General features: G+C 56.3%; 2 protein-coding genes across 5 annotated transcripts; one reads left to right on the forward strand and one right to left on the reverse strand.

Annotated features, from left to right (window-relative positions):
* Positions 1-58,244: 58,244 nt before the first annotated feature.
* On the reverse strand, positions 58,245-208,008 carry IQCA1 (IQ motif containing with AAA domain 1). 4 transcript variants are annotated; one of them, XM_066345178.1, is made up of 20 exons: positions 207,743-208,008; positions 194,893-195,027; positions 188,064-188,180; positions 184,618-184,809; positions 182,407-182,478; positions 166,921-167,126; positions 141,989-142,073; positions 132,179-132,301; positions 122,328-122,403; positions 114,279-114,385; positions 113,872-113,973; positions 108,453-108,508; positions 106,598-106,680; positions 94,637-94,744; positions 88,865-89,064; positions 74,757-74,843; positions 66,258-66,435; positions 60,746-60,984; positions 59,016-59,173; positions 58,684-58,768 (listed from the first exon to the last, which is right to left on the reverse strand). In XM_066345178.1, exons 1-19 carry the CDS (start codon positions 207,749-207,751, stop codon positions 59,033-59,035), a joined length of 2,316 nt encoding a protein of 771 aa, XP_066201275.1. In that variant the 5' UTR covers positions 207,752-208,008; the 3' UTR covers positions 58,684-58,768; positions 59,016-59,032. The 4 variants fall into 4 exon arrangements, with proteins under 4 accessions (XP_066201273.1, XP_066201275.1, XP_066201272.1 ...); XM_066345175.1 differs by having other exon boundaries at positions 194,893-195,217; positions 207,741-208,008; XM_066345179.1 differs by lacking the exon at positions 207,743-208,008 and adding an exon at positions 195,107-195,191.
* Positions 208,009-242,580: 34,572 nt separating this feature from the next.
* ACKR3 (atypical chemokine receptor 3) lies at positions 242,581-254,307 on the forward strand. Its single transcript, XM_066346047.1, has 2 exons — positions 242,581-242,688; positions 252,316-254,307. The coding sequence occupies exon 2, from the start codon at positions 252,342-252,344 to the stop codon at positions 253,428-253,430; it is 1,089 nt and encodes a 362-aa protein (XP_066202144.1). The 5' UTR covers positions 242,581-242,688; positions 252,316-252,341; the 3' UTR covers positions 253,431-254,307.
* Positions 254,308-283,166: the final 28,859 nt, after the last annotated feature.

Here is a 283,166-nt window from a genome sequence, read left to right on the forward strand (position 1 = left end):
AGCGGGGCAAGGAGAGGTGCCCTATCCTCTCGGGCATGCTGAGTCCTGGCCCATTCAGCCACCCTAGTGGCTCCGTTCACCGGCCCTGATTCCCGAGTCTTCCCACAGACGGACCGGAAGGGGGCTTGGTGGGCATTTAGCTCAGCCCTAGGTTACGGCCAGCTCCCTCGTTCAGGTCCAAGGAGGTGGCACTGAGCGTCCGGCCTTTACGAGAACCCGGGTTCTGAGATGACTCGGGATCAGAAAGCCCCAGTCGGTGTCCCAGTGTTCCCACCCCGGCCTGGGTCCTGCCACCAGGAGCCACAGGGATGCAGGCTGGCTTCTCCTCATGTGGCACGGCCTTCGAAACATCTGCTTCTCCAAGCCGGTGCTGCCCCTGCACCTGAGCTGGATGGGCCGGCCGCTGCAACCCCGCTCGGTGTACCCCCACCTGCTGCAGTTGGCCGCCCACCGGGAGGCCCTCGGGTGAGAGAGAGGGCGGAGGTGTGGGGCCCCTGTCCTCAAACAGCTTTTGGTCATTTCTGCTGCTGGGCCAGCTGTGAGGGCGGACAGGTGGGCTGGGCTGAAAGGGCGGGAATCCAGGAGCCCTGAGTGCACCCACCCTGTCTTCCCAGCCCGCCCGGAGGCTGCGGGTCAGTACAGGCCCCCTTGGGCCGCGCTTTCCCTGCTTCTGGCTCGTGTCCCCTCCCTGTCGGTGCTCCTTAGCTTCCTGTCTGTCACACGGGTGCACCAAAGAAAAACCACAGATCTCAGGGGTGGGAAGATCGAGGAGGGAAAAGGAAGGAGAGGTGGGTTCACGCCGTGAGGAATGTTAATATCTATATATTTGAAATCACAATGTTTAAGCATGCAAGTGTGCTGGGAGGCACCGTGACTTACCCCCCCCTCCCCCACTAATCAAGCATCAAACAGTTGGCGTTCTAGATTGAATCGCTACCCAGCCCTTGGGGGAATCCGTGTGCCGGGTCTGGAGCAGGTGAAGGAGAGGAGGCCCCATTGGGATGGTCCAAGATGGCTCCAGCCACGCCCTCCGCCCTCGGCTGGGAAGCGGTGCGGCCACAGGAGCGCACCTGCCAGCCCACGCCCCCTGCAGCTCACCGCCGCTCTGAGCAGCCGGGACAGGACTGACTGCGGTTTCTCTTCCCTGTGACGTGTAAACCGAACTGCGCCAGTGCTTTGGACACTGGCCTTCTCGTTCTTTGCCAGAGCTCACAAGTCGGGGACACGGGACACTGGCCCTTGGCCCACTGGCCACAGAGTCTCAAAGCCTTTTGGTCTGGCAGAGCTGCTGTGGATTCCAGCACGTGACCCTCTTGGTAAACGTGTTGCATCTGGGCACCGGCGGAGAGGTGGGGGGGGAGGGGTGAAGGGTGCCCGGGGCAACGAGTGCTAGCCAAGAAAGCCCACTGCAGCCCGGGGGGTGGGGGTGGTCAGCAAATCTCTTCATCGCAGGCGGGGTGAGGGGGCGTCTCCCCACTGTGGGGTCTCTTGCCTGCCCGGCACCTGGGGCATGACTCTCGGCTCTCTGGTTTCCTTGCCGCCCCCCCCCCCCCCCCCCCCGCCTCTGGTCCCCTCTATTCCAGGAGCACGTGCTGGGAGCTCTGTGGACCCTGGCTACGACCCAGCCGCCCCACCGTGGCCGTGGTGTTCACGGAGCCCCAGAAGGACCTTGCACAGGGCTGCAGGCCAGGTGCACTGGAAGGAGAGGCCTTCCTCCTCCGTCTCCCGCCTCCGGCCCCACCCGAGGGCACCAGCAGGGAAGTGCCCAAACCCATGCTCTTTTTTTTTTTTTTTTTTTGAGACAAGAGGCATCAGGTGACACTTCTCACCCACACCTTGGCCTTTCCAGTTCCGTCTCTCGCATCCCATCACCTCACTCCTGCATCTTAAAAAACTCACACCAACCAGGTTTTATTTACAGACAGCCTTCGCTTGCGGACGTTAAAGGCAGCCCCTACGAAAGCGGTCTAGCTACCCACGGGGGCTCATGCGCATTGGGAGGCGCATTACTAGCTCCCGGCGACTGGATCACTCCGCGATAAAGGAGCCCGGGCTACCTGACAGGCCAAACGTGGCCGGCGACTTCACCTGCCATTCCATCTCCTCCTTCTTGATCTCAAACACCACGTTGGCGTCCTGGAAGAACTGGTCCATGAGAGGCTCCAGGCGGCGCAGGTCGCCTGTCACCAAGGCCGCGTGGAATTCGAGCTCCAGGGACCTGGTTCTCTCCTGAGGCTCCTTCTCCATCCTCTCCGAGATGTGCAGTTTCCCTCTCACGGGCTCTGGCCACCGCTCCATGGCAGTGCCCTGGGCTTCAGGAAAGTTCTTCAGGATGGGGGGGGGGGAGACAGTCTCACAGACGGTGAGCTATTTCTATTGTCATTACTCAATTGTCATCCAGCTGGGGCGTGGTGGTGGTGCTGGTGTATTTATAACTCCTGTGGACTCCGATGTGACAATGGTTACTTGATAGGACCCGTGGCATGTGACCACCCAAGATGCCAAACTGCTCAACCACCCCTTTGTGATTAGGCAAGGGATGGGCCCACGTCCGTTTACAGTTATAAGAAGAAAGATAATACAAATAAGCAATACAATAATTAATAATCCTACAGGAATACACCTTTGTTTTCTCACCATGGTACACCTGCTTTGGCCCAGCCCTGTATAGATGTGAACACCAAACCAGCTCTCTGCCTAAGGGCAGGCACCTTCTCTCTCTTGCTTTGTGGGATGGCTTCTTGCTTTTGTCCCTTCATTCTCTGGGCTGCTGTGACCATGGTGAGTGGATGTGTGTCACGAGGGCTGTATGCTGCAAGTGACCCGGCCCTGCCCAGCTGTCCCCCGTGCAGGGTTCGGGAGGACAGACCAGGGATTCACAGAGGAGTCACCTGGCGCCCCGGGTGGTCTGTGAGTGTCTTCCAGTTGTTGAAAGCTGAGCCCAAATGCACATCCCTTGCTGAAGATGAGAAATGCCACAATAAAAAAAAAAAAAATGGAAAGAGGCCCTGGCCGGTTGGCTCAGTGGTAGAGCGTCGGCCCGGCGTGCAGAAGTCCCAGGTTCAATTCCCAGCCAGGGCACACAGGAGAAGCACCCATCTGCTTCTCTACCCTTCCCCCTCTCCTTCCTCTCTGTCTCTCTCTTCCCCACCTGCAGCCAAGGCTCCATTGGAGCAAAGATGGCCCGGGCACTGGGGATGACTCCATGGCCTCTACCTCAGGCACTAGAATGGCTCCAGCCGCAATGGAGCAATGGCTCAGATGGGCAGAGCATCGCCCCCTGGTGGGCATGTCGAGTTGGATCCCGGTCAGGCACATGCGGGAGTCTGTCTCTCTGCCTCCCCGCTTCTCACTTCAGAAACAAAAAAAATGGTAAGAGCCTTTTTATTTGTAATTTACTGGCTACAATTTATTGTAAGCCTTTATTTTATAGTCTAAAAATTAGTAAGTTCATTTTTTTCCTAATAGTACGCGATTCTCATATTCTTTTTCTAATCTCATTTTTCTTCTACAGGGAAGTTGGAATGGGCCGATGGAGTTGGGTGCACGGACACACGGACACGATCCGTGTGAGTGACAATTGAAAAGCATGTGACTTGTGGTCAGCGGGGGTGGGGGTGGGGGGGAAGGGAGCAGTGGGGCGGGGGGCACTGTGCCCAGAAGAGTGACACAGAGACTTCGAGGTACAGAGAACAGTAGCCACCAGCCATCAGTGCCAGCTTCAGACCTGGCAACCCTTGGGATCCCGTGGTTACATACTGTTAAATTCAAACAAACAGTATTGAGACGCAGGAGAAAGTCCTGAAGTCAAGGAATAGGGTTCATGGCAGCTGCTCCTCTGTCACAGGTGACCTTAAGTACCCTCTTGCCCCGTGTCCCCCTCTGTCAGCCTCCTCCGCTCCTCAGTGCCGCCGGGGACTTGCCCCTCCTGAGCTGGCGCCCTGGGCCAGGCCCTTTATTCTGAGAGGTGACCTGGCCTCTTTCACTGAGACTTTCCACAGCAGATCGGGGGCCATGCAGAGCGCGCTCGACCTTCTGCAGAAGGGGCGAGGGGTGGAGGGGAGTCCAATGCACGTATCATTTCACAGGAATGTTGTTTTACTCTTGTGATCGACCTGGTTTGCAGGCATAACTGTGTGTGCACAGTCTGACCCACAGCCTCGGGGGTCCCTAGTGATAAAGCCCACGTCTGGTCTGCAGAAGGGGGCCGCAGGGGTGCGGGGATGGGAGGGGCGTGGCCGTCTGTCTGCCCACCTCTGATGCCGGCGGGCGGGTGGGCAGAGGAGCAGCACCGTCTGTGCCTCCGGAGCTGAAGGGCTCACGTTGGTGACAGAGTGGCTTGGTCACTACCTGGGCCGGCTGCCACGGGGCTGTGGGTCTGTTCTCACCACGGCTGTCTGACGCCTGAGCTCAGGCTCAATGCAGAGGGTGTGGCCGGGCCCATGGGCTTCAGCTCCCAGGCATCAGCCCGAGCAGCAGCAGGAGGCTGTCGCTGCCCAAGCGTCCCCGGCAGTGGCTGTCTGTCCAGGGGCCCCCGCGGGTGGGTACCCCTTGGTACCACGTGTGGAAGGCTAAACCGGGACTCGAAGATTCGGGTAACTTGCTCAAGGTTTCTCCATCCTGTGACAGCCAGTGTCCAAATGTGTTCTCCTGAGTACAAGGAATTCCTACCTCTCCTCCCACCACTGTCTCTGAGCCTGTCACACGTCAGCGCAGGAATCTGCAGTCCCGGTCCCCCGATGGCACCCTCGTCCACATCTGCGTCCGCTCCACCTGGCACGCTCACTTCCCCTCGTTCCCTGGCTGGGCCCACCACTCTTCTTCAGCACCCCTGCGGCCGGTCCTGGTGTCTGTCCTGGCGCTCTGGCCGGGGTAGCTGGCACGCTCTGGCCGGGGTAGCTGGCACGCTCTGGCCGGGGTAGCTGGCCCTCTGCTGGCTCCTGCTGGGTACTCATCCAGGCCTCCGCCTGACCACGGGCTTTGGCCTCCTCATCTCCGCGGGGTCCTTAGTGTCCAGCGTGGTGTTTCATACACAATAGGCCCTCAGGCAAATGGTTGAAAGAATGGGTAGATCTCTTTGGAATGTGCCCAGTGACATTTAACAATTCCTTAGGGGTTTGTCCTCTTATTCTCGGCAAACTGCTACGTTCTTCCCTGAAGGCAGAACTCTTGGCTGGCCTAAGGCAGACACTCCGATGTCAAGGGTGGGGTTCTTATCTGAGCTGGGTGGGGGGGGGGGGGCTTCCCTGCACAGCTCACTTCCTCACGCGTGAAGGCGCCTCATCGAGTTTCATCAGAGGGCCTTGTCTCTCGGATGCCCTGTGAGGGCTCCCTGCCACCTCATTTCACACGTTTTAAAGTTCATCTCCCCTCCTTGTCCCCACCAGCAGCAGCAAAGACAGGAGCAGTGTCATCAAAGGGGACATCAGGGAAAATTTCAAGGGTCCGCTAGGTGCCACAAACACTGCTGGGGGCCGAGGACAAGGCGGTGGCACAGAGGACACGGACCGTGTTTGCCAGGGACCGGCAGCCCTCAGGCACAGCAGAGGCAGGTGCACAGAGAAAAGGGCGAGCAGGAGGAACGCGGGGCGGGCCACGCCCCCAGTCCGTGTCCGCTGCGGCGACGTCCTCCACTGGTCCCTGCGCGAGCACCTTCCGCACCTGTTCGCGTCAGGGGCAGTGCGGGTTCTGCGGGTGTGTCAGGTATCTGAGCATCACTGACCTGCCGAGGCGTTTTCTCAGACCGCTGTTCGCTGCGTTCCCGAAGGACGTAGCCGCGCACAGCCAGCCGTACGTGCTCCGACTTGAGCCCGCTCCTCACTTCAGACCGGAGCGGCCCCTCGTACCTGATGCATTTTGCTGTGGGTTATTTTTAAAGGGGGTGGGATGCTGGGGGTGAGTCCAGGGACAAGAGCCATTCCACCTGTGTCCTGGGCTAAACTTAGCTCTCCAAGCCTTCTGACTGTCAACAGCGCCCTGCAGATCCCAAGTCCGGCTTCAGTGGGGAGGGAGGAGAAGTCTAGAACGAGGCGGTGTTTCTGCGGAAGCTGTTAGAATAGCTCACGGTCGACGGCACGGGTCTCACAGGTGGGGCGTGTGGGTTACTTCAGGAGCGTGGCGGGGTGTCCTTCTTGTTTCTTTATTTACGAACAAGCACAGCTCTGGGCATGACTGTTGCATTAAAAAACAAAACAAAAACTGAAAACCAGATGACACCAACCCTCCCCCCCAATACCTGAAACGCCACCCATTCATTCATTTATAGTATTTGTTCAGAAAGCATTTATGGACTATTACGTTCTAAGGTGTGTTGTTAGGATTAGGGAACAGAAAAATGTAATCATCTTGCCCTCGGGGATCACACAGGAATAAACAGAGACCAGAGGACCCCCAAGCCCAGGAGTCCTTTAGTCTCTCTCCTTCTCCCCGGTCCTTTAGTTAGGGGTGAGTACCATGTTCCCCGACCCGAGCCGCTTGGGCGGGCTGCTTGCACACTGCCCACCGATCCTGCCCGTCCATCCCTTGCTTGGGCCAAGCCATTTTTATCTCTCTCTTTTTTTTCTTTTATCATCCTCATCTTTCTAGGTTTAGTCAAAGCCAATGCATAGCCTTCAAGATGTAACTCAAGCCTGACCTGTGGCGGCGCAGTGGACAGAGCATTGACCTGGAACACTGAGGTCGCCAGTTCAAAACCCAGGGCTCGCCCGGTCAAGGCTCATACATATGACAAGCAACCAATGAACAACTAAAGTGAAGCAATGATATGAGTTGATACTTCTCACTACCCCCCCCATAAAATCAATCAATAAAAGCCTAAAAAAAAAAAAAAGATGCAACTCAAATCTTATCTTCTCTGCCTACTCCTGTCCCCGTACGAACTCAAATCTTCTTCCAAAAGTGAATTTCTGTGTGAAGTCCCTGAGCAATTGTTCACATCTCTGAGAGACCGTGGATCAAACGAAAGGACCAGAATACTTGAGTCTGAATTTTCAGATGGGAGAAGAACGTGGTGTCTCCACGTGTAAGTAAGTCTGCATCGGTCAGCGTGGCTCGGGCCCCCTCAGGCCCCACCCGTTCCCGCTTCTCCTCCCGGGAGCCGGTCAAGGAGATTCCCGGGAACAAATACAGGGCCCCTCTCGAAAGAGACAGGTTCTGATGAATATCGTTTCCTCTAAGTCGGTAGGTTTCATATTTTTAGTTCTTTGGACGAAGTCTCAGATGGTCATCACGGGCTGAAACGCCCTCGTCTGGTTAGGCAGGCCGTGGCAGAGGCCAGATAGAGCCCTGGACTTGCGGTGACCTTTGGCTGCGGAGTGCGGAGCGAGCTTAGGAGACAAAAAATCCCAACAGGAGAGGACAGCCAACTTTTATCCAGCTGAGCAGGTGAACAAAGTAAACCTCTCTCATAACCAGCCAGGTCGTCCAGGGGATTTGAATACACTGTTTGTAAAGAACATTTTTGCGACTTAAATGATAAGCATACTGTATTGTTGGTAAGGGACACGAAAGCTGGTTACCCATACCCAGTCTTGTGGGGGCAGCTAAGGACAGGGACCTTTTGCTTCTGGGTCCAGTGGAGTGAAGAAGGGAAAATCCACCCTGGAATCACGTGAGACAGACAAACGCTCATGTTCCAATGACAGTGATTATTTTCACGCAATATCAAGATCTTTGCATCCTGCTGCCGAGTGGTCCCATGAGTGTCTTTTCCTAGGAAGTGTTCGGGGATGAGCTCTCTGGTCTCCGAGGGGCGGGTCAGGCTGTCCCCCCGCACCCCCACCCCCGGCGGTTACAACCCCCACGTGCTTGCGCTGCAGGCTGCAGGTCGCTGCCACTTCCCTTGTGTTCCTGGGGGGCGGACATGCAGATTCTTTCCTCAGCTCTTGGGCAAACGTGTGCGGCTTCCTCCTGGGGCCAGGTGTCCAGGCAGATGAACAAGCCATGGCAGGAAGCCGTCTCCCCTGTGGACATCGTGGGATTCTGTGCATTTTCTCCAATATGCTGATGTTCACTGTCAGGCTGGTCGGCTGTGTGCTTCCTACACGAACTGCTTCTGTGCATGGCCGTGTCCTAACTCCCACTGGACCCTGGAATTCTCACATGGCCAGCACTCGGCACAATAGACCCCGGTCTGACAGGGCATTTACCTCCATACCTTGTTTGATTTTTACTTTCCCCATTTAATTTCCTTTTTCTCTTTCTTTCTTTCTTTTTTCTTTTTTCTTTTTTTTCAGGTGAGAGGAAGGTAGATAGTGAAGCAGACTTTCACATGCACCCTGACCAGAATACACCTAGCAACCCCATCTGGGGCCGATGCTTGAGTATTGAACTGTTTTTTAGCACCTGAGGTGAACGCGCTCTAGCTGAGATATCCTCAGTGCCTGGGGCCTCGTTTGAACCATTCAAGCCAGTGGTAGCAGGAGCGGAAGAGAGAAAGAAAGGGGAGAGGGAGGTGGGGAGAAGCAGATGGTCACTTCTCTTGCGTAACCTGACCAGGAATCAAACCCGGGAGGTCCATAAGCCAGGCTGACACTCGATCCACTGAGCCATCGGCCAGGGACTCCCATTTAATTTCTAATGGCCATTCTTCCTTCGTCCCTGCTCCCTCCGGCTTGTTTAATTAAAAAGACTAAAGAAAAAGTGTAAACAGGGCTCTGCTTTTAAGAGCGTCCGGACACCCCCACCCCATGCACCTGAGCGTGTCACATACACAGAATTTAATATAAAAAAAAGTTCAAGTATCTCCGCCTCCTTCCTGAATAACCATGGTAACACCCACGCCTGGTTCGCCCAGCATGGAAACACTGGACTTGCTCCGACCAAGCGCCCCGATTAATAATGGCTTCAGTTACCTGCCCTGACTTCCCATTAGTAAGAAACCTCCTTCCCATCATGCCTGGGGAAGAAGACAAGGCAGGCAACAAAACCAAACAAAACAAAGAACACCCCAGGAACTGATTTTCCTGCAAAACAGCCAAGTCCCGTCTCATTATAAATGCCATCCGAGCCAAAGGTCAAGTGCCACTTTTTCACGGATGGCCCAGGAGGACTTTTTGTTTGTTTGTTTGTTTGTTTTTTAATTTTTTTTATTTGGAAGCTCAGGAACAAAGGTGCCACTGAGCCTGCAGAGCTGGTGGCCAAGTGCCACTTTTTCACGGAAGGCCCAGGAGGACTTTTTGTTTGTTTGTTTTTTTTTAATTTCTTTATTTGGAAGCTCAGGAACAAAGGTGCCACTGAGCCTGCAGAGCTGGTGGCCCCGTAGGAAGCAGAGCAGCAGACCCTTTGTCCGGCCCCCGGCGGCCACCGGCAGGTAGCCCTCGGACGGAGGACGGCGACTGGCTCTGAGGACTGACGGCGCCGGAGAGCAAGTCACTGACGCGCTCTCCCCGAGCAAAGTGATGGGAGTTTCTTTACAATTGCCGTGGGGATTTAATTACATGATGAAATTGCAGCTCCTGCCTCTTGAGACAAATTGCACGTTCAGACTGATTGTTTTTTTATGAATCTCACACAGGGAGCAACACGCGCTCTTGAGGTTGGATTGGTCTGATCGCTGTGTCTTATCAGCCTTTATGTCCCATCCGGAAATGAGACGTTTACTGGTCCTGCAGTTCAGGAGGGGGGGGTGGGCTCCCCAGGGCGGGGAAGGGGAGGGGGAGGAGGGGAGGAGGGGGAGGAGGGGGAGGAGGGGGAGGAGGAGGAGGAGGGGGAGGGGCCTCCTGGTTGCTTTTCATCTCTGCAGGGCGCCAACGGAGGCCAGGGGCGTCTGATGGGTTCTGACATCATTCTACTTATTTTTCTGTTGGCAAAATATGAACCCTTTGAACTTCCAACAGAAAGATAGGAGATACCCATTGTAAGAAGCATAAACGATCATTAGACATATGCACCATGTCCAATTTTACTAATTCAAAGCGCACGTTGAAATACCAAGAGATCTTTGCCTAAGTAATTGTGAAAGATTTTTTCTTCTTTTTTTTTTTTTTTTTTTTTTTATTATTATTTTTTTTTATAAATCAAGTTTTGGGAGAGTTTGGTGAGACTGAGTTTCTCGCAGTTTGCAGGAGGAAGGGTAAATTTCTGCACGAGGTAGAGACATTCTTTACTGAGCTTACACGTACTGGGTGTTTCTCACGCCTGGGAACGCAGGGAGAGAGAGTAGAAATCCGGGCCTTTCAGAAGTGTCACCGGTGGAGGGGAGGCGGATGGGGCGGGCGATTGTTAACCAGCGGGAGGAGTGAGATCACTGCTCCGTACAGGTACCCGGTGGCGACGGGAAGGCAGGTGAGGTTTGAGAGTGACAGGAAGTAGGACAAGCTTCTTCAGAGATGGCGTCCGAGCAAAGCGCAGGGGGAGCAGAAGGACAGGATGGCTTGTGTCCTCCAGGACTGTGTCCTCCCCTTGACCAGTGGTGGGGGGACCTGTCTGCTATGACTCTGGGCTGAGCAGGAGGCCTGGCGGGGTTGCACGGGCCCAGTCCGGAAGGCAGGTGTTCAGGACAGCGGGCAACCAGCGGACGAGGTAGGTGGAGGGACAGGCAGGCGGTGGATCTGGGCAGGAACCAAGCTGCAGACCGCAGGCCCGAGGTGAGTGGCAGCACCTAGACCTTCCGGTGGACGCGGAGATGTGTTGTTCAGACCCCACTGTTGGAGAGGACTGGTCTGTCCTCGGCCTGCCAGCGACTTCAGGCTGCTCAGAGCCACGGAGAGCGGCCTCCCCCCTAGAACACCCGGTCTGAGGCAGCCAGATTTACAGCCGGTCAGGTGTGGATACAGAGGTCCTGCCCTTCCGCCCCAACGTGGGAAATCTGTGACCCATGTATCAGCTCCAAAGCCCCCCAGGGGCTGGCCAAGGCCTGGGGGGGGAGGCTGTGTCACCCATCAGCTTCCTGTTGGCCAGTCACAGGTGTCCTTCACAGGTGATCCTCCCTGGCAAGTATCCTGCAAGGCAAACTCCACCCACAAACCATGAGCCCTAGCGGCCCAGGGGCTACGTGGAAGAATGGGTGGGTTGTCACAGTGGTGACAACAGGAGAGCAGAGAGACAGCCTGCCCAAAAGCCAGGAACGGGGAGAGCTTGGTGGTGTCACTGCGGTGGGGCTCTGGACCAGAGTTTCTCAAGAGCCTGAGGGGAAAGAACCAGGAATTTGGATTTTTTCTCTTTGGTCCCAAATTGTCCCAGACCCGAATATTTTTCAAAACAGAATTAAAATGAATGACAAGAAGAAATAAAATAAAAAAAAAGACGTTGGATTACAAGTCCAGTAATCACACCCATGGATGTTGTGTTAATTGTGATATTGCTATGAATGTTTCTAAATCCTTACTGTCAATTTCGGCAGCAAACGCTTCTCAGAGCAAGGTCTCCCTCCCTCCGGCCAGGCGCTGTCATCCGCCAGAGTCACTGGCGGGCAGGGCGGGGGAGGGGGCATGACGGGACCCCGGGAGAGAGAGGTGGAGGGGTACGTGAGCAAGGAAAACCTGAAGGATACAATGCTGTTGGACAGGGGTCACCAAACGTTTTCTGTGAAGTGCCCGATAGTAAATGTTTCAGGTTTAGTGGGTCCTGCAGTCTTGGCAGCAACGACTCCTCTTTGGTGTGGTAGCAGGAATGATATGCAAATGCACAGGCATGACCATGCTCCAATAAAACTTTATAGAAACACAGCCCTGGCCGGTTGGCTCAGTGGTAGAGCGTCGGCCTGGCGTGCAGGGGTCCTGGGTTTGATTCCCGACCAGGGCACACAGGAGAAGTGCCCATCTGCTTCTCCACCCCTCCCCCTCTCCTTCCTCTCTGTCTCTCTCTTCCCCTCCCGCAGCCAAGGCTCCATTGGAGCAAAGATGGCCCGGGCGCTGGGGATGGCTCCTTGGCCTCTGCCTCAGGCGCTAGAGTGGCTCTGGTCGCGGCAGAGCGACGTCCGGGAGGGGCAGAGCGTCGCCCCCTGGTGGGCGTGCCGGGTGGATCCCGGTCAGGCGCATGCGGGAGTTTGTCTGACTGTCTATCCCCGTTTCCAGCTTCAGAAAAATACAAAAAAAAGAAAAGAAAAAAAAACTTTATAGAAACAGGCCGTGGGCCCTCAGACAACAGTTCGCATGTCGGTCTTCTCTGCAGGCGCCGGGAAGCTTGGCAGGGTTGCGGGGAGGAGAGCTCCGTGTGTGTGTGTGTGTGTGTGTGTGTGTGTGTGTGTGTGTGTTCGGATACGGAGCTGCCGCTGCGGGGAGGAGAGCTCCGTGTGTGTGTGTGTGTGTGTGTGTGTGTGTGTGTGTGTGTGTGTGTGTGTGTGTGTGTTCGGATACGGAGCTGCCGCTGCGCCCTGCTCTCTGCACCCCTCCCCTCGCCCCTCGCCGCCCCCGCCCCCCGGGGAAGCCTGCTCTTCCTTCTCAGAGCAGACTCGTCCCAACAGCCGTCAGCAGAGCAGCCAGGTGCCCGGGGCGCAGCCAGGGTGGACGCCTTTCTCTCATGTCTCGTCTGCTTCCAGGGTGCTCAGCCTCCGGAATCTGTACATTTATATCTTTCATCCAGTCGGGGGTGGGGGTGGGGGGGATGTTTGGTAATTATATCTCCAGATATTTCTTCTGCTCCATTTTCTTCCTCGAACGTCAGTCGAGTCGGCCGGACCATCTCTACGCCCCACCCCCAGTCCGTTTTGTTTTATTTCCAATCATTTTATTTTATTTTATTTTTTCAGATTCGCTAACTCTTCCTTCCGTTGTCTCCGATCTGCTGTTTAAGCCCACTGTCGACCAGAACAAAGCCCGCCCTGGCTTCAAAAGGACGTGGACACCACGCACGCTGTTGCCATAGTGACTGTTAGTAAGGACAGCTAGCGTGTCTCCCCACCTCTCTCCTTCCTACGGATGCGTGAGTTTTTCCAAACCAGACGACCTCCTGTTACTGCTGAGCGGCTCCTCGCTGTCTCTCCAATACGGGCGAACACCTACGGTCTAAGATTTGTGGCCTCACACGACACAGTCCCTGCTTCCTGGCCTGGCTCTGCCCCTCTCTCCCCCAACGTGCCCACCCCCTTGCCCGGCACGCCCACTCCCTTGGGCAGGGTGGCGTGCCCCTGGGAGCCCCTGTGTGCCCCCACCGCACCCCGTTGGTTCACTCGGCTGCCTTTTCTTGGAGCCCCTCCCCTCCTTTCCAGTGCAGCCTTTGAAGAACGTGTTCATCTTCGAAGGGCCAGCCCAGGAGATTCTTAGCGTCCCCCGGATGCTGTCTGGTCTGTCGACATGTATTCTGTACCTGTCCTGTGCTGGGATATGTGACCGGCACACACCAGTCCCTGTCCAATATCCGGGTGCTGACTCTGTATTAGAAGACAGTGGGGGGTGGGGTCGGGGGGGGGGGGTGGGGGTGGAAGGAGACTCCGGGCAGCCACTTTGCCAAGTCCGAGTCGTTCCCTCACGGCGTCGGTCCTCAGCAGGGCACGGTGTGTGGGAGCCATCCCCAACCCGGGCGGGGGGCGGCCAGCCTTCCCCACGACCCCCTCACTTCTTAATCGGTTCCCTCCAAACTCTCCGGCGAGCTCGGCGGTGATGCTAATAGAAGTGTGTCATCAGCATACATTATTCCTTTATTAGCTTGTTTCGCAATTTCGATTCCGAAAATATCCTGATTCGGTCTAATTGCAATCGCGCCGTCTTCCCCAGGCGGCGAGGCTTCCGACTTGGGGAGCCAAGACTCCACCCGGCAGGGTTTTTGTTTTTTTTTTTTTTCCTTCTTCCTGCTCATGTGCTTTGAAGCTGTAACCCATTAGCTCTGAGGCAGGCGTGTCATCTCATCACAGTGATTCAACCTGCTTCTAGGGGGAGGGAAAAAAAAAAAAAGAGCCCAGGGTGTTTGGTAGAAAGAAAAGCAGTCTCTTCGTTCCAGGTGGCGGGAGATATTTCTCTCTATCTCTAAGGCAGAGGCTGCCCCTGGAACCCCTTTCTATCCCTAAATAATTTAACCATATTCGAAGATAATCTGATGTTATTGTAGGGAAGTGTATTTCTAATAAATTCCACTTGATCTGGGTGAATCAATCCAGGAGGTGCATAATTGAGTCTGTTAGCAAGGACTTTAGCAAGAATTTTGCAATCAGCGTTAATTAAGAAGATGGGACAATAATTTGTGCATAATTCCAGATCCTTTCCCGGCTTGTGAATCAAAGTAATAAGAGCCATGCTCTGGCTGGTGGCGGGGTACTGTCATTAGGGGCTGATTTATAAGTACTTAGAAAGGTTTAATTTCATTTTGCTCCGAGCGGGCTCCCCCTGCCCCCACCGCCTTGGCTCAGGGTGTGCAGTCAAGATGGCAGAGAGCGTCCCTTTCCGTCCTTCCCTGGCCTCGGGGACTCCTGCTTCCCATTCCTGTTTCGATTCTGCAGCCGAGCACCCCGCTCGTCCGTCCGTGTTTTTCTGGATACTCCTGTGGGGATTGTTTGAAATCAGGGACTCACATGATTGATGTTGCGTGTGTGTGCGTGTGCATGCGTGTGCCATGGAAATCTACAGGGTTGCACACAGCCTCAATGGGCACATTTCCCCCATGGATCCTCCTGTAACACGTCTGCGGGCAGGTTGGCATCCAGCGCCCTGGACTGCACGTCAGGGGCGTCCCTGGTGCAGACGCTAACTCCTAACTGGCCACTGACCAGGAAGGCCACACATGTGAGCCTCCGTGTCCCGTCCGTAAAGTGGAGCCATCGGGCGGAGCACAGGAGGCATCATGGGACACCAGGATTGGATTTTGTCCCTCCTGCCGGCTGTAGGACCTCAGGCACGAAACTCGGCCTCTGGGAGCCCGATGTAACCCCTCGGGAAACACACACGGACCACGGGTCCTCCTGTGGTTCCTCTGTCTGCGCCTCCACTGAGGGCTGGTTCCAGTTCTCACATGCTCTGGTCCGGGGACGTCGTCTCCCTACCAACAGGACAGGGCGGGCCCCGGCCACCCTGCGTCTCCCTACCAATCAGGACAGGGCGGGCCCCGGCCACCCTGCGTCTCCCTACCAATCAGGACAGGGCGGGCCCCGGCCACCCTGCGTCTCCCTACCAATCAGGACAGGGCGGGCCCCGGCCACCCTGCGTCTCCCTACCAATCAGGACAGGGCGGGCCCCGGCCACCCTGCGTCTTCCTACCAATCAGGACAGGGTGGGCCCCAGCCACCCTGCGTCTCCCTACCAATCAGGACAGGGCGGGCCCCGGCCACCCTGCGTCTCCCTACCAATCAGGACAGGGCGGGCCCCGGCCACCCTGCGTCTCCCTACCAATCAGGACAGGGCGGGCCCCCGCCACCCTGCTGCTGACTCGGCGCCTTGGGGTTCATAAACCAGTCTGCAGCCAGCCCCCTGGGCAGTGCCCGCCCTGCCCGCATGGCCTCCCCTGGAGGCGGGGCCCGGTCTGCCCCGGCCTCTGCGAGGACGCACCACGCCCGCCACGCCGCGGGGGTCAGTCCACTTCCTCCACAGACACAAGTCGTCGGCCCTAGAACCCTCGTACGTCCAATCTGTACAGACCCTGAGAGTCGCCCATGTTTCTTTTTTTTTCCAACGAGGAAATTAAGGTTCAGAGAGACGCACCGACAGGTTCAGGCCCACACGGGTTACGACAGCACCGAGACAAGAGCCAGGTCACCTCCCTGCTGTTCTGTGGCTGTCCCCCTGGTGTCACACACTCCAGGGCCGCCGGCCACGCGCACACTCTTGTCCCCTAAGGCGGGCGCTGAGCCCGTGCGCCTGGCCTCTGACTGCCCGCTTCGCCCCGGGTGCAGGTCCTCTCTCTCTGGGAACTGGCGAGGAGCCGTGGCCGTGACCCTGATGCCAGGCGCGCTCAGGGTCAAGCCTCAGGAACGCCGGCTGAGTGAGAAGTCGAGTCCAAATGGACCCTGTCCTGGCGTGCGTACACGTGCCCGCCACGTGCTCACCCACGCTCGTGCCCCGCCTGCCCACCCTGCTGGCTGAGACCTCTTCATACAAACCGATTAGTACTTCTTTCACTTGCCTCCAGGTGCTTACATACCATCACCCCAAACACACGCAACACAAGGCCCCTAGTTCTTCGTTTCAATCAAGAATTCAAGCAGCATCTTGACTTGTACAGAACATATCGGCAGCAAAACTGTGGAATGCCGACATCCTTAATAATGGCAATTACCAATCAGTTGTTCCTTCAGGAGTTTGATGACCCCCGTTACCAAATTGTACAGTCAGTGTATTTGGGGGCAACAAGGGTCTCACTGCCCCTCCCCAGCCGTCCCCTCTCCCTCCCCGTGTTCTTGGTGGTCGCTGGGCCCACAGGCATTGAGCAGAGGCAGGGGAAGGTCATGCAGCTGTCACTAATATTAAAGGGCAGAGACTCGGTGTTAGCAGAAAGGAGAGGTTGCCGTTTCCTTGCAGAAAGGGCAGCCCCAGGAGTGTCTGTGGCGAGGCCATCTGCACCGACCGCCCACTGCTGAGTGACAGCAAAGGAGCCCGGCCCGCCCGTGCCAGGCAGGGCACCCACGGTGTCAGCTCCCGCCCAGGATGAGGACCCCCCGCCCCGTCCAGGAGCTGCATGCCAGCAAGGGCTAGGCAAGGATCTTGCCCATGAGGCGCCTGCATCCGAGTCTGAAATAGTCCGTGGGTATAAGAACTCGCCCAGCAAGGCCGTGTGTGTCCGTAAGGGATGGGGCGGGAGAGCACGGCCGTCTCAGGCAGGGGGGAGGTGAGCCTTCAGGCTGGCCCACAGGGGCGGCCTTCCAGGGGGGGTGGCCCTGTGTGCGCTGTCTGGAAGGACAGGGCGGCCTTGGTGAGCGGAGGAGGTGCTCACGTGCTCGGGGCCTTGGGCGCAGCCCTGGTCGGGAGGTTTCAGGTGGAATGGGGTGGGCAGCCCAGGTGGGGGAGCTAGGGGTCAGTTCTGCCAGAGAGAGAGAGAGAGAGAGAGAGAGAGAGAAGGCACAGACAGCCCCACCCCAGAACAGTCCCTGGAACCTCAGAGAGGAGGTTTGTCACACAGTTCAGAGCTGGGGATAGATCGTGGCATCTAACGGGCAGGGCCGAGTGCCCGGTAGAGGCTTCCGGGCCCTTCCCCGCACCCCGTGGGGCACCCCAAACCCACCCTGCAGGAGAGCAGGTGGCTTCGCAAGGGCTCAGGGGAGTCGCGTCTTTAGGGGGACCCTGACTGAGGAGGCCTGTCTGCCTCCCGCCTGCCGCCGGCCACGTGGGCCGGGAACACCCTGCGCTCTGTCTGAGTATCGGCTGGGGGACCTCTTTAAGTTCCACAGGGACACCTGAGGGCGTCCTCTAAGCTGTTCCCACCAGGCTCTCTCCTGTGCCTCTTCCTCCCCGGCTTCTGTTGTGATGCTCACACGGGTGTGTTGCAATAAATTATCCTTATCTTTCTGTCCTCTGGTGGGAGCGAGCTGACAGACAGACGCACGGTCCCTGTGTGTGCACGTTGACGAGCAGAGGGAACGGTTACTTTTCGTTTTCTTATTTCTGCAAGTTTATTGTCATCTCCTGAACAAGACTCAGAATTCTGTCGAGCAGGTTGTCCCTGGGGAGGGAAACTTTTCCTTCCCCGTTTCCCAGAAAGCTTCTGCCAGCGTGACACCTAGCCCTGGCCCTCCCGGACGGGGTGGCACCCCGGCTCCGGCCCCTCACCTGGACACCCCATTCCTGCGTTCCACGTTCCACCTGCCGAGCATTTAACTTCCCTGCAGTGTCCGCTTCCAGCACGGGCTGCCCTTCAAGGTGTGGTGCTAGGTTCTGGACACTCGTCAGAGCTTCTAGAGACCCATCTGGATCTGATGCCACCTGTCTCTTGTTCTGGAATCAGGAATACTCCTCAAGGCCTCAGAAGGGCCTCGGGTGTTTGGGCTCACGGCTCCTCGGCCTCACCCAGATTAGGAGCACCAAGGACAAGAACCAGCGAGAGTCAGCCTCTCCCTAAAGCCTGACGCAGCTTGCCGAAACCCCCCACGGGAGGCAGCCCGGGGAGTGCACCCAACCACGGGGGGGGGGGGGACAGTCACCCCCGCCAGCTCTAATCTCTGCTCTCTCTCTTCACCGATTAACACGCCAGTCACTAGCTCCAATGTCCCGTACACATGCTCTTTGGCTGCACCTCCTGCCTGTGTGTGTGTTCATGCATGTGTGTGCACATATGCGTGTGAGTGTGTACATGCATGCACCTGTGAGTGTGTGCATGTGTGTCTTTTATGTGTGCATATGTGAGCGTTTATTTGTGTGTGCGCATATGTAGATGTTTGCATGGGTGAGTGTGTGCACGTGTGCTCATTTGTGTTCACACACACGTGTGTGTGTTGGGAGGGCGTCTGTGTAGTGGGTGGAGAGGAGCCCAGAGCATCACTGAGGGGTGAGGACTAACATCGTGAGGCGCCTCCAACCAGCTGGAGAACGGCACGGCGCAACTAAAAGGAAATCTCCGGGCAGGGAAATGTTTTCCGTCAATACAACAAAGCCATTTTCTATATATGTTACGTGAAGAAATCTCAAAAAAAGGACAGAACCCGACCTGTGGTGGCGCCGTGGGTCAAGCGTCAACCTGGAATGCTGAGGTCACCGGTTCAAAACCCTGGGCTTGCCCGGTCAAGGTGCATATGGGAGTTGATGCTTCCTTCCTGCTTCTCCCCACCCTCTCTCTTTCTCTCTTCTCTAAAATGAATAAATAAATAAAAATAAAGTGCTTGGCTTTAAAAAAAAAAACCAAACCATTCAGGTTTCAAATAAAAAAGAAAAAGGACAGAAAAGATACAAAGAAATGGGAAATATTGCCCAAGGACCTGAACAGATCAGCCATGTGTGAGGAGTCCTACAGAGAAAACCACAGAAGCCCGTGGACAAGACTCTGTCCTGAGCAGTAAGGAAGTGCCAGAGGGCCGGCACGGGAGTGCTGACTAGGGCACACTATTTACACTGGAGACGGAAACCCCAGTGTCCATCCCCAGCAGCGTCCAGGGCGTGGTGGCGCACGCGCTCACGGCCAGAGGGAGTCGGGCTCATTTCAGAAACCAATTTGGAAAATTTTCTATCCTCACCCCAGTAATGCGGACTCAGGAATTCATCCTCAGGATACAACCCAAATAAGAACAAAGTCCTACGAATGCTAACAAAGAGGCTAATTGCAGCATTACTGATCCTAGCCACAGTGTAAACAAAGATTCCCCTCCTGTTGGCATTTGATCTAAGTATTTTGCGACGAGTCCCCTTAATAGGTGATTGGAACTAAGACGCCCATGAAGCACCACAGAAAATACTTTCGTACAGCAACTCGGCGGAGCGGAACACGCGACTGGACTTAAGACGTGGTTCTGCGTAGGAGACATCGACATGCAGAGGGACCGGCTTGGGAAAGAGTGGCGGCCTGGGAACGAGACGCGGTGTCAGGATGGTGGCACCATGCATTCGTTTTTAAATTATTTGCATGGTGCTCCAAGTGTTGCCGAGGTAACACATGTGAATGCACACAGTGCACAGAGCACGTGTGTCTGTAGAGATGCGAGACCCAGACAGCCGCGGACAGACGTACCATTTGCCTTTTCAACCGCCTGCCCCTCCCCCACCTCCAGAAACGGCCCACGCGTCACCCGCCCACGTGACGGGGGCTCGGGTTCCAAACACCCCGGGGGATTCTCTCTGGTTACCTACGAGCACCGCGGGGGGCAGCTGAGCCGAGGGGTCTTTCATCCAGTCGTCGTTGGCCAGCTCTATGACGGCGTCCACGTGCCCCACCTGAGTGCAGATCAGGTCGACCACCGTCCCCTCGTCCCCGGCGTCCAGCGCGGACTTTAATCTCCTCACTAAGTCGGAGCTGAGCGGGTGGTCGGGCAGGCAATCAGAGCTGGACATTGTAACGTCCTTCCGTGATGACCGAACTTCTTTTCTTCTCAACTGAGTCCAAAGTTAGCAGCTGTGGCCCCGAGTGGTGTGGGGGGTGGGGGTGGGGGATGCTATAAATAGAAGAAGCAGGCTTGAGTTACAGCCGTGGGGAGGGCCACTCGCTCACAGCCCTCCCCTCCCCCTCCTGCACAGGGAGAGGGGACTAAACTCCCCAAAGGCCCCAGGTAAGGCGAGGATTACTCTAGAGAGGGGCAGTAGACATGTTTGCGAGGGGAGTGGGGAAGAGGGAGGAGACACTATTTGAAAGAAAAAAGTTCTCGTGGGCGCTGTTGAACACCGTCTTATTTTATCAAAAGCGAGTCTGTGCCCTGAGACTCTAGGGCCATTTCCTAAGCCTGGGCTTGGAGCCCCCGTCCTGTTGAGGGGACACTTAGGTCCCCAAGGACGGGCTCTTTCTCTGCTTCTAAAAATAGAGTCTGCTTGGCTATAAACTGGACACATCTTGAACTGGGGAGGATGGAGTGAAACCTTTGGTTTCCAAACTGAGATGGACAGGCAGGTGTCAAAGAGACCAAGACACCGCATAAGGAACAAGAGAGTGTGACCTTTTCAGGAGCGGCTGCCTCCGCACCCCTTGGGGCTTAAAGCACCGATTCCGGGGCCCACGGGAGGGCCCAGCCCCTCACGGTGAATCCCGTGCATTCTGGGGGGGGGGGGGGTGAAGGGACTTTTATCTCATGGCCTCTGTGTCCGGCGGTCCTGGACCGCCCACGTCACCCCAGCAGCTCCCCTGTGTGCTGTGGTGACCTGAGGGGCCCAGGCTGCGCCATATAGCTTTTGAGAAATTAGTAAATTTTTTTGATTCTTTTTGAACTGAAACATATATGCCATATAACATTGTGTCAGTTGAAGGTGCCGCAGCCTGGCTGATTTGATACATTTATATGATTGCCATGTCCTGTTAGCTGGCTCCTCTGTCTCCTTATCCCCTGATCTTTTCTTTTTTCTCTCTTTTCTCTTCTCTTCTTTTCTTCTTTTCTTCTTGTGGTGGGAATAATTAAGACCCAGTCTCTCAGCAAGTGTGGTGTCTAGCACACACCGCTGTGGTCTGTGGCCGCTGTGCTTGTGCCAGCTGTCCAGGGCTCCCTTATCTGCTAGTTGTAAACGTGCACCCTGAAACATGTCTCTCCTCATCCCCATGGGGCTCTTATAGAGCCCCCTCCTTCTTGCATACCAATCTAACCACCTCTTCCCTTCCTCATGGTCTCTTATCTCCTCTTGTGACACTTAATTTTATGTGTCAACCTGGATGAGCTACAGGACTCAGATAGTTGGGCAAATGTTATTCCAGCTGTTCCTGCAAAGGTTTTTTTCTTTTTTCTTGTCTTTTCTTTTTTTTGTGATAAAAATCAGTGTTTAAGTTGGTGGACTTTGAGCAAAGCAGATTATCCTCCATAATATGGGTGGGCCACATTTAATCAGTTGAAGGCCTGAATAGGACAAAGACTGATGTGTCCCAAGCAAGAGAGTTCAAGCCTTTAGACTTGAACTGCAACTGTTCCTGGCTCTCCTGCCGACTTGCCAGTCTCCACAGCCGCGTGAGCCGATTCCCTAGAACAAACCTCTCTCTGTACCTACCAGTCCCCCGGATTCTCTCAGCTCCTTTGTGCCACCTTGAGGTTCTGTTCCAAATGTTGACACCTTCCACGATGAGTCTGGCATCTGCATTGGAGGAGCTAGCCCTGGGTTCCTGCCTGATATCTGTTTTCCTTCCTCCTACATCACACAGCCTGGGTTTTCTCTGCAGTGACAACGTGCCTGGCCCCTGGTGATGAATCATGCTGATCTGAGTCAGTGATGCCAGCCCTAATCTCCTCTGCCAGCCACTCCGTGCCCCAGACCCCCTGGCAACCCAGTCACGGGGAGTGTGAGTGGGCGTGGTCTGCTCTGGGGCACATGGGAAGTGCACTGCTTTCCGGATGGAGAGGGGGAAGTTGCGGCTGGCACCTCCCTTCCTGTTTCTTCTTTCCTTGAACATGAACGTGATGTGCGGAGCTGTGGCGGCCACACTGCAGCCAGGAGGGGACAGACTTGAGATGAGGAATCAATACACGAAGGGGAGGGGGACAGAAAGAGAAAGAGAAACGGTTTCTCTATGACATTTCTGAACCTGTGTCCCAGCTCTGGGCCGCCACCACCGGACTTCTTGTCTTTGTCCCTTGAGCCCTGCTCACGTGTTTTCTGAGACTTACAGTGGCAATTATTCCCGGTCAATCTTGGTATTGTGTCCCTGCTGCCTTTGGAGTCATGGACGTGTCCTGGTTTCAGTGTCCAGAGGCAGGAGAAATGGCCCAGCTGATGAGAAAGACTCTGAGTTAACCCCCCAGAGCTTTCTATTCTTTGGCTGTTGGACTTCTGCCTTCCGAGATGAAAATCTCACTGATGTGGCAAGGACAGCAGCCAGCCTCAGTGTCCCCGAATGGAGGAGCAATGGCACCACGGTCTAAGGCAGGGGTCGGGAACCGTTTTGGCTGAGAGAGCCATGAACGCCACATATTTTAAAATGTAATTCCATGAAAGCCATACAACAACCCATGGAAGTTACGCATTATCCAATAAAAATGTGGTGTTGTCCCAGAGGACAGCTGTGATGGGCTCCAGTCACCTGTAACCATGAACATGAGCTGTAGGAAATAAATGGATTATAATACATGAGAACGTTTTATATTTTTAACATTATTATTTTTTTTATTAAAGATTTGTCTGCAAGCCAGAGACAGCCATCAAAAGAGCCACATCTGGCTCACGAGCCACAGGTTCCCGACCCCTGGTCTAAGGTCACCAATGAGCAAGCAGCCGGGGTCACTGGAGGAATCACTCCCCGGTGTTACCGGGACCAAAAATAACCCCTGACGGAGACATTCTTGGAATCCCTGGCCACGGGCTCTCCCAGAAAGGCAATATAAACCCACTGGCTCCGTCTTGGTTTTGGGCACCTGGCCAGCATGCTGAGCGTGTGGTTGGCCCCGGGTTCTTCATTTGGCCAAAGAGCAACGGGTTTTAGAAGACGTTTTTGAACCCAAATTTCCAAGCTTCGCAAATGCTTCGCAGCATCAAATGCCTTACGTCAGGAAGAAATCTGACACCAGCACGTTGGAGTGAATACAAAAGAGAGGGAGGTGAGCCAACATCCATGAAGCCGTTGAAATTTGGGTAAGGTAATTTAGAGACGTAAACCAGGGATGGTGAGAGATTGCTACCCAACTTCAAATCAGAAGGGAGGCGGAGAGGAAGCACTTGGGAGGCAGATAATAAGATGACAAAGCCCCAGACTACAGCACTTGCTGATCTTAATTACCACGCGATCTGCTGGGCGTTCAATCAGCGGCATAGACGCTATGCTAATTATTCTGGCTAATTTTGTTATAATGCAATTCTTTATCAACTCTGCTATGTATAAATTAGGAATCGAAATGTAACTAACACAAATTATATTTAAGGCAACACGAATGTCTTTATTTCGGTGTGAAGTCTTCTAGTCTCTATTTCTTCAGCCTTTTCTTTCCTGACAAACTTGTGGGACACCCTCCCACCCTCGCCCACTGCCCACCCAGCCTCCATCTTTGAGGGGGAGGAACCCAGCCTCAATATTTCCCCCTTCCCTTCTTGGAAGTCCTGTATTTATGTGACTTTCTCCTTCTGCAAATGTCCTTGGAAAGGTGCAGAGTATACTTAAGCCATCAATGGCAGACAGGTCCTGGCTTTCTTTGAATCAGAAAGTGGTAATGTCATTGTTAATTTTTAAAAAATTTTAAAGGCCCTGGCCAGTTGGCTCAGCGGTAGAGCATCGGCCTGGCGTGCGGGGAACCCGGGTTCGATTCCCGGCCAGGGCACATAGGAGAAGCGCCCATTTGCTTCTCCATCCTCCACCCTCCTTCCTCTCTGTCTCTCTCTTCCCCTCCCATAGCCAAGGCTCCATTGGAGCAAAGATGGCCCGGGCGCTGGGGATGGCTCCTTGGCCTCTGCCCCAAGCGCTAGAGTGGCTCTGGTCGCGACAGAGCGATGCCCCGGAGGGGCAGAGCATTGCCCCCAGGTGGGCAGAGCGTCGCCCCCTTGTGGGCGTGTCGGGTGGATCCCGGTCGGGCGCATGCGGGAGTCTGTCTGACTGTCTCTCCCCGTTTCCAGCTTCAGAAAAATACAAAAAAAAAAATTTTTTTTTTAAAAATATTTTTCTGAAGTGAGAAGCAGGGAGGCAGAGAGACAGACTCCCGCATGCGCCCGACCGGGATCCACCCGGCATGCCCACCAGGGGGTGATGCTCTGCCTATCTGGGCTGTTGCTCCATTGCAACCAGAGCCATTATAGAGCCTGAGGTGGAGGCCACGGAGCCATCCTCAGTGCCTGGGCCAACTTTGCTCCAATGGAGCCTTGGTTGTGGGAGATGAAGAGAGAGACAGAGAGGAAGGAAAGGGGGAGGGGTGGAGAAGCAGATGGGTGCTTCTCCTATGTGCCCTGGCCGGGAATCGAACCTGGGACTTCCACATGCCAGGCTGATGCTCTACCACTGAGCCAACCAGCCAGGGCCTACGCCATTGCTAATTTTTAAATCTAATCACTGCAGGTCCCCCTAGTGCACGTATTTTCAGTGATACAGTGTATGTGATGTCAGGATGTCAGGACAGTGACCACCTTCCTCAGGAGAGGGAGGGGCAGTGATTAGGAAGGGACAGGGGAGTCACGACCTTGCACTCTTTGAGCTGGGTGGTGGTCACGGGTGTTTGTGACAATTCATGGCGTAGTTGTATGTGGGATTCTGCTTTATGCATCACAGTTGGTAATATATAAAAAAAGAGAAAGGTACACTGTCTCAAAAAGAAAAAAAGCAGCTGAAACAAACAGAAATCTTCAGAGGAGCTTTTGTTAAGAGTCTCTTCCTACTTTGAAACCAAACACAGAGGGAGTGGGAGAGGGGAGATGGGTAGAGGGTCCCCAAGAGGACACAAAGAATGGGACTTTTTCAGTATGAACCCCAGGAAGCTCCGTGGGGACTGACCCAGGGAGAAAGGGTCCCCAGGTTCATGTGTCACAGGTCTATCGGTAGGCCAGTGAGCATCTGGTTTGGACAATATTTGGTGTTCCCAAGATTGTCCAATCCTCGTCCTTTCCCGCTCTTTGACTTGTCACTTGTGGAAACTGACTCTCTGTGGTCTGGGTACTCCAAAGCCCCCTGAACAGAGAACCTCTCCAAATCAATTAGGAAAAAAGTAGGCACCCCAGAAGAAAAAATGGGCAAGACACTCTAGTGACATTATGATGTGAAGATAAACACTTCTTGACCAAAAGGCTGGGCAGAAATGAGCAGAAAGTTGTCCAACATCCTGTGCAGTGTGGGTGCATTGCCCACTCACTGTTGTACAACCAATAAACAGCCACAGTAGAAACATACTGTGCTTTGTAGTGGGCAAAACCAACAGGACAGTATTTTACACTGTCCACATGACATTTGTTCACATCCTAGGCCAGACGGAAAATAGGAACACATTTCCAAAGAAATGTATTTATAGTCTCTGCTTGCAAGTGAATAAAGTAAAACTATAACAAATATCCTTAGTAAGCAAAAATCATTGAAGTACTTGAATATGAAAAACAAACCCAAGTGCTTTGTCTGAGTAGCTCACAGGCTATAGGAGAACTCTGTGATCTGAGACTTGTTTCAAGTGAATGACAATGAGGGCAGTGTAGCAAAATATTGAGCAGCAGCCAAAGCTGTCCTCAGAGGAATGTTCATGGCCTTCAGTGTCATTATTACAAAATAAGAAAGAAGGGAAATAAAGGAACTGAACATTCACTTCAACCATGGAGGAAGTTATAGAAAAGTAAAATCAAGAAAGCATGGATGCAGAACTAATGTATTTAGAAAATAAATAGAAAAATAGCCAAAATGACTTAAAATTCAACATTATTTTGAAAAGATGAAAAATATCTCTAGCAATATAACAACAACAACAAAAAAGCAAAAAGCCACAAATAATCTCTGGGAAGAGACTATCATTAGATGGAGACAGAATTGTAAAATCTTTAAGGAAATATATTTTGTCATCTGAAAGTCTTAATAAAATGTGTTTTTTTTTTCAGGAAAAAAACCCCCAAAACTAATAAGGAAAGGATTGAAAACACATTAATTTTGTCGGTGAAACAAACAAAATATCTGTTAAACAAATATTCACAAAAAAGCCAAAGAAACATGACAAACACAATAGTAGTCACAACAAACAAAGCTAAACCAACCTCAGTTACAATTATAATAGCAAGAATCCCATGCACCACATCGACAAATCTAATCTAGCAACGTGTTAAAAGGATAATACCTATGACCAAATAGGGTTCATTGTGGGATTGCAAAATTTGTTTAGCTTTAAAAAAAAAAAAAGCGGCTTATATATTTTTATCTCATTGTATGCCAAGGAAGAAAACAGTATGATCCTCCCCATAGATGCTAACATAACACTCTGTAGCACTCACCCTTTATGCCTTGTGAAAACCCCTAGTGAGTGTGAATAAAAGGATACTTTCTTACAGGATTGAGGTTATCGCTTTAAAAGTGACAGCCAGCCTCCTATTTGATGCTGGAACAAATATGTTTACTGTGCTCAAGACCAAAAACAGACAAGCTAACTGTGACCACTTCTCCGTTTCAGTTTGGAATCAGTTGAGAGCAGGCGTCGGGTAGATGGGGGCTCAGGATGCCGGCTCCATTACAGATAAAGCTACTGAGGACGGTACCTTCAGATCTGAAGCCAGAGGAGCGGAGCTTGCTAGCGAGCCCTGAGTTAGGCAACACGCGCGGTCACTGCCGGCCCATCCCCACCCACACCCAGCACGACTGACCCTTCCCAGGAAGCAGAGAGACCCAAGACCGCCTCCTCAGACAGGCAGAGCCCAAAAGAACCCAGGAGGGGCTACACTGTGCAGGCGAATTCTCTGTCCCACAGACGCCGGCCAAGTGTTTCCAAGGAGAAGGCGGTGAGATTAGAGAGGGGCAGGCTCACTACACAAGCCCAGTGTTTGCACACGGAGCGGGAGGCCAAGGGCAACTCCCGCAGTAGTCTACACTTTTTGAGACGTTGTAGCCAGTACGAAGTCAGGAAAAAAAATAAGAACAATAAATAGCTTTAAAAAAAAAATCAAAGTAGCCAACCGTTATCTGCAGGCAGTACAGCTATAAGACCCAAGCAAATAGGTGGAAAGGTATCAGTCAGAACTTACAAAAATGCTCTGTAAGCTAAGCCTACAGTCTTTCCACATTTAGTAAAATTAATCATTTTTCTACCAACCAGCAAAGTTAGAAAACTGGGCACGGGATAGAGAGAATCCCAGAAAAACAAAGTCACACCAACGTTCAGGAAGTTTAGTAAGAGAGAGGGAATGTGCCTCGTGACAGCAGGTGACATACGGGAGCTACAATAATTCTCAGCACGTGACAGCGGCCAGAGGAACTGTGGGCGCTCAAGAAGAGAACAGAAAGCCCGGAAACAGAACGATCAATGGGGCTAGATGATAAAATAGCAGCATTTACTTCGCCAGGAAGGAAAGGATGTTCAGTAAACGCAGTCGGGGTAACTGGGAACGTACAATGTTGCACCTGTCATATTATGCACCAAGAGTAGCCCCAGACGATTAAAAAGAATTAAATGCTGAAAATGAAATCATATAACCACTAAAGGAAAAATATAGATACATGTTTATTACCTTGGGGTGAAGGAGGGCTCCCTAAGTGTTAAAGACAGACCCTAGAAGAAGATAGGTTTGCCCAGACAAGTACTTTTAAACTTCTAAATACCCCAAAGTCCCCAAAACAAACAGTATGAGCACTTGTGAGAACTACAACAGAGCATCAAACCTTCCTATGTAAAGGTTTTTTAATATTCAACAAGGACAACTCCAAGTCTCCAATGACAAGAGGAGCCAAGGACAATTACAGCCATTACACACACACACACACACACACACACACACACACACACACACAAGTTGAAATTTGAATAGATCTCTCTAAGTAATGTTAAACTTCATTGATATTCAGAGAAATGCAAATCAAAGCAAGACCTCGAATTGACAAAGCTTTAAAAATGTGCGTGTTTGCGTGTTGAGGTGATTAAAGGGAAGGAGCATTTACATACATTCCTGATGGGTACACAATTTCTGGAAGGCAGCACGTACCGCCTGATTTGACTTCTGATAAAGTAGGTGTGTAATTATAATTAGAGAAAGCTTGGAAGGACGGATTCCTCATATTCACAGCGGTTACCTCTCAACGAGCATTTAAAAAGAACCCGCATTTTTCTCAGCTGTCTACAATAGAATGACTACCTTGGTCATCATGCTGAAAAAGCTATTTGTGTTTGTTTCTGCCTGACATAATTTATTATGGGGGAAATCTGAACCTATAGATCCGACATTTGTAGAATGGCTACCCAGTCACACATGCCCCGAAGTAAGAGGAGGGAAGAGGTGTGAGGCAGGGCATGGTGGGACACACAGCAGCAGACGGGCATAGGGTCACAAGAGGTCCTGACAGTGGTGGCGGGGTTGGGGTGGGGGGGCAGCGGGGGGGTTGTTTCTGGGCTCGCAAAACTGTTCAGTGGATCTGCATGGACCAGCTTCTGCCGACTGGGCTGTGCCTCTTCCTACTCTTCAGGTCTCTGCTCTGGGAAGGGTTAGAGTGTGACAACTATCCCCATTTTCCCCCTAACAGTTCACTTAAACACTGTGGAATAGCTTTTTATTTTTTTCTTAAAAGAAAGAATACAAATGAGAATAGTTCAGAGAACTGGGAGGAATGTGGAAAAGATGGGACCTTCAAAGCGACAGTGACCAGAAGTGGGGTGTGGGTGGGGATGTGGGTGTGGGAATTCCCCGAGGACGCGGAGGAGGAGTGGATCTCAGTGGGTGTGGATCACAAAACTGTGAAGCGGAGAAACCGTCAACGGGAGGCTTGCGAGCTGTGTCTGGGGAGGGGCCGGTCTTTGGTGGCGGGCTGTCGGATGGACTGCTGCAAATTGGAAACAACCCAAATATTCCACAGCAGAGAACTGGCCGAATAAATGGTGGTGCACGGGTTTGGGTGGGGGTTCTGCACAGCCGTACGAACCTGTAACGACAGGACGACAGATGGCAGGAGTATGTGTCTGCTGTTGATTGTCGAGTGAGAATCTGGTTTCAAAACTGCATGTTGTGGCCTGACCAGGCAGTGGTGCAGTGGATAGGGCGTCAGACTGGGACGCGGAGGACCCAGGTTCAAAACCCTGAGGTCACCAGCTTGAGCTCGGGGTCACTGGGTCTGCTGTACCCCACCCCCCCGTCAAGGCACATATGAGAAAGCAATCAATGAACAGCTATGGTGCCACAACGAAGAATTGATGCTTCTCATCTCTCTCCCTTCCTGTCTGTCTGTTCCTATCTGTCCCTCTCTCTGTCTCTATGACCAACCCCCCCAAAACCAGAACTATAAAAGTGCATGTTGTAATCCAATATTTGTAAAAACAAACAAACGTGTTAGAAGGAAGTATTTTATCCTCTCCTGTTCATTTATCCACATGATATTTCCCCACCATGAACATGTTCTCTTTTATACGAGAACACACACTCGATGTGGTTTATATACTGTGCACATAGGAACGTTAAAAGGAAGAGAATAGTTTAGTTTCCAGGTCAGCGAGATTCCAGCGCTGAAGTCACTGGATGGATCAATACATCCAAGAAAGGGTCAGTTCAGAGGGGACTCATCAGCAAAAGCCAAGAGAGGCAAAATGCTAGCGGGGCCTTGGAGTCCTGTCCAGAGGGGGGAGTACCTCTGGCCGCCAAAGAGCAAAGACCCCACAGGCTCAACCACCCGTTGGTGAGCTGGAAGTCTGAGGCCAGCCCAGCCCAGCCGGGCGCCACTCGACGTTTGAACCGTGTCTCTAGCTCTCCGGATGTATCGTACGGAATGGGCTCACATGATTATGGGGACAGAGATGTCCCATGACCTGCCGTCGACAAGCCAGAGGCAGGCCCAGGAAAGCTGGTGGGCTCGCTTCAGTGTGAGTCCCCAAAGGCCTGGGTGGGGACCAGGTGTAAGTTTAGGTCTGAAAGGGGAGACAAGGACGGATGTCCCAGCATCACCCGTCAGGCAGAGAACTCTCCCTTTCTTGGCCTTTTCATTCCTTCTGGGTCCTCAACAGACTGGGAGGCCCACCCACATCCGGGAGGGCTGTCTGCTTTGTGTGGGTGTGTGTGTGGGGGGCTTCAGATTCAGATGCTAATCTCACCTGGGGACACCCTGCAGATACTTGCCGAAATCATGTTTAACCAGCTCTCTGGGCCCCTGGTGGCCCTGTTAGGTGACGTCAGATGAGCCACCGCAGGGACGGACCTGGGACGGTGGGGGCAGCAGAGGCTGGAGTGTGACGCTGGTCTGAGGAGCACAGGCGTAGAGAGAGGAGCAGGGAAAAGGGAAGTCACCGGTGGGGTGACATCAGATGAGCCACCGCAGGGACAGACCTGGAATGGTGGGGGCAGCAGAGCTGGAGTGTGACGCTGGTCTGAGGAGCACAGGCGTAGAGAGAGGGGCAGGGAAGAGGAAGTCACCGGCGGAGCGGAGGGGCTGGGGCTGGGGACCTGCCTGACGTGGCAGGGAAGGAGGAAGGACGGGCGCCCCAGGACAGAGGGAAGCGTGTCCCCGGGTCTGGATTAGCGGCGGAGGGATTCTAACGGAGTCTCTTCATGGCTGAAACAACACCCGAAGTCCTCCGCGGAGAGAGGGGGGCGGTGATGGGGCGGGGAGCTGGACCACGGAAGGAACAGTGGACACATCAGAGGCGGTTCCCCGGCCAGGCCGCTGATGAGGGGCAGAGAGGAAACTGGTGGGTGGCCCGGGAGCCCGTGCGTCCTGGGCGCCTGTGGGGCGGCAGCTCCCTGCGCTGCGCCCCTCTCACACCTGGGCTGTTCCGACCTATCGCGAGGGGTTAGGGAACAACGTGGCCTGTCTCTCAGTTACCCTTAATCCCTGGGCCCTCTTAGTGAGCTCCCGGCCAGGGCTAGGAAGGGAGGCCGGCAGGTCCAGGTTTCTGGTTCCGGGGCCACCCGGACGAGGATGCACAATAAGCACTCGTTCAGCCCGGACGATGAGTGGCGGAGGTGGCGGCGAGACGACCTCTTGCAGGAACTAGAGAATTCTTGGGCGGGTGGCTTTTGAGTTGAGTCTTAAGGAACGGGCAGGATTTGGGAGGGCAGACAGGTTCCCTCTCCGATGGAGGGAAGGCAGGGAGCAGAAGGATGTGGAGGGGCCGCCAGGTGCGCGGAGCAGGCCGTCGGCGTGGGAGGCATGGGCGTGGGCGTGGTGGCGCGGGAAGGGGGCGTCGGTGGGGATGCAGGGTCCTGAAATGCCAAGGATTAGATGTTGATGAGCAACTGTCCATTTCTTTAGAGGAAGCTCGTAGAAACGACCAGGGTGGCGTTTGAGGAAGGCTCATTTGGCACGATTTATAGAAAGGAGAGCAAGGGGAGGGGGGGGGAACAGAAGAGAAGACCGCAGTGTCCCAGACGCCTAAAAAGAGAGGTGAAGGGATGGGATTAGACCTCTATGTGATTATGCATTTAAACGTCTCATTTTAAACCCAGCGCTGTAATTAAGCATAAATTATTTTGCCATTCAAATGTACTCTGGCTCGAGGCTCCCTCTCCGCTGGTGGTGAGCCTGTGTGTTGGGAGGGAGGGCGGAGGGGAAGTCACCACAAATCAACAATCCGAATCCTCTGTGGTGTCTGCCCGAGAGTCCCCAAGGCGGGAAGCCGTCCCCCCCCCCCCCCCCCACACCACCCAGGTAGCTCATCTTCCAAATGGTGCTCGTCATCTGCCCTCCTGACCGGTGTCTGCCTCCTTGGAGAGGTTGATATTTTGGAGGTGGTTTGTCATCGGCCAGCAGGGGACAGCTGACCTCAGGCAGGCAGGGTTCTGCTGGAGCACAGACTGGAAGAAGGCGGCTCCTCGGCCTCTGTGTTTACCAGAAATCGGAAGCTCGGTGTCACTGAGAACTTCCAGTCACCACACACACACACGAAGTCATCTTAGAAGCAGAGCGGAGAGAGCCTCTCCTTGGGGGGCGCAGACGGTCCCAGGGAGAGTCTGGAGGAAGAGGAGGGAGCACAGACAGGAGGGACACAGCACGTGTTTGAGAACTTGTGGCTCTGCCGTCCTCGCTTCTCCCAGACCGATGGGCCCCGAGGGTCACGGCCACTGCCCCACCTCTCCTACCAGCCACCCGAGGCCCTCGTTGGGGACAGGGTCGTGTGCCTGGGACGAAGAGGGGACACACCGTCCTGATACCTGGCCAGATGACCTGGCGCGGCAGGGACCTGGCCCACCCATCACTGAACGCAGCTCTCCCTGAGTGGGAGTCCATTCCACAGTTGGGGGACCCCCCCCGAGCGCGGAGGCCAGGGTAAAATAGAGAGTTATCACGTTTAGCTATCTCCTCAATGCCTTCTGTGTTCCCGACACCATAGGAAGCGGGAGTGAAGGCGGTAACACCACATGGTCCCTCCTCCTCGGGCTCTCTAATGTGGCTGACGAGCCCACTGGACTAGACACGCCTCTAGAGAGAGCTTTTCACACAGCTTGTCGAAAGCAAGGGCGAGCAGGCACCCAGAGAAGGGGCAGAGAGCCATGCAGGTAGCAGAGGGAGGGGCATTCCAGGCTGATGGGCCAGCAGGTGCAAAGGCCCCAGAGCCAAGAACACGCTCGGTGTGTCTGGGGACAGTCACAGTGCTGCTGGACTGGGGGTGCCGAGAGCCAAGAGCCAAGAACACGCTCGGTGTGTCTGGGGACACAGTGCTGCTGGACTGGGGTGCCGAGAGCCAGGAACACGCTCGGTGTGTCTGGGGACAGTCACAGTGCCGCTGGACTGGGGGTGCCGAGAGCCAGAGAGCCAAGAACACGCTCGGTGTGTCTGGGGAACAGCCACAGTGCCGCTGGACTGGGGGTGCCGAGAGCCAGAGAGCCAAGAACACGCTCGGTGTGTCTGGGGACAGTCACAGTGCCGCTGGACTGGGGGTGCCGAGAGCCAGGAACACGCTCGGTGTGTCTGGGGAACAGCTACAGTGCCGCTGGACTGGGGGTGCCGAGAACAGGAGAGCTAAGAACATGCTCGGTGTGTCTGGGGACAGTCACAGTGCTGCTGGACCGGGGGTGCCGAGAGCCAGAGAGCCAAGAACACGCTCGGTGTGTCTGGGGACAGTCACGGTGCCGCTGGACTGGGGGTGCCGAGAGCCAAGAACACGCTCGGTGTGTCTGGGGACAGTCACAGTGCTGCTGGACTGGGGGTGCCGAGAGCCAAGAGCCAAGAACACGCTCGGTGTGTCTGGGGACAGTCACAGTGCTGCTGGACCGGGGGTGCCGAGAGCCAAGAGCCAAGAACACGCTCGGTGTGTCTGGGGACAGTCACAGTGCTGCTGGACTGGGGGTGCCGAGAGCCAGGAACACGCTCGGTGTGTCTGGGGACAGTCACAGTGCCGCTGGACTGGGGGTGCCGAGAGCCAGGAACACGCTCGGTGTGTCTGGGAACAGTCACGATGCCGCTGGACCGGGGGTGCCGAGAGCCAGAGAGCCAAGAACACGCTCGGTGTGTCTGGGGACAGTCACAGTGCCGCTGGACCGGGGGTGCCGAGAGCCAGAGAGCCAAGAACACGCTCGGTGTGTCTGGGGACAGTCACAGTGCCGCTGGACTGGGGGTGCCGAGAGCCAGAGAGCCAAGAACATGCTCGGTGTGTCTGGGGAACAGCCACAGTGCCGCTGGACCGGGGGTGCCGAGAGCCAGAGAGCCAAGAACATGCTCGGTGTGTCTGGGGACAGTCACAGTGCCGCTGGACCGGGGGTGCCGAGAGCCAGAGAGCCAAGAACATGCTTGGTGTGTCTGGGGAACAGCCACAGTGCCGCTGGTGCTGAGAGCCAGAGAGCCAAGAACACGCTCGGTGTGTCTGGGGACAGTCACAGTGCTGCTGGACCGGGGGTGCCGAGAGCCAGAGAGCCAAGAACACGCTCGGTGTGTCTGGGGACAGTCACAGTGCCGCTGGACTGGGGGTGCCGAGAGCCAAGAACACGCTCGGTGTGTCTGGGGACAGTCACGGTGCCGCTGGACTGGGGGTGCCGAGAGCCAAGAACACGCTCGGTGTGTCTGGGGACAGTCACAGTGCCGCTAGACTGGGGGTGCCGAGAACAGGAGAGCCAAGAACACGCTCGGTGTGTCTGGGGACAGCCACAGTGCCGCTAGACTGGGGGTGCCGAGAACAGGAGAGCCAAGAACACGCTCGGTGTGTCTGGGGACAGCCACAGTGCCGCTAGACTGGGGGTGCCGAGAACAGGAGAGCCAAGAACACGCTCGGTGTGTCTGGGGACAGCCACAGTGCCGCTAGACTGGGGGTGCCGAGAACAGGAGAGCCAAGAACACGCTCGGTGTGTCTGGGGACAGCCACAGTGCCGCTAGACTGGGGGTGCCGAGAGCCAGCGAAGAGCCAGGAACACGCTTTGTGTGTCTGGGGAACAGTCACGATGCCTCTGGACTGGGGGTGCCGAGAGCCAAGAGCCAAGAACACACTCGGTGTGTCTGGGGACAGTCACGGTGCCACTGGACTGGGGTGCTGAGAGCCGGAGAGCCAACGGGAGCCAAGTCACAGAGGCTGCAGGTGACCGGCTGCCCAGGCACTCAGCTCCGTACTGGGCTGACCCGGGCTCCCTGCCCACTAGTTCCCAGGAGGATGGAACCTGCTTGGGACGAAGCTCACGTCCATCGGGGCTCCCTCATGGGCAGGTTGCACTGGGAAGCAGGTGAGGCTTTCTGGGGGCGCTGAGACACCCGAGCCCACAGCTCCCCCACCCATTCCCTGCTGGGACCGGGCCAGCAGCGGGGAACAGGAGTGGTGGAGACCACCTCGGCCCTCTAACCCCTCACAGAATCCTGGCAGGCCCCCCAGAAATACCTGCTGAGTCCACACCGCCCAGCAGGGGGCAGCAGCGGCCAGATGTCGGCCCTGCGGACCCACAGCTGGCTGATGGCCGCCGGGAGCTCCGGTTGACACCCACCCTGGGGACCCTGGGAACTCAGGCCTGGCAGGAGATGGCCACAGGGCACGCCCACCCATCCGGAGGCTGTGTCGCCGCTTGGGAAGGCGCGGGCTTCGCGGTGAGAGTTGGAACCACAGGGATGTGGGGTGGTTTAGATTTAGTTAAGTGGAGGCTGGGCAAAACCCCTTGCAAGCCGGCTTCTCTTTCTTTGGAGCTGGTCTGGGTTACCGTCTTCCCAGCCACGCGCCTCGGGGCGTTCGCTAATGTTTCCGTGACTCGGTGGTCCCATCCATAAAATGGGTGTGACGGCACTGTCTTGCGCATTGATACCGGAACAGGGCTGGCCCGCGGCCAGGACTCGGTGCGTCTTCCTCTGGATGATTATGTAACCGTTGTCCGGGGAGGCGTCACCGCGGTGCCCTGCGAGCACAGTCGGTCATCAGGGCCCCGTGACCTGGGTTTGTCCCCCTTCCCTGCAGAGGACAATGGGCCTGTTTAGCTGACAACGCTCAGAGCGTATGCCTGGGTGGCCGCAGGGAAGAAGTGGAGGCGTGTGCACTCGGGGTGGGGCTCTTTGATTGTGGGATCAACCTCCCCCCTCCCCCCTCCGGGGGTGGGGGCTCTTTGGTGAGAGCAACACAGCCCAGAAGCTCAAGGCTGGGTGTGGCAGAGGGGCGGAGACCCGGGTGTGGCCCGTCTCCCCAGGTGGGCTGGGACGACGACATTATCTCCAGGGTCCCCGCTGGCTCAGTAGTCCGTGGTGTCTGAATAGCGTTGCTGCTTGGAATCCCCCGGTGGGGTCCTCCAAGTTCGGTGAAGATAAAGAAGCAGCCAGTGCCTCCTCTGCTAACATGACCCGAATTTTGCTCAATGCTGCTCCAGCGCCGGGTGTCCTGCCGCCCCGGAGGGCAGCGGAGCGTTGCCGGGGGGACCTGATGGGGCTGGACCACCTGCCCGCAAACAGGAGAACAGCCTTTGCCCACAGGTAACCAGAACCGGTCGCCAGGTTTGCTCCCTCCTGGAGGATTTGGGGAACGGAGGCAAGGAAGGCTGCTTCGGGGAGACCCGGTCAGAGAGCGTCTAAATATGAAGAGCCCATTAAAAACGAGGGAAAAAATATGAACAATGTGAAATTCGCTATTTTAACGGTCTCTCAGTGCGCGGTCCAATGGCCTGAAGTACATTCACACTGTTGTGGGACCGTCACCGGCACACGGCATCTCCGGAATCTTTCCGTCTGCCCGGACCGTGACTCTGTCCCCCGGGCACTGCCCCCCTCCCCTCTTCTACCTTCTATCTCTGGCTCTGACTCCTTCAGGGACCTCACGGAAGTGGGACCACCCAGGACGTGTGTTTTTGTGTCTGGGCGCGTCCACGTGGCAGTTGTGCCAGGATTTCCTCCCTTTTTACGACGGGATGTGTTCCCTCGTGAGCATGGACCATGTTTCACTTATCCGTCTGCCCCACTCGGCTGCTCCCACTGTGGGCCCCGTGAAGAACGCTCCTGTGTGTGCCGGGACACCCACGCAAGGGGCCCACACTGTGCCCTGCTTGGGGCTGGGGTCGGGGGCGGGGGGCGCACAGGTGCCTGTCCCCAGAGCTGGGCTTTCTGCAGAACAAAGCAGCTCGACCTGCACACTGTCTCAGGTGCTCAGGCGCCTTCCAGGGCAGGGCGGACACGGTCGCGGGTCAGAACTGTCAGCCAGCCGTTCCTTAATGTCCATTTCTACTGAAACTGGCTTTTTTTTTTTTTTGACAATGACAGTGAGACAGAGAGGGGGACAGATAGGGACAGACAGACAGGAAGGGAGAGAAATGAGAAGCATTCAATTTTTCATTGTGGCACCTTAGTTCATTGATTGTTTTCTCATATGTGCCCTGACTGGGGGGCTCCAGCAGAGCGAGTGACCCCTTGCTCAAGCCACTGACCTTGGGCTTCCAGACTGTGACCTTTGGGCTCAAACTAGCTACCATGGGGTTATGTCTATGATCCCACGCTCAGGCCAGTGACCCCACACTCAAGCTGGTGAGCCCGCACTCAAGCCAGATAAGCCCGTGTTCAAGCCAGCAACTTCGGGGTTTTGAACCTGGGTCCTCCACGTCCCAGTCTGATGCTTTATCCACTGTGCCACCACCTGGTCAGGTCCGAAATCGGATCTTAATGTGTGGCTCCCAGCGCCATGCATATGAGTCAGCGCTGGGTATTGGGATTCGGACCGCATCCTAAAGGACCCTCTAGGACTCATCGGCCACAGAATGAACACCCCCCGCCCTGGCCCTTTCAGATGTGCAGACATTAACCTGCTGAAGAATGTGACATACAAGCATTCCTGCAGAGGCCCCAGAAACCTGGCGGGCGGCTGAGGCTCCGGCTTCCTGGTCTGGATGCTGTTTTTTGACAATGATTGTTCAGCAAGTCTAGCTAGTGTTTCTGGCTGTTTCCGGAGGTCGTTCCACGAGGTTGGACGGTTCATGTCTGACCCCTGGCAGGGATGCGTGCCGCCTAATTTCTCTGAACGTGGCCCCGAGTTCTTGAGTTGATGAAAGGTAGTTTAAAAAGAAAAAAGGGAAAGTGGGTGAAAGATCTGAGCAGCTTCTCTCACTGAAGGGACCCAGACGGCGAACAGCCGCAGGAAATGATGTCCAGCCCCCTGGGCCGTCTGAAGAGGGCCGATTCAAACGCCGTGGGGAAAGCACCGCACGCCTATCGGAGCGGCTAGCCTAAGAAATGCCGACACCACCAAATGCCGGCGAGGATGCAGGGAGAAGGTCACTCATCCGCCGCTGCCCAGGACGTCCCAAGTAGCGCAGCCGTTTGGGGAAACAGTGGGACAACTGCTCGTAGCCGTCAACGTGCACGTGCTGCCCACAGACCCAGAGGTTTCACTCGGGGCATTCGTCCCAGGGAAGTGAAAATGCAGGTTCCCACAGACACCTGCGTGTGAGAGTCCCCGCCCCCTCTGCTTGTGACACCCCCAAACGGAAAATAACCCAAAGGTCCCTGAACAGGAAAGGGGTGCACAGGCTGTGGGGCGCCCCTACTGGGGGCCCCTGCGTGGCAGGGAGGAGGGGTGCCGGAGGAGCTGCAGACAGATGCAGGGAGAAGGGGTGCCGGAGGAGCTGAGGACAGATGCGGGGAGGAGGGGTGCCGGAGGAGCTGAGGACAGATGCGGGGAGGAGGGGTGCCGGAGGAGCTGCAGACAGATGCGGGGAGGAGGGGTGCCGGAGGAGCTGAGGACAGATGCGGGGAGGAGGGGTGCCGGAGGAGCTGCAGACAGATGCGGGGAGGAGGGGTGCCGGAGGAGCTGCAGACAGATGCGGGGAGAAGGGGTGACCGGAGGAGCTGCGGACAGATGCGGGGAGAAGGGGTGCCGGAGGAGGACAGATGCGGGGAGGAGGGGTGACTGGAGGAGCCGCGGACAGATGCGGGGAGGAGGGGTGCCGGAGGAGGACAGATGTGGGGAGGAGGGGTGACCGGAGGAGGACAGATGCGGGGAGGAGGGGTGCCGGAGGAGGACAGATGTGGGGAGGAGGGGTGCCGGAGGAGGACAGATGCGGGGAGGAGGGGTGCCGGAGGAGGACAGATGCGGGGAGGAGGGGTGACCGGAGGAGCCGCGGACAGATGCGGGGAGAAGGGGTGACTGGAGGAGCCGCAAACAGATGCGGGGAGGAGGGGTGACTGGAGGAGCCGCAGACAGATGCGGGGAGGAGGGGTGACCGGAGGAGCCGAGGACAGATGCGGGGAGGAGGGGTGACCGGAGGAGCCGCGGACAGATGCGGGGAGGAGGGGTGCCGGAGGAGGACAGATGCGGGGAGGAGGGGTACCGGAGGAGGACAGATGCGGGGAGGAGGGGTGACCGGAGGAGCCGCGGACAGATGCGGGGAGGAGGGGTGCCGGAGGAGGACAGATGCGGGGAGGAGGGGTGACTGGAGGAGCTGAGGACAGATGCGGGGAGGAGGGGTGACCGGAGGAGCTGCAGACAGATGCGGGGAGGAGGGGTGACTGGAGGAGCCGCAGACAGATGCGGGGAGGAGGGGTGACCGGAGGAGCCGAGGACAGATGCGGGGAGGAGGGGTGACCGGAGGAGCCGCGGACAGATGCGGGGAGGAGGGGTGCCGGAGGAGGACAGATGCGGGGAGGAGGGGTACCGGAGGAGGACAGATGCGGGGAGGAGGGGTGACCGGAGGAGCCGCGGACAGATGCGGGGAGGAGGGGTGCCGGAGGAGGACAGATGCGGGGAGGAGGGGTGACTGGAGGAGCTGAGGACAGATGCGGGGAGGAGGGGTGCCGGAGGAGCCGCAGACAGATGCGGGGAGGAGGGGTGACCGGAGGAGCCGAGGACAGATGCGGGGAGGAGGGGTGACCGGAGGAGCCGCAGACAGATGCGGGGAGGAGGGGTGACCGGAGGAGCTGCGGACAGATGCGGGGAGGAGGGGTGCCGGAGGAGGACAGATGCGGGGAGGAGGGGTGACTGGCGGAGCTGAGGACAGATGCGGGGAGGAGGGGTGACTGGAGGAGGACAGATGCGGGGAGGAGGAGTGCCGGAGGAGCTGAGGACAGATGCGGGGAGGAGGGGTGACCGGAGGAGCTGAGGACAGATGCGGGGAGGAGGGGTGACTGGAGGAGCCGCAGACAGATGCGGGGAGGAGGAGTGCCGGAGGAGCTGAGGACAGATGCGGGGAGGAGGAGTGCCGGAGGAGCTGAGGACAGATGCGGGGAGGAGGGGTGACCGGAGGAGCTGAGGACAGATGCGGGGAGGAGGGGTGACTGGAGGAGCCGCAGACAGATGCGGGGAGGAGGAGTGCCGGAGGAGCCGAGGACAGATGTGGGGAGGAGGGGTGACTGGAGGAGCCGCAGACAGATGCGGGGAGGAGGGGTGACTGGAGGAGCTGCAGACAGATGCGGGGAGGAGGAGTGCCGGAGGAGCCGAGGACAGATGCGGGGAGGAGGGGTGCCGGAGGAGGACAGATGCGGGGAGGAGGGGTGCCGGAGGAGGACAGATGTGGGGAGGAGGGGTGACCGGAGGAGGACAGACGCGGGGAGGAGGGGTGCCGGAGGAGGACAGATGCGGGGAGGAGGGGTGACCGGAGGAGCCGCGGACAGATGCGGGGAGGAGGGGTGACCGGAGGAGCTGCAGACAGATGCGGGGAGGAGGGGTGACCGGAGGAGCCGCGGACAGATGCGGGGAGGAGGGGTGACTGAGGAGCTGAGGACAGATGCGGGGAGGAGGGGTGACTGGAGGAGCCGCGGACAGATGCGGGGAGGAGGGGTGCCGGAGGAGCCGCAGACAGATGCGGGGAGGAGGGGTGACCGGAGGAGCTGAGGACAGATGCGGGGAGGAGGGGTGACCGGAGGAGCCGCGGACAGATGCGGGGAGGAGGGGTGCCGGAGGAGGACAGATGCGGGGAGGAGGGGTGACTGGAGGAGCTGCAGACAGATGCGGGGAGGAGGAGTGCCGGAGGAGCCGAGGACAGATGTGGGGAGGAGGGGTGCCGGAGGAGGACAGATGCGGGGAGGAGGGGTGACCGGAGGAGGACAGATGCGGGGAGGAGGGGTGACTGGAGGAGCTGCAGACAGATGCGGGGAGGAGGAGTGCCGGAGGAGCCGAGGACAGATGTGGGGAGGAGGGGTGCCGGAGGAGGACAGATGCGGGGAGGAGGGGTGCCGGAGGAGGACAGATGCGGGGAGGAGGGGTGCCGGAGGAGGACAGATGTGGGGAGGAGGGGTGACCGGAGGAGGACAGACGCGGGGAGGAGGGGTGCCGGAGGAGGACAGATGCGGGGAGGAGGGGTGACCGGAGGAGCCGTGGACAGATGCGGGGAGGAGGGGTGCCGGAGGAGGACAGATGCGGGGAGGAGGGGTGACTGAGGAGCTGAGGACAGATGCGGGGAGGAGGGGTGACTGGAGGAGCCGCGGACAGATGCGGGGAGGAGGGGTGCCGGAGGAGCCGCAGACAGATGCGGGGAGGAGGGGTGCCGGAGGAGCTGAGGACAGATGCGGGGAGGAGGGGTGACCGGAGGAGCCGCGGACAGATGCGGGGAGGAGGGGTGACCGGAGGAGCTGCAGACAGATGTGGGGAGGAGAGGTGTCGGAGGAGCTGCAGACAGATGCGGGGAGGAGGGGTGACCGGAGGAGCTGCAGACAGATGCGGGGAGGAGGGGTGACTGGAGGAGCCGCGGACAGATGCGGGGAGGAGGGGTGACCGGAGGAGCTGCAGACAGATGTGGGGAGGAGAGGTGTCGGAGGAGCTGCGGACAGATGCGGGGAGGAGGGGTGACTGGAGGAGGAGCCGCGGACAGATGCGGGGAGAAGGGGTGCCGGAGGAGCTGAGGACAGATGCGGGGAGAAGGGGTGACTGGAGGAGGAGCCGCGGACAGATGCGGGGGCTTCCCCTCTCTGATCACTAGAGCCAGGACGTCGGGAATCTAGACAGAGTTTAAAAAAAGTTTTTATTGATTGATTTTAGAGACGGAGGGAGAGAGTGAGCAAGAGAGAGAGAGAGAGAGAGGCAGAAGCATCGAGCTGCTCCCGTATGTACCCTGACTGGGGGTCGAACCGGCAACCTCTGTGCTCCAGGATGACGCTCCAAACCAGGGGTCGGGAACCTATGGCTCGTGAGCCATATGTGGCTCTTTTGATGGCTGTATCTGGCTCGCAGACAAATCTTTAATAAAAAAAAATGATAACGTTAAAAATATAAAACATTCTCATGTATTACAATCCATTCGTTTCCTACAGCTCATGTTCATGGTTGTGGGTGGCTGGAGCCAATCACAGCTGTCCTCCGGGACAACACCAACTTTTTACTGGATAATGTGTAAGGTACACGGTCGTTGAATGGCTCTCATGGAATTACATTTTTTTTTTCTGTATTTTTCTGAAGTCGGAAATGGGGAGAGACAGTCAGACAGACTCCCGCATGTGCCTGACCTGGATCCATCCGGCACGCCCACCAGGGGTGACGCTCTGCCCACCAGGGGGCGATGCTCTGCCCCTCCGGGGCGTCGCCCTGTTGCAACCAGAGCCACTCGAGCGCCTGGGGCAGAGGCCAAGGAGCCATCCCCGGCGCCCGGGCCATCTTTGTTCCAGTGGAGCCTCGGCTGCGGGAGGGGAAGAGAGAGACAGAGAGGAAGGAGGGGGGGAGGGGTGGAGAAGCAAATGGGCGCTTCTCCTATGTGCCCTGGCTGGGAATCGAACCCGGGACTTCTGCACGCCAGGCCGACGCTCTACCACTGAGCCAACCGGCCAGGGCCATTGGAATTACATTTTAAAATATGTTCACGGTTCTCTCAGCCAAAAAGTTTCCGACCCCTGCTCCAAACCAACCGCGCCAGCCAGCTACGCCAGGACTGCTGAAGTTTTATGTGTGTGGAGTCGCCTGGGGTGAGATCAGCTGCAGGGCTGACCCAGTAAGTCCGGGCTGGAGCCCACAGTGCTGGATCCCTAACAACATTTTGGGGACCAGGTGCATCAGTATCTCTGAGAGGCTGTCAGAAACGCAGAATCCTGGGCCCACCCTTGACGCACGGAGGAAGGATGTGCATGCATGCTAACACGTTCATGGAGGTTCAAGTGCACGTGCAACAGGGGGGCGGGGCTCAGGCATGCGGCAGTGCGTGTGACCCCTGCGCCCAGGGGCCCCGGTGACATCTCACAGTGCCTGTGACCCCTGCGCCCAGAGACCCTGGTGACATCTCACAGTGCCTGTGACCCCTGCGCCCAGAGACCTCGGTGACATCTCACAGTGGGTGTGACCCCTGCGCCCAGAGGCCCCGGTGACATGTCACAGTGCGTGTGACCCCTGCGCCCAGAGGCCCCGGTGACATCTCACAGTGCCTGTGACCCCTGCGCCCAGGGACCCCGGTGACATCTCACAGTGCGTGTGACCCCTGCGCCCAGAGACCCCGGTGACATCTCACAGTGTGTGTGACCCCTGCGCCCAGGGGCCCCGGTGACATCTCACAGTGGGTGTGACCCCTGCTCCCAGAGGCCCCGGTGACATCTCACAGTGCCTGTGACCCCTGCGCCCAGGGGCCCCAGTGACATCTCACAGTGCCTGTGACCCCTGCGCCCAGGGGCCTCGGTGACATCTCACAGTGGGTGTGACCCCTGCGCCCAGGGGCCCCGGTGACATCTCACAGTGGGTGCGGCCCCGGTGACATCTCACAGTGCGTGTGACCCCTGCGCCCAGGGGCCCCGGTGACATCTCACAGTGCCTGTGACCCCTGCGCCCAGAGGACCCAGTGACATGTCACAGTGCCTGTGACCCCTGCGCCCAGGGGCCCCGGTGACATCTCACAGTGCCTGTGACCCCTGCTCCCAGAGGCCCCGGTGACATCTCACAGTGCCTGTGACCCCTGCGCCCAGGGGCCCCGGTGACATCTCACAGTGCCTGTGACCCCTGCGCCCAGGGGCCTCGGTGACATCTCACAGTGGGTGTGACCCCTGCGCCCAGGGGCCCCGGTGACATCTCACAGTGGGTGCGGCCCCGGTGACATCTCACAGTGCGTGTGACCCCTGCGCCCAGGGGCCCCGGTGACATCTCACAGTGCCTGTGACCCCTGCGCCCAGAGGACCCGGTGACATGTCACAGTGCCTGTGACCCCTGCACCCAGGGGCCCCGGTGACATCTCACAGTGCCTGTGACCCCTGCGCTCAGGGGCCTCGGTGACATCTCACAGACAGCGCTGGGCCAGGTTCTGCCAGGAGCCCTCAAGGGCGCTGGTGCCCGGGCAGGTGGTTCAAGACCAGTCTGGATCATTCTTCTTTTTTCCTTCAGGCGACCTGGATGACCCACCCCTCTGTCCTGGGTCCCTCCCCTCCCTGGTGGCCTGTTTCCTGGCTGCGTAACCGCGTCCCCACGCTGCTGTGGTCCACGGCGAGTCCTTCCCCATTAAAAGGCACCTGTTTTGTGTGGTGGCCTGCTCCCCGCCCCCCACCCCCATCCAAGCTCTGTCCTCTCTGGAACTCCAGGGCCCCCCAGGCAGGGATGGAGGTATGCGGGGCAGGGCCTGAGGATGTTACATTGACCTCCAGCTGCCCCGAGGGCCATGTGATACCAGCATCTGTCACAGCTGCCAGCACCCCTCCCCTTCACGGGAGGCGGGCCCTGGACTCCGGGGAAGACGTTTGGGGAGAGAGACCATTTGGCTCATAGCCTCCCAGCCGCATTTATTGACCTAATCATGCCAGCAGGACACCTGGGTGTAATCACTGTGGTGTCCCCACCTTGTCTCGGGGACGTCGACTTCTGAGAAGATTGATTGGATCCAATATATGAGCGTCTGCTCCGTGCCCCGTGTCTGGTCCCCCTTATCACCAAGACAATCTCCATTCTGCCGGGTTCACCACGGCAACGGGGTGGGGAGGGGGGAGGCTTTGAAAACGGGATTCCTAGTCAAGGGGCCGCAGCCCACGCACGAGGTCATCAGGGTGTCTGTCACATCTCCAGATGACATCTGTCAGCTGACCTGCCTGCGCGCTTGCACACACACACACACACACGTGTCTGCGTGCGGCAGCGAGGAGGTCTGATAAGGGGAAGGTAACAGCCATCCGGTAAGATAACTGGCCCGGGTGGGAAGCAAACCTTGGGCCCTCGCAGATTTATTTAGCTCTAGGGGAGGCACCTCCGGTCCCGACGTCTGATGAGAAGGGGAGGACAAGGGGCGGATGTCAAGTTTCCTCCCCGCTCTCATTTTCTCCAAACCCTGTGTCGGGGAAGCCGGTCTGGTTAGCACGACACCTCTTCTAAACAGCTGGTCTGTGCAGCCTTCACTCACTCCTGTTACCAAGTGTAAGTGGCCGCAGAGGTTAAAACAGGTGACAGCCTTCTCCTCACCCCCTTTCCCACCCCACCCCACCCCACCCCCGGTCATAAAGTGTGGGGGGAGTCTTCAGGAGGCTCCGGGGGGCGAGCTTGCGTCAGCCTTCCCTTGACCGTCAGCAATGTCTGTCCTCAGAGTGGGGTCTTGTCTTCTTCCCACGATCTGCATGCCCTTCGGACGTTCAGGCCTCAGGAGGAGACATTCAGATACGGATTAGTCCAGAGGTAGGATTCAGCCGGTTCCCACCGGGTCGGCAGAACCCATACCTAATGTTTTCTTGAGTTCAGCGAACCGGTGGTTAAAATGGCGCCTGTCATCAGGGTTCTCTCTGAGGTGGGCGCCTGGGCAGCCGCCCAGTGTGGACATCACACATTGACATCCCTGACTCTTTTTTAATGTTCATCTGAGCAACTGCCTATTCTAAGTGCCCGTAGTCACGTTCATTCCATCCATGGGTGAAAAACATTGCAAGTGAGGACGCCCATCGAGCAGCAATATGGAAATACCTTCAATAACAGTTTTATTGTTTTTTTTTCCATCAGATATGAGTTAATATTTTCTCATTAATATTTTAAAATTCTTTCTTATAACATAGTTTTGTGTACCTCTTTTATTGTTCTTATTTAAGTATTAAGTGCATGAAATAATAAACTGCCTTTTGGTATATTGGGTTTTTTTATACTTAGAACGGTCCCGAGGGCGGAGAACCGGGTGGTTACCTTGTCTGAGTCCCAGCCCTGGGTCTGTCTCTTCCAGGACTCTCGGTGCTAAGGGTTCATTCACCTCCACAGCTTCCCTAGCGCGAGACCAGCCCCCCTGGAGCCCCCATCAGACGCCCTCTCTGTCCGGGGTGCCCAGTCACGAGAGCGTGAGAAGGTGGAGTGTGCAGACAGCTCCGTCAGGGGGCGGCGGGGGGTGCCGGTGGGGCCGGTCACCTCAGGTCTCTGCCCCCTGAGCTAGCTGCCCTGGGTGAGCACTCCCCACAGGTCTCTGCCCCCCGAGCCAGCTGCCCTGTGTGAGCACTCCCCACAGGTCTCTGCCCCCCGAGCCAGCTGCCCTGTGTGAGCACTCCCCACAGGTCTCTGCCCCCCGAGCCAGCTGCCCTGTGTGAACACTCCCCGCAGGTCTCTGCCCCCCGAGCCAGCTGCCCTGGGTGAGCACTCCCCACAGGTCTCTGCCCCCGAGTTAGCTGCCCTGTGTGAGCACTCCCCACAGGTCTCTGCCCCCCGAGCCAGCTGCCCTGGGTGAGCACTCCCCACAGGTCTCTGCCCCCCGAGCCAGCTGCCCTGTGTGAACACTCCCCAGTTCTCGGGGAGGGACCCCCTCCTTTTCAGTGCTATTTTTGGAGCACCTCCTTCAGCCTCCCACTGAACTGTCAGGATGGTGACTTCCTGCAGCTGAAATGTCCTGTCCCCTTCACCTCCTTTAAAGAGATACATGACTTGATTGTTGCAAGCACACTGACACGCGGTCTGCCCTCCGTCCCCTGCCTTGCCGTCTTGTGGACTTCGGGTACAACGCGGTACAGGAGGTGACTCGTCACGCGTCACTGAAACCTCGTGCCCTCGATGACAACCCCCATTCTCTCCTCTTTCCGTCCATTGCCTCATTTTGATATAAATTCAGATCAGCAATCCAGCTCAGCATCCCCGCGGTGCAGGATGGACCTGACAGGTGGCAGTGGTGGCCTCTGGGGCCGTCAGGGATGGGGTGGAGGTGGACCCCTGTGCCCGGCTCCCGTCGGCGGTCGTCCAGGGCACTGCCTGTCGGGGATGTTCATTCCCGGAGGGATGGACATTTCCTGAGCCCTCAGGGTGATGGCGTTTGTGTGGACTTTGTCCAGAGGTCGGCTTCCCTGCCCCTCCCCCCTCCCCTCTCCTGTCTGGAGGTCCTGGGGCCTTTTAAACACACGGCCAAACCAGCATCCTGGCGTGCCTGCTCCGTCCGGTTGGAAAGTGGACCCACTGGCAGCCCTGGGGAGCCTCTGGGGGCATCAACGACCCTGGTGACTCAGGTGGTGTCTCCACCGGGGCCTCACAGTCCTGATGTGGCACCCACCTGCCCGCAGCCAACTTCCACCATGGCGGAAATGATGGACAGGCACCCTCTGACGGGGGGTGCTCAGACCCAGGTGACCCCGTCGCCACCGGAGCCCGTGCCCTGCGGGGTGTGACTCCCACCGTCCGCTCTGCTTTCTGTGTGCCCGTCACTTTGACCCAGCCGGGCCCCTGTCAGGAACCCAGTGAGCAGAGATGGAGGAAGCCGTGAACAGAGCTCTGTGAACGCGTGCTTGTGGCGGCGTGCCTGGCCGCGCCCCCACGGGTCAGCGGGCCCTGTGAGACCGAGAGCTCCGCGGCCGCGTGGAGGCTGACCCGGGCCCTCCTTCAGGCAAGGACGTGTCCTGCGGTTGCCAGGGGAACGGCCGGCAGAGGCCTCCGGTGGTGGGTGCCATCACGGTCCATCTTTTCAGCCAAGGTCGTGCCCTTCCCGGGCGGCCCCCGGCCGGGGACAGTCACCCAGCAGAAGATGCCAGCGGTTGGGGACCACATGACACACGCCGGGCAGCTATGAGACGGAAGGGCCGGCCTAGGACGGCAGTGGCCTGGCCGGGACCTTCCGTCCCACAGGCTCTCACGGCCGGTGGCCGTGCCCTCGGCTGGCGGATGTCCACCTGGGTCTCAGTCAGTTCACACAGCATCACAAGGGTGACAGGTGACCGTGCCCCACACGGAATAGTTCTCAAGGGATTGCTTGTTTAACGAGCGTCCCCATCGCGCTCGGTCACCCTTCCCTCCCTCGTCTGCCTGTCCCTGCCCCCCTCCCGGATGGGCCCCTGCTCCCATCCCTCCCTCTCTGCCTGTCCCTGCCCACCTCCCGGCTGGGCCCCTGCTCCCGTCCCTCCCTCGTCTGCCTGTCCCTGCCCACCTCCCGGCTGGACCCCTGCTCCCATCCCTCCCTCTCTGCCTGTCCCTGCCCACCTCCCGGATGGGCCCCTGCTCCCATCCCTCCCTCTCTGCCTGTCCCTGGCCACCTCCCGGATGGGCCCCTGCTCCCGGCAAGGAGAGGTCCAGTGAGCCCACGCAGCATGGGCGAGAAGACAGGGACCCACCGAGACGGGGGTGCCCCCCACGCAGGCTAAACCCAGACGCTCTGTATCCGTTTGTTTGTCCATCACTTCACTTCTTAGAGAAGGCGAACAGCTTGTTTCTAATCATAAATACACTTACTCATGAAACGGCACGCCGCCATCTTTACGCCGAGAAGAGGATATTCCCGACGTCCTGTCCCCGGGACCTAGCAGGCACCCTCCACGCCCCGCATCTGGGAACGGACGGGGAGCAGTGCTGGCCAGTGTCCACTGGAGGGCACTGTGACCCCAGTGTTGTTCCAGTGTCCCTTTTCAGTGGGACCCCCTGGGCGGGAGCCCGGCTGGTCCTCGGGTTCATCACGCTCCTTAGGAACGAGAGATGTTTCCAAGCTCCTTGGAAACGGAGACCCAGAGCCCAGGGACGGGCACGTCTTTGCTGCTCTGCGCAGGGAGCACCTTGGATGTCCTTGGCCAGCAGGGAGAACTGTTGGCGCTGATCTCCGCAGGCGTGGGGTGCTCTCTGGGGCCCTCCATACGGGTGCCGAGCCCCGGTGCGGTCAGTTATTGGTGGGAGAGAAGCTCGTCTACCTTCCACACGGAGCTGAGGCTCTGGGGGTGGGGTACGCCTGGGTGCTGGCCTGTGGACACGCTGGCTGGCAGCAAGCTCACCCCCCGCCACCCCAGCCTAGGAAGCCCTACCCAAGGGCAGCAGCAGAGACCCTGCATGGTTACCGTCTTAGCATTCGTTGACCTCAGATACTCATCATGTCTCTCTTCCGGGGCCCAGGAGAAAAAGGCTGGAGTGGACATCACCAAGGCCAGAGGCGGCCTAATTCAGCCCGGCCATTGGGACGAGAGCGTAGACCCGTCTCTGTAGGGGACACACGGCGCCCCGGCGGTCCCGATGGTCAGCTCTGTCCCCCAGTTGGACATGGCACCGCCAGGCTCCACGGAACCAACACAAAACCCCAGTCATTCCATTTTCCGATCGGCTTATTATCATAAGATCGTCTCATCCCCCTGGGCACAATCCTCCGCTCCCTGCGTACGTGGGATCACGTATTATGCAAGATTCAAAGTCGCCCGACGCCGTGAAGAAAATAAAAGGGCTCTCTGCATAGGGCAGAAATAATTTGCAAGACCGACTTGGGGTAGAGTGTTCTGGAATGAAGTCCAGTGGGCCCGTGGCTTTCAGAAGCCCCGGCAGGCTCCCTCTCTGAACGACCGCGGAACAAAAGGCCCCGGCTGGGCGCATTATAATTTCCTCCAACCAGTTCCAAAGTACTCATCTTTTCGGTGACAGGAAGAGGAACAGTGATGTCCCAGGACGTGGGCATTGTGCGGACTATAGACACACACACAAAAGCTACGTGTGGGTGTTTGGGACGGCTCGTTGGGGGAGGCTGTAATTACATTTGCCTCTGAGGAGGCTTTGAAGTCCGCGGCTGACCGTTGGAGGAGAGAGGACCGCTCCCCGTCAGCGAGGTCTGTCGGTGGCAGGATTCTTGCAAACTGGGAAAGTTGCTGGAGCAGGATCAATTAATTTGCACATGGAGTAAAAAAAATCCGTCTTTGCAGAGGGAGGGCGCCCCCTCCTGCATTGGCTGTTGGAGTGAAGCGCCCAGCTCTCTCGGGGGGTGCTGTGTGTGTGTGCGCTCGGTGGTCCAGGGGGCCCCGGACCCCGCTCTGAGCCCGGGGAGACCCAGGCCGGCACCAGGTTGGTGACAGTTTCCGCTCAGGCCCAGTGCTGCTGGCGTGCCTCCCAGGGAGATGTCCCCTCCCTCAAAGCCTCGTAAACACAGGGTGCAAAGTGCCACGTGTCCCCGGGCGGATGGCGGTGGACGCAGCCATGCTGCTCCACTCCCGGTGGACACGTGTTACCAGGAGCCGCTCTGCAAAGTCACTGTGGGCGTAGGGACTGCCCAGAGTCTGGGTCCGGCAGGCTGTCCCTGTCCCAGGTGGCTGGCCTCAGAGTGTGTGTGTGTGTGTGGGGGGGGGTTCCCGGTGATCCTTCCATCATCATGTTCTTCCTGTCACCTTCCCCCAACAGGCCCTGATGTCACCAGCGTCCCCCTCTCCTCGGGGTCCTGGAGGTGTGAGGATGGCCACCCTCTCCTCGGGGTCCTGGAGGTGTGAGGATGGCCACCCTCTCCTCGGGGTCCTGGAGGTGTGAGGATGGCCACCCTCTCCTCGGGGTCCTGGAGGTGTGAGGATGGCCACCCTCTCTTCAGGGTCCTGGAGGTGTGAGGATGGCCACCCTCTCCTCGGGGTCCTGGAGGTGTGAGGATGGCCACCCTCTCCTCAGGGTCCTGGAGGTGTGAGGATGGCCACAGCAGCCGGCGGTCACGGGTAAATGGATGGGCGGGTCTGTGCTCAGAGTCAGGACAGCACAGAGGACACGAGAGGGGGGTTGGCTGTGGCATAGGGACGTGGGGGGTGTAACTTGGGGTACCCTGTGGCTCACTGGGTTTCTTCCATGAGGTGACTCACACGGACACCCACTCGTAGGCCGTGGAGTGTGACACGACGCCCAGCTGGGCTAGGAGGGGACGGTGGCTGTGACAGGGACTGAGGTGGGGGGTCTCTGGGCTACTTGAAGGCCACAGGGTCCTCCCCCGGGGCCTCTGTGTCACTGGGTAGAACGTGACTGTTTCCTATGATATTTTCCATCGTCAGTCAATTCCTTAAAAGTTACATTTTTTTCATTGTTTACCGCGTTATCCGCTTTTTAAAAGCTCACCGCAGGTTCCAGAGGCGTTCTCCAAGGGCGTGTGGAGATGAAGGTTTCAGTGCGAGAATTAAAGTGAAAACCGACCGCAGGACGGAGATGCTACAGAATCTGCTCGTCCGCACCTCTTCCATCTGTGGAGCGTTTAAAGCTGTGTCCTCGCTGGCGGGCCCTGCACGGAGCGCGATCGGGGCCCAGGCCCCCCGGCTTTTCTGTCCCTCTGCCCTGGCTGGGGGCCATCGTTTTAAAAACTGTTTTCTTGTAACTGCGGAAGCAGGGACGGCACGGAGGCTGGTGCAGAGCCCGCCCCGCCCGCCCCCGGGGGACGCAGGGGCGGCCACCTTTCCAGGGTCCCCCAGGGGCTCTGACCGTCAGTGGCGTCATAGACACATACGGCCCCTGCCCTGCAGGATGAGTTGACCGCTGGCCCGACCAGACTCCAGCGTTAGGGCTGTGACTCTGGGACATAAACTGAGGTGGGGGGGGCATGCCAGCTCTGAGCCCGGCCGGGCGCCTCTCCCAGCCCCGGGGTCGCCCGTCTCTCAGGGCGAGACTCCCAGCAGGCGCTCCGGAGCCGCTCGCTGTGGGCAGACTGCACGTGGGCTGTCTCAAGCACTTCGCCTCGGGGGCCCGTGGGAGCCTGCTCAAGGCTAGATCGGAGCCCAGGTGTTTGGGAGGCACAGGGAACCTGGCCGTGGCTCTCTTGTCGCAAAGGAAGGCCCCTGATGATGGTCCCGGCCGGGGGTGGAGGGTGTTCAGGGCCCTCGTCTCTCCAAAGCTGCTGTGCTCGAGGCAGTAGGAACTGGGAGCCTGGGGGTGTTCAGGGCGTCCACCCCAGGTCATTACGGGCAAGGAAACACACAGGGCTCCCCGGGGGGCCTGGGGGGCCAGCCTGGGTCAGCGGGTGCTCAGACTCCTTCTTGCTCCTGCAGACAGATCACTTGCGTGGTCCTGCAGGGCTGGGAGCAGTTCGGGACTTTGGGGGAGACCACTGCCCTCTCTGAGCCCTGCTGGTCGGGACGGTCACCTCGCGGGGCCCTTCCTGCCCCGCCCGCCCCACGTGCAGCTGGGGCCGGGGGTCCGCGTCAGCCCTTCCTGCCGCAGCTGGGTCCCCTCCGACTCCCCGAGGGGCAGGAAGCGGATGTTTTCATGGTGCAGCCGCTCGGTGTGGACAGTAAACACCACCTTGTCCCTCGGGGGGCCCAGTGCACCTGCCTGGGCATCGCCCACAATTGCTGCTCTGGTCCCAGGACCCCGGGTGAGGCCTGAGGCTCAAGTGTGCGGGGCCACGGGCACATGTCACCAGCTCTATGCGGAACCGGGGGCTGGGGGAGGGGCGTGTGCGGCACGTGTAGTGTGTGTGTCTGTGTGTGCATGGAAACGTGCGTGCGTTTATTACACATGTGTGTATGTGTGTGTTTATATGTGTGTCTACCTGTGTCTGTGTGTTTTAGTGTCGTGTGTGTGTGTGTGTGTGTGTTTATATGTGTGGGATGTGTGTCTACCTGCGTCTGTGTGTTTTAGTGTCGTGTGTGTGTGTGTGTGTGTGTTTATATGTGTGGGATGTGTGTCTACCTGCGTCTGTGTGTTTTAGTGCTGTGTGTGTGTGTGTGTGTGTGTGTGTGTGTTTATATGTGTGGGATGTGTGTCTACCTGCGTCTGTGTGTTTTAGTGTCGTGTGTGTGTGTGTGTGTGTGTGTTTTAGTGTCGTGTGTGTGTGTGTGTGTGTGTGTGCACGCGTGTGGCTGCACTGGCCCACGGTCACTCAGTCAGTTTGTGAATTAGAACCCAGCCCACCCGGCTTTCAGGGCTCCACGACCCTGTTCCCGGCTCACTGGCTGGCCCTCCTTCCCAGACAGGCTGGGGTGCGGCCTGCGGACGGGGGGGGGGGGAGCGGCAGGGAAACAGAACTGAGCGAACGGGGTGCAGACGGTGGCAGTGGGGACCCCGCAGAGAGGCCTCAGCCCGTGCAGGGCCTCACCCGTTTCTCACGGGACCCCTCGCCCGGGACCCCGGGGAGGCAGGAGCTCCCCCACGCCCCTTCCCGCCTGCCCCTCATCACCCCGCTGCATGGTCCACTCATGACGACAGAGATCTCCCGTCGCCCCTGCTCCCCCGGGCAGGGTCCCCGAGAGCCAGGGAGGCAGAGACCAGACACAAGAGCATCAAACACGGGGCGTGGGCAGAGCCGGCCTGAGACCGTGCGTGGGTCAGCCCGGGCCTTCGCTTCAACACTCAGCTTCATTTCTACGAGGCTTAAGCCCGAGGCCGGAGAAAGAGAGCGTTCTGCTGTTGGCTGGGGGGGCGTGGGGGGGCGTGGGCTGACCGGGAGAGCACCTGTTGCCCTGAGCACCTGGGACTCCTAGTGCCCGGAGCGCAGGGGCCGGATGGAGCGCGGGGGGGGGGGGGGCACTCCCAGAGGACTGAGGCCCGCGGTGGAGACCCCGGGCACTCCGGTCTTGGCCAAGGGTCCCTGTGGTTCTCCAGATCTGGCCGTGTAGGAGCCGCGGGCTTGGTTTCAAACCCACTGCCCTCAGCCCTCCCTCTGCTGCCCCAGGCCTGTCTCAGATGGAAATCTTGGCTGTCATCAGAGTGGACGCCCCGTCCCGTGGGTGATGACGTTGGGGCGTCCGTCCCTCGTGACGGCTGGGATGGGCGCCTCCTTCAGGACATCGGCGGTTCAGGTCCCCTGGTGACAGTGCAGGAAAGAGCCCCGGGACACTTAGCACAGTTACTGGCTTTGCGTCCACGCGGATGGAGCTCACAGAGTCTCAGCTTAGGGTGTTCTGAGTTCCTAGTTCTGGACGGAGCTGTGGGGGCCCGAGCGTCCCCGGAACACTCTCCCGGGGCTCCTGGTATCCAAGGCCCCGGACCTGGCACCTGCGGGTCCCCGAGGCTGGACCAGGGCAGAGCCCCGCCCCCGGCTGTCATTCCACTCTCATCAGCATTCATTCTGTCCCACGCGCCCTTAATGAGGGTTAATGACATTAATTACTGTCCTCTTCACTTCAGAACGTGCTCAGGAGAAACTAATTGTCGCATAACGGCCCAAGAACAGCCCAGGCCCTGGTGGAACTCCAGGAAGCCTGAGTCCCCTCTTCTCTGTGCCAGTTGCCCCTCTCTCTGTGCTGGTCCCCTTCTCTCCCTGTCCCCCTTCTCTCTCCCTGTCCCCCTTCTCTCTCTCCCTGTCCTCCTTCTCTCTCTCCCTGTCCCCCTTCTCTCTCTCCCTGTCCCCCTTCTCTCTCTCTCTACCCTTCTCTCTCCCTGTCCCCTTCTCTCTCCCTGTCCCCCTTCTCTCTCTCCCTGTCCCCCTTCTCTCTCCCAGCCCCCCTTCTCTCTCCCTGTCCCCCTTCTCTCTTCCTGTCCCCCTTCTCTCCCTGTCCCCCTTCTCTCTCTCCCTGTCCCCCTTCTCTCTCCCTGTCCCCCTTCTCTCTCCTTGTCCCCCTTCTCTCTCCCTGTCCCCCCTTCTCTCCCTGTCCCCCTTCTCTCTCCCTGTCCCCCTTCTCTCCCTGTCCCCCTTCTCTCTCTCCCTGTCCCCCTTCTCTCTCCCTGTCTCCCCTTCTCTCTCTCCCTCTCCCCCTCTCTCTCCCTCTCCCCCTTCTCTCTCTCCCTGTCCCCCTTCTCTCTCCCTGTCCCCTTCTCTCTCCCTGTCCCCCTTCTCTCTCCCTGTCTCCCCTTCTCTCTCTCCCTGTCCCCTTCTCTCTCCCTGTCCCCCTTCTCTCTCTCCCTGTCCCCCCTTCTCTCTCTCCCTGTCCCCCTTCTCTCTCCCTGTCCCCCTTCTCTCCCTGTCCCCCTTTTCTCTCCCAGCCCCCCTTCTCTCTCCCTGTCCCCCTTCTCTCTCCCTGTCCCCCTTCTCTCTCTCCCTGTCCCCCTTCTCTCTCTCCCTGTCCCCCTTCTCTCTCCCTGTCCCCCTTCTCTCTCTCCCTGTCCCCCTTCTCTCTCTCCCTGTCCCCCTTCTCTCTCTCTCTACCCTTCTCTCTCCCTGTCCCCTTCTCTCTCCCTGTCCCCCTTCTCTCTCTCCCTGTCCCCCTTCTCTCTCCCAGCCCCCCTTCTCTCTCCCTGTCCCCCTTCTCTCTCCCTGTTCCCCCTTCTCTCTCCCTGTCCCCCTTCTCTCTCCCTGTCCCCCTTCTCTCTCCCTGTCCCCCCTTCTCTCCCTGTCCCCCCTTCTCTCTCTCCCTGTCCCCCTTCTCTCCCTGTCCCCCTTCTCTCCCTGTCCCCCTTCTCTCTCCCTGTCCCCCTTCTCTCTCTCCCTGTCCCCCCTTCTCTCTCCCTGTCCCCCTTCTCTCTCCCTGTCCCCCTTCTCTCTCTCCCTGTCCCCCTTCTCTCTCTCCCTGTCCCCCTTCTCTCTCTCTATACCCTTCTCTCTCCCTGTCCCCCTTCTCTCTCCCTGTCCCCCCTTCTCTCTCCCTGTCCCCCTTCTCTCTCCCTATCCCCCTTCTCTCTCCCTGTCCCCCTTCTCTCTCTCCCTGTCCCCCTTCTCTCTCCCTGTCCCCTTCTCTCTCCCTGTCCCCCTTCTCTCTCCCTGTCCCCCTTCTCTCTCTCCCTGTCCCCCCTTCTCTCTCCCTGTCCCCCTTCTCTCTCCCTGTCCCCCTTCTCTCTCTCCCTGTCCCCCTTCTCTCTCTCCCTGTCCCCCTTCTCTCTCTCTATACCCTTCTCTCTCCCTGTCCCCTTCTCTCTCCCAGCCCCCCTTCTCTCTCCCTGTCCCCCTTCTCTCTCCCTGTCCCCCCTTCTCTCTCCCTGTCCCCCTTCTCTCTCCCTGTCCCCTTCTCTCTCCCTGTCCCCCTTCTCTCTTCCTGTCCCCCTTCTCTCTCCCTGTCCCCCCTTCTCTCTCCCTGTCCCCCCTTCTCTCTCCCTGTCCCCCTTCTCTCTCCCTGTCCCCCTTCTCTCTCCCTGTCCCCCCTTCTCTCTCCCTGTCCCCCTTCTCTCTCCCTGTCCCCCCTTCTCTCTCCCTGTCCCCCTTCTCTCTCCCTGTCCCCCTTCTCTCTCCCTGTCCCCCTTCTCTCTCCCTGCCCCCTTCTCTCTCTCTGTACCCTTCTCTCTCCCAGCCCCCCTTCTCTCTCCCTGTCCCCCTTCTCTCCCTGTCCCCCTTCTCTCTCCCTGTCCCCCTTCTCTCTCTCCCTGTCCCCCCTTCTCTCTCTCTGTACCCTTCTCTCTCCCAGCCCCCCTTCTCTCTCCCTGTCCCCCCTTCTCTCTCCCTATCCCCCTTCTCTCTCCCTGTCCCTCCTTCTCTCTCCCGTCCCCCACCTCTGTGTCAGTCCTCCTTCTCTCTCCCAGTCCCCCCTTCTTTCTCCCGGACCCCTTCTTCTCTGCCGCCCCCCTGGCCCTCCTACTGTGACTTCCTCCTCACTTTTCTTCTCTTGCCTTAGAGCCACCATCTCTCCTGTCTCTGTGTCTGTGACACCCCAGGGGCTGTGGCTCGTTGTGGCATCACCTGTCCAGGGGTTCCCGCCCCGTGGGTGAGGACGTGAGGGGCGTCCCTCCTCCTGCACGGTGGCTGTGACCAGCACCTCTTTGGAGTGCCGTCCGGCAGGGCCACCCAGATTACAAACTCACAGGTGATTGGACCCAGTGAGCGTATCTGACAGATTTTCTCTCCTAGAAATGTATCTGACGGGTTTTCCCCTGTACGTGTCCTCAGAGGAGAACATATAAAGGTGTTCATTGCGGCCTGGACAGGACAGCCCAAGGCTGGGCCTCGTCTAAACGTCCCTCCAGACGGCGCCTGGTTAAACCAGTTACTCATGCTCTCTCTGTGACGTGGGGCGTTATACAGCCAATCTAAAGTGAGGCCAATCTACGTGTGCGGATGGGAAACAACACCCAAGATATATTATTAAGTGAAAAGAGCAAGGGGGTGGAGATATATATATATATATACACACACGCACACACACACACACACACGCACACACACGCACACACACGCACACACACACACACACGCACACACACACACGCACACACACACGCGCACACACACGCGCGCACACACACGCGACACACACACGCGCACACACACACGCACACACACACACGCACACACACGCACACACACGCACACACACACACACACGCACACACACGCACACACACACACACACACGCACACACACGCACACACACTGTATATATAATAACCATGTGTGTAAAAGACGTGGGCTGGCTGTCTCTGGGGCTGTATGTCCATAGACCCGCATGTTCCTGCCACACACAGTGCAGGAGGCGTGAGCACCGTGGGTGCGGGGCTGTGGCTTGCTGGGCTCTTCCAGGCATCCCCAAACTACGGCCCGCGGGCCGCATGTGCCCCTCTGAAACCATTTATACAGCTCCCGCCGCCCTTCCGGAAAGGGGCACCTCTTTCACTGGTGGTCAGTGAGAGGAGCACTGTATGTGGCAGCCCCCCAACGGTCTGAGGGACAGTGAACTGGCCCCCTGTGTAAAAAGTTTGGACATACAAGGGGGTCTGCTCAGGTCTGGAAGTTGGGGGTCCTGGGGTATAAGACGGTAAGTCTACAGCCGGGTGCTCAGAGAGCGGACTCGGAGGGACGCCTTCCTGGAGCGCTCAGTGTGTCCAGAGCATGCGGCCACGCTGACTCTCTCCGTCCCACTTTGCATTGGTCTTCTGCACGGACGCAGGCTGAGCGGTATGCGCCGGTGGCCGGGGGCTCCTGGGTGCCGCAGGTGGTTCTGGGCATTGAAGAGCCCACCTCCCGGGAATCCCACAAACACCCTGACGTCTGTTGTGGTCCACAGAGCAGAGGGGTGCGCCACATTCTGTCGGGGTGTTCCTACACTTTAAATTAAACCCTTCCAACCTCCATTCCTGTCTCCTTCCTCTGTGCTCCCAGCAGCATCTGGAAATGGGTGGCTTACACTCTTTCACCCTTTCATGCTCGTTTAATATTTAAATTCCTTATCGAAGCCGTACTTTCCTGTTCTTTAATTGGTTTCTGGCCAGCCTGTTTTCTTCTTCATTTGGCTCTCTGTTCCCCACACCTTACACTACGTTATGTACAAATTTACATGGGGTTAAGGACAATTACATAGTTTTCCTTCAGCCACTGGCCTGCCAATTTTTGGTGCTTTGCCAGAGTCGTAGATCGCAAATCAAGGGGCGATTACTTCTGCCCCCATGTTCCAAAAGTCTGAGAACTCATGTCTTTAATTCAGGGAAATTCCCAGCAAGTACTTCTTCAAATTAATGTTCCTTTGATAGCTCTTCTTCTAGGACTTCTGTCATTTGGATGCCAGTGTCTTTAAACGTCCCTATTTGTAGTTGATAGGTTTTATCTTGTTGCTTTTCTTTGCTGTCTTCTGGGGGAACTCCCCCAGGACCAACCTCCACTTCCCTAACTTGCTCTTTGACCGTGTCTAGTCTAGAGTTCATACCTCTGTTAGTTTTCCCATTTTATATAAATTACTGTATTTTTAATTTCTAAGCTTTCTTTTTGTGACGTTTCTCAGAATTATCTCTTCTAACCCTATTTCTGTGTGACCCCGGACCTTAGTTATTCCATCTTCAAAGTCAGAAGATTGACGTAGCTATTAAATTTTTTTTTCACTCAGGCAACCACATTATTGAGTCAGTTCATCAAAGATAACAGAACTTTATTCCATTATATGAAGTCTATTTAATAGAGTGAAGAATTAATTTATTAAAATATATGCAAGAGAATATACAGTATCTAGGGATTAATACAAGGCTAGTCTGCTGGTAACACACTCTAGTTACTTACTAGCTGTCAAATTAGAGCATTCCCTATCAAATTTTAAATTTGTCAACTAGTACCGATGCGACGAAGCATCCAACTTGAAAAGATGGGGGGGCATGCGTGAAGAGAGAATTTCGGTTATGTACAAATTTACACGGGGTTAAGGACAATTACAAGCTCTATAAACAGTTGCTGTGGACCGCTTCCTCGGTGGACAGCCCAGCGAAGGTCTCAGCGAGCGAGGTCAGAGGCCGTGGAGCTTGCGGGGTCAGCTGGGTCCTCTGCAGACCGGAGAGGGGAGGCCATCGTCACCCCTGAGACCGACACGGGACGGCTCCCCGGAGAGGCGTTACTTTTTCTTTTTCTCCTTTTTCCCTTTCTTCTTTCCTTTCTCCTTCTTTTTTCCTTTCTCCTTGGCCTTGCCCGCATTCTCTCCGGTCAATGCCAAGGTGCGCCTTCTGCCCATGGGGGTTTTGGCATACCAGTTCTGAAATAGAACAGACGTTTAGGGAAATGTCAAAAGGATGTGACATCACTGGAACGCTCTTCGAATTAAGGACGCTCTTGCTAAGACGGAAAGGGGCGAGCAGCCACTAAACTCTGGGCACTCGATGCGTGTTTAATACACATTCTTATCTGTACTTGGACACAGTTCGGAACTGCTTCTCAAGAAGTTAACAGCTTCAGAGAACCGTGGTCCAAATCTAGCCAACAACGCTTCCCAACGAAGCCACCTGTCTTCCTGGGGGTCCTACTCTGTCCTGAGGGTGTGGGTTTTCTTGGTAAGGTGACTGTCTCTCCTCCGTGGTGCACAGAGACCCAGTGGCACCGTGGTGGCCGTGTGTGCTCCGTGGGAGGCCACACCAACACTCCAAGGCAGACAGCCGAGAACCTGGCGGAAATACCGAAGCCGGGCTATCAACAAAGCGCCTAGTATTGCAGTCGGGCCCGTGACGGGGTTGTTCTCAACCTCCACACTTCCTGTGAACCCCCCGCCCCACCACAAGCATTTTGGTTGATGAACTTTATAGTAGTAATATTTCACTGAATGACTGGCTACACTGTACGTTATTTATCAATTCTCTTATTAATGACCTAAAGGTCATTTCCAGTTTTTTACTATTATGAACAATGCTGAAACTCACAATTATTATTATTATTATTATTATTATTATTATTATTATATTTTTCTGAAGTTGGAAATGGGGAGGCAGTCAGACAGACTCTCGCATGCACCCGGCTGGGATCCACCCGGCATGCCTACCGGGGGGCGATGCGATGCTCTGCCCATCTGGGATGTTGCTCTGTTGCAACCAGAGCCATTCTAGCACCTGAGGCAGAGGCCAGAGAGCCATCCTCAGTGCCCAGGCCAACTTTGCTCCAATGGAGCCCTGGCTGCAGGAGGGGAAGAGAGAGAGAGGAAGGAGAGGGGGAGGGTGGAGAAGCAGATGGGCGCTTCTCCTGTGTGCCCTGGCTGGGAATTGAACCCGGGACTCCTGCACGCCAGGCCGACACTCTACCACTGAGCCAACCGGCCAGGGCTATTATTATTTTTTTACATATCTCCTTACGTACACTTGTGAGAGAAGTTTTCTAGGGCATATGCATCAAAATGGGAGTCCTGGGCTGGTCGGTCCCAAGCACCTTTAAGTTTACTGACTATATTCAAATTGTTCGCCTAAGTGGCTGTGAGTGGGGAGCTGTCTCAATCTTCAGAGATCTTAAAATGTCTTGATTTTCTCTTGTCTCTTGGGTGCCAGCTAAACGGGATAAGATTTCAGGCAGACGGTTGTGTTTCCTCGGCACTTTGCAGCTATGGCTTGTCTTCTGGCAACTACTGTGGTCCAAGAGCCTTCTGATTTCCTGAATGTTATATCTTTGTAGGCAACCCAGCGTCTTTTAAGACCGGCCTGTGGTCTTGTTGCCGGGCGCCCTGAAACTTGAAGTGGACCACGGCAAGCACGGGACAAAAGCAGCTCTGACTGGGAGTGTCCCACTTAGGGAACAATCCTCTGTCTGCAAAACTTGTCCCATTGTGTGAGATACGAAGGAAAAGCCAGAGAGAACCAAGACGTGTGTGTGTGTGTGTGTGTGTGTGAGTGTGTGTGTACATGTGTGTGTGTGTACGTGTGTGTGTGTGTGTGTGTGTGTGTGTGTGTGTGAGAGAGAGAGAGAGAGAGAGGGAGGGAGGGAGGGAGAGAGACAGAGAGAATCCAAAGGTTTTGAAGCTGCTACTCAATTCTACAATCGGGCTGTCAATTTTGAAGATCATGGGCCATGATTTTCTTAAAATTTGGAAGACACTTGATTTTACTGCTCAGGCCGAAAAGGTTTTGTGATGCAAAAATTTCGAGTTCTCAAATCTGGTCGCATACTTCAAGTTCCCAGGACCTGGGAGCCCAGGGGTGGTGGGGGGGGGGGGTCACGGGAGTGTTCGCGGCTCTGACCTTGGGGCTCCGCTTACCTTAAAGCTGTCTTCCTCCTCCTGGTACACGGGGTCCGTGCCGCTGAGCGCCGCGACGAACTCCAGGGCCAGGAGCGGCTTGCGTGCCTGCTGCCTGACCCTCCGCTCCGTGAGCACGCCCTTCGCCGCGTGGACGATGGGCCCCTGGGTGAAGCCGTCGGTGACTTTTGCCAGGCAGCTGACGTTCAGGGCATTCGTGATGACGCCTCCATTGCGTTGGATGATCTGTTTCCACAAGACTGTTGTATCCGGGAGGGTGGAAAAGACAGAGAACAAGGGTCACGACGGAGGAGGCGGCATTATCGACGGGGTTCTGGGCAGGGAGCTGCGTCACATCCAGAGAGGAGTGGGGACAGGACGGCTCCTCCGTGACTCCGATGAGCAGAAAGCCCCGTCACGCACGCTTTCCTCCGATTTTCCACCCACACCACCCACGTGTCGAAGGTCTGCGGAGTCCGTGAGCTTCTTGCGAATTGACAAGGAGAAACTAAGCCACGGTCAATAGACTTTGAACGTGGGACCTTTAAAGGTGTTCAAAGTCCTTCAGAATTGGAAAGTCACGGAGGGGTGACACGGGATCTCTGCTCATCAGAATGTTAAACGCTGCCCACAAGGAAATGAGGGGGTCAGGGGACCGTGCAGCTGCTCCCGTGCCTCCAGCCTCTGGTCCAGTGCATTTCACCAGTGAAATAAAAGTTGGTTTTGCATCTCATCTGCATAATCAAACAACTTTCTTTGACTTGTCGTTTGCTTTTCTGATGTTTAATTAAAAAAAAATCAAATGCTTCTTTTTTTATTGCTTCATATTCATTTTGAAATATTCCCTGATTTTTGTATATTTTCCAGAGTTTGTAGTGGTAAGAATATGATTTTTTTTTAAAGTTCATTTTTTACTTATTTAGTTTTTTTTATTTATTCATTTTACAGAGGAGAGGGAGAGACAGAGAGAGAGAGAGAGAGAGAGAGAGGAGAGACAGAGAGAGAGAAGTGGGGGAGGAGCTGGAAGCATCAACTCCCATATGTGCCTTGACCAGGCAAGCCCAGGGTTTCGAACCGGCGACCTCAGCATTTCCAGGTCGACGCTTTATCCACTGCGCCACCCCAGGTCAGGCAGTTCATTTTTTACTTATGTTTATACATAGATGCTAATTTCCATCAGTCACTTCCGGGCTCAGTCCCCCGTGGGGGTGAGACATTATACCTCATATTAAATAGAGCGACTTGACCCTATTCTCTCCCTGACAACTGTTGGTCTGTTAAATGACTACATCGTCCGAATACATCGATTCAGAGCAGCTCAGGGAAACGCAAAAGACTAATTATTGTCAAGGAAGAAAATGACTTGTAACCATGACCACATCGGAGTCTGGCTTTTGGGCCACGGGTCATTCCAACAATTTCCCTCCACTGTCCTCTTTGGCGGGGAGTCCTTGGCCCTGCGGTGAGTGGGCTCGTTGGGAAAGGGCACCCCTACCACGGGCCCTGTCAGGGTCTCCAAACGGAGATGGCGAGGCTTCACGGCTGAGTTCAGTTCCTTACTGCTCATTGAAACGTCAATTATAGAAGATTACGCAAAACTCACTACAGCAGTGGTCCCCAACGCCCGGGCCGCGGACCGGTACCGGTCCGTGGGCCATTTGGTACCGGTCCGCAGAGAAAGAATAAATAACTTACATTATTTCTGTTTTATTTATATTTAAGTCTGAACGATGTTTTATTTTTAAAAAATGACCAGATTCCCTCTCTTACATCCGTCTAAGACTCACTCTTGACACTTGTCTCGGTCACGTGATACATTTATCCGTCCCACCCTAAAGGCCGGTCCGTGAAAATATTTTCTGACATTAAACCGGTCTGTGGCCCAAAAAAGGTTGGGGACCACTGCACTACAGGATCGTTCTAAGCTACTTGTGGAAGGACAGAGTGTGGCGAAGTCCCCTTATGCAGATATAAGCGCGGTAGAATTAGAAACGACGGAGCTATTATATAGCCCACGGTGAAGATAAACTGCCTTCCGGTCACAACCAGACAGCACCCTCCCTGGGGGTTTTGGTGTGTCTCCTGCCCAGATTTATGACATCTAAAAACAGAAGTAGAAACAGGTCTGCACGGTGGCTCTGGAGGCTGAGAAGGAACCACGTTTTATGGGGGAGTCTCAGGGGAGAGTGCCTAAAGCAGAGGACCCAAGAGATACCCTAGGGCTGGGACTCTGTGGACTTCATTAATGGACACCCATGGGCCAAGTCCCACCCGCAGCACGGAGCGGACGAGTCATCGGGCCAGCGTGAGGACCCAGGGCGCCCAGCCACAAAGACTCCGCTCTCTCCCCTGCCTCCCTGAGGGGCTAGGACAGTCCCCACCGCCTCTCTACAAGTACAGACTCACGGACAGTGGAGTGACAAAGCGGCAGGTCCTCTGGTCTGGCGCACACACGTTAAGCACGCCCTTGACCGTGGGAGCGTACGCGTCTCAGTATTTGTGTCGAGTTTTGGTCGAGAGTCCTCAAGACACCTAAGCCATTGATGACTGCCAGGGCTCAGCAGTGATTGACGAAGGCGCAGTAAGGGGCCCTGGGGACGCGTCACAGCCCCCCCGTGGGACTTGCCCAGAGCCACCTCCGGCTCCTGAGAATGGGAAAGACCACCAGGCAGGTGAACTGGACTCAGTAGCCTCGAGGGCTGGGACAACACCACCAGCTCATTCTTGACCTTAAATCTCTGCTTGGGGGTAAGAGGGGAGTAGGGAGGAGGAGGAGGTGGAGGAGGAGGAGGAGGAGGAGATGGAGGAAGAGGAGGTGGAGGAGGTGGAGGAGGAGGAGGAGGAGGAAGAGGAGGAGGAGGAGGAGGAAGAAAGCATAGGAAGAAAACCTGGCCAGGGGAGGGGGCGGGGAGGGAGAGGGGGAGGGGAGGGGAAAGCCCCCTGCAAGGCCAGGAGTGGGGGATTCTCGGCGGTGACAGTGGGCAGAGACGGCGGTGCGCACCCACTCCTGTGCCGACTCCCTGCCTTGCTGGATTACTCATCCCTGCCCCCCTGACCCTTGGTGGGGCCCTGTGGGCCGCCCTGGCCAACGGAACACAGGTGGAGGACCAGCTGGGCCCCTTCTGGGTCCAGCCCCTCCCATCTCCTGGGAGCCCGTCCACACTGTCCTTCTCTCCTCTCCTCTGGGAGCCCGTCCACACTGTCTTTCTCTCCTCTCCTCTGGGAGCCCGTCCACACTGTCTTTCTCTCCTCTCCTCTGGGAGCCCGTCCACACTGTCTTTCTCTCCTCTCCTCTGGGAGCCCGTCCACACTGTCCTTCTCTCCTCTCCTCTGGGAGCCCGTCCACACTGTCTTTCTCTCCTCTCCTCTGGGAGCCCGTCCACACTGTCTTTCTCTCCTCTCCTCTGGGAGCCCGTCCACACTGTCTTTCTCTCCTCTCCTCTAGGAGCCCGTCCACACTGTCTTTCTCTCCTCTCCTCTGGGAGCCCGTCCACACTGTCTTTCTCTCCTCTCCTCTGGGAGCCCGTCCACACTGTCTTTCTCTCCTCTCCTCTAGGAGCCCGTCCACACTGTCTTTCTCTCCTCTCCTCTGATGCTGGCCGGACGCAAAGGACCCGGTGGTGGGCGCGGAGGCCCTGGGAGACGCAGAGGCCACTAGATGGCTGGAGAAAGGACTGGGACCAACGTCCTCCCATACTTTTTGTATGACACGGGTTTATGAAGCCGGAGCACAACTGACTGAGGCAGAAATGAGCACACATTACAAATGGCGGCAGCGGGGGGGGGGGGGGCAAGCTAGGAGCTTCTAGTACGTGTGGAGGAGAGTCGTTCTTGTAGCCAATGAGGAGTTCAAGACCAGCCGGAAGGGAGCGTACGTCCCTACCATTTTGCCGGTGCTACTGTGGCTGGCCAAGCACGAACAGACACTGAGTCTGACCGAGTCCTTGTTATAATCATCGTTAATGGTAACTAGGGCCACCGTGTCACCACGGTACCGTGTCACCACGGCGCCGTCTCCCTCACCTCTGCCACCGCTGTGGTCCCGTCATCTCCATCAGAGCCAGTCCCTCCACCATCTCTACCCCAAAACCACCACTGCCCCATCTCCACGACCCCCTCTGTGGCAGTCACGCCCTGGGCAGTCCACCGCCCTGGAATCTGGGCTGGCCCGGTCACCGGCTGTTGACCAGTCGGATGTGGTGGCTCTGTGTGGCTTCTGATGCTGGATTTCAAAAGCCCTCCCAGCGTCTGCCTGAGCCTCTGGAAGGGTTTGCCCTTAAGATGCTCCACCCGGGGACCAGCGTGGTGCGGTGCAAAGCCACACGCAGAGGGCAGGGCTGGCTGTCCGGCCGACAGCCTGAGCCAGCAACGGCCAGCGTCCCCTCTGCCCCAGGAGTGAACCACCTTGGCCGTCCAGCCCTGTCCAGTCTTCCTGTGAGTAGGGCCCCTGCCTACATCTGACTGCAGCGTCCTGCGATAGCACAGGGAGCTCTCCCCGCCGAGCCGGGGACCTCGGAACCACGAGAGGGAGTGATCTGTTGTTTTCAACCACTGGGACTTTCGTTACAGCAGCTGAGAGTCCACATCCTCCCCCACCACTGTCCCCTTGTCCTCCTCCCTCTCGGCCACCACAGCCCGGCTCTCCTGGGGGTGTGTGCTCACCTCCTCCAGGAAGGCTCCCAGACAACAGGCCTGAGAAGGAACCACCCCCCTCCTCCACAGAGGAGAAAGAAGATGGCGTCTCAGAAGGTCAGCTGAGTCGTCACGGTCATCGGGCTGCTCCGCGGCCGAGCCCGGGTCCAGAGCCCAGGCCTCGTGGCCCGTTCCGGTGTCAGTGCGCTGCCCCTCTCTTTTCTATTGTCTCTCTTTTCTATTGTCTCTCTTTTCTATTGTCTCTCTTTTCTATTGTCTCTCTTTTCTATTGTCCACCCCCCTTTAAAAACGGCTCAACAGAGGTGCAGTTTGAATCTGTCTATTCAAGAATTTTTTTAAAAAAATGGAAAAAGTCAGCTTCTGTTGTATTTCATGTTTATTTTAAGGAAGTCAATACGTTCCTGGACTCATACTTTGAGACTGAAAACACTAAGGAAAAAAAAAATCAACCTGGTGAGAAGAAATGGTTTTGCAGGAGAAAAGACACCATCACCATGGGTACGGGGCGAGCGGACCCCAACTCCCCTGCAAAAGAACAGTTCGCGCCAACGACGAGCGCTTTTGTCACCTTCAGGGCCCAAAATAATGCTCCCTGTCTAGTTTCCTCTGGTCTCGGGTAGAAAGAAACATGTTGACCACGAACAGGGAGGCATGTCGTGGTCTCGTGACCCAGCGGTTTACACTGGTGGCCCCCGAGGAGTGCGGCTGACGTCGGGTGTGGACGCTGCTCCGGTGCCACCACCTGGTCCTGCCTGGGTGACGAGGGCCACCCTCCCAACACCTGACAGCCTTGGCCAGGCGGTGGCGCAGTGGATAGAGTACCAACACCTGACAGCCCAGCCGCGGTCCCTGGTCAGGGGCGGGGGCCGGGGGTACTTGCCGTATCTGGACGCGTAGTCTGGTCTGGGGACCAGGATAATCTTTTGGTAAACTCTGCAGAAAGGCTTCAGTTCGGCATCGAAGGGGCGGTGTGTGGTCCCCACGATCAGAACCCTGTCGCTGGGTTTCAGAAGTTTCAGGATTTTGGGCAGCTGTTTCTTCAGGCGTTTGGGGTCGATCTGGGGGAAAGAGAGAGAGAGGGGTCAGAACTGAGCCACGTGGGGAGCGAGGAGGTGAGAGGGGCCGAGAACGTGCGTGTGGGAGGCCTCGCCGGAGCGGCCGCAGCTCCATGAGCGTCCTCCCCGCGGGGCTGTCCTGGGCCGGCCCGGACGTTCTCCCCATTCTGGGCGATGGTGACGCAGGCCGGCGCTTCCTGCCCCCTCTCTGGAGCTCAGGTTTGGAAGGGGGCAGGAAGGAAGCACCTGTGGACGCTCCAGCACGGGGCCCTGAGGACAGGAAAGGGCAGGTTTCCAAGCACCGGGGAGCTGGCTGGGATGGAGGGTCAGCTCTGGCGGGGGAGGGGAGCTCTGCGCTCTGCGCTCCTCGGGGCTGTTCTGAAGGTGAACCCGAGATTGCCTTTGCTGACCGCAGTGACAAAGGGGGACCGAGGGCCTCGGTCTCATGTCTGAACAACGTCCGGTACGTGAGTGTGAATCTCTCTGAGGCAGTTTGGAAATTGTGCGAACCTGTTATTTCAGTATAATCTCTGCGCTGACGAGGGCGACGAGCAGCACCCAGGGGCCCAGGGAGGGTGACCTCCAGCCCCAGGGGTCAGATGTGGCCACGTCTCCGTGTCCGGCACAGCAGAGCCAGGAGCACACCGGGGCGATGACCAGCCCCCACAGGAACACCCAGCACAGTCTTGGCTGGTTTTGATCTCGGTTCAGGGACATTTGAGTGAATTACAGCCAAGGTCGAGCTCAAGACCCCGCCGCACGGCCTGCGAGAAGCAGCCTGCGGACGCCCTGCAGAGACGGGTCCCTGGCGTCGGTCCTGTGTGTGCCCCACGCCCAGCAGGGGCGAGCCCTGCCCACAGGGAAGGCCTGGGATACTAGAGAAGGGAGTGGGCGTTTGAGAAAGTCCACCGTCTGGAGTAAGAGTGAAGAGCAGAGGTGGAGTCACAGCTGCTGTCGGGGTGACAGAGCTGCGTAGATTTGCGGGGCTATGGGGACATGGACACCCGTGTGTTCTAGGACCCTGATCCAGGGGCACCCTAGGGTCTGCCCAGTCTCTCTCTGCTCTGGCCCCACAGAGCTGGGAGTCAGGGCCCGGGTGACCAGAGGGCTCTGCACAGCGACAGTGCACCCCGGAGTCAGGTGCCGAGCAGGTGGGGGGGGGGGGGGTGAGAGAGGAGTCCTCCCAGGGCAGGGGGGGCGTCCCTGGGGTGGGTGGCTGGACTGGGCTCTGAGGACCAGGTGTCCACTGGCGCTGTGCAGCTGTGGGCCACGTGGCGGCCGTGAGGTTGTTTGCCTTCTTCCCAGTTTCTGCTCCCTTTGACCAGCGGAAGGCCGAGCTCCCTGCCTGGGTGGCCCAGGTGCAGGAAGGGAACCGGGCGGGAAGAGCAGGATGTGCGGAGGGGACACGGGGGGGGGGGGGAGTCCAATGGGACCTCACAGGAACCCAGGGAGCAGTGGCTCCAGCAAGGCCTGAGATGGGGGGGCAGGGGCGTCCTTGATGGCCAAGGACAGGCCAGGGAGCTCCTTCTCCCTGACGTCTGCCTGCACCTGTCCCCCCTCTCACCCAGCTGGACGTCCATCTCCAAGCTCAGTAATGCTGGTGAGTGGCGTCAGCGCAGTGCTGGCCGCTCCGGGCACTGCTAGTGCCAGCGTGGGCTTCCCGCTTAGTCCTGACAACTCCTTCCTCCACTCTGGGGCCCCGTGCCTGGCGGGGCAGACGTGCGGGGCGGGGCCCCGTGCCTGGCGGGGCAGACGTGCAGGGCGGGGCCCCGTGCCTGGCGGGGCAGACGTGCGGGGCGGGGCAGACGTGGAGGGCGGGGCCCCGTGCCTAGCGGGGCAGACGTGCGGGGCGGGGCCCCGTGCCTGGCGGGGCAGACGTGCGGGGCGGGGCAGACGTGGAGGGCGGGGCCCCGTGCCTGGCGGGGCAGACGTGCGGGGCGGGGCCCCGTGCCTGGCGGGGCAGACGTGCGGGGCGGGGCCCCGTGCCTGGCGGGGCAGACGTGCGGGGCGGGGCCCCGTGCCTGGCGGGGCAGACGTGGAGGGCGGGGCCCCGTGCCTGGCGGGGCAGACGTGCGGGGCGGGGCCCCGTGCCTGGCGGGGCAGACGTGCAGGGCGGGGCCCCGTGCCTGGCGGGGCAGACGTGGAGGGCGGGGCCCCGTGCCTCGCAGGGCAGATGTGCAGGGTGGGGGGGCTTGTTCCCCCCCAATCTCCTTCCTGGGCAAGGGCCTGTCCCAGCTGAGGGCTGCAAAGGAGACTTACCATCTATACTTGTTATTATTATGTCATGTTATGTTACATTATTATGATGATATATCCACTTTATTGAGATATAATTCGCATATCTACCGTTCGCCTATTTAGTGGGTGCGAGTCAGTGTTTTTTAGTAAAATCACAGCGTTGCACAACCACCGCCACAGTTAACTTTAGAAGACTTCTGTCTCCTCCAAAAGGCTGCAGCCATCAGCGGTCACTGCGCATGTCTGCCAGCCCCTTTCCTCGGACCGAGGTGACCGTTAACCCGCTCTCTGTTCCGACAGAGGAGGACATTCTGCACACGTCCTATAAACAGACCCACGCGTTGTGTGTCGTGCGCCTGTGTCCGGCTTCTTTCATTTTAGCATGGCATTTCCGAGGTGACTTCCTGGTAAGTGCCGAGTCACAGCCATCACACGGATAGGGCACTTTGTACGTCTCTGTTCATCGGCTGACGGGCATTTGCGGTGTTTCCACCTGTCGGCTGCTGGGAGTCGTGTCACTGCGAAATCTGCGCGGACACGCTGACGTTTCCGGTTCTCTTGGGCGTACACGTAGGGACCGACTGGCTGGGTCCTGTGGTCCCTTCAGGTCTCACCTTCTCCAGAAGCGCCAGGCTGTTCTCCAAAGTGGCCGCACCACTGCCCGGTCCCGGCATCGGCGTGTCAAAGGTCACGGCTCTCCACGTCCTTGTCAACACGTGTTGTGGTCTGTTTTCTTTTTCCCCTCTTACTTTGCCATCCCAGTGGGTGTGAAGCGGCATCTCATCGTGGTTCTGACTAGTATCTCCCCGACGGCTGACGGCGTTCAACATCTCTCCCTGGACGTACTGGCCATTTGCAGAGCTTCTTTGGAGAACAGGCGTCTTCAGAGCCCTTGCCCACTTTTTCACGGGGTTGTCTCTTTCTGACTGAGCTGGAAGAGTTCTCCGTACGTTCCGGGTACAAGTCGCTTAGCGGACCTAGGACTGCGGATACTGCCTCCCGTTCTGAGAGCCATCCTGGCACTCTCATGATGTCTTCTGCCCTTTACCAGCGAACGGCGTTTCCGGCGTTGATGAGATACAGTTTAATTTTCCTTTTTCTGCTTGGGCTTTGGGCGTCATACCTGAGTGAGACACCACCTCTTCATCCTGGGCCACAGGGAGTCACGCTGCTGTTTTTTTCCCCTAAGAGTGTCATAGTTTTAGTTCTCACTTTCCGGTCTTGGGTGCAGTATCGATTGGCTTTGGTGTAGTGTGTGAGGCAGGGGTCCAACTTCATCCTTGCCCAGGTGGCTCTCCAGTTGTCCCCAGCGCCATTGGTTGAAAAGACTATTCTCTGTCCATTGAGTTGTCTTGGCAGCTTTGTAAAAAGAAGAGAAATAAAATTGATTGTACATGTGGGGGTTTACCTCTGGCGTCTCGACCCGGTTCCATTGACCCGCGCTGTCTCCCCTGTGCCGTGGTCACAGTGTCCTGCTGGCCGCAGCTGCGTGCCAAGTTTTGAAACTGGGAGGTGTGAGTCCTCCAACTCGGTTCTTTTTTCAAGATTGTTTTGGCTGTTCTGCGTCCCTTGACTTCCATGTGAGATTTTAGAATCAGCTCGTCAACGTCTGCAAATGAGCTAGTTGGAGTTTTGATGGAAGTTGCCTCAAATCTGTAGATCAGTTTTTTTTTGGGGGGGGGTCTTACCATCTTAACATTAAGTTCCTCAATTCACGAGTGTGATGTATCTTTCCACTTATCATTCTTTAACGGTTGTCAACAATGTTTCATCATTTTCAAAGTAGAAGTCTTGCACTGGTTTGTTAAATTGATTCCTAATGATTTTATTCTTTTTGTTATTTTAAGTGAAGTTGTTTTCTTAATTTCAACTTTTCATTGCAAGCGTAGAGAAAATTGTTTTTCTTTCTTTTTTTGTATACTGATCTTGCGTCCTGCAACCCTGCTGAACTTAATTATTAGGTCTAATACTTTTTTAGTGGCTTCCTTAGGATTTTCGATACACAAGCTTGTGTCATCTGCAGAAAGAGATAGTTTTACTTCTTCATTTCCGATACGGATGCCTTTTATTTCATTTCCTTCCCTAACTGTCCTACCTGGTGAGAAACTCCCACATAACATTGGCTAGAAGAGTGATCTTAAGGGGAAAGCATCCACTCTGTCACCGTTAATATGCTGTTAGCTGTGGATTTTGTACTGGCCCTTCGTCAAGTTGAAGAAGCTCCTTCTCTTCCTACTTTGTTGAGTCTTTTTTTTTTTTTTTTTTAAATCACAGGGGGGTGTTAGATTTTGTTTTCTGCCTCTACTGAGATGATGAGGTGGTTTTTGGCCCTTGTTCTAATAATCGATCCCACTAGGTCCTGTGTACGACCCCCGATCTATAGTGTTGGCTTCAGTGTAGGGGAGGCCTTGTGTCACATAAGTCACCGCAGAGACAGAGGTGGGATTTTCACAGGAAGACGAGTCCCCGGAGCCGGGCCCGAGGCCAGACCGTGAGGCATCTCCCTGTCCCTTCCTCCTGCAGCCACAGGCGGCCATCCGCCCCGGCTCCGTCAGGAGGAGATGATGGCTCTGCACAGCGCACCCCACGGCTCCAGGTGGGGGCTGGGCCGCCCTAACAGTGAGGACGGGCTGCTCACGAGGGTGCTCCCGCCCCCCGCCCCCCACCCCCCACGGCAGGTCTGTGCAGAAAACCGGCCTCATCCAGGCCCAGGTCTCCGGGCTGGTCCGGGACTGGGCAGAGTGTGTGCAGGGCCTCACGTGGAAAGTGAACTTCCCCTGCTGGGGGTGGGGACCGCCACCCTGTGGGTGCAGAGACACATGTGCACGGCCTGAGCCCCGTCCTGGCGGGCTGGCTGCCATGGTGACGGTGCAGCCCTGTCCGTGCCGAGGCAGGAGCCGACACTGCTGCCCGTCCTGGAGTGGCAGGGCCATCTGAAAGTAACTAGCCTGTTTAGATAACAAGTGTTGATCGTGGGCCGTGTCCAGAGTGGCTGGGCGGCCGGGCACCGGGAGCGCTGCAGCCGCGTGCTGCGGGCTTCCCCCCTGGGCGGCAGGACACCGAGAGCGCTGCAGCCTCCCCCCTGGGCGGCCAGGCGCCGGGAGCGCTGCAGCCACGTGCTGCCCCGCCCCCCCCCCCCCCCCCCCGCAGCCGCGTGCTGCGGGCTTCCCCCTGAGCAACGGGCACCGAGAGCGCTGCAGCCTCCCCCCTGGGCGGCCGGGCGCCGGGAGCGCTGCAGCCACGTGCTCCCCCCCCCCCCTCCGGCAGCCGCGTGCTGCGGGCTTCTCCCTGAGCAATGGGCACCGGGAGCGCTGCAGCCTCCTCCCTGGGCGGCCAGGCGCCGGGAGCGCTGCAGCCACGTGCTGCGGGCTTCCCCCCGGCCTCCCTGCTCAGGACTGGGTGGGCATCACGCCTTTCACCGCTGAGTGACCTTCACGGAGGTCACGGCGTCCGGGGTGGGCGGTCACTGTGGGTGAGATCTTTTTTTAGGGGTGATTCTGGAATCCCTCCAACCCAGCAGGCAGCAGCCCGGGGAGCCGTCTGTGCTGTGGCGGGTCGTGGGGAGTTGTGGGGGGACAGTGGGGAGCGGCTGCCTCCTTGTTTCTGTGCTGGTTAGATTCTCCTCTGTGCCTCAGGGCCTTTGGGGTCGGGGGAGCCCTGGGACAGAGGCTGGGACAGGCGGGCTCCCAGGTGGCCGGCGGCGCAGGGAGGAGCCGTTCTGGGGCCTCCTGGCTCCTCTCATCGGTGGACACAGCTCGGCGTTCCGTGGTCACCTTCAGACCGTGGATGCCCACTGCCCGTGGCTTCCCTGCGTCCTGGAGATGTGGTTGAGGGCTACATCAGAGGCTGGGGGGCTGGAGAGTGGAGCTGGCCCTGCTCTGGCCCCCGAGTGCCAGGGCAGCAGGGACCCCGAAGCCGTGCTCTCCAAAGGGCAAGCCCCGGATGTGTGGTGAGCGGGTACCATGCTCCCCTGTGCAGCCGGGGGTCACAGACACGCAGCAGCTCCCTTCTCACTGCTCTCCTCCGGCGGGGCATGGCGGCGGGGCCCACACTGCGGGTTGGGGCACGCACGCCTCTTGCAGCCCTGGGTTGGCTCAGGCTCCCAGCCGGCTGGCCTTGTGGATGAAGGGGTCTGACTGAGCGAACCCTCCTGCTGTGTCCAGCAGTGGTCCTGGGCTGTGTCCAGCAGCGGTCCTGGGCTGTGTCCAGCAGCGGTCCTGAGCTGTGTCCAGCAGCGGTCCTGGGCTGTGTCCAGCAGTGGTCCTGGGATTTGCGCCCCCCCCACCCCCCGGCACGATCCATGGTCCTCAGTGCAGGCAGTTCCCCTGTTGGAAGAGACTTCTACCGCAGAGGTGGACAGAGTAAGTGTCCGAGACCGCTGTAACCGCTGACAGCCGAGGGGCTCACGGGAGAGAATGGGAGGGAGGCTTCACGAACTTGGAGGCTGTTCCCTCTGAAGACCCTCAGTGAGGGAGTTAGGACGTGGAGGCTCAGAGGGGTTAGGTTACTTGCTCAGGGGCACACAGCCAGCCAAGGTGAACGGCGGAGCAGGCCTGGAACCCCTGCTTCCTGAGTCCCCGCTGTCCCCGCTTGTCCTGGGGTCTTCCGGCTCCCCAGGCTGCTGTCCAGGGGGGGACATCTGAGTAGCGCTTGCCCTGAATCAACGAGACAGAGCCTCCGACGACATCCGGTGTGCGACCCCTTGGAGTAAACACTGCCCCCCGCCCCGCCTGTCTCTTGGATTCAGGATCGGGTTCACACAGCAGCAGCTCCAACCCTGGAGTCTGCGTCTCCGTGGACTCCCCGCCTCGCAGCAGCGTGGCCGGCAGAGGGAGCAAACCACCAGGTCCGTGGATTAAATAACGAGTCCCCTTAAGAGTTTCTGAAATGACAGGGCCATCAGGGCTCCGGGGGGGGGGGGGATTGAGCTTTCCCTCTTCGTCCAAATCATCTGGACCTGCCGGTGGCGATGTATACACAACACACGAGGACCCCGGCGATGCAGGTCCTCACGCGCCACTCGGAAAGTCGCAGCTGACCACTGTTTGCGCCGGTGCAAACCGATGCGGACTAACCACCCCGTGTATCTGCAAAATGCCTTTTTTGTTGTTTTCTTTTAACTGTGGGAATTTGCTGGTGATTTGTGTGTGTGTTGGGGGGAAGTGTGGGGGAGGGAGCCGTGGAAAGGAGAGAAAAAGAGGAAGGAAGCAATTGAGAGAGGGCTCCCTGGAGGGTCCCTCTTCCCCTGGCCCCCCCACCCCACCCCCCACCGCCACCAGCTGCTGTTCTCACAGTTCCACTGACGGCCTTTGTTCATAAATTTCGGACCTTCTGCTATTTCTTCTGATGAACAATGGGCCGTCCTGCTAATAATAACTCCCCGGTGTGGGCCGTGGGCAAGGATGGGGCGGAGTTCTCCTACGGGCTCCTTACCCCCCACTCAGGTGTCTGGGCTTCGAGGGCCCCTCCCCCTTCTTCCACATGGCCCTTCCTCTCCCTCTGAGTCCACTGTGCCGCGCGGCATCAGCGCCCCCGCCCCCCGGGACCCTTTCCAATACGGACAAGCGCAGAGGGCAGGGGGCGAGGGCCACCCCTCGGGACCCCCCCCCCCTGGAAACAGCCAGACCTTCTCGGAAGGTAGAGGCCGTGTGGGTGAGGGGCACCCTCGGAGGGAAGAAAAGCCTAGACCAGGGGTCCCCAAACTTTTTACACAGGGGGCCAGTTCACTGTCCCTCAGACCGTTGGAGGGCCGGACTATAAAAAAAAAAACTATGAACAAATCCCTATGCACACTGCACATATCTTATTTTAAAGTAAAAAAACAAAACGGAAACAAATACAATATTTAAAATAAAGAACAAGTAAATTTAAATCAACAAACTGACCAGTATTTCAATGGGAACTATGTTCCTCTCACTGACCACCCATGAAAGAGGTGCCCCTTCCAGAAGTGCGGCGGGGGGCCGGATAAATGGCCTCAGGGGGCCGCATGTGGCCCAGCCCGTGGGCGAAGATGGGGGACCCCTGGCCTAGACTGAGAGATGACAATAGGGGGTGGGTGGGGGGCGGGTAGGGGGAGCCCTCACCGTCCGTTCGGTGCTGGGTACTTTTTTGTAGAAGGTTTTTTCTGTGTCCTCAATCCACACCACGGACGGCTGGAACTCCCGGGCCACCTGCGAGGAGAGGGAAGAGCCTCAGATGAAAACGCTTTTCTGTGTCGGGTACATGCTTGGTCCCCAAGGGGGGCAGCAGGACTCGGGGGGGACTCCATCTGTGGGTGCTCAGGGGTGGCGGGGCCATGTGGGGGCAGCAGGACTCGGGGGGGGACTCTGTCTGTGGGCGCTCAGGGGTGGCGGGGCCGTGTGGGGGCAGCAGGACTCGGGGGGGACTCCATCTGTGGGTGCTCAGGGGTGGCGGGGCCATGTGGGGGCAGCAGGACTCGGGGGGGGACTCTGTCTGTGGGCGCTCAGGGGTGGCGGGGCCATGTGGGGGCAGCAGGACTCGGGGGGGGACTCCATCTGTGGGTGCTCAGGGGTGGCGGGGCCATGTGGGGGCAGCAGGACTCGGGGGGGGACTCTGTCTGTGGGCGCTCAGGGGTGGCGGGGCCGTGTGGGGGCAGCAGGACTCGGGGGGGACTCCATCTGTGGGTGCTCAGGGGTGGCGGGGCCATGTGGGGGCAGCAGGACTCGGGGGGGACTCCGTCTGTGGGCGCTCAGGGGTGGCGGGGCTGTGTGGGGGCAGCAGGACTCGGGGGGGACTCTGTCTGTGGGCGCTCAGGGGTGGCGGGGCCATGGGGGGCAGCAGGACTCGGGGGGGACTCCGTCTGTGGGCGCTCAGGGGTGGCGGGGCCGTGTGGGGGCGCTCAGGGGTGGCGGGGCCGTGTGGGGGCGCTCAGGGGTGGCGGGGCCGTGTGGGGGCGCTCAGGGGTGGCGGGGCCGTGTGGGGGCGCTCAGGGGTGGCGGGGCCGTGTGGGGGAGCTCAGGGGTGGCGGGGCCGTGTGGGGGCGCTCAGGGGTGGCGGGGCCGTGTGGGGGCGCTCAGGGGTGGCGGGGCCGTGTGGGGGCGCTCAGGGGTGGCGGGGCCGTGTGGGGGCGCTCAGGGGTGGCGGGGCCGTGTGGGGGCGCTCAGGGGTGGCGGGGCCGTGTGGGGGCGCTCAGGGGTGGCGGGGCCGTGTGGGGGAGCTCAGGGGTGGCGGGGCCGTGTGGGGGCGCTCAGGGGTGGTGGGGCCGTGTGGGGGCGCTCAGGGGTGGCGGGGCCGTGTGGGGGAGCTCAGGGGTGGTGGGGCCGTGTGGGGGCGCTCAGGGGTGGTGGGGCCGTGTGGGGGCGCTCAGGGGTGGCGGGGCCGTGTGGGGGAGCTCAGGGGTGGCGGGGCCGTGTGGGGGCAGCTGCAGGCAGGTGAGCGTACCCCCATTCAGTGCAGGTGGGGGCGCCGCTGCGAGGGCCCGGTCCCACCTTACGGGCAGTGCACACTGGGCGTCCGCGGGTTCTGCCCTAGGTCCCCGGGCCTCGACTCTGGCCAGTGGGACTCTGTCTCATTGATTTAGAGCAAGGGCTACTTGCATGTCCCCCTGGACAGCAGCCTGGGGAGCCAGAAGACCGTGGACAGCGGGGACTCAGGAAGCAGGGGTTCTAGGCCTGCTCCGCCATTCACCTTAGCTGGCTGTGTGCCCCTGAGCAAGTCACCTAACCTCTCTGATCCTCCACGTCCTAACTCTCTCACTGTTTTCAGTTATTGAAATAAGCCAATGACTAGTTTTCCCGCTGCCAACGAAGGGAAAAGGAAGCCTCCGGGTTTGAGCCCAGCCCGCCCGGCGCGCCCAGGGTCATCCACGATTGCCCATCACGGGAAACGCTGTCTGAACACCAGGCCCTGTGATGCTGGTCGCTCCTCTCATTCAGCTGTGCCTCTGCGGCTGGGACATCTGCCCGGAAGGTGGCTCTGCGCCCCTCCAGGGCGGGCGGGGTTTTGAGGCCGCGCGGGGACTTAGCCGTGGGCCCAAGGATAATGGCCACACACCTGACAATCTCTTCAAAGCTCCCCACAATAGGGAAGGCCGGGTGTATTTTTTGCAACAATTTAAGCTTTGTGCGGCATGACGACAGATAAAAGCCATCTCCAGCTGCCGTGAGGGGTGTTATGTACTCTTATTTTTATATTTCTTAAAACATCGTTACGGCAGCAGGTGTGATTTTTAAACCAAGACGGACGTGTAAGAAACAATGGGAGAGGCACCGGGAACACCGGTGGGTCCGTCCCCCCAGCATCTTGGACAGGGCGGAGGAGATGATCCACGTTCAAAGGCAAGGCGGATTTAACGGGGTCCCAGCGCTGGTCCTACCCCGCTGGCTGCCTTCACAGGCCCCCACGCGGGCCGTTCGGACAGGAAGCGGTACCAGCCAACCACTGTTTGCTGCGCCTTACTTTTCAGAACCAGAGCCAGAGAGCCTAAGAATTCAGAATTGCAAGTTTTAATCCCAGTATGGAGGCGGCGTGGCGTGCGGGGCTACCCACAGCAGCAGCTACGAGCAGCCGTGGCATACGGGGCTACCCACAGCAGCAGCTACGAGCAGCCGTGGCATACGGGGCTACCCATAGCAGCAGCTACGAGCAGCTGTGCGCAGGCCCGGGCCACACGTGTGGCCCACGGCCTCTCACTCACGGTCAGGCCCAGCATAGAGCTGGCGTGTCCTCCTTCACCCCCTCTGCTGCCCGATGAAACAGGGAGCATCGTTGCCAACCCTGTTCACAGATGGGGACAACGAGGGTCGGACGTTAAGTGACCTGTCCAAGGTCACACAGCTAGGAAGTGACGGAAGCAGGAGGCAAGGCCGGCTGGTGGCCGTCGGGTCTGTGCTGATGCACGGTCACGTCCGCCGGGTCCTCCGTTTGCCCGAGCCACAGACTCGAGTGTCCCGTGGTTCACCTCCCCACGTCGAACAATCCCAACGTCTGTCTGCCCAGTGCACCTCCTCGTCCCCTTCACGCCCACGGGGCCGTGCGCTCTCTCGGCTCCTGACCTGACGCCCCGACTTCCTTCCAGGGCGGCCTGCCCCACTACGCCGGAGGGAGGCCGCTCGGTGCCGGGGGGTGGGGGGGGCAGTGGGGATCAGCTCCGGGGAACCCCTGTTCCTAGGAGCTATTCTGAGTTTAAGTCTAAAGCTTCCGCACTTCCAGCCCCAGAGGAAAGCAAGAGAATGAGACACTGTGGGGAAGGTTTTAAGCTTCTTAGAAAAGGAAAAGGATACTTTGTTATAACAGAAGTAACATCCTATTCTTTTCAGTGCCCGTTAAAACCCTCAGGGTGAGCACCAACACCCGTGGAAACGCTGTCCACTGGAACCATCGCCTCCTGTCTGGGCTAAGTCCAGAGCTCGCCCGGGCGGGTCCTCCCCTTGCCCGCGTCCACCTGGTGAGCTCCGGGTTTTCCACGCTGTGTACTTGTGAGCATCTCAGTCCAGTCCTCCTTAATGGGGACAGCAGAGGCGCGTCCCAACGACCCTGGGGTTGCTTGTCCCTTCCTGCAAGGTCAGCTCCGCACATGCAGAGCAAGCCTCGGCTATCAGCTGGGATGGTCTTGAAGCCCTCGGTCTTCATTCAGCTTGTTGGAAGCGGTTTTGAAATCCCGGCCACGGCGTTCTACTGAACTCGGAGGTCGTGGACCCGGTCCCTGACCTGTGTGCCCTTTCCCAGCTGGTGGGGGAATTCCGTGCTTCCTGTGTTCCGGCTGCACCTGTGAGGGGATGAGCTTCCCAGGACGGTCACCTGTCCCAGGGCCACACAGCGCTGTGTGGAGGACTGGGGTGGGGACGTGATCTGGAAAGGCTCAATTACTGTCAGGTGGACAGAGAACATTTCCCAGGCGGGTTCTTTGACAATGACGAGGCCGGGGATGACCCTCTGCCCTGACGCCCAGGACACCCCCCTCTCGCCACAGGCCACGGGCTCTGTACGTCCACGCCTTGTCCCCTTCTACAGATGAGGTCACGGAGGCGGAAGGAGGGGCCAGTAATGTGCCCCCAGCCCTGGGGAAGGTGGTGGAGCCCGGAGTCAGACCCGGGTCGGCGGCCCTGTCCCCCCCCCCCCCCAGCCCCGGCAGACGGATGCCTGTCTCACAGCCCTCGTTACCCTCAACCTGTGTCCCTCTCTGTCACCTCTCACCCCAGCAGGGAGAGGTCTAACTCCACCACCGTCCTGCCCTCCCGAGCACGGGTCTCCGGTTTCCCTGAGCCTGCTCAGTGGTGACTGTGTTCGGTTCTGTGCAGAGGAGGGTGTGGAAGACAGCCCCCCCCCCCAGAGGAAACCTCTCCCAGCAGGGTAGGGGGGGTCGCAGGGACCGAGGCTCCTTCCTTGGAGAAAAGGGGTCTCAAGGGGGCGAGTGTTTTCAAATAGCCAGCCAGCTGTGCGGGGAAGAAACACTGGGGTTTGGTTATTTGGGGCCCAGCAGGGAGACGGAGGGCTATGCTGTCATTCCCGCATCTGCTGCGTGTTTCTAGAGGAGTGGGGCGTGCCAGGCTCCCTGCTGGGCGCTGGGCCTTGTCCTCAGGAGCCTGTGAATGGCTGGGGGGGGGGGCACGGATGTGAGGCCGTGAGGGTGACCCAGGGAAAATGGGGTGTCGGCAAGGACCACCAATAACAGCAGAGGGACCACGGGACAGGCGGGTCACCAGGCATGGAGACAGTGCTCCAGTGGGGCGTGAAAGCAGACAGCTCCTCCAAGGTCTGTAGACCACGGAGCCTGGGGGCGGCGGGGTGCACCCTGGGGGGCTGCTCGGCTCGTCCTGGGAGGCGTCACAGGGTCTGGGGGCGGCGGGGTGCACCCTGGGGGGCTGCTCGGCTCGTCCTGGGAGGCGTCACAGGGCCTGGGGGCGGCGAGGTGCACCCTGGGGGGCTGCTCGGCTCGTCCTGGGAGGCGTCACAGGGCCTGGGGGCGGCGAGGTGCACCCTGGGGGGCTGCTCGGCTCGTCCTGGGAGGCGTCCCAGGGCCTGGGGGCGGCGGGGTGCACCCTGGGGGGCTGCTCGGCTCATCCTGGGAGGCGTCACAGGGTCTGGGGATGGCGGGGTGCACGCTGGGGGGCTGCTCGGCTCGTCCTGGGAGGCGTCACAGGGCCTGGGGACTGCGGGGTGCACCCTGGGGGCTGCTTGGCTGGTCCTGGGAGGCGTCACAGGGCCTGGGGGTGGCGGGGTGCACCCTGGGGGGCTGCTCGGCTGGTCCTGGGAGGCGTCACAGGGCCTGGGGGCGGCGGGGTGCACCCTCGGGGGCTGCTCGGCTCATCCTGGGAGGCGTCACAGGGTCTGGGGGTGGTGGGGTGCACCCTGGGGGGCTGCTTGGCTAGTCCTGGGAGGCGTCACGGCCTGGGGGCGGCGGGGTGCACCCTGGGGGGCTGCTCGGCTCGTCCTGGGAGGCGTCACAGGGCCTGGGGGCGGCGGGGTGCACCCTGGAGGGCTGCTCGGCTCGTCCTGGGAGGTGTCACAGGGCCTGGGGGTGGCGGGGTGCACCCTGGGGGGCTGGTCCTGGGAGGCGTCACAGGGTCTGGGGACAGTGGGGTGCACCCTGGGGGGCTGGTCCTGGGAGGCGTCACAGGGTCTGGGGACAGTGGGGTGCACCCTGGGGGGCTGGTCCTGGGAGGCGTCACAGGGTCTGGGGACAGTGGGGTGCACCCTGGGGGGCTGGTCCTGGGAGGCGTCACAGGGTCTGGGGACAGTGGGGTGCACCCTGGGGGGCTGCTCGGCTCATCCTGGGAGGTGTCACAGGGCCTGGGGGCAGCGGGGTGCACCCTCGGGGGCTGCTCAGCTCGTCCTGGGAGGCGTCACAGGGCCTGGGGGCAGCGGGGTGCACCCTCGGGGGCTGCTCAGCTCGTCCTGGGAGGCGTCACAGGGCCTCCGCCGTGCCACCAAGTTCGCCGTTAGCCCGGAAGCCATGGCCCTCTTCTGCTGGAGGGAGGGGACGTGAGACCTCGGGAGCGGAGCAGGGGGCAGCCGGCCGTGGGTGTGCGGGGTGTTTACAGTCAGGTGGACTGAGGACGGTGGGTGAGGGGTGAGGGAGACGCGGGGTCTCCCATGCTGGACTTCCTAGGACAGGGGGACAGTGGCCCCTGGCTCTGAACAGGGGACGAGACAAGTGGGGAAATCATGGGGTCATTTTAAGGCCACAGGAGCAGCTGGACTTGCACACAGGTGGGCTGACGGATCCAGGGGGCAGGAGGGAGGTGGGGGCTGCAAAAGGCCAGAGCCACTGATGGAGGCTGAGCTTCGGGGGTGGGGGAAGGGATTCCCAAGTGGGGGGGCAGACAAGGGCCATGGGACCCCAGCTGAGGACCTTGATGGAGGAGGATGGTCTGGGCTGGGCAGGAAGAGCCGCCCCGGAGAGGGCAGAGGGCACAGAGGAGACACAGGTGCAGGAAGGGCAGTGGTGGCCACCAAGGGCACCCAGGAGGCCAGTGGGGCCTTCGCAGGGCGTGGGGGGACAGAGCCAGGTGACAGGGAGCCGAGGCGTGGACGGGACAGAGACAGAGTCAGGGAGAGTTCTCTCAGAGAGTGGGGCAGCCAGCACAGAGTTTGGGGACGGCGTGGCAAAGGGAGGGAAGGCAAGAAGGGGTGACCTGGAGGGAGGGGGCTCACTTGCTCTGCCCCCAGACAGGTATGGGGGCGACTCAGGCAAGGGACAAGGGGCAGCTGCAGATGCCTCGGGCAGAGAGGCTGGGCTTTGTGACGCGTCTGCCAGAAACTCGGGGATTGCAAAAGCTGCATCCGTGAGACTTTCCGGGTACATGCACAGACTGCCGCAAACACACCCTTCGCCCTCTCCACGGAGAAGGGACCGGCCCCACGTCCTATCTGTACGGACCCTTCCCCACGTCCGGATTTGTTTGCAAAAGACGAGATGGTCCCTCCTCCCGGCTTCGTGTTCTCGTTCCCTGAATAGGAAGCGTCCGCCACTTTAACGTGATGTCCCCCAGGTATCGATCTGACCCCGTGTTTCTGAACATCTGGACGGTCCCGCCTTCTCACGAAATCAAACAGCGCTTCGACGAGGGAGGGGCGCCCTGGGCACGAGTGGTCTCCTCCTCACAGTGATGGCGGCGGGCGCGGCACTGCTGGCCGGAGGGTCCGTGTGTGCCCCCAGGTGGACACGTGTCGCCCCCCCCTGCCGGCCTGGCAGCCCCATGCGTGCTCCCCCGCCGTGAGAGCATGGGTCTGTTTGCCTCCTCTTCTCCTCACTGAGTATTAACAATAAAAATACTCTTTGCCAACTTGTTAATGAAAAATGGCATCCTTTGCTCTTTTAATTTTCACTCGGCGATGACAAGGCTTCATTGAAATTACCCACGGGTAGTTTGAGGTCATGGACAATTAAATGTAATTAATGCGTAATTGGACTTTCCAGGATACGTTGGGTTGCTTACCTCAACTGCTGCCACTAGAGGGCTCTTCAGCCCCGTCAAAGCTCACGACAGGTTTCAGTTTCCCGTCTGTTCTGGAATAAAGACCCATCTCCACCGAAATGCGCCTTTTTCAAATCCTGGGAAGTTCTATCGGAGCATCAGAGACGCCCGCACCCAGGTCGGTCTTATAGGGTCCATCTTTTGTGTTCTCCCTTCTGCACTCCCCGACCTTCACTGCAGAATCAGCTTCCCAGGGGTTAGGATGAAAGCCGGTTGTGCTTGGCTAATAAGATCTGCCCACAAGACTCTTGGAAGCTTTGGAAGTCTTTTCTGAAAGGTTCTTGTTTTGCTCGCCATAGAGAACCCGGGGGAAAAGAACTGGCTACGTTTTCCAGTGGTTGTGTATCAGTTTACTAAAAGGACCATTCATCCATTCACCTGTCCGTCCGTCCGTCCATCCATGCATCCATCCCACACACATCTGCTGAGTACCTGTGCTGGGTCAGGCTCCGTGGTGGGGGCAGGGGACGTGTGGGGACAGAGAGACAGGGTCGCTGTCTGCAGAGAGGGGAGCTTCCTGTCTCTGAATGGGAGTTGCTGGGCACAGGCCACCGCCAGGGCGGAGCTACCACGCTGGGGACAAGTCGGAGGGCTGTGGGTTACTGGGCGGTGTGGGGCTCACCTTCCTGGACTGTAGTCACTGGGATTCAGTTCAGACACTAAGCTGGGGGCATTTTGTACTTCTACTAGTTTAAGACGATATTTTCAATGTCTCTTTCATTGCACCACCGTTGACAAGACTGTGGAAGTTACCTCAAGTCCTGAACGGGTGTCAGTTGGGATAAATGTCAAATGACTAAGAACCAGCAGTTCAGCTGGGCTGACCCTGCATGGAAAGGAAGGTAAACTGAGGCAGGGGAGAGGAGAGGAAGGGGCTGGGGAGGCAGGCACCACTGATAGACTGTGACAGGTGACGTGGGGGAACCAGACCAGTCACAGGACACGCTGGTTGTCACCAGGCTGTAGTGAAGGGGAAGGCGTCTGCGGGGTGGCCGGCGTCGGGCTGACGAAGTGTCTGGGTTCTCCTCGGCGCCCTTCTCTTTCCTGGCCCACTGCCCGACACTCGACGCCCACTCTGAGAAGCACGCGCGGCTCACCGCCTGCAAGCCAGACTGACTCCTTCAGGGCACCGCGCCCCCAAGTGTTTACCAGACTGGTTCTAACTCCTCCCCGTCCCGGGCGCGTCCCTGTGACCCCGGCTCAGAACGGAGCGGACACACCTGTGTTCACGGCGGATGACAGCCCACGGAGCGGAGCGCTTGCCCGGCGCTGCCCGAGAGCCCGCGCCGTGGGCACCCGCAGCCTGGCGCCCCCCGCCCCGTGGAGCCCGCCCTGCGCTGCTGCTCAGGGCTGCTGGGAACCTAAACGGCTCTGAAAGACCACGGCTACGGAAAAAGAAAGAAACCAAGAGCTGCTACCGTCTGTGTGAGCTCCCTGCCTCAGCCTGAAGCGGACGCTTCACGCCCCCGGACACCACACAAGGGGACCTGGCTTCCCACGGCATAACCGCTGGCACAGGGACCGATGTCACCAGCCCACCCTTTACTTTCACACCTGAGGCTGAGCCACGTGGCCAATCCTGCTCCCCTCCCTCCCCGATCTCTCTGCTCCCTCTGCCCCCTCCCCCCTCCTCCATTCCCCCTTCCCCCTCCTCCATTGCCCTCCCCTCCCCTCCCCCTTCTCCCTTCCCCTCCCCTCCCTCCCCTCCCCTCTGCCCCTCCCCCTCCCTCTCTCCTCCCCCCTCCTCCACCCCCCTCCCCTCCCCGACTCCCTGCTCCCTCCTTCCCCTCCCCTCTGCTCCCTCTGCCCCCTCCCCCCTCCTCCATTCCCCCATCCCCCTCCTCCATTGCCCTCCCCTCCCCTCCCCCTTCTCCCCTCCCCTCTGCCCCCTCCCCCCTCCTCCCCTCCCCGCTGCCCCTTCCCCCTCCCCCCCCCCTCCCTCCTTCCCCTCCCCGACTCCCTGCTCCCTCTCTCCTCCCCCCTCCCACCTCTCTCACTTGAGCAGCTCTGTGTTTTGGGTCAGGTGTAGGTCTTCGCTTCATCCTGATTGAATTTCACCTTGTAAAGGTGACTAATGTATCTATTACATCTCTTCCACATCTGTGCGTGCACGCGTCTGTGTTTCTAAACCACCTGAACAGCAACATTGCCTTTGTTGGGTTCTTAGCCTGGAGTGGGAGGCTCCATGTCCGACTCCTGGCCCAGCTGTTGACCCAGCACATCTGCAGGGCCCCTTGGCGTGCAGCCATGAGTCCTTGGCCGCTGGCTGTGAGCCCAGCGAGGAGCCCCGGGGTGGCACCGAGGGCCTTCCTTAGTCTGGACTGCAGGCCCCGTGGCCCAGACCAGACGCTGACCCGGCAGCCTCCTCACCGGTCCACACAAAGGAAGGAAGGGAGGACTCACGCACCACGGGGCCCAGAGCATCTCCTCGAGGTCTGAATTAGAAGCCGTCTGCTCGGGCCTCTCCCCTGGGCTCCGCTGCTCTGCCCTGGCCTTCCTGTGGGCAGCCTGAGGGGGCGGGGAAGGGGTGCTGGAGGGGGACCCCTGCCTGAGCCTGGGGACAGCACGCAGCGGCCTCCAGCTCCGTCCCCTCCTCGTGCTGACACGCCCCCAGCCGACACTCTGACCTCGCGATGCTCACGGCTGCCCAGGACGGGGCCGAGGGAGCCTTCACTCCCTGGAGGCAGCTGGGGCCACGTGATGGCTGTGGAGACAGACCCAGGCTTAAATCCGGGTGCCGCCCTCAGTGCCTTTGCATTTTGGGGTCAGATTGAGTCCCTCTTTTTTTTAATGACAGGAGGGGAGATAGAGAGACTCCTGCATGTGCCCAACTGGTATCTACCCAGCAACCTCCATCTTAGGTCGATGCTCGAATCAACTGAGCTATTTTTAGCGCCTGAGGCTGATGCTTGAACCAGTCGAGCCACTGGCCGCAGAAGGGGAAGTGAGAGAGAAGAGGATGAGGGAGGAGGAGAGAAGCAGATGGTCACTTCTCCTGTGTGCCCTGACTGGGAATCGAACCTGGGATGTCCATACACCAGGCTGATGCTCTATCCACTGAGTTAACAGGCCAGGGCCAGATTGAGCAGTCTGGGCCTTAGTTTCCTTGTTTGTAAGCGGGGACATTAATTTCTGCCCACCAGGGATTTGGTCCAATGGGAAGGGAAAGTGTGTCTGAAACCCCTCGGTGCGTGCCGGATTCCTGCCAGAGGGCAAGGTCCGTCCTTGCTGCTCGCCCACCCCGGACGTGCTCCGCCCAAGGAGGCGGAGGCTGGCCGAGTGATGGCTGTGCCTCAGCAACTCCTTCCGCACACGAAGTACGTGTTGTGTGTCAATCACTGATCACACTTCTTAACTGTCAGAAATGACGTTTCTGACATCTCCTCACTAACGAGATATCTACCCTTTTCTATCCACCCTGAGCTCGAGCAGAAGAGAGGGTTTCAAGTAAGTTGGTTCACAGCAGAGAGGAGTCGAAGGAACAGCGGACACATCTCTTAAAGGGACCGCGGTTGTTCCTTCATTCAGGTCATTGTGTGTCACGTAAAAGGGACCCTCCGGGAATCGTGACCACAGCACGGATTTGGAGGTGTGTTTGTGAAATGCACCCGAGACGTGTCTTCCTGGCGTGTCCCCACGTGTGCAGGGAATGCTCCCAGCCAGAAGAGAACTGACGGTGTCCTAACTGTTGCAATCTTTCCCCTCTGGAGGCTAAGTCAGTGGTCAGAGCTCTGTTACTTCATCTTCTCCAGCAAATGCCACGGGTCCCTGTTTGCTGCCCCCGAGCCACGGCCCCCGTGCTACGGCTCACGTAATCCAGGAACGCACGCACGCACACACGCACGCACGCACGCACACACGCACGCACGCACACACGCACACACGCATACACGCACACACGCACGCACGCACGCACCTTCCTGCCAGCGACCGGCCAGCTTTCCTCGGCTTAGTTAACAGCAAATACCTCTTTGCAATGCAGATGGCTGGTCTGCCACTCATTCTAGGAGGCACTGTCCTCACCACACATGATTTTTAATTGAATGACTCCCACCCCGGGGCCCCTGGGTCTTTCATTAATCAGTTACACACACAGCGGAGGTGAAGCTTAATGAGGTGTGTGAGTCAGGCAATCTGACACGGAGTGGCCTCAGTGGGTAAGTATGCTGCTTCACATTCTGGTAATTTGACGTGTAACATTCTGAGGTCTCTGTAATGTCAGTTTGCCACGATTCTAAAAAATGCCAGTGTAGCTGATCTGATATCAAGGGGAAAAAAAACCCCCACTCAACAGCAGAAATAATTTCCTGAGCATGAGAACATCACGAACAAGGACTCTGTCTCAGAACCACACCGGGAGCGCCGAGCCATTTGGTAGGCGGGAGAGGCAGGCCCCATCCAGCCCAGCTTCAGCAAGAGGCTGGAGAATGCACTCACTAAAACAGGAGCCGCTAGATGCAGGCTGTGGGCTCATGTGGCAACACTGTAACCCAGGAGAAGGACTTACAAGCTCTGTGCCTGAGACAATGGAGTAACTTCTTTGAAGGGCTGAAACAGAGGCAGGCCTGGAATTCTATATCCAGCAAAACTATCCTTCAAAAAAAAAAAAAAAAAGGAAAGAAAAAGTGGAGACAATGTAAAGGCATTGTGAAATAAACAAAGTGAAAGCTAAGAAAACGTGTGGCCAGCAGATCAGCACTGAAATAAATATCAGGGAAGGTTGTTCCGTAGCGGAAAGGACAGTCACACCAAGCGGGGAGTTGGCGCAACGGGATGGAAAAAGTACTAAAAACGGGAAATATGCGACTAAGGGGAAAATACTACACTTTCCCTCTTTAAAGTCTTTAAAAGACAAAACAACAACAACAACACTGTACTGTGGTGTTTCTAACGTTTCTAGGTGTAACATGTATGAGAAAAACATACAGGAGCATTCGGGTGTAAGGTTGCACGTGTTATGTAAAATAGTGCCCTGTGAACCAACCCTATGTAGACTGTGAGAACTCAGAAATGGCAACTGTCATCTGTAGAAAAATCGCCAAAAATATAAGAGGCGTTGCTGAAGTGTAAGGCGGTCTAACTGCTGTGCCGTCCACCAGAAGCTAACCCCAAATAATGTTGCGTGCCCACTGCGATTGAAAAATAAAATGAAAAAAAAAGAAAGTGGCATCGCTAAAAAGACAACAGAGGAACCTCAAATAAAAGACTAAAAAGTACCGAGCCACCCAAAAGAAAGCAGAAGGAAAGAAAGGGAGAGGGGACAGGTGGAGGGCAACACACAGGAAAACAGGAGACCCAACCTCACCATGTGAACAACTGCATTTACTGTGAATGGAGCAAATGCGCCAACGACGCGGCGTGTTCGCAGGCGGAGGAAGAAAGCGAGGCTCGGCCGCGTGCTGTCCCCGAGGGATGCACTCTCACTACAAAGACACTGCAAAGGAAAGAAGATCCAGGAAAGCTGACGCGGCCCCGTTCAGGTCAGACTAGGTTTTCTTCAAGACAAGGAACATTCCTAGAGACAAAGGGGACATCTCACAGTGACAAAACAACAAGTCAGGAAGATGCAGCCGTCCCGAACGTGGAGCATCTCAGAACGGGGGCTGCAACATCCAAGGGGCAAAAACTGGCCGCTGCAGGGAGACACGGAGAACGCCACAGTCCTGGCTGGAGCTCCCACAGCCTCGCTCCACCATCGGCGAGACAAGCGAACGGCAACCACGCAACAGAGAGGGTGAAAAGGCGAGTCACGCAGAAAACATCTGCAGCGCGTCTGCCCGACCAGGACTCGTATTCAGACCATACCAAGAACTCGATAACTCACGAGAGACTGACAGTCCAGTGAAACTTGGCCAATAATAATAATAAAAAAAGTCATACAAGGGGCCAAAAAAAGCACACGACACGATGGCTACATAGCTGTGGGCGTTTTCAGAGCTCACACTTCAGATGTATCCTTCAGATTTGCACATTTTGTCTTGATAAAAACCATGCAAGAGGATAGAAGAGAGGACTCGGGTTTGGAGCCCCGCTCGGCCACTTGACCTTGGTGGCCCTGGGCACGCCACGTGACCTCTCAGAACCCTGGTTTCTCCATCTAGAAAACGGGGATAAGGATGAACCCCTCACCTCACACAAAGGCGTGGAACACCTACTCCGTGCGAGGCGCTCTGTGGAATAGCTCAGCAATCTCTCTCTGTTCCTCACCCACCTCCTTCCTCTCCGCCTCCCAACTCTTCACAGTTCTCCCGCCATGGACCCCGGCGGACCGGCAAGGGTGGGAAGAGAGCGGGCCGCGGGCCACCTCTCCGCACAGTTGGGTCCACGTGTGGCCAAGGGAAGAAACCCCACTGCCCTCACATTCTCGCTGTGGCCGCTGGGATGACAGGGAGAAGGAGCCGTTCCTGTGAGCTCACGCTGACCGTCGCCCGCGCGTTGGGGCCCCCTTGAAAGGTGACACACAGCTGACATCTAGCCCCGCGGACGAGGTGGCTCTCGCCGTGCCCACGCTTTGATCTAGGGAGAGCTGCCCGAGAGGGCTTTCTGGCCCCTAAAAATGAACCGAAGAGCACAGGTCAACCTGGAGGCACTCGCCCAGATGAAACTTCGGAAGGCACGGTGGGGACGATGAAGAGGGGTGTTCGTGTCACCCCGGAGCCAGGGCCGGGCAGCTCAAGGGGAGGGACTACAGGACTGGACGTGTGAACGGGAAGGAGGGAGGAGAAGGGGAACCCGGGAGACGCCGTCGGTACCTTGAGGACCATGTGCAGCATCATCTGCAGGCCGCTCTTGCCGGGGTACTTGCCAGCGATGTTCGCGGCGGACAGGTTGAAGAGGTTGGCTCCCGTCTCACTGCAGATGGCGTGGACCAGCATTTTCTTCCCGACCCCCGCCGGCCCGGCCAGCAGCAGGGACTTCACCAGGGGCGCCTTTTCGTGCACGGCCGCGGAACCTGAGAGAGGCAGAGGCCGGGGCTCTAGCTCCTACCCGCGGGGACCCTCGGTGGTTCCCAGGCCAGGATTCCCCGAGGAGGCCGTGGCTCCCGGCGAGGCCACCGGTCCCACAACTGCGATGAACGCGCCGACAGCACGTCTGGAACCAGAGGCGCGCCTTCCGTCTGGCCTGGCACTCTGATTTGTGGCCAGGGCTCGAGGTGGAGCCGTGGGGGTCCACCTGGGTATTCGACACTTTGCCTCTCCTCCATCCCTCACCCTGGACTTGCCCCCAAACTCATAATTTTAAAGAATATTCCTGCAGGCCCTGGCCGGTTGGCTCAGTGGTAGAGCATCGGCCTGGCGTGCAGAAGTCCTGGGTTCAATTCCCAGCCAGGGCACACAGGAGAAGCGCCCATCTGCTTCTCCACCCCTCCCCCTCTCCTTCCTCTCTGTCTCTCTCTTCCCCTCCCGCAGCCAAGGCTCCATTGGAGCAAAAGATAGCCCGGGCGCTGGGGATGGCTTCTTGGCCTCTGCCTCAGGCGCTAGAGTGGCTCTGGTCGCAACAGAGCGACGCCCAGGATGGGCAGAGCGTCGCCCCCTGGTGGGCGTGCCGGGGTGGATTCCAGTCGGGCGCATGCGGGAGTCTGTCTGACTGCCTCCCCGTTTCCAGCTTCAGAAAAATACCAAAAAAAAAAAAAAAAAAAAGAAGAATATTCCTGCAATAACTTACCTCTGGCATTTTTTTTGAGGGGGGGATGGAAGGGGGAAGGGGGCTTCTCTGCTTGTCAGCGGCGGCATCTCATCCTTTGAAAGTTTGGGAAGAGGAGGATGTGGAAATAGACGGGAAGGACGGACAAGGGTCCATTAGCGACTCTTAGGAGACGGGAATCCCAAGCTCCAGTGGCGGAGCCGGACTCCCTTCTTCTGCCCGGTTCCAGCCGGCAGGGGGCACGCCACCCTGACGCTCGACAACAGAGGGACAGAGGGACGGGAGCGATCCTGCCAGCACTCGGGGGTCCGTGCCTCTCGCTCCGACCACGCTGTCATGCCCTTCGAGCCCAGGTGGGGCCTCGGCCGTGAGAGCCTCCCGCCGTCCTGAGCACCAGCTGGGCCCTGAGCGGTTCCACAGTGGACGGAATGACGTCCCGGCAGGAGCGGTGACGGGGACACCTGTCACTCTCGTTTGCTTCGTCAACACGGGGCCCTCTCTGAGCCGCAGTCAATATATCAACCTTCTCGCTAGGATGGTGCTTTCTGTTTTTCCTTTCTTTTCTTGTGGAATTGAAAAGGTATTGCGAAGGTGCCAAACACTCAGGAGCCACTTTTACGGTTTCCTAACAACATGCACCACGTCAGCCCGGAAATTGTTCCTCTTTGAAACGGAATGTAGAGGCACGCTTTCTCTGTGGCGAGTGGGGGTACACAGGAGACCCCGTTTCCCACTGCAGGGGAGAGACGCCCGAGGCACGCTTTCTCTGTGGCGAGTGGGGGTACACAGGAGACCCCGTTTTCCACTGCAGGAGAGAGACGCCCGAGGCACGCTTTCTCTGTGGCGAGTGGGGGTACACAGGAGACCCCGTTTTCCACTGCAGGAGAGAGACGCCCGAGGCACGCTTTCTCTGTGGCGAGTGGGGGTACACAGGAGACCCCGTTTCCCACTGCAGGGGAGAGACGCCCATCCGGGGGTCTTCTCAGCACCCGGGCACGGCCGGCTGCTCAGTTCCCGCTCCCGGCTGGAGGCCTTCGGGGTCCCAGTGTGAACAGTCAGGAATGGCTGTGAAGAGTTTATGAAACCTCAGTGCACAGGACTAGAACGGGAGGCAGATGGTGCTCAGGTCTGTGAGAGCCACGGAGAGTTCAGAGAAGATCCTAAATTTAACGTGTGTGTGTGGGGGGGGTTGTGTGTGTGGGAGGGCAGGTGGCTAGAGGGCTGGGTGGCTAGGGCTGTGGTAGTTCAGGCAGACTTCCAGGAGGAGACGGCGTCTGAGCTGGCTCATGAAGCCCAGACGGAGTTGGAATGTGTGGGGAGATTCCACGTGGGGGCCACAGGCCCGGCGTGGACGTCAGGCGTGCATGTGTGAAGCGGCAGACGTCTCTGACCGGGGACGCGGCAGGGGCGGTGAGGAGGTGGGAGGGAGGGTGCCTGCCTGGGAGGTGGCTGGGGTTACAGATCAGCTGGGGGCTGGCTGAGGCCGGGGCTGGGAAGAGGTTCCTGGGGGGGGGTGGAGGGAGAGGAGCGTGCTGAGGACAGCATCCAGGGACGGGACGGGGGGCACCCAGGAGAAGGTGCTGAGGACAGCACCCAGGGACGGGACGGGGGGCACCCAGGAGGAGGTGCTGAGGACAGCACCCAGGGACGGGACGGGGGGCACCCAGGAGAAGGTGCTGAGGATAGCACCCAGGGACAGGACAGGGGGGGCACCCAGGAGAAGGTGCTGAGGACAGCACCCAGGGACAGGACAGGGGGGCACCCAGGAGAAGGTGCTGAGGACAGCACCCAGGGACGGGACGGGGGGCACCCAGGAGAAGGTGCTGAGGACAGCACCCAGGGACGGGACGGGGGGCACCCAGGAGAAGGTGCTGAGGACAGCACCCAGGGACGGGACGGGGGGCACCCAGGAGGAGGTGCACATTCCCTCCAGGGGGCAGGGACTCCCAGGAGGAAGGGGGTGGTCACCAGGCTCGCCGAGACAGGGGAGGAGGGTGTTCGGGGGGGGGGACCTCCGCACCCGGGGCCTTGCTGGCCCCTGCACGGTGAGCTGATCGGCCTGGGAAAGGGGCAGCTGCCGACGGGGGCGGAGTCCCTGGCCGCTCCTGCCCCTCTCAACTTCCAGTGACGGGTTTTAAAAATAAATGCGGAGAATTGCTGAGAGATGGAGTTAAGATTCCGGGCCTTTCCACTTCCAGAGGCTCAGAGTCACGAGGGGCCGGTGTTCCGTGTCCTCGGGCAGCTCAATGGCGCTCCAGCGCGGGCTCCAGAGAGCTCGTTCCTCTGGACGGGCAGGTCCAGCGTCACCCTGGGCAGGCTCTGCTGGGAACAGGACACTTCCTGCCAACCTCTGAGCAGGGGTGGGGGGCAGTAACATTTCCGGGAGGGAGGTGGACGCTGAGCAGATTCCTAGGGGTCAGAAGGGGGTTCTGAAAGCTCAGAGCTGGTCCCAGGAGCCCAGATGGAGGCCAGCAGAACTTGCGCTGGGGCCCGGCGTGGCGAGGTCCTCGACCTGTGTTCTCGGTGCCCTCTGCCGGCTGGCCGAGTGGGTTCGTCCTGGCCATGGCGACCTGAACAGTAGGGGCCAACAAGCACATTCCTCTTGGTGACCGCCAGACACTACTTGAGGGGCTGAAATGTAAACGAAGCGTTGGAAGGCGGGCGCGAACACGTCTCCCGTCTGGCTGTGCCGCACACGGCGCACACATGGCCGGCGAGGACAAACGTCTGTGGGCTCCAGCTCCGGGACCCGGGAGGGTCAGTGGCCTGAAGGGACTCCAGGTTCCTGACCGACGAAGGGACGGTCCGGGCAGGACACGACCTGCACTGAGCATCCGCTCCTGACGCTCGCGAGGCAGCTCCGAACGACATCCACCACCTGCATCCGGGAGCCCCGCGTGCAAACACGCCACACGCCCGCTGCTCTCATCTCCCCGTCTTCCATGTCCCCGCGTGCAAACACGCCACACGCCCGCTGCTCTCGTCTCCCCGTCTTCCATGTCCCCGCGTGCAAACACGCCACACGCCCACTGCTCTCGTCTCCCCGTCTTCCGTGTCCCCGCGTGCAAACACGCCACACGCCCACTGCTCTCGTCTCCCCGTCTTCCGTGTCCCCGCGTGCAAACACGCCACACGCCTGCTGCTCTGATCTCCCCGTCTTCCATGTCCCCGCGTGCAAACACGCCACACGCCCACTGCTCTCGTCTCCCCATCTTCCGTGTCCCCGCGTGCAAACACGTCGCCACACGCCTGCTGCTCTCGTCTCCCCTGCCTTCCGTGTCCCCACATGCAAACACGCCACACGCCCACTGCTCTCATCTCCCTGTCTTCCGTGTCGCCGCGTGCAAACACGCCACACGCCCGCTGCTCTCGTCTCCCCGTCTTCCATGTCCCCGCGTGCAAACACGCCACACGCCCACTGCTCTCATCTCCCCGTCTTCCGTGTCCCCACGTGCAAACACGCCACACGCCCACTGCTCTCGTCTCCCCGTCTTCCATGTCCCCGCGTGCAAACACGCCACACGCCCACTGCTCTCATCTCCCCGTCTTCCGTGTCCCCACGTGCAAACACGCCACACGCCCACTGCTCTCGTCTCCCCGTCTTCCGTGTCCCCGCGTGCAAACACGCCACACGCCCACTGCTCTCGTCTCCCCGTCTTCCGTGTCCCTGCGATGGCGTCTGAGAGCTAATCCATTTATTTCTCTACACGGACCCACAGATACTATGTGTTTACTGTGCTGAACATACTTTATCTAGGTCAGCCCCAAGTTCCACTGACTGCTACCGACACCGAGTTCGGAGAGGAAGGAGGCGATCTCTTGCCAACAGGCTTGAGTTCTTCCTCGAGTCAAAGCGAACGGTGTTCCGGTGCCTGAGCTCTTCCCATCCCATTGGAAAGCAAACTCAGCACACAGAACGCGAGTGCTATTTCAGAATGGTGGTCGGAGCACGGCCGGGCTGGGCTCCTGCCCCCACCCGGGCTGACTGGGCCACACGCCTGTGAAAGTCGTGAAAATACGAATAGAAATAACAAGTGAGCCGCTGCAGCAGTGATCTCTGTCACAGAGAGCCCCGTCCTTCCGGCACACCGTAGAACCGGGGTCCACGGGTCTGAGCAGGGGTGGCCGAGTCTCAGCCTGCAGGGCGGGGGAGGGGGGGCTTCAGTGAGGCCCAGGAGGGCCTCGGTCCCTGCGAGTCATGGAGCGCACGCTCACCGACTCTGCAGCAACAGGAGGCTGTGGGGGAAGCCGTGGTCTCAGCCCTCTGGGGGAAGCCGCGGTCTCGGCCCTCTGGGGGAAGCCGCGGTCTCGGCCCTCTGGGGGAAGCCGCGGTCTCGGCCCTCTGGGGGAAGCCGTGGTCTCGGCCCTCTGTCTGACTTGATGCATTTTCTGCAGGTGCCTGTGTGTCTCTCCAGATGACCGCCCGCGGAACCCTCCATCCAGAGGGAGGCAAGCCCTCAGGCCCCTGGGCGGCATCTTTCGGGGTGCTCTGGGCTGCTCCATCACCATGGACCTCCTTTCCCTCCACACCCGGGTGGGGCTGGGGGGGAAGAGGTAAGCCGGTGGTTTTCAATCTTTTTACTCTTGGGAACTGGTGGAAACAGGAGAGTTATTTCAGGGACCGCTAAGGCAGAAATCACCCCAAGCTTAAGCGAATTCAGCTGAAATCACTGAGCCGGCCATCTTTATACACCAGGTGGGTAGCCCTTTCGTGGACCGGCAGGAAATTTCTGGCAGACGGGTCCGCGGACCGGTGTTTGAGAAACACTGAGTTAGGCCACAGTGCGCGCTGCTGGCCACCGGGAAGCCGTGGTCAAAGCCAGCACGTGGGGCAGCCGGCTGCTGGGAAAGGCAGCACAGGGCAGGTGGGGGGGTCTTACCGAGGGGCAGGACCCCGTACAGGGCGATGAGCTGTCTGACATCCAGGACGGAAGGCATGGGTTCTATGGACACCTGGCGGAGAGTGGTCCCCAGGTAGCTGTACTCACCTGGGGGGAAAGAAACAGGACAGGTGAACGGAGACCGGTGGTCTGGGCTGCAGGACGCCGGCACCCGCCAAGTTCACACAGAGGGCAAATGTAACAACTCTGAGCAAGATGTGGTTTGTGTGACGGAGGGCCAGTCCTCACGTTAAAAAAATAATAATAATAATAACCTTTGATTACTGGGCTCGAAGAAGAGCCGAGTTCTGCAAGGCGGCCGCACAGTGAGGACCGCAGGGTGGAAGGGTCAGCTCACATCCCGAGAGACCCTGGATCGCAGTGTGGCAGGGTCAGCTCACATCCCGAGAGACCCTGGACCGCAGGGTGGCAGGGTCAGCTCACATCCCGAGAGACCCTGGACCGCAGGGTGGCAGGGTCAGCTCACATCCCGAGAGACCCTGGACCGCAGGGTGGCAGGGTCAGCTCACATCCCGAGAGACAGTGAGGACCGCAGGGTGGCAGGGTCAGCTCACATCCCGAGAGACAGTGAGGACCGCAGGGTGGCAGGGTCAGCTCACATCCCGAGAGACCCTGGACCGCAGGGTGGCAGGGTCAGCTCACATCCCGAGAGACCCTGGACCGCAGGGTGGCAGGGTCAGCTCACATCCCGAGAGACAGTGAGGACCGCAGGGTGGCAGGGTCAGCTCACATCCCGAGAGACCCTGGCGGCTGTGGGCGCAGACGTTAAAAATAAAGCATTTCCGGTCGCCTCGAGAAGTCTGTGTGGGGGCAGCGGGAACCCCAATCGAAGCGACAGCCGTCGGCACGGCAGGAGGCGATTCTCGCGGAGGACAGACAGAACCGTCTCCTCTTGGAGGGTAATCTTCATTTACATTTTTAAAGGATCACCGAAGGAATAATTTGGAAATAAATCTTTACAGATTTAATTAGGAGGCATCAAAGGGCTTAATTGTCACTCGCCATAAATCTGAAATGTTATTTTCCAACGAATCTAGATAAGGTCACCAGGAAAATGAGCTTGGCTGTCCCCATTCGTCACCAGAATGGACCTGCACACGCTCCTGAGATTCTCTCTTGATTTGTACCTTAGTCTGAAGAAAAAAATGTTCGATGATCACTTTTTTTTTCTTCTGGCTCTTTCTATAACATGCACAGATCTTGCTGAGCTTTTGATGTTATGTACATACGACAATGACCTAAACATACCGAAAAAGTACACTGGGGTGAGTGGATGAAATATGGAAAATATCAAAAGCTTCCAAGCATTTCCAAACGCTAAGAAAACTGGAGTTAGAAACTGGATGACACCGGCTGTTTGGCCGCAGAAGGCAGCCCTTCCAAGCCTCCGTGGGAAAAAAACCCCATCCTGGCAGGGACAATGGTATCGGCGGGAGGGTGAGCCACAGCCAAGGCTTCTGTCGTGGCTTCCGATCGGCGCTGTTTAGTGAGCACGTGCTAAGTAGGACAGTGGTTCACCCCGCCTTCACTGGCGTGGGGAGCGGTCCTCTAGCCGGCCTTAAACCCGGCGCTCACTGCTGGCAACAGGCCATCAGGGGGGACGGAAAAGTGACCACCGTTCCCCGAGTCAGTAAATCCGTGTTAATATCCGAGGAGGCAGCGCGTCTTCTGGTGCCCGGCAGATTGTATGTAGACCGAGGGCCCCGGGTTGAATCAGAGGCTGGGGGTTCTGCTGGGGCTGAGGACGCAACCAGCCGGGGCCCTCGGCCCAGTGACGAGACTCATCGCAGCAGCACCCCAGTACGTCTGCACGGAGGCCACTCACTCCGTCGGGATCGGCCCAGTGACGAGACTCATCGCGGCAGCGCCCCAGTACGTCTGCACGGAGGCCACTCACTCCGTCGGGACGCGGGGACTCTGGGCCGGGCCTCCACAGGACGAGGTCCCGGGGGCAGAGGGCACGAGGACAGGAAGGGGCCTAGCAGAACTCGGGGAAGGAGAAGACGCAGGGGTGGGTGGCGTCCCCTTAACCTTCCACGTTGAAGTCTGAATCCCCCCCGCCCAAGTACCCAGAATGTCACCTTGTTTAGAAATGGGCTGGCTGCATTTGTAATTAGTTAAGATGAGGTCAGGACGGTGGTTCTAATTCAATCTGACAGGTGCCCTTCCACAAAGGGGGGACTTGCACACAGACACGCACCCAGGGAGGTGGCCCCGTGAGGAGGGACAGAGAGAGCGGGTGACGCAGTGGAAGCCGAGGGGGGTGGCACCCCCCCCAGGGACAGAGGAGAAAGGAGTGATGAGGGTAGGTCAGGCCGCGGGAGCCCGAGGCCAGCCGGGCAGCCAGCCTGAGGGGACCGACGGTCCAGGCGGCGGAGAGAGGAGGGGCCAGCAGCAAAGAGCCCGCCCTGCCCCGCGCCTGCCGAGGAGCCCGCCCTGCCGCCACCTGACCTTGGACGTCCGGCCTCCGGAACCATGTGGCAGTAAGCCTGTGGGCGTGAGCCCCTCGGTCTGCGGTGCTCGTTCTGCTGCAGCCGCCACGAACCGAGAAAGTACAGGTCAGATGACTGGAGAGACCAGCCGCGCAGAGGCACAGTTTAAAAATGATGAGGACCCTGGCCAGTTGGCTCAGTGGCAGAGCGTCAGCCTGGCGTGCAGAAGTCCCGGGTTCGATTCCCGGCCAGGGCACACAGGAGAGGCGTTCATCTGCTTCTTCACCCCTCCCCCTCTCCTTCCTCTCTGTCTCTCTCTTCCCCTCCCGCAGCCAAGGCTCCATTGGAGCAAAGTTGGCCCGGGCGCTGGGGATGGCTCCTTGGCCTCTGCCCCAGGCGCTAGAGTGGCTCTGGTTGCAACAGAGCGACCCCCCGGAGGGGCAGAGCATCAGCCCCTGGTGGGCAGAGCATCGCCCCCCCCCCATGGGCATGCTGGGTGGATCCCGGTTGGGCGCATGCGGGAGTCTGTCTGACTGCCTTCCCGTTTCCAGCCCAGCTTCAGAAAAATACAAAAAAAAAAAAAAAATGATGAGAAATAAAAAAAATAAACGAGGAAGACAGGTGGAATCAGCCTCTGATATTCCAGCGTACCCCACACAGCATTAAAACAAGGATGCAGACTGTAGCAATTTATAGAAAAAAAAATACTAGCTTCTTACATCAGTTACCCAAAGCCAAGGCGGGAGAGAACGCAGGAGTCCCCAAGAAGACAGGTGACGCCTGTTGGTCTTTGCCCCCCCCATGCCCCTCGTCCCCCCCAGCACAAGGACACCCCTGCCCTCCCCCCCACGAACGACAAGGATGGCACACAGCACCGTCTTCCGACGACCAGGAGCGGGGGTGGGGGGAGAATCCGGCTGCACCTGCCAGTTGGTGAACCCTCTGATGAACACAGGCTGCCCAGCTTCCAGAACGAGGTCACCAGGAGACAGACGGCTGTCGGTCACGTGGTCTCCACAGCTCTGCTGAGACTACACACGCGTGGGGGCGGGCCTGTGTTCTGAAGCTTCCGATGCGTAAGTCACACTTCTGAGAGTGGGTCTTCGGGGACCTGTTGGGTCTCCTCATCTGTGGGGTGAGCTCTGAACCCCAAGGGCCTGTGAGAGACACGGCCGTGGGCCCCCGGCCCGGGTCCCTGCTCCCACCAGCTGCACAGGCACCGAGCCGTGGGCGGGTGGGGTGACTGCGGGGAACACGGTGTTTCTCTCCGTACTTGCCCCTCCAGCAGTGGCTGGCCCTCCTGGTGCTCTGTGCTTCTGTTCTGTGGACAAGGGCACCCGGAAGCCACAGCCCCTTTATCGGCGAGCCCTGAGCCCACCCGAGACTGGTGGGAACACTACGAGCAACAGCAGGGACAACAGCCGGCTCTGCGACCAACATGGCTTCCGGCGTCTTGACTCAACTCATTAACTATCCAGTTAACTGTAGTTAACTCATTAACTACAGCAGCTTAATGTGGCAGGCACTGTTTGTATCCTCATAATTGTGGAAACCGAGGCACAGAAATGTTATGCAAAGGACAAGCATCCTTTCAGACGGAGGGAGGGAGGGAGGAAGGGAGGAGACTCTTCCCCACCCCGGAGAAAGCTGGTCCTCGGGTCCTGGCAGTGGCCATCGGCCTGTGCCCCTAGTGGCGTGGGGGGGAGCCATGCTAAGAACAGGGCACCTCCCAGAAGCAGGTGGGAGGTGGCTGGGAAGAGCTCCCCTAATGTGGGAAGTCTAGGCCACCGGGCTGGAGAAGAGGGCCTGCAGGCTCAGGGGTGAGGTCTGTCCTGAATTGGAATGGGCAGGGGGCCAGCAATCCATAGTCAGATGACTGCCCCGACGGCAACGCTCGCTCCGGCCGGCTGCACGAAATCCAGGGGGAGCGCCAAGCGTGGGACTGTGGGATAGCCGCCACTCGGCCCCGCTCTGCCCACCCGGCCCTGCTCTGCCCCCACTGTGGACGTGGGATAGCCTCCACACGGCCCCGCTCTGCCCCCACTGTGGACGTGGGATAGCCTCCACACGGCCCCGCTCTGTCCCCACTGTGGACGTGGGATAGCCTCCACACGGCCCCGCTCTGTCCCCACTGTGGACATGGGATAGCCTCCACACGGCCCCGCTCTGTGCCCACTGTGGACATGGGATAGCCTCCACACGGCCCTGCTCTGTCCCCACTGTGGACATGGGATAGTCTCCACACGGCCCCGCTCTGTCCCCACTGTGGACATGGGATAGCCTCCACACGGCCCCACTCTGTCCCCACTGTGGACATGGGATAGCCTCCACATGGCCCCACTCTGCCCCCACTGTGGACATGGGATAGCCTCCACACGGCCCCGCTCTGTCCCCACTGTGGACATGGGACATGGGATAGCCTCCACACGGCCCCGCTCTGCCCCCACTGTGGACATGGGATAGTCTCCACACGGCCCCGCTCTGCCCCCACTGTAGACATGGGATAGCCTCCACACGGCCCCGCTCTGTCCCCACTGTGGACATGGGATAGCCTCCACACGGCCCTGCTCTGTGCCCACTGTGGACATGGGATAGCCTCCACACGGCCCCGCTCTGCCCCCACTGTGGACATGGGATAGCCTCCACACGGCCCCGCACTGCCCCCACTGTGGACATGGGATAGCCTCCACACGGCCCCGCACTGCCCCCACTGTGGACATGGGATAACCTCCACACGGCCCCGCTCTGCCCCCACTGTGGACATGGGACATGGGATAGCCTCCACACGGCCCTGCTACCCCGACTGTGGACACGGGATAGCCTCCACACGGCCCTGCTCTGCCCCCACTGTGGACATGGGATAGCCTCCACACGGCCCCGCTCTGCCCCCACTGTGGACATGGGATAGCCTCCACACGGCCCCGCTCTGTCCCGACTGTGGACATGGGACATGGGATAGCCTCCACACGGCCCTGCTACCCCGACTGTGGACATGGGACATGGGATAGCCTCCACACGGCCCTGCTCTGCCCCCACTGTGGACACGGGATAGCCTCCACACGGCCCCGCTCTGCCCCCACTGTGGACATGGGACATGGGATAGCCTCCACACGGCCCCGCTCTGTCCCCACTGTGGACATGGGACATGGGATAGCCTCCACACGGCCCTGCTCTGTCCCCACTGTGGACATGGGATTGTCTCCACACGGCCCCACTCTGTCCCCACTGTGGACATGGGATAGTCTCCACACGGCCCCACTCTGCCCCCACTGTGGACATGGGACATGGGATAGCCTCCACACGGCCCCGCTCTGCCCCCACTGTGGACATGGGATAGCCTCCACACGGCCCTGCTCTGCCCCCACTGTGGACATGGGATAGCCTCCACACGGCCCCACTCTGCCCCCACTGTGGACATGGGATAGTCTCCACACGGCCCCACTCTGCCCCCACTGTAGACATGGGATAGCCTCCACACGGCCCCGCTCTGTCCCCACTGTGGACATGGGACATGGGATAGCCTCCACACGGCCCTGCTCTGTCCCCACTGTGGACATGGGATAGCCTCCACACGGCCCTGCTACCCCGACTGTGGACACGGGACATGGGATAGCCTCCACACGGACCCGCTCTGCCCCCATTGTGGACATGGGATAGCCTCCACACGGCCCTGCTACCCCGACTGTGGACACGGGACACGGGATAGCCTCCACACGGCCCTGCTCTGCCCCCACTGTGGACATGGGATAGCCTCCACATGGCCCCACTCTGCCCCCACTGTGGACATGGGATAGTCTCCACACGGCCCGATCTGCCCCCACTGCGGACTGTGGACATGGGATAGCCTCCACACAGCCCCGCTCTGCCCCTACTGTGGACATGGGATAGCCTCCACACGGCCCCACTCTGCCCCCACTGTGGACATGGGATACTCTCCACATGGCCCCGCTCTGCCCCCACTGTGGACATGGGATACTCTCCACATGGCCCCGCTCTGCCCCCACTGTGGACATGGGTTACTCTCCACATGGCCCCGCTCTGCCCCGATGGCCGAACTCAGATTAAAGAAGGACGAGGGAACATTCGTGCCAGGAGAAGACTCTACGGTCAGAACAACCAGGCCGGGTGAGGCTTCTTCTGAGAACACAGGGTGTCATCTAATCCGTGAGAGAACCAGTCACACTCCGGGGAGGGCTGTTCTCTGCTCTCTGAGGGAGGGAGAGAGAGAGAGCGAGAGAGAGAGAGAGAGAGCACTGCAGGTGGGAGGACGGAGCAGATGCAGGTGCGTCCGGCCCAGGACAGGTCACAGCGTCCCTGGGAGGAACTGAGGATCGTGACGCTGCAGCCTGCCAGGGCGGGGACGCAGGAACCGTCTCACCCAGGCGTGGGAGCGTGTGGGTGCGTGAGCTTACAGGGGGGCAGGCTACAAAGCCTCATGGGTCAAAACTGACACGTCCAGTTCAAATTCAGGATTTTAGGTTTCTACTTAACTCCCCTTATGTCACACGGGTGATTCTTTCTTCCCCTCCGGGGAACGTTAGTCCCTGAGGGCACGAGGGATCAGGGACAATGCCGTCATTTCTCACTGGGTTCATCCCACGTGACGTTTTTTTAGACCCTAACAAAGCCAGCACTGTGTGTACCACCTGCGGTAACAGAAATGTCGCTGTGGAGTGAGATCGTAAACGTGACCCCATGGTGGCTGGCTTAGGCCCAAAGGTCACTGGCTTGAGCCCAAGGTCGCTGGCTTGAGCAAGGGGTCACTGGCTCGGATGGGGCATCCTCCCTCAACGCCCCGGTCAAGACACATATGAGAAAGCAATCGATGAACAAATAAGGTGCCTCAACGAAAAATTGATGCTTCTCATCTCTCTCCCTTCCTCTCTGTCCCTCTGTTTCACTCTCTCACACAAAAAAAATCACTTTGCTATTGAAAGGTGTGATGATATTCTGTATAAGTACCGCGCGCTGACCGATTGCGCCACTGGAGCTCCAGTGTGATGATATTCTAACTTTCTTTCCATCATAAGCCACGTGGTCCCCCCCGCCCCCGTTTCCTTTCAATCCGGTACGTTTATGAGACTGTCCTGGTGTTGGTAGTAGGAGTCCATTCTCAGGCGCACAGTGAGGGGTGTTGGTGGTAGGAGTCCATTCTCAGGCGCACAGTGAGGGGTGTTGGTGGTAGGAGTCCATTCTCAGGCGCACGGTGAGGGGTGTTGGTAGCAGGAGTCCATTCTCAGGCGCACAGTGAGGGGTGTTGGTAGTAGGAGTCCATTCTCAGGCGCACGGTGAGGGCCTTCACTGTGTGGCTGGCATTTCTGCTCCAGGGAGCTGACATCGTGGCTGCTGTCTGTTCTGCTCCTTGTTCTGGTTCCTTTCCTGGCGACTGGCTCTCCGGACGGTGGGTCTGCCTTGCCCGTCCTTAGAGTTTGTTACCTCCTTTGGAACCCTGTTAACCTTGCTCGACATTTCCAGTTGTGTTTTGGAAAACCTGTCTTTCACACTTTATGTCCCTGAGAACAGCTGTTTGTTGACGTTATTCGTTATAAGCTAGTTTATTTCTAAAATAACATTTCCCTTGGTTACCAATATTCCTTGAATCTTGTCAGCTCACTTCCGAGTTTCCCTAATTCTATTTTACATATTCTTCTAGGTATCGTCTATAATTTTTCTTAATGGGCATAAGCTTGGTTTGAAAAAGCAGGTCCCACTTACATCTGCTTTATGGGCGTGTCCTTTTGTGATGTAGGTTTGTTCCCTGTTCTTGCTTTCTTATGGAACTTTGAACGAGAGAGCTTTTCCCGTGAACACCTTCCATGGCTTGTCATTTATGGGAGTTGGTATTCCTGTATTTTTGGAAGAAAGGCTGGGGTAGCTTTTCACACGTCACAGAGCCTCCCTCTCCGTCTGTTTCACTTGTGTTCACGGTAGGCTGGCTGGCTTTCTCAGGTGTCCTGGTCCTGGGCCTCTTCCCCAATTTCTCTCTTTTATCTCCATTGTCCTTGTCCTGTTCCACTGCAATTCTGCTCCAGGCCGTCTTGGAAGGGGTCTGTGCCGTGTCACCTTAGGGGTGAGTAGGGGTCGGACTCTCCTCTCTAGCTGCTGGCGCCCTTCTCTGAGATGCCCTCGGCACTCACCTGCTATTGAAGTGGGCAAACCCCTGCCCGTTCCCGCTGACTCCCCAGGGAGGGCTGGAGTTCTTCCGTTCCCTGCCCCCCAAGGCTTGTACTTTGAGTCGGGAGGGCAAGTCTTGACATTCAGTTTTGGTATAAACGCTGCCCACAGGGTTTTATTTCTGTGATCCAGCTGCTCTGTCTGTTTTTATGGGGGGATTTGGGAAGACCCACTGCCATCTTTCAAGCTTGGGACGTTAACTGGAAGACAGGAGAGCATGGAGACGGCCCCTGGGGCAGTTTGAATAATTATCAGACTGGGTCATTGTGGTTGGAGGTCGGTCACTCTTAAGTGGCTGGCCCCCCTCACTCTGACCTTCTGCATTTTAAGGGTGCTGCCCAGAAATTGACAGAGAGATCTTTGGAAAAAGTCCAAATGGATAAGAAATTAACAAAAGGTGAGAAATAAGTCCATTGTTGTTGTTGTTGTTGTTGTTATTATTATTATTATTATTGAGACCCTATCACGCGCCAGGCACTGCACTCAGCGCTGGGCAGTCAGTGGTGAGCAGGACAGACACGACCCGGAAGGAGAGAGCAGACCAGGAGGGGGGACTCAGACCCCAACCTCACGTCTGCGGACAGGGTTCTGTTAAAAATGTGACCTTTTCATGTTAACAATGAACACAACAGAATCAAGGGAATCTGGGCAGAAAACCCCTGTGGTACTTGGATAAGAAACACGTAAAAACAAACAAACCCAGCGTCTGTCCCGGTGAAGTTCTCACCCTGTCAGGAAACGCGAAGGCTCCTCCCGGCCCCCCGGAAGGAAGTGTGACTTTCTTTCCAGGGGTCACAGCCATCGCTTTTTGGTCAATGGGCGACACCAGCCGCCTGGCACCCAGGGACCCAACTGGGTCAATGTAAACGTTAAGAGTGGATACGATGGAAGTGAATTATGATACAGTTGACTAAAGAGAGAATCCACGTGTCCACACTGACACCACACTCTTCCAAGGACGATGGGAAGGAATCTCTTCCTAGAAGAACGGTAAAGACTGTAGAAGGGATGCTAGACAGCACACACCGCGGTCTGCCCCCCGCACGCAGGACCCAGCGCATCACCGCCCACAACACCGCGGTCTGCCCCCCGCACGCAGGACCCAGCGCATCACCGCCCACAACACCGCGGTCTGCCCCCCGCCACGCAGGACCCAGCGCATCACCGCCCACAACACCGCGGTCTGCCCCCCGCACGCAGGACGCAGCGCATCACCGCCCACAACACCGCGATCTGCCCCCTGCACGCAGGACCCCGCGCATCACCGCCCACAACACCGCGGTCTGCCCCCCGCCACGCAGGACCCAGCGCATCACCGCCCACAACACCGCGGTCTGCCCCCCGCACGCAGGACCCAGCGCATCACCGCCCACAACACCGCGGTCTGCCCCCCGCACGCAGGACCCAGCGCATCACCGCCCACAACACCGCGGTCTGCCCCCCGCACGCAGGACGCAGCGCATCACCGCCCACAACACCGCGATCTGCCCCCTGCACGCAGGACGCAGCGCATCACCGCCCACAACACCGCGGTCTGCCCCCTGCACGCAGGACCCAGCGCATCACCGCCCACAACACCGCGGTCTGCCCCCCGCACGCAGGACGCAGCGCATCACCGCCCACAACACCGCGATCTGCCCCCCGCCACGCAGGACCCAGCGCATCACCGCCCACAACACCGCGGTCTGCCCCCCGCCACGCAGGACCCAGCGCATCACCGCCCACAACACCGCGGTCTGCCCCCCGCCACGCAGGACCCAGCGCATCACCGCCCACAACACCGCGGTCTGCCCCCCGCCACGCAGGACCCAGCGCATCACTGCCCACCAGCGGGTGCCGACACCCTTAGGACCGTTGGGGACAGAATCCCTGGAGCTCCAGAGCACTCAACCCCGCAGAGCATCTTTTAGTTAAAAAGTGGAAAGTGAGCCCTTACAAGGAAAGCAGCTCTCCGGCCGGTGGTTAAACTTAACCACCAGCGCAGGGACGAGGCACCGTCACGGGTCCCCGATGTGAAATGCCGAGAAGGACACGCTGTCACCTGGGGAGCTTTCCTGTCACAAGTGTCTAGCGCGGACCAAGTCCTAAAGAAAACCATCAAACCAATTCCGTTGAAGGACAGTCAGGCAGACAAGCTCGGACTTTTTCAAGATGCCAGTATCGGGAGAGGCTGGAAAATAGCAGGGAATTGTCCCGGGCGGAAGGAATAAATGGAGATGAAAAAGAAATGACTGTGACCTCCACGGTCCTGGACTGGATTTGGGATGGAAAAAAGACAAAGAGATATATAGGACGTGATTAGAACTACTGGGGACACTGATTAGTAACTGGATGTTATCTAATAGTATCTAATGTTATTGTTACATTGTCTGCGCGACTGTCCTTTCCAGGTTACACCTGAGAACGTCTTCATCCCCTTGCAGAAGTGGGAGGTCTGTGTAGAGTAGTTTTAAGTGTTAATAACTATGTTTTCAGGTCATCATGTTGTTGTTTTTTTAATCAAGAAAAACCAGGCCCTGCCCGGTTGGCTCAGCGGTAGAGCGTCGGCCTAGCGTGCGGAGGACCCAGGTTCGATTCCCGGCCAGGGCACATAGGAGAAGCGCCCATTTGCTTCTCCACCCCTCCGCCGCGCTTTCCTCTCTCTCTCTCTTCCCCTCCCGCAGCCAAGGCTCCATTGGAGCAAAGATGGCCCGGGCGCTGGGCATGGCCCCTTGGCCTCTGCCCCAGGCGCTAGAGTGGCTCTGGTCGCAACATGGCGACGCCCAGGATGGGCAGAGCATTGCCCCCTGGTGGGCAGAGCATCGCCCCCTGGTGGGCAGAGCATCGCCCCTGGTGGGCGTGCCGGGTGGATCCCGGTCGGGCGCATGCGGGAGTCTGTCTGACTGTCTCTCCCTGTTTCCAGCTTCAGAAAAATGAAAGAAAAAAAAAAAGAAAAAAAAAGAAAAACCATTAGTTGAAGATGGTGACCCCTCCCGCAGGGACCGAGAGGTGTAAATACCAGGTGCTGCCCCCTTGACGTTTTGTCTGAAGGTAAACGCATGAACAATTCACGCCCTCAATTCAGCTTACGCCAGAAACAAGGTCCCGGGGAACCCTGCCAATAGGATTGAAAACCTGCTTCTACCCCTTCAGGGGAGGGAGCTGGGCCCCTCGGTTCACAGCACAGGATGAATTCAAATCCATTCCGACCCAACAAACACCACAGGCCGGTAGGGGCCGGGTCTGGGCTGGGCTTAACACACAGATGAGACATATTCCCCGCCTCTGGGAACCTAACACCCGAGGGGTGACGTAGGTGCCACATGCGTGTGCTAGTATTCCCTGTGGACCTTACCGATGTAATCGGAGAGGCTGACTTTCCGAGCCTGGACCAGAAGCCCTTCTTCCACCAGTTCCTTGTACAGAGACTCGATGGTCCTGTGGAGGGAGCAGGCCGTGGGTTTCATGAGCGCCCACGCACACGCGTGTGCATACACACGCACACGCGTGCGCACACACACACGCGTGCACACGCACACACACACACACCCTCAGCAGCCTTTCTGTTCATCACCACATCTGCAGAGAGCGCTCACCAGACCTATTTCAGAGTCCATTTGTATACGTGCGGATGAATGGATTTTTGAGGCGTTTCTACAATTTGGGGATAAATTGGGCTTTTAAAAAAACACTACTTTTCACACATGCCTCTGGATATCAGATGTTTCTCATTAATAAGAATGATGTCGTCGGGCATCGGAGACCGGCTCTAGCTCCTGTGGTCTGCCCTTCCATCCGTCTTCATGATGGCACGGATACGAATTAGAAATTACCCAGTAACAGTCACACACGGGGCCCATGATTATGTATTCAGTTAGCATCTGCAAGCCGTAGGACCTCATTAATCCTTCAGGAAATGGACGTTTCCTTTTAAGCGCAGATAGCGTAATAGTTTAAAAGAAAGATCTACAAAGGACAAAGGCTTCCAGGGGAAATAACTCTAGTTATGAAAGAGAACGTCTGAATCCGTGAATGTGGTGATCTTTTAGGAGGACGCTATGCTTTTCCATAGTGTTTACAGATGTCAAAGCCACTTCTCTAAAAGGTCCTTGGGCATATCGCCAGCGCACGGGTAATTTATACCAATTGAGGCGGGGGGAAATGGAGACACCGTCCCACTTGATGACTGAAACTCCCAAGGAAATTAACTGGGGGTCTGGCTTGCAGGAATTCAGGTAGGTCAAGTTCAAGTATTGTTTGGCAGAATCCTTTGAGATGTTTTTGTCTTTTCCTTTTTTCTTTTCTAAGGGGGGGGCCTGATTCTTTGGTCCTGCCTGAGTCTTTCTTGAGAGTGAAGAATTACAGATATGACTATATTTAAACAGCTCTTTGGCTGGTCTAGGGCCCAAGTTAGCGTGATTTAAAAAAGACTATAGAATATCAGATTCAAGCCAAATACCATTGGGGTAAATGTTTAATTCAATGACCCCAGTCTTTGCTTGACCGGAATTTTATTTTACCAAGTAGATTTAAAATAGTGTGCCCTCTGCTGAGAATTAAGAAGGTTTTAATAGTGATGGAATTTGGGATAACAGAATCTGACCTATGTCAAGGAAATAGTGAGTGTAGTAGCTGAACTTGAATAACCTGTTTAATATAAACATATAACAGGCACAAAAATATTAACATAAAATTAAAGACTCTCTAACACAGAACGATACGTTAAGAAGCCCCAAACCCAAACCTGCATTTGGGTCTTTTCAGGGATACAAACTTTCGTTGTTAGAATACATTTTCGACATTAAAACGACCTGAAACTCTTATAAAAATACTGGTTCAGGGTTTCTATTAATTGGATGAAACAGAAGTCTACGCCGTCCCAGTAGTTCCTCAACGGTTGGGTCAGTTTCTCAAGAACCCCGTGAATTTTACGACCTCAAGTCACATGAGCTCAGAGGCAGTGGGCCCAGACTGGCTCCGGGGCACGTCCCTGTGTTTCCGCAGGGGGACGTGGCTCCGTGTGCAGGACTGCGCAGAGTGTTACTGTCCCCAGGGCGCCCAGGGAGGATGGCGGGTGTGAGGCACTCTGCCAGCCCGTGGCGGGGGGGGGGGGGGACGGGGACTCGCTGGGCCCTTCCTCCTGGGGGGTGCCTCCTCCTGGGTGCCCCCTCCCACCCTGCGCCGTACCACAAAGCAAGGGCACTGCTCACCTGTCCGCGGTCAGGTCTTTATCCTTCCCCTTTTTACCTTTCTTCCCCTTCTTTTTCTGGAAGAAAACGGAAACACCCGACACTTTAGGAAACACTGAGGAAGCTGACTAGCTCCAGAAATCAGCTAAGGGAGCCGGGCCCGGTGGTGGCGGGGGCGGGGAAGGGGTGGGGAAGGGTGGGTGGGACAAGAGGAGAAGTCGGCTGTCGGACATCAGCACGGGGGGGGGGGGGCAGAAAGCCATGCTCCCGTGACTATGGGGACTGTCCCCTGTGGGACGTCAGCACAGGGTGGGCAGAAAGCCATGCTCCCGTGACTATGGGGACTGTCCCCTGTGGGACGTCAGCACAGGGTGGGCAGAAAGCCATGCTCCCGTGACTATGGGGGGACTGGCCCGGAAAACCCCACGCGGCCTCTGCGGACCCGTCCCTGGGCGGGTGGAGAGCGAGGTCCGCACTGTGGAACCGCACGGGGCTGGTTCCCACCAGGCCCTGGGCCTCGTGACTCCCTCCCTCTGGGCTCCGGCACACGCACACGGCGCCACAGGAGCTGAGGGTGCGGGGCGTGCGGGCCGTCACCCACGCCTGTCTCGGTACCCAGGCGCCCCTCCGGGTTAGCGTCCGGTCTGCCACCAGGAGCCCTCACGGCCAGGCGGGTGTCCACCTCTAGCTCCCAAAGGGCCCTGCCGTCGGGGACTTGTGGCCGTGGGGGTGCGTGCCGAGAACGCGACCCATCCTGATGAACACGGCACTGCCCACAGGAGCAAGGTGGGACGCCTCCACCCAGGCAGAAGTTCCTCCCGCTGACCTCTCCCTCCCTCTCCTGGCTCCTGTACTGTCCAGGACCCTCTCAGGCGACCCAGGATCTGTGCGGCACAGGAGCAAGGTGGGACGCCTCCACCCAGGCAGAAGTTCCTCCCGCTGACCTCTCTCTCTCTCCCTCTCCTGGCTCCTGTACTGTCCAGGACCCTCTCAGGTGACCCAGGATCCGTGCGGCACAGGAGCAAGGTGGGACGCCTCCGCCCAGGCAGAAGTTCCTCCCGCTGACCTCTCTCTCTCTCCCTCTCCTGGCTCCTGTACTGTCCAGGACCCTCTCAGGCGACCCAGGATCCGTGCGGCACAGGACCGACCATCAGGCCCTTTGCTGATGCCCAACAATCTCTCTCCTCCATGTCTATTTCCTTTCTCACTCACTATTCGTTATTTTTATTACAGGGTAATTAATGTACAGTAACGCGTATCCACACACAGACTGATTAAATTCTACATATGACGGTGTTAACTCTGACACGTAACCCTACGCCCACACCCACTCAGAACACACTTTCACTGCCCTGAGCTCCCTCCACCTGCCTCCCAGTGGGCATGGGACCACTCCTCTGACCTCACGCCGACTCGGGTCTCCTGTTCTGGCTACGGAACCGTGCGCTATATTCCCATCCGTATGACGATGGCCAGGTTCCTGCGTGCTCTGGGGCCCAGCTGTATACCTCATTCATGTTGTTCAGCTTTTTTAAAAGTTGATGTTTACGTGTTGAGATAACGGTGGATTCCCATGCTGTTTGTAAGACACAGCACAGAGAGGTCCCGTGGGCCTTTGCCAGGGTGCTCTCCGTGCTGACATCTTGCAGAATGACCTCACAAGATCACCACCGGGACACAGATGTCATCGCTGACACAGTCAAGGTGCAGCGTGTCTCTGTCCCCACAGGGGTCAGCCCCTCAGGCCCTCCCACGGTCCCTCGCACCTCCCTGCTGTGACCGCCCCATCTTCAGCCCCGGCACACCACTCGTGTAATCCTAAAGTGTTAGCCAAAACTCCAGGGCACACTTGCCAAGTTCCCAGTGTCCGGGAAATGTCACGTAAAGGGTGCGCTGTGGGCGGTCTCGTAGCTGTTCTTTATCGAGTTGGGGAAGGTCTCTATTCCGGCATGTCTAAGAGAGTTGTCATGAGTGGATGTTACACTCTATCCAATGCTTTTTCTGCATCAATGAGATGATTGTGCAATTTTTTTTCTTCCTTAGTCTATTAATGATCACATTGGTCATTTAAAAATATTGAACTAAGCTTGCACTCTTGGAATAAGCCCCACTGGGTCACAGTTTATAATTCTTTATATATGTCTGGTTGAATTCTATTTGCTAAAATGTTGTAGAGGATATTTGCACCTGTATTCATGAAGGACTACATCCCTTAGTTTTCATAATTATTACTATTATTATTATTGTTGTTTTTTGCACTGTAATTTTTTGAATCAGTGTAATACTAGCTTCATAAAATCAGTTGGGAGAATTTCAACATTTGGTAGAATTTTCCAGCAAAACCATTTGGGCCTGAAAACTCTATGGGGGGGGGGTGTTTTAATTACAAATGCAACTTCCTGAATAGCTCTAGGGACAGTCAGATCATCCATCTCTTATTAGGTGAGCCGTGGTAGTTTGTGTTTTTGAAGGAAGTGGACCCGTTTTTGTGTAAGCTGTCAAATTACGGGGGTGGAGTCGTCTGCGGTGCCCCTGACCATCCTTGTGGCATCTGTAGTGAGTGGTGGCATCCCCCCGTTTCAGTCCTGAAAGCGATCACTTGTGTCTTCTCTCTCTGTTTTTCTGTCAGTCTTACTAGAAGTTCACCAATTTCATTCTCTTTAAAGAGCCAGCTCCATTTCATTGGTTTTCTCTACTGTTGTTGTCTGTCTTCAGTTTCACTCATTTCTGCTATGTTTTCTGTTTCCTTCTGTCTGCTCACATCCTTTTTTCCCTCTTCTTCTAGGTCCTCCAGGCGGGAGCTCAGACGACCGATCTGAGACGTCTCCTCCTCTTCTGTTGCGGTGGGAGCGCCCCGCCAGACCCCGCCCCCCGCCACGTGGTCACCATGGACGCGGGGGGTGGGGCTCAGCCCCCGTCCGTGGACCCGCGGGCATGGGTCAGTATCTCTGTCCCGTTCCTCATGGTCTTCGCTCTTTCTTTGCTCTGGTTTGTGTTTCTGACGGACCTGTCTTTGAGTCCCACGGGTCTTCTGCCGTGTCCAAACGGTCGCTAAGTCAGAACATTTCTTCGTTTCTCATGCTGTATTTTCACTAGAATCTTCATTTGTTTCTTTTAAAATCAGAGTCTAAATTTCTGTTTAAATATGGCATTGTCCTCACCCCCCACCCCTCGCCATTTGTATCTGCTAGGACTCTGGGGAACGTAAACAACAGAGCCAAGGTCCTGCCTCGTAAAGAGCTTGATGGCTTCTTCTCCAGAAACTTCGGTGACCTCAAGGTGCTGTGATGACAACAAGGAACGAGAGAGAGAGAGAGAGAGAGAGAGAGAGAGAGAGAGAGAGACGGCCTCCGAGAGGCAGGACCGGTGACGTCATCGTGGGGTGTCAGCTGATTAACAAACATGGATTCCTTTACGAGGAGGAACGTAATTGTCGAGAGAAACAAACCCTGCAGACGCCCCCCTCACAGGAGGAGAGACACGAAACCACCGTGGCTCACCCCTAGGTCTCTCGGTGAGCGCGGTCAGCCGGGGAGACGGCCGGACGCCAGGCATCGCGGCGGATGCCGCCCGGGGGGAGGGGGGCGGCATGTGCTTCAGACCAACCCGCCGTGAGCCTGAGCTCCCCACGACACCCACCTCGACTTCCGTCAGCTCGTGGAAACGGCTTGCAACATTTGGGAAATGTTTCCCAGGTTATTAAAGGATATTGTCAAGACTACAGACAAAGAGCCAGATGAAGGGACCACGGGGCGAGGCCCGGGAATGTCCTGCGTGCCGAACCTTCCGTCCCGGGAAGGCTGGGGGGCGTCATCCTCCGGCGTGTGTGTGCGCTGGCCACCCCGAGACCTCTCCGGACCCCACACTGTGGGATTTTGTGGGGGCCTCCTCGTGTAGCGTCACCCCGATTTCCGGCCCGTTCCCCTTCTCCAGAGAATGGAGGAGGGGCCGACACTCCCAAGCTTCTAATCGTGGCTTGGTCTTTCTGGTGACCTCCTCCCACCCAGGAGTCCACCCAGAGGGGACTCATCAGAACAACAGTGGTTCCGAGTGCTCCCATCTTAGAAATGTACGAGGGCTTCCCAAATTCTGCATCAGAAACTGGGCAGAGACCTTAGACTGTATTCCCCGTGTATAAGACGCACCTTGATTCTGGGGCCTGAATTTTGAAAAAAAAAATATATTACATAAAGTTATTGAACTCAAGTATTATTCATCATAAAATTCATACAACTCCTCATCACTGTCAAAACTCCCATCCGGGCCCTGGCCGGTTGGCTCAGTGGTAGAGCGTCGGCTTGGCGTGCAGAAATCCCGGGTTCGATTCCCGGCCAGGGCACCCAGGAGAAGCGCCCATTTGCTTCTCCATCCCTCCCCCTCTCCTTCCTCTCTGTCTCTCTCTTCCCCTCCTGCAGCCAAGGCTCCATTGGAGCAAAGATGGCCCGGGCGCTGGGGATGGCTCCTTGGCCTCTGCCCCAGGCGCTAGAGTGGCTCTGGTTGCAACAGAGCGACGCCCCCTGGTGGGCGTGCCGGGTGGATCCCAGTCGGGCGCATGTGGGAGTCTGTCTGACTGTCTCTCCCCGTTTCCAGCTTCAGAAAAAAAAAACAAAAAAACCCCTCCCATCCGTTAGCTTGTCCTCATCTGTGTCTGATGACACATCACTGTCTTCAACAACGAGAGCAAAACAAGCACGGAAAAGTGGGAAATGAAAGTAGAACAATCCACAAACGCTGCATAAGACGCGCCCAGCTTTTAGACCCCAAATTTTCCGAAAAAAGGTGCGTCTTATACGTTTGGAAATACGGGATATATTTCTATTATCTCGCAGGGAACTAGCAAGGGAACTTTGAACACTGGGATCCAGCTGGCTACTCTAAGCCACTGCGGGATAGATCAGCGGCAATTTATAATTCAATTCATTCTGACCTCCCTCCCCACCATCCCGAAAAGAAGTGCTCACTGCCATTAGCCCCCCACCCCCACAGACCCGCCTCCATTAGCCCCCACCCCCACAGCCCCGCCTCCATTAGCCCCCCACCCCCACAGCCCCGCCTCCATTAGCCCCCCACCCCCACAGACCCGCCTCCATTAGCCCCCCACCCGCACAGACCCGCCTCCAGGAAGAGGTGGGCAGGCGTGTGAGGCACGTGTCCCGGCTCCTCGGACAGCTTTCCCTGCGTGGTTGGGGCGTGGGTGGCAGGAGGACGCCACGGTGATGGGCTGAGCTTATCCTGCCCGCGAGCCCACAACCCCGAGGGCGGAACCATGAAACCAGGTGCATTCGGGAGGGGCAGTCACGTCCCCCTGTGGGGCGGCCTGGGGACCGCCAGGACCCGCCGGGCAGCACTCCGGGCCACGCGGCTGGGGCTGGGCAGGCACTCCTTCCCACCGTGGGATCTGCCCTGGGCCTCGCCCTCCCCACGCCAGTTCATCACTCACCTTCTTTTCTCCTTTCTTCTTTCCTCTTCTGGCCGGGAGTTCCTTTTCTCTGTTCACAGCTAGTTTTAAGTTTTTCAGTTCCTGTCTCATCAGCTCATCAACCTGGGTGAACACAGGACGTACCTCCTTTAAGTGACTTCGCATGACTGTGCTTTCTCTGGGACGTTTAACGACAGACAGCCGCCGTCTGGGTGGGTCGTTAGGAGGAGACTGGGAACGGCACGAGCACTGTGGGGAACAGTGTGGCGTCCACACAGGGGGAGATGGGCGCGGCATCCGCACAGGGGGACAGGCGTGCGTCCGCACAGGGGGAGACGGGTGTGGCGTCTGCACAGGGGGACCGGCGCGGCGTCTGCACAGGGGAGACGGGTGTGGCGTCCGCACAGGGGAGACGGGCGTGGCCCTACCTGGACCCGGATCTCCGACTCCAGCTCCTGGCGCTTCTGCTCCTTGATCATTTCCCGGTCGTACTCCTGGAGGAAGTTCCACGACTCGTCCTTATTCTTCCACATGTCTGCGCCCCGGGAAGGCAAAGAAAAGGAAAACGGACACGTCTTTCAACATCGAGGCTAATGGCAGCGGTCACCGCGACGTCAGACACACGTTTAATTTTCCGTCCCGTTGCGCGGAGTAACAGTCTAATGAACAACGCGAAGTCTGCAGTCTGATGGGATTTCCGCGCCCCTTTCTCCCGCTTCCCAGAGAGAAGAAACGTGTTTACCTAACGTTTAAAAAAATACACAGACTGCTAACGCTAAAACATCAGACAGTAAAGTATGATAGGTGTAGCATTTCTCTACGGGATCATAACCATGTAAAGAACAATGTATCAATTGTGGGATTATGCAATTATACAATTGGGGTGGAGGGGGTGACTATTTTTGCAAAGTGTTTTACATTACTGTCATTATTCAAGTGATTCACGACACTACGGAGGATTCTGCTGCTAGTTCAACTCACCAGTACTTGACCCTGGCCCCCTGTTAGAAGACAACAATGGACATGCAAGCACACATTCCCTCCCGAAACTCAGCAGCTGCACCCCTTCCTTGTCCCTGAGCCCCAGTGGCTGCGTGACTGAATTGCTTTGTGGGTGCGTGTGAAGTCACTCCTGTTTCACACTTCCTTTCTGCCTTGTCCTGGCCCTGAGGAGGGTGGTGAGAGAAATGTGACCCTGGAGAAAGTAAGGAGAAGGTCGCATCCCTGGGATAAACGGAGATCAAGTTCGTTTCTCAGGAGGGGTGCCGGGGTACAGGCCACCGGGAGCCAGGCAGGGGGCCTGGGGGCGTCTCCGACGGCCGACGAGACTGCCCGCTTTGGGGGAACATGCTCTCCTCCCGGAATCCGCGTGCAGACTGGGATGGAAGCGTGCGGGGCCCGACCCTCCAGCCACCACCCAGCGTGGCCGCGCTGCTGGGAACCTGGCAGGCGGGGATGCCCACCAACGCGGGCCGGCAGCTGGGGCTGCGGGGGCCGGGGGGAGGCTGCCCAGACGGCAGCCCGGAGGGCAGGTGGTGCGGTGCGCGAAGGGACAGAGTCTTCTCCGCCACGGTCTCCCCTGTGAGCATGGCACGGGGACCCCGAGACTGGCCAGGCCTGTGGCCCCTGACGCGGCCGACCAGGGAGGGCGTGGAGTGACGCAGTGAGGACAGCCACAGTCACGGACGGAGCCCTATGTCTGGGTGCCCCAGACAGAAGGAGGTGTCGGCCGTGAAGACAGAGAGCAGAGAAGGGGCCCGGAGAGTCAGGCGGGCAAGCACGTGCAGGGAAGGGTGGCATCTCTCCACAAACCCGAGGCCTGGGGTGAGCAGAGCGGTGGGAAGGAGAAGGTCCAGGGACAGGGCGTGGTGTGGCCAGGCCACGCTGCAGCTGGAGGGGCGGAGCAAAATGACATGGAGATTCCGACGCAGTGCGGGCGAGTGGGCAGGACAGCACCCCAGGGCTCCGGCCGCCTGGCTCCTGCTGGGGCTCGCAGCTTCCAAGGGCCGATGCCTTGGGGTCGGGCGGAACCCCGTCCTCATCAACCGTCTCCTCCTGAGAGAGAGGAGCCCCACAGGACAGCTGCCCAAGGAGCAGACCGGCGTCAGCCAAGGGGCAGACGGAGGGCCAGTGAACGTGTCCTGCTGAGTGGTCGGAGCCAGGACCCGGCCAGACGGGACACCTGCCACAGGACGAGGTGTGAGGACGCTGGCGTCCCCAACACTGGGTTGGGTCTGGGCGCCACGGGCAGCGGCTGGCGTGGAGACTGCCGGAGCCGGAAGCGGTCACTGCACGCTGTTTGCCGCACACAGTCCGTGAGACCGCCTCGCTGCTAGGGTGGCGGGGACTGCTGGCTCAGCAGAAGGGCTGGCGTGGAGAGCCTGCCTGGGTCCAGGTCTGGCAAGGGCTCTCAGGCTCACCAGCCCCCCACTTGCTGGTCAAGGGAACTGTGGCTTGGGCAGGGCTGTGACAGTCGCTGGTTGACCACAGTCTCTGCCAGGAAGACAGAGAGGAGAAGTTCAAAGTGGAGTCATCACCCAGACGGTGCAGGTGACCAGCCTGGAACTGAGGTCCGAAGACCAAAGGGGAGGGGACCCCAAAAGGCTGAGATGGGCCGAGGTGAGGAGGGCAGGAGTGGGCATTACAGGAAACAGCCGGGAGGCCGGGCCTGTATTTTTATTACTTTAAATAGTCACTCCCATGAGTGAGAGAGGCCAGAGAGGTCACTCCTGTTCACCAGAGTTAGGCCAGAGAACAGGCAATGGATAAATCGTCTGTATCATCCTGTTGGTGTGAAAGATGTCTCACGTCATGACTATTTAGTTTAATCTTTGCCCTGAGCCCCCGGAAGGTGAATTTGTTGTTAGCATGTTGGGCGTGTGCACACCACAGGCTCAGGGGTTTGCTGAAAAGTACATTCGCTTAAACTGTGGAAACGTGTGGCCCAGGGATGATATCACGCTTCTCTTAAAAGGCAAGACCCCCCCCCCCCCCCGCTTGAAAAGACTATAAAAGGTTTAAATGTACCTATTTACTGATAGCAAATAGACTATTAATAACAGTAACTAGTGAAAATGCACTATCTGCTCGTAACAACTCTTTTCTGACGTGTATGATGACGAAGTCTTCTCCGACAGCAAAACTCTTCTCTACTCTCATTAGGATGGTTTAAAGGAAAAAAAATTGCGGCATTATTTATTTACCTTGCTTTTCCCCCCTAGAATGGGTTTACCCAAATTGGGAAGCAGCGCATTTAGTAATAAAAGGAGACATCAAGTCAAGAAACAACCCAAGTGCTGGCGCAAGATGTGGAGGAAAGGGGACCCTCGTGTGGCCAACGTGAAAAACGGTATCGGGAGGGGGGGGTCCTCAAAAAATTAAAAAAACAAACTGCCTTATGACCCAGCGGTTCCACTCCCGGGTATGTAGCCAAAAAAACCCCAAACCACGCATCTGAAAGGAGATGCGCACCCCTGTGTTCACGGCAGCGTGACTGACAGTCGCCAAGACACGGAAGCAATCTAAGCGCCCGTTGATAGACGCGTGGGTAAACAATGTAGGGGTGGCGCATCGGAGCATTCCTCGGCCACGGACAAGAACGAGGTCGAAGCCCCAGCGACAAGACGCCACGGATGGACCTGGAGAGCGTGGTGCTAAGCGAGTAAGTTGGTCCGAGAAAGACGGGGACCGTGAGGTGTCACTCACCTGTGGGGTCTAAAAGCAGAGAACAAACGAACGCACAAAAATGGAAATAAGACTCACAGACACAGCAAGCCGGCCGGTGGCTGCCAGAGCGGGCGGGGTTGGGACCTGGAGGAGAGCGGGGAGGGGGGAGGGGGGGAGGGGAAGGAATCAGGAAGCACAAACTGTTACAGAACAGCCACAGGATGTCAAGGACAGCCTATGGCAGGGGTCCTCAAACTTTTTACACAGGGGGCCAGTTCACTGTCCCTCAGACCATTGGAGAGCCGGACTATAAAAAAGCTTATTTTGCCCTGGCCGGTTGGCTCAGCGGTAGAGCGTCGGCCTAGCGTGCGGAGGACCCGGGTTCGATTCCCGGCCAGGGCACACAGGAGAAGCGCCCATTTGCTTCTCCACCCCTCCGCCACGCCTTCCTCTCTGTCTCTCTCTTCCCCTCCCGCAGCGAGGCTCCATTGGAGCAAAGATGGCCCGGGCGCTGGGGATGGCTCTGTGGCCTCTGCCTCAGGCGCTAGAGTGGCTCTGGTCGCAACATGGCGACGCCCAGGATGGGCAGATCATCGCCCCCTGGTGGGCAGAGCGTTGCCCCTGGTGGGCGTGCCGGGTGGATCCCGGTCGGGCGCATGCGGGAGTCTGTCTGACTGTCTCTCCCTGTTTCCAAGCTTCAGAAAAAATGAAAAAAGAAAAAAGAAAAAAAAAAAAACGGGAACAAATAGAATATTTGAAATAAAGAACAAGTAAATTTAAGTCAACAAACCAGTATTTCTTTTTTTTTTTTTTTTTTCTAAAGCTGGAAACGGGGAGAGACAGACTCCCGCATGCACCCGACCGGGATCCACCCGGCACGCCCACCAGGGGCATCGCTCTGCCGCGACCAGAGCCACTCTAGTGCCTGGGGCAGAGGCCAAGGAGCCATCCCCAGCGCCCGGGCCATCTTTGCTCCAATGGAGCCTTGGCTGCGGGAGGGGAAGAGAGAGACAGAGAGGAAGGGGGAGGGGCGGAGAAGCAAATGGGCGCTTCTCCTGTGTGCCCTGGCCGGGAATCGAACCCGGGTCCCCTGCACGCCAGGCCGACGCTCTACCGCTGAGCCAACCGGCCAGGGCCTGACCAGTATTTCAATGGGAACTATGGGCCTGCTTTTGGCTAATGAGATGGTCAATGTGCTCTTCTCACTGACCACCAATGAAAGACGTGCCTCTTCTGGAAGTGTGGCGGGGGCCAGATAAATGGCCTCAGAGGGCCACATGCGGCCCGCGGGCCGTAGTTTGGGGACCCCTGGCCTATGGCATACCGTCGATGAAACTGCAATAATGATGTCCGGTGCCAGGTGGGGGAAAAGAAATTAGAAAGTAAATGGAAAGCAGACAGGAACACAGAGCCCCCCCGGAAAGGAAACCAGGATGGCCCGTGACCGTGCTGCCCAGACGCAGCCCGCCGCCCTCGCCTCCGGGACGCTCGCACGGGCTCAGCTTTCTTTCCGCGGGGACGTGGCTGTTCTCATGACACTTCGGAGCGGGGTGCCCCTCAATCCCCTCAAGAATTTCACGGGCGTTTGTCAATGCGGGCAGCTATTCAGGGCCCTCAGAGGGCAACCCCTGGTCTGCTCTCCCCTGCGCGGAGAATGAGCCTTTATTCCCCGGAATGAAAGGCAGGCGGCAGTTTCACACGTTCGAGGGAGGGGGTGGGTGGGGGTGGGGCTCACAAGGGAGGGGGCTTAATCTCAGCGATTAAAATGCTCATGATTTATTAAAAAAAAAACACTGATGATTTTTTTTTTTTTTAAGAAAAGAGACATTTCATGTCTTGACGTTACCCAAGACCTGGCAGATAACACAAGAAGCGTCACCACATCCAACCAGGGAAGTGAGCCGTGTCCCCCTCCGGAAGGACCGCGGCGTGGGGCTCTCTCTCTCTCTCTCTCTTTCTCTCTCTCTTTTTTAAGCCTTCATGGGAACAGAGATTAGAGGAAAGCCGTGGATAGAAGAGTCTCAGAGCGTTCCTGCGTGGGTCAGTGGGTCAGAAGACTTGGCCTCCCACAGACAGATGAGAATTCCCCCAAATTAATTTTCGCTTTTATCAAAGCACGGCTTATTAGCACATTGTATGAAAGAGAGGCAGAGAGTATGAAAAGGGTGTAATAAAAAGTCTCCCTCTGTCTGCCTTCCCTGACATCGCCTGATGACATTCCGTCCCACGTTCGTTCACGCGCAAGAGAAGGCACTGGATACATTCAGAAGTATTCATACACCTGGTTTATGCCTGTATCATCTAATTATATATATTTGTTCATACATGGTTAACTTCATGACTCCACTGAGCCCAGTGACCAGCCGGGCACTGCTCTCAGAGGGGCCAACGGCAGAAGGCCCTGCCCCAGGAACCTGGCATCCCACTGCAGGGAGACAGCGAGTACACACGTCCGAGTCCGATGGAGGGAAGTCAGGCGGGGAAGGCCTGCAGGGACAAGCGTTTCAGGCAAGGGGAACAGAAGGCACGAGTGCCCTGTGGAGGGAGTGTGTTTGGCTCATGGGAGGACGAACTGAGCCCCTGGAGTAGGGCGTGAAGTGATGCATTTCCACATGAGCTCAGCTGTTTCTCTGTCCTTTTCCTGGTGTCTAAAGAATATGCTTGCACGGCTACCTGTTTCAGCACAGCCCCTGGCTTCCCGTGATGGGAGACTAGGATTCTGCTCCCTCCCACTGTCTTCCTGTTCTCACTGTCTTCCCTTGCTTTCTCCACGTGGGGACAGCAGGGGACAAGAGGGCCAGGCCCTCCAGATCCTGGGGATACCGTCACCCGAGCACGCGTGCAGGAGAGCGTCTAGATGTACACGGCGCCCTGCTCAGGACACCCGGGAAGGCGGGCTCACCGCGACGAGGGGGTGGGAAGAGCAAGAGGGGGTGAAGATGGTCAGGAGAGGCAAAGGCAGGGCCGAGGACGACAGTGACCGGCATCAGGAGCGAGGGCTCCCCAGGAACACCAGCTGCCCCGTGACCGGACGCGTCCGAGGGCAAGGAGGTCAGACAGAGTACGCAGCAAACGAGGGCTGTCGGGGACGCCCTAAAGATAATGGGGTGCTACTGTTGCGAGCACACACCTGCACTGGTGACCCCCACAGCCCGCCGTGACATTGTGGGCGCCTTACTGGGCCCAGCTGGGCCCAGGGGACGCTGCTGCTGCCGGCCTGGCTTCCACAGCCACCCAGCGTATGCCACTGTCCCCACCCCACCCCGGGAGGCGTGTTGAAGGAGTGTGCCCTCCCTGCATCTACCTGCCGGCTGGCCCGCCGCCTGGCACCCTGGGACAGTCAGAGGTTGTTGAAGGAATTTACAAGGGATCAGATGTATCTGATATCGACTGCTCTGCTCCGTTGTCGGTTACAGAGTGGATGAAACGAAACTTGAACGATGGCAGGGGTTCCGCCAGTACCTGCCCACAGGGGGCCGGTGACATGTGCCTGTCCCGGTGGTCGTGAAGGATAGAAACGGGCATAGAAGTCACAAAGCTTTGCGTGTCCCGGGCCCTTACTAAACACAGACGTGGCCCTTCCACCCCCTTCTCCCCGATGAGAGCAGCTGCCCGGCCCGAGTGCCGCGTCTCCTCCTCGGGGTGCCCGGCCCCGCGGGTCAGCACCTCGCCGCGGGGCCCTCGCCACCAGCGCTGTGGAAAACATCGGGGTCCACGGACGTCCTCGCCTCGGGGTGCCCGGCCCCGCGGGTCAGCACCTCGCCGCGGGGCCCTCGCCACCAGCGCTGTGGAAAACATCGGGGTCCACGGACGTCCTCGCCTCGGGGTGCCCGGCCCCGCGGGTCAGCACCTCGCTGCGGGGTCCTCGCCACCAGCGCTGTGGAAAACATCGGGGTCCACGGACGTCCTCACCTCGGGGTGCCCGGCCCCGCGGGTCAGCACCTCGCCGCGGGGCCCTCGCCACCAGCGCTATGGAAAACACAGTGGGTCCACGGACGTCCTCGCCTCGCTTAAACTGGCATCAGACCCGTGAGGCCACTGAGATGGTGGCCGAAGAGGAGGCTCAATTTATTGGGGGTACAACCGTTGGGCCGACTGAAAAAGCGTACGTGATGTAAATAATAGCCCGGGTGCCGTCCAGACAGGGGACGGAGTCGAGCAGGAGGCACACACGACTGACGCGGGGACACGCTCTGCTTCACGTCCCTACGGCGTTTCTCGGGGACCCCCAGCTGGCGCCCGTGACCGCACACTCGGTGTGGGGGGTGGTCCCGACGGGGAGTGGACCCAGAGGAGTCGGTCACTGTTCCAGCAGTGGTCACGGAGACATCTGGACGGCCGGTTCCCGCCCCGCGGACCGTGCTGGACTGCGGCCGTGCTAATTGTGCTGAGTGAGGGACAGAGGGCTGTGTCAGGGCCTGGCCCTGGCCCGGCATGGAGGACTGTGCCACTCTGCTATGGGTACAGTGTTGGTTTTCTTAATGCGGGCCACCCGGGATGTACCTGCCTCCCCTCTCCTTCCAGCCAGAGGACGACGGGTTAAGGGCTCAAGACCCTAACGGAGGCTTAGATCACCTTCTCGTCCCATTTGTAGCTTCCTTTTTCTTTTTCAAAAACCCCGTCTATGCCCTGAGGGCACACAAATAATTTCACAGTAGACACAACGGGCAGACGGTGTTGGCTCTGAGTTGCCCGGTCCCAGCCTCTGTGACTGGGCTCTGGATTCCCCCCCGAGGCTGGGTGCGGGGCCAGGGGTCCTCCGGGATGACCAAGGGACCGCCCAGCTGTCACGCTCATTCTCCCAAACTGACCTTTGTATGCGTGATTTCCTTCCTCCATCACGGGCAGGAAGACGCTGGGAGACATTGTCCATCCCTCCTCTTCCTCCTGTGGAAGCGGAATCACGCTGAGTCACAGGCACGGTGCACCTGTCCCCTTGGACAGCACAGGGCACACCCACCGGATGACTGTCACCACGGACCAGCGCAGAGACTCCTTCCAGGTTTGTGGAGCGCAGGTCCCGTCCCTGCCCACCCTCCTGGGCAGCGTCCCTGCAGGCCAGGCTGACACCAGGAGCTCCGCCTGCTGGCTCACAAGGTGCCCCCCATACCAGCACCCCGTCCCTGCAGGCCAGGCTGACACCAGTAGCCCCTCCTGCTGGCTCACAAGGTGCCCCCCATACTGGCACCCCGTCCCTGCCACCCTCCTGGGCAGCATCCCTGCAGGCCAGGCTGACACCAGTAGCCCCTCCTGCTGGCTCACAGGTGCCCCCCCCATACCAGCACCCCGTCCCTGCAGGCCAGGCTGACACCAGTAGCCCCTCCTGCTGGCTCACAGGTGCCCCCCCCCATACCGGCACCCCATCTCTGTTGCCTCCCTGTGGTCCCTGCAGGCCAGGCTGACACCAGTAGCTCTGCCTGCTGGCTCACAAGGTGCCCCCCATACCGGCACCCCGTCTCTGTCACCTCCCTGTGGTCCCCGCCCCCCCCCCCCGTGCCCTGAGTTTGGTCCCGTCCCTCCCCCCACCACGTTCCGCGACCCTGCTCCGAAGCTGCTCCCGTCTGTCTGTCCTGTGGCTCCGCCCTCTGCGCTCCTGCAAGCACCTGCTACTCCTTCCTCCTGCTTGCTGTCCCCCCCCTGGGCCGAGGGGACACCGGAACCCCAGCGTCCTCCCTGGAGCCCAGGTCCTGCCGGACCCCCCGCCCGGGGCCCCCAGTGTGGAGAGCCCACCCACCTTGTCCTCGGTCCCTGCCGGACCCCCCGCCCGGGGCCCCCAGTGTGGAGAGCCCACCCACCTTGTCCTCGGTCCCTGCCGGACACCCCTGCCCGGGGCCCCCAGTGTGGAGAGCCCACCCACCTTGTCCTCGGTCCCTGCCGGACACCCCTGCCCGGGGCCCCCAGTGTGGAGAGCCCACCACGTTGTCCTCGGTCCCTGCCGGACCCCCCACCCGGGGCCCCCAGTGTGGAGAGCCCACCCACGTTGTCCTCGGTCCCTGCTGCCACGTCTCTGCAGTCAGGTCAGAGCCCGCAGGGACACCCAGCAGAAGTCCCCTGTGTCCCCACACCGCCAGGGCCCAGCCGCCCCCAGTGGTGACAGCCAGCCAGGCCTCGCACACCCTCACCGGGCATTTCTGAGCAGCAGGGGTGTGCCGGACGGGGGAGCACACAGACCGGAGGCAGGGGCCCGGCCGAGAGAGCCAGGGGGCGGGCGGGCCGTCCTCGGAAGGCCTCTGAGCTGTGTCCTTCAGACTTGAACTTGGTCTGCAAGGCACCTAACACAGGGGCCCAGGAACAGCCAGGCGTGGGTGGGTCCGCTTGTAGGGACAGCACCCCGGCCGGAGTGTGGGAAAAGGCCGGAGTGGAGGCGGGGCGTGCACCTGCTCTCTGACCTGACTTCCTTTTCCCATCTCCTTCTGTGGAAAATTCTCCTTAGATCTGCGGCAAATGTCCCCTCCTCTGTGAAGCCGTCCTGGATTCCCCCAGGTGAAACCGACTTTCCCCTTGTTCAGCAGGACTGGCGTAGGCTTCCTGGCATCTGTTTCTCGGCACAGGTTATTGGCTAGTTAGACACACGTCTTAACTGCTCTCTTGGGCTGTGGGGACCCCATGTGGCAGGTTTCATCTTGCTGATCTTTCGTACCCTACACGGAACCAGCACAGCGCCCGGTCCCTAGATAGGTGTGTAAGGCATGAGTGAAGAGGTCTGTCTGCACAGCTTCACTTCCATAAGTATGACGTCCCCGAGGGGCACGGGACACCTGAGGCCGGCGTGGGGAACGTCGGCTCCCGACGGCACAGGACGGCGGACGCCCACACCCCCGTAGCTTCACGGGGGGCCACTTCCCACGTGGTGCCCACGCCGTCGCCAGTCCCTGGAGGAGGACGCTTATAATGGGAAGTGTTGGCTTTCTTTCTGAAAGGTACTTCTTCCCTCGGTCACCAGCCCTGGAAGTGTACGGGGCATCTCCCTGTCTTCTGTTGGCTGTTGCAAACATTTCATCGTTGGCTCATTTTGGCAAATGCCGGGAGAGGAAAACTCCCCACGAGGTTTCAACCCACCATCTCAAAGCCAGTCACTCTTTTGTTTGTTTGTTTGTTTGTTTGCTTTAAATCTTTGGCTGTGACGGGGTCTTGCCAATTTGCTGTGTCCTGTCACACCGCTGGCCTTGGTCTCGCCCCTTTCTGATGGAAACGTCTTGAACGCTTACTTCCCTTCATGTCCTCCAAGTGGCCGGAGAGTGTGCAAACAGGGGGAGGCTTCCGTCAGGGCGCAGCCTGGCCCCGAGGAGCTGGGCTGGCCGGACACACTGGCTCTCTCTGCGTTGGGACAGGACGCCCCTGTGGACCCCAGCCCCCCACACAGGGGCTCCTCCGAGAAGGAGATGAACAGAGCAGCTGGTCCTAGTGGACCTCAGTCCTGAGCGCTGCCTGGTCCAGCCCACACCTGCCCAGCTTCTTGGCCACGAGTCCCAATTCGAGAAAGGACCCTAGGTACCTCCCAGCCCCTTCCAGTCACTCAAAAACGTTGTAAATGTCACCGAGAATCTGCTCCGTGCCCAGAAAGTTGGGGGGCTGGCTCACCAGCACCTCCCTGACCACCGCTGGCTTTCCCTGCTGGCTGGAGACAGAACCTCGTTACACGTTTTGCAAAAACACTTAGTGACTGTGCAAAGGACGCCATGGCAACAAGGCAACATTTAACAAGCAAAGGAAGAAAACAAAACAAAACCCAGCTGCCTGACCATCACCTGTGTCTAATGAAACCTTCTCCTACACGCCAGGTGTGTCCGGGCTACGCAGTGGCTCTCGAGCTATTTAGGGAGAAGGATCCTTGGAAGATGAGAAGAAAAGACATTCTGCTGAGAGGGACACGCTTTCCCCCGGGAGGTACGGACAGTTTCAGGGAGTCCCCGTCTCTGGGGTTCCTGTTCCCCGGGCGCAGGGCTCCTCACGCCGTTCTCCGTCCCTGCACGCCGGGGACACAGACACGTCCACTCCAGGTGACGCCATCACTGTGCCTGGGCACAGCCTCGGGGGACACAGGACACTCACGACCCATCTCTGGGAAGCAGCGCAGCGTCTGGTTGGAAATACCTAGAAAAACACCAGAATGTGGCTGGCTCAGCCCTCCAACAGGAAGCCGCTCCTTGGGCCCCAAGGGGTTCGGGCGCCTCCACGGGTCAGGGAGATCGCTGGGTGACGAGGCAGACGACCCTCGGCTCCAGGACCCTCCCGGGGGAGTTCAGCTCTAAGTCAAGTCAAACCCTGGCGGGAATAAATCTGGAGAAGACGCTTCAATATTCACACGATCACGTGTTCAGGATCACGTGTTCACTGAAAACAGTTCCCCACAGCGCAACGCGGCTCGCCAGGAAGCCTGGGTTGTCCAGAGCCCCTTTCCTTTCTGTCCGAAGCCGCCAGCGTGAGGCGCTCACCGCGGCACTGAGCACCCGTATGCGCAGGGCCGCGGGCCGCTGGCTCTGGCCCTGTCCCCAGGAAAGTCCCCTTCATGGAGGGGTGCCTTCTCGGCGGTCCTTGATACGTTCAGAGATGGTGTTAAATCCAAGATCCGAATGACAGGCTATTTTTTTTACACTGTTGGATTTTGAGAGTTTGTTGTGTATTCTAGACGCAAGGCCTCTCTGACGGATGGAGAGGGGGCAGATATTGGCCCCTGGCCTACAGCTGGTCTCCTTGTCCTCTTCACAGGGACCACACAGGGCAGATGTCTTTGCTTTGGTGACGTCCGGCTTGCCCATCTTCCCTTCACGGACCGGACCCTGCGCGAGCGTCACGTCTAAGAACTCCTTGCCTGACCCTATGATGCTGGAGTCCCCCCAAGCCCTGTTATTTTCTCTACAGGATTTAGAGAATAGTTCTACATTTCGGTTCACGATCCACCTTGAGTTTAGCTCTTAGTGTTTGTATACGGTGTCAAGTGTAGGTAGAAGCTCACGTTCCTGCCTCTGGAAGCTCACCGTGGCCAGCGCGGGTGGCGCTCGCTCTGAAGTCTCCCTCCCACGAGCCCCAAACTGAGCTAAAGCTCCTCACTGGTCATTTCCACTCGTCCCCCCACCCAGCACCTCAGCAGAGAGGGTCTCCAGGTAAAGCCAGACAAGAAACGGAAAAACCTCGTAGCTTAACAATTAAATTATTTGCAAAGTTCCGTGATGAAATGGACTGTGAGATGACCGGTCATAGAGATTTTATTCTAAGATGTCCTTGCGTGCAGCTACAGATGGCGTCCTTTTCCCTCTTGGTCACGACTAGCCCCACCATCAATGTCCAGGTGGGGGCACGGAAGCCTACAAGCACCCTCCGGGCATCTCTAGGCTCAGACAATCTCGGAACGTCACGGGGGCACCTAGCATTCCTTGGGTTCCGGATGAGCAGAGTGCCCGGCGGGGAGCTCTCACCGCTGCTCTGCGGCCGGCCGGTGAGGTGCTGGGCAGCTCGCTCCTGGACACGTCCATACAGGTGGGGCCGGCCCCAGGAAGGGACTGAGGTGGGAGGGGAGGCAGTCAGGACAAGCCTGACCCTGACCGTGCTCCGCGGCTGGCCGGTGAGGTGCTGGGCAGCTCGCTCCTGGACACGTCCATACAGGTGGGGCCGGGCAGCTCGCTCCTGGACACGTCCATACAGGTGGGGCCGGGCAGCTCGCTCCTGGACACGTCCATACAGGTGGGGCCGGGCAGCTCGCTCCTGGACACGTCCATACAGGTGGGGCCGGGCAGCTCGCTCCTGGACACGTCCATACAGGTGGGGCCGGGCAGCTCGCTCCTGGACACGTCCATACAGGTGAGGTGCTGGGCAGCTCGCTCCTGGACACGTCCATACAGGTGGGACTGGGCAGCTCGCTCCTGGACACGTCCATACAGGTGGGCTGGGCAGCTCGCTCCTGGACACGTCCATACAGGTGGGGCCGGGCAGCTCGCTCCTGGACACGTCCATACAGGTGGGGCCGGGCAGCTCGCTCCTGGACACGTCCATACAGGTGGGGCCGGGCAGCTCGCTCCTGGACACGTCCATACAGGTGGGGCCGGGCAGCTCGCTCCTGGACACGTCCATACAGGTGAGGTGCTGGGCAGCTCGCTCCTGGACACGTCCATACAGGTGGGACTGGGCAGCTCGCTCCTGGACACGTCCATACAGGTGAGGTGCTGGGCAGCTCGCTCCTGGACACGTCCATATAGGTGGGGCCGGGCAGCTCGCTCCTGGACACGTCCATACAGATGGGGCTGGGCAGCTCGCTCCTGGACACGTCCATACAGGTGGGGCTGGCCCCAGGAAGGGACTGAGGTGGGAGGGGAGGCAGTCAGGACAAGCCTGACCCCGACCATGCTCTGCGGCCGGGGCAGGTGGAGCAGGAGGGTTACTGCACCGGCTGTGGACTGGGAGCCCAGCTCTCGGTCCCACCGGCTGGCCCCGCCCTCCCCCCACCCTTCACTTTCTCAGGAAGAAAAGCAACCAGGGGAACAACTCCCTGGCGTCTCTCCATCTTCGAGCCGTGTCTGATTGAAAGTGCACCCCCCCCCCCCAGGAGCCAGCTCCTGACCCCGGCCCGCCCCTGTCCTTGGGTCGGACCACGCCTGGCGCTGACGCTGCTGCCTCGGGCTCACTGCCTGGGTCACTTCCTCACCCACCGTCCAGCCCGTAACCCGGCCGCCCAGCACAGAACTTGGGCTACGACCACCTAACTGCGTCCCATCTGCTCCCGTCAGTCCCCAGAGAGGACTCTCCCTTCCCTCTGGGGGTCCGAGGCTCTGCCCAGCCCCCAGCCCAGGCCACCTGCTCTGGACCTGACCTTTGCAGCTGCACACACCGTCCCTCCCTGAGGCTGCCCTCCGGGGCTTTGGCTTCGAGATTGTCTGGGCCCTGCCCTCCCACTCTCCCACCCTCCGAGTCCCTCTCAACAGCCGCTGCCTGGCTACCCACACTCCGTTGTAACGTCTCAGAACCTTGCAAAGCTTCGGCCTTCTGCCTGCGCAATGTTCTGAAGGGTACATTCCATTTATAGAGGTTAGCGGGAATGTTCCAGTAATCCTATCTGTCCTTTTAAAAAAAAATGAGGTCTTTCCTAAGTGTTCAGATTCTACCCAGGGGGCCGGCCATCGATAAATGAGTAAATGTTATAAAATTCCCGAGGAATAATCACAGCGCTGCCACGGCGGCACAGGGGTGTGAGTCGGGGGGTGCCCAAGCGCGTTAAAGCACACCAGCGTGCCCCCTCCCGGCCTCGCCCTGTCACCAGCACGAGGAACAGACACCTTTTCCCCCTACAGGTCGGAATACCAACCCTCACACTCGGGTTTGCCCGGCTGGCCTCTGGAGTGCTCCGGACACTAGGGGGTTGATTCTGGAATACTTTTCAAAGTCCATGAAAAAGATAATCTGACCTCTAAGGAGCAAACCTACATAATTTAAACCATACTTTATTAATAAAAACCATATTTTTATTAGCGATCACCATTTTATTCTTTTCACCACCACAGCGTCACTTTACAGACCCGTGCTTTTCAGGAATAAACTCTTTTCTAAGGAACTGCAGGATTTCACCCGTCGTTTGCAACTACATCGTCAATGCTGACGGTCTCAAACTTTGCTTTTTGTCCCAAGATGTTCACCGTTAAGTGACTGCCGCGGACCAGCGCAGCTCCAAATAACGGTGCGGAATTAAGGAAACACACTTTGTCAGAACAAAACCGATGGGACCGGGAGGACTCCTCAAACTGCCTGGCAGTATCTGAGTGCCCCACAGCCCCAGTTCGCTTTATTATATAGACCTATGCAAATCAAGGACCCTGATACAAAGTTGCACATCAAAGGCTAAGACAGGAACTCTCCCAAGGCAAAAACAGGATACATTACTGAAATTTACAAACATCTGAAACAAACAGAGTCAGAGGAAGGGCATGTATATTGCTTCCTGCAACTCAAGGAAACAAGTGGAGTGGGTGCAAAATACTCAGCATCAAAGCCAAATATGGAGATGGAGGGGGGAGAACTTAGCCCCCTGCCAAGCCTTGAATCTATAATGGCTTTTTGCCATTAACGGTCCACAACAAGTGATCCTTCGACCTGTAGTTAATAGAACAACTTGCACTCCGCACGGACCAGATTGCGGAGCGGATGATTTCAGGTTTGTATGGCTGAGCATCCCCCACGGTGCATTTTTACTTTGCACGTGTCAAACACCCTCGTGCCTACTGAGAGAGAAGTAAGTGATGCTTAGAATGAAACAGAAATCCTTCCAGTTGTCCGTATTCTGGGGTGCTGCTGAAAAGTGATCTTACCGACTGAGGGGTGGATTATGAAAATGAACCTTAGCGAGTACGTTGCCCTTGTGGTGGTAGGGAGGGAGCAATTGAGACTTTTGGGGGGGGTACAGGCAGATTAGCGGGGCAACAGGTGGTCTCATGAGCTGGTTCCTTGGAGATGCTCGGACGGTTTACTGAGAACAGCGCCCACAGGAGAGGGAGGGAGGGCGGACGCAGCTCTGGGTGCAGGGAAGAGCTGACTCTTATGTCATCACAAGGGAGCCATCAGCCGATCCCACCGGGGGCCCAGGAGCTGGGAGAACCCTTCCGAGCTGTCCCCGTGCGGTGAGGGGCTGGGTCTTTGTACCCTAACATGACTACCCTCAGATGTAGCCGCCCTGGCGGTGGTGGAGGGGTAACAGCACACAGACCAGCTCCCTTAGACCCGGAGGTCAGAAGGACCCTCTGGGTGGCTGGAAACTGAGCGCCTGGGTCCTGAAGGGGGGTGCCCCCGGGGTCACCTCGGCATCCACTTCAGTAGAGTGGGCTGTGCCCAAAGCGAGCAGCAAGGGGTCTGTCCTCTTTTGCTCCTGCCGGGAACCGCAACGGAACACGGCTGAAGAGAGGGGCGGGGAGAGGTGGGCGCGGATGGGAGCATCCTGCCCGTCACTGCACGGGAGCTGAGCGCGCCAACGCGACCAGTAGGTACAATCGTGCCGAGGGGTTTTTATCGCCGTGCCCGTGCCTCGCGTGTGTGGGGGTGTGGGGTATTATTGCATCTGCGTTGGGTATTATTGCATCTGCGTTGGGTATTATTGCATCTACGCTGGGTATTATTGCATCTACGCTGGGTATTATTGCATCTGCGTTGGGTATTATTGCATCTACGCTGGGTATTATTGCATCTACGCTGGGTATTATTGCATCTGCGTTGGGTATTATTGCATCTACGCTGGGTATTATTGCATCTGCGCTGGGTATTATTGCATCTGCGTTGGGTATTATTGCATCTGCGCTGGGTATTATTGCATCTACGCTGGGTATTATTGCATCTGCGCTGGGTATTATTGCATCTGCGCTGGGTATTATTGCATCTGCGTTGGGTATTATTGCATCTGCGTTGGGTATTATTGCATCTACGTTGGGTATTATTGCATCTGCGCTGGGTATTATTGCATCTGCGTTGGGTATTATTGCATCTGCGTTGGGTATTATTGCATCTGCGTTGGGTATTATTGCATCTGCGTTGGGTATTATTGCATCTGCGCTGGGTATTATTGCATCTGCGTTGGGTATTATTGCATTGATGGTATTGCATCCCATCACCCTTCCCCTTGCTCGCGGCTCCCGGCTCCTTGCTCCCGTCACTCGTCCTCCGGATCTCACGGCCCAGCCCGGCCCGTTCCAACCTCATCCTGGTGTGGTACCAGAGCCCCGGGAGCAGTCGAACGGACCCGGCCCAGCGCCCCCACCCCAGGGAAGTCCTGGAGTCCGGGCGTGTCTGCCGGAACCCGCCTCTCGGACGGAACATGAGGAGCGCGGCCGTCGCCACCTGAGCCAGCGCTGGTCCCCGCCTCTGGACAGAGTCACAGAGGGACCGTCACCTCTGGGGACCTAGTCCCCCGAGCGGGTTCGGATCGGGACTTGGGGTAGCTGTGAGGTAGTAAGTCTGCGCACCGATGCTGCTCAAACACAGTCACGTTCCAGGAGGACACGACCTTCCAGCCCGAGCCCCACCCCCCGGGGAGGCGTGTGTGCCGGGTGACGGGCCACCCTGGGATTGCGCCTGCCATTTGCTCAACGGTGACGGTCCTGCGATGACAGCACCTGCAGAGCCCACCTCATGCCACCTCCACTCCCCGTGGCCACTTCCAACACCACGGCCACCTCCAGCCCCCTCCGCACACGGCGTGGCCTGGTCCGAGTGACACTGCTCGGACTCCGACTTGCTCGGGACACAGGAGAGAAACTCAAATCCCCGTGAAGACACACCCGAGACGTCGGGACTAAGCGGTAAATCTGGCCGAGCTCGCTTCGGCTGAGGCGGACACGGTCACTGGCCCTGGCTGTGGTGACGCGGTCGGCCGAGCACTTTCCTGATCTCCGCCCCGCGAGGGGAGACACGTGGGACCGTTCGTCTTGAGGAATGAAAGCTCAAAGCTATTGCATAGGGGGGTTCACAGGGACAGTATCTGAGTTGTTGAAACCACCTCTCACCCTAAATAGTGCTTATAAATCACAGAGGAGATAGCAAGCCATGATCGATCAACAGAAAGAAAGAAAGAAAGGAAAGGCTGTTGGTGGCAGCATGGTTTCCTAGGGAACGGACCGCAGTCCTAGCAGGTCTGAGAGGATCCCGCTGATTCCAAACGGGACTCAAGTTCCTAAGGCTCCGGATTCCTTACCTTCCTTTTTTTCTTTGTTTCTTCCTTTTTCTTAGTTATTTTGGCTTTCTTTTCCTTTTCCTTTTTTTTCTTCTTTTCGTTTTTCTCCTCTTCCTTTTGCTTTGCGATGATATCATCTATAACCTGGTGAAAAAACAGGACAATGGTAGCGGTTTTAAGTAGCGCCGGTCAGGACGAGGGCTCCCCCCCCCCTCGCGTCCTGAGGGAAGGAAGGGCGTGTGCTGGCCCCTCGCCCTCTCTGCCAGGCTCTGGGCCCTGGAGGCCCACCCCTCCTGGGGACATCCTGGGGCTCCGCCTGCCCTGCCGTTGGGCGGATTCTCCAGCAGGAGGCGGCAGTGGGCACGGAGGCCGATGGAGAGAGAGGTCGGGCATTTCTGGGCCCATAGCTCCTACAGCAGGCGGAGCTGCTCCAAGCCCCAGAGGCTCTGTGGCCGGGAGGGAGGCGTCCTCCGCACGCCAGGCACAGCCCTACTGCCCGGCCTGGGCACCCTCTCCCCCAAACCCGAGCTGGGGGACACCGCTGTTTCCTGCCTGGACCCCGGTGGTGACAGCTGCCCTTTTAATAAATAATGCCACCTTCCCATACACGATCACGCACCTCTTCTGAGACTTGGTTTCTTTCGCCTGTGATTTATTTTATATTTCCTCCGCTGACCAAAACCCTTCCATGGCTCTAGAATCTCAAATATTTACCAAGCAGGACCTGGCATAGCGTCACTGATGAGTCCGTCAAGGTTCGTAAAGAACAACAGGATTCAGTTCAGCTCAGCGTGTGTCTGACGCCCCCTGTGACACAGAGCTGTGGATCCTGGGGGCTGGGACGCTGGCGATGACGGGTGGGGCAGATTCTGTGTGACCCTCAGGCTCTGCTCATCACCGGCCACGATTCTGAGACGGGCGACGTAACCGAGACTCAGTTTCCCCGGCTCTAACGCGAAGCGAACGTCCCCCCATCGCGCTGGTGACACGCCGGGCGCGGTCCAGAGAGCGCCACAAAGACTAACTCGTTTCCTCCTCCGCGGAGCCCGTGGGTGGAGCCGCCGCGAACCCATTTTACTGGCGAGGGCGCTGAGGCACGGAGAGCTCAGTGACGTGGTGGAGGACACACAGAGCCGGTCAGCGACCGTGCCGGGACTCAAACGGGCGCCGGCCAGGAAGCGCGTCATAACGAAGGGGCCAAGAGGGAAGAGGAGACACGAGGCGGCCACTCACCCTCCAGCGGGACACGCAGATCGTTAAATAAAAAGCAAGGCTCCAGGACTTCAGGATGGATGCGTGTGCGGTCTCCGTGTACAGACACGGGAGGAAGGACAAACACCTGACTCAGGACAGTCGTGGCCCCCGCGAGCGAGGTCGTCTAGAAAGGGCTGGCGACAGCTCGCCTCGAGCCAGCGTGTGTGCTGAGCCACCTCCCGGGAGCAGGGCCCGCGGATCCCCGCTCATCAGCGGTTACGAAGGGGCTCAGGTTTATTTCCCCGTCTACACTTTTGGTGCTTATGCCTCTGTTGTTCTTACGAGCTCAGTTCACACCTTTAGGAGTATAAAAAGCAGCTTTAATCACGAATAAAGCGGGCTCTGCTGGCACCATCTGGACTTAAAGGAAAAAAAAAGAAAAACCCAAACAGAACTGTAGTCATGTGCCCGGCTTCACACCGTCTGGGGCCCCCCACCCTGTCCCTGATCCGGGCTCTGGAAGACTTTGGTGGGGGGTTGGGGGAGGCTCTGAGAAGGGCCCTGGGAAGGTGACAAGTGACGTATGTGTTGTGCATATTTTTGGGTAATAAAAAGGGCGTCTTTGGACGGGATTAAAAGGCCCTTGTCAAACACTAATGTTTTCTTGGGGATCAGGCTCACCTCAACTCACAGAACTAAATCGTGGCTGCCTGGCGTGGGGGGGGGGGTCTGTCCTGAAGCACTTACGGGGACACGGGCACTTTCTGGATCTCAAAAGTTTGGAAACTGCCAGAAATGTAAAGACTTTTAAAAAATATATGAATGTGAGCAGATGAAGAAGGGTGAAATGTTTATTTGTGGGGCACACAATTCAGCACAGCTTTTAAAGCCTCACTCGACGGTGTGGTTTATTCCCTCTGCGTTCATTTAATTTTTGAACAGGTGACACGTCGACATGGTTCACGGTTCAGAAACGACAGAAGAGTGTGCGGTGAGACGTGTCCTTCCTGTGCTGTGAGCCAGCCAACAAGATCCTCTTTCTCACGCCGGCCCAGATACCTCGGCTCTGCCTCCAAGAGCCACTGCGCATAGGTATGTGCAAATACGTGTGTGCACACTCACCAGCATACACACAGCGTGCAGATACGTGAGCGTACGCTCACCAGCATACACACAGCGTGCAGATACGTGTGCGTACGCTCACCAGCATACACACAGCGTGCAGATACGTGAGCGTACGCTCACCAGCATACACACAGCGTGCAGATACGTGCGCGTACGCTCACCAGCATACACACAGCGTGCAGATACGTGCGCGTACGCTCACCAGCATACACACAGCGTGCAGATACGTGCGCGCACGCTCACCAGCATACACACAGCATGCAGATACGTGCGCGTACGCTCACCAGCATACACACAGCACACTCTCATCGTCTGCCAGTCATGTCTGTGAAAAACGGGATGTGATTGGGGTTGTCCATTTTCTCAACCAACACTGAATTTAGGAGCACATGCTCTTCAAATATCGCAAAGTGCTCCAAAGTGCACCTGTATGTCCATGCACACACACACAAGGACGTGTGGTAAGCGCACTTCTGTTTTGTGCACATGCTCGCAGGCTGTACACACTGTCCTTGCTCTGCGTGTTTCTCCTAAAAATACACCTTGGCCGCTTTTCCTTAGCGGTACGGAGAAAAGATTCCTTGCTTATTTTAAAACCGAGGTGCCATAACTTACGTGACAGTTTTCCTGTCGGAAAACACAGTTGTCTCCCACGGTTTGCTCTTACCAACACTGCTGCCGCAAATGAGTGCGTGCCAGTATCGTTCTGCAGGCATGTGGGCACATCCGCAGGGTAGCTTCCTAGCAGAAGAACTCTGGATCCAGGGTACGTCCGCTTGTTGTCAAACTAGCTTCTGCTGGGCTGTGCTGGCCGTGTAGGCGTTGCCTGTGTGGTCACTGACGCGGGGTGATGTCCGCCAACGGAGTGGCCGAGAAATCTATCGCTTCCTGGAGTTGTCTGGGGCTCTCTTTCTTTTTTAAATGCCAATGCTGAATGTGTTTGCCTAGTCTCTTCAGTTATAGTAAAAGCTCCAAAGTTAGAAGTGGACTTGTTTATTAAGCCAGCCATTATTATTATTGTTTTATTATTATTTGGGGGGGGGTAAATGATGAGGCCTGAAGGCCAAATTTGGACTGTTATCTGCTTTCTATATTTTTTGAAAAAAATGTATTTCATTTTATTGAGGCATATTTTTACATATCACACAATTCATCCTTTCCAAGTACACAATTCATTTTTCAGTCAATTTACCAAGTTGTGAAACCATCGCCATAAATCAATTTCAGGACATTTCCATGGTCCGCAGAATGTCCCCTCGTGTCCACTGATTATTAGCCCCTTTCTCTCTCTTCCCCACCTTCCCAGGCAAGTACGGGTCTCCTTCCAGCCTCCACAGACTTACTTCTTCTGGACATTTCGTATAAATGAAATCATATACTACGCAGTCGTTAGGGTCTGGTTTTATTCGGTCAGCACGATGTGTCTGAGGGTCGTCTGTGCTATCGTGTTTGTTCCTTCAGTGAACACGCACACCGAGTCATGTTCTGTCGCGCAGATAAACCACAGTTCACCTCTGCATTCGCCAGCTGATGGACGCTCAGGTGTTGTCAAATGTTTGGCTATCATGAGTACTGCTGCTATGAATATTCATGTACTGTGTGTGTGTGTGTTTGTGTACATCTGTTTCCATTTCTTTTGAATAGAGTTCTAAGGGTGGAACTGCTGAGACACTTGTTAAATCCACATTTAATGATTAAGAGAGTGACAAACTGGTTTTCCAAAGTGGCTTCGACCTTTTATGTTCCCACCTGCGACGTCTGAGGCTCCCTTCCCCCACAGCCTCCTCACTGGCCAACGGTGACCAGTATTCCGGCAGGCGGGGCTGGGCTCTTTCCCATCACAGCTGTCCTGATGGGTATAAAATGGCATTTCTTTGTGGTTTGAATTTCCATTTTCCTTGTGACTAATGATGTTGAGCACCTTTTCATGTGCTTATTAGCTATCCATTCATCCTTCTTGGTGACTTGTCCGTTCAAGTCTTTTGCCAAATGTTTGATTGGCTTGTTTATCTTCTCATCATTGAGATGGAAGGGTTCTTCGTATACTCTGAATACAAGTGTTTTATCAGGTATACGTTTTCAAATACTACCTTCTCCTCCTGGTCTATTCCTGCCTTTGCCTTTTCTTAGTGTGTCTTTTGAAGTGCAAACATTTTGAATTTTGATGAGGTTTAATTTATCAATTTTTGTCTGCAGTATTTTTTTTGTGTGTGTGTGACAGAGACACAGAGAGAGACAGAAAGAGGGACAAATAGGGACAGACAGACAGCAAGGGAGAAAGTTGAGAAGCATCAACTTTTTGCGGCACCTTAGTTGTTTCATTGATTGCCTTCTCATATGTGTCTTGATTGGGGGGGGGCTACAGCAAAGCAAGTGACCCCTTGCTTGAGCCAGTGACCATGGGCTCCAAGCCAGCAACTTTTAGGCTCAAGCCCGCAATCACGGGGTCATATCTATGATCCCACACTGAAGCCAGTGACCCTGTGCTCAAGCTGGTGACCTCGGGGTTTAGAACCTGGGTGCTCTGCTTCTCAGGCTGATGCTCTATCCACTGCGCCACCACCTGGTCAGGCTGCAGTGTGGTTTTAATTCGCATTTCTCTTCTCTGTGTGAGGCTGATCATCTCTTCACATGTGGGATATCTTCTCTTATGTTTCAAATCCATTTAAATCTTCTTTTCTGAGAGCTGCCCGTTCAAACTCTGTAGCTGTTTTTTTTTTTTTTAATTGGGTTATTGATCTTTTTCTTACAGAGCTGTAAGAACTCTTTATATATTAGAAAAATGACCTCTTACTTGTGATACTTATTACAAATAATTCTCCCAGTGTGCCATCTGTCACTTGACTTTACTGGGGGTTGGCTTTGTCATGCAGGTTAACATATTTTTTATGGGTTGGGTCTATCATTTTTTCTTCCGTGACTCCAGGGACGCACAACAGCAGTGGGCAGTCTTTCCCACCAGGAGGTTAGGACATATTTCTTCTTTGGCTTCTCCAAGTCCTTTTGTCCTTTTGTTCTGTTTGATATTTAAACCTTTGATTCATTTGAAACCATTCTGGTATAAAGAGACAGAAAAATTCTCTTCTTTTTCTCATGACAAGCTGGTTATTCTAATACTATGAATTAAATAGTCTTTTTGTTTTTCTTACACAGGAAAAGCGAGTACCACATTTATTATGTACTGCGTTTCCATGGGTGTTTAGGAATATTGCTTCATTTTTCATTCTTTTACACTAATGTGTCTTTCTAGTCATTTTCTTGTACCAATGGACCCCAGTAACATGTTTTAATACTTGGAAGAGCTGATTACTCCTCATTGCACTTTGTTCTCAGAATATTCTGTGATTCTTGATTATTTATTTTCTACTCAAAGTTTAGAATAAAGTTTACGGGATCCTACTGCATTTACTGATGATGTTTGGAAGAGCTGAAGTAGTTATGATGTCGAGTATTCCTACCTAAAGACACAATGTGTCTATTCATATTTTTATTTGCATCCCTGAGAATGTTTTAAACTTTTCTTCACACAGACACACATTTATTACTAAGTTTATTCCTGGGTATTTTGTCTTTGTGTTGTTGCTGTTGTAAACGGACCCATTTATTATTATTATTTTCTTTTATCTAGCGGCTCTCTGTGCCCACAGAAGCTATTGCTTTCTGTACATTAATTGAATAACTCCCCCATCTGAATTCTCATGTTTTAAAGTAGTGTTACAGTGTCTTCTCTTTGCTTTTATAAGTTTAGGATGCATTCACAAAATGATCATTCTGCCTCCTCCATTCCAATCTCTACATCGCTACGTTCTTTCTTAGGTCTAACAGTGTTTAATAGATGAGATGGGACAGCGGTGACAATGGCCAACCTGGTATTTTTCCTGAGCTCGGTGAAAATGTTTCCAGTGAATTTCATTAAAGCATTTTGAACAATTTCATTATTGGCTTTTGAACTCAGATGGAAATTCTTTGTCATGCTAAAGAAGTATCCACATGTTCCAAATGTTGTGTTTTATTTTTATCCTAACAAAAATGGACTGTCAGCGTCTATAGTGACGAGGTGATGGTTTTCACGTCTGGGTCTCTTCACACCACTTGATGTATTCATAGACATCCTGCGCTCAAAACGTTCTTGCATTTGGGAGTATCCGGTGCCTGACTGCGGTGTTCTGCTTGTGGACTGTGCCGCTGGCTTTCCGTGTGCTGACATTTCAGTTGAAATTTCTGCATGAATACTCTATGACGGATCTGCAGTTCCATTTGCATTTGATCTTTCTGGGGGCTTAGTGTCAATATGATTATGCTTATTTCATAAAAAAGTATTTGTACTATTTTTATTTTTACAAATATAACCTTGACTATTTATGTACATCATTATAATGATTAGGTTTGGCTCATGTCTTTTTTTTTTAAAGACATTATTTATTCATTTTATTTAGAGAGGGGAGAGCATGAGAAGGAGAGAAGGGGGAAGGGGGAAGGGGGAAGGGGAGAGGAGCAGGAAGCATCAACTCTCGTATGTGCCTTGACAGGGCAAGCCCAGGGTTTTGAACCGGTGACCTCGGCGTTCCGGGTCGACGTTTTATCCATTGTGCCACCACAGGTCAGGAGTTGGTCCACATCTTCATCCTACTCCAAGTACCATCGGTGACAACTGCTGAAACTTTCTGAAAGCTTTGACTGTGCCCAGCTCTGTTTCCAGCACACAGCCTCTCCTCTAATTGGGACATCAGAGCCCGGAAGTAGGCATGGGTGGGTCCCCATGGGGTGGGTCTCCATGGGGTGGGTCCTCATGGGGTGGGTCTCCATGGGGTGGGTCCTCATGGGGTGGGTCCCCATGGGGTGGGCCTCCATGGGGTGGGCCTCCATGGGGTGGGTCTCCATGGGGTGGGTCTCCCATGGGGTGGGTCTCCATGGGGTGGGTCTCCATGTGCCCATGAGGAAACAGAGGCACGAAGGGGCCTGGTTTGCCTCTGGCTGCAGACTTGGCGGGTGGGGGTGAGGGGCGAGGGGCTGGTGGCTCCTCCTAGGCCAGCCTGACTCGTCAATCATCTGTCCCTGGCCCCTTTGTATTATTTTAATCATTAACCAGACCTCCTCAGTTCCCTTTTGTTTTTCAGATTGACTGGATGTTTCTCACGCACAATTGAGACATTCCACCGGCATTCTTAATCCTGTCATTGTAACCTTTCTAAACGAACACGAACACGAGAAGTGTTTGGCTGCTTGCCATGGACTTGCAAGATACAGCTTGTGCCTCCCCAATGGAGCTGGAGGGACAAAGACCGAAACATAAGAGGTGAAATAAGACCTAGTCCAGATGACAGTCACTCGGGCAGGGCTTGGTGGACATTAAGGACCCACAGAGCTCAGAGGAGACAGACAGGCGTCCTCTGGGGGGTCTAGAAGCTGAGGGCTTTGATAGGGATGTCGGGGAAGAGCACTTCCTGTTGACAAGAGGACACCTGTGTGCTGGACCCTGAGGGCTCACGCGGGGTGCCCAGGGGGACAGCCGAGATGACTGGAACCCTCTCCAGTGTGGATTTAATCCTGCACGGTGCTTCCTGTTGCTTAACTAGCTCCCTGCCAAAGAACAGCGGCCTGCTTTCTGCTTTCTCAACGCTTGAGCGCTGCAGACACGAACAGCTTGTTCACTGTCCATGCCGGCAGGGGTCAGCGAGCGCAGTGCAGGGACCGAATCGGGCCCGACGTCCGCGTTTACAAGTTAAGTTTTACTGGAACACAGCCAAGCCCGTGCCTTCACACACTGGCCGTTTCTGCCTCCACACGATCGTGGCGACGTTGAGCAGTTGTGGCCGAAGGTGCACGTTCCACGGACTCAAATATTTACCGTTCGGCCCTTTGTGAAAAGACGTTTGTTGATCCCAATCCATGGCAACTTGTCTTATGACTTCCTGAGTATACATTCCTCAAATAGCGTTTATGGGTAGAAAGGTATACAGATGAAAAATTTTGATATTTGCCCTCAAAGAAATGTTACAGTAATTTATTTATCTAGCAGCAACGTCTAAGAGTGGTCCCCCCACCACCACATGCTTAGAAATTCCAGTTATTTTCATGACTTCACAGTTTTACCCATCTTTTATGTGAAGAGAGATAAAGTAACATCATTTTATACTTTAATTTCTTTGTCTTGTAAAATTTCTTCTCTTAAATTTCTGTCTGTACTCTTTCTCCTCTTTCCCACTGAGGTGTGTGGGTTCTTTGTTACTTCCTCAGAAGTCCTTATAAATAAAAGATACCCTTGTCACCTATGTTGTCAGTCTCTTCTCTCCCCAATGCCAGGAGGTTTTAATTACTTTATTTTTTACTATAATTTTATTTACATCAAGTGGGGCCAGTTACCCATGTTTATAGCCCTTTTTCAAAAACCTTTTGCCTATTTTCATATATTTATTCTTCCATATAAACTGGAGAATAATTTTGTCAATAAAATTGCTTTGGTTTGACTGGAAATACATTGACCGTACAGAATAATGGGAAGAATGGAAAAATAATGTGTATCTGAACTAATCTGAGTCTTCCCAGGCAAATCACCCATCAGTCGCCTTGTTCGTGTCTTCTTTCAAATTCTTCAGGTATAATTTTGTCAGTATAATTCTGTACAACTCTGTCTAATATTCCAATACAAATTTTGTTACATTTATTGTGTTTTTTAAGGAAGATAATCACATCGTCTAGAAACAATGATACAAGGATTGCTTTTTTTTTTTTTTTTAATGTATAACTCCTTTTCTTTCTCTTAACTGATTGCATTAGACCATTAGAACTTACAGGGAAACATGAACTAATAGTCCTGGTAGCCGCGGCTGTTTTTCTGGAGTGTCCCGTTGGAGGGCACGTCCCTAAAGCCTCACTATAGGGGGACGAGCCAGTCCTCTCTGGGTGGCTAACATATGTACCCTGAGGTGAAGAGAGGTTTTCCTATTTCTAGTTTTAGTCGGACATTTCTGAAACTGGCTTTGCATGTCAATGCCGTCGACAGCCAGGGGGCGCCCGCGGATATGACCCATGGCATTCTGGCGTGGCTGGAAGAAGACCGACGTGGCACAGAGCAGGGTCTTGCTCGGTGAGCGGAACGAAGCGGAGGGGGGTGGGGGGCAGGCACCCTGGCCGGGGGGGGGGGCGAGCAGGACGTGGACCGGGGCGCTAGAGGCGCAGCAGCCAGGGAGGAGAGGGGCACAGCAAGGGGGTGGGGGGTCCATGTGACATGGGACAGGAGATGAAACCCAGGTGAGCAGGCTCATGAACACAGAGGGCTCCAGAAATCAAGCTGCTCAGAATTCATTCACTCAGGAGAAGAGCGGAAGTTCACTCGGAAATCAACTTGAAAGCTCGCACATCGATAGACATCAGAAGTATATATTTTTCATGTCAACATTTGTAAAAAAAACATAACCGAGACCTAGTTAACGACGAACCTATCAACTGCAAACATGAAGGACGTGAGACCGTGACGTGTCTTACTTCTTACCTCCCCGAGCGCACTCCTACCTGCTGCAGGGTCTTGTTGGAGAAGATGATGGCGGAGCCTCCTTCGTCCGCCTCAGGGTACTCGGGAAAGTTGCCAGTCAGGTTCCTGAGGAGGAACAAGTGACAAATTAAATAGAAATGCTCACTGCCTGACCGGGCGGTGGTGCAGCGGATAGAGAGACAAACTGGGATGCGGAGGACCCAGGTTCGAGACCCCGAGGTTGCCGCCGGCTTGAGCGTGGGCTCATCCGGCTTTAGCTAGGGCTCGCCAGCTTGAGAAGGGGATCACAGACATGACCCCATGGTCGCTGGCTTGAAGCCCAAGGTCGCTGGCTTGAGCAAGGGGGGTCACTCACTCTGCTGCAGCCCCTCGGTCAAGGCACATATGAGAAAGCAATCAATGAACAACCAAGGAGCTGCAACGAAGAAGTGATACTTCTCATCCTTCTCCCTTCCTGCCTGTCTGTCCCTATCTCTCTCTCTCTCTGTCTCTGCAACACACACACACACACACACACACACTAGAAATGATCACAGTCCTCTCCATTATCTCTCTCCTCGGGCGGCTCTGCTTATGTCCATTTAAGTGAGTGGCGGTTATTCGAGTGGGGGCCCCCCACTTGCTTTGGGCCAGACACGAGGTCTCTCAGGGGGAGAGGCTGGCCACCTGTAGGAGCCGACGTTCCCCCCCCACACACAGGCATTGGTGGCACTCACTCTCTTTAAAACAGATTGTACGCTTTGTCCTGTCCCCCCCCCCCTTTAAATTATCGAGGTCCTCTGTGCTCGAGTTAAGAACAAGAATAGAAGCACAAATCACTTCTTCCTGTTAAAGCTGAGGATAAACACAGGAGCTTGAGGCTAAGCAGAAGGAAGGAGGTGTTGGAGCCACAACTGGAGCAATAGTGCGTGAAATACACCCGCCTCCTCGGGTGTCAGCGAAGCTTAAGGGCCTGCGTTTTATGGGTTCCAAGTAGTAATTTATGTTTGCTGGAGCCGTAAATAATTTCTACAGTTTAAAAAGCGGGCTTTGTAATTTCATGTTGAGGAATTCCAGGAGGACAGAAGCGGTCGGTGTTTCTGAAAGGGGCTGGCTGTGCCCAGTGCTCTGGTCAGCCCACATACCGGGAGAGAACGTGGCCACGTCAGTTCCCTTCCTGCAGGGACGCACAGACCTGAGGGTCTGAGGAGACAGCCGTGGCTGAAATGGCCCCGCCCGAGCGGTTCTCAAGCTTTCGGCCTTAGGAACCCTCGACAACTCTTAAAACAATTTTTCGGCATCCCAGAAAGCTTTCTGAAAATGTTCTCTTTATTGCTATTTACTGAATTAGATACTCACACGGAGACATTTCTAAACTATGCATTTGTTTTCATCCGTTTAAAAATGACAATAGTAATACACCCTTTCTACAGGAACATATATCTCATTTTTAATGAATAACCCTATCTTCTCCCCAATCAAAAAAGAAATCAGTGAGAAGAACGTTCGTGTTTTGCATCCTTGAAGTCAGTCAGCTGGACAGTTGTCTCCGCCTCTCGGTCGAACCTGGTGCCGGGTGCCGCCTGGGTCGAAGCTTAGGAAGGAAATCTGGCCTCGCCCGGACGCGTCATCGGAAAAGGGGGGACAATTCTAGCAGACGTCTGGATAACAGAGGGCGTTCCGCTTTGATGCTACGCCACAGCCCGGCGGGTGGCGGCTTCCCGAAGGCTGGCTGGGAGGTGGGGTCTGGAGCCACGTCAGTGACCTCCTCCTCCGTCCCACGCAGGCCCTCGGACGGTCCCGCACGCTGTCCAGGTCTCCTGCCCGTGCAGAACTGCGTGACACCGGGCACTGGTCGCCTGGCTCCCTGAAGGGTGGGGACCCTCCCAACGTCGCCACAACTCCTCACATCAGGATCACGTTCGTGAGCGACTCCCCTGACCTTCCCGCCAGAAGGCTACGTGACGGGAAGCTCTCCCGCTCCCCGAGGTGCTGCCGGGCTCCCAACTTGGTCCTGGTCGCCGGGAAGCTCGGATTTCACCACCGGCCACCAAGACCCTTGGCGGTTTTCCTCCAGGGTCATTTGGTTCATTTTTGAGAAAAACGTCTCCCCCAAAACCAGCTCTGAATAACCAGAGTTTGTCAATTGTTATTATTTTTTACAAATAAAAGTGGCAATCTGTAAAAAGTGGCCAGTTCAGCTTGAAACTAGACATCCTTCCAGGATCTCTTTCTCACGACGGCGGCCACACTCGGGGGCGTGGAGCAGAGGCGTTTCTCGCTGCTCCTGATTCTGTCTCTCAGGATGTTAAGAGGCTCTGTCTTCGCCTTGGCCGCTTGGCTCAGTGGTGGAGCGTCAGCCTGGCGTGTGGGAGTCCTGGGTTCGATTTCCGGCCAGGGCACACAGGAAAAGCGCCCATCTGCTTCTCCACCCCTCCCCCTCTCCTTCCTCTCTGTCTCTCTCTTCCCTTCCTGCAGCCGAGGCTCCATTGAAACAAAGTTGGCCCGGGTGCTGAGGATGGCTCTGTGGCCTCTGCCTCAGGCGCTAGAATGGCCCTGGTTGCAACAGAGCGACGCCCCAGATGGGCAGAGCATCACCCCCTGGTGGGCGTGCCGGGTGGATCCCGGTCGGGCGCATGTGGGAGTCTGTCTGACTGCCTCCCCGTTTCCAGCTTCAGAAAAATACAAAAAAAAAAAAAAAAAAAAGCAGCTCTGTCTTCAAGGGTCAAGTCTTAATAAATTCATTATCTCTTACTGCGTCCTTAACGATATTACTAAATGAACCCTTTTCGACGGCAGGCGTACGGTGCTGAGGACCGAGCCGACCTGGAGCGGGGGGTCCGCCTTGCTCTCTGCTGCTCCCCCCAGCACTGCGTTTTGGTGCAAATGTCGGGACACCTGGCAAATCATGTCTCAGTAGTCACAGGGGGAGAGATGATCCCTAGAGGGTCTTGGAGACCCCGAGGTCACGGACACATTTTGAGAACCTCTGCTCTAGGCACATCTCCCTGAGCCACTGCTCAGATGGCCCCGTGATGGACAGCCCCCTCCCCAGGCAGCCCCTCCATGTCCAGAACCCCCTGCTGCCAATGGCCGCCTGACTCCTGGATTCCTGTGTCACCTTCCAGGGACAAACAGAATTTGACTCTCTTTCTCTTCTACACGACTGTTCTTCAAACATTTGAGACGCTTATGTCATCGTCTGGATGGAACAGCTCATCTCTCCTGCCTCTTTCCTACTGGGCTCACTTCGTGGGAATGTGACTCAGGTCCCCCGAGTCACTCTGAAGGGAAACGGACACAGTGTAGCGCGCACGTGTGTGTGTGTGGGGTCTGTGGACAAATGCACCAACAGAGAGATGACGGGCGGTCACACACTGTGTGTGACATTCTGTCTATGGAGCCACTGCCATCGCAGCTACTTTGGTGACCCCCACACTTATCCACCCATCTCCCATTTTTTCATTCATCCATCTATCCACGCATTTTTTCACAGAATCAAGCAACCAACATCTGTTTAGTCCCAACTCGATTCTGGGTGCAGCGAGGGAGGGGAGAGAGTGGTCCGAGCACTGAAGGATGTTGACCTCGCCCCCGGGCAGCTCACACTGCACAACACTGACCCACGCACCCATGTGGCCGCAGACGCTGCTTGTCTGCGAGGGTCACACCTCAGACCCTGTTCATTGCCCGGCCATGTGTCGCCCTGATCTGCGCATCACGTGGCCCCGCCAGGTCTCGGATGAGAACTGAGTCACAGGGACTGATGTGAGAGCACGTTCTCTTCTTCACACCCGGTCACTCGTCCCCTCGGTGACCCTCCGCACAAGCCACACCACTGTATAATTCCATCTCCGCATTTTAAAGCAGGCATGGTTTGGAGGACTCCTCGCAAACTTAGCAACGTATATAAACTAAAAACTAAGATGATTTACACATCTCATGGTTTACGGTAGAATTCTTAGGTCACACATAACTTATCACAGTAAGATTTAGTAACGTGCATTTCTCATAGTATTTTTTTGCAAAAATAATACTAAAAATAATTTTACTAAGGGAAGATATTTAGTTGTTCTTAGTCACAATAATTTAAACAATTAGTTATGGAACACTGAATTCGTCTTACCCTATCAGCATGCAAAAAAGGTTGTAGGGCACACATTTAAAAGATTAAATTTAAAAATTTGCATCCAGAAAATGACGGTGTAACCTGATAGCTCTTTATCTGGTGTGTGGGCACACAAAAACACAGACACACACACACGCACTTTCTCGTGCCCATGCCACTCCACTCGGTCCCCCTGTGACAAGGTCACTCCCTGCTCCACGATACTCCGAGGGTGCAGGACACTCGGGCTTTGCACTGCATGGCCTCTGTCCCTGTGACTTGGTCAGTTAGGACACGCTAAGAGAAAACAGTTCTTGAATTCTACATGATACGCTGCTCAGAAAACTTAGGGGATATTTTATCGCTTCATATTCATTTTGAAATATCCCCTAATGTCTGTGAGCAGTGTATTTCCTCGGCTGCTGGCTGTCACCCCACATTTTCAGCGTGTGCTACTGCAGAGAGGTGGACCCCGCCCACCCACCCTCCTCTGCGGTCAGGGTGCTCAGGGCGAAGGCACGATGCATGCGTCCCTGCTCATCGCAAGGAAGCTGCGAGGTGACGAGTGTTTTAGGGCTCTGGACTCAGCACAGCGAGGAGGTGTGAGATCTCCGGGGGCGAGAGGCGCTCAGACTCGGAGAGGAATGAACAGAAATATTATTCTGGCTCCCACGGTGCTTCTGACACATATGGCTGGGGGCTGACAGCTTCGCTGCAGGTGACCGCCCGTCCGGGGACTTTCAGGAGAGACAGAAGACTTCAAATGATGTGTCAGGAAAGATGAAAAGTGGAAACAAAATGTGTGGTTTCGGCTGGACTCCCATCCCTCCGTCCCTCCCCTCTCCCCCCCAAGGCACGTAATTCCTGTCTGCCTCACCAAAGCCCTGGGGTCACTGAGGGCCAGAGGCTGTCCTTTCTCTTCTGCATGGACACCGACAGGGTGACCCCTCGCCACCTGCGGGGACTGGACACCCGTGGTGCCCGTCTAGGCTCTCCGCCCGGAAGACCCACATCTGTGCTCAGAACTGGCACACTGTGAACACTGACATTCTTTAAGCAGCAGAAATGACAAGGAGGAGGCCTCTCTGGAAGGACCCCCACCCCCCACCCCACCTCCCCACACCCTGGGGCTCTCCCGTGGGTATGACCCGGGTGGAGGCAAGAGGAAGCTGCCATCCTGACGGGGACAGCGGGCTGTCCTGGACCGGCCTGGCTCCCTGGTTGTCACTGGGAGAAGGCACCGCGCCCCCATCGGCCTGGCTCCCTGGTTGTCACTGGGAGAAGGCACCGCGCCCCCATGACTCAGGCCAGCCTGGCTTTGCACATGGTGGCTCCCTGCCTCCTTGCCTCACTCCTCAGGGTCTTTCTCCCTGAGACGGCTGCTGCCCCTTGAGTGAGTCCGGAGGAGCTCAGGTCTCCCTCCATGAGCTCATCCTCCTCCTCCTCTGACTACATTGTATCTGTTCCCTCTCCCTCCCCACCCAGAGCCTTTCCCATTCACCGTCTCCACGGAAACAGTTCTCACAGGCTGGTCCCGGCTGAACTCTGCCCTCAGATTTGAAGCCTCCACCTCCAGGACCTCAGAATGCGACCTTATTTGGAGATGGGGTCATTGCCAAGGTCACAGGTTCAGCACGGGTGCTGCTGGAGCAGGGTGAGGACTGCTCAGGTGGCCTCTCCCCCCTTGGCTTCCAGACTTGGCCGTCCCTGGCTGTCCCTTGCCTCCCCTGCCATCCGGTCCCCCCAGGCTCCGCCTTCTCTGTCTTGGAGACAAGTTCACACCACGACGTGACCTGTGAGCAGTACTGAGCTCCTGGGCTTCCCTTCTTCCCCAACCGACCTGCTCACTGGGGTCCCTCTCGTTCTCCTCTCCCCAGGGGCCACCCGCTGGGCCGTCTCCACTGGAGCCTCCTTTTCTCCCCACCTGTAAGTGCCGGGGGGTCCAGAGCTCGGTCCCTGGCTTGTTCTCTCCCCTGTTCGCCCCCTCATGATCTCCGGCTTCAAGGTCTTAAATACGACCAGCTTGCTTCACCTCCCCGATATGGTGTCGCCTGCGCCGGCCTCTCCCCTCAACTGCAGACTCAGACACTCAGCTGCCTGCCCAGCGTGTCCTTCCAGAAGGGCAGGAAGGGTCTCAGACTTCAATATCCCGACTCCGGCCCTGTTCTCACCTCCGCGCCCAAACCTCCTCCTTGTCTTGCACTGTCTCCGTTTCAGAAAATGGGGAGCCCCCGACTTCTCTGTTTCATACCTGTGCCCAGCCCTGAGCGGCCTGGTCGCTCCCACTTTCCGAATACATCTAGAATCTGACCACCTCTCACGGCCTCCCCTGGCCCGGCCACCACAGGCTCGTGGCTGCGTGTCCGCGATGAACGGGTCCCTGTGCTGTCCCCCTTCCGCCCCGCCCCTCCACACACCAGCCAGGGCGCCCCTTTTAGATTGTGCCAGTCCTCTGCTCGAGGTTCAACGATTCTATCCTTCCAAAGGAGACCAGCGCCCAGGTGGCCGCTAACCCCGCCCCCGCCCACGTGCAGTTCATAACAGCACCCCCCTTTCACTCCGGGACGTGTCCGGGTCTGCACTGCCCGGCTCCTCCGCCCCCCGCGGCCTCCTAGCACTGTCCCCTGAGCCTGGGCTCTCCCCCACGGCCTCCTGTGTGCACGTGTCCTTCCAGCCGCTCCTCACGCAGCGGGACACCCCGCTATCCCTCCTCAGGGGCGCACCCTCAGAGATAAAAACACTCCAGCGAGTTCCCTTCACGTGCTTCGAGGCCTGGCTCCACGCCATCATATCAGAGCGCTCTTCCCGCCGGGACTACCTGGTAAAAAGTAAGTTTTCCAACCGAATCAACTAGGTTCCCTCTCGCCCCGCACGCGGCCCAGGGTCTGGCCGAGGCGCGCGATCGTGGGATGCGGAGGAGGGGATGGGCCGTGACTTCCGCTTCTCTCTGCGGCCTGGAAAGTTCCTCCATCCGCGCAAGGCTCTTTCCCACTCACCAGGCCACACACAGTGTGAACTACGGTGCCTTTGTGCCTATAAATACCCCCCCCCATTTTCCCAAAAATAAAACATCCCCCGAAAATAAGATCTAGGGTATTTTTTTTTTTCAAACTTAGAAATATAAGGCCTCCCCTAAAAAGAAGACCTAGTGTGTTTTTAGGAGCAAAAATTAATATAAGACACTTTATTATTTTGGGGGAAACAGGGTAGATTGTTGTACATGGAAATAGAGTCACAAGAAATTCTTGATGGAATTCAGACTTTGGCCGGTTATGCCGATGTTTGTGATGACATGACTACACTATATTAATAAATGTTGATTTTTATGTTCAACAATACATGTGAATTCTTGTTCATGGAAAAATTAGACATTCCCTGAAAAGACCTAGCGCGTCTTTAGGAGCGAAAGTTAATATAAGACACTGTCTTATTTTAGGGGAAACATGGTATTTAAATCACAGCTTTTCCTCCACTATACTCTCAATCTTAATTCCAAAGCCTTTTGGTGATTTTTGATCCATCACTGTGCTGATTCACAAAGTTAACAGGCTGCCTGTGCCAGCTAGTGTGTCATTCCCTGTCCCCCCAGCACACAGCCCTGCGACAGGCTCCCGGACAGACGGGCGTGGGGCCAGTGACCCGGACAGGTGGTGCAGAGAATGGGCACTGCAGGAGCTACCCTGAGCAGGGGCGTGAAGCCTCTCTGATGTCACCCAGATCTACAGAACAGGACAGAACAGGACTGACCAGGGGCGTGAAAACCACCCGAGGACACAAAGCTGGAGGGACGGGTGGGGAAAGCAGCGAGGCGGCCGGCTCATCCCATGCTCTGAGCGCTTGGTCCGCACGTGGTCACCCACACGCCGACGCTGGCACGCCTGGTGGGGGTGGGGCGGGGCTTTACAGCAAGAATCCAAATTTTTGCAACATTATTGAATTTGTATTAAATTAAGTATAATTCCCAAAAGATAGACTTCGAGTTATTCATTAAATCCACTCCTCCCAAAAAAAGTATTGAGAAAAAAAAAAAAATTGAATAGAAACACTGATTATGGATGATATCATCCAGAAAACTTTAGACACTGCTTGATATTTTGTAAAAACAACTGGCCCTCCTCTACCATGAAGTCCAGATTCCTTCTGGAATATTTACAAAAGACAGAAGCCAAGGAGCCCCCAGGTCCCCTCCCTGCCAGACAAGTCATCTCCCAGCTGACGGCGCGGGCCAGGTGTCCAGGTGTCCAGGTGTCCAGGCTGGTGGCTCCAGGAGTCTGACACTTCTCCCGGCTTCTCCTGGGCAACCCCACTTCCTTTTCTGTCTTCTCGTTTTAGAGTTTGAGTATTACGTGAACCTCATAATTTTTTTCACAGTAGAATTAGTCCAGTGTCCTTGTTTTCTGTAGTTGGAGCATTCCGACCTCTCCCTAGGGCAGGGGTCCCCAAACTTTTTACACAGGGGGCCAGTTCACTGTCCCTCAGACCGTTGGAGGGCCGGACTATAAAAAAAAAAACTATGAACAAATCCCTATGCACACTGCACATATCTTATTTTAAAGTAAAAAACAAAACGGGAACAAATACAATATTTAAAATAAAGAAAAGTAAATTTAAACCAACAAACTGACCAGTATTTCAATGGGAACTATGCTCCTCTCACTGACCACCAATGAAAGAGGTGCCCCTTCCGGAAGTGCTGCGAGGGCCGGATAAATGGCCTCAGGGGGCCGCATGTGGCCCGCGGGCCGTAGTTTAGGGACCCCTGCCCTAGGGGAGTAGTAGCCTCCACTGCTTCCTACTGCTCCTTGGCTGTAACAATGAAGCAACCTAGCGACTGCGGCTACCCTTGCACCCTCCCTATCACCTCTGCGCTTAATGCATCGCACGCCCGGCGCGCCCGTCTCCCTTTGCCGGCTCCGGGGCTCTCCGCTTAGTCTCCCTGATCCCTGTTTGCGCCCGCGTATCAGCGTCACGCGTGGACTTTATTTCTCTTTATAATATACTTGAAAATACGGGTGCCATTTGTCCTCCCTTAGTGTTCTTACTTGAATCCCGGCGACTTTAATAATTATGTTTTCAAGTTCAATAACTAATCCTGCTGCGGCTTTAATTGAAATTGCGTTCTCTCCATAAATTACCTCGAGCGGAGGGATCATCTCGGCGCTCTGCCAGGAAACGCGGCCGGTCCGCCTGCTGTGTATTCGAGCGTGGCCTTCCATTTACCCCTTCTCACATTTATTTATCGACCTCGGACGTTTTCATATATTTCTCTTTCGTGTTAATTTTTATCATCGATTTTAAAAAATAGGTATTGCCACTCTCTTTAAAATATTTCTTCCTCTCATTAGCTTCCGTGTCATTATACGAGCAGTAATTTATATTACGAGGGCACTGCTTGTTACGAGGGGCACAGGCCATTCACAGAGCTCTTATCTTTCACGGGAAGGATCATTGTGTTTCCGCGCTATGTGCATAGCTCCCTTTGGTTTTTTAAAAATTCTCAACGTTTCATTCATTTATCAACTCATTTAAAATACACGTGTTACTAAGCGTCTACGGTGCGGCACAGTGCTGTGGTTCCTGGGACAGGCGGTAACCAGGGCACCGGCACTGTTTATCGTACCAAGAATCAACCCTCGTCTTTCTGGGGTTTTTTGTTTGTTTGTTTTCAGAGACAGAGAGAGAGTCAGAGAGAGGGATAGATAGAACAGACAGACAGGAACGGAGAGAGATGAGGAGCATCAATCACTAGTTTTTCACTGTGACACCTTAGCTGTTCATTGACTGCTCTCTCATATATGCCTTGACCGTGGGGCTACAGCAGACCGAGTATCGAGCCAGCGACCTGGGGTCCAAGCTGGTGAGCTTTTGCTCAAGCCAGATGAGCCCGTGCTTAAGCTGGCGACCTCAGGGTCTCGAACCTGGGTCCTCGGCACCCCAGTCGGACGCTCCATCCACTGCGCCACCGCCTGGTCAGGCGTCTTTCTGCTTTTGAGTTTTTAAAATCAGAAGTGGGTTTCTGATTTTTATTGAATGATTTTTCTGCACCAACCCCAAGTGATCATAATGTTTTTATTGATGTATAAAAATCTCCAATTTTCCTACCATTTAACTATTTACGTTTCGGGGGACAAACACCCGTGGCCTAATTTTGTAGCACTGGGAAGTCCCACAGCACCGTCTAAAATCTCAGTTGAACTGGGGGGTCTGCACAGGCCTCCAGCCCCCCTTCTCCCAGATCCCCGAGATGGAAAACAATACTCCCACAGGCGACAGTTCAGGGGGTGCAGCTGTGGTGGTGGGTCTCCCAAGCGCTGGAATTCCCGGTGGAGGAGGCCTGGGGGGGACGGGGGCGTGTCCCTGCTCTCTGAGGGGAGGTGTGCCTGCTGATCTGAACACGGGGAACCCAGGGCCGTCCCTGGCCACAGAACAGTGAGCCCAGACTCACCTTCCTGGCGGGTCATGACCTGCCTGGAGCTTGTAAAGGAAGGTGCTTGCTCTCTGTGGTGCACAGACTCTAAGGAGACCAGGTTCTCTGCCTGCCGCTGTTCACACCACCTTGTATTTACCTCCTCTTCCTTGAGTGGGGGCAGGACCTGGGACACGCCTGTCACCAACAGATCAGAGCAGGACAAAGGGCTGCCACTTCCCTGAGTGCGTGTGATACGGCTGCAACGTCCTCCTGCTCCCAGACTCTCCCTGGCTGGCTTGATGGAACCAGCTGCCATCGTGAGGGGCCCCTGGCAAGGGGCTGGGGTGACCTCTGGCAACAGCCGGCAAGGAGCCGAGGCCCCGGTGTGGCTGGGCACGGGAACTGAAGGGCGCCGTCAGCCGCAGGAGTGCGGAAGCCGATGAGACCCAGCCCCGGCCGCCACCTGGCTGCACCTGTGAGACCCTGAGCCGACAGCCCAGCTAAGCGGCGCCCGCACCCCCTGCCCACGGAGACTGTGCGGTCATCGGGGGTGCTGCCGGAGGCCACCGACCTGCTGGTGATATTGTCACTCAGCGACAGCGAACACACTGCCATCATCCTGAAAACAGATTTGGGGGCAGAGGGTAGGAGCAGAGTGACGAGCGTGCACGCTGCCGGGGTCCAGGCCAGGGCTGCAGGGGTCCGGGCCGGGGCTGCAGGGGTCCGGGCCGGGGCTGCCGGGGTCCGGGCCGGGGCTGCCGGGGTCCGGGCCGGGGCTGCCGGGGTCCGGGCCGGGGCTGCCGGGGTCCGGGCCGGGGCTGCAGGGGTCCGGGCCGGGGCTGCAGGGGACCGGGCCGGGGCTGCAGGGGACCGGGCCGGGGCTGCAGGGGTCCGGGCCGGGGCTGCAGGGGACCGGGCCGGGGCTGCCGGGGTCCGGGCCGGGGCTGCCGGGGTCCGGGCCGGGGCTGCAGGGGTCCGGGCCAGGGCTGCCGGGCTCAGCGCTGGGCGCAGGTGGCCGGGAAGAGGAGGCCTGAGCAGGGCTGGGTCTGGGGGAGTCTGAAGGCAGAGCGCCTCATGACTGGGTCTGGGGGAGTCTGAAGGCAGAGCGCCTCATCACTGGGTCTGGGGGAGTCTGAAGGCAGAGCGCCTCATCACTGGGTCTGGGGGAGTCTGAAGGCAGAGCGCCTCATCACTGGGTCTGGGGGAGTCTGAAGGCAGAGCGCCTCATCACTGGGTCTGGGTTGAGAGGAGGCAGAGATCACACCACAGGACTGGGGGGGGGTCCCCCACGCACCCGGGAGGGGAGGCTTTGTGGGGAGCAGCTGGAGGGGGTGGGGTGCCAGCGCAGTGTGGACACGTGGCGCCTGAGCTGTCTCCCGTGCACACTGTCAGCAGTGTGATGGACTGGGAAGCCATGCACCCCAGGGAGGTTACCACGGAGACAGAGAAGGGAAGGGGACGCGGTGGGCAGGCCTGAGCAGGTCTGAGACGGGTCCAAGCAGGGCCACGCTCTGAGCGCACCGGCAGCCTTGGCTCTGCTGGCACTCCACCCGGGACCCGGGACCCTGCACAGCTGAGCCCATGGAAAGCGCTCTGTCCGCTGGGGTTCCAGCGATCGAACCTTAAAATAAGGCCTCAGAGGCCATATCCAGGTGTTAGGGAGGCCGGGCGGTAGGGAGGCCAGATGTGTAATGGAAACAGCATTTTCTTGCAAATAAGGAACCCTGGGGCACTTACACTGACTGGCAGTGTGATTGGAAAATCGCTCTGCCGCGTGGGGACCCGCTGATTCCCCTCCCTGCCACGTGGTGCGGGGGAAGGAGGCTGGCCCGCTCAGCTATGAGAAAGTAAGCGTTGTGTGCCTGTTAGCCGACTCTCTAAGTCCCTTTCGGCCCTAAAAGCTCTATGATTTCCACGTGACAGAGGCTGGTGGGGGGAGGGGCCCCGGTAATGGCACACGGAATCCATTCAATGGTTAACATTACTGTCTTACAAAAGGCATTCAGGCCCTGGTTGGGTGGCTCCGTGGGAAAGGGGGGACCTGGCATGCCAGAGGTTCCGGTTTGGGTGTGACCACTGGTCAGGGCAGGACGAGAAGCAACCAACGAGAGCACAGCTAGATGACACCACTTAGTGCAGCGAGTTATTGCTTCTCTCTCTCTCTCTCCCTCTCTCTCTCTCTCCCTCCCTCCCTTCCCACTCTCTATCAAGTCAATGGAAACATTAAAAAAAATGCATTCAACCTACCACCTGCCTTTCTGTTCTCTTACTGAGGAAGCTTGAGGAGAAAAACACCCATGCCCTGTAACTTTCTGTAAGTGCGAGCTAGGGAACATTTGGTAAAGTTGGGGGGGGGGAGCTATTAAAAAATTTTATGCATATTGTCAAGAATTCTTGCACAAAGGTGAGAACGGCCGGCTCCAGAGTCGGCGGTGATTTAGAAAGCAGAACCACCAACATGATGCACCCCCCCCCCCGGGTCTGACACCGAGCTGCATTGCGTCCCACCACTTCAGACCACGCCGGACAGAGATTGATCTGCGTTTCATCAAGTAGGAGAAATAGATGGACGGAGGGGTTTCCGGCCGGCACCTCCCCCCCCTTCAAGTCATCCTGTCACCTCTATTAACGTCAGCAGGCTCGTAAATCCCTCCTGAGCTCTAAAGGAAGCGGCTGCACAGAAGCCCCCGCGAGTGTCACCCGCTGCCTGTAAATCCGCTGACACTCAATAAAGGCAATTGGCCGCACATGGACTTGGTTACCGCGGTCTTCCTCGGGAAACTGAGGGGTTCCCCGATTCTGAGGCGGAGTGGGGGGGGGGAGAAGAGGAGAGTGCACGGCACCGTATGGCAAGTTCTCCGGGGGCCCAGGGACGGGAGCCGGTCTGGCTCATTCGCCGGTGTTTCCACTTATTAGCGGGACATGAGAGGTGGTTATCACTCAAGACAGCAGCTCCCGTCTTGGTGGGAACGCGTTCCCCTCTGCGCACGCTGCAGGAATCCTCCGGGAGCTGCCCTGCCGACCCCCAGCCCACGCTGATTTCATTAACAGAAACGGATATAGCACTGACTACCCAGGTGACTGTTTTCACTCTGGGTTATTACCCTTCTGTTGAGAAAATGATATGTCTGCCTTATTTTCCACCTTTGTGTCTTTTTTTCTTTCTTTCATTTTTTGTATTTTTCTGAAGCTGGAAACGGGGAGAGACAGTCAGACAGACTCCCGCATGCGCCCGACCGGGATCCACCCGGCACGCCCACCAGGGGCAACGCTCTGCCCACCAGGGGGCGATGCTCTGCCCCTCTGGGACGTCGCTCTGCCGCTACCAGAGCCACTCTAGCGCCTGGGGCAGAGGCCAAGGAGCCATCTCCAGCGCCCGGGCCATCTTTGCTCCAATGGAGCCTTGGCTGCGGGAGGGGAAGAGAGAGACAGAGAGGAAGGAGAGGGGGAGGGATGGAGAAGCAAATGGGCGCTTCTCCTATGTGCCCTGGCCGGGAATCGAACCCGGGTCCCCCGCACGCCAGGCCGACGCTCTACCACTGAGCCAACCGGCCAGGGCCCACCTTTGTGTCTTCAGTATTTATTTGTATAGAAAAATTCACACACACACACACACACACACACCCTTCCTGGGGCAAGGGGCAAGAACATCGCTTTGGGAAGGAGGGGGAAGGTTTTCCCATCCAGACAGGCTGCCGCCCGTTCCTCCGCACGGGCTCGGAGTGCAGACCTCCGGGCACCGTTCATGCTCCGCCTTCCTGGTTTAAGGGAAGAAGTCATTCCCCATCCGAACTCAGGAGTCCAGGCAGCGCAGGGAACGAGAGGAGGAGGAGTATCAGCTAGCAAAACGTTCAGACACGTGCGTTTTAAAGTCATGTCTTGTGTGCTACCTTCAAAAACAACCTTTTATAAACAGCAAGAGAGGGAATCCTAGAGAAGGGCATAAAGCTTGATGCCGAAGGTCCTCGGACCTCATTTGATCAAGGGGTGGATACAGATTTATAAAACTCAAAGGTGCAATAATTGCAGCCTGAAGCAACATATTGATATCCGTCGGCCTATGACACAGAAATTGAGAGCTTCCTAAAATAAACCCAAAGGTTTTCTGTACGAGGAAATGGTCTGTCCTCTGTCACGGCCCCAGCGTCTGACTTCCCCAGGACAGTGACTTCAGCAGAGGCAGTGGGGCTGGGGCTTCGCAGTCTCAGGAAAACGCTGGTTTCAATTTTTCCCGTGGCGTTCTGCCACGCCTTAGGTGACTCTCTCCGCTTGCCTGCCTCCGTAGCAGGTGCACACAGGGCGGCAGTGCCCCCAGCCCGTCTCCGTAGCAGGTGCACACAGGGCGGCGGTGTCCCCTGCCCGCCTCCGTAGCAGGTGCACACAGGGCGGCAGTGCCCCCAGCCCGCCTCCGTAGCAGGTGCACACAGGGCGGCGGTGTCCCCTGCCCGCCTCCGTAGCAGGTGCACACAGGGCGGCAGTGCCCCCAGCCCGCCTCCATAGCAGGTGCACACAGGGCGGCGGTGCCCCCAGCCCGCCTCCATAGCAGGTGCACACAGGGCGGCAGTGCCCCCAGCCCGCCTCCGTAGCACAGGGCGGCAGTGCCCCCAGCCCGCCTCCGTAGCACAGGGCGGCAGTGCCCCCAGCCCGCCTCCGTAGCACAGGGCGGCAGTGCCCCCAGCCCGCCTCCGTAGCACAGGGCGGCGGTGCCCTCAGCCCGCCTCCGTAGCACAGGGCGGCAGTGCCCCCAGCCCGCCTCCGTAGCACAGGGCGGCAGTGCCCCCAGCCCGCCTCCGTAGCACAGGGCGGCAGTGCCCCCAGCCCGCCTCCGTAGCAGGTGCACACAGGGCGGCAGTGCCCCCAGCCCGCCTCCGTAGCACAGGGCGGCGGTGCCCCCGGCCCGCCTCCGTAGCACAGGGCGGCGGTGCCCCCGGCCCGCCTCCGTAGCACAGGGCGGCAGTGCCCCCAGCCCGCCTCCGTAGCACAGGGCGGCAGTGCCCCCAGCCCGCCTCCGTAGCAGGTGCACACAGGGCGGCAGTGCCCCCAGCCCGCCTCCGTAGCAGGTGCGCACAGGGCGGCGGTGCCCCCAGCCCGCCTCCGTAGCAGGTGCACACAGGGCGGCGGTGCCCCCGGCCCGCCTCCATAGCAGGTGCACACAGGGCGGCAGTGCCCCCAGCCCACCTCCGTAGCAGGAGCACACAGGGCGGCAGTGCCCCCAGCCCACCTCCGTAGCACAGGGCGGCAGTGCCCCCAGCCCGCCTCCGTAGCAGGTGCACACAGGGCGGCAGTGCCCCCAGCCCAGGGCTACTCCAGACCCAGTTCCCAGGAAGGACTAGGGTCATCTGCATCTCCCGGGAGCCCGTTAGAAATTCTACCTCTGCTCCGAGAACTTCTTCAAACCAAAATGCTTCTCCGTGTAGCAAAGGGGACGACAACATAGGAAGGCACCCTGTGGAATGGGAGGGAGTATTTGCAAACCGTAGCTCCGATAAGGGGTGAGCACCCAGAAATACGTTAGGAACTCCTACAGTGTGATAGCCAGAACAGAAACGGAACGAAATAGTAATAACCCGATTGAAACAAATGGGCAAAGCAACGTGCACAGACATTTCTTCCAGGGAGACACACACATGGACAACAGGTACGTGAAAAGGAGTCAACATCACTAATCACCAGGGACATGCAGATCAAAGGCACAGCGAGACACCACCCCACACCCGTGAGGACGGCCGTCCGTCCGCAGGGAGACCACGGATGGCAGAGCTGGCGAGGGCGGTGGAGGAGAGACCTTCGTGCACCGTGGGAGGAGGAGGAGGAGGAGAGACCTTCGTGCACCGTGGGTGGAGAGGGGGATTGGGACGGTTGCTATGGGAAACGGCATGGAGGCTCCTCACAAAGTTAAACATCAGACTACCACAGGATCCAGCCGCCCCACCTCCGGCTCTACCTCGAGGAAACACGATCAGGAGCTGGAAGAGTTATGTGCACACTGGTGACTCCCTGAGTGGTCAGAGCACGGGGACCTAATGTTTGGACTTTGACCCCGGTTCCCTGACATGGAGTTCCCAAACTCCTGGGAATCTCCTGGTGACAGGACTGTGTTTTGTTCGACTGAGGCCACCGTGGGTGGCCTCCTGAGGGGTGGGGGGCTGGTCACCAGGAAGACCAGGTCATGATCAGAAGCTAGGAAGCTTCAACCTCACTCACCCTTTCTTCTCCAGAAAGGCGAGAAGGGGTGGAAATTGAGTTAATGGTCAGTCTTGATGACATGGGCAAGCCTCCCTAAAAATCCCCAAAGCACGGGTGTAGAGGGAGCTTCTGGGTGGCTGAGCACGTCTGGGTGCCGCGGGCACTGGGGACACTGGAGATGGGAGGGCGTGCCTCGCGCTACACGCCTCCTCCACCGGGATGCCCACCTGCTTCCTTCACCACGCACTTTCACGATCAACCGCGAATGCCTTCCCCTGAGTTCTGGGAGCCATTTTAGCAACTTATCCAACCGAAGGAAGTAGTTGCCGAAAGCCTGGTGTGCAGCCGAACAATCAGAAGGACGGGTGACAAGCTGGCATCTGTGACCAGCATCTGAGGCTGGGGGGCCGTCTTGTGGGACAGGGCCCCCCACGCGAGGGCTTGGGAGCCACGTCGACGCCGTGTCAGAGCTGGGGCGGCTGCCGGACATCTAGCTGGTGTTTCAGGAAGGGCTTGATGCGTGCGTGAGCGCGGTAGCAGTGTGCGCGGGTCACGGGGCCGCGAACAAGTGTGAGCGGGTGTTATCTTTTCTACACCCCCCAGGTGCACTGCAGCACGGCTCCCGACAGCCGAGACAGGGGAAAACCCTGAACCTCTGTCGACACATAGACGGATGAAGACAATGTGGTGTCCACCTAGCATGGATTATTATTCAACAACCGAAAAGGAGGAGATCTTGCAGTTTGCGACCACGCGGGTGAACCCGGAGGATGTTCTGCCGAGCGAGATAACTCGGGCGCAGAAGCATGAACACTATACGATACACTTGCACGGGACCCTAAGATGTCAATGTCACAGCAGCAGAGAGCAGAGCTGCTGTCCACAGGGGCCGGCGGTCAGGGGGCGGGGGGCAGGGCAGGTGTCCTTCGAGGGGTCAAGTTCCGGCGTACAGATGGGCAAGTCCCAGAGACCAACTGCACAGCGCACAGCCTGTAGTTAATAATCGTGTATCGTGTGCGCCAAATTTTGCAAAGAGGGTAGATCCTCTGTTAAGTGTTCTTATAAAAAAAATAATAAATTAATAGATGGAACGGTCTCACGGTCCCACCTGAGACCACCTGAAAATGAACTTGTGGGGCTGGGCCCGGACTCGGTGTTTCAACACAGCCGGTTCTGGCCCGCGCTCCGGCGTGACATGCCCCGCCATCCGGCTCAGCTCCTCTTGGTATTCTTTGGATCCCCCGCTGCTCACCGCCCACTGGCTCAGCTCACGCGGGCATCGCGTGGACTGGACCCCAGGCCCTGTGCACAGTTCAGAGAAGCCCCGGGGAGGCATCGCCGCCCCGCCCGCAAAGGCTTGCCACCAGAGGGAAAGACAGAGGTCCAGCGCTGGGGACAGGAGAAGACAAGAGTCCCCCGGAACATTCCACAGGCCCCCAGAAGGGGGAGCGTGTCCATGGCATTTGCAAATGAGCCCCTGGGCCTGTCTTTTCAACGTGGCTTGGAGCCTGGTGAGACTGCAAGAGCCTGTGGCGGCTGGGTGTTCTTAACTTGATTTACCGTGACGAATGACATCAAAAGGCACAATGTCACGGGGCTGTGCACCTGTCCTGAAGGCCCGGAGGAAATGCGGGGCCTCCGTTCTCACCCCTCCTCGCCTTATGTCCCCGGTCATCTGAGCGGAAGGGTGCCGTTTGCCTTCTCGTCTGGGGACCCGCACGTGCTCCCGGGGCCGCCATGGACCACGGCTGCTTCTGAGAATGGAAACAGTGAGCCCCGCACTCACCTCCCTGTGTGCCCCGCCCCCCCCCCACGGTCCCTGGAAACTTCTCTCTTCTTTCTGAAAGGAACGCGTGCTTCGCGTGGAGCACTTGGAATTATACGAGAAAAGAACAAAGCCGTGATCCCACCACCCAGAGATGGCTATTGTGAGCCTTCCGGTGGCTTCTTTCGATGTCCCTAGAAGTCCTCCCAGGGAGCAGCTCTGAGCCCCCCCCCCCCCCCCCCGAGCCCCAGGTCTGGCTCCACCCAATGCTCGCGTTTCAGAAAGTCTTCACTTGCACGCCGGGACTCTGTTTTTGCCGGTAATGACCCAAGTTTTCAGCCAAGTCACCTGACTTCCCTGAATCGGCATTGTCTTCTAGGACAGTGGTCCCCAACCCCCGGGCGGTGGACCAGTACCGGTCCGAGGGCCATTTGGTACCGGTCCGCAGAGAAAGAATAAATAACTTACATTATTTCCGTTTTATTTATATTTAAGTCTGAACGATGTTTTCTTTTTTAAAAATGACCAGATTCCCTCTGTTACATCCGTCTAAGACTCTCTCTTGACGCTTGTCTCGGTCACGTGATACATTTATCCATCCCACCTTAAGGCTGGCCCGTGAAAATATTTTCTGACATTAAACCGGTCTGTGGCCCAAAAAAGGTTGGGGACCACTGGTCTGTAACATAACTAGGCCAGCCAGCTTCCTCAGACCCAGTCACCCTCCTCTCTCCCTTCCTCTCCTCTGCACGGGGCCGTCACCAGCTCTGCGTGGAGGTGTCTGGAGGTGGGAGGAAGAGGAGAAGTCGGGGACAAGGGGACCCCCCGGGTCCCTGGGTTCCCAGGGTGCACTGACGAGCCCCTTGGCCTTGGTGCCCACCAGCTTCTCCCAGAAAACAACACAGCAGGCTCACTGCCCCGTGGACCTGGGGACCCACAGGACAAGGTTTCCGGAACGCTCGGGACAGGATTAGCTTTGGGCGCTTTGTGGCTTTTGGAATCGAGACCCGAGTGTGAATTCCAGCCCTGCCTCTCCTGAGCCATGAACCCCCTAAGTAAGAGAACCTCACTCAGCCTTTCTAAGCCTGGGGATCCCATAAGAGCATCCGTGGGAAGGAGCCGTGGGGAGACACGGGCGTCGGAGGACGGGCCTGCGTCCCAGGGAGCGGACAGTGATGGAGGCGGTGTGGGCCCAGGCTCCAGGAGAGACCCACGTGGCCTTGCAGGTCTACAGGGGACACCCGACGTTCTCCCTGGCTCCAAACACCTTCTACTCCTGCCCGTGGCCGGGAGCCCGCCGGGCCCTGCATGCGCGCTCTCCGCTCCCGCAACCAGTTCTAGAGGAGTCCCTCCCGTGGAATTCCCGCAGCCCGAGGTGGGTATAACCTGGGGGGGGGGCGCGCAGGGTGAGAAAAGGAGTCTGGAGCTCCCCCCCCACACCCACCTGCCTTAAAGTGACAAAGCTTGACTTGCAGAGCTTATTGACAAAGGGTGCGTCTGACAGCATTTAAATTATATCTTCAATTTAAAGATGAAGAAAAACGAAACAAAGCATTCCAAGACCCCCCCACCCCGCCCCAGCCGGAATGCACGTCTGCGGATGGACGAGCGGCAGAGGGCGGCTCCCGGCCCCGGGGCTCCAGCACATTCCACACTGTCTGTATTTTGTCTGCTTGCCCTGTTATTATCCCCTCAGCTCTATCTACCCCCCCTCCACCCCCACGGCCCTTTCCCACCCCCCACCCCCGTCCCCATCCCCATCCCCAGCCAGTCCCTCCTTTGCTAGATTGGCAACCCCAGCCTTCTGGGAGGACACTTCACGGGGTGAATAGAAAGGGCCCCAGACCCGGGCAGCGGCCTTCCCGCAGGCGGAAAACCGTCACCGGAGCTGGGGGCGGGGGCGGGGTGGGCGGGGGGAGCCGTGTGCCGCACGCTGTTTAGTGGCTTCCTAGGTCACCATTCACACTGTCCCACCTGCAGGGAAGGTGCTAGCAACATCCTCATCTTCGCAAGAGGGGATGAAGGCACAGTGGGTTAAGTAACTGGCTCAAGTTCACACAGCAAGTGGTAGAGCTGGGATTTGAACCCAGGCCGCCTCGCTCTAAGACCTCTGCTCGTGTATGTGTGTGTGTGTGTGTGTGTGTGTGTGTGTGTGTGTGTGTGTGTGTGTATGATTTATAACGTGTTTTTAAAATGATGGATCGCATATTAGATACTGTTACATCGTGAGATTAAAAGGCAGTGGCGTTTCTATTCCCAACCGGGCTCAGTGGCTGAAGACCCCCACCCCCACCCCAGCCTTTCCCCTCAACCCTCCCTCCTGGCTGACTGCCTGTCGGCGTGAACCCTGGAGGAAGGCACCTTAACTTCCAGCACTTTCAGACTCCTGAAGAATCCGCGGGTTACAGGGGACCTGCTGGAGCAGCCGTGCCCTGGGGCCCATCCCAGAGCTGTCCCCCGTTTGGGGACATCGCCCTCTCCGCACTGAAGGATGAACAGGATGTCAGGGACAGTTCTAACAAGTCAGGTAACAGGATGTAGGTGGGGAGACACGGCAGCGCCCCCCCCCCACGGGACAGTGTGCAAAGACCCGAAGGTCTGGGATCGACCCTGGTTTTCAGAGTTGGACAGCCACTCGGCTGGGGAAGAGACTGGCACCTCTTCGGTGACAAGAGCCCGCAGTGCCATGGGCTGGCCGTGGGCGGGCAGCTCCCGGGCTTCACGCTCCCCTCTGTCACCCTGAGGGGTTTGGGGGAGTCAATTCTTGACGCTGATTTCTTCGTTTTATTTTTAAATTTTTATTTCTTTATTTTTACTTATCTACCTATCTATTTATTGTTAAATTTTTCATTAACTTATTGGAGTAACACGGGTCAATAACATGATATGATACACCATCTGTGTCGGGTGTTGGGTGCCTGCGCCCCAAGTCTAGTCTCCTTTCGTCACTGTGCATTTGACCCCCCCTCCCCTTTGTAGCTGTCCTATTGCCAGTTAAAAAGATACAAGGCAAGTGATAACTGGGAATCATGATTGCACTAACGTGAATACAGCTTTGGTATCAATATATGTATATAGAGATATGTACAATTGTAAAGGTCATTTTAAAAAGGCGTCAGAAAAGGTGGCTGGTAAATGACAGGGATGTTCACAGAAGAAGAAATGCTACCAACAAACACCCCCCAGAAAGACCCTTCAATCCTCCCCCCATTAATAAAACATGTGCATGTTAAAAGATTACTGAGATAGCGGCCCTGGCCGGTTGGCCCAGTGGCAGAGCGTCGGCCTGGCGTGCAGGAGTCCCGGGTTCGATTCCTGGTCAGGGCACACAGGAGAAGCACCCATCTGCTTCTCCACCCCCCCCCCCCCCGCCTCCTTTCTCTCTGTCTCTCTCTTCCCCTCCCGCAGCCGAGGCTCCATTGGAGCAAAGTTGGCCTGGGCGCTGAAAATAGCTCCATGGCCTCTGCCTCAGGCGCTAGAATGGCTCTGGTTGCAACAGAGCAGCGCCCCAGATGGGCAGAGCATCGCTCCCTGGTGGGCATGCCGGGTGGATCCCGGTCGGGCACATGCGGGAGTCTGTCGGACTGCATCCCCGTTTCCAGCTTCAGAAAAAGAAAAAAGATTACTGAGATAGCATTTTCTCTTATCAATGGACAAAAGATGGAAAAGACAACAATCAATTGACTACCCAGGGCACCCTCGCCCGTGAGACACGGCGCGTGTTAAGCAATCACGAACAACCTCTTTTGGAAAATATTTTAAGGACACGGGGAAACCAAGTATCAAATTTCTGAAAATTAGAAAAAGAATTCATAAAACTGCAATTAAAATATAGATGAAAAAGGAAAAAAAAGACTGGAAGGAAATATACTAAAGATTTTGTACTGGTCACCTTCGTACACAAAAACTACAAATGGTTTTCATGTTCTTCTTCAAACTCGTCTCTGTTTTATGAATTTTCCGCAATGAGCATGTATTATTTTCAACGCTGGAAAAAAAGACTTCCTTTAAAATGATTTAAAAACTGACCTAAAAATAAAGCAAATCTGAGTATAACCCTGCCCCTCTTTTTTTTAGCAACTCTAAGTATTAATTAAATGAGGTAAGAGGTATTTGAAATTGTGGGAGTGCCTATGGATTGTAACCTCTAGTAATTTCTTAAGTTGTCACTGTGTGCCTGCCCTGTTTGAAGTTCGCCTGAGGATTGATCACGTTCCGTGTTTCAAAAGACAATATTTGCTTTTGATTTGTCTTTGATTTAAAAGAGCAAGGAAAAGAATTTTTTATCAACATCCATCAGATAAATGTAATCCAATCAGGAAGATAAATTCGCCCTCGACCTTCCATCACTTCAAAAGCGGAACCGCTCCATTTTTCGTGAATTACAAGGGAGCAGCCCACCTGTCAGGTCGGGGAGCCAGGATGAGTGTCCCCCAAGGGAGTGGCCGCGAGGGCCTCGTCTTCAAAGGGAGCCCGGTTCCCAGGCTGACAGCAGAGCCTGCAGAAGTCTCCCAGGACCCTCCAGGAGCCCAGGTGGGCGGGGCGACCGAGTCACGGCTCCCCAGTCTTTAACCCTTTGAGTAGTGAGTTCTTTTCATGCTCGCTGACCCCCGGAGTGAGGTGTTTCTTTTTCCAGAAAATGAAACTAGTTCTAGTTTTATTAACTTAAAATCATGTTTGTTTGATAACCAATTTATGGAAACAAGAAGAACATACATGTGCCTTTTTTTTAATGTTGCCTTACACATTTTTAAAATACACCGATCGTACTCTGGAGGGTCAGGAGGCACGAGGACGTACATGAACGTTCGTGCTACTCAAAGGGTTAATCAAAAGCCGATTTCCAACAGTGTGGGAAAGGTCTCGTTACACACATCAAGGTGTTTTAAAATTTTAAATGTTTATTTGGATTATCCTCAATTCATTGCTTGCTTTTTAATACATTTTTCACTGGGCTTTTGATTATAAAAAATAACATTTACTGAAAAAGACCTCGAAAGCACAGAGGAATGTAATATAAAGGGTAACCTCACGGCTCTGGTGTCCAGAGGTGGCCATGCCCACAGCGTCTAGTGTCTGCTTCCGGAAATTTTCCACGCCTGCACAAATATATAACTGACCAGTTACAGGTGTGTATGTGTATGAATGTTGTGTGTGTATTTTATGTATTATTTTAGCTTACTTGGGTTTCTCGATTGCACTTTCAACTTGGTTTGGTCACCTAAAAATAAACTGGATTTTAAAATGTCAATATAAAAGTAAAGACCGATGTCATTTATAGGAAGCAATTCTGCGGACACCTATTCTCTGAAGTCCTGAGAGAAGGGAGGAGGTCCTGACCGCAGCAGGTCACGAGCACAGGGCACATCACCCCTCACTCACGCCGAAAGGGAGGGTTGTAACTGTGACCCAACCAAACTGAATCAGACGACGCGCAATCCATGCGAGGGGGGGGGCCTTTCTACCTACATTTCCACGACCGCACAAACCCACCCCCAGCCGATGTCCTCCGGACACACGGCTGGGCTGTGTCGTCGGGTGAGACGGAAGGGCCGCAATGCCGGAGCCTGCACGGGTCACTGTGGATCCGTGGAGTTTACTCTGTCCTCGGGACAGGCGCGTCCGAGGGGACTCGTCCTTTATGGGGGGGGGTGGAAGGGACATCTGAATAAGGAGATGGTCACTATACAGTAGAAAGACTATGACCCAACATCGAGGTCTAAGTGCTCTGTACTTCTAACAACCTGACGAAGTGGCAGGCGTCCGGTCTGCATGTCCCCGATAAGGACATGGACCTGCAGAGACATTAACGACTACGCAGGTGACACGGCCATTTCTCCCAGAGCAAGGCCACGGTCTGTGTCCTTAGTTATCACTCTGACCGCCTGCGGGAGGATTGGGGAGCCATGACATTCAACTCCCCGGGTCAGAGAGCCATGATCTGGACCGCATGAAAAAAAAAAGAGAGAGAGATCCTGACCAGATGGTGGTGCAGTGGATAGAGCATTGGACTGGGACGCAGAGGACCCAAGCTCAAAACTCTGAGGTTGCCGGCTTGAGCACAGGCTCATCCCGTTTGAGTGTGGGGTTGCCGGCTTGAGCATGGGATCACAGACATGACCCCATGGTTGCTGGCTTGAGCCCAAGGTCTCTGGCTTGAGCAAGGGGTCACTTGGTCTGCTGGAGCCCCCTGGTCAAGGCACGTATGAGAAAGAGATCAATGAACAACTAAGGAGCCACAACGATGAATTGATGCTGCTCATCTCTCTCCCTTCCTTCCGTTTGTCCCGACCTCTACCCCCTCTACGCACACAACAAAAAGATACCAGCAATTTCATTACAGAAAATCAGTTCCTGAGGTCACAGCCTTGACACTTCACTTTTCTGCCACGAAGCCCCAAACCCCGTGCATCCACACCGACGTGCTTCCGAGCTTCCCACGCACAGGGGCCTCCCTCCGCACACGGAGACGGCCAGGGCCGGTCTCCACGCCGCCCGCGCTCACCTGCACTCGATGAACCAGCGCCGGATCTGGTCCCGGAGGGTCTCCTGGATGTCCGGGCCCTCGACGGCGCGCAGGTCGTCCGTGACCGTGACCAGGGCCTCCCTGTAGTCCTCCTCGTGCCTCAGCTGCACCTCGCTCCGCAGGAAGGCCACCTTCTCGGCCTGGACGATGGTCGCGCTGACTCCGTGAGACGGGGGAGGCGGGCTCTGAACGGACAAGCGAGAAGGTGTGAGGTCACAGAGGTTACAGAGCCCGCGAGGGCGGTCAGACGCGAATCAATAGGTCAGTCCCTCCAGTGGTATCTTACCAAAGGCCCGCCGACGTCCGCCCAGAACACACGGATCCCACTTGGCAGGGACGTCCGTCCGACAGCGCGGTTCCCTGCCACGGGGAGGGAGGACGGGGGCCCACTCTGTGCCATTTCCCAGAATCCGGGCGGGGCGGGAGAGTGCGCTCGGGAAATGCATATTCAACAAACCGAAACCAGGCAGGCCACAGAAAGCGGACCCTTTCCAAATATTTTCGGCGACCAGGAGAACAAAGTCCATGGAGCACAGGGAAGTATTTGAAGCCGGCCGGGGGCTGGCGGCGAGAGGCGGAGTGCTCCGGTTTCAAGAAAAACGAAACCCAAATCAGCTCTGAAAACGTCTGTTCTGTCGTGGGAGGCCTCCAAGGGAGGAAGCCCGCTGCCGACTCCAGACTGACGGTCACCACGCCGGTGGGTGTGTCTTACTGTCGGAATGCTCTCCCTCGAAACCTGCAGCTCAGCAAGTGGACCGACGCCTGGCCGCTCGCTGCAGCGCCGACCCGGCACGCGGCGCTGGTCCGGCCTCGGCGGAGGGTTGTGGGCGAGAAAGTACAGGATGATGTGGAGACGTGACTCCGACTCTCTAACACCCCAGAGAGATCCCCAGGAGACGGGGAACGCACGACTGGGTCTGAAGCAAGGGCGGAGAATGGATGGAAGGGCTACGGCTACGCGGAGGGTTTGGATGCGATGAGCGCGCGGGGACCCGGGGGAGGAGGAAGACGTGCGCGGGGCTCCTGGTGCCAGGAAACCCCGCGTTGAGCGCGCGGGGAGCCAGTCCCCCTTCCCAGGGAGGGATCCTGAGGAGTGGGGGGAGTTCAGAGACTCAGCCCTGGTCACTCGGCAAACGAAGAGCCCAAGTCCGTGGTCCGCCGGAGCTAGCCCGCCATGGCTCATGAGGTCCTACGGGTACATTTTCAGGAGTTGTGGTAAGCCGGGGTCTTAAGCAGCCATTTTTGAAGGCAGAATTAGGTAAACTTATCGTTAAATAAGTTATGTAAAAATGAGAGCCACCAGTACTAAAAACACACCACTTCCCAGCCAGTTTCCCCTGGATTTTACCATGACCTATGCTCTTTTTTTTTTTTTTTTTTTTTTGTACTTTTCTGAAGCTGGAAATGGGGAGGCAGCCAGACAGACTCCCGTATGCGCCGAACCGGGATCCACCCAGCACGCCCACCAGGGGGCGACGCCCTGCCCATCTGGGGCGTCGCTCTGTCGCGACCAGAGCCACTCCAGAGCCACTCCAGCGCCTGGGGCAGAGGCTGAGGAGCCATCCCCAGCGCCTGGGCCATCTTTGCTCCAATGGAGCCTTGGCTGCGGGAGGGGAAGAGAGAGACAGAGAGGAAGGAGAGGGGGAGGGGTGGAGAAGCAGATGGGCGCTTCTCCTGTGTGCTCTGGCCGGGAATCGAACCCGGGACTTCCGCACGCCAGGCTGATGCTCCACCACCGAGGCAGCTGGCCAGGGCCATGACCTATGCTCCTGACGCTACGACGCACGTCCGCTGCGTCTCTGCGTGGGAAAGTGCCCCGTGATGGCGTGTGACTGTGCGCAGCTCCCCAAAGCGTGTGCGTTGGAGGTCGGACCTGGAGTTGGCTACGGTGGGGGTGGGGATGTGGCCCCATGGGAACCAGCGACCGATGGGAGTCAGGACTTTGTGTATCACTCTCATTTGACCATCTAGACTTCAGTGACAGAAAACAGCCACACAGGTCAACACACAGCATGCACCGGTTACACTGTGCAGAGCACACAGAGCTGAGGAAACACCCTTCCGGTTCCAAACACTGTGATCTGATTCAGCAAAGGAGTGCCCGACTTAAAAAAATAAAACAAAATAAGAAAATAAAAGATGAATGAGGGAAGTTCCAGCCTCCTTTCGTCATGTCAGTTTTAGCTTCTTAATGCAAATGAAAATAACCATCAACGTCCACACCAGAACTCCATTCACTCATTAGACGCAACCGTTTACCAGACAGACGACAGAGGCGAGAGAGTCCAGCACCAGCCAAGGCCAGCACGCCGAGAGAATGGACAGCTGCCTGCGTGGGGTTGGCAACCAGGAGGAGCGTGTATCTTCCTCTTAGTAGCAAGTGGAATGTGCACATCCTCATGTCAATCAAATGGTATATGCACACGCCCCCCCCCCCCGAGCCATGGTTAAGCATGACCAGCAAAGCCCTGGGACCCCCAAGAAGAAAGCCCTGCAGTTCCTGCAGGTCCTCCCCTCACTCTTGGGTCATCTGTGCCCTCCCCACGGCCCGCCTTCTGTGACCCTTCCTTCCCCAAGAGGCCCCCTGGTATGGAACGGTCAGTGAGCCCGCAGAATCTAGGGCAGCGCTGACCTCAACAGGATTTCTGTTGAGCCGGAAGCAGGGCAGGGACCTCCCGTTCCTGGAAGAGGGGACGTGGGAGCTGAGGCACTGAAGTGCACAGGGGCCGGGCGGTGGGTGGCAGGGAGGCGGGCGGGAGAATGAATCAGCGATTCCGGTCCTCCTTCACACCCACCCGTGCTTCTCAACGCTTTCTGGGCCTCAGAGACCTGCGCCAGTCTGGGGAAGCCTACGGGTCTCTTTCCAAAATAATGCTTTCCAATGCACGGAAAATAAAATACATAGATTTTATGAAGAGAACCAGTTCTGTTGACACACCAGCTCTCCCCGGCAGCGGTCAGACGGGGGTCCTGGGTTATCAGGAGGAAGACCAAGAGGTGAAGCGTCCTTTTCCTCACGTCGTGTCAAGAGCAACGACTAGCGACCTGTTAACCTTGGTGACCTGGCTTACGTGGCACCTGCCAGGCGTCCCGCTCCAGGGCCACCGGCCCCACCTCCGCTCCATCTCCTTCCGAAGGGAGGCACTGCGCACAGGCCCCCCTCACGGAGTGGGGGTTCAACTCCACTGCCTCGGCGGCAGAGAGCCCGAGACACTTCGGAATTCTTCTGCATGGAAGACATGTCTCTCCTGCGGCCCTGACTGGTGGGTTCCATCATCTATGGACATCGGCGTGGGCTCGTGGATGTTTCATGAACACTTTGGGTGCTAAGCCAGTGCCACCATAATGTTTTGTGGGTTAGGTTGTCCCCGTTACATAGCTGTGAAAGAGTCTTGTAAGGCCCGCAAAATGTAAATGAGGATGAAGAAGGAGGGGAAGGGGGAGGGGAAAGAGGGGGAGGGGTGGTGGGCGGGGAAGGAGGAGGAGGGGGAGGAGGGGGAGGGGTGGTGGGCGGGGAGGGAGGAGGGGGAGGGGTGGTGGGCGGGGAGGGAGGAGGAGGGGGAGGAGGGGGAGGGGTGGTGGGCGGGGAGGAGGGGGAGGGGTGGTGGGCGGGGAGGGAGGAGGAGGGGAGGATTAACAGAGGAGTCCAAAGCTGCAGAAGCAAGGATCACCCCCTGAGCCTTCCCGGGGCGGCTCCCTCTAAGGAAGCAGTGCTCAGCCCTTCCCGCACCCCCTCGGGCAGGCGTCACCATCATGGAAGGACACGGAATCAGAAAGGCTACCTGACTTTCCCAAACGCACAGAGCTGGCAAGGGGCAGGGGCCACTAGGAAACCACCCCCGGTGTCTCTCACCCAAAGCCGTGCGCCGGGATGTGGGGGCTGTGCCACGTGCGACCCGGGTGAGGTCACACAAGGCGCTGACGCTCTGAAGGGGCGGGTTCCCCCTCGTTCGGATGGGAGCAGCACTAGGCTGTGAGGAGTGAGCGGAGCCCGCTCTGCAAAGCCCCTCCAGCAGCCTGGCACTGGCGGTGGGGTCAGGGTGACCGCCGGCCACGCACCAGCGGTCCCGACCTCGACGCAGACGGAACCCAGGAAAGCCGGGGAGCTGCCTTGTAAAGAAAATCCCGGGATTCAGGAAAAGCATTCGGGTCCACGTCAAAAGCAGCGACACTAATATGTGACAACATTCGAGGCCTTGTGTACGTTGACAAAACTATACATTTAGATCAATTACTCGGGGAGGGAAATCTTAAAGACTCAATTCACGTCGTATACGAAAATAAGTTCCAAATGGATGAGACAGTTACACGGGACAAGTGCGCGTGGGCGCGCACACACACACAAACACACACACACACACACACACACTCATCTCCGAGAAATACCTGCGAACCCCTGGGAGCGATTTCTCAACTTGAAACCACAATCCAGATGTTGCTGGAATTCAGCCTCCGCTTTAATGACGCGAAGATCAAGTTAAAGAGATGAAAGGAAAATCACACGTATAATAGTTTATAGAAACATGCATTAGGCAGTCTAAGGAAATAAGCCAATTGTCTTAAGTTTAGTATAATGAGACCGGGTGACTTTAATGACAGGGGAAAAAAACAACCCACCCTAAAATGACTTTCAACGTCGTTTTAAAAGTTAATCTAGAATGAGAATATAGAATCGTTTTACAGACCAGCCTTCAAAGCCAATGGAGTCGCCTCGCTGGACAGGCGCTCCAAGACGTGACGTGACCATATGCCCTTTGTGCCCAAATGGAGAAGGAGGAACTTCCTTTATTTACTCATTTAAAGGAGTCTCTGATTCTTCCATCTCCCAGGTAGTGGTGTTCCCTCCTAGTGTTTACATCGTAAGTGAACGAGATAGAGGTTTAGAATTCCCGTACAGATTGTCATCCCGTCCCTGCGAGGGCCGACTTAACATTCACTGTCTCCGTGAACAAGTCAAAACGGATCTCCGCTACCGATGACCCAAATGCCTTTGTCTCTGATGAACGTGCAGTTGTCTCGAAATCTTGTGCTAATTTATGATTCCTTCTGCCTGAGTCTCAGCGGTTGTGTGTCCCCCCCCCCCCCACGCCCTCCCCCCAGCTGAACGGTCCTTACGGTAATTTACAACACATTGCGTTCACTGATGTCACCTAGATGACCTATCTGTTAGCGGGGCCTTCTCCCCGCCTGTCTCCCGAAGTGAAGTCATGAATTGGTGACGCTGACTCAGGCCCTGGCGAGAGCTCTCCTGTGAAGTGTTTGGCTGACTCGCTCCTGCTCCCATGACCTCCGGGCGGAACGGGGATGCCTACCGGCTGCCCTTGGGTTTTCATCCACAGCGCGGCACGCTATCGCCACGGTCTCCCGCTTTGTTCCTGTTCACCTGTGCCTCTGGGGGAGACACGGGGACCGTCCCACGGGGCCGACGAGGACACGGACGGAGGTCCACAGCTCAGCGGCCGTTGTCCATCCGGAGTCGCCCTGCATTAGCGCAGATGCCAGCGCGTGGGTCCCCAGCTGGGCCCGGCGAGTCCCTCCCCCCGAGACCCCACGCTGGGCTGTTAATACGGGTGCGCCCATGCGTGCTTCTCCATATAGACTTTCTCTGGCAGAAATACATCCGGGGGGTCACGGGGTGCTGCTTTCTCTCGTTGCTGTTTGAATTTAAAACTTATCCTTGCTGTGGGTCCTTATGTTAATGAGCAACTTCTCCTTGAGGCTAAAACATCTTCCCCTCCCCGGCGGCTCCTGGCCACACACGGCCCTCAAGCTCCTGTTTTGGACCCCTCGTCGTCGCATAAACGGCAACTCATTTAAAAATAAATTACGAATATTCAAGGGAGGGAGGGGGCACGAGGACGGACGATGTGTTGAAATACATTAGCTGCAGAATTACGCGTCTTAATGAAGGCTTCCCATGTGAATAAACCATTATATTTACAAGCTTTCTGCGGTTAATGACCCGGAACTGGATAACGCAACCTATGTTGATGGCAAGGTCCTCCGTCAGCAAAAATATACATATTAATAATTGATGTTGCAGTAAGAACCAGGACAGACGAGGACGCTTCCTGGGTTTGTGGGGAAATAGGACTCCACGGCCCATTAACTTAGAGAATGCTCAGCTAATGTTTCATGGGCTTTTGTCTTTAAAAATCTATGTTCAAATTAGTAAGCGACTGTGGACATTTGTCCGAACAAAAATCTGTTCGATTTATCTGTCGGAAAACACGCTTGCCAGTGAGTGATGTGAGGAGGGCGGGCGGCTATCTCCAGAGGCTCGTTGTCCTGGGTCGGTGGGAGTGGGGGGGGGGGTCGCTTCTTCTTCATGGGTTTTTGTTGTCCCTGAAGGCGAAGACACAGCCGCGAGGGGACGGGGGGGGGGGCATCTGTGGAAGAAATGGTCATCTTGTGGCGTCTCTTGCTGTGGTCAATGCCGAGCTGATCCAGCCCGGACGCCTCCTCCCGCAAACAGCGGTGTACATCCCTGCGCGCTAGGAAGCCCCCAGGGGACCCGTGGCTCTCGGACAGGCGGTGCGCCTCGCTCTAACTGTGCCCGTGGATAGAAGGAGGGTCTCATGCTGTGGGGGGAACTGCTCTTCGGGGGTGGGGCGTTTCAGGAGTGAGCGAGCGTTCTTCAGTCTGTGGGAATAAGCCATTTTGCTTCACCGTTCCATTTGAGGGTCATGTCTCTCTGTTTACATATCCGGGCTTACACCTCCCCACCTGCCTGGGGCATCTATTTCTAGACAAAGAAGTGGAAACAACACTGTACGGAGATCCAGAGTCTGGTCCCTTTGTCCTCTGCTCAGAGGACAGTTAGGTTAAATCTTTTTTTTTTTAAACTGATTGCTTTCAGAGAGAGAGAGAGAGAGAGAGAGAGAGAGAGGATTCATTTGTTGTCCCAGTCAGTTAGTGGTGTATCGGTCACCTCCCGCATGGGCCCCGACCGGGGATTGAACCCGCAACTGTGGAGTTTTGGGACCACGCTCTGAGCTAACTGGCCAGGGCTGCTACCTGAGGTCTTTATTTGAAGATGCCACAATTTTAGTGGGTGCCAAACTATTAAAGAGTAAACATTGTCTAGTCCGTTATGCTTCGTTTCTAAAAAAATATATAATTTAAATAGTTTTCAAATTTGCGTAATGGGAGCCGGGCTAGAACCAAGTCCGCTGGTCTTCTCACTGATTAGTGGTGGGAGATTAATCAGCTACTGTTGTGTCCTACTTCAAAAAACGTTTTTTTAATAAACACGTCGATGGCATTATTTTCATACACCATTTTCGAAGCCCTGTTTTCAGTGGTTTACCGATGTTAACCACCTTGTTTCCCACAGTGTCTTGATGTGTAGCTACCATGATTATCTTCATTTTCAATGTGAGGAGACTGAGGCCCAGAGAGGTCAAGGGACTTATCCAAGGTCACGCAGCCAGGAAGTGGCAGACCGGGGCTTGGACTTGGGGCATCTATTTCTAGAATCTCTGCTCTTCCTCTCTAGGCTTTGCTGTGTCTCTTCATTGACAGCCTTCTTAGAGCTTAAAATATTTTTTCCCGAAATGTTGTTTTATAGGTACTATAGATCATACTTTAAAAAAAAAAAATACATGCATCTGTCATGTCAACAGACGTGCTGATCTGCCTTGCAAAGAGGCTGACAAGTGTTCCCCTGCCAATTATGAGTGAGCCTGTTTTTCCAGACCATTAACCTTTCTGATCTCAGCTAACTTCAACTGATAAAAAAAAAAAAAAAGGCCATTTTAAAATAAACCTTTTTGAATCATGAATAATGTGAACATACAAACCCAGGATTAAAAGCAACTGGAAGAAAAGTAACAGCTAACACATATCCAGGTGTGTACAACGTGTAAGACCATTTTGAACGGGTTACCCAGGTCTGTTTCTTTAATATGTGACAGAAATCGACAAGCAAGGCGCGAGGACCGCTTCTACTCTGCGTACACGGCAGCCAAGGCGTCGGGAGGCTAAGTCCCCACCCCCGGTCACACAGCCGGCAAGCGGCGGGGTCAGGGTGGGCACCGGGCCGGCTGGGCCCGGCATGCACTGCGGCCACCGCTCCGCGCAGGCTGCGGTCCCGGCTCTGAACGGGGCGTAATCTGAGACAAAGTAGGGCGAACGTCCTGCTTGAGGACAGAGCGAGAGGAGTCCTGGCATCGGGAGACAGGAGGGAGAGGGTGCGTTTGGTCACTGAATTCCTGATGACCCGGAGGCCTGGGACAGGAGGAAAGCAGAACAGTCATGACAAAAACGACAACATGCAGCTAAAGGTCCCCACGTCAAGATCGTAAAATCCCATTTAGCAGGAAAAACAACCCAAAAAGCAAAAACAACTCAGTGACGTTCTTTCTTTCTTTCTCTTTCTTTCTTTCTTTCTTCTTGCTTGCTTGCTTTTCTCAAACCCTCTTGACGTGGACTTCTGAAATCGCCAGCGTCACGCAGGGCCCTCCATGAAGCTCTGTCTCCTAGCTCAGCCTGTGGGAGGCCTGCACGCCTGTCCCAGGACCATGGCTCAGAATGGTCTGCGGGCTTTTTCTGGTGTGGCAGGACGGTGGGCATGCAGTGTGGGCGGTGCCCGTCGCCTTGGGGGTCTCCCCGACCCCGGGGCAGCGAGGTAAGGCCGCCACACCATAGACGCAGGCTGTGGGCTGCTCCAACTCCACTGCTCATGAGTCTGAATAACACGGGCCAAGATGTGTTCCTTTTTGAAATCAGTAACCTGAGTATTTTATGCAACGACTTGTTTGGAAGTATTTTGTGTTCTGTGACACAGAAAAGCGATCCCGCATCTTGATGGCTTTCCATTGTACGAAATCATTCAGTTACCATGACAACATGCTATCTATCCTTTATCCCAGACACTAACCTCAGCCACCATTCCTCTTGAAGGCGCGTGCCCTCTCTCCTGAAGTCCTTCTGACAGCTCTTCAAACTAGCTAGCCCTACCCTGCTCTCACAGAAGAAACAGGCTGCTCAGAGGGTCCGTAGGGGTCTCGCTTGAAGTCCCCTCCCCACTGGCCCAGGTGGTACAGCCGGGCACACGTTCCCAACTGACTGTCGGGGTGCCTGGTTCTTCGTCAACCTGACAAAGCCAACCCTTCAACGCCAGGGGTGGAGACACCCCACTCGATTCAGAGATGCCGCCCCCTCTGGGACACTTAGGGAGTGGTTCCTTTGCATTTAAAATATAAAACAAATCTGCCCTAGCTAGTCAGCTCGGGTATAGCATCGGCCTGTTGTGTGAAGTCCCGGGTTCAATTCCCGGCCAGGGCACAGAGAAGCGTCCATCTGCTTCTCCACCCCTCCCCCTCTCCTTCCTCTCTGTCTCTCTCTTCCCCTCCCGCAGCCAAGGCTCCACTGGAGCACAGTTGGCCTGGGTGCTGAGGATGGCTCTGTGGCCTCTGCCTCAGGCGCTAGAATGGCTCCGGTTGCAATGGAGCAATGGCCCAGATGGGCAGAGCATCGCCCCCTGGTGGGCATGCTGAGTGGACCCGAGGCAGGTACATGCAGGAGTCTGTCTGTCTGCCACTCCCCTGCCCCCACTTCTCACTTCAGAAAATTCCAAAAAAAAAAAATATCTAAAACAAAGCAAAACGAAACCCCATCAATTACACAGCAAAGTCCTTTACGGAGAATAATTTATTCCTGGAAACAAGCAAAACGTCATTTGGAGATGAATATACTACACAATGCACATGACCATGCCGGACGACGTGGCTTTCGGCTGATACTGAAGCGTGACCATAAAAGAGCGTCACATTTCGATTCAGCGCCCATTTCGGCTCTGACTGCCCTTTCCAGAGAGGAGCCCCTGGGTGCTGAGGGCGCGGGGAGCACAGGGCACGGCAGGCCGCCTTCCCCAAAAGGAGGCTCGGAGGGGTGCTCCCTGGGCGCCCAAGCTCCTACTCAGGGTTGTTTGTTAATAAGGAAGTAGTCTAATTTATTGACCAAGAAAAAAAAAACCCACTCTAGCAGAGAGCTTGCTTCCTGCGAGGCTCTGAAAGTGAGCAGGGTTTTATGGTGCTTTGAGGGTTCCATGGATGCATTTCAAAGTGACAGTTCTTTCTCTTTAATAAGCATTTCCCCCCTCCCCCCGTGTTCATTATAATGCAAACATCGATAGCTTCAGGGGAACACAGAATATATGATGGTCGTGACTGTAGGACAAATTATTTCAAAGGGACCCACAGAATGAAATATATTACATTCATTAAAGTTTCCCACTACCTGATCCACCCCATTGGCTCTGCCAATTAAAATGGCTGCACATGAATCTTTAGAGTGCTATTTATTTTCCTTTGTAGATTTTAGAATATCAATATTTAACATGGCAATAATAAGAAAAAAAAAAGAATTTATGTGACAATGGTAAGAAAAACACTTGGCCCGGAATTGAAGGCGCGGTGATGTTTCCTGCTCTGATTCTGGTTTGCGTTATGAGGACAGTCACCCCGGAAGCACGCGGGCTTCCCACACAGGTGCCAGGGCTGTGTGGGTCAGATGAGTCAACGGCTTCTGCATGGGCACAATGTAACAAAGTGGAATAGTGCAGACGGGAGATTTTTAAATGAGTAGACAGTACCTTCATTAGTGATAGAGTGGAAAATATATTCAATTGAAAACATTTCTTGGATTTGGGGCAATGAATTTTTATGGTTATCAGTCAGTGAAGGGAAGATGCCATTCTCTACCAATGGAAGCCGTGTATTTCACAAAGGTGTGAAACTGCAACAGAGCCTGAAAACCAAGAGAAGGTGTGTGCGCACGTGCACACACACACACACACACATACGCACACACACACACGCTCACGCAACCGGGCAGTCCCATTTAATGAAAAACAGACAGGTTGCTCTCTTCATACTATCCAAACTCTGGATTGTCCTGTTTCACCAATTCTAAGATACATTTTTTCCGGTGTAACATGTCTGAAATTAGGGATGGGTGCGTATTTCAATCAAGGGTGCGTCTTGCTTTATTTGACCATTTTCTTTCTTTAATGGCAAATAAAAATCATGATGTACCTTCCAACTGAGAACATCTCAAATGCATAAATACTGCATCTCATTTCATTTTTAATTTCTATTTTTGGGCTATTAGTGAATAGCCATGATTTACATAGAAACCATCTCAGCAAATTAAACATTTTTGAATTAAATTGAATTTTGAATTAATTAAAATAAATTTTAAAAATTTATGGTTGTTCATAGTTTTAAATTTTTAAAATTAAATTTAAATTAATTAAAAATTTGAATAAAATATTTTTGGATTGTGGTAAAAGACACATAACAAAATTTACTAGCTACTGTTAAATAGATGGGTCAGTGGTGTTAGGTTCACACTGTTGTGCAACAGATCTATAGAAAGTTTCCATTCTGGCCCTGGCCAGTTGGCTCAGCGGTAGAGCGTCAGCCCGGCGTGTGGAAGTCCCAGGTTCGATTCCTGGTGAGGGCACATAGGAGAGGTGCCCATCTGCTTCTCCACCCCCCCATTCCTTTCTCTCTGTCTCTCTCTTCCCCTCCTGCAGCCAAGGCTCCATTGGAGCAAAGTTGGCCCAGGCGCTGAGGATGGCTCCATGGCCTTTGCCTCAGGCACTAGAATGGCTCCTTTTGCAATGGAGCAACACCCCAGATGGGCAGAGCATCGCCCCCTGGTGGGCATGCCGGGTGGATCCCGGTTGGGCGCCTGCAGGAGTCTGTCTTTCTGCCTCCCTGCTTCTCATTTCAGAAAATAAATAAATAAATAAATAAATAAATAAATAAATAAATATATATGTATATATTATAAGGAAGTTTCCATTCTGCAGAACTGAGACTCTGTACTCACTGAACACGACTGCCCATCCCCCTCCCCACCACCCCAGGGCGACCACCCTTCTACTTTCTGCTTCTATGAGTGTGACAACTCTAGATCGACACAGTATTTGTCTTTTATGTGACTGGCTTATTTCACTTGGTATAATGTCCTCCAAGTTCCACCCCTGCGATAGCTGGAGTCAGGACTCCTTTCTTCACGGCTGGATACTATTTACCTAGTGAATTTTTAAACCACAAAAACCTGTGACACCCGGCAGGGACTGTCCCCCATTTCATCAGCCCAGCATGCCCACACTAGAAAACAGAAGCTGGACAGGGCACCCACAGGGTTTTCAATTCCAAAAATAAATGCTGAACTTATCTCTAAAATTCGCAGATCAAAGGGGAATGAAGGACATCGGCGATGCACTCAAGGTGTCCCTTGAAGCACATAGGCCACTCTGGCCGGAACTGTAGACAATACAGCTGGATGCCACCCTGAGACTTCACACACACGTGTGCAGGGCCATCCTGCCCCGTCACCAGGAAACGGTGCTCTTCCGAGTGTCTGGAACCCGGGTTGGTTTCATTCCGCAAGGCAAATAATTCACGTCTTCCGCTCTGAGCTGACAGCAGAGGCTCGGACTGCAGGCGCGGACAGTCGGACAGAGCAGTCGGAGGGCACCGTCCACTATCCTCACACAAAGGCACTCGCGTGTCCTTTGTCATTGACAAGATGCCACCGATACATTGCCAGATGTTAAATAGCAATACCCTAAGTGAGAGACGATTGTATTTTGTCTAATCGTAGTAACATCACTGATAAGGCCTTTTGACTTATTTTACATTCTGAAATCTCAGGGGGAAAATTAATATTTTTACACAAGGAGGCTCAATGACAATGTGGCTGAGGTGGTCACATTCATGGCCGACCCCAGGACAAAGGGCTCTGGGGGGCCTCATGCTAGGCTGTTGTATCCACCGCAGACGGGTGACCACTGAGGCCTCTATTACCGAGCCGGGGGCATGCAGCATTGGAAAATGTAACTAAAAAAACCCGAAACAAAACATATCCATACATTGGTTAAAAAAAAAAAAAGCATAAATTGCATTTACTTTTTCACTTGTTGGCATCTGCTCTCACAAAGAAATGCAGGGATTTTAAAAATCTTTTAGATGTTTGCCACAGGGATTAATTCAGGAATTTCACCTCTTTGGTCAATTTCAACATTCGTACTTCCCTAGGAATCTTCTCTGTTCAATTATTTTCTAATAATGTATTACCATAGCTACTCATAATCTTATTTAATATTTTTAAACCTAGTAGCATCTGTGGTTCTCTTCAGCATATTTGTGTTTTCTTTCCTTTTCTTTTTTTTTTTCTTATCAAGTGAGAGGCAGGGAGGTGGAGAGACAGACTCCCACATGTGCCCTGACTGGGATCCACCTGGCAAGCCCACTAGGGGGTGATGCTTGACCCCATCTTTGCTCTGTTGCTTGGCAACCGAGCTATTTTTAGCACCTGAGGCAGAGGCCATAGAGCCATCCTCAGTGCCAGGGCCAACTTTGCTCCAATGGAGCCTTGGCTGCGGGAGGGGAAGAGAGAGACAGAGAGGAAGGAGAGGGTGAGGGGTGGAGAAGCAGATGGGCGCTTCTCCTGTGTTCCCTGACTGGGAATTGAACCCGGAACTTCCACATGCTGGGCCGATGCTGTACCGCTGAACCAACCAGGCAGGGCCTCCTTCTTTTGTTGATTGGTCCCACCGGAGAGTCATGGCTTCAGAGACCTGGTTTTCATCTCTATCAACATCACTGTTGTAGTATTTTAATCTGGCTGTTAAATAGGGCACCAAGCACTGGGGCTCACACCAGCACCCCTTAACTCAGAGCTGCGACGGGTTCCGCAGGCTTTCCTTCCCGCCCTTCTCAAATTACAGCATTCTTTAACAAACATGAGCAGGTCAACCCCCAGCCCCCACCCCACCCAAGGGCTGCTGTCTCCAATATAATTAGCACTGAAGAATGGGCGAGAAGACTCAAGAGCCCCGCCCCACCCAAGGGCTGCTGTCTCCAATATAATTAGCACTGAAGAATGGGGGAGAAGACTCAAGAGCCACCTTCAAATGCCTGAAGGGCTGTCCTGAGAAAGAGGAACCAGACATACTCTGGGTGACCCCGGGGGACAGAGCCCCAGCCAGCCTGTGGGAACTGTCGGGGAGCGGACTGCAGGTGAAGGACAGGAAGAAGCTCCCCCACGGAGACAGAGCGGGCCGCCCCAGGAAGCGGCCGTCCCGGCTCCAGGACCCTCCTCGGGGCCCCCTGCTTGTCAAAGCAGGCAATGGAGGACCCTCCTTCGCACAGACAGAGGCTCTGAGGCGGTACCCCATCGTCCCCACCTCCTGGTGCTCACACCCTCTTGTCCTCTCCTCTGCCTGACTGTGGGTGAGCCTGTGACCTGCTTCTAACCAACTGAGTGGGGCACAGGTGAGGCGTGCCACTTCTGCGAGCCTTTGCAGGAGATGGTGGCCCCTCTCCCCTGCTGGCTTGTGTGAACCAGTTCCTGGATGGACGGAGAGGTCCCCATGGCACTGGGCTGGGGCTGTCTCCGGCTTACCACAGGCCCCCAAACCGAGGCCTTCCATCCGCCAGCTCCCAGGAACCAGCTTGGAAGAAGTGGATCCTTCCCCTGCAGAGCCTCGATGAGACCTCAGCCCCGGCCAACACCTTGGCTGCAGCCTGTGAGCCGCTGGGCAGAGGGCCCAGCCAGGTACAGGCTCCTGGGCCATGGCGGCGACCGAGATGACACGGGCGTGCGTGTCAGCTGCTGAGTCAGTAACTTGTTACACGGCCGCAGGTCACCCCTCTGCCATTTCCACTCGGCTTCCGTCCTAACACCCTGAAGGTTCCCATCTCCGAGCGCACCCCTTCTCGTGACCACACGGACTAATCAAGTCAAGTGCGCTATGGCATCAGATGGGGACGGCGTGTCGTGGGCAGCTCAGGGCCTGTCTCCCCTTTGGGGAGAGTCTGTGGGTCCCATCAGAGACGTGGACGTGGACACCCCCCGCTCGCTGTGGATCTTCCCAGCAGCCCTCTGTATAGCACAGGTGGCCCCGCCCTCTAATGTCACTGGCCATTTATTTTTCTTTCCTCAAGGACTATCTAAGGAAGACTCAAGCCTTACAGGTTCTACTCTCTTTAAGAAAACCAGACACGCCCTGGCCGGTTGGCTCAGTGGTAGAGCGTCGGCCTGGCATGCAGGAGTCCCAGGTTCAATTCCCGGCCAGGGCACACAGGAGAAGTGCCCATTTGCTTCTCCACCCCTCCGCCGTGCTTTCCTCTCTGTCTCTCTCTTCCCCTCCCGCAGCCAAGGCTCCATTGGAGCAAAGATGGCCCGGGCGCTGGGGATGGCTCTGTGGCCTCTGCCTCAGGCGCTAGAGTGGCTCTGGTCGCAATATGGCGACGCCCAGGATGGGCAGAGCATCGCCCCCTGGTGGGCAGAGCGTCGCCCCTGGTGGGCGTGCCGGGTGGATCCCAGTCGGGCGCATGTGGGAGTCTGTCTGACTGTCTCTCCCTGTTTCCAGCTTCAGAAAAATGAAAAAAAAAAAAAAGAAAAGAAAACCAGACACATATATCTGTGTACGAGAAAACTTACCATACCCAGGAATATCATCTCCTCTTCTCTCTCTTTTTTAGTTTGCTGACGTCGATGGAAACTTCGCCATACCTAAAAACAAAGAAATGGTTACTTGTTTGGTACATGCAAAAAGTAAATACATAAAAACATTGCCGTAATGTTTCTACCATGTAAACTGCCTGTTCCAAATGATATAATGACTGCGCGGCCAAGGTTGCACACGTGTGTGTGTTGATGGAATATTTTTTCTTCTGTGATCGGAGGGGAATGTACTAAAGAGAGAATGAATCACATAAACAGCCTGGGCTGCTGTCAGAGGACACAGCTGTGGACCCTGAGGTGGACCCTTGTCCCAGTGTCACCCCAATGAACAGGGTGTCCCAGAAGGAATCCGTCCACCCAGGGACCAGACTGGATTCACACTCACCCAAGACCATGGGAGCTAGCCTGCTAACCTCAAACCCCACTGCTGACCCGGCAACAGCCTCAGGCCTGTCAGAATGGCCACAAGCAGAATGACAGGGGATCACAAAGGCTGGTGGGGACCTGGAGAAAAGGGAGCCCCGGTCACCGATGGTGGCAGTGTTCAGCTGGCGCAGCCACCATGGAAAACAGCAGGGAGGTTACTAAAAACAAAACTGCCACAGGATCCGGCAATCTGGGTATATATCAAAAAGAAATAAAATCGGTAACTTAAAGAGATACCTGCAGCTGCATGTTCATGGCAGCACAGTTTACAATAGCCAAGACCTGGAAACACCCTAAGTGTCTGTGGATGGATAAAGAAAACGTGGTATCTACATACAATGACACATCAGTCAGCCATGAAAGGAAGGAAATCCCACCCTCTGCGACAGCATGGTGGACCTGGAGGGCGTTATGCTAACGGATGTAAACCCCACGGAGAAAGACACACACTGTGTGACCACACTTCTACGTAGATTCTAAAAGCTACTGGGCCTATAGAAACAGAGAGTGGGTTTGTAGTCGCCAGGGCGGGGGGTGGAGGCCGTGAGGGACATGGTGACGGTGGGCAAAGGCGCAGACTTCCAGGTGTGAGACAGACGAGCACGTCCGGGGGACCGAAGGTACAGTATGGTGACTGTGGCTAACAGCACGGTAGTGCATCCTTTAAAACCGCTAAGAGGGTTGATCTTAAATGTTCTCACTGAAAGGAAAAGTGGTGATCATGTGTGGGGATGGGGGTGTGGATTAACTTTACTGTGGTCATTGGTTTAGAATATATTTGCACATCAAATTAGGACATCTATCTTAAAAACTTACACGCTATTATGTATCAAAGAAATCTCAAATGTTTGTGTGTGTGTGGGGGGGGGGAGAAATGGCCTAGGATTCTCCTTAGTGAGATGCCCCTACCTGTATTTCTTCAAGGGAATCTTCTAGATTGCAAGGGCGTGGGACTACGTCTGAGGGTGTCAGTTCATGGGTTCAAGAGAAAAATTTCTGCGGTCATGCGGGGAAATCCAACACAGTAGTGTCGAATTGGACAACTCGGCTGTGAACGTCCAACGTGTGTTTAAAACTCCCTCCCTCCACGGAAGACGGTCTCTTATCTGTCCCTCCCCCCGGCCCCACCCCCGCCCTTCCGACAGGGCCAGGGGCCCGAGTCCTGATCTCCGCGCTCCAGGGCAGGTCCCTGTGCTTCCTTCTGCTCTGGCCTAAGTCTCACTTGTCCCGTGCCATGTCCTGCAGTTCCCTGCAAGCAACACAGTCTCTACTGGAAAAAGGACGGGGTACACGCATCAACGGTGCTCGTCTCACAGACGGGGGGGAAACCTCCAGGCCCCGCTTCTCAGAGAGCCTCGAGGCTCCGGTCACCCGTGACGGCCGCCGGGACTCCATGTGGACCGCGAGCAAGCAGGTGCTAGCCCCGCTGTACATGTTACATGTCCGTGCATACATGGGTTTATATCCTCCCGGAGTTGTTAGCCACGTACTTTCCGACAATTATCAACGGTTTTACGAACAACTGAAGAAAACGCCGCATGGTTTAAATCTATTTATAATGCAACTTAAAAAGCGTGAGCAAGCTTAGCTCACGGTTCCCCCGGGGTAAGAAAATCAATCTCCCCGGAACTTAACCCCGCTCTCCTATAGAGGTGGGCTTCTGTGCGTCGGAGCTGGCCGCGCCCTGGCGTGCACCCCGGGCGGTGGCGGACCCCGGGGCCCCCACGTCCAGCTGCCTGCCCCTCCCCCGTCCCCGCACACCTTCTGGATGCACAGGGCGGCCGCCTCCACGTCGAACCCCTTCTCGCCGAGGAGCCGGGCTTCCCTGGTCCTCTGCTCCTGGAGGAAGACCTGCCTCATGAACGCGGCTCTCAGGCGACCTTGCCGCGCCCTCTCCGCGACCTGGATGACCCTCACAGCCTGTTCTGGGGAGATGCTCTTCATTGGGTCTCTCTGCAGAAACAGACAGACAAAAACTGGAGATCAGTCGATGGTTAAACACGCTGACGACATCCGCTGACCCCAGAAACACCACACGTGTACTTCCGACCCGGCTTTGCAGAGCTTCCAGACTGACGGTTGATAAAGAGTGTGCCCTCCGCGCGATGCTAAGCGTTTCCCCGGGAATCACGTACACTGTCACAATCTGCCCTGGTTCTGTGGTGGCCCGTGCTGGAGGGCCCCTCCCGTCTTCCTCTACCCAGCAAACAGAATACTAAGGAGCTCGACATTTAGGCCGAGTAGACCAGGAATGCCAATAAAACGGATTCAGTGAAACTTGAAACTGCCATCAATATTTCATGAACTTAATAGTGTAAACGTAAATTAGAATAACAACATAAAATACAGAGGAAGTAGAATGCTGACCTTAAAATCCTGTAAAGAATGGTCTGGTGAATCTGACTAATGGACTAACGTTAAAATCGCTGGAGGAGTGTTCACTTTATATATGAAATGTCCCCCGGTGCCTACAGGTTTTCATTTTGAAACATTCAGACATGAAGGCGACCATGGAGACGGAGAAGCATCGGGCTGTGCAGGACAATGCTGTCTTTGGAGGCAAAGTCGGGCAAGGGGCTGTGCTGTGGTGGAGGGAGGAGGGGTAAGAGCAGGGTTGCTAGGGGTGCCCGGAGGCCGGCAGGAGTTTGGTGGGCTCAGACCCAAGGCCCCCCGTTGTCCCCAGAGCAAGGGAGAAGCTGAGCATGTGGCCTGGCGTGGGTGTGCCCCATGCACGGGTGGGAAAGGAGAGGCACTGGAGGCAGAAAAGCACCCAGACCAGGCCCGAGTCCTTCTCCTGGCCTGAGGGCAGCTACGGCCACTGTGTCAGGCTGCTTACAGGACACCGAGGTCCAGTGTGGGTGCTCCAATCACCAGCTGGGTCCTCCTTCCCCAGGCTGGTCGTGACTGTGTGACGATGTGTGTGCACGTGTGCGTGTGCATGTGTGTGTGCGTGTGCACGTGTGCGTGTGTACGTGTGCATATGCATGTACAGGATGGAGAGCAAAGAGACGTTTACTGAGAACCCATGGATGCCAGACACTTTTCCTGTGTCCCCTCATCCACGTCACAAAGCGAGCTCCAGGGCAGGTGTTACTGTGGCCACTGAAGGGTTCCGAAGACCGAAGCTCAAAGAAGTAACTTGCATGCATTCCCCGGTTGGTAAGGGGCCGGGCCTATCTGAAGGAGAGGACCCCCTCCCGATAAGGCAGCCCCTGCCCCCCTGCCCCCCGCGGGGCGCGTGGGTCCCCCACCCCCCACCCCCGGGCAGCGGCGCCACCTAACAACTCCTCCGCCTCCTGGGTGCACGGAGCGCCCGCCTTCACGCTTGCGGAGCGCGCACATTTCCAGCGATGCTCTTCGCGTGTTCGGGTAGAAGCACCGTGACTCCCCAGGAAGGGCAGACGGCGTGTGTCAAAGCACTTCTGCGGACAGCACGTGCCCGGCGAGTGTACGTTATCACTGTGCTCACTTCCTCTGGGTCCCGTACTGTCACTCTGAAAACAGTCCCGGTCCGGAACGACTACCGCTCAGGGTCGCGGGGTCGTGGGGACGACAAAGGCTGTGGCACGCGGATGGAGGCCCCGGGAACACACGGTAAGCGCCGCAGCGCAGGCGGGGACGTCTAGAGTGCAGTCTTCTCGGGGCACAGAGCGCGTATATTTTCAAGAAAGAAGCAGCTTGAGATGAGAGTGGGGTCCAGTGAGACCCCAAAGGCCACAGGGACGTCACCACCCAGATGCCCGTGTCTCGCTGAGCGTGGGCACTCTGATGCCGGGACAGCCGAGCCGAGCGGAGTCCGAGGGCTGGACGCTGAGGGAGGGTGAGACCTCCCAACTGCTGACCCCGCACAAAGGAAGAGGGACTTTCGGGGCTTTCCTGCAGCGGGAGCGATGCCATCTCCCTTCTGGGCTCCCCTCGCACTCTCCAGTGAGCTCTGCAGTGAACCTGCACGCGTGCCAGCGGTCTGTGCCAGGGGTCCCGCGGGGACGCATGCTCTGGAGGCCGGACTCGGGAGCCGGTGCTGAGGACAGGCCCGACGACCCCAGGCAAGTCAGCCTTGGGACCGAGTTCCCGGAATGTACCGTGTGGAAGAGGGATCAGTCACTTAGGGGACAGGCATGGGAGGAGAGACGGTTTCTAGAGAGGGGTTAGGAGAGGATTCCTGGGGGACACTCTCTCCTACTGGGCTCTGCAGTGTGAGTATCACTTTGACAGGCTGGGACGGAGGGAGAAGAGGGGGCCCTCTCTGCACAGGAAGCGCGCCTGCTCAAAACAAGAGCCAGCACGGGGCCGGCGACCCGGGGCACGCACTCCCTCCTGGCTGCCCCTCAGCATGCCCCTGGAGTCAGCTGGTCATGCCTCAGGCGGCCTATTTGTAGGAAGACCACGTGTGATCTACCACGGGCACCCTGGTCTGCACCTGCAGGGGCAGCGGAGATACTGAGAGTGCCCTGTCCACTCTGAGCTGTCCCGGTTTGGACGGTCAGGGGCACTGATTTTGAAAGCAGCGAAGGTCACGGAAATGCATTACGTAGATTTGCCAGAAGGTACGGCAGCGCCACGTGGAAATGACTGGCAGAAAAAGACTGCCCACAGGAGGCTGAATGGACGTCACCACGAGATCCAAGAAGGGCCGGAGAGTCCCAGCCAACAGCCAAGACGGGGAAGAAGGCAGAGGTGCGCAGCATGGGGGAGGAGGGGGCAGCTGAATAGAATGTGCTCTTTGCTCCCTGGGGGATCGGTAAGGATTTCTGTCTCCCCACGGACAGTCCCCTCGAGGCGATCCAATGTCTCTCAACTGGAAGCTATAAAAGGTCAAGCAGCATTTTTAGAAAGTGCAGTCATATTTTTGTGTCCTGAGTAAGTTATCTCAGCCCTCAATTACTTGACGTGAACAACATTCGTCTTCTGATTTAGGCGAGGGGAATCTGAGTTGAGAAATTACACTGAGTTGGTGATCTACGGACGCCATCCCATCGAAGAGATGCTGGTTCCACCAACAGAGCATCGTGTTTGGCCTCGACTTCTCAGTCCTCCACAAAGAATGGTTATGAATCACCAAAAACACTTCTATACTTAACAGCCGCAGGGAAAAGGTACAGCTCTCCTCACACGAGAAATAACCCTAATTGCTTCTCTGTGAGGAGCAGGAGAAGCAGATTTTATAGCGTATGGAATAATGTTTGTTAAAATAACATACAAACCACCTTAGATATGTGTAATCCAGCGTCGGCTAGGATTCGAGCGAGGATTTTCTCTCTTCCTTTTATGACTTCCAACCTCTCCTTCAGAAAGTACTTGGGTATGGGAATATCTAATTGTTGCTAGAGAAAGACAAAAATAATAATAATAAATAAGCAAAAGAGCATTTTTGTTAGAGTTCCAGGACTCAGATCCATTTAACATATTCAGTAAGAACACGGCAGTAGCCCATCCTCATGGGAGAGACCACGAGGCCAGGGGAGGGAAGAGAATTTCTTATACACAAGGAGACACAAAAAAGTCAGAAGGAACATTGTAGCCACGTTCCTTTTCTTTTTAAATCATCACAGTAAGATGTCAGTAACTTGTATCAGCTAGGCTCCAATTGACATATAAGTTAATGAATTTCTTTAAAGAAATGTTGCATCAGCTCAGTCTACCTAATCATATAAATTAGAATGGCAAAGTTTTGAGCTATAGAGATCTTGGGAGTTAAATCTAGTAACTGATCATTAGCATCATCAAATTTTGGACATAATGGTCAACTTTTTTTTCTTCTAGTAATTGGTTTTATTTTTACCTAAATTATCCCATTACAAAAATTACTTACAAAATTAACTTGATTCATTAGGAAACTTTGAGACATATATACACACACAATAAACTTCTAGTCTTCACTATGTATATTACTGAATTTTTCCAGTTAGTAGAGGTCGAGTGAATATTCACCAGTCCGAGTTCAACAGTCAGGAGTGGACAAGGGTTATGGAAGGTTGCAGGTGGCCCTTGGCCAAGCCCATTGAGAAGCCCTGGCCTGGACACTCTTGGACACTCCTGGCTGCCTTCTGCTGAACTTTTTGACTAAGGAAAGTTCAGGTTCTGGTCTTCAGGGTCAACGCTCCCTTTTTTTTTTTGACAGAGAGAGAGAGAGTCAGAGAGAGGGACAGATAAGGACAGGCAAATAGGAACAAAGAGAGATGAGAAGCATCAACTCCTTGTTGCGGCTCCTTAGTTCATTGACTGCTTTCTCATATGTGCCTTCACCAGGGTCTACAGCAGAGCGAGTGACCCCTTGCTCAAGCCAGCAACCTTGGGCTCAGCCAGTGACCATGGGGTCATGTCTATGATCCCACACTCAAGCCAGTGACCCCGTGCTCAAGCTGGTGAGCCCACACTCAAGCTGGCAACCTGGGGATTTTGAACCTGGGTCCTCTGCATCCCAGTCCGATGCTCTGTCCATGACGCCACCGCCTGGTCAGGCTCAATGCTCCTTTTTCCTATTCTGATGTGACTCTCCATACTCCCCCTCCCCAACTAGGAGTTGTGAACAGGCCTTCCCCTAACTAAAGATTACAGCATAAAGGGCTGTCTTTTTGAGGTCGTGGTGGGGCAGTCTCCCCAGACCTTCCGGGAGGAGGCGATAGACTATGAAAACCAACAAGGAGGTGGCCTCTGCCGTGAGCGCTCCTGGCGTCCTCCACAGCGTCTGTGGTGTCACCCAGCACAAGCTGTGCCGGCCACTCCAGGGCCGAGAATGGACTGACTACGTGTGCCCGCCCAGGAAGGGCTGCTGGCCGCGGGCAGCTCACGGGTACGGCGCCAGCGAGCTGAAGGCACTGAAGACCCCTTTTCTCCCAAACAAGTCCCAGCCAGGCCCAACCCTGCTGAGCTTCTGCAATCGGACGAGATCGGTGCGTTCAGGGTGGTCTGGCTGGGGACTGAAGACCCCTTTTCTCAGCCGTGGCTCCGACCTCTACGTCTGGGTCAGCTCGAAGGCGTGCCCAGCCCCGTGCACATCTGAGGGAGGACGGCTCCCTTGATGCCGTTTCCTGGACAACCAGCTGATGTTGTCCCCTGCCAAGTCCTCCGGGGTGAGGAGCTGGGCTGGCTCTGCCTTGTCGCGTAAACCCCTCCACCTGCCAGGCGCCGCGTAAACCCCTCCACCTGCCAGGCGCTGGCTCTCCCGGGCGCTGGTCGCGTAAACCCCTCCACCTGCCAGGCGCCGGCTCTCCCGGGCGCTGGTCGCGTAAACCCCTCCACCTGCCAGGCGCCGGCTCTCCCGGGCGCTGGTCGCGTAAACCCCTCCACCTGCCAGGCGCCGGCTCTCCCGGGCGCTGGTCGCGTAAACCCCTCCACCTGCCAGGCGCCGGCTCTCCCGGGCGCTGGCCGAGCGGGAGCGGGGGTGGTTGGAGAGGCGGCCGGGGACACGCGGAGGGAACACGCAGTCTGCCGCCCACACGCGGCAGCTCCAGCTGGTCTGCGGCCTCCAGTCTGAGGGCTGGGGTGCTGACCCGTGCTCCCCCAGAAACGGGCTCACCTGACCCGGTCACCACCGCCTGTAAGCTGAGCACCTGCCACCGTGAGAACTCGCCTCTGTTACCCTGTGCTCTCACCACTGTGTGTGGGCAGGGCGTTTTTATGGGAAAAGCTGGGGCAACGAAGGGCCCTCTCTGCTTCTCTGTATTAGAGGGGTTTGTCTTCACATTTGATACAATGTCGTATTTGCTTATAAAACAGTGTGTGAGGTGACTGAGTGTGAATTTCTAGGGTCCAGTGGCTGAGGGTGGCCTGGGGACAAGAACAGCCAGCTCAAGGAAGGGTCACCCTTCTAGGTTATGCTGTGGTTTTATGTATTAGCAGGCACGTTCAGGTGTTCTTCTTTTCTAAATGGTAAGGCAAAACTTCGGACAGAGCTGCACCCGCTCATTAAGACCACAGAGTCGTGGTCGGGGTTTTGAGGAAACAGAACAAGGCGGCGGAGGAGCGAGGAACACAGACTCCAGGGGCTCCGGACTCGCCACCAGCCCTCGGGCTTCCCGTCTCTGTGGCGTGGGATCCAGGAAACGTCTGTGGCAGAAACTTGCTCCCTCCTGCCCCTACATGACTCTCCACCTCAGGGGACTATTAGGGAAGGCTACTGATCTGATCTATATGGCAGGTTCCAGAAACCGTCTTCTGGCCAGTTGAGCCAGAAGGAGCAGGTGGGAAGGATTTGGAACCTTGTGGAAACCAGGGCAGGAAAGTGGCCGAGTGGCCGCCAACATCGGGGATGGGTCCAGGGACGAAGACGCTTCAGGACTCTGCTGTTTATTCCCGCTCCTCCTGGGGAGTCTGCTCTGTGCTCCCTCTCTCCTCTCCAAAGAGCAGCTTCCTCTGTTCTCCCGAGAATCTGCTGAATAATAGTTTCCAACTATTTACAATGGGGTCAGCAGACAGGTTCAGACCCTGAGCGAGGAACGGGTCTCCCTCTCTCTCTCTGTCCCAGCTCAGAGCTCTCAGAGAAAAACTGGATGTTGCGGCCGCCGAGGTCCCCATCCCTGAACTGGTCAGCCGCAGTCAGGGATGCCGGCCATATTGTACAAGGAGTTGGGTGCTGGGCCCAGAACATAAGAGGAGGAGCTGTGGGCTGAGAGGGGACGGAGCCATACTGAGAGGGGACAGAGCCACGGGAGCCCGACACAGGCTGCGGGCTGAGAGGGGACAGGGCTGTGGGCTGAGAGGGGACGGAGCCACGGGAGCCCGGCACGGGGGCTGCGGGCTGAGAGGGGACAGGGCTGTGGGCTGAGAGGGGACGGAGCCACGGGAGCCCGGCACGGGGGCTGTGGGCTGAGAGGGGACGGAGCCACGGGAGCCCGGCACAGGGGCTGTGGGCTGAGAGGGGACAGAGCCACGGGAGCCCAGCACAGGGGCTGTGGGCTGAGAGGGGACGGAGCCATACTGAGAGGGGATGGAGCCACGGGAGCCCGGCACAGGGGCTGTGGGCTGAGAGGGGACAGAGCCACGGGATCCCGGCACGGGGGCTGCTCAGCTGTGCTGGTCTGGGCTTCCGCCCTGAAACTCAGGACTGGTCTGCACAGAAGTTTCCAGAGGTTAGTGTGTCTCTTGGGCCAGAGCACTGTTTATGGGGTCCATGATGCTGAAGTTGGATGCGCCCGCTAACCAGCTGGAGCTCACTGCCGTCACATGGCTCAGTTCGCACCTTCCAGGACTGCAGAAAACACTGTTGATAGTGACCTGCTACAAAGACGTCCAGTATGATGTCACTCATTCTTTATTTCTCTCAATGTTTAGTGGCTCCACTGTCCCTCTGTGCTCAGTGGCTCCACCATCCCTCTGTGCTCAGTGGCTCCACCATCCCTCTGTGCTCAGTGGCTCCACCATCCCTCGGTGCTCAGTGATCCACCATCCCTCTCCATGCTCAGTGACTCCGTCGTCCCTCTCTGTGCTCAGTGGCTCCACCATCCCTCTGTGCTCAGTGGCTCCACCATCCCTCGGTGCTCAGTGATCCACCATCCCTCTCCATGCTCAGTGACTCTGTCGTCCCTCTCTGTGCTCAGTGGCTCCACCATCACGGTGCTCAGTGGCCCCATCATCCCTCTATGCTCAGTGGCTCCAGCGTCCCTCTCCATGCTCAGTGGCTCCACCATCCCTCTCGGTGCTCAGTGGCTCCAGCGTCCCTCTCGTGCTCAGTGGCTCCATCATCCCCCTCAGTGCTCAGTGGCTCCAGCGTCCCTCTCCGTGCTCAGTGGCTCCACCATCCCCCTCGGTGCTCAGTGGCTCCACCGTCCCCCTCGGTGCTTAGTGACTCTGTCATCCCTCTCCGTGCTCAGTGGCTCCACCATCACGGTGCTCAGTGGCCCCATGATCCCTCTATGCTCAGTGGCTCCAGTGTCCCTCTCCATGCTCAGTGGCTCCACCATCCCTCTTGGTGCTCAGTGGCTCCAGCATCCCTCTCGTGCTCAGTGGCTCCATCATCCCTCTCCGTGCTCAGTGGCTCCAGCGTCCCTCTCCATGCTCAGTGGCTCCACCGTCCCCCTCGGTGCTTAGTGACTCTGTCGTCCCTCTCCGTGCTCAGTGGCTCCAGCGCCCCCCTCGGTGCTCAGTGGCTCTATCATCCCTCTCAATGTCATGGCCTTTAAGAAGATAAACTAGCTGAAGCCGAGTGCTGCTGGTGGAAACAGTAAGAAAAGCAGGGACGAACTGAACAAGCCCACCATATAGAGTCCATAAACTTCTTGTTCCTTAAATTTAGGAATGTTATTTATTATTCTTTTTTTTTTTTTTTTTTTTTGTATTTTTCTGAAGTTGGAAACGGGAGGCAGTCAGACAGACTCCTGCATGCGCCCGACTGGGATCCACCAGGCATGCCCACCAGGATGCTCTGCCCACCTGGGGCGTCGCTCTGCTGCAACCAGAGTCATTCTAGCACCTGAGGCAGAGACCACAGAGCCATGCTCAGCGCCCGGGTCAACTTTGCTCCAGTGGAGCCTTGGCTGCGGGAGGGGAAGAGAGAGACAGAGAGGAAGGAGAGGGGGAGGGGTGGAGAAGCAGATGGGCACTTCTCCTGTGTGCCCTGGCTGGGAATCGAACCCGGGACTCCTGCTCGCCAGGCCGACGCTCTACCACTGAGCCAACTGGCCAGGGCCTTATTTATCTATTATTCTTAATGTTAAATTAATAAATTCAATACAGTGGTACCTTGAGATACTAACAGACCAACATATGAATTTTTAAGATACGAGCTGCGACTCGGTCTGTATTTTTGTTCCAGATCCAGGCAAAATTCCAAGATACGAGCCGTGATTCGGGAAGCTGCAGCTAATTGGCGCGTAGGTCCAGTATCGGCAGTGTGATATACGAGTTGACTGACTTACGAGCTCAGTTACAGAACGAATTAAATTCGTATCTCAAGGTACCACTGTATTAACTAATTTTATATTAACTGAGTTAATTAATTGAATTTAGGAATGCAATTGTATGACTATTTCATGTTTATCCTAAGTTGTGCTTGGTATTTGCACATGAGTTAGTACAGTACACTTGACCTAAAAAAGCTTTAACTCGTGCTCTTATAAATGAATGCAATCAGCCTGGAAGTTTTCGAATAATCTTCAACATTTTCATTCATTTCAGTTATTCTCTTTCGTCCATTTTGGTCAAGTGTGCTGCTAATGCGAGTCAAGTCTATCCCAGAAAGAAACATAACCTCTAAGGAGGCCCAACTATTTTCAAAAGGAAGAAACATTAAAACCCATGTAGAGAGTTTAACATTGTCTCCTTTTAACTCTACTTCAGGAAAACGTTCCTTTCAAAATGAAGCCTGCACTCACAGGACCATGACCCCGAAGTGCGGTGTCCACTGGCCCCTGGAAGACCTGGCCAGGTGGGGGGGCCGGAGACATCCTGGGCGGCCGGCAGCAAAGGTCAGGGGACAGGCGCAGGGGCAGGGCGCTCACCGGAAGGCGCCGTGGCCAGAGGTGGCCGTGGGAGAGCCCCGTGGCCTCAGAGAGCGAGACGGAGCCCTTCTCTTGTGTCTGAGTCTCAAAGGCCCATGTCATACATCCTCGGAGTCACCACTGACCCAAACCAGCAGAGGAGATGAGTCCTCCTGGGAACAGGGAACCAACAACCCAAGGCCACGCATCCAGAAGACAAGGAGGAAACAGGCCCGGGAGAGGTCTCCTTTCCTTCGGAAACAGCAGCGGAGGCACCGCTGTTGGGAACTGGGAGGGTTTGTGCCACAGGACATTCGGGAAAGGGTCAGCCTATTTCTCCCTGACAAGCCTGGACAGACACCCTGGTGACAAGTAAGACCGCAATGACCTCAATGTTCAACAGACCTAACAATGGTCAAGATTCACGTATGCCCCAAACCAGGGAGACCCCAGCCAGGTCCACGGCCGTGTGGTCTAACGGAAGGGCTGTTCTTCAGCTTCTAACCCAGAAAGCAGTCAGGAAACACGTCTAGGCAGCCTGCAGAACGGGGGCGACCGGCCTCCACATCCTATCTGACACGAAGAGGACACTACCGAGAGAAGAGAACCGGGTACTCACGGGAGCCAGCTTCAGGTCCTGCAAGACGTCGTCAAAGTACTGAAACTCGCTCAGTTCCAGCTCCACCATCTCGCTCTTCAGCTCCAGGACGCGGCCCATCACGCCGTCCAGTATTTTCCGGATCAGTAGGCGTTTCTGCGGATGAACGATCTGGTCATAGACATTCTCCAGGTTTCTAAAGATCTGTACATATTTTATGTAGAAGGTGGCTAACATTTGGAAGATGAAAACTTGATTTCTGGGTGGTGCTCTCATCTTCTGAGACTCCTTATCGAGCAAGGCATTGAGGGCTTCTTGGGTCTGATGCCACATCTTATTATACATTCTGAGAAGAGACAGAGAGTTCAGATAACACAACGGGCAACATCACTTTGTAAGGGGTATGGGCGGGGCCCCTGGAGACACCACAGGGAACTCATCAAGCCTGAGCTAAGAAGAGGGCGTCCAGTCACCAGGCTCGTTGGGTACCACAGCCCCTCTTGGGATGTGCACGGGCTTTTGGGGATATGATCGCGGCTGCTACCATCAAACACATACAGGGTGGGGCAAAAGCGGGTGTACAAGTTGTGTGTAAGAAAAATAATGCCATAATCAATAAGTAATAACACAAGAGTAAACTGCGTCCACGTGCTCGCAACTGTAAACCTACTTTTGCCCCCCCCTGCAGTTTAAAAGAGCGTTTCACCTCCGTGATATAAAGTGACTCCTGGCGATACCCGTAGAGCCAGCACGGAAGCTGACCACCAGCCTGGTTCGCTGATTTGTCGGTAGATAGAGCCGGTGGAAGGATATACCGGTCAGCGCGTTGGAAAGGCGTTCAGGACCATTTGGTAAAGCCGCACATGTGCACAGCCCTAGGGAGGGACAGTCATACCCGGGGGAAACTCTTATACATCTGCATCGAGAATGACCACTGTAACAGCGGAAACCTGGAGATAACCCGTGTCCATCAAGAGGAGGACGGGTACATAAATTGCAGTATGTCCAGCGACAGGCTGTGACGTGGAGGCTGACCTCTAAGTGGCGCAGAGGAGGACTCCCCTGGCCCCCAGCTTCCAGCTGGGTGAGATGGCAGGTACAGGCACAGGGGAGCAGGAGGCTGGGGAGTGGGGGAGGGGAGGGGGTGTGGCCTCTCCCACCACCTCCCTGATGAGTCAGCACAGGGGTGTGGGGGAGGGGAGAGGGTGTGGCCTCTCCCACCACCTCCCTGATGAGTCAGCACAGGAGGGTGGGGGAGGGGAGGGGGTGTGGCCTCTCTCACCACCTCCCTGATGAGTCAGCACAGGGGGGGAGCCTCCTTCTACCCAAGGCTCGGGGTGGTGGCGGCGCTTGAGTTGTCAACCTCAGGACACCATATCAGCCCTGGCTGGTTTCCCTGGACTCAGCTCACACCTTTGTCACCGGTCCCTTTATTAGTCCCCCACTGCCAGGTGTGCCATTCTTGAACGGCAGAGACTTTTTATTAAACATTGTGGGTGACTTTGGGCTCTTTTTTTTTTTTTTTTCATTTTTCTGAAGCTGGAAACAGGGAGAGACAGTCAGACAGACTCCCGCATGCGCCCGACCGGGATCCACCCGGCACGCCCACCATGGGGCGGCGCTCTGCCCACCAGGGGGCGATGCTCTGCCCATCCTGGGCGTCGCCATGTTGCGACCAGAGCCACTCTAGCGCCTGGGGCAGAGGCCAAGGAGCCATCCCCAGCGCCCGGGCCATCTTTGCTCCAATGGAGCCTTGGCTGCGGGAGGGGAAGAGAGAGACAGAGAGGAAAGCGCGGCGGAGGGGTGGAGAAGCAAATGGGCGCTTCTCCTGTGTGCCCTGGTCGGGAATCGAACCCGGGTCCTCCGCACGCTAGGCCGACGCTCTACCGCTGAGCCAACCGGCCAGGGCTGGGCTCTTTTATAACATCTGAGAACCAGGACTGAAAGCTCCCTGGAAGTTCAGCATGTCTGGAAAGCAGCTGGTTGATCAGTGGGCTCCACTGGGGGGGGGGGAGGATGGGGGAGGTCACGGTCCCAGCCACTCCCCGGGGAGGGGGGACTCCAGAATGTGGGTGTCCGTCTAGGTGTCTGTGCTAGGTCTCCCCTGTGCTGGGAGGGCAGCTCCACCCCCTGCCGGCAAAGCGAGGGGACAGGGCCTGGGGGGCTCTCACTTCCTCTTCCTGGTCAGTCTGGCCTCTCCCTGTCACACTCCCTGCGCCTGGTGTCCCAGGCCACCTGCACATGCCTCCTCCGCCCGGGTGGGCAGCTTAGCGCCAGCTCCTGGGCTGGGAACGCCCCTGCCCTGACAGACTGACAGCCAGTCCTCAGCTCAGAAGGACCAGACGTCCCCGCCCCCTTCCCAGGGGTCCACCCTGACCTGACCCATCATCGGCCCTCTGCTGGCTCCAGGTCGCGGTCTCTGCCCCGCCTGTCCTTTCTCATCCAGTCTCCTTTCCCTCCTCCTCCATCTCCTGGCGTCCCCTGTCAAACGCCCCCGTGTCCTCTTGGCCCCATGCGTTTGCAGCCGGTCCCATCCCTCACGGCCACTACGGAGGTGGCTCGGGGCGGGTGGAGATCCACATGCTCCCTCAGCCCACCTTTCACCCCGAGTCCCTCCCCTGCCTTCCCCAGGTCACCGGGAGGCCGCCCCCCGCGTGCTCTGCTCCGGCCCCGCGGTCAGCCCTTCCTCACGCGAACTCCCCACTTTTTGACCGAGTGCCACCTTCTGTCCGGTGGGTAATCCTGGTGACACTCCACTGAAGGCGGCTCCTGTCCCTCCCACCGAGGTGGGGGAAGGAATGGCCTGCTCCTGAGTGAGGGCCCAGGGCTGGAACCCAGGACTTCAGCCCAGACGGAGCCATCTCTGCCTCTACCAAAGATAAGCCAGCCACCGCCACCACGAAAGACACCATCCCGACTTTTGCCAGGATGGTGGGGAGAAACGCATCATGTGGCCTGGATGTGGTAAACAGCCCCAAAGCACAAAGATGTACAGCCCCAAACACCCCCCCTCCCTCCCCCTGCTCCCCAGACCCCAGTGAGCTCGGACACGGACGTCGTCTCTGACACACCCTCGGCTGGGTGCAAGCACCAGATTTCTCTGGACTTGGTGATGTTTAAAAAATGTGGCACATGACAGAGCATCGTGCTGGACGAGCTTCTGAGCGTGATGCTCAGAGGGTCAGGACTCCACGGAGCCCAGTGCATCGTCCCTCGTGCACAACCAGCGACTGAGAGCCAGTGACTTCCTGGGAAGAGCTTTGTGAAAGAGCAGCCACAGTGTCACCTGCTACTCCACAGTGTCCCCTGCCTACTCCACAGTGTCACCTGCTACTCCACAGTGTCACCTGCCTACTCAAGGTGTCGGGGACACTTCGGCAATTCTGCTTGCTACACCTAAAAAAGACAACTAAAAAGAAAAAAAAACCCAAAACAAACAAAATAAAATAAAAAAGAGGCCCTGGCCAGTTGGCTCAGTGGTAGAGCGTCGGCCTGGTGTGCAGGAGTCCCGGGTTTGATTCCCAGCCAGGGCACACAGGAGAAGCGCCCATCTGCTTCTCCACCCCTCCCCCTCTCCTTCCTCTCTGTCTCTCTCTTCCCCTCCCTCAGCCGAGGCTCCACTGGAGCAAAGTTGGCCTGGCACTGAGGATGGCTCCATGGCCTCCGTCACAGGCACTAGAATGGCTCTGGTCAAGACAGAGCAACGCCCCAGATGGGCAGAGCATCCTCCCCCTGGTGGGCGTGCCAGGCGGATCCCAGTCCGGCACATGCGGGAGTCTGTTTCTCTGCCTCCCTGCTTCTCAGTTCAGAAAAATACAAAATAAATAAGCAAATAAAAAAGAAACAAAAAGACAAGGGAACAGGCGAGGGCGGGTGGGGGGAACAGAAATGAGCAGGGCTGGATGCACCACGGAGAAGGATAAACGGGCTTATCAAACGTCTGCCTGGAGAATATGAACTTGCTCCAGGTCCGGAGGAGCCCAGGCCTCCAGCCCCCGGGGACGGGGGGACGGCGCTGGCCGCACACACCCGCAGGCTCAGCACACGTTTGCAGGACGTGGACAACCCGTCCGCTCCTCCTGTGGACTACCACACGGTCTAGGGGCTGAGCCTGTCAGGACAACATGACAGGTGACAAGGACAGGCTAATGTTGTTTAAACTCGGGTCTGAAATTCCCCTTTAGCAAACAGAACACGGCACCCAGATCAAAGGACTCCTTCTTTGTGACCAAGGAGGGGTCACCCCAGGAATCCCGGAGAGCTAAACACACGGACGGCTCTAACGATCGCGTCCTAGGACAATAAACTCCGCGGAGTTCCCACAGACGGCCAGAAGATGCTCCATCCACGGTCATTCACAGCGCGTGCCGGATCCGGTCCTATCTGCACACGCCGAGGAACAGCGGTGGTGACCGCTGCCCCACGCTGCGATCCAGGGACCAAATAACTCCCGGAGAGGAACACCGGACACCCACCCGGAAGACCAGAAGGACAAGGCGGCCACGAAAGGCGTTAATATAAAAGATTAAAACAAAATAAAAAGACTGCTTGTACGTGGCATCATGGCAAAATCCACGGTAACCAAATATGAGGAGTTAATTAGTGCAGCCCAGTAGCAAGGCAGAGAGAAAAGCCACAACAAAGCCGGAGAGAATTCTAGAATGCTGGCCGCAGAAGGTCTGCGTGGGCAGCAGGCAGTGTCTGCCCGGAGAGACGAGATAAAAAAAAAAACAGACCCAACCCAGACTCCTGACACCGCCATGCTGACGTAATATTACCAAGAATTTGGCAATAATACGGGGCAGACTCTATAAATAATCCTCATCATAATTTCTGCATGTGGGGGCGGAGTTGATCATAAAAGATAAAGGCCTCTTATCAGACTTCAAAGCACTGAACACACCGTAAGCACCGGAGGTGGTGCAGCAGCCAAGGATGCCGTCTGCGCAGGGAGCCGGTGGGGCGACCTGAGCCCACCCAGCCCCCCACCCGTCCACAGCAAGGGGGCCCTGGGTGGAGGAGGCGTCCTCCAGGGGAGCGAGAGCCGGCGGAACGGCTGGACACACCTAGAATTTCTTTTTTGGGGGGGGGAGGGTAATTTTTTTTTTATTAATTTTAATGGGGTGACATTGATCAATCAGGGTACATAGGTTTAGAGAAAACATCTCCAGATTATTTTGACATTTGATTATGTTGCATACCCCTCACCCAAAGTCAGATTGTCTTCCGTCACCTTCTGTCTGGTTTTCTTTGTGCCCCTCCCCCCCCATCCCATCTCTCTCCTTCCTCCCCGCCCCTGCTTCTCCCCCCCTCGTAACCACCACACTCTTACACTCTTGTCCATGTCTCTGAGTCTCGTTTTTATGTTCCATCTATGTATGGAATCATATACGTAGTTCTTAGTTTTTTCTGATTTACTTATTCCACTCAGTATAATGTTATCAAGGTCCATCCATGTTGTTGTAAATGATCCAGTGTCATCATTTCTTATGGCTGAGTAGCATTCCATAGTGTATATGTACCAAAGCTTAGCGAAGATCTGGAAACACACCTAGAATTTCTGAGCGCCTGGACACCGCTTTGGAGCAGAGCCAGCCAGGCCTTGTCACCCAAGGTCACCGCGCTCAGTGGCTCCTACCCAGGTCAGCAGGGCAGCAACACCCCCAGGGCCACGGCAGAGCCGACCCCTCCACTGCAACTGTCGGCCAAACACTGTCCCGGTGGCACGAGCCTTCGGAGTCTGGCCTCCTGGGCCGCAGCCTTTCCTTCCTCGTGGCTGTCTCTCCTCTGACCCTTTCCTTCCCCGGGGCTGTCTCTCCACCGACCCTTTCCTTCCCCGTGGCTGTCTCTCCACCGACCCTTTCCTTCCCCGTGGCTGTCTCTCCACCGACCCTTTCCTTCCCCGGGGCTGTCTCTCCACCGACCCTTTCCTTCCCCGGGGCTGTCTCTCCTCTGACCCTTTCCTTCCCGGGGCTGTCTCTCCACCGACCCTTTCCTTCCCGGGGCTGTCTCTCCTCTGACCCTTTCCTTCCCCGTGGCTGTCTCTCCTCTGACCCTTTCCTTCCCCGTGGCTGTCTCTCCTCTGACCCTTTCCTTCCCCGTGGCTGTCTGTCCACCGACCCTTTCCTTCCTCGTGGCTGTCTGTCCACCGACCCTTTCCTTCCCCGTGGCTGTCTGTCCACCGACCCTTTCCTTCCCCGGGGCTGTCTCTCCTCTGACCCTTTCCTTCCCCGTGGCTGTCTCTCCTCTGACCCTTTCCTTCCCCGTGGCTGTCTGTCCACCGACCCTTTCCTTCCCCGGGGCTGTCTCTCCTCTGACCCTTTCCTTCCCCGTGGCTGTCTCTCCTCTGACCCTTTCCTTCCCCGGGGCTGTCTCTCCACCGACCCTTTCCTTCCCCGGGGCTGTCTCTCCACCGACCCTTTCCTTCCCCGTGGCTGTCTCTCCACCGACCCTTTCCTTCCCCGGGGCTGTCTCTCCTCCGACCCTTTCCTTCCCCGGGGCTGTCTCTCCACCGACCCTTTCCTTCCCCGTGGCTGTCTGTCCACCGACCCTTTCCTTCCCCGGGGCTGTCTCTCCACCGACCCTTTCCTTCCCCGGGGCTGTCTCTCCACCGACCCTTTCCTTCCCCGGGGCTGTCTCTCCACCGACCCTTTCCTTCCCTGGGGCTGTCTCTCCTCTGACCCTTTCCTTCCCCGGGGCTGTCTGTCCACCGACCCTTTCCTTCCCCGGGGCTGTCTCTCCACCGACCCTTTCCTTCCCCGGGGCTGTCTGTCCACCGACCCTTTCCTTCCCCGGGGCTGTCTCTCCACCGACCCTTTCCTTCCCCGTGGCTGTCTCTCCACCGACCCTCTCCTTCCCCGGGGCTGTCTCTCCTCTGACCCTTTCCTTCCCCGGGGCTGTCTGTCCACCGACCCTTTCCTTCCCCGGGGCTGTCTCTCCACCGACCCTTTCCTTCCCCGGGGCTGTCTGTCCACCGACCCTTTCCTTCCACTCTGCAGCCTGTCTCTCTCCACTGACCCTCGCTGGCGAGACACGCGAAGGTTGGGGGTTGACGGGAAAACGTTAAGTTGTTGCTCGAGCACCCCGACCGGCATCATAGCCCTGGCCCCGCAGACGGACACTGGCATCGGCGCTTCCCATGTGTGTCCACTGGCCACCATTCCTCCCTTCCCGTCTGCCAGGGGCCTGAGCACTGGGCCTCCACCAGGCCCACCTGTGGCACCCCCACACCCCCTGAAGTCCTGGTCCGGCCTGAGCCTCATCCCACGCCACCCCGCTGTCCGGCTTGAGCCCCATCCCACGCCACCCCGCTGTCCGGCCTGAGCCCCATCCCACGCCACCCCGCTGTCCGGCCTGAGCCCCATCCCACGCCACCCCGCTGTCCGGCCTGAGCCCCATCCCACGCCACCCCCGCTGTCCGGCCTGAGCCCCATCCCACGCCACCCCGCTGTCCGGCCTGAGCCCCATCCCACGCCACCCCGCTGTCCGGCCTGAGCCCCATCCCACGCCACCCCGCTGTCCGGCCTGAGCCCCATCCCACGCCACCCCGCTGTCCGGCCTGAGCCCCATCCCACGCCACCCCGCTGTCCGGCCTGAGCCTCATCCCACGCCACCCCGCTGTCCGGCCTGAGCCTCATCCCACGCCACCCCGCTGTCCGGCTAGAGCCTCATCCCACGCCACCCCGCTGTCCGGCTAGAGCCTCATCCCACGCCACCCCGCTGTCCGGCTTGAGCCTCATCCCACGCCACCCCGCTGTCCGGCTTGAGCCTCATCCCACGCCACCCCGCTGTCCGGCTAGAGCCTCACCCCACGCCACCCCGCTGTCCGGCTTGAGCCTCATCCCACGCCACCCCGCTGTCCGGCTTGAGCCTCATCCCACGCCACCCCGCTGTCCGGCTTGAGCCTCATCCCACGCCACCTCGCTGTCCGGCTAGAGCCTCACCCCACGCCACCTCGCTGTCCGGCTTGAGCCTCATCCCACGCCACCTCGCTGTCCGGCTTGAGCCTCATCCCACGCCACCCCGCTGTCCTGACGTCTCAGCATCCTCAAGTCAGCTCCCGTGAAAACCGCGTCGGATAAGGGAAACAGCATGATGACATATTTATTTATTTATGACAGAGAGAGACAGAGAGAGGGACAGATAAAGACAGACAGACAGGAAGGGAGAGACATGAGAAGCATCAACTCTTTGTTGTAGCTCCTTAGTTGTTCATTGATTGCTTTCTCATATGTGCCTTGATGGGGGTGTGGGGCTCCAGCTGAATGAGTGACCCCTTTGCTCAAGCCAGCGACCTTGGGCTCAAGCTGGTGAGCCTTGCTCAAATCAGATAAGTTCACACTCAAGCTGGCGACCTCGGGGTCTCGAACCTGGGTTCTCCGCGTTCTAGTCCGACGCTCTATCCACTGTGCCACCGCCTGGTCAGGCCTGTGATGACTTTTTTAATAGGAGCATTATGGAGATGTAATTCACATATCAGAAACTCACCCGTTTAAAGTGTACAGACCACGGGATCTTCGTATATTCTCAGAGTTGTGCAACTGTCACGTTTAACTGGTTTCAGAACATTTTTATCATTCTGGAAAGAAACCCTGTGCCTGATTAGTGGTCACTCCCTGTTTGCCATTATTCCCACCCCACCCCCAGCCCCGAAACCACCTGTCCAGTTTCTGTCTCTCTCGGTCCACTCTGGACATCACACAGGAGTGGAACCCCGCGATCGGTGGTCCCCTGGGACTGGCTCACTACCCTCCGCATAGTGTTTTCAGAGTTCATCTGTGTTGGAGTGTGTCAGAACTTCACTCCTTTGGATCGCCAAATAATGTTCCACAGCGGGTCCAGACAGCGTGTTTCGTGTAGCCGTCCATCACCTGATGGGCAGGCTGGGTGGTTCTGCCTTTTGGCTCTTGTGAATGATGCCACCATGAGCAGTTCTGTACATTTTTTTTGCGTGGACATGGTGTTTTTTTATTTCTCTAGGGGATAGATGGCAAGGTGATTTGTTGGTTTTGTTTGTTTGTTTGTTTTTGTATTTTTCTGAAGCGAGGAGCGGGGAGGCAGACAGACAGACTCCCGCATGCACCTGACCGGGATCCACTCGGCATGCCCACCAGGGGGCGATGCTCTGCCCATCTGGGGCGTTGCTCTGTTGTGGACGGAGCCATTCTAGTGCCTGAGGCAGAGGCCATGGAGCCATCCTCAGTGCCCAGGCCAACTTTGCTCCAATGGAGCCTTGGCTGTGGAGGGGAAGAGAGAGACAGAGAGGAAGGAGAGGGGGAAGGGTGGAGAAGCAGATGGGCGCTTCTCCTGTGTGCCCTGGCCGGGAATCAAACCCGGGACTTCCACATGCCGGGCTGATGCTCTACCACTGAGCCAACTGGCCAGGGCTGGCAAGGTGGTTTTTAACAGTAAATGTGCTCCAAGTTTGAAATCAGAACCTGCTTCTTCTTCAAGTAGTCGGTCCTAGGCAGGTCACTTAACCTCCTGTGCCTTGACTTCCTCAGGCTGGACCCTGACGCCTGGCCCGGACACCTCGAAGGATTACTGCGGCATGGGATAATAGATGCGAATGTGTTCTGGAAATTTTAAATGCGCCTTGTAAAGAGAAGGCACTATTTTATCCAGGAGATTACTTAGAATTTTTTTTAAGTACATGATTGGTTTCAGACTTGAGCAGATGACCTAGAAATGTTACAGACACTTGAAATCAGCAGGGTTGTGGCAGAGAAGACCGAACACGACAGTTGAGAAAGTCCAGACTGTCCTGTTTGTAAGCTTGGCAATTTTCCTGAACTGGAAGTGGGGGGTGTTCAAACATACCACGTACTCGTCCACAGAAAATCTAAGGGCTGCAAAATGAGAATTCTCACCAAGTTATATCACACACGATAAACCTTCCGTTCTTCCAATGTTCTCTGGCTGTTCCTTCTCCTCCTGGCATGCTCCCTGAAGACTTCTTTTCTGTGAAGGGAGGTCCGGCTGTCCCGTAAGGACAGGGCAGCCCTCTCAGGGGGGGTCCCTTTTCCCCACGGCGTGGGGGGGCTGGGTCAAGGCCCCTCCTTGCTCCTTGGGCCCCGCCCAGACTGTTCTCCCTCCCTCATCCCCAACGCTCCCCAGCTTTGAACCTCACTTAATCGGAAGGTCCTGACTGCCCACTGCCCCTCTGTGTCACCATCGTCCACCATCCACAACATCTTTCCAGGCCCCCCACCTGGACATCCATCCACCCACGGAACTGTGTGTTCACCACCAGACTCCACTCTGCCTTTCCACGGGACCCTGTGAGAGACACCCCTCTACCCGACGCCAAGGCCTGACGCCCTCTCCAACGAGGACGTCCCCCGCCTCTCCCTCCTCCTCCCACAGCATCCTGTTCCTTGACCGCCGACTGGGCCATTCCCTCCAACCAACAAATCAACTATTGTTTCCTATCTTTAAAAGAAATCTTAAAAAAAAAAATGTCTCCGGGTCCCCTTTCCCTGCCACCAGCTAGAGCAAAACCCCTGACATAGTTAGCTGTGCGCACTGTCCGCAGTTTCTCTCCCGTTCTCTCCTGCGCTCACCCTGCTCCATCTATCGCTCCAATAAAGGTCAAGGTCACCATTGGGCCGCCACCTTGCCAGGTCAACGGTCAGTTCCCAGTTCTCCTCTGGCTGGTCTCGGCCCCATTTCACAGAGTCTGTTACTCCCCCCACTGAGAAACATTATTTCCCCCCCCACCACCTGGCTTCCAGGGCACCATGGACTTTGCTTCCTCCTCAGGGATCACGCCTCTGACCCCTTCCTCAGTTTCTCTTTTTGCCCCCCCCCCCAACTACTATTAGAGCAGCCCAGGCTCAGTCCTTGGACCCCTTTCCTCTCTGTGGACACTCATTCCCTGCCTCATAAAGACCACCCCTCCACCCACAGCAGTCGACTTATATTTTTCATACACTGACCTCTCTCCTGGGCTCAAGACTTCGCTATTCGATTGCCTGCCTGATCTCCCCTCGACGGCCAACCGGCATTTCAACACCTCTGACGCTGGACTCCTGGTCTCTCCCGCCTGCTACCCTTTCCCAGCCCTTGACCACTCTGCTCTGACCCCTTCGCCTAGACCAGTGGTTCTCAAACATTTTGAAGTCTGGGCACATTTAAAATCCTACAAATAATTGTAGGTGCACGATATACAAATTTCTGAGAAATATGTTATAATAATTAAGTCATATATTAAAGAAAAAAAAAGTCCAAGCGTGCTTTTATGGTAATTAAACAAAATAAATACGACAAAATTAAATTTATTCTGACATTAAAAAACATGTTTATGTTACATTTTTTTAGTTATGCTTTTGAGAATTCATAAAAAAGAGTGGTCAAAAAATTTAAAAGCGACAAAAAAGTTATCTTTTTATATATATAGATACATTCTTAGTAAGATTTAGTAAATTTGGCAGGTCCCGGTGCGAATGTGTTAAGTTTTTTTCATTCTTGTGTTTATGAGAAACATGAGCTCGATGTGTCCTAGCGATTTCTTCAATGTCTGGGCATATATTTGAAAGGCAAACTCTCATTTCCTCATCAATACATTGAAGAATTCCTCTCTTTTTACTCTTAATTGTGTTGAGTGCAGAAAACCCCCACCATACCTATCATCTTAACTGTACACCAAACAAAGGATAGAAGAAACTTGCCTCCAGTCTTTCTGGGGAACATGGTGGGTAGTGTAAACAATCCAGCACCACAGCTTAACAGCCTTTTGCAACCTAATCAGGCATGTGAGGTGGGGAGTTTGGGCAGACTGTCAGCTTACAGCCAATTCCCCACACCTTTGTCCCCCCCAAAATCTAAACTCCAAAAACCTTGTTGGTTTTTTGGTCCCCAACAGGCACATATTTCTCTGGAATACCATAGGGCACACCTGGAAACCTTCTTGCGCCCTGGCGCACACTTTGAGAACCAGTGGCCTAGACAGCAGGGTGAGGAACAGCACAGCTGCAGCCACCGTGCAGGGTGAGGAACAGCACAGCTGCAGCCACCGTGCAGGGTGAGGAACAGCACAGCTGCAGCCACCGTGCAGGGTGAGGAACAGCACAGCTGCAGCCACCGTGCAGGGTGAGGAACAGCACAGCTGGAGCCACCGTGCAGGGTGAGGAACAGCACAGCTGCAGCCACCGTGCAGGGTGAGGAACAGCACAGCTGCAGCCACCGTGCAGGGTGAGGAACAGCACAGCTGGACCCACCGTGCAGGGTGAGGAACAGCACAGCTGCAGCCACCGTGCCCGCGTTGGCACTCTCTGCTGTGTATGCGTTGCTTAGCCTCTCTGTGCCTGTTTCTTCCTCTGTAAAATGGATGTAATATAGCAGCAGCTCCTACCTGACAGGGGTGTTGTGAAGATGAAAAGCTATTCTACTTGAAGCACTTGGCACAGTGCCCACGGAGTCAGTACTATAACACAGGTTTGAAACTATCACTATGAAAACCAATGAAACGCTACTATGTAAGTGCTGGGCACAGTGAGAGCTCAGCCACTCTTCCCTGCCACCTGACAGGTGTTCCTTAGCAAAAAGCAAAGGGGTACAAAGAAGCTTCCCAAGATCTTTCTTGACTTAATATTGGCACCTGGCTGTTTGCACAGAACAATCATTCACCACTGGGAAATATTATTTTTAAAAAGCAGGCAATGGACTGAAGTTCTGAAGGTTCTGCCTCCTCCAAAACACATCAGCAGGACTTAGGGGGCCACACACAGCAGAGGGCCCAGGGGAGGTCACCGACCGGGCGGGAGGAGGTAGGCGACAGGGAGAAGAAGAGAAGCAAAGAGGAGGAGCAAAGCGTCTTGTGGTTTGGAGGAGCGCACCCCGTGGCTGTGGCCCAGCAACCCATCACTTACACGTTCGACATGGTCGGCTACTTTCCTTCGTTCCTTGTCCCGCCGAGAAGCTCTTGGGTCCGGTCGGCCTCCAAAAGGCCGGTCTGGCTGCAGGGGTCAGGACCCCCACCAGACGCGCTCAGGGGGGTGGGTCTTCCGGAGGGAGGGGCAGGGATCTGGGGTATCCACGCCCTTCCAGCAAGAAAACGTGACAGCCAGGGCTGCTCAAACACAGAGAAGGGGATTGGGTCGGTTCCGTCCGGTCCCGGAGGCTCTGGAACTTCGCTGCGGTCACTCATCTGGACGCGAGCCGAAACCTAGCAACGGAGACGCTACGCCTGCGCAGTGCCGCACCTCTCCTCCCCAGCCCGCTCCCCGCCCCCTCTGCGCGCTACGCGCCTGCGCCGCTGGCTGCTGTTTCCGTGGCAACCGCACGGGACGCCAGGGTAGCGCTGGCCCGCGCGGGGCTACAGAGCGGGTGCAGCAGCAGCTTTGCAGGATCCTGAGTGATGAACCGACCTCCGTCCCTGAGGTCCTACCAGGCGAGAGTTCTCCGGTCTGGCCCCGGGTCCCCTTCCACCGGCTCATTGTCCCGTTCGCCTCGTTTTAAACCCCCCCCCCTCCTTTAGGACAAGGCCTCAAATGATTGTTGCCTCAGTCTTCCCATCTGTAAAGTGGGGGAACCAGACATTCCTTCGTTCAGGGATGCAGGACGGATGCAGACGCTGCCCTCCTGGGGCTTCCTGAAAATGCAGGCGGCAGTGCGTGGTCGATGTGAATGTTCTTTAGGAGCAAATGGCTCCGATGGTTTTCTCTGCTCTTCTTCCTTCATATTTTAGTGACTGTTGAGCTTTATTTGCAAGTAAAATACTCTACAATTTAAACAGGCACATATGCAGCCCGAAGAGCCTGGCGAGGATATCCACGTAGAAACGACAGGATCTGGACCACAGCCCACAAGTGGATAGAAAGTGAGCAGCAGAGTAAAAACCAGCATAAATAAATCAAATGAATAAAGGAGCGACCTAACAACAACAACAAAAAAATTAGACGACTTCATGCCATAGACTTCAAAAAGTGTACCACATTGCAGAACGGCCTCCATCTCACCCCCACCCCCCAGGAAATCCCTACTGGGGAAGGAAACCAAGGAGGCAAAATACCAAGAATTCTCACTCATAATTCTGATACAGAGAAGACACGGATCTAAGTCGTGAGGTGAAGGGGTAGAGTAAGCAGGCAAGGAAGGAATTGTAGAGGAAAATAAACCAGAGACCTGGGAAACCATCAGAGTAGTGACCAGAGTAGTGACCAGTTCCTCCCTACCACCCGCAGGACCTGACCAGAGCTGGGAAGAATCACGAGGGTTTGCCACGTTCTGGGGGCCTTGCACTGAAGAGAGGCAAAGATTCAAAGTGGTAGGGCGTTGTCAGAGGAACAGGGTACGCTCCTAACTAGGGTGAGGGGATGGTGGCAAAGGGCTCACCACATTTTCAGAAGAGAAGGCGGAGCTCAAATCTGGCATAGATCCAGGGGAGCGGGTTTTATCCTCACTGCGTGTAAGTCTATAAATAAAATGCGCCATCTCACAGATCACAACCGCATTCAGATGCGAGGAGCACTTGTTCATGTTGCATTTGAACAAATAGAAAATCTGCAACAGGCAACCCATGTTAAATATGAATAAAAGAAAAGCAGCCCATCCAGTATTCAACTCCAATATTTTATTCCTTTCAATAAAAGGAGGGAAATTAGGGGGTTAGCATGGGTGAAACAGGTGAAGAGCCCAGTCTGAAAGAGAATGTAGCCAAATAGAAGGAAAGTTTTTACATGTGTTTCATGTAATAGAATAAGTTAATAATAATGATGATAATAATAATAGTAATAATAACTATAGGCTAAGATCTGGGAGAGAATATGAAACAACATAATGGGAAGGGAAAGAAGATTCTATAACTAAAGAAACCAGCTGAAAATTAGAAATAGTCCAATACAGAAACTAAAGTAGAAAAACCAAGAAATAGAATGGACACAATCTATCAGAATCTGACTTTAGAGTAGTGGTCCCCAATACCCGGGCCATGGACCGGTACCGGTCCGTGGGCCATTTGGTACTGGTCTGCAGAGAAAGAATAAATAACTTACATTATTTCAGTTTTATTTATATTTAAGTCTGAACAATGTTTTATTTTTTAAAAATGACCAGATTCCTTCTGTTACATCCGTCTAAGACTCATTCTTGATGCTTGTCTTGGTCACGTGATACATTTATCCGTCCCACCCTAAAGGCCGGTCCATGAAAAAATTATCTGACATTAAACCGGTCTGTGGCCCAAAAAAGGTTGGGACTACTGCTTTAGAGGAAAGGCCTGAGTCGATTATAATGAATGTAAAGGGAAAAGACTGAGGCATTTAAGCCATTAGAAAAAGGCTAGTTGATATTCTCGAGAGACCTCCACTATTAATTTTTTTCAAAGGCATAAGGAAACATTACTAAAGTAAAAGAACTAAGATTCTGAGTTCTCATTTTGTTCCAGGCAAAACTGAACAACTAACACCGAAGATATTCTGAATATTGTATTGAACTTCAAAGAGAAATGGTTGAGGTGTGCCCACCGGTAGCGTTCAATGTCAGTTGAAAAAGTAGAGAGATTTTAGGAAGCTCTTAGAGAAAAATGTGACCCAGGACACTTCCACTCACTGAAGTTAATATCCCCCAAATACGCAGAGCCCTCAGGGAATATGATACTTGTGAATACACTGCCACGTTTTCAAGTGCAGGTAATAGAAAACCCCTGTCCAAGAGCTTCAACCATAGGTTTTATCATCTCCCTTCTCAGCAAGAATAGAAGTGAGGCTGTGTCACCTGATTAGCTCAGTGACTTAGTGACATCAGCAGTCTCTGGTGGCCTTTCCATCTTTTGGAGCTGTCTTCCTTAGAATGTGGGGGAGGGGGGCGGGGGGCTCTACTGACACTTAAAAAATAGGTTACAGAGTAACCAGGCAAATTGTAAGCCCATCGTTCATCTGAAAACACCTGGGGCCCACTTTGGGTTGATGGGCACACGATGCAGTCAGCAGTTCAAATGCTATAGAAATGTTTACCTGACACCCATGTATTCTTATTGCAGCAGCTCAGGTGACGTTTCTGCGCCTAAGTTCATTCCTCCCCAAGGAGAACACCCGCTTGTCACTCAAGGGACAAGGTGGCTCCTTGGGTGGTTCTCAAATTGCCATGCGCGAGGACCGTGGAGGGGAGGACCCTGAGTGTTTCGTGTCCGGGAGACTGAGTTCCCGAAACACTGTTCTGAAAACTTGGAGCCTGAGCACTGTTGGAAGTTTCCTCATATTCCTCCCTGAACGCATGGTAAGCAGTGGAGTCTTCCAAGGACGAGTTGACCTAGCCTGTCACTGGGCTGCCGCCGTGCAGGTTGTCCCCGAGCGTGAGTACCAGACTTTGAGAAGTGGCTGCTGCGACCCACTCTGGTTTCATGGGACTCCAGGGCATGCAGAAAAACATGTGGCGTGGACTCTGATCTGGTGGTCCCTCCGTGTTCCCCTGGAAGGCCCGTGGCACCGCCGTTGGCAAAGGCAGGCTCCATCCAAGCGAGCCGGTGCCCAGTTCCGATCGAATTTGAAGGCCATCTCCTCTGAACTCAGATGTGAGAAGCATTTTCTGTGCTTCTAGCTATAAAACGTTGTGGTACATAAGAGGTGTGTTTTAAAATGCCAGATTAGTAAACTCTCTGCTGTAGCATGCGGACTCTTTTAGGTCTGATCTGTGTTTGCACAAAAGCAAATTGATGAGATGTGGCTTCTTACATTTTTTGTACCAAACTGGAAATGACTAAGGCATGCGTTTTATTGACTCATAAATATTAAAGTGAACAATGGTAGACCTCTGGTGTTCAGGGACATAACATTCACAGCCTCTACTCTTTCTAACCAACCCCTGAAGTCCAGGACATGTTCTGATTTGTAGCGGGGACAGTTCCACTTACCTCAAAGGATGGTTGTAAGGGCTGGATGAATAATGTATGTAGAACTCTTGGCACAAATTCGAGCCCACGGGCTATTCTGTGGCAGCGGGTCCCCCTACGCTGCTGGGATTGCCTAGGGGGTTGCCTAGGGGGTCTGCTGAAAACCCACATCTCAATTAGCAGCATTCCGAGTTTGGGGGTTCAGAGAAGTCTTGGGGAATGGCCCAGATGTCAGAGATCTGCTCCTTACAGGTGATGTAGCTGAGGGCTCGGAACGCAGATGTTAGCCTAAGGACAATGACCCCAACAGCTGACAGCTTGGTGCCCACACAGCAGCATGTGGCTGGACAGCTTGGCTTCTCTCCAGCCCTTTCCAATAACACAACAAAGGATATTTTGGCTGGGAAATGAGTGTCTTATTTGACAGATTTTTTGTGTGGAGAATTTGCAAGTAAACGGATTTAAAAGGGATATGAGCAATCCGAACACCACATTCTGCATGGAATTCCAAAGATCATAGATTAGACAAACACCAAAGCTATTTCACGTCAAAGAAACATCACTTCCACCGGGAAATGAGTGTGTGTGTGTGTGTGTGTGTGTGTGTGTGTGTGTATGTGTGTGTGTTTCTTATAAGCAGCCTTATTATCTATAAATAACGCTGCCCAGTGTGAGAAAAAAAATACACAGGAACTAGCCAGAGGCAGGATATTTTATTATTATTATTATTATTATTATCCTGTTTTGTTTTGTTTTTTCACAAACACAGAGGCAGCTTTTGTAACCCAGGTGCAGCGGAGGTCACTTCTCATTGTTTTAACACCTGCTGTCTTTCAAAGTGAACACGGCTTTCCCACCAGCCCTGGACACATTCAGTCTTAAATCTACCTCAAGAATGCCAGTCTCCTGTATTTTGGAAACACTTCTGAATAACTGAGGTGTCTGTCTGATTTCTGTTTTTTGTTTTTTGTTTTGTTATAGCACTTCCCCAAACCCCCCCCCCCTTCGCTGTGTTCACAATGCTTCTAATAACACAATTGTTCTGGATACGCAGGGCAGGGGGCTAAGAACAGCTGCGTTGCTCCTGAAACGAGAGCGATACGTTCATGAGACTCACTTAGACATTCGAATCGCCCACGACCCTGATTGTGTCAGTAAAATGCAGTTTAACAGAAGAGAAAAAGACCGACTTAATAATCTATTAATTTACCGTAGTTTGCTGCCGGACATAACAGAAATATAACCTTGGTTTTAAAAAACACAGGCAGAAGTGACTAAGAATTTTCCGGGGGTGCACTGCTTTCTCCCTCTGCCTTCCTGTTGTCTCTCTCTGGGTCCCCCTCCGTTCATTCTTTGTCCCCAGAAGGGCAGTGCCTTTGAGAGGTGGCATTGCCCTGTACCGGGGCCAGGATGACACGGCGGCGTCCTTTGGCAGACGTCCCCAAGGTGTCCTGCTGCGTGTCCGGTTGACGCTGTGGAGGGCTCGCCCGTCAGGGCGGCGAGAGAGGGCGTGTTCCCGCCTCACGCGTCCCCGTGGAGCTGTTGACCGCCACCGTTGAGGCTGAGAAAAATTGTTGCAGACCTTCCAGGGGTCCTAACACATAAAACACAGGTACAAACAAGGATAGCGACGACTCTCAAGAAACTTCTTAATTAAGATATAAGTGCAGAAAGTGCGCAACTCTTAAACACCCAGCTCAGTCCATTCTCTCAGGTGGCAATGACCCGCGTCATGGGTACAGGGGCGACGACCCGGGGGAGTGGCCGGGCCCCTGCGGCTCCCCGGTGCCTTCCTGCTCTCGTCCTGCGCCCCCCTCCCGCCCCCCAGGCGGAGGCGGCTTGCCCCACGCCAGGTAGACTTTATGGCTGCCTGTGTGCACGTGTTAATGTGTGCAGACTTCATGTGAAAGGGGGTATCCAGGGCGTCTTCTTTTGGGTCCAGCTGCGGCCAGTTAATGGGGGTGAAACTCATCCGTGTCGTTGCCTGTAGATGGGCATGTTTTCATTGCTGTGTAGTATTCCATGGTGTGAACGGACTACAGTTTCTCTGTCCTTTCTACCGTTGAGGGGCGGCTGCTCCCGGGGGGGGGGGGGTTGTGGTGGACGGCGCTCCCTGGACGCACGGGTCCCCCGCCAGGTCAGAGGGTGTGGATGTGATCGGCCTCAGCAGGTCCTGCCAAGAAGTCTTCCAAAGTGACTGCACCAATATTTTCTTTAGTTTTACCAGTAACAGCGCTGGTTGCTTTTCATGCTTACCCCAAGCCAGGGTTCTCTGCCTGTTGTGGAAAACAAGAACAAACAAACAAACAAACAAGTTTTGCTTTACTGTAAAAAAAAATAAAACAACCGAGCACAGATGTACTTTAAAAAGTTTACGACAGTCACCAGTGGCCCGTAGGGTGGCCGAGGCCAGCCCGGAGCTGCGGCCTTCCCAGGTGGAGGTGAAGCTGGTCTGCGGGCACACCGATGGCACTGCGCCCTCTGACCTCCCCGGGGGCGCGGGGTGGAGCGGCTGTCCGCAGAGCGGAGGCTGCTGCTCCCGGGACAACGTAAACAGCAGTGACGGGCACCATCCATCGTCTGGGTGAAGGAATTATTAGTGACTCGGTGACCTGGCACAAACCTGGAACCGGTTAGGAGGCATTATTGATAGCCTGCTCCGTCTCCAGGCCCGGAGAGGGCTACCTTGTACCGAAACGTAAACACACGAGGCCTGCTTTCGATAACCACCCGCCGCCCCCTCTCAGCGTGGATGAGAAATCCCCCCCCCACGGCTGGGTTCTGGGGGTGCCGCGCTGAAGTGTAAGTGGAGACGGGGAGCTTTCAGCACGCCAGCCGAGGACCTGGCATTCCAGGCTGTTATCAGACCGGGGCTGTTTCTTATCTGCTCCGTGAAACCCTGACCAAACCACGCCACATTCTCTCTCTCCATCTTGAAACCTCCTTCCCGGAGCACCAGAGTTTAATTCTGTTCCTCCTTCCCCGAGCCGGGGTCATGCACAGTCCCTTCTGGCTTCTCAGCCAGAGAAGCCCCCTCTTGTCCTGCACGCCCCCGCGACCCCTTCCTTCATTCTTCTGGTCTGACCTTCAAAGACAGGACGGTCCCACGCTGGCCACCAGCCTCTCCTCCAGGCCTGGCCAGGGCCATCTCCCCTCATTTAAACTCCGGCAGGGCTCTTGTTTATCTATTTATTTTAGGTTGTAAACGGCAGAGAAGCCGCCTCAAATTGGCTTAGCCAAAAGGGATGTGTATTGGCTTCTGACCCTGGAGAGTCTGGGGGTGACCCCTCCCTGCCCGCAAAGCCCAGTCGGGCTTTGTCCTCGGCTTAGCCAACGCCGAGGCGGCACTCTCTGTGACCGGAGTCTCGGCCCCTTGTCTGGTGGCAGAGGGTCGAAGGTTTCATTGAACTCAGCTCAGAGAGGCCGGTTTTGTTCCGGTCAAAATCAAGTAACTTAAAGAGTTACGGCAGCTCTCGCTCTGTCCTTGGGGTCACTCTATTTGGTCCGTCTGCAGATGGACAGGCTGTGCCCCCGCCCCGCCAGGTCAGGAGGTCTGACTGCTCGCATCTACTTCCCCGGCCCGCGAAACGTGCTGACGGTCTGTGTTATGAATGACTGAAAGTAACAGTCACCCAAGGGCCAGGAGTCCTTCCCTCTTTTTTCTTTGAGGGCTGACGGGAAACGAGCAGGTGTTCCTTTAAAATTATTACCGCGTTTTGTTGTGTTTTGTTGTTTTGAGACGGCTCTGAACCTCTGATGGCCTTGACTCCCTGGGGGGAGGACGAGCACGCTCTCTTCCCTTCTCACCGTGACTCGTCCCGCACGGCCTCCGCTCACACGCCCGCCCAGTGCCCTGGACACACGTCGGCGTGCGACGGCCCGGCAACCGGCGCGGCAAGAGGCAGCAGCGGCCTAAAACACCCAAACGGATCCCGCGCCTCGGCTTTAACGCCCGGGCTGCGGGCTGCGTTCACAGCCCGGCAAGGTGAGGCGGACTCGGGGATTCCGGCCCGCGGGGGAACGACTGCCCGCCTCACTCCAGTGTACCGGGGGAAAGAATGCGTTTTGCTGCCTTTCTAGGAATGTGTTCAGGATAAAACGTTTTGTCCTAATGATGTGTTTTCGCGCAACCGGAAAAACAGAACCGACAGCCACAATTCAAGTAACTAAAACCGGCCTTTATATCATATGAACGTGAGAAGGGTTTCTCTGACTTCAGCAAATGAACTTCGCCGGAGAGGTCAAAGGTGGAAAGGGCGCCGTTCCGTGTTTCCTCTGGAAATAATCAACTCCCAGGCCACGCCCACCCTCCACTTTCCATCAACTCCGAGGCCACGCCCACCCTCCACCTTCCATCAACTCCGAGGCCACGCCCACCCTTCACCTTCCATCAACTCCGAGGCCGCGCCCACCCTTCACCTTCCATCAACTCCGAGGCCGCGCCCACCCTCCACCTTCCATCAACTCCGAGGCCGCGCCCACCCTCCACCTTCCATCAACTCCGAGGCCGCGCCCACCCTCCACCTTCCATCAACTCCGAGGCCACACCCACCCTTCACCTTCCATCAACTCCGAGGCCGCGCCCACCCTCCACCTTCCATCAACTCCGAGGCCGCGCCCACCCTCCACCTTCCATCAACTCCGAGGCCGCGCCCACCCTTCACCTTCCATCAACTCCGAGGCCGCGCCCACCCTCCACCTTCCATCAACTCCGAGGTCGCGCCCACCCTTCACCTTCCATCAACTCCGAGGCCGCGCCCACCCTTCACCTTCCATCAACTCCGAGGCCACGCCCACCCCTCACCTTCCATCAACTCTGAGGCCACGCCCACCCTCCACCTTCCATCAACTCCGAGGCCGCGCCCACCCTTCACCTTCCATCAACTCCGAGGCCACGCCCACCCTCCACCTTCCATCAACTCCGAGGCCGCGCCCACCCTCCACCTTCCATCAACTCTGAGGCCACGCCCACCTCCACCATCAACTCCGAGGCCACGCCCACCCTTCACCTTCCATCAACTCCGAGGCCACGCCCATCCTTCACCTTCCATCAACTCCGAGGCCGCCCCACCCTCCACCTTCCTTGTCCTGACGACCAGCCTTCTCCACGGGCACGTCCGTGTGGCGGCCTGTCTGCTCCTGGCCTCTGGGGAAAACCTCGAGGCTGTATAAGAGCGAGGTTACATATTAAGCTCCAACTACCAATCCTTTTTAAACAAAGCGACGTTATTTTTCACACAACACTCCATGCTAATTTCACGTGGACATGGCCGTGGGTTTCACTCAGAAATTCTCAGCTCGTTTCTCTTTCCAAGAGAATCTTCTCAGGATGGGGTTTCTATATAGAAGAACCACGGATCCTCAGTGTTGTACATTCAGTTTAACCCACACTTCAAAAATGGGTGTGTTATAGCCTGACCAGGTGGTGGCGCAATAGTTAGAGCGTTGGCTTGGGATGCTGAGGACCCAGGTTCGAAACCTCAAGGTCGCCAGCTTGAGTGCGGGCTCATCCAGCTTGAGCGCAGGGTCGCTGGCTTGGGCGTGCGATCATAGACATGACTCCACGGTTGTTGGCTTGGAGCCCAAGGTCACTGGCTCGAGTAATGGATCATTGGCTCAGCTGGAACCCCCTGGTCAAGGCACATATGAGAAAGCAATCAATGAACAACCCAGGTGTCGCAACTATGAATTGATGCTTCTCATCTCTCTCCCTTCCTGTCTGTCTGTCTCTCCTCCTCTCTCTAAAGAAGAAATATAAGTAGTCAATAAAAACTAGGCTATAAAAGAGTCATGTTATTTCCTGCTATTACTTAGAAAGTTCCCAGATGGGCACCTGAGGAGGGGTGATACAGCTAGGAGTCCCAGGAGCCTTCGTCTCCCGAATTTCTCTGTTTTGTGCATAAGGACCTTTGAACTCAATCAAGAGATGATGCATTGGACTTGCTTCGGGGTTTGGAGGATGCCCTTAGGCAAAGGACAGCAGAAAGATGGATTCCAATCAGCTTCACCACGACCTCTGGGAAACACAGCTTACACTAGGAACGGGTTACACGAAAAATGACAGTGTATATATATATATATATATATATATATATATATATATATATATATATATATATCAGTAGTACATAGACAGTCACACAAATCAGTAAGAAACACATCAAATCATTGGTGAATAAATGGGCAGAATTATGAGCCAACATTTCTACAGGAATAAATGCAATTCGTAAATGAGGTGGGGGAAAAAAAAATGTTTGCTCCCACTAGTAATCCAAGGACGTAATTAGATCCTCTGTCCCCTCCAGGAAGGTGGTTTAGGGTATTACGATCTGCTTACTGCTTACTTACTCTTGGGAACTTCCTCAGAGGAGGGGGATTTATGGGCAAATTATTTTCAACGAAGAAGAAACATTCAGTGTTAGGAAAACAGCCGGAAAAATTGCACCGTCAGCCCCACCACAGCTGTTCCACGGGACGTTCTGAAGATCGCTGGCAACACGAAAACACGTCTTTCAGAATTTCATGAAAGTGCGAAAAGCAGTATGAAGCTCAGAGCTGAACGGGTTCCCAGGGACCGGGATGTACTCAAGTCACGGTGAGGACAGCCCGTGTGAAAGACAGCAGTCTTCCTGGACCCTGGCCCAGGCGCAGGGTCTGAGGACCACGCGGGTCTGGGCGCATCCACCGACGGGGACCAGGGGAACTCCATGCAGAAGAGAGAGGCACAGCCGCAGGAAGACCTGGGGAGAACCGTGAAGGGCGCCGGACGCCCTGGGGGAGGGAAGGCACAGACAGTGACCAGCTTGTCCACACTGAGGCGGAGAATGAATTGAGCCCCTGCAGGCGGAAGCACTAGCATCTGAACCCTTTGTATTCTTGCAAGTGCTTTCTCTACCAACCTGGGCACTTTTTTTTTTTTTTTTTTTTTAAGTAGTGGAGGCAGAAGAAAAGGCTACTTTGCACAATTTGACGCATTCCTCTCTTATTTGCTTGGGGGGGGGGGGGGGCGTCTGTGTCCCAGCCCCGGCTGCGAGAGGTGGGTTAACCGAGAGAAGACAGGGCCAGCGGCTGCCCGCGCTGAGATCAGAAGTCACCTGTCAGCACTCCCGAATCGCAGCGTGGCCTCTCATCGAGCCTCATCACCGTCACCGTCTCCCTTCTTTGAAGTCCAAGAGCTCTTCTCCCTCCCACCTCCCCCTTCCTAAACCCTCCAAAGCTTCGGCCTGACGTCCAGATATTATATATGAGCATGGACTGGGACAGAGACCACCCCATTCTTCCATTCTTCAGACCAAAGGAGCTGAAGTCCTACATATAAAAGGAAAGGAAACTTCAAGGCAAACACTACCTTGAACTGCCGAAAAACCGTCCCCAAGTGTCTGGTGATGGGTTTCTCACTCACTGTCACCTCTCAGCACCTTCCCAGGCCGAGGACCCCAGGCCCTGTGTCCACGATAAGCTGATGGCAGCACCTGTGTCAACAGACGGGGCTCCACAAAGGTAGATGGCGCCACGAGGCAATGCCCAGTGAAGGGGATGGCACACCAGGTGGCACAGGTCTATATGTTTGGCCTGCTGGTCCACAAGCCAATATCTGATGTCCTTTTGAACAGTAATCCACTAGGTCGTCTTCTTGGGGGGCCCCTTGGGGTGGCACCTGAGCTGGGCTGTGTGACTGTGTTATTTATATCACCTGTCTCTGCCACTCGAGAGCTGTGGGCCCAGCGTCCATTGCAGTTGAGGTCCTCATTGTCCCCCCCCCCCCAGATCTGGTGTCCGAAGTAGATCCTGAGACAAGAAATTTAGTGCCTGGAGGCAGCCGGAGGGGGGGTTGGGGGTGGGGAGAGCTCTCTGGGATGCCCATTGCCTGCCAGGCACTCTTCTACACACGACATCATGTGATCCTCTCTGCGGCCCCACCGTGGTACCTGTCATCTCACCCATGCACAGACGAGGACACGGAAACTCGGACAAAGGCCCTTCCCCTGGCCACGCGGGACACTGCACAGTGGGACTCCTCACTGCCTGCCCTCCCCACATCAGAGGGGCATAGCGACCGGTCCCCGCAGGCTCTCCGCGGCCTGGGGACAGCATGGGGTCACCCTGCCTTCTAGGACCCGTGACCAGAATCTAGAAACGCTAGAAGGGGGATACCCAAACTGCTGGCTGCCGACCAGCCTGCCCCCCAAGGGGTCCTTCACCCGGCTCCACGAGCTCATCTGGGGTGGGGGGTGGGGGTTGTGTCTGAACCTCTCGAGATGGTCTGCGAAGTTGTGTGCGCTTTTCCCCCAGAAGCCGGGCTCGTCGTCTGTGCTAGAGTCACAATGAGCCGTGACTCAGATGTTTCCAAACCACTTCCGCCGTGGCCATCCCCCCCCCCGCCCCCCGCTCCCACCCCCACCCCCACCCCCACCCCCCACGCAAACACGAGAGGCGGGGCCCCTAGGACGCCTCTGGACACGGCGAGACCCGTCTAACCCGTCCTCCCGAGTGGCTTGCATTCCTCCGGCTTTTCTTCTTTTCTTTTAACGTCCTCTGCTTTTAATTTTACGTTTCTGTCCTTTTGCTACCAGTATTTAGGAGCCAGCATTCGTTATTTATTTATTATTTTACGGAGAATCGTGGGGAAGAAAACGCACATTTTAGGATCCAACTGTTCCTTCCGCCTCCCTCACTGCTGTTTTGCACTTTCCCCAAAAGATATAATTTCCTCATCAAATTCACTCTCTTTCTTCCGCAGACACCCACATTCACGTCCTTTTCAAACGAGTCCAGGTGCTTGCCTCTTTCAGGGAACCCGTCCTTGTACACTGTACCTCTTTTAGTTGTCATTCTAGTAAAAACAAACAAACAAAAAAAACAACAAAAAAACCCTGTTAAGTGTTTATGTTCAAAATAGGTAATCTTAAAAAAAAAAAAAAAAGTTTCTTTAAAAAATAATTCCCCAAACAACCCTTCACAGGTTTCGATGAAAAGGCTCTTTTGTTACTAGTGTGAACCCCCTACTCCCAACAGGTGGGTTCTCACCAGGCCCCGCACACCTGGGGTTTGACTCCGGGAAGCCGGTTAACAGCCGCAGTGGTGCTGGTGCGGCTGTGATCCCTGGCCGGACGCCCTGTGACCAAGTGAGTGTGTTCTGCACGGACGGCACGTCAGATGTCTCTCGAGCAGAGAGTGGACAGAATACAAATGACCAGAAAGAAAAGAGCAACACGGTAATGACATATTTTCCCAATTTGGAATAATGACAATGGGATCAAACGGCTCCATTTGAGCCAGAGGTAGGGCTCTGCCCAAGGCTGTAGGGGAAGCCACTGTTCTCCATGGGGCGCCTCTCCCCTCAACTTAGAGGGACAGCAAGGCTTGCGTGGGTCCCCCACTTTGAGAAATCAAGGGTAAGAACTGGAACCACCGAAGGGGGCGGGGAGCCCCGGAGAGTCAGTCCCCATTCTCTCCCTTCTCTGGAGAAGGGCTGTGGGTAAGGTCAGGCCCAGTGGACCTCTCCGGCAGTAGCCGTCCTGCCCCTTAGAGAGGCGAACGGAGACTGTGGTGTGTGTGTGCGGCGGGGGTGGGGGCGGAGGGGGCGCTGCCAGATGAAGTAGAGGATGCCTAGTTACATTTGCGTTTCACATGAATAGTGGGTCCTTTTCGGTACACATGGGTCCCGTGATGGTATGCGCCATACGTGTCCCACATATTGTATTTGGGGACGTGAAAACAAAAATCATTTGTGGTTTCTCCGAAATGGGAAGTCAATGGAAAGTGTCTTGTATTTCTGTCCTGTGAACCTGGCAACCCCGGCTCGCTCAGAGCAGAGACCAACCCACAGGCCATGAGGGCTCTAGCCCCAGAACCGACTTGGAGCCCGCGGGAGGTCCAGAGGGGCGGCCAGTGGGCGTGGCCGAGGCAGGACGTCCGGAGAGGCGGCCAGTGGGCGTGGCCGAGGCGGGTTGTCCGGAGAGGCGGCCAGTGGGCGTGGCCGAGGCGGGTTGTCCGGAGAGGCGGCCAGTGGGCGTGGCCGAGGCGGGTTGTCCGGAGAGGCGGCCAGTGGGCGTGGCCGAGGCGGGACGTCCGGAGAGGCGGCCAGTGGGCGTGGCCGAGGCGGGCCACTCTGGGGCTCTGCGTCATCTGCCTGCTTGTCACTAGTGACGAGCTCCAGACACTGGCAAAGACGAGGGTCCCCTTTCCAAAACGGCCCCACCTATGTATGCAGGGGCGGGCGCGGCCTGAAGACGTTGGAACGTTTCCCTGCCTCGCTGTAGTTCCATAATGACCCTCGGGCATTTGGACCATCTCCTGGGTCTTTTCTGCCATCAAAGCAAATTGGCGGGGAGAAGCTTGTAATCCCATTGACATGTGTTTCGGGTTAGGGAGGAGTGGGACCGATTTTGTCCTGAGCAGCCTTGCGGTATTTGCCAGAAGAGTTGCATTTCAGTCGGAATTAAGTTTACATGTAAGTGGGAACGTATGTGACATTTCTTATCCACAGTGTAAACCTCACAGGAAAGCAGGGTTGATCTGGGACACCCTTCGTGTATGAGAATCCAGTAGGGAATGTCCCCTCCTCGCCCGCGTTCTGAGGGCATCTTGTATCTACCCGGAGCGTGCGGTGACGCTAGGACGCTCTGTCGTAGTTTCTGTTCCGTCGGGGGGCCCTTTAGTGACCCATTAGGGACCATTTGTCCAGTACCTACTATATGCAGGTCTTAAATATGACCCTCAGTTGTGGGAGACAGAGGAAATGAACAGTTATGGTCCTGTGCGATCAACGCTTTGCTCGACCTAAAGAGAAATCAGGGAGTCTTTCTGGAGGAGGTGCTATTTGGAGTGTAAAACTCTGAGTGGGAGCTTCCCTACTGGATAGGAAAGGGAGGCTGCTGTGTCCAGAGGGAGGAGAGAGCGCCGGGGGAAGTCTCGTGCCCTCGGTGGTGGTGGTGGTGGGGGGATCTCGCTGGGTGTCAAGGACACGGCTCGTGTGTTGGGGGCCCTCAGAAATGGTGTGCGAGGGGGTGAAAGCTCTATCCTTTCCGCTCGATTCGCCGTCAAGGGTCATATCGATACTCAGCGCTTCCGTCTGACATTTCTCTAGCGTCCGTGCGTGTGTCTGTCCGTCCCCCGGGACCCCTCCATCAGTGCTGTGTTTGAAGAGGGAACATGGCTTCCTAACCCCTCCTACACCCCATGACCATGGGGCCAGGGTGCTGTAGGCATGTAATGAGTATTTCCAGGGGGGATGTGAGTAACAAAAGGTAAGGATCAACAGAAAACATGAGGATTCCGAGGACTGCGGGCAAGTGGTCAGAGAGAGAGGACTGCCAAGCCAATACAATCAGTTTCCCATTTTGAGTAAGTTGTTCACACCAGTGCAGGTCAGGAAGTTCAGCGGGGCCTGATGGGTTCCCCCCCCCCCCGCCCCCTGAGACTTTGTCTTCCACAGGGAGCGGAGGTTGGGCAGTTCCACGTGGAACTCCGCCTCGGCACAACAGCTTTCTAACGCTCCGCTTTACAACGTGGTGATACAGCGGGAGGATTTCACGGCATGTGATACGGGTCTCTTCTCTCTGGGGATGTGAGAAAAGACCCCTGGGAATACTTTATAGCTATTATTGGGGGTCAGCAGGGGGTGGGGAGTTCATTGGGGTTTTCCAAGCCAAATACTCTTCTATTACTAGAAAGAGAAGTCATGTTTATTTGTTAAATTATTTGCATGGTTTCGTCTCCCCTCTCCGGACTTCCCATGCCTTAAACACACAGCAGTTTTGATGAGACACGACCCCCCCCCCCCAAGTTGCGAGGATGTGAGAAAGGAAATGAAGTGATTATGGGACAGCTGCTGGCGGGCTTCTTTCTCAGCCCGGCTACAAAGGGGGGAGCCACATCGTGACCACAAGAGTTTTGCTTCCTTTTCAGAGATTCATTACACGCACAGCCGGGGAGAACACAACGGCCCCGCTCTGCGAATTGGGGAGCGCCACACGGTCGCCTTGGAGGGCTGCACTCGGATTTCCCCCCTACCCTGGTCTTAGGAGAAAACTAGAGACCTGGCTAAGTTGGTGGAATTTACGATAGGAAGGTTGCTTCCTTACTGACTTAGCTGGAGGTAAAATAGTCACACTTGGGTGACGGGCATGCCCACGGAGGGAAAACTGGCCTCTCTCTCAGTCTTATTCTGTCCAGCAGGCTGGCCTGGCTGGCCACCCACTGAGGCCACTCAAGACTTCCTCTCTCTCTCTCTCTCTCTGCAAAGGCAGGGCTATTCTATGTTATTTTAATTCACGGCCACTTTTTCTCTGTGAATTTAATAAAACATGTTGTCTGTTCTCTGTGGTTACTGTGAGAAATTGAGTTAAAGGGGTTAAGAGTATCCTCTGAGGCTTTTGCTGTAAAATGCAGGGGTGAGTTGTCCACTGACCTTGGGGAGGGGCGCTCAGGCCTGCCGGGGGGGGGGGCACACTCCCAAGTGAAGGGGGGGTGTCTTCCTTGTTTCACACCCCAGCAATAATGATTCTAGAACATGCAGGAAACATACAAAAGTATTAAAAAGAGAAAAGAAAAATTGTCCAGAGTCTCTCTGCACGGATAATATGTTTTGAAACATTACACGTATTTTTTTTTTCCTTTTTAATGTAATTCAAAACCATGCACCTTAACAGTGTAAGTGCAGTGACTAAAGTTTAGGTCCTACATGGGAGATGCTCCAAAGAGAGGCAATTTGTCCCTATTTATCTGCAAGAGAATATATGTTGAGTACAAAAGAATATGTATTTTATAACAATTCTTTTTTTTTATTTTTACTTTATTTATTTATTCTTTCTTTTTTTTTTTTAGAGAGGAGAGAGACAGAGGAGAGAGAGACAGATAGAAAGAAGGGGGGAGGAGCTGGAAGTATCAACTCCCCATATGTGCCTTGACCAGGCAAGCCCAGGGTTTCGAACCAGCGACCTCAGCATTTCCAGGTCGACGCTTTATCCACTGCGCCACCACAGGTCAAGCCAAAAGAATATGTATTAAGAACAACATCCAGAAATATATGATCAGAATTTGTTTAGCTTTATCCCCAAGTTCATTTTTTTGTTCATCCTTTTTTTATTTGCACAACAAACCTTATTTTTTCTTATCTTAAAATTTTTCTCCCAGAAGGAGAACCTTTAAAAAAGTTCCTTTAAAAAAGAAAGTTTTGTTGACAGAGGACAATCTGACTTTGGGTGATGGGTATGCAACATAAGTGAACGACAAGATAACCTGGAGCTATCTTTGAATATATGTATCCTGATTTATTGATGTCGCCCCATTAAAAATAAAATTATTAAAAAAAGAAAGTTTTGTTGCTTAAAAAACAAAAACAACCCCCCCCCCAATTTCTGATAGTCCAAAAGTCTTATTCTTGACTTGTATCAATATGTGAAATTTTATCATCAAAATGCTCCGTGGGAAATGAGTAATGGAATGAATATGTTTAAAATGACATGTATCCTTGGGCTGACAAAAATCTTCTGAAACTGTACGCCGGTGACAGTTGCAGAATTCGGTCAATTTACGGGACACCATGCACCTGTGCCCATGAAACAGGTGGACCCTACGGTATGCAGCCACAAAAGGTGTTTATTTTGCACACTCGTTCCTAATGGATCAGTGTCCTGGGCTTGCCGCTCTAGAGTGACAGCTACTTTCTTTCATCCTGCGAGAGGCACTGTCCCCCCCGACTTTGGTGTCCTTTGTGCGCCTCTCCCCTTCCCTCTGCTTGCACGGTCTGGTCCTCTCCTCTGGCTCCAGGGCTTTGAAATCCCTGTGAGTCGTTCTAGCCTCTGGCGGGTGTGAGACACTTCCCATGGGCCCTGCCTGCCTTTTCCTGCCTTCCTCTTCCCACATTCTTATTTTCTGGTCTGTGTCCAACAACTCTGCCCCCTTGCGTCTTGGCAGGTAGGGATCCGCCCCTTGTTTCTGACCCTTTGATGCTCCTGGCCTTGGCTCCGGGCTCTGTGAGACTCCTGGTCAGCGGCCTCCGTCGCAGGGAATGCTGTCTCGGAGGCCCCCGGAGAGCATGTGTTCTCCCCGGGAACACGTGTGTCGGCTTCAGCCCGCCTCCTGCTGGGGGGTGGGTGGGGGGATGTCCTTTGCATCCGATTCTCGCAGAGATGTGGTGAGACCCTGTCTTGGTGTTTGGACCAGGGAGGTGGGACGGAACCAGGCCTCAGACCCACGTCAGGTCGGGCTTGGTATCATAGCTTCCGGGGGATATTTTCTTCTCCCTCTGATTGGGATCAAGGCAGGAGAGTGTGATCTCCTCAGTTAACCTTCCCATCGTGTGTGTGTGTGTGTGTGTGTGTGTGTGTGTATGTGACACTCTGTGTGTGTGTGACTCTGTGTGTATGTGTGTGTTTGAGACTGTGTGTATGTGTATGTGACTGTGTATATGTGTGTGTCTGTGTGTGACTGTATGTGTGTATGTGACTTTGTGTGTATATGTGTGTATGTGTGTGACTGTGTGTGTGACTCTGTGTGTATGTGTGTGTTTGAGACTGTGTATGTGTGTGTGATTGTGTGTATGTGTGTGGCTGTGTGTGTGACTGTGTGTGTGTGACTGTGTGTATGTGTGTGCATGTGTGTGACTGTATGTGTGTGTGTATGTGAGAGACTCTGTGTGTATATGTGTGTATGTAACTGTGTGTATGTGTGTGACTGTGTGTGTGACTGTGTGTATGTGTGTGCATGTGTGTGACTATGTGTGGAGGTCTCTGATCTGACTCCTTGGCTCTGTTCCTGTCCCATCTTTCGTGATCGAACCAGTCCAGCTACCGGACAGACAGAAGACATGTGAACCTCACGGACAGGATGCCTCAGAAAGCAGCTCCGTGATTCCCGTGCCCTGAGGGGCTGGGAGCGCCGTCTGGGAACCTCGGACACCAGCCTTCTCTGTGTCCCAGCCAGTGAGGACGCATCGGCCCAGCTCAGTATCTACTTAGTTGTGACTTACACTTCCTGCAGGAGCTTCCTGCCAACCCGCTCACGTACGTGGGTCTAAAGAGGCCACGTGGTCACTTTGGAATGTGTTCCTGAAACGCAACAGCAGTAAGAGCAGCAAGGTCGCACACACCGGTGCTATTCTTAAAACATTTTAGCAGGAGCGTCTTCTGGTCAAAGATTAGAATTGCTTAATGAGATAAAGGACCCCAGGGACCTCACTTCAGCTTCGGCTGGGACACTCTGTGACCGCTTCCGTGAGCTGCTAGGAACCCGTCCCATGGCCACCTTTGACAAACTTGATCTGACGCGGGATGTCCTCTTCCCTTTTCTAGTAAAAAACGAGCTGAGATGCTTTCGAAGGTTGCGGCGTTTCCGCCCTGCTCTGTCCCTGCCTGAGCCTTCAGCTCTGTCCCTACTCTGTCCCTGCTCTGTCCCTGCCTGAGCCTTCAGCTCTGTCCCTGCCTGAGCCTCCAGCTCTGTCCCTGCTCTGTCCCTGCTCTGTCCCTACTCTGTCCCTGCTCTGTCCCTACTCTGTCCCTGCTCTGTCCCTGCCTGAACCTTCAGCTCGGTCTCTGCCTGAGCCTTCAGCTCTGTCCCTGCTCTGTCCCTGCCTGAGCCTTCAGCTCGGTCTCTGCCTGAGCCTTCAGCTCTGTCCCTGCTCTGTCCCTGCCTGAGCCTCCAGCTCTGTCCCTGCTCTGTCCCTGCCTGAGCCTCCAGCTCTGTCCCTGCTCTGTCCCTGCCTGAGCCTTCAGCTCTGTCCCTGCCTGAGCCTTCAGCTCTGTCCCTGCCTGATAGGGACCAGCAGCCTTCCCTCCCATCCCAGCTCTGTGGGCTCCGGCTCGAACCCTCTCTGACCCTCCCCACCCCGTCCTGACCTTCCAGGCCTGAGGGGTGCAGAAGGGGGTGCTTTCACCTTTGTGGGGCCCGGCATGGTTCACGGTCCCTGCAGCTACGTAAACTCCGGCCCATAATCCTTTATGAGTCCCTGCTCAGACCCTGATGAATCCCTGTGAGCGTGCTAGCTATCACACCCTCTGCTCTTGCCAGGAGGTGATTCTAGGACCCCGTGTTCTTCCCCAGGGACAGGGGGCTCTCCTCCTCGGGGTCTCCGCACACAGCACGTCGGAGAGCCTTTTCCTCCCAAAGGCTCTTCCCCAGGAGGTGCCTTGGCCAACGGGTGGGTCTGGATGACTTGGGGGCACGCTGCCAGTAGGCTCGAAGGAGCGTCTTTAACTGATGGCAGCGTCCCCCTCCCTTGACTGCATGTCTGGGTGTGAGAGTAGGGGGCAGGGTGGGTCCTCGCTGGCGCTGGAAGGTGGCCACATGGTCCGTGGTCCCCTCAGCTCATGCCACAGCTAGAAGGGAATGAGTGACAGCTGGCATGCCCTCCTGGCTGTGGCAGGTACCAGTCACTGAGGTGCCCAGGACCTCCCAGAGAGTGCATTTTGAACAAGAATGTATGTCCTGTGTTTGGTTGAAGACAAGCGGCGGTGACCCATGCGTCAGTCCACTCATTTCCAGAAGACTGATGGACCCATGATGTCTGCAGGCCATCAATCTCTCTAAGGGGGCGGAGGGGCGTTCCCACCTCCCTCGCGCTCCTGACAGGGTCGTGCGTGGTGTGACTCTGCGGGCAGGGACTAGCCACCAGGGATGCCCACTGGCCTTTCGACAAGTGTCACCTTGAAAGTGGACAGTCACGATGCCGGATATCCGGCCGGCAGCCAGAGCCCAGCAGCGTGGCTCCTGCCTCTTCTGCTTCCCCGCCCCCTGCCCATGCTCACAAGCGGGCCGGGCTGGCCCTGGTTGGTCCGTGTAGTCTGTGAGCTGCGGGGGAGAAGTCCGTAATGTCTAATGTCCTTCCTCGTGCCTCTGCCTGGGGTCCCGTGGGCCTGGGATGCCCGAGTTCTGCTTTGCCAGATGAGGTCCCGGCAGGAGATGCTGGGGTTGGGCGGACACCCTGCTGCCCACACATCGGCCAGGCCAGTGTGCTGACCTGCAGAGCCGGGTCACAGGCACAGTCTCCGTTTCTAGCTGGACAGTTAGGACTGCTGTGTCAACATTCTTCCTGTCATCGGGCAGTCAGGCACATGTTGACGGATGGCATCACCGCTCACGGAAGGCCATGCCTGGGCAAGGCTTTGCCTCATTTCAGGCGAGACGCAGCCCAGACTAGCTCCGGGCAAGGCGGGCTCTCCAGAGACACGTCACTGAGTTTCCCTACCCGGGCTGGAGACCGAATGACACCTAACAGCTGGGCGAGGCTTTGGGCAAGGCAGGGGGCCTCTCTGAACCTTGGGCTCCTCATCTGTACAATAGGTGTGCGTGCTGATATCCATTAATGCTCCCTGCAGGGAGGTCACCAGGGTTCACAGAGATAAACGCAATGTCTCTGTGAAAGAGTAGATCCTCCAAAAGTATCTACTCGTCATTGCCGTCACTACTGTTATTGTTAATAAAACCGTTCGACATGTCACGCACATCCATACCTGGCTGTCCCCTTGGGTGGCTGCAGTGACTGGCACCTGTTCGCTGCCGTGGCTGGAAAGCATGGGACCTTGCTCCGGTGCCTCGTTGCTAAGCCTCTGCCTTGTACTCAAGTCCTTGTTTCGAAGACGGTGCCTTCTCCCCCGTGGGAGTGCCCACCTTGGCTCCCTGCCTCCCTCGACACTGCAGGTCCATCTCCAGGGCACCGCCTGCCTCTGTGTCTTGTGTCCCATCTGAGGCCTCGACCTGTAGGGGCCTGGGCACCACGAGGAAGGGCTGCCTGACCCGCTCTCCCATCTCCTCCCTCCTCCCAGCATTCGGGGCTCCTGCCTGGGGCCCCAGGGCGAGGGCCCACATGCTCCAGAGCCCAGTGCTCCTGTCCCCAGCAGGGCGAAGTCCCTTGATCCGGCACCCGGAGACCCCCCTGGTGACTTTGAGCTGAAAGGGCCTGTCTCCAAGACCAGCCGTGTGGCCCAGGAAGGCCCTCAGGAAACATTTCCCCATGAACCTCAGAGGCCCAGCAATGCCTGACCCGTCCCGGAGTCCACTGCCACTGTGGGAGGAGGGATCCAGGTGCCTGCGGATCCACCATCCACGTAGGAGTGTGAAGGGGCCCTGCGTCAGAGCAGCTTGTGTGTGAGCGAGGGGGGCGGCCTCCTGGGCTCCCCCGGCCACTTAGGCCACAGGTAGATCGCTTCCAAGCGGCAAAGGGAGTATCAGCACAAAGCACACGTGTCCTGACTGTTTGAAATGACGTTCCTCTCACTGTTAGTGTCAACTGCACTGGTTTCTAGTTCAGCCCAGCACGCCCGACCCTCCGCCCGCCTATACCCCGGCCCGCCCGGACCCCCAGCCCACCCGGACCCCCAGCCCACCACTACGGGGCTCCCTGAGGCCCTGGTGCTCACTCCTGCCGCTGGGACCTGCCAGCCGGGTCCTGTTCCAGCCGAGCAGGGAGCCCAGGCGGGGGTGCGGGAGCCCAGGAGCGGGTGCAGGAGCCCAGGCCGGGGTGCGGGAGCCCAGGCCGGGGTGCGGGAGCCCAGGCGGGGGTGCGGGAGCCCAGGAGCGGGTGCGGGAGCCCAGGCGGGGGTGCGGGAGCCCAGGAGCGGGTGCCGGAGCCCAGGAGCCGGTGCCGGAGCCCAGGAGCCGGTGCGGGAGCCCAGGCGCGGGTTCGGGAGCCCAGGCGGGGGTGCGGGAGCCCAGACCGGGGTGTGGGAGCCCAGGAGCGGGTGCCGGAGCCCAGGAGCCGGTGCGGGAGCCCAGGCACGGGTGCGGGAGCCCAGGCGGGGGAGCGGGAGCCCAGGCGGGGGTGCGGGAGCCCAGGAGCAGGTGCGGGAGCCCAGGCACGGGTGCGGGAGCCCAGGCGGGGGAACGGGAGCCCAGGCGGGGGTGCGGGAGCCCAGGAGCAGGTGCGGGAGCCCAGGCACGGGTGCGGGAGCCCAGGCGGGGGAGCGGGAGCCCAGGCGCGGGTGCGGGAGCCCAGGACGGGATGCGGGAGCCCAGGCGGGGGTGCGGGAGCCCAGGCCGTGGTGTGGGAGCCCAGGCGCGGGTGCGGGAGCCCAGGCCGGGGTGCGGGATCCCAGGCGGGGGTGCGGGAGCCCAGGCGGGGGTGCGGGAGCCCAGGCGGGGGTGCGGGAGCCCAGGCGGGGGTGCGGGAGCCCAGGCGGGAGTGTGGGAGCCCAGGCGGGAGTGCGAGAGCCCCAGTTTCCGTCCGACTGCCTTGGGACTCGGGCCACAGCCCTGGACTCTGGCCTTGCTCCTCCTTCTCGGACTTTGCCTCCGATCCCGGTGTCAGTAACGGAACCGCCGTCTGTTCCCGGGCGGAACTTCTAGCGGCCGCGGCGCTTCCCGTCCGGGACCCTGACTCACTCAGTCTTTACAGAAGGCAGCGGAGACTCCGGGGACTTTCCAGAGCGAAGCGGCCGTGCCCTTTTGAGATGTAAATGTGTGTTGTGAAACCCTGAATGGAGGTGTGAGAAGGGAGGAGGCCTTCCGGGAAGGCAGCTGCCGGCCCAGGAATGGAAGGAAATGTGTCCTTGGCGCAGGAGGGGCAAATGCTGGGGAGAAGGGGGGAGGGGGTCTTTTTCCACCTACCTGCCATTGATCTGCAGGTCATTCAGCTTGTTTCGGATTTACATGGCGAACAACTGAGAAAAATGAGTAAATTCAGAAGCAGGGGAGCGGCCCCCGCTCCGCAGGGGAACCACCAGGAAGGTTTTGCTGTGTTTGTTTCCGTCCGGTCCCTGCCTCCCCCGCCTGCTCTGTGCGTTGTGCTGACTGTGAAAAGCTACAGGGACCCAAACAACTAACTACCAGGCTTCCCAGTGACAGAGATGTTGCCATGGTGATGCACCATCAGGCCTTAGCAGAACTCGTGGTCGGGGTACCAGGGAAAGCTGTTCATGGGGAGATGGCTCATCAGAAGGCACCCAGGCTTTGTACAAAACTCCCACCCATGGGTGCTGGGGGACGCGGCTGACTGTGGCTGGGTGCCGGGGGCTCAGCTGCCGTGTCTCTCTGGCCTCCTCCACCGACAGAGCTGAACATCACGCCACTGGCAAAGTAGACGTTATTTAAAAGGCTCACAGCCATTTTCACAAAACAGGCAAAAAGGGTGAATTGGTAGCTGGGAGGCAGTAAATACGTGAGCATCACAACAAGGATTCACCGGATGCCCAGTCTGGAAGGGACTTTAAGGGTCCTACTGAGCCCCAAATCCTCACGTCCCATTGCGTGGTTGTCGAGCTCTGTGACATCGTGGCAAGGCGGCTAAGCACGGCCCTTCTGCCCACGGAGGCAGCTCCTACCAAAGGCCTGGTTCTGCAGGTCATTATCTGCGTCTCCCACCTGACAATTCTTCACACGCGCGAACGGGGTCCCTCTGCGTGGCTTCCTCCCGGCGTCTGCCGTCTCCACATCCGTATGGCCTCCCCGGCAATGCAGAATTGCCAGGGTCCAGCCCCAGGGGGAATCCAGGGGACCCACAGGAAGAGACAGCGTCGGCATGAAACAAGTGAGAAAGCCGAACTCTTTAACATTCACTGCCAGGCATCTCCCCCAATGGCTAGTCTAGCTTTATTTTTATACACACACACTAAGTTACAATCACATGGTATACAGAATACATTGATTAATAATTGGTTTTGTTTCACTATGGTTACATATTTCTAGGAAACAGTTAGGACATTTCTATAAGCTATAAATCCGGTGGTAAGCCATTCTAAGTACAGTTATACAATAACTTGAAAACAGCAACAACGGTTTTTGTGCAAGCTTCTAAAAGGTCAGTATTGATTAGTAACTCTACCTACCTAAAGGTCTATTGTCTAGTCAAACGTTATTTGTCTACTATATTCATACACTAGTTAAGTTCTAACTTTATTTTTCTCAGTGTTCCACCACCTGCAGGTCAGGTATGCAAGAAGAATGGAAAGGTTTTCTATTCTATTATATGAAACGCCTAGGGAGGTAAAGAAATGGATTAGGTGAAGGCTGAAAGGTGCTTTTGTATATAGTTACTGTTTCCTACTTATTCATATGTCACAATCTATTTTTCCTAATATGATTTATAGGAGGAAATTTTCCTACAGACTTAGCCCTTTTCGGGGGATATCATAGCCAGCCTCCTCTGTCTATGGGCCCAGGCAAGGGGGTTTACAGGCTTTTCTGTGGAACTCACACCCTCTGTCTCATTTCCAGAGAAATTATTATGAATCTGCAGGGAAAGCACGGTGCTATTATCCCTGTGCCGTAAATGATAGCACACAGACCCAGAAAAGGGGGGATAAAAAACCAAATTAATTTAAAAAGTTAAAGAGGGAAGTATTGTCGTGCCTTTTCTTTGCTGTGACTGTGTCAACCAGCAGTTGTTGATCTTTGCTGTGACTGTGTCAGCCAGCAGTTGTTGATCTTTGCTGTGACTATGTCAACCAGCAGCTGTCGATTGGCTTCCAACACAGAATCCTTTCCCTCCACCAGGTATGGGGGTGACTGCACCTCCACGTGTCCAGCTCTCTCTCCAGGACGGGCAACGTCTCCCTCAGACCTGTTCCAAGTATGTGCACCGTGGAGCAGGACCCGGTCACTCTTCATTGCCTGTCCTGCCAGCCACAGTAGTTGACCTAACGAGTCACTCCTGACCGATGTCGGAAATGGGACCTTTCAAACAGGTGCTAGGGGAGAGAAGTCTCTATTCACACCCAGTGATGAACCCGAGAAGCTGCCTTCCTGCCCGACTCCAACCCCACAGCGGGCAACCAGGGCAGAGAGGCAGACCCGGGAAACAGAGAGAAGCCGGAGGCCGTAGGGGCCCTTCGCTCCCGTCAACCCCAAAGCCGGTGCCGGTCCCTCTTTGCCTGGGTTGTTTGAGCCGGTGAATGTCTCCTTTCAGCTTAAACTTGTTCAGGTTGGGTTTCTGGCAATTGCCAACAAAGAACAACCTAAGTTTTAAAGAAATAAAGGTTCAAGAATATTATTGGCTCGCTTCTTTGGGATGGGCTTTCTGTAGAAGCTCATATACCTTTAAATAGAAACTCTGAAAATTTGTTGGTAATCATTTTTTTTCTTTTTTTAATTTATTATTTATTTATTTATTTATTTATTTTCTTAAAGTGTGTTTTGAAACACACTCTGCCCTGTTTCTTCTTTTTTCTTTCTGAAAAGGAAAGAAGGAAGGAAGGAAGGAAGGAAGGAAGGAAGGAAGGAAGGAAGGAAGGAAAAAAGGAAGGAGGGAGGGAGGGAGGGAAGGAGGGAAGGAAGGAAGAAAGGGAAGAGAGAGAGAGAAAGATAGAGAGAGAGAGAGAAGAAAGAAGGAAGGAAGATAAGGAAAGAAGAAAAAAAAAGGAGGCGTTACCCTTACTAATTTGACCCACATGGTGTTTCTAAGCTCTTTAGAGGTCTTTTCAAATATAAGCGGAAATTAAAATATGTAACTATTAGCATATACAAAGTTTGAAATCTTAAAACCCATATTTGCTGAAACAGTTTCACAAGGTATACTCAGATATTTCTTCTTTGACTTCTGGTTTAGATATTTTTTGAGCTGACTCGGAGTTAGGCTTTGAAGCTAAAAAATCGACGTGTTGAAGACTGAGAAGGAGAAACGACAATATGGCAGATAGAGTGTTGCCAAAGTTTCAGAGAAAACGAGGCTCCGGTTTGACCTGGTGTCCCCGGCCTCCCATCAGGCCTCCGGGCTTTGATACACCCTCACGGGAGAAGCTTCCTGGACCCACTCGGAGATCAGAAAACATTCTTTTCTGTGTCACACTTGACAATGGAGTGAAAGCAGAGAAAACGACGCTTCACCCAGAACTCTCTATTCCAGTTTTTTTTTTTTTACTTAAAAAAATTTAAAGGCTAAAAGAAAAATTTCAAATATAGAAATAGTAAGTCAGACCCATGTAAAGTATACTCATGTGCCACCACTAAAGTCTAACAAATGAAGACATTTTGCCTAAAGAGATAAAAATACCACAGAGATGGTGTGGATGCCCCGTGTGCCTCCCCTCCCCCGCTGTCCCATTCCTCAGAGGTGACACTGTCTTCAGTGGGTGGATGGCCTGTCTTACAGCTATGTAGGTTTTTGTGTCGCTCCACAAACAAGATGTACCTTTCTTAGAGTGCTTTAAAAGTTTCAAGTGAGGCCCTGGCCGGTTGGCTCAGTGGTAGAGCGTTGGCCTGGCGTGCAGAAGTCCCGGGTTCGATTCCCAGCCAGGGCACACAGGAGAGGCGCCCATCTGCTTCTCCACCCCTCCCCCTCTCCTTCCTCTCTGTCTCTCTCTTCCCCTCTGCAGCGAGGCTCCATTGGAGCAAAGATGGCCCGGGCACTGGGAATGGCTCCTTGGCCTCTGCCCCAGGCGCTGGAGTGGCTCTGGTCGCAACAGAGCGACGCCCCGGAGGGGCAGAGCATCGCCCCCTGGTGGGCAGAGCGTCGCCCCCTGGTGGGCGTGCCGGGTGGATCCCGTTCGGGCGCATGCAGGAGTCTGTCTGACTGTCTCTCCCCGTTTCCAGCTTCAGAAAAATACAAAAAAAAAAAAAAAGTTTCAAGTGAATGATATCATTTTATGTGTACATTCTACAACTTTTTTTTTGAGGTGTGATCTGATGAAAAGCATGCATCTACAGGCACAGCTTGATGAGCTTAAATCAGTAGGGACACCCATGTCAACACTAGTTTAATCAAGATATAAAACATTGTCAGCATCCCGGAAAATTCTCTTCCATCTCATCCGCACCCTGTAGACAACAAGTGTTTAATTTCTACCATAATATGGTAATGGTATGGTTCTTATAATGCTTTTTTAAAAATTTTTTAAAAATTTTTTTCTGAAGCTGGAAACGGGGAGGCAGTCAGACAGACTCCCGCATGCACCCGACTGGGATCCACCCGGCATGCCCACCAGGGGGCGATACTCTCCCCATCCAGGGCGTCGCTTCTGTTGCGACCAGAGCCATTCTAGCGCCTGAGGCAGAGGCCATAGAGCCATCCCCAGCACCCGGGCAAACTTTGCTCCAATGGAGCCTTGGCTGCGGGAGGGGAAGAGAGAGACAGAGAAGAAGGAGAGGGGGAGGGGTGGAGAAGCAGATGGGCGCTTCTCCTGTGTGCCCTGGCCGGGAATCGAACCTGGGACCCCTTGCACGCCAGGCTGACGCTCTACCACTGAGCCAACCGGCCAGGGCTTTATAATGCTTTTATTTGTGAAGATGCCTTTGTTGAATATCAGTAGACTGTACATGTGTGAGTCTGTTTTTGGATTCTGTTTTGTTCCCTTGTTTTATTTGTTTATCGTGCCAATAATACCACACTTAATGGAGTACCATCGCTTTATAGTAAGTCGTGAAATCACAAATCACGAGTCCTTTCATATTCCTCCATTTCAAAAATAGTTTTAGTTATTTTTTAGGTCTTTAGAGTTCCCATAAAAATTTGAAAAATTAACTTGCCAATTTCTGCAAAAAAAAAAAAAAAAGAATCATCCTGGATTTTGACTAAGACTACAATTGATGTATACATCACTTTGGGGAAAACGGTCATATGAACAATATTGCGTCTCCCAATCCATGTCTTTGGTGTATGTCTCCATTTATATTAGTTTTCTTTCATTTTTCGCAGGGCCGTTTTTGTAGAGGCCTCATGTGCCTTTTTCTAAATTTATTCCTAGGTATTTTGTGGATGTTGCTGTCCCTGTAATGGAATTTTTACATTTTATTTTCTAATCATTAGTTGCTGATAGAAATACAATTGCTTTCGTATACTGACTTTGTAGTCTGTTCCCTTGCTAAGCCACCAGTTAGTTCTTGAAGTTGTTTTGTAGATTTAGCAGGATTTTCTGTGTAAATAATCATATCAACTGCTAATAAAAGTGCTTTTGCATCTTTCTTTGCAACCCATATGCCCTTATTTATTTATTTATTTTTTTCTTCTTTATTGACACTAGTTAGGGCCTCCGAAACCATGTTGAAAGGAAGTGGTAAAAATGGATGTCTTTGCCTTGTGCTCAATTGTAGAAGTGCTCGAGTTTCGCCACTTAGGTTGAGTTTATTATGACAAATTGGTTTTCAATTTTTTGAAATGTTTTATATACTTTATTAACTTAGTAAATTATATTGATTTTCAAAGGTTAAACCAGCCTTGAGTTTCAAGGATAACCCCCATGTAGTCAGGATATATATTGTTGTACTTAATTTGCTTTTTTTAAAAAAAGGAATTTTATGTCTCTGTTCATGAGGGCTATTGGTCTGTCATATTTTTTTTTCCTGCTAATGTTGGATAATTTCCAGTTTGGGGTCCTTATAAATAGTCATGTCATAAAGACTGTTACCTATATTTTTTGTGTGTGTGACTATTATATCTTTCAGTTGGGTGTACACCTTGCAGTGAAATTTCTGGGCTATAGAGCATGAGTATGTTCAACTTCAGTAAATATGCCAAAGTAGTTGTGTTGATTGACACTCACCAGCAGGGAGGAGTAATGTCACTCAAAGTGCAGGCTGAGGTCTCTGCTACAAGTCTGCAATGGGGTGAGTCCGGGAACTGAGAGCAAACCTCTAGAAACTTTTATGGAAATGTGGCATTGTGGTGACAGACAAACGTGTCCGAGAGAGTGTATAGACAGCTCAGACGTCTCGTTGACGTGCGGGCGGCGCAGGGAGCAGGAGCTCTGTCCGCGTCACGCTCCGTGGGTCTGCAATGCATGCCTCGGACATTTAAAAAGGAAAAAGAACTCCCGCCCGGTCATCGCGTAGAGGTCGAGGAGTACTGGCCCGTGAGAATGCTGGTGGTCCCGCATCCTGAATGTTCGGTCATTTCCCTGTTTGCCTTGCCGGTGGGGGTCCCTGTGTGGGGCATTGCGATGCTAATTTTATTTTTCCAGTGACCAAGCAAGTTGTCTGCTTCTCCTGTTTGCTGAGCTTCCCGGTACCCCTTTGTGGGACGGACCTGTTCACGTCTTCTGCCCACTTTCAAGGTGGATGGTTTGGTTTTCTGCTCTTTTTCTAAAACGTTTAGCCTGGGCCCTTTCTAATTCCCATGAGGCAGAAGGTGCGTGAAATAGGAAGAGAGCAGCCACCTGACTCCAAAGGGAGGCTCCTCTGAGTGGACTCATTCAGTGAATATTGATGAGAATCGACCATGTGCCAAGCCCCACATGTTGCCATGGGGACACAGCATTGAACAAAATAAAAACATTCTTGCCCTGGAGGAATTATGCTCGAGGGGGGAGAAAGCAAACAATAAACTGATGACTTTGGATGGTGATCAGCACTATAAAAAATATCAGATAACAAGAGAGTAACTGGGATAGGGGGATACTTTGGCTAGAGTGGTAAAAAAGGTTTCTTTTCTTTCTTTCTTTCTTTCTTTTTTTTTAAATATAAAAGCCTACATCAAAATGAGAAGGAGGTAGCCATATCACAATCACTGAGAAGAGCATTCCAGGAAGAGAAGTGTCAGGTGCAAAGGTCCTGAGGTAGAAACAAATTGGTCTGAGTATTAATAGCAGAGTACGTATTCTCTTGTTGGGATGAGAACTGATAGAACAGGTGACACAGATGCCTAATTCAGTGTCTTGCTGCTCCCCTACCTTTCATGTGCATTTACTGCCCAGCCTTGTGACTGGAATGAGTCATTGAGAGACTGGCCTCGGGTTACTGGAGCACCTTTTTGCCCACATAGGTTGGAAGCCGGAAGTATCTGGGGGTTACATTCCTTCCCCTTTCCCCACCTCTCCGGCAGCCCTGGTCTGGTGGTTGAAGGATTTAGCTCCCGCGCCTGGAGTGGGGGCCAATCCAGGGTGTGTTTAGGCTTCAGAGAGTCAGGAGGGGTCCGGCTGCAGCCCTGACCTAGCCAGCATTGTGCCTCCCCTTATATGTTCTTCATAAATCAATTGCCCCCCAAATTCTCACCCAAGGGTGTCCTTTTAAGGGACCCAACTTAAGACCACCTGATACGTTGTTACAATGGCTTCCCTTGTTTCTTTTAAGAGCATGCCTTTCTGTGGCTCCAGATAAGAGCCCGTGCTAAGACGATGACGTTGGGCAGGCCCAGGTGTGACTTCCACCCCTCCTCACCGTCCCAGGCATGACCCTTGGGCAGCCCGCCCACTCTCCCTGGGCCTTACTTCCTCAGTGACAAATGTGGGGGAACAAATATTGCACCTCCTATGGGTTCTGAGGAAATTCAATGAGAGAACGCACACTTCGCAGAGAGACCGGCCCAGAGTCAACACACAGACTTAGTTATTACAGTGAGACCTTCCAAATTTCATCAGATGCTCCATCAGAGGTTGCAAGCCCCGAGTTATATAGCTCTGTTATCCTTATGAAACGCTGTGTCCCTGGGATTTGGCTGGGGCCTTTCTGGGGCCTGCAAGGTACCTGTAACAGGGAGCCCTTTCATTTAATCCTGAGAAGCGCCTGGCGAGAGGGCTCTATTATCATTATTTTAGAGACGAGAACCTAATGTTCAGAACGCTAGGCTGCCTAGGGAGACAGGGTGTGTAAGCTGGGCCTCCACAGCAGAGCTGTCCAAACAGAGCCCAGGCCCTCGGGGGCAGGGCTGCCGTCACTCCCAGGTCCTTCCTGGAAGAAGCAGCTAGGTGCCTGTCATCAAGGGGGGAAGGTCCAATCCTAGCTGAGGTGACTCCCACCGGGCCCAAGCCGCTAGATGCTGAAGTTTCTCCCCTGGGGCAGGAGGACTCCGGAGGCCCGCAAGGCCTCCTGGGATAGATATTCCCGCTGGCATTGCTGAGCACAGTCTGTCTTCTGTGCTCCAGTCTTCCGTGCAGTTGCTGACCTTGTTCAAACTGTGTGCTGGGCGCCAGGACCCTGAGTCCATGGGCTCTGGCCCTCTAGGATCCCAGAGCTTTTAAAGTGAGCTGGGGGTGAGGGGAAGGTGCTGACCAGGCAGTGGAGCAGTGGATGGAGGTCAGACTGGGACTTGGAGGACCCAGGTTCAAAACCCCGAGGTCACCAACTCGAGGGCAGGCTCATCTGGTTTATTAAGCTTGAGCACAGGGTCACTGGCTTGAGCAAGGGGGTCACTCGCTCTGCTGGAGCCTCTGCTGGCCAGGGCATATATGAGAAAGCAATCAATGAACAACTAAGGAGCCGCAGTGAAGAATTGATGCTTCTCATCTCTCTCCCTTCCTGTCTGTCTGTCTGTCCCTATCTGTCCCTATATCTCTCTCCCTATCTCTGTCTCTGTCACACACACACACACACACACACACACTCACACACACAAATAAATAAAGTGAGCTCGGGTTTCAGGCAGAAGGCTGATTCAGGCTGCCACACCTGTATGCCAATCTGATGGAGGCTGGTGGGGGGGGTAAAGAGGGAGGGGTGGTGGGGGCGGGCACAGCCAGCTCCTGGTGATTATAGGCAGGGAGGAAGCCGAGCCTGGTGAAAACCCTTCCACCCTTTACACGAAGTACTCAGCACTGGCAGGACATGCAGGGAAGTGTGTGAGTCAGTCTGGGGTCAGCGGTCAGCGGTCAGCAGCCCTCCTGCCTTCTCAGTTTCCTCCTGGGGTAACCAAACTCATGCCTCCCACGCCGAACACATGTGTGCCCCTCCCTGGCCAATGGGATCCTTCCAAAAGCTGGGGCAGACTTCCCAACGGTCCCAGGGACATGTCAGGTCCTGGGGCGATGCTCCCTTTTCCTCTCCTCAACCCCAGGACTGGGTTCTTGGGGCGGGTGGGGGCGGGGACACCCAGGCTGGAGTGGATGCCGGAGGGGTGGAGGCTGCCTCTCAGGGCGGAGGGGTGCAGGCTGCCTCTCAGGGCGGAGGGGTGCAGGCTGCCTCTCAGGGCGCGAGTCTGGGGTCCCAGTCCCACCGCGGCCCCTGCACTGCAGCCGGGAGGGAGGGCCCCACAGCGTGGGAGCTGAACCTGGCTCTCTCTTTTTTTTTTTAGAGAACTACTTTGCATTTTCCTTCCTCCAGGTTAGCCGCTATATCCTGTCGCAGGCTTCTCTTCACCGCGAGTTCTCTTTTTGAGAACGAGAGAGCTCGCCCTTGCTCCCAGCGGGTTCAGACCCACCAAACCTGTGTTCTCTGAGGCTCAGCCCGCCAAGTTCACAGAAGTCGGCAGTCAAGCCTGGGGCAGCGTCACAGCGGAAACCTCTGCGTCTGTGTGTGTGTGTGTGTGTGTGTGTGTGTGTGTGTGTGTGTGTGTGTCTGGGGGAGGGGGATACATTCCCATCAGGCTCAGAGGCGGCATCACCCACGAGAAGAACACGGGACCGAAAAGGGTATGAATGAGCATTCTTACAGCCTCCCCAGCCCCCTGGGTGTGCGGCCGGCGCGGGCTGGTGCTCCCCTGGGCAAGCAGCTTTCTCTGGGAGCGCCAAGGTGGACATTCGGGTGCCCAGGTGACAGGAGGAACTGGGCCAGGTCTCGAGGACAGCCGCTGGTTTGGGCAGGGACAGCAGGGACAGGGTGGGCCGCCCTGAGCAGACCCCCTTCCTCCAACCTCCCCAGAGCAGGTGCGCCGTGAGTCCCCCCCTCCCCGCTGGCCCGGTGGGAGGGATTTCCCCTGCTGCGCTCCCTGAAGATTAGCTAAACAAAATATTGCTTTTGTGAAGGCCCTTCTCCCTGTGGAGGCCTCCAGCCCCGGGAGAGTTTGACCTCCCATCCCTGCCTCCTCGCCTACGGCTGCCAGCTCTTATTTTTAGTAGAAAGCAGAAAACGAGTCTCAGAAAGTTTCAGCTCAGGAGGGAGAAAGTGGAACCGTGGCAGGGGCCTTGTGACTTTGGCTGCCCTCAGAGAACCCCTGTGAGGCAGGAACACCCCAGGAGGAGAGGGGACCCACGGTGCTGGGTGGGGTGGAACGGGGTGGGGTGGGGGGAGGGACGGACGCTCCTCCACCACATGGTTGTAAAAGTAAAAGTTTAGGTCGTTGCTTTGTGGTTATTTCTCCAAATAGGGCCGTGGGAGGTGAATGCTAGACAGAGCAGGTTTGTAAGTTTCACTCCCCCTCTCCCCCGCCCCCCGCACCCCCCCCCCAGAACTTTAGCCACACACTTCACTTGTAGATAAGAATGTAGATTTTAATAACTAATAATAATAATAGCAGTGAAAAAAAGTGTGGGCTAGACTCAACCTCAGGAAAAGAGGTCATCAAAACACATTTTTTTTTTTTTATATCCTTCATGGGTACTTGGCGCTGTGTTAGGGGCTCCTCCAGCATACCATGTTGCTGAGAGTTTTTCAAGGGCTTTGGGGCCAAACGGCCTTTTACGGAAGGAAAGAATTCAAATAAAATTTATTGCAGAGATCTTTGCCCCCGCTCTTCAGGGGGACAGAATAGGGTACCTACCTGCCCGATGGCTCCTACTAACAGGGTGACTTCTCTGCTTGGGAAGCGTTGACAAAGAAAACCCCGGCTGGCCAGCCTGAGGAATCAACACCCAGGTTCGGGAGTTCAGCGCATCTGTCCTGGGAACAAAGTCTTCCCAGAGAGAGCTAAGAGGCATTCAAAGGAGCTCTCGGTGTTAATGGGATTGTTAAAGATATACCTGAGACCAGATAAATATTTGATGATTTCACAAAGCACTAGGACTCCTTTGCAGTTTTTCTTTTGCTGACACGTGTTTTTTTTTTTCTCGCTCCCCTCCCCACCCCCAACCCCCCCCTCCATGGGGTCTGGCCCTTGTGGTTTCTTTAGACTTTGCAAATGAGGGGAGGAGGGGTTCCCCCAGTGCACTGCTGAGGTGGAGGAGCTTCGCTGCACTCCGCGGACCACTCCGCGGACCGGACCGGACTGGACCGGGGTTCACAACGAGGGGTGTGTGTCTGTGTGTGCGTGCGCGCATGCATGTGTGTCTGCACTTGGGATGGGGGTGGTGGCACGGGGGAGGGAGGGCGATGTGGGTTACAAAGCTGCCATCTAGAGGCGCCTTCCTGCAGTGTATATAACAACGCAAGTGCAGCCCCGGAGCTCACAGTTCCTCCGAAGTGCTCAGCCCGCCCGGAGGCAGGGAGCCCAGAGCTGAGCCGGGAAGGCGAGCGCCCAGCCAGAGCCCAGCCGGGAGGTAAGGAGACGGCTCGCTGCTCCTCTGCCCCGGAGGGAAGGCGGGGAGGCGGCCGGCCGGGTGGCTGCTCTGGAAGCTCGAATGGTCTTTTTTCAGAAGCTTCTGTTTTCGTCGCGGGGATGGGTGCTCACGGAGGTTGCAGGTCTGCGCCCCGGAGAGCCCGGGCTGGGCTGCCGGTGGCGCGGCTGCTCTGCGGAGTGCGCCTGCGACCCCGGGGAGGGGGCCCCTTTCCCTGCGGAGAGGCGAGAGGGCCGTCTTCTCAGGTCCCCGGTGGAAGGACCTCTCCCGGTGTTGGTGGGGTTTAGGAATCTGGGGTTGATTTGCTGCCTTGTGGCGGTTTCAGCTCCAGTAAGCAGGAGGCTTTGCAGGAATGCAGACCGCTCGTTCTGCTCCTCGCAGTTGGCACCGGGGTCCGCGCGGGGCACCTCGCGTACCTGTTTCACTGCTGGTAAACCGACCGCAAAATAGCCAGACTCGGCCGCGCGTGAGGAATTCCAGAGAAACGCGCACCTTGTTCAGAGGCGTCCTGCAGGGAGGCAGAGAGCCGTGCGGAGAGTCCCTGTGGGTCTGGAGGGTGTTCGAGCCAGTGCTTCTGGGGGGGGGGGGGGGGGCAACGGACCCTGGAAGCCAGGGGTGCTCTGAGGCTCAGTGTTAAGTGGAGCTGGGCTTCTGGTCTCTAAATCTGTCAGCCTTGCTAACCTGAATGGAGTATGTCTTGTTCTCTTAGAAGGTGTTCAGTCCAACTTCAGCTGGGGGGCAGGGGAAAGGCACAAGTGTGGGGTTTTGTAATTTAAATACACTCTTCAGGTAAAAACATCAATTTTGTCCAGCGTTGTTAGCATGCTCAAACCTTCAGGAGGGGTGTCTGAGAGTAAGAACTTCGGAGTGAGGTCAGAGGTGGGTGGTTAACCGTGACTTGTAATTTCCAGACAGAATGAGAAGTTATAAAAGTCAGACTGGCTGTCTCCCTTTTTACTTCCTCGCCCTTTCTCTTTTCTTTCTTTCTTTCATTTTTCTCTCTCCTCTTCTCTCTCTCTCTCCTCACAACAGAATAACTACATTTTCCCAGAAGTGGAAATGCTCCCGCCCCCCCCCCCCCTCCCGGAATTGTTTACAGACCTTTGAAGGTGTCTGGTGCAGTGACATCCCCTGAAAACTTCATTCTGTAAAGTCTCAACGTGGTAACTTTTCCTTCTCTCTTTAGGCGCAGATGCTGCCTTTGTGTGTGTGCCTTTATTTATGCCAGGAAAATGCCGAGATTAAATAGGCTTGTCTAGCAAAGAGAGGGAGGCTGCGGGTGCCTGAGCTCTCCACAGATTTCAAATGGATAAACTCCTGGCCCTCCGTCCACCAGCGCGGGCTTCCCCAGACGGAAAGCCCTCTCAGGGGAAGGCACGGTTGGGCATGGGAGCTCTGGCTTGGAAACAATTTGCTCTTTTTTCCCCCCTTCTCTGCTGTAAACACTTGCATGTGCACACAACTGCTAAGCTCCGCGGCCCCAAGCTCTTGGGGGGGCAGGGTGGGGAAGAGGGCAGGGGGCTGCATGGGTGGAAAAGCAACAGGGAAAATTGAGAAATGCAGGTGGAAAGGCAAAAGAAATTGGGAACGTGCCTGTGTTTTGTTGCCCATCTGGTCGTTTCTTTTTTTTTTTTTTAATTATTTTGCGATCGTAAGGAAAGTTTTGGAAAGTATAGCCCAGGCAGCTCGCCTGAGCTTAAAAGGGAGTCAGGAGTTGGGAGGTGAGGTTTCCCTCTCTTAATAGCAAGTCCCGAGGGAACTGAGAAGGTATCATGGTTTCTAGACAGGCCCAGAACAAGCAGAGCATAAGCTTTCTGGATAGAAACACACACACACACACACACCCACACCCACACACAAATACACAAAAAAACCCTATTTACTCGGGAACAGTGCCTTTTTGTATGCTCAATCTAGGCAGCGGGGCTCCTGTTTTCCAGGAGACGCAGGGGAGGGGGGGAGTAGGTGGAGGTGACTCAGACCTGAGGGTGACAGTCGCTCTGATGAGAAGAAACCTCCCTCAAAGGATTTCAGGACCCGATTTCCCCCAGTGACTACAGAACTCGACGGGATCAGGGGCTGGGAAGTGCTTGTACCTCTAAACCAGGCAAGAGGAGAGGAGCTTAACTTTTCCTCTTGGGCACAAAAGGGGCCGGAGAACGGCTCCCAAGTGGGCAGGTTTTTTTTTAAAGTCCAGCAAATTATAGCTCCAGGACACATATTTGCTATTTTTAAAGACAAGCCAAAAAAAAAAAAAAAAAGGAAAGAAAGAAAAACACGGTTCATTTGGGTGGCTCCCTGCAGGGATATTAGAATGTTAGATTTTGATTTTGTTACATAGAGCCTACTATTTGGAGTTGGAGGGTAAAAGCCCATTATTGCTTCTGATGAAAGGGATGGGGTGGGGGAGGGGAGGGGTGGATTGCATAGTTTTGTAGTGAAGATTTTGCTGAGGCCACAGGTAGGTTGGGAAGCTGACCTGCTGTGTTCCGTTCCCAGTGCCCAGACGGTGGAGAGGCTGCGACTGTCTCAGGTGGCCTTGAACTGCTTTTGGCTGAGGGCAGGGACAGGGGCGTGGGCAGCACGGGGTCCCGGCAAGCTGCGGGCTCGGCCAGCCAGCCAGCGAACTGGCCTCTTCCACGTTCTCGCCGCACCAGGTGCTGCTGTGAGGATGGCGTCTCAGTTTGAATAGAAGCGTCTAAGATTACGCAGCGTTCTCCTGGGAGCCCCATTGTGTGTGCCCAGAGCCAACAGCGAGCGGGCCAGCGGCTCTCATCCTGGCTGGCCTCCCGCTGCCTGCTCCTGCTCCTGGGCTGGGTGGGAGTCAGGGCTCTGGTTACACTGGGCAGACCCAGGCGGCAGCCTTTGTGATGGGGGAGCCGGGGGTCCGCCCTGCTGGGAGCAGTAACGCTCACTTCCCTGCCTCGCAGCTGAGCACACAGACCAGATCAGGTTTCTGGATGCTGGGAGCTGTTTTTACCCCGCAATATCTAAATGGACAAGAGTGCCCTCTGTGTTAACGTGGCATGATGTACGAGTGAAGACCGGGCTGGGGTGGGGGGGGGGGGTGGGGGGGGTGGGGGGATAGGTGGGCTACATCTGAATTAGGGTATGCCCCCCCCACCTCTGTTATTTTTCAAGTTCTCAGACGACTCAGAGCAGCTCCTTACTCATGCAAACTGGGATCACTCGGGGTCACTCGTGAGTGTGTGGTCAAGTCAGCATTGTTTTCTGTTGGCTCGGTCATAGGGGACGGACCGCGCCCCAGTCTGCGATGGCCACAGGAGTCTGTCGGGGCTCCCAAGTGTTCCTGGACTGTTCCATAGATTTATGGCAAGATTGGTGATTTAAAAAAACAAAAACAAAAAGCCTCCACAAAGCAAACGCTCAGTCCCGGGCCACTGCCTCCTGATTCTCTTCGCTGTGTGGATTCTCCTTATCTAAATGCCAGCCCGCCAGGGAGAAGGGGTGGGACTCTCACAGGACACTGAGCCCCCTCCCCACTGGATAAAGTCTCTGGGGAAGTTGGGGGTGAAGAGCTTGGTTGTTGGCCTGACCTGTGGTGGCACAGTGTAGAGAACGTTGACCTGTCATGCTGAGGTCGCCAGTTCGAAATCTTGGGCTTGCCTGGTCAAGGCACTTATGGGAGTTGATGCTTCCTGCTCCCCCCCCTTCTCTCTCTCCCTCTCTCTTCTTTGAGAATAAATAAAAATCTAATAAATAAGCAGAAGACCTTGGTCACCTGAGGTAGTTGGCCCCTTGTCCTGTGCCACCTCCCTTTCCGGGCGCACAGCAGCGAGAGAGAGGCAGAGGCTGAACAGGTGGTCTTGTCTGGGGACAGCACCCCCAGAATCTGTCCTGGGAGGACGCCAGCCCCACACTGCAGAACGCTGATACAGGACACTGGTAGGCAGAGGTCCCAATGAGCCCCGGGGGCCAGACGGCCCCTCGGTGTCGGCACGGGTGCCTGGGCCCCGCCCGGCCGCCTCATCTTCTCTGTCCCTGCGCCCAGCGCCGCAGCACCCTGCACGCCTCCGTGGTTTGTGTCACCTCCATCCTCAGGGGCCTTTTCAGCACCCAGGCCACTTGCTTGCTCAAGACCACTGTGGCCCTGCAGGGACAGGCCCAGCCTGACCCCCACCCTTGGCCTCAGCCAGAGTGGGTGACCTTCTTCATGGCAGGTCAGTGTCTCCTCACTGCCCCTCCTTTCTCCTCAGAGGCCCCCACGAGCCCCCCCTGAGTGGAAGTCCCTCACCTCCTGCTGCAGGGCGATCCCCACAGTCCTCTGCTTCCTGCCCTTCTCGGTGAGCTGGTGAGCGCTCGCGGGCAAGGGCTGTGACCATGCGGGCTCAGTGCCCCGAGCGGGGCCCCTCAGAGTGGAGGCCCCACAAACACCTGGAAGCGCAGAAAGGGGAGTGGCTTGTCCGGTCAATGGGGAGTTCAGGACAGTCTTTTCTGGACGCCCATTTCCGGTGACTGCCTCAGACCTCTGGTCTCCGTGGGGCTTGATTACCTATTGATTCATTGGCCATTGATGGATTCATTGAGCGCCTACCTCGGGCCAGGCCACTTTGCCCGCCGTGTCTGTGGGAGGATGAATGAGACGTCGGGGAGGTGTGGGCATGAGGAGGCAGGAGAAATGTCAGCCGGGCCAGGACCCAGCCCGGCGATCCCCCGGCCCAGGCGGGAGGAGGGGGGACGGGAGGGGCAGAGGGGGCCACGGGGAAGGGTCTTCCCGGTCCGGGACTGAAAATGACTAACATATTGAAGGCGGTCTGGGTTCTGAACGCCGGCCAGATACCTGAGCGCTTTGGCAGACTGTCCTGGACGGAGTGACTGTGGGCCCAAGAAGGGGCAGTTTAGGGCACCGCAAATCTCGGCTCCCGCTGGGACTCGAAGCCTGGAGGCCTCTGGTGCTGGCTCGGATTCCAGCCCCCTGGGCGAGCTCGGCCACGCCATTTGGATGCAGCTAAATGCCTCAGGCCTCTTGCTGCCGCTCACTGGTTGTCAAGGATACTTGGTGGGTGAATAGTGAGCCTGGGAAGTGAGACCTCGCGTCTCCCAGATGAGTCCCCGGGGACAGAGAGGAGCCCTTCCGCCCTGTGGGACTTGCAGTGGTAGCTGAGGCCCTCTGCGGACCCCAGGCGGGGCTGGGCGGGCAGACGCCGGTCCTCCGCGGGCCTAGGAGCCGCCACTGCCCGTTGTGGACCCGTGATACCCTCTGAGTGCAGGTGTCGGACGGAGACTCCGGAATCGAGGTGCCGCACGGGGCAGGGACAGTGACCTCACTGCCTTTTGCTCTCACTCGGGTCCCTGTGGTCCAGAAACGGGGAACGCAAACCTTTACTGCTCGCTGGGGCGGCCCGGCCTCTATTAAAATTTACATAACTCTTTTATTTTTCAATTACAGTTGACATTCAGTGTTGTATTGGTTCCAGGTGTACGGCCTGGTGGTTAGACGTTCCTATAACTTATGAAGTGATTTCCCTCCCCCTCCTCTCCCCCGCCATCCGGTAAGTTTAATACCCACCTGGCACCGAGCACAGTTATTACAATATTATCGACTGTATTCCCTGTGCTGTACTTTACATCCCCTTGACTATTTTGTAACTGCCAATGTATACTTCTTAATTAAAATTTACATAATTCTTGCTGTCAGGTTTCAAATAATACAGAAGTTTATAGAGCCAAAACGGTAAACCCACCCCACTCCCCACTTTTCCCCTAACCCCCACCTTCCTGGCCCAAAGTTTGATACATAATTTCGAGCTTTCTCTGTGCGGGTCTATTTACACAGAGTAAAACACATAATTAGGGAGGACTGAGCTCTGAGAGTCCAACGTCCCCCAAGTTCACAGGCGTTCAGCTTCCTCTTAGTTTTCACAGCTAAATGATATTTCAGACAGCAATACTCCGATTGATTGAACCGTTTCTCTAGTTGCTCTATTGCTGGGCATTGAGGTCTTCAGTGTTTTTGTTTTGTTTAGCTGGCCCGGAGTCTGGGCTTTGATCACATTCTTGCACAGACACTCTGGGAGCCCGTGCATCTTTCCAGAGGAGGGATGTGTGAGCGGTGAGGTCACGGAACTGGAAAAGTCTTCTAGGCGATGCCCAGTTTCCCCTCCCGTCGGGAGCCCTTTTATGCGGACGCCTGACACCCCACGTGTCTGTGGTGGGGCGCGTGCTCCGGCCTGCCCCGGTGTGGGCTCCCAGCCACAGGGCAGCGGGCAGCGGGCAGGGTCGACTGACACCACGACGTTGCTCCTTAGCGCCGGCCCCAAGAACTGCAGGTTTACTGGGCAGGAAGTGACAGGTCCTGGGGAGAGTGAGGAGCCACCCCCAGGTCCTGGTGGTTATCAGCACCACCGCCACCTCCCAGCAGAGCAGACCAGTTCCACCGGCTGCCGCAGGAGCTCCCACGTGTGTGCACAGAGCACACTCAGCCTGATACACCGGCTTTGGCCCTTTGGCCGGAGGGGAGCAGGGCGGCCCTGGGGGGAGTGAGGAGCCACCCCCAGGTCCTGGTGGTTATCAGCACCACCGCCACCTCCCGGCAGAGCAGACCAGTTCCACCGGCTGCCGCAGGAGCTCACACGTGTGTGCACAGGGCACACTCGGCCTGATACACCGGCTTTGGCCGGAGGGGAGCAGGGCGGCCCTGGGGGGGCGCTCGCTCGGGGAAGTCACGCGGCTGCAGAGGGTTCAGTGGGAGCCCCCTCCCTGTCTCCACCCTCAGATTTTGCCGGGCGTTTGGTGCCCAGGCCTTAGGAACCAGGCACCTCGCCTGCCTTTTCTCATCTTAGTTCATATCAGGCTCTGAGCATCCTCCACGCCTCCTTGTTAAAATCTGAACCGGTGATTTGGGCGGATTCTCTTTTTCCGTGGCGGCCGCACATGTCAGTGTGAGGGCATGAAGCAGACCTGCCCGGACCTGCTCAGACCTGCCCGGCCTCCCGGGCACACGGAGGGCGGCCGGGCCTTCGCTGCAGGGCACGGGCCACGCAACAGGGGCAGTTTGTCTCTGTCAGATCATAGTCTCTTCTCTGGGAACACCCCCCAGTTCCCCAAACTGAACACATGATCAACCCTGAGAGGACAGGAGGCTGCGCTCTGCTGTGGCCTCTCTCCCTCCTGGCTTCCCCTGGAGCCTCAGAGGAGTTGGTGGCCGGACTGGTTTCTGCCTCCTCTTTCCGAGTTTCCCTTCCTTCCCTGCCCCCTAGAGCCTTCTGCGGCGGCGGCGGGCAGCGGTGGTGGTGGGGCGCTGGTTCCCAGAGGAGGACATGTGAGCCTCTGGCTTCATCTCCTGGGCGGGCCCGCTGCCTTTCACAGCCCAGCCCCCCCGGAGGACCCCCACTGTGCTATCCTGGGGGAGGACAGCTCCCAAGGGAGGTGCGCCTGGCTCATAAGCGACACTCCTGGCTCAGAGGACCCGTGGCCAGCGACTGGGGCTTTCGATGCCCGGCCAGCCGGGGCGGGGGCTCTGGGAAGGTGAAAGCTCGCAGCAGCCCGTACAGAGGAGGGGAGGGCCCAGGGGGACACATTCGCCTGCTAATTTCCTGGGGACCACGCATGACAGGCAGGTGTCTCTCTCCTCGGTTTGTGCCCCTGGTCCCTGTGTAGGTCTGTCTGTCCATGTCCGAGCGAGCAGGGGAATCTCCCTGGGGGGTGAAGAAAGATGGGGGGAGGACTTGGCATCCATTCGGGCTAACAAAGACTGGGGTCATTTCTTTTTCTTCCGGCCCCTGTGATGGGCTCCAACCCCAGGATTTACGGCTGGGGCTGAGGCTTCGTTGGCGGTGCCAGTGCGGGCAGAGGAGGGAGCCCCAGCCAGGCGCCAGCCGAGCGGCTCCCCGGTTTCCGGCCCCAGCCCACCCCTGTCGGGCTGCAGGGCGTAGCTTGTCCTCCAATCCAACTCCTCCACTCTGTCCGTCAGCAGTGGGGACACTGAGGCCTGGGTGGGGGGATGTCTCGGGTGGCAGCAGAACATGTTCATTTCTCGAGGACTCTGTTCACTGACCCCGAGGGTGAACCGACTGCCCGCCTCTCCGTGGGCTCCCGCCTGTCCTCTGTGGCGGTCACCTTCAGGCGGGCAGCAAGGACGCAGCGACAGGACGCTTGTCCCCGAAGGAGGGGAGGCGGAGTTGACATGGGCTCGAGCATCTGCTGTGTGTCAGGGTCTGCGTCAGGGCCGTGCGCTCTCGGGCGCCGGTAGCCGGTGACGCGCCAGGCAGACGGGACAACTGGCCTGAAGTTAACCCCGACGCGTGAGGAGTCGGGATCCCAGACCCGAGAGCACCTGCTCCCGGGGGGGGGGTGCTGCTCCCGGTTATCCCTTCATGCCGCGAGCGTAGCCACCTGGGCACTGACCCACAGACCGCTGACCTCCCTCCTCCGGGGAGTTCTCATGTGGGACCTGGAGTCCACTTTAAATTAACTTGGCAAGTAAACTTGGCTTGGTCAGTCGTGACCTGGGACAGGTTCCAAGGAAGGACAAACACCGGTCCCTCCCCAGGGCACGTGATTATTCTCAGTCACCCTCCCCCCCCCACCTCATTGTGCAGACCCTCAGCTATTCTGTGGAAGGATTTCAGGGCCGTCGGGGGACAGGTCAGGAGTAGAAGACAGCCCCGGGCAGGTCTCAGGGCCAGGGAATTTGTGGAGAAATCATTTCCAGGCACAGGGGCTCCTCAGGGCTGGATGCCGGGCGTGCCTCTGCATGCTGACCATTCCTAGCTTGGCCTCACGTCCGGTCAGCGGGGAAAGCAGTGGAGAAAGTCGTCGGCCCCTCCAGACACGCAGCGGGTGGCGACCCTTGTGCTTGGGGTGGGGGTGGGGGTGTCTTGGCACAAGTTAGCGGCTCTTGCAGCAGTTGGATGGGAGACCCGGCGATGTCCCCGCGGCTGTGACAGCTGGTTGGTCGCTGGCCCTCAGTGGCAGGTCCCGTGGCAAACCCGGAGTCTGCGGGTTTGGCACACGGTCAGGCGGTGGGGTGCTCCATCCACATGCTGACCACGTCTCGAGTGACTTGCATGTCTGCTGTGGGGGGCCGGCCCAAGACCCAGGTCCACATGCAGATCGCACAGAAAGGCCAAACGAAGCGCTCGTCCCGGTTCTAAGACATGAGAGCAGGATACTTGTCATATACACATCAGCCCCAGGGACAGATCAGTTCTGCCATTTTGGGAGTGTGTGTGTGTGTGTGTGTGTGTGTGTGTGTGTGTAGGTAAAATGGCTCCATTGTCCCCCCCACCCCGCTGAGAACTAGCCCCCCGCCCCCCAGTTGCAGTAGCTGGGGCTCAGCTGCCTGACACTTCCCTGGTCCCTGGACTGTGTTGATTTCACATCCTGGGCACAGCCAGGCTGGGATGTCTTAAAGATAGAGAAAGCAACACTGTTACTTTGGGCACCACGGGGGTTTAGACTCTGAGTGTTCTTTCGGTTTTGTTTTTGCTGAATTCTGTTACAGTTGTTCTCTTTGCAGCAATTCTAACTGAGCTGAGGGTGCGTGGGAGCTGAAAACGCATTTGGACTGAAACTTGAATGTTTCCTCATGAAGCTGTTTCTCTTCCCTCTTTTTTTTTTTTCCGGTTGGCTTGTCCGCCGGCGCAGGTGCCCGGACCGCCGCCCTCGACGCCATGGATCTGCACCTGTTCGACTACGCGGAGCCGGGGAACTTCTCGGACATCAGCTGGCCGTGCAACAGCAGCGACTGCATCGTGGTGGACACGATGACCTGCCCCCACATGGCCCACAAGAGCGTCCTGCTGTACACGCTGTCCTTCGTCTACATCTTCATCTTCGTCATCGGCATGATCGCCAACTCCGTGGTGGTCTGGGTGAACATCCAGGCCAAGACCACCGGCTACGACACGCACTGCTACATCTTAAACCTGGCCATCGCCGACCTGTGGGTGGTGGTCACCATCCCGGTCTGGGTGGTCAGCCTCGTGCAGCATAACCAGTGGCCCATGGGGGAGCTCACGTGCAAGGTCACCCACCTGATCTTCTCCATCAACCTCTTCGGCAGCATCTTCTTCCTCGCCTGCATGAGCGTGGACCGCTACCTGTCCATCACCTACTTCGCCAGCGCCTCCAGCCGCCGGAAGAAGACGGCGCGCCGGGTGGTCTGCGTCCTGGTGTGGCTGCTGGCCTTCTGCGTGTCCCTGCCCGACACCTACTACCTGAAGACCGTCACGTCCGCCTCCAACAACGAGACCTACTGCCGCTCCTTCTACCCGGAGCACAGCGCCAGGGAGTGGCTGATCGGCATGGAGCTGGTGTCCGTGGTCTTGGGCTTCGTCATCCCCTTCTGCGTCATCGCCGTCTTCTACTTCCTGCTGGCCCGAGCCGTGGCGGCGTCCGGCGACCAGGAGAGGCACAGCAGCCGGAGGATCATCTTCTCCTACGTGGTGGTGTTCCTCGTGTGCTGGCTGCCCTACCACGTCGTGGTGCTGCTGGACGTCGGCTCCGTCCTGCACTACCTCCCCTTCACCTGCCAGCTGGAGAACTTCCTCTTCACGGCCCTGCACGTCACGCAGTGCCTGTCCCTGGTGCACTGCTGCGTCAACCCCGTGCTCTACAGCTTCATCAACCGCAACTACCGGTACGAGCTCATGAAGGCCTTCATCTTCAAGTACTCGGCCAAGACCGGTCTCACCAAGCTCATCGACGCCTCCAGGGTGTCGGAAACGGAGTACTCCACTTTGGAGCAGGGCACCAAATGAGGCCGGGGTCTTGGGGACGCGTGCGTGCGTGTGTGCTTTCGGCTGGGCCCCCCTCACCCCGGGGGGGGGCTGCCACACGTCCAAGAGCTGAGCAAGGGACTTCGGGGCTCGGGGACTTCGGGGAGCGAGGACTCGAGTGGCGTGACGAGGGGAAGGTGTTTCGCTAAGCCTGCTCTCTCTCTCTCTCTCTCTCTCTCTCTCCCTGCCGCCGGCGTGGTGGTCTCAGGGCTGTGACCCTGAGCGTGCGTCACGGCCACCAGCCGGTGCTGCCTGTCAAAGCCGGTGGCCGAGGGGCTTGCCCGCACTTCTGTACAGTAGGGACTGTGTGTGTTTCCTGCAGGTTTTCTACGGGGGTTTGTATTTAAGTGCTAAGACTTTATTTTCTCACTGTTGGTGTCCCTTACCCCATGTATTTGAAAGTTTAAGTCTTATTTCCGATGCCGTACGTACGGAAGTAGTGAGGCTGACCTGTCTCCGGTGTGGTCGTTTTAAGATTAGCTTGACTTCGGTTCTGACTCGAAGGGTGGCATCGAGCGTCAGCTGTTGTGAAATTTTATATCTATATCTATATATCTATATATCTATATCAAAGTATATAACTATATGCCGGCCTTGGCGGAAATGTTTAATTTGCGGCAGTTTTATATCTGTTGTGGCTTTTGTACCGGCGCGGGGGGTGGGGGAGGGGGGCATGGCGTCTGCGACCAGAGCTGCCCTGTAGAGCAGTTTCTGACCTGAATAGTATCTGTAAAACTTATACTGAGAAAACAGACAAACAAGAAACAGCAAGGAAGTCTGTTCTGGGCTGTGCTCAATCAAACCAGCAGTCACAGGTCCGAGAGTTCTCTCAAGCTGTAAAGTTATTTTTTTAAAGAATAAAAATTTTTTTTTCCTAAAAAAGGCCTGTGAGTCTTCATTTCAAAAGCACGTTTGGCATTTCAGTGGCGTGTATGATGATAACGTGAGGACGCACGGAGCATGTCCAGGTCGACATATAAGGACCGCGTTGACAGAGAGAGCACCGCCCCACAGCCCAGGGGGTTGACTTGGACGCAATGATAGGAAGGGGAAAACGTGAGTGCGTTGCGTGTGTGAGGTTTTTTTTTTTTTGATTAAAACGCATATTTATTTAGAAGTGGAATCGAATGGGGTCGCAGTGGCTCACAGGAACGCGCACGTGTGGGGTGAGCATCGCTAGCGTTGGAGCTGCTTATTGCCTCGTGTGCCCACCACCCCAGGTCAAATCATTTCTCCGTCCCTGTATATTTGGTCCTTTGTACCCCCTTCCCTCTGGTAACCATTTCACTTTTATTTTCTTATTTTTCCCCCCACGTAATGTGTCCAGACAGTTGGTAGTGACAATCTCCTGCCTGCTCTCGGCCCGAAGGGTTCAGAGCTCAGGACCTGCCGTCCCCGGGGCCACACGTCACGGCCCCTTCTGTGACGGAAAGCCTCATCTTCCTCTCTCTGTTCTGGAAAAAAACTCTTCATTCAAAGAAGAGCCCCTCAGTGACTGGTGAGTGGTCTTCCTGAGGCCAGGGGACGAGTGACGCACCAGATACCCCTGCTTCACTCTAGGAAGAGCCCCCTCGGGACGGTCGACTGGGCTGAGCCCTCAGCAACTGGACACAGGCCACAGGGACGGCGGAGACGGCGGCTGGCAGGTCCGTCTGGGCTGGGTAGGAGCTCACAGGAGGCCTGGCTCCCCAGTGCCACCCGCACCATCTCCACCGCTGACGGGACCGATGGGCACGGACAGTTATTGTCCATCAACGGACCCGGGACCGGGAGCTCCGGTAACCCCTGTGAGTTTGGGGGCTGCTACTGTGTAGGAAGGACCCCGTGAATGTGCCTCACCCGTGGACACACAGTGGACGGCCCCCCGGCAGGGCCCGGAGACCCAGCCTCCCACAGGGAAGCCTCCTGCTTCTTGCAAAGGGCTTTATAAATGGAGAGTTTGAAACCAGGGTCATACATCACTCTTAACTATCGACGCGATGCACACGCGTGTTCCCGGGTACACGTGCGCCTTGCCTGGTTCCGAGTGCAGCTCAGGTCAGACCACGATGCAGGTGGTAGGCTGGGAGCCTGACCACAGGTGAAGATAACAAGGTTCAGGGACAAATCAGAGTCAAATGGCAAAGTGAGGTTCCCCCCCCCAAAAAAAAACCAATGCCCCAAATATGTGCTCCTGACAATCGGGAAGGGTGGACATGGTCGCTGAGCATTCTCGTGGTCGAAATTCAGAAGGAAACCAGGCCACCGGGTAGGGAATTCAAGGTGGGGGCGTACCTTCATCCACAGCTCCACTCTGCAAGATGTATAACATAAAGAAAGAAAAGGAAGAATTCACCCTAATTCACCTCAGTCAATTCAGAGGTGTTTCCCCGGGACCCCGGAACTTTGGGGTGAGCTCTGGGGGAGAGGGGAGGTGGCCCTTGGTCATGGCTTGCTCCCGAGACATATGCTGAGATGTCCACTGCTTCCCTGCCTGGTGCTCAGACAGAGTCCTGCCGTCCCCTCTATTTGAGGGTTTTCTGCTGCCCCACACCACGCTGGACAGTGGGGGGCTCGGCCTCTCGGTGGACTTTCCAGGCCCCGCCAGGAGCAGCAGGGGTGGGTCGTAGAGGCACAGGTCAAGGGCTACAGTTAATATATTTAAAAAAGAAATCTGCCCCACCCTGTGCATGTAAATGAGGGGTGGGCAGAAGGAGTCAAGTGCTGAGCAGGGAACTTCTGCTGTCTCAGGCCTGGGGGTCCGGGCCAGGGACCCCGAAAGCCTGCAGTTTCACATGGTTTTTTTTTGTTCCTGACCTCCGCAGAAGATGACAGGTAAGGGCCAGATTTATCATCAGTGTGTGCACACGAGATCTACACCAATATCCTTCTTGTGCCTGAATATTTCAATTACACAGATTTGGTTCGTTAACAGTTCATGTTGCAGACGAGCCAGTGAAAACAGTACATGCCGGTGAAATGTTAGTCAACTTTTCAGTGCGCTTGGGAGGTTTGAACTTTCAATGTAACATTTACAATAGTTACTTTAAAAGGTCCCAGAAAGAGCAAGGTTCATTTACCACACAGCTGCATCCGAATGTTATAGTGAGTTCACCTGAAACCTGTGTATTCTTATTGACCAATGTCAACCCCACTACATTTAATTTCTTAAAAAATAAATAAATAAGAGCCTGACCTGGTGGTGGTGCAGTGGATTGAGCGTCAACCTGGGACCCAGGTTCAAAACTCCGAGGTCACTGGCTTGAGTGCAGGCTCACCACCTTGAGCGCCGGGTAGTGGACTTGAGCGTGGGATCATGGACATAACTCCATGGTCACTGCCTTGAGTCCAAAGGTCGCTGGCTTGAGCAAGGGGTCACTCAGTCTGCTGTAGACCCCGGTTAAGGCATCTATGAGAAAGCAATCAATGAACAACTAAGGTGCTGTAACCATGAGTTGATGCTTCTCATCTCTCTCCCTTCCAGTCTGTCTCTCTCTCTCTTTCACAAAAAAGGAAGGGAGGGAGGGAGCGAAGGAGGGAGGAAGGAAAAGGAAGGAAGGAGAAGGAAGGGGGGGAGGGAGGAAAGGAAGGGAGGGAGGGAGGAAAGGAAGGGAGGGAGGGAGGAAAGGAAGGGAGGGAGGGAGGAAAGGAAGGGAGGGAGGGAGGAAAGGAAGGGAGGGAGGGAAGGGAGGAAAGGGAGGAAAGGGAGGAAAGGGAGGGAGGAAAGGGAGAAAAGGGAGGGAGGAAAGGGAGGAAAGGGAGGGAGGAAAGGGAGGAAAGGGAGGAAAGGGAGGGAGGGAGGAAGGGAGGGAGGGAGGGAGGGAGGAAAGGAAGGAAGGGACGGAGGAAAGGAAGGAAGGGAGGGAGGAAAGGAAGGGAGGGAGGGAGGAAAGGAAGGGAGGGAGGGAGGAAAGGAAGGGAGGGAGGGAAGGGAGGAAAGGGAGGAAAGGGAGGAAAGGGAGGGAGGAAAGGGAGGAAAGGGAGGAAAGGGAGGGAGGGAGGGAGGGAGGGAGGGAGGAAGGAAGGAAGGAAGGAAGGAAGGAAGGAAGGAAGGAAGGAAGGAAGGAAGGAAGGATTTAACTCTGCTTCTCAGTAGCTCCACGGCGGATTTCACCATGGGCCGCGGTTGGCTCACCGGCACAGTGACTACACCACCTCCTTGACAGGCTGACTGCAGAGGTCAAGGGCAGCGTGTATGCCAATAAGTACCGTTGAATGAACCAATAGAGGGATGAGCCGGTGCTTAGAAACCCGCGGTGGGCCACACAGAGGTCCCTAAGAGTTTCCCAGGCTTCCTGCGTGTCTTGTTTCCTACCTCCCCAGCACACTGCTGGGGACGACCGACGTCGCATCAACTCACATCAGCATCAACTCACATCAGCCTCAACACACATCACACCTCGCGCTCCCAGGCTGGTCCGAAGTCAGGAATGGGCTGTGAGCACCTGTGTGCTGCTGTGGGTCACCGTGCACATGATCTCTGTCTATCGACATGCCCCAGGTTGTGCTTTCCAGGGACTGAGCTACCCGGCCCTGGGAGCAGGACAGACGGACAGACAGACGTGCGGCAAAGAAAGAGCCCTGGGTATCTGTGCAGTATGTGAAGAATTCTGGTGTTTTTCCTATTTTCAAAAGCTTCCCCTTTTTTTTGATGCTGGCTTTTCATATGCTTATGCCCTCAGAACTTTCCGTGTGGGATTCGGATTGGCTGCCAATCATGTCATGTCTCCTGACAGGGTGAAGGTGAGGGGGGTGGGGGTGGGCAGCAGCGGGGGGGTGGGGGGTGGGAGGGGTGGGGGGTGGGAGGGGGGGTGGGAGGGCCCCCGTCAGCCCTGTGTCACAGTATAATGCTCAGAAGTAGCAGAATGGAAAAAAAAAATCGGAATTTCCATAGTTGTTTCTGGAACTAAACTGATTAAAGTCATTTCCTAGGTAGGTCGGAATCATCCCTTTTAACCGTTTTCAGAAGAAAAGGCAGAGAGAGCCGAGTCACGGTGGCGATGGCATTAAATCTGCTTGGGTGACTCAGAATGGGTGTTGGCACGGCAACGTGTCCCGGGGCGAGCTGTGAGCAGAGGTGTCCTGGGCCGCGAGCCGTGTGAAAGGGGCGGGGCTGGGCTGTGTGCACGCCGGCTGCGGGGCCTCCTGGCCTTCTGCACGCCCGTGCTTGAGGCTGGGCTTCTCTTCATCCCGCGGAGCTGCGGTCCCTGGGAGGGGGGGCGCACTCATGGTCCCCCCCCCCACTGCCGCATTTCCCAGGGCCCTTGCGGTTCCCGGGGTGCACTGTGTTTTCTGCGGTGCGGTAGTGAGAAGTTTCCTGCGGAGCCTGAAGTATAAATGAAAAATCGTCAGTCTTCCCGCAGTGCCACCAAGGAATGTCTTTCTCTGCGGTTTTTCTCTCTCTCTCCACGCGTTCCCTGAATGCGTTCACCCACCTGGGCCTTTGTTCCTTCCGTCCCTGATCCGACGGGCGGCACTGGAGCCCCCACTGGGTGCCTGGCACCGTGCTTGTCTCCCTGAAACGGCAGAGACGGCTCCCCAGCCTGAAGAGGAGGTGGTCGGCGAGACACGGGGGAATCGCGAGGGGGCGGCGTGGTGGACGGCGAGACACAGGGGAATCGCGAGGGGGCGGCGTGGTGAGACGCGTCCAGTGGGTCTCACTGGGAACGTCTGGAGCGGAGAGGTGGGAGTGACCCTTCAGAAGAGGGGCCAGGGGAGGCTTACAAAGAAGAGGTCCTTCCACCCTGGCCATACAGACAGCCAGGACTTCGGGAGCGGCCCCAGGGGACATGGTCTGGGTGGAGGGCTCAGGGCAACTTCTGGGATGCAGTCATCATCACAAGTAAATGCTTTAAGGAAACGCGAAGGCCTCTGAGACGTGTCCTAAAGCTAACGAATGCTGACGGCATTCATCACCGGTCACGGGAGCGTTAGTCTAGGCAGCAATCAAAGGTCATAACGGTGACCCCGCCCTGAGGACACAGTGAGGACTGAGGACAAGGAAGTGTGTGTGGAGGGGGCGGGCGGGAGGCTGTGGAGCATGGACACCCAGCTCTCACAGGCTGTAGGGTGTTCTGCTGGACCCGGGTTTCCAAAGGCAGTGGGCAGGCCTCCTAACGGCCTCTCCTTGTCCTGCCTGGTGGCAGCTGTGTGCGGTGGTTCAGAGGAGGGGAGAGACACTAAGGGACCTCTGATTAAATTCAGCTTTAAAATCCTCGCTCTAGCAATCATGCCTCTCTCTCTCTCTCTCTCTCTCTCTCTATCGCTCAGACATTTAGCCTTTGCCCAGATAGCGAGCAACTCCCAAGGTCAGCAGAAGACGGCAGCCCGGACTTGAGTAATGGTCATAGGTCAGGACATCTTGACCTGAGTTCAGTTTCAGCTCCAGAGCCCTAGGGTGGAATGACCCTCTGGCTACTTTCCCACGCAACCAGACAGAGGGACACGGGAACAGACCTCAGAGCTGACCTCAGGACCTGAAGAGATGACTCACCACCCTCACCTCACCTCGGAGCACTCAGCTCCCGGCGTAAGCCTGAACCCCTAACCCCCGGGGTCTTGTGATTTTGCCCCGTGGAACCTGTCACCTACTGGCCATCGGGGGAGTCCGGGCTTTGGAACACGAGCTTCCCGTTCCGCTGGCTGGCGCCCGTCACGATACAACGGCCCACATTTCTCCACGGTGCTTCTCGGTGTCTCGTGTTGGTTGTGCCGCGCCGGGTGGAGGGACTCTCGGGGCTGGGAGACAGGAGGGGACCACCCTGCAATGCTGGCTCTCACGGTCTCACCGCTGCCGAGACCCAGGGTTCCCGTCACGGTCTCTCCTTCCACCGCACACAGGTGTCCTCTGTCCTTTCCTACCTGAGAATTCAACCCCTCACGGTCTCACCGCTGCCGAGACCCAGGGTTCCCGTCACGGTCTCTCCTTCCACCGCACACAGGTGTCCTCTGTCCTTTCCTACCTGAGAATTCAACCCCTCACGGTCTCACCGCTGCCGAGACCCAGGGTTCCCGTCACGGTCTCTCCTTCCACCGCACACAGGTGTCCTCTGTCCTTTCCTCCCTGCGAACTCAACCCAGACACTGTCCGGGGTGGCCGAGGGTCGGACCCGGCACCTGGGTTCCCTGGTGTGACCTCCTCACAGGTCACACTCAACCTGCTCGCTGGAGAGGCGAGGTACCTCTTGACTGTGACGTCAGGGTGGGCTAGGGGTCTAAGATCCTTCTTCCCTCCCTGGGTGTCTGGCTGTAGCGCCTCTCCTACCAGGTAGCTGAGGCCCCTGGGCTCAGATAAGCCACCTTCTCCGGAGTCCTGCACACCGAGGAGGGCCACCTCATTGTCCCTGGAAGGCTTTTCAGCGCCTTTTACCAAGAACCCACACGACTCTCTCTGTACTGAACAACCGCTGGGCTCCTTGCTCCTGGCTGGGCTCTGAGCCCCGTCCTTGAACTTGACAAAGGCTCCTGGTCTTCTAGAGACAGTCTGAACTCCCACCCGTCACTCCCCTACTTTGCATTCGATACTTTTCTCTTTAGTAAATCCCAACCCCCGTCACTGGCGTGAGTCAAAGTCCACATTATCCTCAATGCGGCCCCTGGAGCATCTTATGACCCAAAGGGTCTTTTCTTGACGGTGCAGGGTTACTGTCCGGCTCGGTGGGGACCGTACACAATGGTCTCCAGGGCAGCAGCCACCTCCCAAGCAGACGGGAGAAAGGGACACACCCTGCAGCCGAGGGAGGGTGAGTGACTCAGGCCAGGAGGAATTCCAAGGCTCAGGCCACAGCGGTCAGCGGCAGCTAGGCGTGGTCACCGGGCGCCTGCCTCGGGACTGACTTAATCAAGAAGTCACCACGCACTTAGCTCACTGTGCGGACGCTGCATGTGCTGGGGTCACTCTCGGGGAAACGGATCTCGGCCGAGCTGAGCTCCGAGCGGCACAGGCTGCCGGGTATCATCCCAGATTTGAGCCCTGAGGATGAAGGTGGGAGGAAAGCCCGCCCCTGGCAGCATGTCTTTGGGGGGCCAAGCCCAGCCCAGCCATCACCCCAGGAGTGCTCTGTGGTCACAGGTTTAAGGCAAGCTGCCCCTCATCCTGGGTGCATCTGAGGCTATAGAAATTTTGGGGCAACCCCCCCAAAAAAAACCACCCCCCAAAAATCCTTTCTGCTTTGTTGTCCATGGAGCCCTTTTCTTCTAGAACATGATTTTCTGGCCCGTGGAGCTGGTTCAGCCCGCAGAGCTAATCCTGAACATGGCAGGGGGGTCCCAGCCTGGCCACGCAGAGGCTCACTGGAGGGGTTGGAGCCACGAACCGTTCACTCCTGGGGTCCCCCACCCCCCGTGCCTGCTTTGGTTTGGGCACTCCAGGGTAGACCCCACGATCCGCACTTCTAAACACTTCCAGGGGAATTCTGGAGGTCACCCAGGTTCGCGTGAGGACTGCCGTCCCATGGAAGCATTTTTAGTGGCCAGAGAGCCCAAGAGGTGACTTTCGTTTCAAGTCTGAACATCTCCGAGGCCAACGGCAGAGGGTGGCCAGTGGTGGCACCGATCGGTCTCAGACCCGCTCACTGTGTGGGTGAGCACTGTGGGGAGGCTGTCCCAGGACAGAACCCCCTGGAAGGCTGGAAAGATGGCTGCAGGGGAGTGCCTTCATGCAGTGGCTGTCACTGCGCTTGTCAGTGGGGAGAGGACATCTCCCTCCACGGAGCTTACCTGCGCTGCTGACTTGGGGGCTCCGCCTTGGGGAGGTGGTGAAGGAGGGGTTCCCCCACGAGTGTTTCTCCATCCCTGGCTGGCGGGGCCTCCAGGCAAATGTGTACCAGTGTGTTTCTACCCATCCTGAAACACGGTCCACGTAACAAGAGAAAAATCCCTCTCATTGGAGACTTCTGAGAAGTATGTGGCCCCTTTAAAATTACTTGAGAGCCCTGGCTGGTTGGCTCAGTGGTAGAGCATCAGCCAGGTGTGGGGATGTCCCCAGTTCAATTCCAGATCAGGGCACACAGGAGAGGCGACCATCTGCTTCTTCACCTCTCCCCCTCCCCCTTCTCTCTCTCTCTTCCCTCCCGTAGCCATGGCTTGACTGATTTGAGCACCTTAGCCCCAGGCACTATGGATGGCTCCATGGAGCCATCCATCTCAGGCACTGAAAATAGCTTGGTTGTGAGCATGTTCCCAGATGGGCAGAACATCAGCCCTAGATGGGGTTTGCTGGGTGGGTTCCTGTCAGGATGTTTGAGGGAGTCTGTCTCTCTATCTCCCTTCCTGTTACTTAGAAGAGAAGAAAAACAAATTTAAAAAGTTACTTTGGGAAGAGTCCAAGGCCATGGAGTAGAAACAATTCACCAAGTACCTCCCAGTAACCAGGAGGCAGTTAGGCCTGCGCAAGCTTCTGGAAGGCGGCTTGAGCCGCCAGGGAACAGGGAGCCTGCCTCATGGTCACATGATGGCTGCTGAACCTCTAGCCATTTTTTTCTGTGTCCCACACCGACGCCACTGTGGGGGTCAAAGGGACCTGCAAAAACACAGGATGGTCTGTCCTCAGAGAGCCCGGTCCCAGGAACAGTGAGGCCAGTCAGGCCAGAGTTCCTGGGAGAAGGTTCCAGAACAGGCACCCTGGCCTGAGTGGGCCCCGGACAGTGGGAGCCAGCGTGGGCGGGGCTCCCCGTGACGCCCACGCACCCCATGTGGGGATGCTGGGCTGCAGAAAGAATCTGAAAATCAGTCGAATAAGTTATGCTTCATAATTGACCTTATCTCATCTTCAAATTAAATTTCAGGGCTGTTAAAACACATCCAAGTCTTGCTTAGCTCCACTGAGTACTTTTTTGAATAGAAAACCCAGGGATTTTACTGACAATACTCTGCCTGTATGAATTATTTTTATACCTGTCCCCCACATTATCAGGACGCCGCAGGGGTTTTAAATGGCAGACCACCGAGAAACGGGTGTGGTTGGTAACTCTGAGGTCATAGGTGAGACGCTGCTTGCAGAAATATAACTGTCAAAAACTCATGCTTCGAGCTCTGGTAGATCTGGGTTTTCTCCATTGACCTCTGTCAATGTGACTTTGGGAGGGTGACAGAGGTCTCAGAGCTCCGGTTCCCACGACAGCACTATGGGAACACCGCTGGCGTCTTCCTCGTGGACTTGGTTTGGGGACTGAAGCAGAGAAAGGGTCCACGCAGTCCGGCAAAATGCCGGACGAGTGGATGCACCTCAGATAGGGTGGGTGGAGTCAGCAGAAGTTACCTGTCGCTCTGGGCTTGTCCCGTGGTGCTCCGCCCTCACTCCCCTCACCTCCTATCTCCCCACCTGGATGTGAGCGCCCCGAACCGGGGACCAATCTGTCTCTGCACCCCCAGCGCCCTGCACCGTGCCCAGCTCTGTGTCTGGCTATTGAATAACTAAGTGAACGGGAGCCAGAGCTCATCACACCACATTAAGCGGCTCATAGAAGGAGGCGAGATTGGTTCAGGACTGATGGAAGGTGTCACCTAGCAGGGGGTGTCCTGGCTGTGGTCTTCCCACGATGTCAGGCGGCTGTCTGCGTGGACACCCGAACACAGAGGTGCTAAGTCGGAGGAGGCTTGCCTTTTCTCTGTGTGAAGGGAAGAGAAGTCAACATCGCCACGTGCTCTGACCTCTGAGGTCACCGCGGGCCCACGCGACACAAAGAAAAGAACGAGGAAGAGGCTCTGCGTTCCCGGTTTACAAAAGTGGGAGCTCCTTCAGCTTTGCTCGAGCTGTGGGCGTTTTGGCGGCCCCAGCAGCGAGCGCCAAACACGCAGCCACCAAAGAACACGGACTGGGCGGCCACCAGTTCCGCCCCCTCTTCGCCCCCAGCGGAGCCGCCGAAGGCAATCTGAGGTCTGAGCCCCTGGCAGCGAGTGAGACGGGGAAAATGCCAACCCAGGTGCCCAGGGCTGGGTGGAGCCTCTCAGAATCGCCATCACACTTAATCCTGCCCTAGGTTGGAGGGAGCTGTTTTCACCTCTCCTGTTCCGTATCTACAAGAACTGACCCCAAGTGTCCGTCAGTGGACGAGTGGGTTAAAAAGCAGTGGTACATACACACAATGGAATACTATAGGGCCATAAAAAAGAAGGAAATACTACCTTTTGCAACAATATGGAGGGACCTGGAAACTATTATGTTAAGTGAAATAAGCCAGGCAGAGATAGAAAAATATCATATGACCTCACTCATCTGAGGAATCCAAGGAACAATGTGAACTGAGGAACGGAACTGAGACAGAGGAGGGATCAAAGGGAACAGAGGGAAAGAGGACAGAGGGAAAGGGGGTGATGGGGGGGATAAACCTGAAGGGAAGGGGGGAGGGCGCTGTAGGGAGGGGGACAAGGGAGATGTTGAGGGGAATACGGGGGAGGGGGGATGCATTCGGGGAGACACTAGAATCTGTATAAACACAATAAATTTAAAAAAAAGGAACTGCCTCATGGAGTGTAGAGGACGAGGCCTGAGTCTGAACCCAAGCTGGTTCTGAGGCCACAGCCCCTGGACATGCTCCCCTGCTGTCCCTTAAAGGAACCGGTGTGGGCAGACTGCGTCAGGAACTCTGAGGTCGCCCCTCAGAGCAAACCCAGCCCTGCTGGGCATCCTAACCCAACGTACAGAAAGAATTTTATCTCCCCCCCTCCCTCTTTTTAGAACATTCGATTTGAGGATAAGATTTTGAATCTTTGGTCAGAAACAGACACACCTGATGCCACAGAGGTATTTTGTTTGTTTCTTTGTTGATTTTTTTACAGAATTTACCAACATCCAAGGTTATCTGAAGATCGGACAAGGCTGCGGGCCGGGAGTGTCATCTGGAAACAGACAATGGGGCCTCTGGGGTCCCGCTCAAACGAAGAGCAGGAGCAGAGGTGGGGTTAAGGCGGAGCAAAGCACACCGACGTTCACTGGGAGGTCCGCTTCCCCTCCTTCCGTCCTGTTAGCTGGCCGTGGCCTTCTCAGCTGACTTTGAGGTGGTTAGACTGGCAATCGATTCTTTTTCCCGAGTATGTAAAAAAATATATATATTATTTATATATATTAATATATAAATATAAATATATTATTAAATAAATATATAAATAAGTAATATATAAATATATAAATAACATGTATAAATAATATAAATAATATAAAATAAAAAATATATATATATATATTGTCGCCTGGATAGAAAGAAAGCTGATTCTCAGAAGCGGGGCCCCTGCCGTAAAGATCGGGGATCCCTTTGATGGCTGGAAATCCCAGGCCGTGTGGCTTGATTCTGGTGTAAAAACCTGAAATGTCTGAAACTGGACATCGTCCTTAGGGGAGGCCGGTCGGAGACCATGCCACATCGTGAGGTTCCGTTCCTGAGAGGAGGCCAAGCTCTTTGCTGCATTGCTAGTTAGAAAGCTCGTTTTTTGGGTTTTTGTTGTTGTTTTGTTTTTTGCTGTAACAGTGACCATTCACTTATGGGCAAGGTCTGCTTTCGGTTCCTTGATCTAGAAAACGTCCCTCGATTTGAATGCCCAGCGAACAGCACGCTCACTCCTGACGTTTCTCTGGGTTCGCGTCTTACGCAGTCGCGCTCCAGGAGAGAGGAGATGCGGCCGCCGCCCCTCCGCGGCTGCGGGGTCTTCCGGCCGGGCTGGGCAGCGCCGTCGGCCCCACAGAGGCACCATCGCCTTCACCCGTGATTGCATGCACACAGGAGAGGACTGCTTTTTTTGGCAATACTGCACGCAATTAGGGCGCACGCGGGCAGAGCCAGCTCGTTTTGATTTTATTTCGGCTCCAAGAACTTGGCCCAGGCCGGGAAGATGGAGAAGATACATCGGGTCTGGCTGGGGGCCGGATGAAATGTGCTTCCCTCCGCCTCCTGGGGTGATGCGTCCGCAAATGAGGTGATGCGCCCCGAATGGAGTGATGCGTCCCTGAGTGTTCCTGGCTGCAGGGGGGCCCATCCTTGCTGGATCCCGCCAACTCAGATCTGTGAAGCTGGGGTCTCCGCGAGTCAGAATTTCATCCTGAATTTCCCCGGGGGAGGGGGCAGGGGGGCGGACGGCCAAATTTACAGCCGGGCTCTGGAAGCAGGCCCTGTCTGTCCGCCAAAAAGCTGCCTTCCGCGCCCTGCCGGCCACGTGCTAGTGCCTTCTTTTTCTCTTGTCTGTTCTGGTTCAGAGGTGGCCACTGGGCTTAGAAAGGAGACACACCGCCGTTCGAATTCTCACCCTGGACGTGCGGCTGGGCCTCTCTGCCTGACCATCTCCTCTAGAACGTGGACGGCACGCCTGTGCCTATCTCCAAGTACGCGCCGAGGGCTCACAGCGACAGCTTTGTGTGATGACCGCAGCCACACAGCCGGACACGGCACACTTGTCCTGCCTGCCATCGTCGGCTTCCCCTTCCCCCCTCACCGGTCGGCCTTCTTATTCAACCTCGCTCCAGTGTTCGGCGTTCTCGTGCCAGGACCACGGAGCGGACGCGTGAGCAAGCCTCTGACGGCAGGCTTGGACCATGCCGAGCAGGCCCCGCGCCCGCAGCGGGCCCTGCACGCAGGAGGATGGTTACCAGATGAATCGGTGGATTAGCTCAGTCTCCCCGGCGGCGAGCTTGGCACATCTGACTTGACTTGGAGGCAGCCAATTGCTGCGCTGTCTTCTCGTCCTCTTAAAAGAATTCTTTCCATCTCATTGTTCTCTTTACACAGACGCCCTGGAAGTTGTTTGTTCAAATGGGAACTTCCTTTCCATCCCATGGCCCTCTTCTCTGTGATTAATTTCTAAAACTCCGCCCTGTGATTACACTGCATGACATTTGGTGAATTTACATATTTCTAAAACTTGGTAATGGTGGGAAAAACAAAGAGACAAAATGTTGGCCCCACCTCCTATGACTCAATTCACACAACCCTCGGTCTTCGCCGCGGCCCCGGTAAGTAAGGATCAGGCAACATTCCCAAAAGGCAATTAATCTGTGGAACATCACCGACGTTAAGGGATAGAGGCTCCACCTTGCCTTGTGGACTCCGGAGGGCTTCCTGGAAGAGGTGGGCTTCTTTGAGAGAATCAGAATTTGCTTTGTGAGCTCCGTCTGGACAGCTGTCTGCACTGTCCCTGCGCACCCAGCCTCTCGATGCTCCCCTGCTTGTTCAGGCTTCTCAGGTGTGGCAGAGAAGGGATGGCGAGGGTTAGGAGCCCGCCCCACCTGTGAGCTCCTGGCATACAAGAGGATGGATGTGGGTTTCCTTCCCTTGTGTGTTCTCCAACCTCGACTGTGTTTTTCACCTCGAGGCGTAGGGCAGTGGACCGTCCTGTCACCTGGTGTCTTTGGGTCCTCACGCGGTGCCCGGAACACAGCAGGCCTGCACATGCTCACTAGCTCAGGTGAGGAGAGAAGGCAGGGAACCCCGGCCCTCGGGAGGGAGCAGGGTGACTTCACTCATCCGCGCCCAGAGGATTGATTTATGAACTGGCACGAAACTCATAAATCTGGCCAAGCACTCACCACATCGACCCGCGGGGCAGGCTGGGTTGGAGAGCAACTATCTGTGGCTTCCTTTAATGAAAACCAAACCGCAGACATCGAGCCAAGACTCGCCAGCAGCAGCCGGGGGAGCGGGCTCCTCTGTGTGATCACCTGCCGTGCGTCTGCGGGGAGCCGCTGCCGCTGCTGCGGGCAGAGTACCGGACAGACCTGTACGCGATACCGCCCGACACGCAGACGCTCGCTATCCAAGCCCTGCCTCCTGCCTCCTGGTGGCCTCGTGTGACGGGGACGTGGTTCTGGGTGGACGACCGCGACGCCTTCCAAAGCCGCCTCCGGCTGGCCCCCCAGCCCCCACCTCCACCCACCCCACCCCCAGCACCTGGCACGTAACTTCCAGACAAAGACGTCAGCAACACGGAACGTTATTTTTGAAAGGCCCCTCTTTTTCCCGCTGAGGACAGAAGTCACCACCCCGAGGGCTTGCTGTTGTCCCGCCCTGAGAGCTCACGGAGGACCTTCCTGCGCTTGCCCAGCGCTCTGTCCGGAACGGCTCCGATCACCTCGTTAGGCCCCGCCCTCCCCACGCTGGCGCGGAAAACTGATTTTCACCAGTGGCGGCCGGAGGCGGGCGGGGCATTGGATGTTGCTTTAGTAAGAGAAGCCTCGTGGGCTGTTTGGCCAGAGAGAAATATTGCTGTTTTGGTTACCAGTGTGCGGTGCCCGGCCTGTTCCCTTCCGAAATTGTTGCCCGGGGGACACTCATCTTACTAACATAACACCCACACTTCAAGAGGTGAGGCCAGCTTCATCGGTTCTGAAAGAAGGAGAATTGTGTTTTGTTTTGTTTTTTCAAAACCCCCCAGTGGCACACAGTAACCATGACATTAATATAAACACTCCCTTCTGAAATGACAGTATTTAATAAAGGTTCCCTGAACGACTTTTCCATCAATTAGGTTTGAATAAATGGCAAAAACCCCACAAAATCCCTGAAAGCACAGAGGAGGAATGAGGTATGAAACATTCACAGACCACGGAGACTCCCCTTCCTCCCGTGCCACAGCCGCCGGGCTGGGACGGGGACCAGAGACGCCACGTGGCCCGGAGGTGGGCGGCCCAGAGCCGGCACCAGCGGAGACCAGGGCGGCTCGGCGCAGAGGGTCGGCACATATTTTTATTTTTGTCAGTCCAGGACCCGTGTGGCGTAGGGCGGGCTCTCACTCACCCTGGGAGAGCTTCGGCATTCCGACGCCCGGGGCAGGCTCTCTGGCCTCCGTGTAACTGGAGATGGAGGATGGACCGTCCTCGGCATCTGGGAAGCAGACCCCAGGCGTGCGTGAGCCACCGTGCCCGGGCCCCTGGCTGGGTCTCCTCCTCTCCCACGGAAGCCATTCATCAGTCGTTGAATGTCTGTCTCTTTCCACGGCTCCCCCACGTTGCTTTCCCTTCTCTATTTAGAATCTTCTGTGCGGCGCTTTCCGAGACTATTCTTTTCTCCCTCCTTGCAGACGGACATGTGCCCCGCTGGACACACTACGGACTTTAGAGAAGAGGGGTGCGAACTGAAGGGGTTTTCACCTTGCTCTGGGTGGACGGTGTCCAGGAGGCAACACGACGTGGTGGCCGGGGATGGAATGGAGAGTTCAGAGAGGTCCGGCTCGGGCCCCCGTGTGCCTGGAGACCCCCCTCCCCAAGCCTGATTCTCTCTAATGTGCACGGGGTGGGGCTGGGGGGAGGCACAGCTGCCCCTCTGAGGATCTGAAGGATTTACTGCAGGCGGGCATGGAGGAAAACTATGTAGTTCACCAAAAAAAATAAAAATAAAAAAATAAATAAAAATGCATTTTGTCATCAAGAAAACCGGCGAGAAATTTCGCAGATGAAGAAAGGGTCATGAAATATCTGTGTCCAGAAAGGGCCATTCCTTTACAGGGCCTCCTTTATGGGATATCTGCAGCTTAATAAGGCCCAGGAGAGGGCAAATGGCTTGTTACAGAGTTTAATTAATCAACAGGTGCCGTACCCCCGGGAGGGATTTCTTAAAGACTTTGGAGTGTGGGGGGGGGGCACACACTTTCCCTGGCAGACCTGTCTGTCTTCAGTACCCCTCCCCCTGCCCCGGGGAGCTTTAAAATATTTCAGAAAGCTGCTCGCACAGGAAAGGAGCAGGTACTGGGAGGCCGCGGTGGCCTCTGTCAACTCAGCAAAGAGTGGCCACATTGGGGAACAGCCGTACTTTCCGGGGCTCATGACTTCCCACAGCTCCCACCTAGAAGGATGCCCGGGGCGTTCCCTACCCGCGTGTGTCCAGGGGCCAGTCCCCCCTTCCCCGTGAGCGGCTTAGTTTGTAGTGAAGAGAGGATCCGACGAAGTCAGAGTGCTTCCTTGGGCAGATGAGCCTCCGGCGTGGCCTCTGACCTTGTGACCCCAGTGCTCTGGGTGCACCCCTGGGTGCCAACGCGCCTCTCCATCCCGCATCAGCCCCCACTGCACGCCGGATCCAATGCGCTTTGGCTTTAAAGAAAATGAAATAAATTCTGCTTGTCAGGTGCAGCGGCCCTCATTGGACGTGCTCAGTAGCCACACGGGGCGGGTGGCTTTCCCCACACCCTTCAGGGCTGAGTCAGATGACACGTCCTTCACTGCAGAGGGTCCACCCGGGCAGGGCTGCTTCCAGCGTCCACACGGTAAGTCCTCAGCCCGGAGCCGAGATAAAGACCATGCCCCCCTCCCATCCCGTCCCAGGCTGGTTGCAGCTCGAGGTAAGTCACAGCGCCATGCGGACGGGTGCCCACCCAGCTCCGGGCTTAGAGTCCCCGCGTGTCCCCAGGCACTGGGCAGCCGCCTCCTGCTTCAGGATCTTCCTGCTGGATGTACCCGGCGCCTCCTGGCTCCGAAGACCCCTACTCCAGCTCTGAACCCCGGACTCAGTCAAGGCAGAGGACCTGGCCTGTCCCATCCTGGAGAAAACCACGGGTGGGGGTGGGGAGGGCACGCCCTTCACGTCCTGCTCAGCGACCACGCCTCAGGCACGCTCGCCTCCCTCTTTCTTCCCAGGAAGGCTCACGTCTCACCTCGTGCTCCTGACGCCATCGCTGCCGTTTCTGAATGTGCGGGTTTCCCAGGGCTGCCGTAACAAAGCAGCACACACTGGCACTTTTCTGATTTATTTACTTATTTATTGAGAGAGAGACAGACAGACAGACAGGGAGAGACAGGGAGAGATGAGAAGCATCAACTCATAATTGCAGCACCTTAGTTGCTCATTGATTGCTTCTCATATATGCCTTGGCTGGGGAGCTCCAGCCGAGCCAGTGACCCCCCCCTTGCTCAAGCCAGAGACCTTGGGCTCAAGCCAGTGACCTTGGGGTCGTGTCTATGAGTCCACGCGTGAGCCGGAGACCCCCACGCTCGAGCCTGATGAGCCTGCACTCAAGCCGGTGACCTCAGAGTTTCGAATCTGGATCCTCAGCGACCCACGCCAATGTGTTACGCGTTGTGCCACTGCCTGCTCACGCCACACGGGCACTTTAAATCACAGACCTGCACTGAGTCAAAGTTCTGAGGCTACGCGTGCCAGCAGGACCACACCCTCCCTGGAGGCTGCTGCGGAGCCTCACCCTGTGTCTTCCTCTCGGTTTCAGAGCCTGGACTCAGACCCTGGTGTGTCGGCACATAGATAGCTGCTGTCCTGTTCTCCTGTCCTCACACGGTGCCCTCTCTCCGTCTGGCTTTGCACAGCTGTCTTCTAAGGACACCAGTCATACTGAATCAGGGCCCACCCTGCTCCAGGATGACCTCATCTTAACTAATGACACCCGTCACAACTGTATTTATAAATAACGTCACATGCTGAGGTCCTAGGGGTTGGACTGCCACATGTCTTTTTTTTAGGGGGGGGGGGGAGACACCACGGACCCAGAAAGGCGTCCAAGTTCAATATGCCCTCTGCTCTGTGCCCCAGGTCACGGCCCCGATGGCCTGTCTCTGTGCTTTCCTGCTCTGGGTCCCTGGTGGGGTTTGTAGAGGAGCGTCCAGGGGGAGATCTGAGAGGAAGGAGAGAGGCCTCCAGCCTTTCGTTCCCTCTGTCCCTGCAGTGACACGTTCCTGGCAGCCCTGTGGAGCCTCGGGCACAACTCCCGCCGGGCGCCTTGCCTTCCCCGGTTCCCATTCTTGCCCAGTGTGGGCGCCACCACGCCTTTCTCTCTTCCGTTCCATTGTGAAGCCTGGATGCTTCCTGACGTTGTCCTGGGGAGTCTCACATCCCTTCACGTTCCCGTCCTGCTGCCCACTGTGCTCTGGGTCAGTGTCTCATTGACCTCTCCCCGCGACCCCCGCCGAGAGTGCGTGTTTGCTGCTGGACGTTGTAGGAGGCACCCTATTCCAGCCGTGTGCCTGGGTCCCCAAGAGCTGCCCTGGGTTTCTCCTGTAAAACTCACTCTCTACTGAAAACAAAATGAACCAAAATTTAAAAATCTTCCCTGGACGCGTGGTCCCCTTCCCACGGCTGACCCTCTTGTTTCTGGCCCTCACCCCGGCCTCCAAAGTGTTGGGTTGTCTCCTCTTGCTGTGTTCCTGCACCACCTCCCACCCACGCCATCCGGACCGTGTATCTCATGCCAACGTGCCCAGGGGAGATGCCGCCGGCCGGCCTGGGAGAGCAGGTCTGCTTGGCTCCAATGCCTGTGTCCTTCAGGTCCAGCAGGACCGGTGGTTTTCCTTTGGACGTGATCTGGGATGGACTAAAAAGGGGCGGTTTGTGAGTGTCCGGCCGAGGCGAAGGCTGACGGCATGCTCATCTGTAGCCCCCCTTCTGCGCACTTCATACACGAACACGTGTGCTATTGCAAAAGCTCGGGAGAGCTGCTCCTACACCACGCTGCCAACCCCGGGCATGCAGGTGGCTTAGTTTAGAAAAGGAGGCAGTGATGCCCATCGAGGGCTGTCCAGGAAGCTGGGCGGGGGGGTGGGGGGTGTCGACCTCACACTGTAGACATGAGTGCCCAGGGCCGGATTTCATATTCTTGCAAACCAAACAGGTGGGACCCACTGACCACCTACGGTCTTAAAAGGGGTAGAGTCAGGAGTCCGGGTGAAGGAGCTTTCTTCAGGTCACCGCGAGCTGCCAAAGCAGGTGGAAAATAAAGCTCCGTGGCGTGTCGGTGCTGAGAGTAAAGAGAGGAGGGCAGAGAGGGACAGGGGCGGCCCCAGCCAGGGCAGCCCACCGGAAGGGCGGCCGTGGGAGCCAGCCAGGGGCGCCGCGAGCCGCCCGGCGTGGGTGCCTTCGGTGCCGGAGCGAGCATCGCGGTGTGTCAAGAAAGAAGTCCTCACGTGTGTTTGGCTCCACGAATGTTTTATTAAAACAACGCTGAGTTGACTGTGCGCCCTTGGCCTCGGACTTGGCCCCGGCGCAGAGGGAGACAACATGAAAAGTTGAGTCATACCTCGCAGGCCTTTGAAAGTAATCCTCGCTAATGCTTTGGTCTTGTGATGTCAGCCCAGGAGAAGGGCACAGTTCAAGCGCTCGGAATTACATAACTAATTACCTCTGGCTTCAGCAGCAATTATTAATCAGCTCCAAATTTCCAGCTTGCTCCTCGGTGGATGGTTTGAGTGAACTAATGAGGCCCAAATTTATTTTGCTAACAATCTCAGGAGAGCGGTGCCCCGAGGGCCAGGCGCGCCTCCTGCGGCGCACTCAGACGGGGCGGGGAGCGAGGCAGGGAGGAACGGAGGTCGTCCTGGAAGGGGTGGTGGGCACTGTGACAGCCAGTTAGAGCAGCTCTTACGGAGCTGTGTCGTTCACTCGGGTCTGCTTGGGGGAAACAGAGCCCGCCGAGCGGAAGTATCAGGGACGTGTGACCTCAGTTATACCTCGGGTGTCAGAGGCAGGCGTGGGCGTGGCCAGGGCAGGCGTGGGCGTGGCCAGGGCCGGGGGCGGGGTTCCCCCCCACGGGGTCTGGCGGGCTTGGCTCAAAACCCTTTGAACGCAGCGCCAGCAGGAGCCACGCCCAGCCCGCGGAGTTTGGCTCCAACGGGGAAACTCACCAGCGCCTTGGTTCTAGGGGACCAGCACTAAAGGGGCTCTCCCACTGGGCCAAGTGCGGGGTGGGGGGCTGGAAACCAGACAGCGTAGATGTTGCCTGCTGAGCATGGTAGAGTCTGGTATTGGATGTCACGAGGTTAAAGCTCATGGGTCCGTAATCATGTGTCTGACCGTGTTGACCACTGGCCGTGGTCCCTCTTCGGGATGAGACGGCATGTTCCCCAAGGGCGGGGCTGCACCCCGCTCACCTCCGTCACCCGCAGCACCTGCGATGGCGTGGGGTTCCCAGGACGTGTGCGCCGAGGCACCCGGAACAGGGTGCCCAGAGGAGACGCGGTGAGCCGTCCGCTCGACGGATGCAAAACTGATGACTGAGCTTTAGTTACTCAAGTCTGAGTTGTCTCTCACGGTCGGTGTTCAGAAGGTTGGTCTGGGGATAACGATTGGTTTCTGCTACGCGTGGTTTGATGTGCGGACGCTAAGGGACTACTCACCTGCCGCCTTTCTGAAGTCACCACCCTGCCACAGGGGCTGGGTCCAGCACGGGGCAAGTGTGAGCTAAGCTTTGTGGGAGACCTGGGAACATCCGGACCTCGTTAGTGTCCCTGGAGTCCCCCAGGATCCTGGGTCAGTCACACAGATTGAAAACACACACCCAGAGGGCCGCCGCTGTGTGCCTCCACGGGCCCGGGGGAGGGTGTGCCCCGGCTTTTAGGGTGGCTCGCAGACAGGGCCCTTGGGTGGCCGGGAGCCTCAGCGTCACTCCCCCTGGCTCTCCTGCTTGACCTCCGGGCAGGACTTCCCCAGGGAGGACAGGAGAGCTGGCCGGCTTCTGCTTGCCACGTCCCTGCTCTCTGATCTCCCTGCTCCCAGCACCTGGCCCAGAAGACTGGCCTCCTTCCTGGCCATGGAGGCGCCCAGCCCTGAGCTGCAGAGTGACCGCGCCTGCCCCTCCAGGCTGCCTCTCTCTGTCCACGCTGCAGGGCAGGGCGGGGGCGGCCAGTGTGGCCTGAGGACTCGATCTGCCCTCTGACGGGGCAGGCCCTTCTAGGTGCTGTGGTCCTCACGGGTAGGCCACAGGACGTTGAACCTGGGCTGCTTGTCCACTCTGGCCCGCTATGGGGCAGCCTGGCCTGGCTGGGAAGCCTCACCCAGCCCTGGCTCACTGGTTCCCGTGGCGGCTCGAGTGGGTGACCCCCCTTCTGTGTTGTCCTTATCGGCCACCACAGAGTAGTGGGGTTCAAGGAAAACCAGCAAGACCTATAGTTTCCATGTTTTCCAATGGGTCACGGGTCCCCACTGGCCCGCGCTTGAGCCATACTTATGAAGACCCAGGACAGTGGCTCGTCCCTGCCGGGAGCACACAGACTCCTGAGAAGGAGGCAGGTGACTCTGGACTGTCCCCCGAGCTGCCTTCTCTGAAGGGACCCAGAATGTCTGTATCAGGGGGTGGGCAGGTCCCATTGGTGGGGGGGATGCTCTGGGGGACGTGTTTCCGGCCCCGGGCTGGGGACTTGGTGTGTTTGTTCATTGAATGCCCCTTCACCATTATCGTCCCCATCGACAGGTGAGGAGAAGGGCTGGCCCGCGGGCGCCCAGCTGGCCCGTGTGGGCGGGGAGGGACCCTGCTGGCTGGGCTTCAGGGGTTGCCTCCTGGTGCTCCCGACTCACCCCGTCTCCTCCACACACGCTCACCCCGCAGAGCTCTCCAAGCCAGGCAGAGGCCACATGACGCCCACCCCCCACCGCACCGTGGCCGCTCGTCCACTTCTCCAGCCTTGACCGCAAGACCTGCGTCCATCCCCTTCGGGCTGGCTTATTTTTTCTCTAAGGAGTTTCCCAAGGTTGGCCTTTGCCAAAGTCACGTTCTACAAGGCAGAAAGCAAAAGCAAAGCTGTTGGCCGCCTCCTTTCATCTCCACTAAAACAAAAACATGACCTTCTGAAGAAGAGAGCGTTACTTGGACTACGGCAAAGCCCTTCGTGTGACTTGAGCAGATTGGGGGTAGGAAGGCGGGGTGTGCAGGTGTCTCTCTGGGAGCAGAGGGGAGGAGGGGCCCTTTCTGCCCACAGGGTGCCGTCCCTCAGCACGGCACCTCATTCACCTGCTCCTGCCTCCGGGTCTCCTTTCCATGGACCCCGCCCGGGAACACCCCGGGGTGGGGTTCCGCAGTGATTCCCTTCCCAGAGCCCACCTAGGTTCCCAGGGCCTCAGATGCAAGCCCTGGGCGTGGGCCTGGTGGAAACCCACCCACAGTGAGTCCCCTTCCTCCGTTCCCCAGTCCCCTGCGTGGGCCTGGTGGAAACCCACCCACAGTGAGTCCCCTCCTCTGTCCCCCAGTCCCCTGGGCGTGGGCCTGGTGGAAACCCACCCACAGTGAGTCCCCTTCCTCTGTCCCCAGTCCCCTGGGCGTGGACCTGGTGGAAACCCACCCACAATGAGTCCCCTTCCTCTGTCCCCAGTCCCCTGGGCGTGGACCTGGTGGAAACCCACCTGCAGTGAGTCCCCTTCCTCTGTCCCCCAGTCCCCTGGGCGTAGGCCTGGTGGAAACCCACCCACAATGAGTCCCCTTCCTCTGTCCCCCAGTCCCCTGTGGGCCTGGTGGAAACCCACCCACAATGAGTCTGTCCCCCAGTCCCCTGGGTGTGGGCCTGGTGGAAACCCACCCACAACGAGTCCCCTTCCTCTGTCCCCCAGTCCCCTGGGTGTGGACCTGGTGGAAACCCACTCACAATGAGTCCCCTCCTCTGTCCCCCAGTCCCCTGGGTGTGGGCCTCGTGGAAACCCACCCACAATGAGTCCCCTTCCTCTGTCCCCCAGTCCCCTGGGTGTGGGCCTGGTGGAAACCCACCCACAGTGAGTCCCCTTCCTCTGTCCCCCAGTCCCCTGCGTGGGCCTGGTGGAAACCCACCCACAGTGAGTCCCCTTCCTCTGTCTCCCAGTCCCCTGGGTGTGGGCCTCGTGGAAACCCACCCACAATGAGTCCCCTCCTCTGTCCCCCAGTCCCCTGGGTGTGGGCCTGGTGGAAACCCACCCACAGTGAGTCCCCTTCCTCTGTCCCCCAGTCCCCTGCGTGGGCCTGGTGGAAACCCACCCACAATGAGTCCCCTTCCTCTGTCCCCCAGTCCACTGGGTGTGGGGCTGGTGGAAACCCACCCACAACGAGTCCCCTTCCTCTGTCCCCCAGCCCCCTGCGTGGGATGCCCGCGGTTTGCATACAAAGCCGATTGTGAACACCTGTGCGTTTTGGTAAAACTGTGACAGCCCCCCGCCCCCGCCCCGGTTCTAGGCGCCGTCACGCTGCTCTGCGTGCACTCCACGGAGACACAGGCAGCACGCTCTGTTCGCGGCTCCTCTTACGAAAAACTTTGTTTGTTTTTTTGGTCCCTTCTATGTGAGAACCAGGGCCACGTAGGGAGCTGGTTCTCGGTCGCGGCTGCCCAGCGGCTCAGAGCGAAAGGTTTTGCGAGGTGGGGTGGCGGCTGTGCGTCACAGCGTCGTGTGTCTGGTGAAAATATTTGCCTTCCCACCTCACCCTTTGATGTGGTGTTTTTGTTCATGCTCCAGTAGTTTTGGGATTTATGGCATCTTTCCTTGTGTGAATGGCCCCCAAACCTCTCTGGACATTGGCCACTTTCTTCTCTTTGTTCTGGGTGGGTGACGGCCCTGCTCCCAGAGCCTGTGCTCAGAAGGGCCCCGCCCGGGAGGTTTAATGTGGTGCCGTCACCGTCTTGAAGTCCTTAACCGTCTTCTCCCCGCGTTTGCGCTGTGGAAGGGAAGTCCGCTGGGACGACGGGTGTGGGCCCCTGCCTCACCCACCCTGCTCAGCCCCCTCTCTCTGCTCTCCTCCACCCCGGAGGAGGCGCAGGGCGCAGCGGTCTCCCCCCGCCTCCCTGAGGTCTGCAGTCACCTGCAAGCATCCCCGTGCCCAAGCAGAGTGACACAGCGAATGAAAACCGCGGTGTTAGGTGGAGAGAGGAGAGGGAGCTCTCGTGTTCCTTGCGCACTGGGCTGGCGCCCCCCCCCCCCCCCCCCAGGCAGAGGTGAAGCGGGCTCTGGTCTGACGGCCTCTCCCCTGGGTGCTGGTGTCAGTCTCAGAGAGGAGGATTCTGCGTAGCCGGCCTCCCTGGCTTCACTTCCTCGTGGGGGTGAGAAGGCAGACGGAGGGAAGGATGGCGAATTTGTTTCCTAAGACTGCTGTAAGCAGGTCGCATATACCGGCAGCTTCAAACCTCACAGTCTGGAGGCTGGAAGTCTGGGATCAAGGTCATCCGGGCCCTCCGGGCCCTCTGAGGCCTGCAGGGGGGAAAGGTTCCTCTCCTGCTTCAGCTCCTGGTGGGGTCTGGTGAGCCCCGGGGCTCCTCGGCTTGAGGTGGCAGTTTGATCTCTGCTTCTGTGGTCATGTGGTGGTCTTCGTGTGTGTGTGTGTGTGTGTGTGTGTGTGTGTTTGTGTGTGTGTCTGTCTGTCTGTCTATCTGTGTGACTCTCTCTTCTTGTAAGGACACCAGCTGTCCTCGTTTGAGCTGCCATTACCAAGTCCCATCGGCTGGGTGGCTGATGAGCTGCAGAAATTTATTTCTCCCAGTTCGGAGGCTGAACGTCTGGGATCAGGGGGCCGGCACGGTGGGTTCTGGACAACACCTGTTTTCATGTTGCAGACTGCCTTCTTCTTGTCTTATTCTCATGGGGCAGAAAGAGAGAGCCCCCTAGCTGTCCAGGCTCTTCTCACAAGGGCGCTAACCCCTTCGTGGGCGCTCCACCCTCACGCCCTATTAACCTCCGTTAGGCCCCACCTCCTTGCACCATCACATTGGGGTTACAATGTCAATGTGTGAACTTTGAGAGGACACAGTCATCTTGGATTCAGGACACACCTTAATCCAGTATGACCAAAACTTAACTTGATCACATCTGCATACACCCTATTCCCCAATAAGGTCACATTCACGGATTCTAGGGGGACACGGATTTCTGAGGGCCACTATTCAACCCAGCGCAAGGACCCGGCGGCTGGCGAGCTTTGGTCATCCTGACGGAGGATGAGGACACAATGCCCCTAGGCTCTGCTCTCGGTGCCTGGCACGGGGTGGTCTCAGGAAACTCCCTCTTCTTCCTCCCTGCGCCACCGTGGGCCCCGCCTTGGGTGGAATATGAAAACAGGGATGTTTGCCAGGGAGCCAAGACACGGCCCAGGACGCGCAAACACACGCAGCCCCCGGGGTCGCGGCGGCGAGCTGGGTGCCGCCTGCAAGTGGGCACGGGCTGCAAGAGGCACCCCCGCTCGCCCCGTGTTGCACGAAGGTCATTTGTACTTGCACCCAGTCAACGAACATTTATTGAATTTGTACTCTACGCTGCGCGCCGTGCCAGGGGCTGGGGGGGCTGCGTGCGGGGGAGGGTGCTGCGTGCGGGGAAGGGGGCTGCGTGAGGGGGAGGGGGCTGCGTGCGGGGGAGGGGTGCTGCTTGTGGGGGAGGGGGCTGCGTGTGGGGAAGGGGTGCTGCGTGCGGGGGAGGGGGCTGCGTGCGGGGAAGGGGGCTGCGTGAGGGGGAGGGGGCTGCGTGCGGGGGAGGGGTGCTGCTTGTGGGGGAGGGGGCTGCGTGTGGGGAAGGGGTGCTGCGTGCGGGGGAGGGGGCTGCGTGCGGGGGAGGGGGCTGCGTGCGGGGGAGGGGGCTGCGTGCGGGGGACAACACGGGCGGCTCTCCAGACAGGGAGCTGCACGTGCGCTGCCCGGGAGGCAGTGTTAGGGCTTCAGGCAAGGCGTCGACAGAGCTGAGCCTGGAGGGAGGGGACAGGCGCAGTGGGTGACCGAGATGCTGCTCAGAGGGCGTCCCGCGAGGGCCACGTCAAGGCGGGGGAACGGCACGCGGGTCCCTGAGCAGCTGGTGCATGAACCTTGGTCGTTGAGGCGGGGGTGAGGGTGGAGCTAGAGACCGACCTCAACAACAAGCGATTACAGAAGTCGGCCGGTTTACAGGGACCTCAGGGACGCACCGTGAGTCGTAGAAACGGGTGGACACGACCGCGGTGCTCCCTCGCTGTGACAGGAACAGGGACACACACCGCTGTGCGCCTCCAGCCGCGTGCCCCGCTGCCACGGAAGCGTGGGGCGAGTCTCCACACGTGGAGACGGCAGGTAACCCGACCTCCGACTGCTGACCGGAGAAACCGGACTGCAAACCAGGGCACAGACTTGGGGGTGGGGGGACAGGCACGCAAAGAAATAACATCCCCACTACGTTTCTCTCACGCACTTGCGTGTGTCAGCGGCTTCGTGGGCGCCTAGTCCTGTGACAGGGCCCCGAAGATGAGCCCCAGATTGTTATGGACGGCTGTTTGGTATCAATCCCGTTTTTCACACCAGGTTTGCATTCATCTCCGTATTCCTCTGCTGGGGCCCAGGTGTGAGTCAGCACAGCACACCCCAGAGCGCGCGAGTGGGTTTCCCTGGCGGGGGTGGGGGTGGGGGGTTGGGGAAAGCTGCCCAGAGGGCTCAAGAGTGTGAGTCACCCCCACTTGAGTATGAGTCAAGGTTCTGAGTGTCCTCTGTCCACCTCTCAAGCCCAGCTCCGCAGCTGCCCTGCTCTTTCTTTCTACGACACGGGCGTGCCCCCAAGTTCCCGCCCCCCGTGCTCGGCTGCAGGATCGGGGCAGATAAGGGAGGCTTCAGGGATCTGAGCTGCAGGCCAGCGTCCTGGTTAGCGGGCTCCGTGCCTCAGTGCCTCTCCCGTGGAATCCCGCCGGGCGGGTTCTGCTGGCACCGTCAGGCTCGAGGAATGCGCAGAGCAGAGCAGAGCAGCGAGGGCTGAGGGCTGGGTCTGCCGACGGGCCAGCGAGGCGAGGCGCTCACCGCTCCCGGCTTTGGCAAGAAGCCTGAGAACACCGGCGGCGACGACGAGGGTGGCGGCAAGCGGTCGATAGCCTAGGACGTTCTAACGTGCGTCCCGTCGGCGGCGGGCTTGGGGCTCAGGGGAGTGGGCTAGGAGCGATCTGCATGGAGATATCGTTGAGTTTTCACCTCCACACACACAAAAAAAATACAAGAAATAGTCTTCCGGTCACATAGAGCTGAGAAGTTAGCAGGGGACACTAGATGATATCTAAAGAATGGAATTTCAGAAGCAAAACTGACTTGGCTTTTTTTTTTTTTTAAAAAATTCATTTTAGAGAGGAGAGGGAGAGACAGAGAGAGAGAGAGAGAGAGAGAGAGAGAGAGAGAGGAAAGACAGAGAGACAGAAGGGAGGGAGGAGCTGGAAGCATCAACTCCCATATGTGCCTTGACCAGGCAAGCCCAGGGTTTCGAACCGGCGACCTCAGCATTTCCAGGTCGACGCTTTATCCACTGCGCCACCACAGGTCAGACGACTTGGCTTTTTTTTTTTTTTTTTTTTTTTTTTAAAAAAGACCCATGGCGTGGGTACAAGGAAGATGTGTCTGAATGATACACAGGTGAGGGCAGGACCCAGCAGGATGATGTGATGGCCCCAAGGGCGAGTGCTTCAGCTGCTGGTGACATTCACACAAGGGCACAGTGGGGAGTGAAGATGCAGAGAGGCCTGGTGACCGTGTTCATCTCCGCACGGCTCGCTCTCCCAGGACCGTTCGGAGGAAGCAACTGCCAAGGCGCCCTATTCTACTCAGAGAAACAACTTTCGAACAGCAAGAGCCGACCCAGGATAAAGCGCGCTTCCTTGGATGAGAGCGAGCTCCCCGTCCCTGGGGGGCGTGCAAGCAGCCTCATGGCCGGGAGGCAGCTCCACAAGGCCAGGCACCAGGGCAGTTCCTGTCCTCTCCGTTCCCGGCAGGGGCCCCTCTGCCTGACCCAGCCGTGCTCCCAATACCTGTTTAACTAGTGAATTGTAAACATCACAAAGCCAGGCAGAGAGTCAATGGTCTGGAATGTTCCCCTCCAGGCGTGGATACCACAGCACCAAGAAATCCCCACCCCAGGGAAGAGGCACAGATCCATTTCCCACGGCTGCTGTGACCAGTTCCCGCAAACTCAGTGGATTAAAACAGCACACATTCGGCCTGACCAGGTGGTGGTGCAGTGGATAGAGTGTCGAACTGGGATGCAGAGGACCCAGGTTCGAAGACCCAAGGTTGCCGGCTTGAGCGTGGGCTCATCCGGCTTGAGTGAGGAGTTGCTGGCTTGAACCCAAAGGTCACTGGCTTGAGCCTAAGGTCACTGGTTTGAGCAAGGGATTTCTGGCTCGGCTGAAGGCCCCTCCCAGTCAAGGCACATATGAGAAAGTAATCAAGGAACAACTAAGGGGCCACAACAAAGACTTGATGTTTCTCATCTCTCTCCCTTCCTGTCTGTCTGTCCCTCTCTCTGTCTCTGTCACAAAACAAAACAGCCCACGTATTCTCTTCAAGTTCTGGAGGTCAGCCTCAGTTTCTTCTGGGCTAAAGTCCAGGCAGGCAGAGCTGGTTCTTCCTGGAAGCTTTAGATCAGCTGTTTCTTGGCCTTTTCAGCTTCCAGAAGCCACCCACATACCTTGGCTTGTGGCCCCTTCCTCCATTGTCAAAGCACAGTAACACCCCCCCTCCCCGCCTTTGTTCCCGTCCTGACATCCATCGTCTTCTCTCTCCTGTGCTCAGCTTTCCCTCTGCCTTCAGCTCCTAAGAACATCTGTGATCCCATTTCAGGCCCACCCAGACATCTATGATGATCTCTCTGTCTCAAGGGCAACCTCTCCAACTTGATCCTCTTTGCAAAGTCCCTTTTCCGAAAGGAAGGAAACATTGGTGGGTGACGGGGGTTGGGGGAGGGTGGTGCATTCTATTGGAGGCATCTCCGTCTTCGGGGATGAGAAGAAAGAAGAGGCAGAGAACGAGGCAGGAGAAAGGAGCCGTCAAGGTCAGAGGCTCTATGGCCACCTGGCGGCCAGCAACCTGGAAGACTGGACATGTTGGAAGAAGAAGGTGTTGGTTGGGGTGGAGGAAGCTCAAGGTTTGGCCTTTTTCTCCCCCAGAGTGTCCTCCATGCTTAGAATTACGCCTTGCATGTGTGTGGTGGGTGCCCCAGAAGGGTTTGTTGAATGAATAAATGAATGAGGGCATTGTTCCTGATGGGGAAAAGGCTGTGCCGGTTGTCCTGGGTCAGCATCTTCCCAAAGGCTGGCCGGCCTCGCTAAATCCCCGTGGGAAGCTGAGATCCGGGCTGGGCGTGAGCTGGGTCAGAAATGAGACCGGCC

This window comes from Saccopteryx leptura, chromosome 7 (genome assembly GCF_036850995.1).
Source record: "Saccopteryx leptura isolate mSacLep1 chromosome 7, mSacLep1_pri_phased_curated, whole genome shotgun sequence".
Lineage (NCBI taxonomy): Eukaryota > Metazoa > Chordata > Mammalia > Chiroptera > Emballonuridae > Saccopteryx > Saccopteryx leptura.

What these genes read in the sequence shown, in the direction of transcription:
- IQCA1 (XM_066345175.1), bottom strand. An exon ending in CGCTGGTTCATCGAGTGCAG is followed by an intron (nt 142,074 to 166,920) that starts GTGAGCGCGGGC and finishes GTTCCTCCTCAG; the next exon opens with GAACCTGACTGGCAACTTTC. An exon ending in AGACTACGCGTCCAGATACG is followed by an intron (nt 60,985 to 66,257) that starts GCAAGTACCCCC and finishes CGGATACAACAG; the next exon opens with TCTTGTGGAAACAGATCATC.
- ACKR3 (XM_066346047.1), top strand. Translation starts at nt 252,342, where the DNA reads ATGGATCTGCACCTGTTCGACTACGCGGAGCCGGGGAACTTCTCGGAC.